The sequence below is a fragment of the Nyctereutes procyonoides genome, unplaced genomic scaffold, assembly GCF_905146905.1.
Source record: "Nyctereutes procyonoides isolate TBG_1078 unplaced genomic scaffold, NYPRO_anot_genome, whole genome shotgun sequence".
Classification (NCBI taxonomy): Eukaryota; Metazoa; Chordata; class Mammalia; order Carnivora; family Canidae; genus Nyctereutes; species Nyctereutes procyonoides.
This window is the reverse complement of record NW_026575031.1, coordinates 6,304,737-6,548,529: the sequence shown is the minus strand read 5'-3', so window position 1 is coordinate 6,548,529 and position 243,793 is coordinate 6,304,737. Positions and strand designations below refer to the sequence as shown.

At 40.3% G+C, this 243,793-nt stretch overlaps 2 protein-coding genes across 2 annotated transcripts; one reads left to right on the top strand and one right to left on the bottom strand.

Annotated features, from left to right (window-relative positions):
- Window positions 1-2,472: 2,472 nt before the first annotated feature.
- On the top strand, window positions 2,473-191,527 carry FSIP1 (fibrous sheath interacting protein 1). The gene is made up of 11 exons (XM_055316794.1): window positions 2,473-2,598; window positions 9,377-9,554; window positions 14,766-14,920; window positions 16,262-16,355; window positions 37,333-37,431; window positions 40,438-40,562; window positions 43,439-43,549; window positions 50,538-50,696; window positions 61,841-61,981; window positions 178,894-179,398; window positions 190,170-191,527. Exons 1-11 carry the CDS (start codon window positions 2,473-2,475, stop codon window positions 190,175-190,177), a joined length of 1,701 nt encoding a protein of 566 aa, XP_055172769.1. The 3' UTR covers window positions 190,178-191,527.
- A 2,693-nt stretch (window positions 191,528-194,220) lies between these two features.
- On the bottom strand, window positions 194,221-210,976 carry THBS1 (thrombospondin 1). The gene is made up of 22 exons (XM_055316717.1): window positions 210,837-210,976; window positions 210,242-210,336; window positions 209,425-209,984; window positions 208,444-208,519; window positions 207,937-208,136; window positions 207,694-207,816; window positions 206,192-206,285; window positions 204,706-204,879; window positions 204,229-204,405; window positions 203,724-203,897; window positions 203,331-203,458; window positions 203,066-203,218; window positions 202,311-202,529; window positions 201,551-201,658; window positions 200,918-201,077; window positions 200,650-200,768; window positions 198,702-198,936; window positions 198,294-198,521; window positions 197,874-198,145; window positions 197,373-197,470; window positions 197,130-197,269; window positions 194,221-196,317 (listed from the first exon to the last, which is right to left on the bottom strand). Exons 2-22 carry the CDS (start codon window positions 210,306-210,308, stop codon window positions 196,310-196,312), a joined length of 3,513 nt encoding a protein of 1,170 aa, XP_055172692.1. The 5' UTR covers window positions 210,309-210,336; window positions 210,837-210,976; the 3' UTR covers window positions 194,221-196,309.
- Between the last annotated feature and the right edge of the window lie 32,817 nt (window positions 210,977-243,793).

Here is a 243,793-nt window from a genome sequence, read left to right as displayed (position 1 = left end):
TCTATTAGTGTCTTCCTTTTTGGTTTATGCTCTTGGTGTTGTGTTTAAAAAGTCATTAACTTATGTAAATCATCTTTATATTTCCTTTCAGTTCCTTGGAGATTTCTTATTTTACATTTATTCATTATTTAAAAAATTAGGTTTTACTTTTATTAAAGTAGCATAATAAAAAATGTCAAACTTTAACATTTACAATGGAAGAAAAGCAATTCCTAGTCTCACCCTCCAGAGGCAACCATCCTGAACTCATAAATATTATGCTTATTTAACTATTGCTTGGTTTTATCAATTTCTGGACATTCTCTTTGATTTCCTATTATGACAGATTGGATATTTTATACTACTTCTCCTATTATATACTCCTCCCCACATACACAGTATTTAGTTAAATCAACATTTAGTGCTTCTGTAATTATAAGTAATTATCATTTGGTCACTTTCTTTGACAATGCTTTATTTTTCTTGTGGAACTTCTATGTGGCTATTGAGATTTCTCCTTAAACATTCAAATACGTCTATGAGATCCTAATTCAATGCCCTTAATCTAGTACTTTCTTCTACATAAGTAGAGTCATAAGATTGTCAGTTATATCCCCACCCACCCTGGGAACTGTATTTTATTAATCTATTATTTTCAGGAACAAACATAATAGAACATTTGCTTTATTTCTAAAGCAAATGGAAAGATTTCAGGGGCCTTTTAGATGCTCCATGCCACTGATGGTTCTCTGTGCTGCTTCTCCCCTTACAAGTATCATACGGCTCTACAGATGCTTCCATCTCATTGCTCCCTCTGTGAGCTATAATAAGTCTCCCTCAACAGGCTGCCCACGGCATTTACAAGACACTTGGCCTTTCAATGACTTACGCTTTTTGATTGTGACGTGATGGGCCAGGGTAATCTGTCATCGCACAATAATAATGTCAGCGCCTTCCCAGCAGAGCCCAGACCCTTTTGCAGAGTTTGAATACTGTTGAGATCAATGCCTTTTTCATTTGCTAAGATGGAAAGAATTGACCTAGTGGTCCCTGAAGCATCAGCTTTGGCACACTGAATGGTTGGAGGCCAGATCATATTACCCTACGTGCGCCTTGGAGAAGCGACCTGTTGTCCATGTTGGTGTTTCTTCCTGTATCCAAACCTTCCCTGGACTCTGCCTCTGCTGTTCAAAAAAAGAAAGAAGGATGAGTCATTTTGTAGGGTAAAAAAAAAAAAAAGAACACTGTTACACTCGCTGGGGCCAGGGGCAATTGCCTTTCCTCCTTCTATTATGAGAGAGATGGTTTCATTCATAATCAATAGGAATTTAGGGAAATCATAAAATTTAGGGAAGGATTGTTGGAAGATCCATTTACATATAAAGCTAAATACAAGAAGGCACAATCTGGCATTCTCCTTATTTCTTCCCTTTTCTCAGCGTGCACGATACCCCAACATTACTGAGCAGATCTGGAATGGTCCTGATCAAGGGCACAGTTTGCAAGAATCCAGGTACCCATAATGCCCAAATTCTCCCACGAATTTGAACCACCCTGCCTAATAATTCCTGCTTTGCAAAGCAGCACAGGGAATAATTAGGGAGCCAGCGTGGTCACAGGCCTGTGGATGGGGTCACAGGAAAAATAGAAGTTGGCAAGTCATGGCCAGATAATCAGGATCTGTCCTCTCACAGAGAAAGTAGGATTTGTTTTATTGTTTCCGTGGGTGAAGTAGAATCATGGGCTTTAAAAGTTGGGGGTATGGGACACTTGGGTGGCTCAGTGGTTGAGCGCCTGCCTTCAACTCAGTGTCCTGGAGTCCCAGGATCAAGTCCTGCATTGGGCATTGGGCTCCCTGCATGGAGCCTGCTTCTCCCTCTGCCTATGTCTCTGCCTCTCTCTCTCTCTCTCTCTCTCTCTCTCTCTCTCTGTCTCTCATGAATAAATAAATAAAAATCTTAAAAAAAAAAAAGTGGAGGGTGGATAGAAAAGAGTAGTGACCTCAAATGGGTGATCCATGAAAATGTGGCACCAGGGAGGAGAGGAGAAGTCAGAGCTGAGAGGAGAGTCCAGGCTGAGAGCTGAGCTAGAAGAGGAAGTGCTAGATATTTTATGGGAGGCAAAACTGGAAGAAAGTAGATGAAGTGAATCTGGGTTGAGAGGCTTGGTGCTCCACCAGTGTCTTCTCAGGCCAATGACACAGTAAATGTTTCTTCTGAAGGCACAAGAAGCCACTGAGGCAGCAGTCACTCTGCATTCTTTTTTTAGCCACTTTCCGAATCTAACATCCTGGCATGAATGTTTTCTGCCTACAGTAACATAATCCTTGGACGCAGATGTCTTTCAATGAAACGAGACTGATGAAGTGTGACTTTGGTAGCAACCTAATCTTTATTAACTAAGATTCTGAGTTAACTGCACATTAACACTGATGAAACATGTAGGCATACAGGTCATAACTTGCTTTAATTTCTTGTTTGTTTCAGGATATCAATGGATATTATAAAGGGAAACTTAGATGGAATTTCAAAACCAGCCTCCAATTCAAGAACACGTCCTGGGAGCAGAGATTCAAGTACTTCTTTGGAGGTGCTCTCACCGGAACCAGCATCCTTCAAGGTACTTTGCTGTTTACAAGTGATTTCAGGTCCTTCTCCTGAGCTCTAGGCTGTTGTTAACATCCCACTTCAAGAATCCTCTTCAGAGGGTATGTTCTGGGAGCACTCATGGATTTCTTTTGGGATTTTACTTTAGGTCATTTAATATGAAAATCCTGTGTCCTTCTTTACCTCCTCCTCCCCCTCTTTTGTTCTTTTTTAGGAGGGTGACCTATTTGTTCATAGTTGTACTTTGCTAATGCTCATTTGTAAACTCTTTATTTTTCATAAGAAATCTTTGTATTTCAATACCTATTATGCCACCATTGACTCTTAATATGAAAAAGGTCCTGTAGTTTTAAAAATAAAGTTTGAGTCAAAGACCATGTGGTATACATTTAGTAGGTACCTTACCTGGCCTGACTTTTTCTGTTCTTTAGTAGTCTCTTTTTCTTTTCCTAAAATATCTAAACTTGATTTTTTTAAGGAATCAGTTTTTTTTTTTAAGATTATTTGAGAGAGAGAGAGAGAGAGAGAGCATGAACAGGATGGGCAAAGGATGAGGGAGAGAGAATCTCAAGCAGACTCTCTACTGATTTTGGGAGCCTGATTCTGGGCACGACCCTGAGATCATGACCTGAGCTGAACCCAAGAGTTGGATGCTTAACCACCTGAGCTATCCAGGCACCCCAGGAATCATTTTTTTCATCTGCAACATGGGACTACTTATTTTAAGCTTATAGCAAACAAAAATTTGTAGCAAACCAAGTTCACTCATGGTAAAAAAAAAAAATCTTTGCTAGCTTATGAACTCATACTTATTTATTCTTTTGATTTATGGACTAAATTATACATTATAAAACTCAGAGTGTTTGTCTGTTATGATTTGCTGCAGGAAATAGAAAGCACTCTAGGCATTTCCAGCAGAGATTGGATACAGAAATTCAGCTTCTGAAAAATCAGTGGAAGGCTAGCAGGAAAGGAAATCATGGGAGCAGACTTCCCTGGATTGTTGGTTCCTAGGTCATGCCTGCATGACCAAAATCCAGAGATCACAAAGGCTTCTGCTCCCTGACACTGCCACAAGTCCCTCAGAACCACATACTGGTGACTAGACATACTAGAGATGACTGCCTTTGGTATTTCTTTTTTTAACAAAATATTTTTTAAAATTTAAATTCAATTAACATATAATATATTATTGGTTTCAGAGGTAGAGGTCAGTAATTCATCAGTCTTATTATATCCCTCCTTAATGCCCATCACCCAGTTACCCCATGTCTCACCCTCCTTCCCTCCAGAGACCCTCAGTTTGTTTCCTATGATTAAGAGTCTCTTAGAGTTTGTCTCCCTCTCTGATTTTGTCTTGTTTTATTTTCCCTCCTTTCCTCTATGCTCCTCTGTTTTGTTTCTTAAATTCCACATATGAGTGGAATTAAATGGAATCTAAATCATATAATTGTCTTTCTCTGATTGACTTATTTCACTTAGCATAATACTATCTAGTTCCATCTACATTGTTGCAAGTGGCAAGATTTCATTTTTTTGATAGCTGAGTAATATTCCAGTAATATTCCAGACATATATATATGTGCCACATCATCTTAATCCATTCATCTGTTGATGGATATCTGTGCTCTTTGCATAGTTTGGCTACTGTAGACATTGCTACTATAAACATTGGGGTGGCAGGTGCTCCTTTGGATTACTACATTTGTATCTTTGGTGTAAATACCCAGTAGTGCAATTGCTGGGTCATAGGGGAGCTCTATTTTCAACTTATTGAGGAACCTCCATACTGTTCTCCAGAGTGGCTGCACCAGCTTGCATTCCCACCAACAGTGTAAGAGGGTCCCCCTTTCTCCACATCCTTGCCAACATTCATCATATCCTGACTTGTTAATTTTAGCTCTTCTGACTGGTGTGTGATGGCATCTCATTGTGGTTTTGATTTGTATTTCCCTGATGCTGAATGACGATAAGCAGTTTTTCATGTGTCTGTTGGCCATTTCCATGTCTTCTTTGGAGAAATATCTATTCATGTCTTCTGCCCATTTCTTAATTAGATTATTTGTTCTTTGAGTGTTGAGTTTGGTTAAGTTCATTATAGATTTTGGATACTAGTCCGTTATCTGATAAGACATTTGCAAATATCTTCTCTCGTTCTGTAGATTGTCTTTTGGTTTTGTCTGCTGTTTCCTGTGTCATGCAAAAGCTTTTTATCTTGATGAAATCCTAATAGTTCAATTTTGCCTTTGTTTCCCTAGCCTTTGGAGATGTCTCTAGCAAGAAGTCTCTGTGGCCAAGGTCAAAGAAGTTGCTGCCTGTGTTTTCCTCTTCTACGATTTTGATGGATTCCTGTCTCCCATTTAGGCCTTTCATCCATTTTGGGCCTATTTTTGTGTATGGTATAAGAAAATGGTCCAGTGCCTTTGGTATTTCCTGCCAATTTCCTATCAGGAGCTTGGGAAGATGGCTTCTACTTCACATCTGCAGTCTAAATCTCGTGCAGATGCATCTAATGGGATGATTCTAACATGTGTCCAGAACTGCCAGTGGCTTGCTAAAATACCATGTCTAGTTCAGGTCTCTGTTTTGTTTCATTTAATCCTGCATCATTAGTGTGTGTAAACTCTTGTTAGTTGTGTGATTATTCTCGATATTTGGTAGGAGGGATTTCTCCATCTTATTCTTTTTTAGAATGGTATTAGCTAGTTTTGGCTTTTTGTTCTTTTTGTATTGGATTGGTTCTTCAAGTCTTGTGGAATTGCTCTTGGGGTTTTGACTGAAATTGCTTTTATAGATTAATTTGGAGAGAGTTTCTAGCTTTATGATATTAAATATATTTTTTAAAGATTTTTACTTATTTATTCATGAGATACTTAGAGGTAGAGACAGGCAGAGGGGGAAGCAGGCTCCATGCAGAGAGCCTCATATGGGGCTCGAACACGGGACTCCAGGATCATGCCCTGAGCCAAAGGCAGACGCTCAACCAGTGAGCCACCCAGGTGACCCCTGGTTTTGTTATTAATTATGAAATTAGGCAAGCTGCTAGTCACTGATTCTCTGGGTACCATTATTTTTCTTTTTCCAGAGAGTCAGATGAATGGAGTTAAAAGGTATTTGAGTCTGGCTTTTGTCTGTTGGCACAATGCATTTGAGACTCCTCTGTTGTTCTATGTGTCACTAGTTCTCTCTTTTTTACTGATGAGTAGTGTTCCTTTGTGTGGGTGTACCACAGTTTGTTTATCCATTCACATGTTAAGAAACATTTAGATTTTTTGCAGGTCTTGATGATTATGATTAAAGCTGCTATTAATAGTTATATACTGAATTATTTGGGGGGGGAGGAGGTTTTTATTTTTCTTGGATAAATACTTAACAGTTGATTGCTGGGTTGTATGGTAAGTGTATGTTTAACTATAAGAAGCTGCAAAACTTTTCTATTCTCGTGAGAAAAATGAGCATTCCAGCTGCTTTGCATCCTCACCACAAGTTGATATTGTTACTTTTTTAAAAAGCTATTCCAATAGGTATATAGTAGTATCTCATTGTCATTTTACCTCATCATTTCCTGGTGACTAATAATGATGAATGTGTTTTCATGTGCTTATTTGTAGTCGACATAATCTCCTTTGGAAAGTGTGTGTTCATTGTTTTTCGCCTAACTCTTAAAATTGTATTTTTTTTTCTTATTGTTAACTTTTGAGAGTTCTTTCTATATCCTAGATAGAATCATCTTGTGTCAGATATATGATGTGCAAATATTTTTTCCTAGTTTATAGCTTGACTTTTCTTTCTTTTAACTATGTCTTTTGAGGAGCAAACATTTTAAATTTTATTAACTGCAATTTGTCAAAAATTTTTTGAGGCTTGTGTTTTTTTCTTGCATCCAAGAACTCTTTGTCTAAGCCAGGATTTCAAAGATTTTCTCTTATGTTTTCTTCTGAAAGTGTTATAGTCTCATGTTTCACGTTTTTTTTGCACCTAGTCTCTGTTGTTGCCAATGAGAAGGTTTTGTAAATTTGATATTCATTCCAATGTGGGTCGTCTAATTTAGATATTTTTCCCTGGTTGCTTTAATTTTTTTTCTCTTTGTTTTTGGTATCTACTGTTACTCACCTGTGTATGGATTTATTACCTTATCGTTCTGGAGACCAGAGCTTCTTTAATCTGAAGATTTGTGTGTTTTGTTTATTTTGGAAAATTCTCAGCCATTCTCAACATGTGTTTTTCAAACGTTTCTAATTTTGCCTCCTTTTTTCCCTTTTGAGTCATCCTGAAAGTCATTAAATGTGTGTTGAAACTTTTCCCTCTATCCTTTATGTCTCTTATATTCTTTTTAATATTTCCTATTCATTTCTTTCTCTGTGGTCCATCCTGGGGAAATTTTTTTTTAAATTTTTATTTATGATAGTCACAGAGAGAGAGAGAGAGAGAGGCAGAGACACAGGCAGAGGGAGAAGCAGGCTCCATGCACCGGGAGCCCGACGTGGGATTCGATCCTGGGTCTCCAGGATTGCGCCCTGGGCCAAAGGCAGGCGCTAAACCACTGCGCCACCCAGGGATCCCCATCCTGGGGAAATTTTAACATATATTTTTAAAATTTTTGAATTCTTTCTTATACTATGTCAAATCTACTCTTTTATCTTTCTTACCTTTACCTTTAGTTGAATACAGGTATTCAACTAAATTTTTACCTTTAGTGATACATCTTTAATTTCTGGAAGCTCTTTTTAGTTTATTTTCAAATAAACTAAAGATGGTTGGTGCCAATGGAGTGGGGAAGTATGGGTGAAATTATAAAATGGGCAAAGTTTGCCTTTTGTTCTCCAGTTTCATCTTGCTGCTTTATTGCTTCCTGCTCGTTCTAAGAGTTAGGATCATATGGGATGATGTATGTGAAAGATCTTTTTGTGTCCTGAAATGTACTATCCAAATATATTGCTAATATCTAGTTATGTTTTTCTTAAATTTATTCATTTGAGAGAGAGAGAGAGAGAACACACAAGCAGGGAGAGAAACAGAGAGAGAGAGGGAGAAAGACTCCCTGCTGATATGGGGCTCCATCCCAGGACCCTAAGATCATGACCTGAGCCAAAGGCAGAAGCCCAACCATCTGAGCCACCCAGGTGCCCCTAGTTAAGTGTTTTGTATATTCTATATTCCCCTATATAAAAACCATTCTCTGGGAAAAGTTGGCCAAATTCATTTATGCCAAGATATAAATAACCGACAGGGATCATGTGATCTTTTCCAGCAATTTCAGCATTTTCACAGAACTGTATAGCCTTAAGGATTTACTGGGTATTACGGAATTTAAGGGTTTAACCCGGCCTTTCACAGAAGTGTGTTTTTGAACAGGGAACCGTTTTTAACACCTCCAAGATTACATAGAGGAGGCATTGTTTTGCCTGTTTATAAATTAGGCCTCCACTGGTTTCATTCAATACTGGATGTATTTTCTTCTTTGTTAAATCAGGGTAGTGATGCCAATACATAGCATCATTGTGAAGAGTAAATGAGGGGCAGAGTGTGTAAAGTCCTTAATACCCAGGCCTGCCCAGTAGTAATTCCTCAGTAAATGTTGACTCTGATTATTATATCACTGACTTATGCTCAGTTCCACTGGGACTTATGTCCTGGTCCAGGTGAACAGAGATGCTCACATGTAGTCCTGTTTCTCTGGCAGTTTTATTCTTCACACCACCCACTTTCTGTCCTGGAGATTCACTAGGGGCAGAGATTACAGTGGCCAAGAGTTGGCCACGTGGATGCATAGAGAACATAAAACCCTCCAAGGGCTGGATTCCTCCTTTGGGAGGGAAAAAGTATTCCTCCCAGAAGGGGCTGATTCTCCTTCTTTCTCTGAGGTCTCTGAGGTTTTGCCCCTTCCTTGTGCTGTGTTTACTTCCACTGTGACTAGCTCTCACTGCCACTCACAGCTCTCAGGGCATTATGATCCCTGCTTTTTTTTTTTTTTTCCTGATACAGCCAAGGATGTCTTTTCTTGTTCTCTTTCAGGAAAATACAGCTGCCCCAAACTGGTGTTTTCAAAATAAGCATTGCTAAAATAGAAAGAGAAACCAAAATGAAACAGAAAAACTGTGAATAGCATAAAAATAATCACCAAAGCACGTGGTTCTGACTTTAAGAATCTCATTAGAAGCATATCTTGGGATCCCTGGGTGGCGCAGCGGTTTGGCCCCTGCCTTTGGCCCAGGGCACGATCCTGGAGACCCGGGATCGAATCCCACATCAGGCTCCCAGTGCATGGAGCCTGCTTCTCCCTCTGCCTGTGTCTCTGCCTCTCTCTCTCTCTGTGACTATCATAAATAAATAAAAATTAAAAAAAAAAAAAAAAAGAAGCATATCTTAATTCAGACTCTTCACTTTTCAACTCTTCAATAGCCACGTGTGGCTAGTGGCCATTGTATGGGACAGCATAGCTCTAGACCTTTGACTCTCCGTCCGAGTATAAGGTCGGGGAGCAGGCACTATCATGCCTCATCTCCAGAGCTGGCAGGGAGTGCTTCTTTTTGGGATTGATTCTGGACCCTTCTGTGTATTGCTGGAAATTGCTGGAAAATGGGGCATATCTCTTTGATTCAAAATGTTACCAAATTTGTGTTGTTCAATTATATTTAATTAAAAAGTATAACATTTCTAGAATAGCCTAACGCTAGTCTATGTATATATGTTCTCTCATATACTTATATTAGCATTAAACTAGTCCAGAAATGTAAAGTTTTAAAGAATACATTGTTTATGAAAGCGATTTCTTGGGAAATAATTTTTAGATTGATACTGCAATCAACTTGAACTTTGGTAAAGAGAGCAACTCAGACAGCAGTAATGCAGAGGAAAGTAGAAACAATAATGATGATAAAGGGGAAAATGAGAAACCAAAAATGGTGGAGGAAGAGTCAGATGAAGATCTGAACTTTGTTCAACATCAGACAGCCTCTGAATGTTCAGGTAGGATCATCACTAGGTGATTGACTAATGACAATAACAGATATGATAACATATTAGAGTTACATATGTTTTTTTATCAGCTAAATAGAGATATTAGTTAAAAAAAGAGGCATACCTTTGTGAGCACCAGTTTTTGTTTAGAATAATATCGAGTCCTTAAAAACACTTAGAAAAATAATGAAATTTGTCATTTAATAAAATTGTCATTTATGTTAATCAAGTAGGAAATATTTCTGCATTTTATGACATGATTTATTGCTCTTTTTGATGACTAAATTATGCAATAAAATGTAGCCTATAATTTATAAATGCCTTCTTAGGGATAATCCCATTTGATCTTAATAACTTTTGGATCTTAAAAGACTCCCTTTTTTTCTTGGTTATTATATTAATACTGGTCAGAGTGAATTAGAACAGCATTTCTCAAAATGTGGTCTGCAGAGCCCTGGGGGATTGCTGAGACCCTTATAGGGATTTTGCAGAGTTAAAACTACTTTTATCATAATACTGATATATCAGTAATAGAATCCATTATAAGACTGAAATAGTGCTATTTGCCTTTTTGCTACCGAATGGACATTTGCAATGATTGTACAAAAGCAATGGTGAGTAAACTTAGTGGTGCTTCGGCATGAATAAAGGCAATGTAACACACTGTACTAGTAGTCATTGTGATCTTCAAGACCAGGCTCTAGCAGAAGAAAGAAATAGCTACTGTCACTCAAGAACACCCTTGATGGAAGGGTAAAAATTACTAATCTTACTAAGTCTTGATTTTCAAATATAAATCTTTATAACTGCCTGTGAGGTAAAATGGGAGATATATATATATATATATGTTTATATATATATATAAAGCAATTCTGCTGTTAACCAAAATGTGAAGTTTGTGTTGAGAAACATGGTTGTATGATAGTTTATGGTGAGAACTGAACTGGCCACTTTTTTTTTTTTTTTTTTGGCCTGCAGTGCCAGTTGGGGTGCCCGCGCCCAACCCTGTACACCGTGAGCCTGAACTGGCCACTTTTTAATGGAACACCATTCTTACGTGAAAGTATGACAGACAGACAAACTATTATCAATCAGACTTGGATATTAGACAGCCATTATTTTTTAAAATGAAATGAGCCTGTTACTTCAAGGAAAATAATTGACAGTATCTTTGGTCAATGATAAAATTTGGGCTTTCAAGTGAAAATTAGATTTTTGGAAAACTTGTATATGCCATTGTGGGATTGACAGCTTTCCAATACTTAGACTTTTCTAATACAATTTGATGACAATATTAACCAGTGTGATTTTAAAAAATATTGTCTACTGAAGTGTGTTTATATTTCAACACATTGAATAATTCAGTGAACCACTGTTTTCCAAATGACCAAGGCAGGGTAAAAGATCCATTCAGCATGAAAGATAGATGCATGGATTTTAATAGAACAAATACAAAAAGCTTGCTGGTACGGTTACAGATTTCACATTACAACTATTTTTTAAGAAACTACCTCCCTCTTTTTGAGTTTTGATGTAGTATCAAAGAAGGATATCCACAATTATCTGAGAAGGTTATTACATTTCTCCTCCCCTTTTCAAGTACATGTCTTTATGAGGCCAAATTTTCTTCTTTGCTCTAACTGAAATAAGAGATTGCAATAGATTGTACAAGCAGATATAAGAATCCAGCTGTCTTGTGTTAAGCTACATATTAAATATTTAAAACAACGCCATTCTTCTTAGTAATTTTTTGGGATATATAGTTATTTATCATAAGGTGCTTTATTTATGTTAACATGTGATTACTAATAACATATTTGTTGTTTTAAAATGAATAAATCTTAATTTTTCAGTTTTGATTTCTCACATGGTAATTGTCAATAGGGATAGCATAAACAAAAGTTACTTTGGGTTCTCAAAAAATTTTAAGGCTATAAAGGGAACTACTGACTTAGAGTATGTTTGGGATGAGGTTAGCTCTCAAGATTGGGCCAGGTAACTCAGGATTACAGTGTTCAGGACATGAGGCATTATAATTGAGATTAGCTGTTGGCCCAGTTTAAAGATCTCATTTATTTATTTTATTTTATTTTTTTAAATTTTTATTTATTTATGATAGGCACACAGTGAGAGAGAGAGAGGCAGAGACACAGGCAGAGGGAGAAGCAGGCTCCATGCACCGGGAGCCCGACGTGGGATTCGATCCCGGGTCTCCAGGATCACGCCCTGGGCCAAAGGCAGGCGCCAAACCACTGCGCCACCCAGGGATCCCTCATTTATTTATTTTAGACAGAGAGAGCACAGATGTGTGGGCCTAAGTAAGGAGAAGAGCAGACAGAGAGGGACAAACAGACTCTGTGCTGAGCACAGAGCCTGACTCCTGGATTTGATCTCACGACTCTGAGATCATGACATGAGCCAAAATCGAGAGTCAGATGTCCCACCCACTGAACCACCCCAGGCGTTCTGCTGTTGGCCCAGTTTACACTGTACTTGTTTTATACTGTTTCAGAACTGTATGAGTTTCTTCATGCATGAGTTCCTGTCATATAGACCACCTATGTCTATGGAGCCCAAGAGTGCTAGGGTGGTAGTTGGGAACTAGAACTAAAAGTTGTTATATTTGAAATAAGTTAGCATTAAGGTTTGCAGAGCCTCCTTATTAATAAGATTAGTATTCTTTTTTGTATAAGCTCATTCCCTTTTGGAAATATCACCTTTTTCTTAAGAGGAAGTGATATACATTATGGAGAAACACACTGGACTCTTTGGATTTTAAAAAGCTGCAAAATGTGACCTTTCTTAGCATTAATATGCCATTCCTAATGATCTAACCTGGAATGGCTGAGACTTTAGTATTTGAGCATTTATGCTCATTGCCAGATCGTCATCTTTCATCAGACTTCACAGAGGATGTATCTCCTGGAGGTAGAGAGTTTTGGGTGTCAAATCAGATCAGGGTGGAAACTGACTCTGCCATTTACTCGTTATATCATCTTGGACATATATGTAGTTCATTACAAATTAGCCTCAGTTTACTAATTTGTAAAATGGAGACAATAATTTTTTTAAAGATTTATTTATTTATTTATTCATAAGAGACACACACAGAGAGAGGCAGAGACACAGGCAGCGGGAGAAGCGGGCTCCTCTATGTGGTACTTGATCCGGGATCCTGGGATCACGTCCTAAGCAGAAGGCAGACACCCAACTGCTGAGCCACACAAGCATCCCAAAATGGACACAATACTTATACTGCTTCACAGGATTATGATGAGGAATAAATGGGATAATACCTATAAAGTACTTAACACTGTGCCTATCAGATAATTCCATAAATGTTAGCTGCTATTCCTTACTATTATCATTAATATAAGTTAAAACTTGAGGGAAGAAAGTTCTAAAGAGGGCAGCCCCAGTGGCTCAGCGGTTTAGCGCCACCTTCAGTCCAGGACATGATCCTGGAGACCTAGGATCGAGTCCCACATTGGGCTCCCTGTGTGGAGTTGGCTTCTCCCCCTGCCTGTCTCTGCCTCTCTCTCTCTCTCTGTGTCTCTCATGAATAAATAAATAAAATCTTTACAAAAAAAAAAGTTCTAAAGAGTCCTTAATTTCAAATAAGTTACTACCAATTATCCATTTTTAGGCACTTCAAGAAAATAAAACAAATGAGAAGGGCATAGATAAAAGGTATCCAGTTACATGGAGTACTTTCCTGAATTTGTTTTTGTATGTTGGAACCACTTGGTGTCTGGATATGCTACATTTTACTGCTGTTTCACAAAGAGCTACATGCCTTTCTTTTAGTCTGAAGCAGCTTGAGGATAGAGTCTTTGTCTTATTCCTTATTTTTTAGTTGTGAATAATAGAAGGTATAGCAGAATGAAGGAGAAATATTTTGGGATTGAAAACTAGATGAGACCCACTTCTAAGTTCAATACCATAATTTTTTAGCTGTTTGAAAGGACGTGGGAGACCTAAGTGGCTCAGTGGTTGAGCATCTGCCTTCGTTCGGCTCAGGTTGTGATCCTGGGGTCCTGGGATCAAGTCCCACATCGGGCTCCCCATGGGGAGCCTGTTTCTCCCTCTGCCTGTATCTCTGTCTCTCTCTCACTGTCTCTCATGAATAAGTAAATAAAATCTTTAAAAAAAAAAAAGAAAGGATTTGGTTATTTCCAATGTTAACAAGAATGTGGAGAAAAAGGAACCCTTGTGAACTGTTAGTAGGAATATGAATTGGTACAGACACTGTGAAAACAGTAAAGAGGTTTCTCAAAAAATTAAAAATAGAAATACCATATTACCCAGGAATTCCACTACTGGAATTACCAAAAGGAAATGAAAGCACTAATTTGAAAAGAAATACACATCACTATGATTATTGTATTATTTATAATAGCCAAGATATGGAAGCAGTTCAAGTGTCCATGTGGTATATATTCACACACACACACACACACACACACACACACACAATGGATTATTAGGCAGCCATAAAAAGATGAGATCTTGTCATTTGTGACAATGTGGACGGACCTAGAGGGTATTATGCTAATTAAAATAAGTCAGACTGAGAAAGACAAATACCATATGATTTCACTTATATGTGGAATCTAAAAAACAAAAATGAATAAATAAAAAAAAGCAGAAGCAGACCTATACATTCAGAGAACAAAGTGATAGTTTTCAGAAAGAAAGGGATTAGTGGGGATGGGCAAAATGAGTGAAGAGGGGTGAGAGATTACAGGCTTCCAGCTATGCAATTAGTAAATCATGAGAATAAAATAGGGAATTCAGTTAATGGTTTTTTTTTTCTAGTCAACAGTATTGTAATAGCATTGTATGGTGACGGATAGTAGCTATACTTGTAGTGAGCATAGCATGTTATAGAGTTTTGAATCACTATGTTGTACACCTGAAACTAATGTAACATTGTGTGTCAATTATGCTCAAATAAAAAAAATTTAAAAAGGGAAAAAAGAAAAGACCCAGTTATTTCAACCATAAAACAGAGATAAATGTCTATTTCATGGGGTTGTTCAATAATTATAGGAAAAAATATATGTGAAAGCACTTTGTAAATCAAGATACATGACACTAGTGTTACTTATTCTCATGAGCTGTAAACATGTGTTGAATGAAAGAACAAATAGTAAACACAAAACAAAACTTTATGGTTGTACTAAACTTTAAGCTCATTCCTACTTTCAAACAATATAGATGAACCTGAATTAAAAGAATTAGATTCTCAACTTCAAGATGCTATTCAGAAGATGAAGAGGCTTGATAAGATATTGGTGAAGAGACAATATAGAGAAAAAGAAATTAAGAAGCAAGGTCTAGACATGAGAATAAAGCTGTGGGAAGAACTTAAGGTAAGAATTGTCCAACCATATGCTAAAATGGAAGAAACAGTTTCCTCCAAGATGAATAAGAAATGTGTGGACCGTGGTCATATCAGCATGGTCTGCCCTTACTGATTTATTTTGTGGAGGAAGTAGGACAGTGGTGTGTATATGCCCATATAAGGACAGTTTTCTGGAGGTAGATAGTTTTCTGGAACTGGACAAGGTAACCTTGCAGCATTCCAGGTTTTAGGCACTGCTTTGGCATGTTCGTTTTCCACAGTGCAGTAGATCTCTATTCCCAGTGTCAGGCTGGAGTTCCTCTATCTTTGGAATAGAAAGTAATGTGGCACCTGTGTATATTGAGTATATATGTCTGCTTTCTCTTCAGCAAGCTTACAGTTTGGAGATAAATACATAAATATACAAACATTTAACCCCTGGTTACCATTATTGTTTGAGTTAACTTCTGTGACCAAGTAGTGAGGAGTTCACTGTTTCATATGCTGGTCAGGAACTCTTAGAAACTGCTAAGTGCTTATGGTCTGTGACCATGCTGTATTTGCATCTATCTTAATACATTTCTGATGCTCCGTTAACTTTCCTTGGCCTTCTCAGACCTTTTATTCTCTGTAGTATTGAGAGGTGGAAGTTGACCAGATGTTTGCACTGACTTGATGTATAGCCTTTCTCATATATGAACTTTGCCCCTTAAAGGAGAGCACTTTTAAAGTAAGGAATATTGCAATAACAGATTGATTGTTTTCGATAAAGTCCTGCTTGATCAGCTGATTGACTTCCAGGAAACTTCCTAGACAATAATATGAATTAATAATGAAGTAATGAGAATACATTTTTGCAAGATTCCCAGGAAGATCACAGGGTAGAAAGAAAGCACCATACAAAATGCAGTGCTTTAAACTAGAGAAATTATTTGTGTAAATCTTAGCAGAAAAAGTCTATCATTTACTCTTACTGCATCTCAAAGCAAATTTTTACTTGTTTGGAAACAGGAATTGTAACTGGACCCATAATGAAATACATTATCAATCTTGAAATGTCTGAAACTGTAATTGGTAGTGTACCTCTAGGTTACTCACTAGTTACAGAAATATTAAACAGAAGCTAAAGAAGATTTAAGCAAGATAATTATTATGTTTTAATAGATGTACATTCCAACTCTATTTGGGAACACTTATTCCTAGGATTTTGTGGGAACAGGAATACTAATAGATTTCCTAATTAAAGTAATAAAAAATGACCTTCTTGCTTGTGTGTACACAATTTGGAATCCATGTTGGAATTTTAAAACATATCGATGAGTATAGTTGTCTTTTTTCCCCATGTTTAAACTTGTTTCTCTTTTATTAGTCTGCAAAAAATAGTGAAGCATTGCAAAGTAACGAGGAGATGGAAAATACCAAAAAGTTTCTAGCTTTGACTCCTGCATCAGAAGGAACTGCCAGTGAGTTAAATTTGTCTTTGTTTTTTATCTCAGAGTCATAGATTATTTGGATTAAAGTAAAATTCCCAGTTCAGCTATTTTTTCTTTTTCTTGGAGCCTAAAGTACTTTAGGGGAAATGATCACATTAGATCGGATTATATGGAAGTGTCCTGAGTGTATATTTCAGAGGCTTCTAGGGTTTGTATCTGCTCAAGGAATGTGGAGGACAGGGCATTGAAAACTTGGGAGAGAGACAAAGTGTGTCTTTGTCTTTCTTTACTTTTTATGCCTCTTAGTTGCCTCTAGACACCCAGTCTATGCAGACAGTTTCCTAACTCCCTAGAATCCTCCCATGAGTGTCCCTCTCAGGCTTCTGCAACCCCTTTAATAAAAACCCATTACTGATTTGTCCTATTTCCTGTTCTCTTTTAGTCTTGCTTTTGACACCAGCCAATTAACTGTGCATGTTTCTACTTTCCAACCTTGTGTTTACATATCTTTATGATTCTTCTTTTCCTCCTCCTCCTCCTCGTCCTCCTCCTTTATCTTCTCTTCCTCCTTCTTCATCTGCAGAAGTATTATGGAATCATGTAATCTTTAACTTACTTACATAGTGGTGAAAATTTTAGGGGTTGGGAAGCAGTTTGATATGTTTTGGCAGGACACTTTGGAAATCCTTTAACCTCCATCGCATAAGTGGTTATCAGTACTGCTCAGGGGTAAGACCACCTCTGAGCAAGGGCCTCTGATTTCCTTGAGAATCCTGGGAGCCATCTGTCTTTTGGAAAGTGAACGTCTCAGGGTTCTACTCAGATTCCTGCAGCTGTTTAGCACAAGCTTTGATATGAGCAAAATTCCTTTAGGTTTCTTTCTTCCTAGACCCAGCATTGAGAGCTCAGAAGCTGCTAGGGCCTGAAGGATTTGGGTTTGGAATGCATGAAATGTTTCTCCCCAAGAAGGTGGGTGCCTATCTGGGTTGCCCTTTCTATGACGAAGGACTTTTTTTTTTAAGAGTCTTTCTGAGTTTTTCCTTGATAGATTTACAAATTTACAATTCATATAACCTAATTAAAACACAAAAAACTATTTGCCTGTTAAAATCATAAATCATTTACTGTATACTTCTATTATTGAAATAACACATGTGTAATCTGTATTAGAAAATATTGGTAAACAGGAAGAAAAAAATCACCTCAACTCTTGTAGAGATAATCATTATTGTTATTTTTGTTTTCTCTTTATCTTTTGAGACTGTTTTATGTAAATATCCATATATATTTAAAAAATAGAGATCAAATTATATATATGGTGTTTTGTAATCTGTTTTCTATTAATTTGTATGTCATAAGTACCTTTAGCTGTCAGCAAGAGCAGCGCTGTGTGGTGGTTTGTTTCCAAGATGTTTGGAACTGATTCCATCTGTTCCCTCCTTCTATGTATGTTCATTCCAGTCCTCACTGAGGGACAGGGTTAGTTTCTTCCTGTATTTTCAGTCTGGGCTGGGCTGGGACTACTTTGACCGATAGAATGCAGCAGAAGCAATCCTATGCCATTTCCAGCCTTAGCCATTAAAATAGACTGGCAGTTTCTGCTTCTCTTCTTAGAAGGCTCCCTTGGAGGAAAGTGAGTCATCCTGGAAGGGGTCAGACTACCCTGAGGCTGCCCTGCCAGGAGCAAGTCCAAACTAGCCATATGGAGGGGCTGCACAGAGGGGGTGATGCTGGCCGATTCCCACCTGTAGTGAGTTCAGTAGTGTCCCACCAGAATTCATGTCTACCTGGAGCCTCAGAAAGTGGCCTTATTCAGAAATCACATCTTTGCAGATGTGGTTAATTAAGATGAGGCCACAGTAGATTAGGTGGGCCCTAAATCTAATGTTTGGTCTTCTTATGAGAGGAGAAGAGGAGAAGACACAGAGAGACACAGAGACACAATGACACAGGGAAGAAGGTCACGTGAAGGTAGAGGCAATGATGAGACGATGCAGTTACAAGCCAAGGGATGCCAAGGATCGCTGGGAGCCACCAGAAGCTAGGGAGAGGCACGGAAGGATTCTTCCCTAGAGACTTCAGAGGAGCATGGCCTTGTTGACATCTTGATTTCAGGTGTCTAACTTCCAGACATGTTTTTAGCCACCTATTCCATAGTTATTGGTGACAGCAGCCCTTGGAAACTAACATGCCGACATGTGAATGAAGGGGCAACCTTGGACATTATTCAGTTTCCCCTAATGTTAGCAATTTGTATAACCATAGCATGGTTGGTCATTGAATGACATGGATTTGAACTTCATGGGCCCACTTACACGCGGATTTTTTTACCCTACAATGCTATAATGCACTGTCTCTTCTTTATGCTTTTCTTTCTTTTTTTTTTTTAAAGATTTATTTATTACTTATTTGAGAGAGAGAGCCACTAGAGGGAGGGAGAGGGAGAGAGAATCAGAAGCACACTCTGTGCTGAGCATGGAACCTGATGCAGGGCTTGATCTCACAACCCTGAGGTCATGACCTGAGCCAAAACCAAGAGTCAGAAACTTAACTGCCTGAGCCATCCAGGCACCCCCTTATGATTTTCTTAACAACGTTTTTCTCCAGCGTACTCTATTTAAGAATACAATACTTAAATTTAAGTATATAATACTTAATACAAAATATATGTTTATCAACTGTTTACATTCTTGGTAAGGCTTGTAGTTAACAGACCATTAGTAAAGTTTTTGGGGAATCAAAAAAGTTACACCCAGATGTTCGACTACATGGGGAGGCAGCATCCCTAACTTCCGTGTTGTTTAATGGTGGACTTTGCAATGATCAACACTAAGAAGTTAATGTTGGTATAATACTGTTAATTAAATTTAAATTAATTTAGGGCCTTCTTAAAATCTCACCAGTTTTCCCGCTAATGTCCTTTTTTCTTTTCTAGTATCCAACCCAGGATCCCATTTTACCCTTGGTTATCATATTTTCCTAGTCTCTTCTAATTTGTTATAATTTCTCAGTCTTTCCCTGTTTTTTATGATCTCGACACATTTGGAAAGTACTGGTCAGCCATTTTGTAAAATATCATTTAATTTATGTTTGTGTGAAGCTTTCCCTTGATGCATTTTGGCAAGAATACTCCAGCAGTTATGGGCTCTCACTCAGTCATGTGCCCGGTGTCATGAGTTAACGCCTCATATTACTGCCAATGGTAACCTTGAAAACTTGGTTAAGTTGGTGTCTGCCAGGTTTCTCTATTGGAAAGTTACTAATTTTCCTTTTATAATTTATACATGTCTCGGGCAAGATACTTTAAGGTTATGTAAATATCTTGTTTCTCCTCAAACTTTTGTCCACTACTGTTAGCATCCATTGGTAGATCTTGCCTGCAGTAATTATTACTGCATGGCACTACATTTTAGGTGACTTTTGCATGTAGCAATAGATAACTGGTACAGTTTACATCAGCATTTTAAAAAATTTGAAAAAATGTGAGTATAGTTGACACACAAGGCTACATTAGTTTCAGGTGTATGACAGTCATTCAACAAGTTTATACGTTATGCTCTCTTCACAAGTACAGCTACCATCTGTCCTGATATATCACTATTAGAGTATCATTGACTATATTCCTTATGCTCTGTCAGCATTATTTTTAATGATTCCTTACATAGATGTACCATAATTTATTTAACTAATATTCTGCTGTTAACTATTTAGGTTATTTTCTTTGTTTTTCGTTTTTTTTCCAATTGTACATAATGCTGTAGTAACATCCTTGGGTTAATTATTCTATTGTGAACTTCTTTGGTAAATGAAAAATTAGGTTGAAAACCGGTTGAAAAAATGGCCTCCCAAGAGATGTGCACATCAAATCCCTAGAAACTGTCAATTTTACCTTATTTGGAAAAAGGGTCTTTGCATATGTAAGTTAAGGGTTTTAAAATGAGATAATTCTGGAATATGGAGGAAGGCTCTAAATGCCATCATATGTATGCCCATAAAAGAGAGGCAGAGGGAGAAGAGGCACACAGAAGAGAAGGCCATGTGAAGAAGGAGGCAGAGATTGGAATGATGTGGCCTTGAGCCAAGGAATGCTGGCAGCCATCAGAAATTGGAGGAGGCAAGGAATGAAATTTCATTGAGAGCCCCCAGAGGGAGTATGGCCCTACTTGAAACCTTGATTTTAGACTAATGACTTCTAGAACTGTGAGAGAATAAATTTTTGTTGTTTTCAGTGACCAAGTTTGTGTTGGTTTGTGACACTAGATACAGGAAATGAGTATACCTTTGAAGAGAAATCACTCCGTCAAAGGGCTTGACATTTTAAAGAATTTTATCTATATTGACTTTTGAAAAGGTTATACCGATTTAGAACCCCCTCAAGTATTTTATTTGAGAATTGTTTTCCTATACCCACGATATCAGTGGATTTAATAATTGTTTTATAACTTCACATATATATATTTATTTTTAAATATTTTATTTATTTATTCATGAGAGACACAGAGACAGAGAGAGGCAGAGACACAGGCAGAGGGAGAAGCAGGCTCCCTGCAGGGAGCCTGATGTGGGACTCGATCCTGGGACTCGATCCTGGGACTCCGAGATCATGCCCTGAGCCAGAGGCAGATGCTTAACTGCTGAGCCACCCAGGCGTCCCTAGCTTCACTTATTTAAAATGGATTCATAACTTGTAACTGTGATAATTAAGGAGGTTGAATATTTGTTCTTTTAGCCATTTTGTGAATAATTTGTTCTTTTAAAAAATGAGGTGCTCCTTTTTATTGGTTTGAGGGACTACTTTACATATTAAGGGTACTAATTCTTTATTATCAAATACTAAAAACATTTTTTCCTAACTTATATTTAGTTTTGTGGTATTTCTTGCTCTCCCAAACTTAATATTTTTTATTTAGCTAAATCAGTTATTTCTTTACTTTTTTCATTGATTGCTGCTCTGCTGAAAAAGATCTTTTTCAATATAAGATGATATAAAAATGTACCCATGTCTTCCTTTAGTATAGTTATTATTTTATGAAAAAAATTAAAATATTAATCTACTTGGAACTCATTTTCTTGTGATATATGCAATAGAGAATTGATTTGTTTTCTTCCCCGCAGTTTGTCAGCTAGCATCAAGAGATCACAAATAACAGAAATAAAACCAATGAATCACCAAAGTAGTAATTAGTAAAAGTTTATTGTGCACACATCAAAAAGGCAGCTTGCAAACTGGGAACGCTAAAACTGAAACATGGAATGAGGCTCAGGGGTATTTTGTTATAAAGTAGAACAGTTACTTCATATCAATTTTGGAAAACACTGAAGTTTTGCTTATGATTTCAAGAGGCATAAGCAAGAGATGACCCAGGTCAAGTTAGCCTTGCAAAAGAAGCTAAATTGAGTTTTGTTTGTATGACTGAACTGGTTTTGTCTGCTCACATGATTTTTAGTTTAATTAAAAACATTTTTAAAAATATTTTATTTATTTGAGAGAGAGAGAGATCATGAGCAGGGAGGAAGGGCAGAGAGAGAAGCAGATTCCCTGCTGAGCAAGGAAGCCTGATGCAGGACTCGATCCCAGGACCCTTGGATCATAACCTGAGCTGAAGGCAGATGCTTAACCCACTGAGCTATCCAGGCAACTTTTTTTTTTTTTTTTAAATTTTAGAGAGAGAGACAACATGAGTAGGGGAAGGCAGGATAGAGAAAGAGAATCTCAAGCAGACTCTCCACTGAGTGTGGAGCCTGACCCAGGGCTCCATCTCACGACCCTGAGGTCATGACTTGAGCCAATATCAAAAGTTGGTCACTTAACCGACTAAACCACCCAGGTGCCCCAGTCTCCATTTGTCTTAGATTTTAATACTAGTTATCTCAGTATCTTTTATTGTATAATCTATCATTTCCTCACTTATTTGAAATGCTAACTTTATCATCCACTAATTGGGTCTTTTTCCAAATTTTCTGTCCTCTTTCATTAATATTTCTGTCTGTGCTGATATCAGTATTGCACTTTTAAAAAATTATTATAACTTTGTAATACACTTTATTAGGGCAGGTATATTGTCTTCTTCAAAAAGTTTTTTGCAGGATGCCTGGGTGGCTCAGCAGTTGGGTGTCTGCCTTCAGCTCAGGGTGTGATCCTGGAGTCCTGGGATCGAGTCCTAGGATCGAGTCCCATGTCAGGCTCCCTGCATGGAGCCTGCCTCTCCCTCTGCCTGTGTCTCTGCCTCTCTCTCTCTCTCTCTCTCTCTCTAGATAGGTAAAATCTTAAAAGTTTTTTTCAATAACGTGTTTTTCTCAAGCCTGTTTTTCTCTTTGAGAGTTCATGTTTAACGGTGAGTATGCTACTTAAGAAAAAAGACTTGCAAAGCACCTCTAAACTTAGAGCTTATAGATGCTATTTTATTAATTTAAATGTCTGAAGGCTGTTGTATGAAGATAATCTATCTTGATTTCTTATATTTTCTTTCATTTCTATCAGTAATTCTGTACCTTCATAGACCCAACACTGCATATGTTGTTCCAAATAAAGAATATGGACAATGTCAGGAATATAATTCTGGATATTACAGTAGCTCAGCATCTGTATTTAAGGAAGCTGGAGCTAAATGCTGACTTTTGACTCTACAGGGCAAAATCTTTGTTTTCAGTTGCCTTTTCTTCATGATCAAGCCAGAACTATCAAATACATTTCACTTTTAAAGCTCATGCCGTGTATATTTGGCTTAAACCTGTAGAGCTCCCTGTTGTGTCTTTGGAGTCACGTGACTACCATAAGCCCTACAGACATTGGCAGTAATGTTAGATCAGTACTAATGTTCTAGCATGGAAAGTAGTTGGACTTCATGAACTGAAAGCTGGTGTTTCTCAGGACTGGAAACCTGTGCTCATGGAGAATCACTGGCTTAAACATTATCATGTTAGAGTTTCAATTTTTAGATTTTGAATTCTTAGTCAATTATTATGTACTGGAAGCATTTATTGTGCTCAGAGCAGATAGGGTGCAAAAGTAGGGTCAGTGTAAAAGGAATGGGAATAAAAGATACTGGTAGGTGAACCAAATGTCTATTACTTTCACTTTTGCTACTGTCTGTACCTCATGCTGGACCAGTGTGTCCCAGTGAAAAGATGATGTTACTACATTTGTTCCTGGTTCTTCAGATTTAAGTAGATTCTTTTTGGTTTTTGGTGACTGGTCTTTTTTTTTTTTTTTTAAGATTTTATTTATTTATTCATGAGAGACAGAAAGAGAGAGAGAGAGAGAGGCAGAGACACAGGCAGAGGGAGAAGCAGGCTCCATGCAGGAAGCCCAATGCGGGACTCCATTCCAGGACCCCAGGATCATGCCCTGAGCCAAAGGCAGATGCCTAACCGCTGAGCCACCCAAGGCGTCCCGGTGACTGGATTTTTTGTGGAAGGCAAATTCCTTAATGAAATTTCTTGCTGGTTTTTTATATCCTAGGCATATTTTTAACAGTTACACATACCTGATTTCTAAATATCTTAAAAACCAAAGGAGGTATTTACTTTGGCCTACTTTATTAGACTAATTACACATTTTTTCTTTACATTTTACATAAAATAGTCATTACTTCATTCCAAAAGAGGAAACTTTTGGAATCTGTAGTGTAAGAAAGGTATTATTAGCAGAAAATTTTCACAGTATGTATAAAAGAAATGAATAGAAATGTAAGAGCTCAATTTGACCACACATCAGTGATTTTAAAGACTATTAAACATAATAGTCTATGTTACTATTACAACATAGTTGCATATTGTAAGATGGTGTGAAACTACTTGCATTTGTTCCATTTTGAGATTGTTTCCCATGGTATTCACTGAACTTTGGCTACCCCTCTTAATTAAAAGTATAAAGTTGAAACAAACAATTATTTTGATCAAACCTACTTATAGCCACAAGTTTTAAAGTAAAGCGTTTCTAATAATGCTGATGAAAACAGAAATCTTTTGCCCCATTCTGCTCCATGGTAACTTTTTCTTTGTTACCAGGAGAGCACAAAGCCCTTGTAAATTGTCCAGTAGGTGGCAGCATCTAGTTAAAATATGCACTTTAAAAGAGCGGAAGAATTTAGAGCTGGACTTCCTTAGACTTGAACTTCATTTGGATTAAAAAAAATTTTTTTTAGACTCGAACTTTAAACACTTATCTACAAATATACCCAAATATCCCCCCTCCCTCTTTTCCTTAAAAAAAAAAGTGAGAAATTCTTAGGATGAATATTCTTCTTTATGTCCCTCAGTCATTTGCTTAACCTCTTATTGAAGAGTAATTTGAGGGACTTTGGGCTGGTGGCACAATGGCAATTTCCAACCAGCTCCCAAAACACAAAATACATCCTAGCCCCTCTAATATCACAAAGAAGCAGCAGCAAGCCAAATGAGAAGATACTGGTTGTTGAGTGATACATTTCGTATTATTGATAGCTATAAACGTGGGGCCTTGACACCAAGAAAGATTAAAAACCACATTAAATTGATTTTTTTAACCACATTTTGACTTTATAATCCAGAGTTAATAACCTCAAGTTTAAAAATTGAGATGCTGAAGTAAACAATATTGCTTGTTAGAGACCTTAGGAATATTTTAAAAGTCTTTCCACCCCACTTTCGAGGGGCCACTTTTAAGTTTTGGTAGAGAAATCTGATGAAAATCCAAACTCCTTACCATACCAGAAATTTCACCTTAGTTGGTAGCATTTCTCTGGTCGATAAAGACAGAATTCTGGACTCTCAGAGGCAGACACATGTAATGATAGAATTGTTCATCATCATTGTATTTGTTTTGTTTTTTTTTTTTAAGATTTTATTATTTATTCATGAGAGACAGAGAGAGAGAGAGAGGGAGAAACAGGCTCCATGCAGGGAGCCCGATGTGGGACTCCATCCCAGGTCTCCAGGATCACGTCCTGGGCCAAAGGCAGGCACTAAACAGCTGAGCCACCCGGGCTGCCCATCATCATTGTTTTTGATGGAGGTTATTCCTTTTTCCTTTGTTATATTGACTTCTGTGTTTCTGGCTCTAAATTTATTAGTGCATATGACACAGCACAGTGACATCTTAACGATCTGAAATACTTCTTTGGAAGTGCTTGGTGAAATTCAGGTCAGTGCTACTTCTGCTCATGAATGTTGTTAAGATTGGATGTTCAATAAAATATGGTAGTCTTTTGCAGTCCTGGTTTGCAGAGAATTGAGGAAGAAAATCACTTAATTATAATTATCAGTAAGGCTAAGGATTTTTGTTTTTTAACTTCTGTTATGTCCTAGTATTGCCAGCAGTGTCTTTTGCATTCTCCACTGTGGCTGTTCCAAATGCTTACTGTGTGTTTAACCTTCTACTGTCTTCTACAAGTCCTTCACTCCAGCCTGCTTACTGGCCAGAGAAAACAACTAATTTGATGGGAATCCTTTCCCATATTCTTTCCTTCTTGTTCTAAGTTGTACTCTGTTCTCTTCCATCCCCCATCCTTCTTACCTTAGGTTAAGGGAAGGTGCTGCTCTCCAAGGCCAAGGTCAATGACAACCCATCCCTTTCACTCTGCCCCTGGATCCTGATCCATCCATCATTCTGTGCCTTACCTAGAGCACATCCATCCCTTTCACTCTGCCCCTGGCTCCTGACCTCATCCATCATTCTGTGCCTACTTGTTATCTTCTGTCTTCTTCCTTCCCTTCAGTTTGCTGTCTTTGAATCTTCTGGCCCTAAAACAGAGAGAGCCATCAAACCAGCCATCCAAACAGGTACCATTCCCTTTCTCTCTCTCTCTCTCTCTCTCTCTTTCAGATTTTATTTATTTGTGAGAGACACACAGAGAGAGAGAGAGGCAGAGACATAGGCAGAGGGAGAAGCAGGCTCCTGCGGGGAGCCTGATATGGGACTCGTTCCCAGAACCCCAGGATCATGACCTGAGCTGAAGGCAGATGCTCAACTGCAGAGCCACCCAGGCATCCCACACTTGCCCTCTTCTTAAAGGTCAGACTTCTTGAGAGGATATTCCACACCTACTGTGGCTACCTGGTCAACTTCCATTTACTTCTCAACTTGTCAGTGGTCTGGGTTTTCTCCTTTCACACTGCAGAAACTACTTCATCAGTAGTCCTTTTAGATTCTAAAGCTAGCGACATACTTCCAACTTTTATCCTGCCTGATCTCTCTGTAGCATCTGGCACAGTTGTCTGATCATAGACTGGTAACATTTTTATGGGTGTCATTATTCCCTGCTGGCTCTCCTTTTTTCTCTGTTCTCCTCTCTTTTACTTTTCATTGTTGAAATTTATTTCTCTTTCTGCGTGTTTTCTCAACCTGGGCTGATGGTTTCATCATCCATCCAGACTTTGTGATGGTTAATTTTATGCATCAACTTGACTGGATCATGGGATGCCTAGATGTCTGGGTAAGCATTATTTCTGGATGTGTCTTTGAGGGTGTTTCCATGAGAGACTAGCATTTGAATTGATGGATTGTATGGAGTCCATTACTCTCCCCAGCGTGGGTGGGCATCATCTGATCTGTTGAAGGTCTGAATAGAGCCAGAAGATGGAAGAAGGGAGGATTTGGCCTCTGCCTGACTGCTTGAGTTGGAACATTGATCTCTTCTGGCCTTCGGTTATCATTATATTGTCTTGTTGATTCTAATTACCTTTAGATGTTTACTTGGAGTCTTGTTAGTTTATGATCACCTGGAAATAATGTTAATTTTTGTGTCCTTTTCAATAATTATTCCTATTCTGAGAACTTCATAAAGATTTAGTGTTGAAATTTATGAATGCATTTCGTTATTTATTTATTTATTTATTTATTTATTTATTTAATATTTTATTTATTTATTCATGAGAGACACAGAGGAAGAGAGAGAGGCAGAGACACAGACAGAGGGAGAAGCAGGCTCCATGCAGGGAGTCCGATGTGGGACTTGATCCCAGGTGTCCAGGATCACGCCCCAAGCTGAAGGCGGTGCTAAACCACTACACCACTGGGGCTGCCCTCATTATCTATTTAAACTATCATAAAGTTTTTCTATCTTGACAAACTTTTTAATGTTTTAAAATTAATATATTTAAATACTAAATGAATTTTCTTGGGTCAATATTTCTTAGATATGAAGAATTATTCTTTTGATTTAGTACCAGATTTGAATGGCTGAATTTACTCAAAATTTTTGCATCTATATTTATAAGTGAGATTTGCTTTGTGTGTGTGTGTGATGTGTGTGCCTATGGCATGTATGTTACGATGTTGATGGTATAGGTGGGGTTGGGAGTGTGTGTATTTATGCTTTGCTAGGCTATGTTAACTTCATAAAATGGGGCTGGCTATTCACTTATTTCTATTCTTTGAAATAGTTTATACAAATGGGGATTATCTGTTCCCTAAAAACTTGAAAGATTTCACTGGAAAAACCATCTGGTTCAAATAATTTCTTGGAGGCAATTCTCTGACTCTTTTCTTAGCTTCTTTCATATTTACTATTATATTTCAGTTTTCTGGTCTTCTGAGTCAATTCTGGCAATACACTCATGTCAGTGAGATTTCAAAGTATTCATTTCACCAAGATTTAGCATTTTACTAATAAACTTTCATATAGTATCTTAGAAGAATAATTTTCCTTTTTGTTTATTATGCTACATTTCTTATTTATAATTTCATTCATGTTTTCCTTCTCTCTTTTTAATCTAAAAGTTTTTTTTTTAAGTCAACTTTTTTTTAAAGCACAGTGTTTTAGATTTACAGAGAAACTAGGACAATAGTACAGTGATTTTCCATATACCTGCAACCTATTCCCCTATTATTAGCATAGTATGGTACATTTGTTATAATTAATGAACCAATATTGATCCATTATTATTAGCTAAAGCCCACACTTTATTCAGACTTTTAGTTTTTACCCTTTTTTTTTTTCTGTTCCAGGGTGCCATCTAGGATACCACATTACATTAGTATGTTAGTCTTCATGTCTCCCTAGGCTATTCTTGGCTGTGCACTTTCTCAGACTTTCCTTTTTTGATGACTTTGGCAGTTGTTAGGAGTACTTGTTAAGTATTTTGTAGAATTTACGGCAATTACTATTTATCCATGTTTTACTTATGATTTGACTAGGGTTGTATGTTCTTGGGAGGAAGACTGCAGAGTTAAAGTGCCATTTCTATTTCATCACATCATACTATCAACATATTATTGTTGATGTCAACTCTGATCACCTGGCTGAAGAGGTGTTTGCCATATTTCTCCACTGTAAAGTTCTTCAATTTCCCCTTTCAGGATGTCTGGGTGGCTCAGCGGTTGCGCGTCTGCCTTTGGCCCAGGCACGGCGTGATTCTGGAGACCGAGGATCGAGTCCCACATCGGTCGGGCTCCCTACATGGAGCCTGCTTCTCCCTCTGCCTGTGTCTCTGCCTCTCTCTCTCTCTCTCTGTGTCTCTCATGAATAAATTTAAAAAAAATTTTCCCCTTTCCATCCTGTCTTTGGAAGGAAGTTACTATGTGCAGCCCATACTTGGGATGTGGGGTGTTATGCTTCACCTCCTTGAAGGTGGAGTATTTACATAAATTATTTTGCATTATTCTGCTTGGGAGATTTGTCTGTTTTTTCCATGTATTTATTCAGTCATATATTTATATTAATATAGACTTGTGGATATTTATTTTATACATTGGATTATAGTAATCTAATATCACTTTATTTTGCTGCTCAAATTTTTCCAGTTTTGATCATTGGGAGCTCTTTCAGTTGACTCCCATCTCTCTCTCTCTCTCTTTTTTAAGAGAAATGAGGGCAAAGGGAGAGAGAGCTTCACCTGACAACCCTGAGATCATAACCTGAGCTGAAATCAAGAGTTGGATGCTCAACACACTTGAGGACCCATCCCTTTGACGTACCTTCAACATTGCAAGTTTTGTTTTGTTGTTGCTGAGCCCTTTCTTACTTTCTGATACTACAGGATGCACCAGACTCATCTTGTGTATTTCCTTTTTAACCCCCCACCCCCACCCCGCAGCTTGTATATTTCCTATTTGAGTCCTAGAATCAGTAGTCTCTTCAGGGAGCCTGGTTCCTCTGATTATGATATTAGAAACCAAGATCTGGATGCTAGATATGCTTGTTGCTCCTGGGGAGTCATTGATTCTAGGCCCTCCGAGGAGGGAAATATTTGCGGGTACACTAACCTGTTATATACGCCATCTATAAATATTTCTATGTGTAGTCATCTGTATCTATATTAAGCTAAACATGGATTCATACTGATGTCTCAAATTTTATTCTATTACCACCTGAATCATTCTAACCACCTCCTCTTGTTAATCTGTACTCTCCATCCAACAGTGAGAAACCTGGCTCTCACCATTGGCCCTCCATTCACTTTTTGCTCAATTCCACTCCATGAGTGGTGATCTCAAAATTGTTAACCTGTGCCCCTATAGGAGACAGCTGGGACAACTGGAGTACAGTGCTCAGGTGCAGTCTCTACTGCCTTTAGTCTTGCAGACTCCATTCATTTCCTTTTTTTTTTTTTAAAAAAAAAAAGATTTTATTTATTTATTCATGAGAGACACAGAGAGGCAGAGACACAGGCAGAGGGAGAAGCAGCCTGCATGGAGGAAGCCTGACATGGGATTCGATCCTGGGTCTCCAGGATCATGCCCTGGGCTGAAGGTGGCGCTAAACTGCTAAGCCACCCAGGCTGCCCCAGACTCCACTCATTTCCATGGGTAGTTTAAGGTAAACACTTTTTCCCTCTACCCACCTCAGTGAGATTGTTTCAGACGTTTGTAATACAGTTAAATGGTTAGATGGTCACATTCTGCATTCCATCCTGGGATCCTCTGACATCCTAAATGATATTTTGAAAACTTGCATGCATTAAGGTTCACTCTTTGTGTTTTGAAGCTATAGGTTGCCAAAATGCATAGTGTCATGAAGCCAGCATTACAGTATCATACAGAATAGTTTTCCACTGTGAAAATCCCGTGTGAATTCCTATTCAACTCTCCCTCCTCCCCCCACACAGTAAAAAAAAAAAAAAAAAGACACTTCTGATCTTTTTTTTCTTTTTTTTCTCACTGTCTCTATAGTCTGCCTTTTCCAGAATGTTATATAATTGGAATCATACAGATTGGATTCTTTCACTTAGCAATATGCCTTTAAGATTCATCAATGTCTTTTTGGGACTTGAAGCTGCTTTCTTTTTGTCACTGAATAATATTTCATTCTGTGGATGTACCACAATTGGTTTATAACTTCACCTATTGAGAGGTATCTTGAGTGCTCCTGGTTTTTGGTGATTATGAATAAAGTTGCTCTAAACATTGTATGCAGGTTTTTTTGTGGGTGTAAATTTTCAGTTTACTTGGATGAATATCTAGGAGCAGGATTGCTAGACCATATGGTATGACTGTTTTCACTTTGTAAGAAACTGCCTATTAGGTTGGCCTTACAGTTTTTGTGTTCCCATCAGCAAAGAATGAGAGTTCCTGTTGCTTTGCATTCTTGGCAGCAATTGGTATTGTTTTCTGGATTTTAGCCATTCTAATAGGTATATGGTGGTATCTCATTGTTTTGTGTTTGCATTTCCCTAATGGCAAATGATGTTGACTATCTTTTCAGGTGCTCATTTGTATATTTTCTTTAGTGAGTTGTCTGTTCAGATCTTTTGCCTATTAAAAAAAATGGATTGTTGTTTTCTTACTGTTAAGTTTTAAGTGCTTTGTATATTTTGGATACAAATCCTCTATCAGATATGTGTTTTGTAAATATTTCCTTGTAGCCTATGGTTTGTCTTTTTCTCTTCACAGTATTTTTTTGTAGAGTAGAAATTTTTAATTTTAATAAAGTTCAATATATCAATTTTGTTCTTTCATGGATCATGCTTTTGGTGTTATATATGAAAACTCATCAACAAACCCAAGATCACATGGATTTTTTTCCTAGGTTTTCTTTTCTTTTTCCCTTTTTTTTTTTTAAGATTTATTTGTTTGGAGAGAGCACAAGCAGGGAGCAGCAGACTCCCTGCTGAGTGGGGAGCCCCATAAGGGGCTCAATCCCAGGACCCTGAGATCATGATCTGAGCTGAAGGCAGATGCTTAACTGACCGAGCCACCCAGGTGCCCCCATGTTTCCTTTTAGAAGTTTTATAGTTTTGCATTTTACGTTTAGTTGAATTAGTATTTGTGAACAGTGTAAGGTTTCTCTGTCTAGGTTTGTTTTCCCCCTTCCCTTCCCTTCCCTTCCCTTCCCTTCCCTTCCCTTCCCTTCCCTTCCCTTCCCTTCCCTCCCCTCCCCTCCCCTCCCCTCCCCTCCCCTCCCCCTCCCTTCCTTTTTTTTTTTTTTTTTTGCATATGGACATCCAGTTAGTCTAACACCATGTTAAAGAGATCATCCTGTCTCCATTGAATTGTGTTGTGCCCAAGATTGCGAATCCGAGAAACCACCAAGGAGCTGACACCGATGCAAACACACGAGGGTTTATTTACAAGCTCGAGCTTGGGTTCAAGTATACCCGACACAGCGGACCAGGGCCTTGGACCCAGAGGTGGGATTCAGCTTAGTTTTTATAGTCTTGTCTAGGGGATCTTCAGAAGGGCTGGAGGAATTTCTCAAATTCTGTTTACATTTTGATATGGGGCTTTCAAGGGCGTTGAGCTCTGTTCTTATTCTAATAGGGGCTTCCAGCCCTTGGCTTGGGCTCTGTTCTCATTCTAATATAGGGCTTTCTAGGACGGTAAGCTGCAAGCTGTTTTCTTCCTGTAACTGAAGTAAGGTAAAGTTCAGCTCTTCCTTCACAGGGGCCTGGGATGGCTGCACTTGTGATAACGCTGAACTCAAAGTGGAATGGCCTTAATTTTCTCAGCCTCCACAAATTGCCTTTGCTCTTTTTTTTTTTTTTTTTTTTGGCCTTTGCTCTATTGTTAAAGATCAGTTGACTATATTTTTGTAGGTCTGTTTGTGAACTGCCTCTTCTGTTCCAGTGATCTGTGTGTTCTTTCATCAAAAACATGTTATCTTGATTATGATTAGTGTTTTCTCTTTTTAAAATCCCACTTGTAGATCTTTTTAGAGATTTTATTAGATCCTTTTATACTTTCAAGAGCCAGTTTTGAATGTCTTTGCTGATTCTATCTTGTTTCTTTATTATTTCTTTTCTTGACCTTGTTACTGCTTTCTCTAGCTTCTTCAGTTAAATTAGTTAAGCTCATTTCATTTTCTTAAAATATGTATGCTAGTCTACTAGGGCTGCCATAAAAAATTCCACAGGTTGGGTGGCTTAAACAGCAGAAATTTATCTTCTCACAGTTCTGGAGGTTAGAAGTCCAAGATCAGGGTGATGGAAAATTAATTTTTTGGTGAGGTCTCTCTTCCCAGCTTGCAGATGTCCACCTTCTCACCATGTCCTCATAACCTTTTCTCTGTGTGCAAGGGAAGTGGGGAAAGGATTATTAAAGTTATCTCTGGTGTCTCTTCCTCTTCCTATAAGGCCACAAGTTCTATTAGATTAGGGCCCCACCTAGGGACCTTTTTAGCTTTATTTATTTTATTTTTTAAAAAAGATTTCATTAGGGATCCCTGGGTGGCGCAGCGGTTTGGCGCCTGCCTTTGGCCCGGGGCGCGATTCTGGAGACCCAGGATCGAATCCCATGTCGGGCTCCCGGTGCATGGAGCCTGCTTCTCCCTCTGCCTCTGTCTCTGCCTCTCTCTCTCTCTCTGTGTGACTATCATAAATAAATAAAAATTAAAAAAAAAACACAAAAAAAGAAAGCTTATAAAAAAAGATTTCATTAAAAAATAAAAAAATAAAAAATAAAAAAAATAAAAATAAAGATTTATTTATTCATGAGAGACACACAGAGAGAGACAGAGACATAGGCAGAGGGAGAAGCAGGCTCCCCGCAATGTGCCCAATGTGGGACTCAATCCCAGACTCCAGGATCATGCCCTGAGCAAAAGGCAGATGCTCAACCACTGAGCCACCCAGGCGTTCCCCTTTTTAGCTTTAACTACCTCCTTAAAGGCCTGTCTTCAAATACAGGCACACTGGAGCTTAGGGCTTCAACACATTCATTTTGGAGGGATACAGCTCAGTCTATAACACTATGATAAAAGCATCATTGCTATGAATTTATTTCTGAATATAGCCTTATCTCTAAAGTGCATTCTTTAGCAGGTGGTGTTATCTCTATTCTCTACAAGTTGTTACCGTGTTATTTCCTTATTGATCTAATAGTTTTTTGGAAAATGATGATGCCTTTCCCTTGTTCTCCAGAATTTTTTATAAGCCCTGTATTTTAAAAGGTAATAAAGAAATTTATTAATATTGTTCCAATATTTTGAATTAAGTGAAATTCTAGTCTAATAGAACGGTTCTCAGTTGTAGGGGACATTGGGATACGTGCATTTTTGGTTGGCATAATGATATGCATTGGGGGAGGACTTCATCTAGTTCACAGGGATGAATGAGAACTTCTAGATCTGCCATGCCATAGGCCAGCCATGGGGAACTGTGGCATGTGTGTGTGTGTGTGTGTGTGTGTGTGTGTGTGTGTGAGAGAGAGAGAGAGAGAGAGAGAGAGAGAGAGAATGAATTTCAGGCCCTCTCTCCCTCTAAACATGGCATACTGGCATACTGCCATTGCTGCTTTGCAGCTGTCATGTGTAAGTGTGGAGCACTGTGTGTGGAGTCTCCTTTCAGAGTTCCAGGTGTGCAGTGAGGCAGAGTGCACTCTGCTCCGGGTTTCCTCATTTTCTTTGGGGGGCGGGGGGAGTTGTCTCTATCCAATTTTAGGATTTTAACTACATCCCAAGAGAATGCATACCAGGGACAGCCTCACTTGTGTCACTTTTGTCTACCTTAAATTCATTTCCTCTGATGCTCTTCTAGATCCTTCTCCACTGTCTGGGATAGGCTTTCATTTTGTCCTTAGGTGGCATGAAACAACTTAAATCATATCCTGCAATCTTTCTCTTTGAAGGCTCTTATTTGTAATGTGCTCAGCCCTTCAAACTCTGGCTCTTGAGCTCTGAAGGGAGATCCCCCCCTCCCATAATTATTTGTAGTGAGGAGAGGAATCTTTTAAATTTTCCTATTAAATTTAATTTTGATGTAATTGCAGACTTAAAGTTTCAAGAAAAGCACAAAGAATTTTCAAAAACCCTTTGTCCAGATTCTCCAAGTGTTAACGTTTTGGCACATCCTCCTCTTTTTTCTTTTCTTTTCTTTTCTTTTCTTCTTTTCTTTTTTCTTTTCTTTTCTTTCCTCTTTCTTTCTTTCTTTCTTTCTTTCTTTCTTTCTTTCTTTCTTTCTTTCTTTCTTTCTTTCTTTTTTCTTTCAAGATTTTATTTATTTATTCATGAGAGATACACAGAGAGAGAGAGGCAGAGACCCAGCAGAGGGAGAAGCAGGCTCCCTGTGGGGAGCCCTATATGGGACTTGATCCCAGGGATCACACCCTGAGCCAAAGGCAGACACTCAACCTCTGAGCCACCAGGTACCCCATCCTCCTCTGTCTCTGTGTCTGTCTCTCTATAGATGTGTCTCTCTTCTGTCACCCCTTTCACAAAAGGACACATGCATATGCGCATCTGCATGCTCGCTCAAGTCAGGAAATTAGCACTGATTCAATACTATTGTCCAATCTACTGGCTTTATTCATATTTTGCCAATTGTGCCACTAAAATCCTTTTTAACAAAAGAAAATCGCTGCTCACGTATTGCATTTAGTTGTCATGTCTCTGGCCATTCTTTTGGTTTTATGACATTGGCATTTTTGAAGACTATACGCTTGATATTTTGTAGACTCCCCCCCCCCCCCCCGTGAGTGTGTTTATATTTCCCCAAGAATAGATTCAGTTACGCATTTTTGGCAGGAATACCGCTGTGTCCTCAGTGAATCCTATCAGAAAGTGCATGATGTCGATTGTCCTGTAACTGCTGATGTTGACCTCAATGACTTGGTTAATGTGGTGTCTACCAGGTTTTTCTGCTATAAAGTTACTAGGTTTCCTATTGTACTGGGTAAGTTATCTTGTGAGGTGATACTCTGAGGCTATTGTGTCATTCTTCAAACTTTCACCATTCATTGGTGATTCTTACCAATCATTTATCATTATGACAGTTAACCCAATGACTGTTTTCTGATTCCATTACTTCTATAGTAATCAGTTTTTTTTTTTTTACTCTAAGGAAGAGTTTTCTAAAGGAGGACTTCAGAAACTCAGAAAATGCCTTTTTTTTCTCTCTTGAGTAGTTAAGCTCCTGTGATTATGTGATTTTCAAAACTCTTGTTTTTTTTTTTTATTTTTTATTTGTTTATGATAGTCACAGAGAGAGAGAGAGAGAGGCAGACACACAGGCAGAGGGAGAAGCAGGCTCCATGCACCGGGAGCTCGATGTGGGATTCGATCCCGGGTCTCCAGGATCGCGCCCTGAGCCAAAGGCAGGCGCCAAACCACTGCGCCACCCAGGGATCCCAAAACTCTTGTTTTTTAAACTCAATGCAGAGGCTCTGGGGTGTGCTCACCTTCTGTCTGAGGTACTGAATATACGGGGTACTGCCGAGACCATGAGTGAAGAGCCACAGGGACACAAGAATAATTGTAGCCTTAGGTTAAAATTATCTCCAAATATCACCTTGCTGTAACAGTTTCTGGTATTGCAAGGTTTCATATTTTTGTGTCTTTCCAGGTGCTTCAGTGTAAAAGTGAGTGAAACTACCATTAAACTGGAATTTGAGGATAAAAAATCAATATATTACCACTTCAAAAGACCTTTAAACCTCTTTGTCTTTTACGCAAAAGTAAAAGGCTTATACCACCAATTTGCTAGATTAACTCATTAAAGATTGTGCAGGATTAAAGTTGTAATGTCAATCCCAATGATGCTACATTGTTATGAATTCCAAATTAGGGAATTGGAATTGACACATTTCTTTTTACTCTCAGGAACTGTATGTTTTGAATTCGGTGTTTTCTGTGTGTTGGCATCAATGTATCTTCTGGCAACTTCCTTTGCCTGTATCATCTCTGAGAGGGTGCTTGAATCAAGTTTGTTTGTTTATTCATTTATTTATTTTACTTTTACTTTTATTTTTTAAAAGATTTTATTTACTTATTCATGAGAGACACAGAAAGAGAGAGGCAGAGACACAGGTGGAGGGAGAAGCAAGCTCCTCGCAGGGACCCGATCCCGGGACCTCGGAGTGACGACCTGAGCCAAAGACAGACACTCAACCACTGAGCCACCCAGGTGCTCCCCAAGTTTGTTTCAGAGATAGGTGGTGGAAGCTAATATCCTCAGGACTTGTCATGTTTCTGAAGCAAAAACCTTTCTGTGCCACAACCTGGCAGAGTCTCTCATGTTGAGACATAGAGACTTGGAAAAAAAAAGAAAGGATACTTGTTTATGTTAGCAGTTTCTTGCAGATATACAGTGTCTATATTAGCTAATAATAAACTGCAGTGAAACAAGAAGAATTGAAAACACAATTTCCTAATTTCTTTATGAGTATTGGCCCAAGAGCATAATTCCCAAAGCTGTCCCAAAGCTAACTTCTTAGAAGTCTCCTGGTTTTCTCTTTTAAACACATGCTTTTATCTTAATGACTAAACCATATATCTGAAATCTTTATTTGGGGACCTAAAAGAAAAAAGAAATATACAAAGTTATTCAGTGAGCATATTCTCTGTATTATGAATGTTGGAATTTGGATACATTAACTCCAGAGTTAATGTGATATTTTAGCGCACACCTGTACATCCTCCTTGCATGGAAGTCCTAGGGAAATGCTTTTTGACTCTTGATTTTCTGCTGTTGGTTTCAGTGGCTAATATGAATAAAGATGATGGTCATTTCTACCTGGAAGTGACATCTTAAGAAATCTGTATGTGGAGTTGATTGAGGAATATTGCAGAGAATGTTAGATCTTCCTTTTAAACAATTGTTCATGTAGATGATTTCTTATTTTGTGTATTGAACAAGTGATTTTTTAAATCTACAGATCCTACTCACTGTGAGCTTGAAGACACGTTTTTCTCAGTGTTTCACACTCAGGTCCCTCCAGAAGAATATGAAAACCATATACAGAATGACAATCAAGGTTTGTTTTAATTTGTGTGATTTTGCATATTGTCAGAAGAACATACTAGCTCCATACAGAAATAGTCACAGATGAAATGAGTTGATGTAATTTAATCCAGAGATAGTTCGTGAAAGCAAGTTAAGGTTCTAGATGAAACAAGACTGGTCATGAGTTCATCACTGTGGAAGTTAGTTGTTGAGGGTTTATTATACTATTCTTCCTAGTTTTGGATATTTAAGTTTTATATAACAAAGAGTTAAGGAAAAGCTGACTGCAAGTAATAGAAAACTAGCTTAAGCAAAAAAGAAAATTTATGGAAATAATCCTGGAGGTAGACTCCTTTTTTGATTCCCTAGAGCATATTCTGTGATTAATTATTGAGAGGGAGACTCCATTTCAAAATTGCAAGAAGACAACAACTGATCCAACTTGGGTTAGATGCCTATCCCTGGTCTAGCCAATTCATCCAACTCACCAAGGGTTGGGGTTAATACGGGAACATGGCAACTTGTTCTGTTGATCACCACCAGGGGGAGGAGAGGACATTTCTAGTGAAAGAGTTCTGACCAGACAATTCAATGTTTTTTACTACAATTTACTAAAAGTATATTTAAAAAAAACTATCATAAATATATTTATGAACACATTTGAGTTACACTAATGTATTGTTTAAGAGCATATGAAACTTAAACTGAATGAATAATGTTGGGCCCGCGGGATCAAGGGGGATTGGGAGGCACCAAAAAAAACCGGGGGCGGACCGCCCACCTTGTTGCCCCCACCTCAGAGCTTTCCCATCACCAGCAGACCGCCTGGGGACAGTCATCAGGGGGAGACCAGACCTATGCAGGAAACCTGAACTGGACTTTACCAGACCCCAATAAGGGCATAAGCATACCGATTCCACCAGTAATATGCCCTAATACCTATCACCCCGTACACATACACAACCCCTTACCCCTACCCCCTTAAAAAGCCCACTTGCCCTCCCCTGCGGCCGCGGAACCTCCCCGGAGAGCGCACCCCGTAAAAAGCCTGTTTCGACCAACTTTTGCCTGGCCTCTCTATTTCATTTCACTACCGATCGGATTAAACCTGACAAATAACCAAATAACCTCATATTTATTTTTTTAAAATATTTTATTTATTTATTCATGAGAAAGAGAGAGAATGAGAGACAGAGAGAGAGACAGAGACACAGCAGAGAGAGAAGCAGGCCCCACGCAGGGAGCCCAGGAGCCCGAGGGACTGGATCCGGGTCTCTATCCCGGGTCTCCAGGATCACACCCTGGGCGGAAGGTGGCGCTAAACCGTTGAGCCACTTGGGTTGCCCATAACCTCATATTTCAACTTAAAAGACTATATACACAACTTGGCTTATAGGAGAAAGTTACATATTTTATATCTAAGGAGGCCACTCACCAAAAAAGTAACTTATACTTTAACTATTGGTAGTTGATTAAAAAACATCACTGATTAAAGAAATAAAATCCTAACTATAAAACACAGATTTGTTTGCCTAGAAACCTGTAAGTTAAATTTGAGTGGAACGTTTTTCTTACCCAAATTTATTTTTGTTTGAAAAGAATTTAAATCCAGAGATCTTATCCTTTTCCTGGTTCTTCCCAACTATCATTATCAAAATATATTCTTTAAATTATTAAATTTGTATTGAATCTTTGATAACTAGCTATAAATATACCAATTGATTAGCTCCCTTAATCCTCTTTATTGACATACTCTCTTCCAAAACAAAGATGACTTTTAAGTAAACCTTCTCTGGATTGAGCTACTGGCTGATATTTTCCCCTTTTGGACTTTTAAGTGGCAATTTATCCTGTTTAGTAGGGTGGACATCACTTGTCTTTTAAGAAGATGCTTCTTTATGCCTGTTTTTAGAGCTTTAAAGATGCGTTCACATGATCTTGTTTTAAATGCTTTAAATGTGACTACAGTGAAAACAAAATATTTAATAAAGGGAATAAGAGTCCGTAAGTATTTTTCTTACTCTTGTTTTGAGTATCCAGGGTCTGAACAACTCAGAAGTTGACTCGATTTTTTTCAAAGGTTGAGAAAAAATGACAAACTGAGATGAGCTCTAAGGGTTTGCACAGGTAGGATGTCAGACATTCAGGACACTTATGCCCAGACCTTGCTTAAAAGACAGGTTTGAACAAAAAGTTTCTGTTCAGAGAGGGTGAAAACATATTAATAGAATAGCAGGAAATGACTATCTTTAGGGAAAGTTTTGTTTTATATAAAGACTAAAATAAATGTATTGATTCATTTTATTTGAGTATAATTGACACATGTGACACTAATTTCAGGTACATAACATAGTGATTTGACAAGTTTATACATTAATCTATGCTCACCACCAGTGTAGCTGCCCTTTGTCACCATGCAATGCTGTTATAATACTACTGACTCTCTTTCCTGTGCTGTGCCTTACATCCCCATGGCTTACTCATTCCATAACTGGAAGCCTGTATCTGCCACTCCCTTTAGCCCATCTTGCCCATTTCCTCACCCTTCTCCCTCTGGCAGCCATCACTTTGCTCTCTGTGTTTACAGCTCTGATTCTGCTTTTCGTTCATCTTTCTGTTTTGCTTTTTAGATTCCATGTATGAGTGAAATCATATGGTATTTATCTTAGTTTGACTTATTTCACTTAGCATAAAACCCTCTAGGTTTATCCAGGTTGTCACAAATGGCAAGATCTTTTTCTTTCTATGGCCAAGTAATATTCTAGCATGTGTGTGTGTGTGTGTGTGTGTGCGTGTGCGTGTGTGCGTGTATCACATCTTTATCCATAAGAATCAATGATATATATTAGGATTCTGGATTTGGAATTTAGAAGTTACCCTATATATGTTTTATTTTTTCTATATCTTAATGTATGCTTATATATTTTAATGCATGCTTTATATCATATATTTAACGTATGCTTAATGTAATTTTAATTTAAAATTTTATCGTAATGGACACATAATTATGAAAACTTTTGAACTTTTTTAATATTAGATTTTACTTATGATGTGGAAGGAAACGATTCATTAATCAAAGCAGAAAAGAAACCTTTTTCAAATACAGAAAACATTGAGCTCAGGGGTAAACACAGCCAAGATTTTATTAAGCGAAACATTGAGGTATGTACTTAAAAATTTAGAAATCAGAACGTGGGATTAAATGAGCTATGGAAATGAAAATAGTTGTGTTTAGTGTCTTTAAATATTTTTTTGATCATAATACATATATATGTAACTGAAACAGTATGTATAACTGAAAGAAAAGTTTTAGGGACCAGTACTTCACTATTTTTTATTCCATCCTATCTTATTCTCCTCTTTTAAAAATGCTAGCTGTAATTCAGTATACTTATTTCACTACACAGAAACTAATCTGGTTCCTGCAATTTGAAAAACATTTGCTTAGATAATAGTTTCACACGTTTCCCAGATTTTAAATTGTGTTATTAGTAAAATAGGCCTTTTAAAGTAGTGAGACTGATTATATATGTGGTGCATTTAGAAATTTGCATGGAAAGTGCTCCTGGTAGAGCTGGAGAGGCCAACTGGTTGTCTGTCCCTTGCTCCCTCCAGCTGAGCCTCCAGGAAGCCTTTCACTTATCTCTTGCCTTGATTAGCTCCCTGCCTTAGGGTCTCAACCTTGGTCTTACAGGCAGACTGTGTCCTCTAGACAGACTAACCAAGGGCTCCTCTATTAGATCAGAATGTCGATTAATTAATTTATAGCAAGAAATGTAGGTGCAGTGGCAAACCACTCTGGCAGTTACTAGACGAGTTAGTGAAGTTAATTCACAAGAGGAGAGAGTTAAATAATTCTTCGCAGTTCAAGCCAGATGCTCCTTCCACGGCTGCACATCATTTCCAGGCAGATTGGATCCATGGGTGCCACCGCCAGGACTGGCCTCTGAAACTCTCGCTTTTTCTCTTCCAGTTCCTCTGATCTGAAGGAAACCTCCAATTTGATCTGTCTCTGTGCTGGCTCATTGTATGTTGATTTATTTACTTTTCCAAGAGCAATAGTGTTTTTCCCATATCCGAGTTCTTGCTGACACAGACAGTAGTAGCCTCACCATGGGTTTCCCTTTTCTCTCTTTTCAAAAAGATTTTATTTATTTATTCATGAGAGAAACAGAGAGAGAGGCAGAGACACAGGCAGAGGGAGAAGCAGGCTCCATGCAGGCAACCCAATGTGTAGGACTTGATCCCGGGACTCCAGGATCACACCCTGAGCTGAAGGCAGCCGCTCAACCACTGAGCCACCCAGGCGTCCCCCTTTTCTCTTTTTAACGATAGCAGATGAATCTTTATTCAGAGCCCTAATATGACAGTCTTGAAATTTAAAAGTAAGTTTATTTAGGAGAGAATGGGACATTCGGCTGGCAAGTGGGCACCTTTGTTTTGCGTGCGACGAAAGAGCAATTTTGAAATGGGTGATGGTGAGAAGGACAGAAAGCGTTTTATTCAGAAGTGTGCCCAGTCCCATACGGTGGGAGAAGGAGGGAGGCACAAGACTGGACCAAATTTTCATGGTCTATTTGGACAAAACACAGGTCAGGCCCCCGGATTTTCTTACCTGGTTGCCAACAAGAACAACAAGAATCCCAAGAAGTACTTCCCTGGGAAAAAAAACATCTTCCTTGGTATTAAGAAGACAGCGGAGAGGACAGACTTGATGGTTCCAAAGGCACAGTGGTTGGCTACTGCCTTGTTTATTACAAACTGGAAATGTCTCATGACTTCTTGTGTGTGCACTGTATTTAAATTGATCTCCTACACCAAAATTCAAATCATGAATGGCTGATGGAATATATCTTTTGGACAGTCCTGCCTGAAATAAGATTGGCTTGTGGTTAAATGCACATGATCAGTTTTTGGGACTTTGATAGTAATTCCGGTTCAGCACGTGCTGTCACTGTTCCCCTTCTAGAGATATGATTGGAACCGATTGGTAATATTCAACTTTTCACAGAGATGGAAAATGCCATCTCTAAACCTGTAGGTGATGGGGCTTATATTTAGATTTATATAACTGCTATGTTTATTTGCATACTGAGGAAATCCCTTCACTATGTCACAGAACAGCAAGACACAGCTGTGTTTTTTAATTTATTTTTATTTTTTTTTCAGCCGTGTTTCACATTGTGTTCGTTAGTCTGTTAAAGGCAAGGACTGAAGATAAACTGGCAATGTCCACTTTCTCTTTTTGGTCTTAACTATGCCAATTTATTTAAAATTCCTTGCATCTAAAATATTGCCTTTTGCTTAATGAAAGGCATTTTCATGTGGTTTATGTATAATATTAAACCAAGAATATTTTAACATGTCTCACATATTATAGATAATCTATAAGGTCAGACAGTTTTAAAATTCAGTGTGAACAGGATACAGTAGCATACTTTGCTTGTGAATTCTTTACTAAGTCAGACAAAGTCATAATTCAGGATTGTCTTTTAAGCAGCTTTTCAAAAACTAACTGTAGAATTACCATATATGCATGATTGGTAATGGTGCTTTTACCAACACACTAGAAGGATTAAAATTGAGGAGCTATATCATCAGCACAAATTTGCAAATTATGTGATAAGGCTTAAAAATAAAGCCACAGATAAAAAAAAAATAAAAGCAATTTCATTCACTAGATAGATGTCCCATAGGAAGTGGCAAGAAGATTCCTTCCAAATATCTCAGCAAATATGTTATTACATTGACAAATATTATATAAAGAAAAGTTTGCAAACTACCCATGTTTGTTTTATTTTATATTTTATATAAAATGTTTGTGGAAATGGCTACACCAGAGCCTGCTTATAGCAGGAATATCTTTGCTTGGAGAATGGACCTATAGCAAAAATTTGGCATAAAAGAAAACTACCTCGCAAATGAAAAATGCCTAATCTCACAAAATTTTACCTTGGTGTATCTGTGCTATAGAAGTCTCAGGTCTCATTTTTATGTTCCTGAACTATGAACTGTTTTTTTATTAATACATTCTGTAGTTGGCCAAGAATTCAGGAAAGCCCGTGGTCATGACTGACAGAGAGAAGAAAAGGCTGATTGAACTTTTAAAGGACTTAGATGATGGAGATTCGGGGCTGTCCTGTCCTGAGGTATGTAAGCTCCGATATTCAATGACCTCTACACTTCTTCTTCTTCTTCTTCTTTTTTTTTTTTTTTTGGTAGTTTCAATTTTTTATTTAAATTTCAGTTAGTGGGCAGCCCGGGTGGCTCAGTGGTTTAGCGTCACCTTCAGCCCGGGGTGTGATCCTGGAGACCCAGGATCGAGTCCCACATCCGGCTCCCTGCATGGAGCCTGCTTCTCCCTCTGCCTGTGTCTCTGCCTCTCTCTGTGTGTCTCTCATGAATAAATAAATAAAATCTTCAAAAAAATTTAAAAAAATAAATTTCAGTTAGTTAACACATAGTGTAATATTAGTTTCAGGTGTAGGACTTAGTGATTCATCACTTGCTTACAACACCCGGTGTTCCGGTGTTCATCACACCACATGATTTAATCCTCATCACTTATTTAACCCGCCCCCAACCCCACCTCTCTCCATCAACTCTCAGTTTGTTCTTTGTTGTTAAGAGTCTGTTTTATGGTTTGCCTCTCTCTTTCCTTCCCCCATGTTCATTTGTTTTATTCTTAAATTCCACATACGAGTGAGATCATATGTATTTTTCTTTTTCTTATTGATTTATTTCACTTAGCATAATGCTCTCTAGCTCCAACCACTGCAAAACATGCCTAATCGTGTCTGATCTTAGAAGCTAAGCAGGGTTACGGCCAGGTTAGTATTTGTATGGGAGACCTCTGTGCTTCTTAACTTTAATTTTTTGTCATGTTATTGACCCATTAGCATAAATTTTGAGTAACTTTTTAAATTATGGGACAATATTCTCTGACTTGAAAAAAATCCTGTTTTACAAACTTATGTTTATTGAATTTTTCAGATTTATTCTTGGTCAATTCATTATTGACTCTCAGGATTATCTTATGTCACTTTAAGAGTGACTGCACAGGGCAGCCTGGGTGGCTCAGCGGTTTAGCACTGCCTTCAGCCCAGGGCCTGATCCTGGAGACCTGGGATCCAGTCCCATGTCAGGCTTCCTGCATGGAGCCTGCTTCTCCCTCTACCTGTGTTTCTGCCTCTCTCTCTCTCTCTCTCTAATAAATAAATAAAATCTTAAAAAAAAAATAGTGACTGCTCATTAGCTATCACAGTCATAACCTCGGACTGCAATGTAATAGGCTTCGTCACTGACAACATATAAATGTGTTTCTCTTTTCTTTTATTTGGGACATTTCTTATTATCTCTAAACTGGTTCCGGGGTATTTTTGGTAGAGTCTTCAGTAACCCTAACAAACACCATCCTGCTCCCTGCCCAGTTAACCTTGAGCATCCAGGTCCCTGAAGAGTACAGGTGTGGGTGTTTATAGGGCATGGGCAGGTCAGATAATCATTTGTGCTTGTTTACTAAACTTACAGCAATATTCTTTTTATTTTTAAATTTTTACATTTATTTTTGCTTATTTATTTTTAAGATTTATTTTTTTAAATAAAAAGCCACGTGCCCCTGGTTTTGTTATTAATTATGAAATTAGGCAAGCCGCTAGCCACTGATTCTCTGGGTAACCACACAATGGCATGGTAAATCTTCCTTATGTACCTAGGAATGATGTAACAATGAATTTTTGTTGTTAAATGTTGCCTTTTATGTATTATTTTTGTTAGTGTCTGTGCCTTGTCCCTCTCTTTATTTTAAACTCTTTTCTATAATTTTATTTTTTGGTAGATTGTTTACAAAGATCATATAGCTGGATTTTTGTTGTTGCTGTTATGTCTTTGTTTCTTTATCTTTTGTTATTATTTCCTTATTCTTAATCTCTTAATGAGGGTATTTAATTTATTCATATTTATTATGACCACTGACAATGTTTAGACCTTTTTTTTTTTACATTTTATATTTCATTGATTAGATTTATTTGGTTTTCTTAACTTCACCTCTTTTTCTTCTCATAGTTTGAGGATTCAATTCAGTATCCTCTATCTGAGCTAGTGCTGCTAACCTTCAGTTTCTTAAAATACATTAAAATGTACATTTTTTTCAACTTCAACAATTATTCTCTAAAATCTTATACTTAACAAGGACTGATCTTTGGTATTTGGCTTTTATTTACCTTTCTTCCATTTTTTGCTCCCTCCAGAATGTTGGTCCCAAAATATTATAAGTTTTTACATTTAAAAATGGTATACTTCAAAACAACAACAATATGGCATACCTCTTGTATTTTAGAAATCTTTCTCAGTGGTAGCCAATTTTTTAGCCACATCATTGCATGGACCTTGTCAGGCCTTTTGATCTGAAGGCTCAAATCTTTCTTAGTTTAAAAATGATCTTCTATTATTCCTTTGTTTCCATGACATCTTTTCTCTCCTTTTGGGCTTACCTATAAAATGGGATATTGATGGGGAATGTGATGGGCTGCAGGTAACAAAACACTTTATAAACTGTGGCTTCAACAAGTAAGGAGTGTATTTTGCTTCAGTAACAAGAAATCCAGGTGCAAATAGCTAGTGTTTTTCTTTATTCCTGTTCTGTATTCTTAGTATGGTTTTGTTTTTAGGTTGCAAGATTGCTGTTCTCTCTGTAGGCATTGTATCTATTTTGGAGCTGGAAAGAAGAGGGAAAGGGGACACTCCTCTGAGGCTTTGCTTTTCATTTGGGAGTGTGTGGTGTTCCTGGGACTTCCATCTGCAACTGGTCAGCCCAGCTGTGTCATGTGGTCATTCATTTCACACATCACTGCAAGTAAGACTGGGGTTCAGGCATTTTGCTTTCTCACTTTAATAGCACAGGAAGCAAGGAGATAGGAAGTTGGAAAGGGACATCAGGTTAGTCAGTGTACAAGCCCACAGGTAGGTATAGAACCTCTTGGGTCTCTCTTCTAGGTCTTGTCTTTTTTTTTTTTTTTAAGATTTTATTTATTTATTCATGAGAGACACAGAGAGGCAGAGGGAGAAGTAGGCTCTGCGTGGGGAGCCTGATATGGGACTCAATCCCAGGACCTTTGGATCATGACCTGATCTGAAGGCAGAAAACCACTGAGCCACCCAGGTGTCCCTCTCTCCTGGGTCTTATAATATTTTTCTCATAATCTTCATCTTTTAAGTCATTTTGCTCAGATGAGCTCATTCCATAGTTTTCAACCATGTGTCTTCTGCTACTAGCTGTGTAGCCCTCTTTTGAGATTGTTTTTATTTTTATAGTTTTGTTGTTTTGTAAACTAATATTTGCTGAGAGTTTTTTCTGAATGTATTGTAAGGAGAAAGAGGATCCTTTCTTATTATTTGGCATGAGGGATAGGCATTTCATGAAATTCTATAAATTCCTGGCACATGCTGGAATAGATTCAGAGGAGGAAGACAGGAAGTATGGTGGGAAGAATGTAGGAACACTTTGAGAAAGGGATCCATCAACTATATTCTTTTTTTTTTTTTTAAGATTTTATTTATTTATTTGATAGAGGGAGAAAGTGTCCATGCAGGGGGAGCAGCAGAGGGAGAGGGAGAAGCAAGCTTCCCACTGAGCAAGGAGACCGATGTGGGGATCCATCCTGGGACCCTGGGATCATGAACTGAGCCAAAGGGAATTGCTTAACCTACTAAGCCACCTAGGCATTCCCATCTAATATATCCTTTTTTTTTTTAAGATTTTATTTATTTATTCATGAGAGACACGGAGACAGAGAGAGAGGCAGAGATACAGGCAGAGGGAGAAGCAGGCTCCATGCAGGGAACCTGATGTGGGACTCGATCCCAGCACTCTGGGATCATGCCCTGAGCCAAAGGCAAACGTTCAACCACTGAGCCACCCAGGTGTCCCTAAATTTATTTTTTTAATCTTTATACCTAACATGGGGCTCAAATTCACAACCAATTCAAGAGTTGCACACTTTTCTGACCAAGCCAGGAAGATGCGCCTAAAAGATTTCTTTCTGTTTTGGGAATTTATACCTGCAAATGAATGGCACTCCCCAAAGCCAGATCCCTTTACTGCTAAGATGGGTTTTGTGTTGTATCTCATATTATTCACATCTAAATCAGTGTAGAGGGTGCCTGGGTGGCTCAGTGGGTTGAGTGTCTGCTTTTGGCTCAAGTCTTGATCCAGGAGTTCCAGGATCGAGTCCCACATGGAGCTACCTGCTCAGGGGGAATCTGCTTCTTCCTCTGCCCCTCATCCCACTCATCCGCTCTCACTCACTCTGTGTCTCTCAAATAAATAAAATCTTAAAAAAAATTAATGTTGAATGCATGGGTTTGGTTGCAGACCCTTGGTTACCAGGCTGAGCCCTCACTATAAAGGAGGGTAGAGCATCTTCTGGGTTCCATCTTAGGGAGGCAAGACCTCTAAAAGCTAGAAATTTCCCATACCTAGCAAGGGTGTCTGGAAGGTGCTAGATGGAAAACCATGATACCAACTACTATATATTATATATAATTTCCTTCTATAACAGTATACTGCATGAAACATTTACATTTCTGTCAAATTTAATCTGACATGCTCTTTTATTTTCAGTGTCATTGAAAAAGAATTCCATTCAAACAAAAATTTAAAGTATATTAACGAAATATTTAGTCATTGATTCCATAGTTTTTTTGTGTGTGTATGTGACTCATTATTCCTCATTTAGATCATACAGTATTTATATCCCTTTTATATAGGAAAAATTAACTGGATTTAAAAAAAATTTTGTGACTAATTGAATATTTTCTTATGTATAATAAAGTATAAAGTTATATATAACTTTTATATACCAACTTACAAGGATATTTAAACTGTTTATTACTATATCATATCCTTGTATGTATATACTACAAGCTATTCACTTTTCCCTACTTTTAGACATTTGAGCTATTTGCAATTATTTTTTATTACAAATGACATGGCAAACATGTAAGTCAGTGTTCTGAGTTGCAAGAAAAAGAGATGGACTTCAATGAAAAAAACAGAATAGACATATTGGGAGACTTGGATAGCTCACAGACTTGGTGGGAAGTTTGGAGCGCCAGATTTGTAACCTAGGAGGATATTAAGGTACCCAGAAACATAACTGTAGAAAGTCTTTAGAAACAGGCTGGTTAGGGGTTGCATCATGGCCACCAGACACCCCCGCTGCATCACTGCTGCCACCCTCACCAACACTGTTACCAACATTGGATCCCCAGGGTCACTGCTGTCACCATTAATCCCCACCCTATTTCCCGTGCACACTGTAATTCCCTCTCTTTCCCTAAAGTCCAGGGTGTTCACTCTGACTGGCTAATTCTAATTCTAGGTCATTTGCTTATCTTCTTGATGCCAGTGGGTAGGGAGAAGGAGGGTCTGGTAGGGACCTGTCTCCTACTAAATCTCATGCAGTGTTTGGTTTCACTGTGACAGGAAGGGCAATTGGATGCTGGGGCTAGAGGAACATATGTAATTCTTTTTGTGTAAGTTTTTGCTTGTATCTCTTCTGGTTATCACCTAGAGATTGATTCCTGGTATTAGAGTTATGAAACCAAAGTGTATGAAATTCTTAAACTTCCTTGCCCCACCCCCCGGCCCTTTATTTTTAATGTTTTCATGATTCTTCTGTCCTTATATTACATGTTTCTCTATGTGACCACATCCATTCCCATGGTTCAAGGATTTGAGCTACTATAGATACATTGGTGAGTCCATAATACTTATTTCCAATCTAGGTCTCTATCTTAAACTTCAGACAAATATATTTAACTACCTAACATAATCTGTGGCTATCCTAGGGGTTTCTGTGAATATCAAATGGTCCCAAAAGAATTCATCATTTTCCTCCTCAAACCTATTATGTCTCTTGTATTCCCTTGTTTGGTCAATAGGACTACTATACCTCTAGTTCTCAAAATCCAGTATTCGGTTTTTATCTTTGATCCTTACACCTCCTTTCATTCTTCTATCAAATTATCTCTAGATTCTGTAAATTCTACTTCTTAAGTATCTCTGAAAAAAAAAAGTATCTCTGAAATCTGTCCTATGTTCTGTATTCCTAGGAAATATTCCTTAGTTGAGGTGCTTATCATTTTTGTTCTAGATTATGGCTTTTGCTTCTCTCTCTCTTTTTTTTAAAGGTCTATTTATTTTAGAGAGAGTGCACATGTGTGAGTAGGGGGAGGGGCAGAGGGAGAGAGGGATATGCTGGGCTTGATCCTAGGACCCTGAGACCATGACTGAGCTGAAATCAAGAGTTGGACGATTAACCAACTGAGCCACCCCAGGACCCCACCAGCTCTAGTTTTAAATGCATAACAAATCATGTTGTTTCCCTGATTAAGATGATTAAGATTGATTATTTCCTCCAGGAAGCCTTCTCTGACCACTTTGTCTCTCTGCTCCTTCTTGTCCACAAGTGTTAGTTGACCCTTACAGATCCCCATGACACCTTGGGCTCACCAGCAGTCTTCATAACTTGGTAAAATCTTTGTTGTCAAAAGACCGAGAACTTATTGAGGGCAGAGCTTATGAGATTCATCTTGAATCACCAGTGCCTATGTAATGCTTATGCACAGTGGGTGCTCAGTATAAGATTTTTGAATGAATGTTATGAATGGGTTTTAACCCATTATGAAACAAATATTAGTTGAATAAGGAGTTAGATGACCAATTAAACTCACGAAATCCAAAAAAACTGTATTTATGCACTCTATGTTACCTTTCAGGGACAAATCTTGAAAATACCATGTCCGTTATAGGGTAAACGTGATTTCTTCCTATACGATGTATCAGAAACCACCTTTTCAAAGTGGAAAAATGTTATAAGAACCAGACTATAAGGCCAAGAGATTTATTCCACAGGGAAAAATCCTGCAAAATGCAAAATATACTTTATACAGATATGGCAGATAATGAAACTGGAAACTATTTACTTTTTTTCTTTCACTATCCAAATGTTAATTTTGTGTTTTCTGTATTGTTTTGGCACGTGTGTGTGATGAGCATTGACATAGCAGTCTGGAAGGGATATTTTGCAAGAAACATAGCATGGGAATGGCCTGGTGACGCTTGTTTCCTCTTAGGGTGATGAGTCTGGCTGGCTGGTCCCAGGAGAAGGATACACACTTGCAATCACCCAGCACCAGCAGCTTGCTGAAATAGACACAAAGCTCCAAGAACTTTCCGCAGCCTCACCAACAAGTTCTGGCTTCTCTCTGAAACTTGAAAACCAGAGTGACCAGGTAGGTTTAATTTAAGAGCACGCAGACGGTACAGGTTTGTGTGCTAAAACAAGTTCACATAATTTGACAATCTGCTTGTTAACTAAAGAAGTTTCTTCCCAAATGCCTTTTCCATGATTATAAATGCAGTGATAGTAGTTTCCAGAAGTGCGTATATTGTGTGTATTTTTCTTTGGTGACTTCACTTCCTCTTCATTTTTCTGTTAGTTGATAATTTGCTGGGAGAGGTCACTTAGGAAATATTTATTTTAATGGTATTATATCCTTATGATTTAAGCTAATTCTTTATCATGAACAGGAGGCAGGACAGAGAAGAAAATTGATAGAGTGCTCGTTTGTCCTTTAAGAGCCTTATTTTTCTTAAAATCCTCTGTTCTAGGTCTCAGCAGTGACAGCTGCTTGTTCCTTACACTGCCAGATTCTTCTTCTCATTTAACATTAAGCAGTGAAGCTCCTTATGTTGACCTCTCTCCTCTGAGGACTTTGAAATAAATGTATTTTCCTCTCTTGATAGTTCTCTCAAATCAAAGAATACCTGTTTAGAAAAACAGAAGAGTTATGACAGCCTTGTAGAAGTAAAATTGTCTTTTTCACCCGTCCATGCTTCATGGGATTTAGCTCGGAGTTGAGTAGTGGTTTTCACCCAGAGAGAAAATGGTTGGTCTTTTGTTACTGGACTTCTACTGGTTTTGAAGACATTTCACCAAATCATTTTCAGTACAATCTTAGATGCATGTGATTTTTTTTTTTTGGTTCTAAAAAAGATTTAAAAATAAGCATTCTATAGGTAATAATTCTGCTTTATAGTGAGTCTTTAATTGAAGGTTGGGGATCTGGTTTTGGGCTAGTTGAAACAGCTTCAAGGGAAAAGAGGAATGTTAAGATGTTCTCCAGGGCTTTGGCACTAGTTACATCACTAGTTTATTTATGTCACCAGGTGCCATTTCCCAAAAGGTGGAAGCCAAGACAGGGAATTAAATTGTTCAGGGATACTCTGTTCTTTTTGTGTTACAGCTGATTTTGTTGTTGTTGTTATCATTGTTGGATTTCAAGGGTAGCTGAGATCCCAAAGCTGAGTAATGATCCTAAAGGTAGGAAATATCTTTTTCATGATGGTCAAATGTTATTCTTTATGGAGCGAGTGAGCATTTAGAGATTTGCTTAGCCAGTAGGGCTTAAATAAAATGACTATGGTAATATTCTGTTATCAATTTTTAAAAGATTTAATTTATTTATTTGAGAGAGAGAGAGATCATGAGCAGGGGCAGAAGGGTAGTGGGAGAAGCCTACTCCGCACTGAGCAGGGAGCCTGATGAGGGACCCAATCCCAGGACCCTGGGATCATGACCTGAGCTGGTGCTTAATCAACTGAACCACCCAGGCACCCTGTCATTGTCATTTAAGTCACATTTTCAGAGTTCACATTTATAGTTCAGAAAAATATTTAAAAGATACTAAAAGGGAAAACCAGCCAGTATATTACTTAGTTGTCACATACTGAGATTATATATTTTTATGTGAAATAACATATGGTTGGAGACTCTTGCATTTTAGGACTTTTGTTGGATGCAGAAACAGAAATGTAACATCATAGTTGATGAAAAGAAATAATGCTCCTTGCATGTAAAAAAAAAAAAAAAAAGACTTTTGAGCTTTTGTTCCATTTCCTCTTGGCGTTTTCTCATTTCTAACTAAAACCAGCATTGTGCATTGAATTTTCAGGCCAGAAATGCTAACATGGCAAATTATTTTGCAGATATTATTTTTGGATTGGAATTCCTTTTGGATAAATCCACTGAAAAGTATCTTGGTTAAGCCTTGCATATCTATGCAGTTGATGAATGGGCTCCAATCTGTTGCTGAACCACAAATATTCATAGTGCATATCCACATTATTTTTATTTTTAACCCTTCTGCAAACCATTAACTCATCAGTAATTTTTCTCTACGCTCCTTATGAAAGAATGTCTTTTAAGTGGAATATGAATTTCCGTTTTTCAGCAATTGGTTCAGCAGTATTAATCAAGTGCCCACTGTGTAGGAATTGTAGAGTACTGAAAGACAAGTCAGGCGAATGTAGAACTGCGGAGTCAAAAAGCCTCACTTTGAGTTCTGGCTTTTTCCACTTAGTAGCTCTGAGGCCTTGGGCATTCATTAGAAGCATCCTGAACCCTAAGTTTCCTTATCTGTACGGTAGTAATAACAACATCATTCTTCAGGGCTCTTTTAAAGGATGGATGAGTCGATTTGCATAAAGTGCTCAGCACTGTGTCTGACAAAACTCAACCAATGATGTTATTATTATAATAATAAGTGACTTAAGGAACACCTTTCCCTATAGGAGGCACAGAATATATGTAGATAACTGTGGTACAAGACAACACAGGTTTAAAAAAAAAAACAAAAAAAGACAGATGAGCACACTAGAGAGCCCCACAGAGGCAAAGTGCTGTGATGCTTCCGGGGAGAGAGAGAAAGCACATCCAGAAGGAGCGTGAAGGAAGGCCAATTCCACAGGTGAGGGACAGGAGGAGGAAGAGGACCTGTGAATGAGGCAGAAAGGGCCAGAGGCCCAGAGCAGGCCACCATTAGACAGCGGGAGGTTGAGAATTGGTAGCCTGCAGGGCAAATTTGACTCCCATGGGGGTTTCCTTTAGCTCACATAGGATTTACAATTTTTTTAGCTGGCATTTCAAAATTGGGTGAATCCACATAAATGTCTACATTTCTAGTTTTTCTTGAGAAATTAGAGCATCTGGCAACAGGACACCTGAATCCTTGCTTGGCAAGCTACAGGATTGATCTGAGTAGCAACTGCTGCTTTCTGCAGAGCACCAATTCCCCAATTTGCCACAGTATCCACGACTCCATATTGTATTGCAGGCCCCAAGCCTCCTGTGTGCATTTAAGTCTCTCACTCAGCCCTGCACAAGCCATCAAAACATCTTTGAATGCCTGCTTGTTTTGTGGGGGATGCTGTGGTAGGTGACATTGAATGTCCAGACTGGTGTGTGGCTTCATCTCCTACCTTAAGGCGGCTTGTAGCATCCTGAGGGTGGGATGTCAACCGAGAAGAAGTGGTGGATTGACCATCCAGTGAAAAGAGTACCACAGTATGCCATTGGATCATATGAAAAGTATAGAAAGAACATGCCAGGGGATCCCTGGGTGGCTCAGCGGTTTAGCGCCTGCCTTTGGCCCAGGGCGCGATCCCGGAGTCCCGGGATCGAGTCCCACGTCGGGCTCCCGGCATGGAGCCTGCTTCTCCTGCCTGTGTCTGCTTCTCTCTCCTCTCTCTATGACTATCATGAATAAATAATAAAAAAATAAAATTAAAAAAAAAAAAAGAACATGCCAGGTGGGAGGGTTCACAGCAAAAGGAAGGGTTATTTGCTGAAGGCATGATATATTTAAAAAAATTCCTTTGGAGGCTTTTTTATTTATTTATAAAATTTTGGTCAAGAAAACAATTTCCCAAACAAATCGAAAGTGCAGACTTTGTGACTTGCTGACTATGGCAACTCTGAGGTGCTAAATCGGTAGGCACATGAGCCTAGGATGATACATGTACTCGAGTCAGAATAGTTTGAGAGGCTCCAGAAATATGGCGCAGGGATTCAGGAAGTTGTTGTGAAAGCAGCGGTTGAGAACTCTTCTTTTCCTTTGGAGCTTGCTGATTAGGGTATTCTTGGAGGATACCCTGGTCTGGCTCTTAACTTTCTGGCAATATTTGAAAAAGCAGAATTTGGCTTTTACATATCTGATTTCCTTAGTGTAAAACAAAGCATGTGATCACATTCAGAAGGAAGAATGGCATATTACTACTATTGCCATAATGTGCATAATATCACGTGGGTGCCATTTTTACATCTGGTTTTTATTTTCATTTCATCTTAGCAAGAGAGAACTAATTGAAGCAATTTTTTCCTTAAGATCTGTGGTTTAACTGTGCATACCTTTCCATATCCATCCCCTAGCCCCTCCAACAAATCAGTTAGTTCTTTCCTCATATTGTAAATCCCACCATAAAATTGAGTGATGTTCTATAATTTAGTTGCCATATTTCTTAGTTGTTGCTGTCTTAGATTCCAGGTTTCTCTAGAAATATCTAAGATATAGGAGTTATGTGCATATTTAGTTTCTTAAGTCTTTAGCAACTGGATTCAATAATAAATTCTATCCAGTTTGGCTCTTGTAAAGAAGTATAATTTATTTGTATCTCATGCAATCTGTCTTACTAAATCTAGAATTCCAGTTCCTGGTTAGGTTTTTTTTCTTTTTCCTGGTTGGGAGGGGGTCTTCAAATTGTCCTCATTGACAAGAGGCATTTCTTTGTTCTTAACCCAGATGGTTTAACTGAACATAAAGTTCTCCCTTAATTTGATTTTTTTTTGTTGTTGTTGTTCTTAAAATGTTGATTCAGTTGTACCCATTTTGGTGAGGCCAACAAAAAATTAATGAACATATGATTGATGAAAACTGTAGTTGCATTCATCTTTTTTCTTACCAAGAGCATACTATTGCGGACAGCAACAATTACCTGTTTTTTTGTCTCTTCCTGTTTCAACATTAGCTAAAGTTGAGAAAATATAAAATGTTGTTTGATTTGTAATTCTGAAAGATGTTTAATTGTTCCATCCAGGGGTTTGCAGAGTTCTGATGATGCCCATGTAGTCTGCTTGATGTCAAATAATCAATATGCTGGTTGAAGGCAGGAATCTGGGAATTTTTTTATGAATGCTAGTCACCAGCACAGAAATCTCATCGACCATTGGCTCATTTCCAAAACCTATAGTAGAAGTATGTGATATGAACATGGATTTTTGGATTGAGGGATAAACAAGAAGTTACTTCAGAGGTCATTGCTAACCTGTCAGGCATTCCCAAATAAATCTGGGGGATTCTTCTTGCCCCCTCTGTTTTACAGATTAAAGTTTCATTTATATTTTTTTATTTTTCTATGTTAAGTCTCCTGTGCAGTCAAGGTTTCTTTTGTTTCATGGCAATATTCTAAAATGGTGAAGACAATTTGGCTGAAAGATTTTTTTCCCTGCTTCTTGTAAATGCCAGGCAAATGACCCATCTGATGATGGAAATTAGCAATCGCCTTTGGAAAAGTATAGGGTTTGTTTGAAAACATGGGGAAAGCTCGCTTTATTTAGGCAGATTTGTATTTTCCTATTTAGTTAGCTTCAAAGACCCCTGTTGGCTCAGTCAACACCATAGATATTTTTCTAAGGTTGAACTTAGAATCCCTTGGCAGTCAGTTAGTCAAATCAACAAAAATCTATTGACCTCGGGGACATTTCTCTTCTTGTGGCTTCTTGGATTTTCTGTGCATGTTACAGAGAGCTTTCACTGAACTGAATTTTACTTTTACTGAATAAAAGCATTCCCATATGCCTCAGAAATACAGACACCATATGGCTGGTCAGAGAATCTGCTCAAACATTTCTGTCACTGGAGATCAAGACATTTCCTGATGATCATGAAAACAGTAAAGGTTGGCACTCTGATGTGACAAGAGAACCTCTCCTGGTACCACACAGCTTCTTGAATATGCCAAGGGGGACTTTTTGCCAGAATCAGTGATTACCTTTTTTTGGTTCCTCTTGGCCTCTATTCCATTGCATGCTGTCCTTCAGATATTTGAACTATATGGTTATGGATCAGACCACAACTGAGGAAGGATGTTATATATCCTTGGGTCTAACTAGAGAATTACAGACTCATAAGCTATGTCAGTTGGAAGAAAGTTTTTTGGAAGAGATTGAGACCTAGAAAGCGAAAGTGACTTGCTCAGAAGTACACAACTGGTTATACCAGTGGAACTGGGTCTAAAATTTAACCTTCGGGCCAGTACCTTTGGGAGAGTCACGTTGTCAGAGCAGAACAGAAATAGCCTTGGTAGAATAATAGTTTTGTTTCATAAAATATGACTTCTGCTTATGAAATTAATGCATGTTTATTATAGAAAATGTAGGAAATACAAAAGCTTCTAAGAGAAATAAGATGAAAGAATCAAGATTTTTACCATCAAGTTGAATTTCCTTCCAGTCTACTTTTCAACACACATGCACACACACATCCACACCCACACCACACACACACAGTATACCAGGAGAAGGAGAGCTGTGGGAGAAGAACCAGCCATCCAAAATTGTAATCATAGAAGGCCTGGGCAAAGCATTGACCAAGCTTTCCCCCTTCAGCATGAGAATTTGAGCTCTGGTTAACTTCCTGTTTCCCTGGCAATCTGATGAAAGTCGCAATGTTAATGATGTTGGAAAGCAAAATGACCCCGGGATTGGGGGAATCATAAATAAAGGTGTGGTGGGGAAGCCATACCTTGGGTCTCCTAAGTGCAGTGATTCTTGAGACTGGCATGTCCCTTGCCAGGACCCTGTGGGGGCATGTCTGTGGGACCATTTTCAAGAGATGATGTTCTTATGAAATATGAAGCTTTTTTAAGCAGGGTAGCTTCCTCGCCCCTTGCGCATCTACTGTCATGGCATGACTGCAGTAAAAACTCTCATTGAAGAGGGATACCTGACACTGCCCTGCCGTGTTTCCTGTATTATATTCTTCTGAATAGACTCTCTCCATGTGTGGCCTCTGTCTTTGAGCTTGAATATTCACTTGAATCTAAGAAAACTCTTCTGATGGCCACTTTGGGGATACATTGCTGCCCAAACTATAATGCCAAAGCAGAAAGGAGAAGGGGAAAAATACTGCAAGCCCTCTTTTCTCCCACCTTCCAGTCTCCCCTCACATTGATTAAAGCTAATCACTGGGATGCCTGGGTGGCTCAGTGGTTGTGCATCTGCCTTCAGCTCAGGGCATGATCCCAGGGTCCTGGAATTGAGTCCTGCAGGGGGCCTGCTTCTCCCTCTGCCTATGTCTCTGACTCTTTCTCTGTGTCTCTGATGAAATATAGATAAAATCTTAAAAAAAAAAATAAGCTAACCACAAGGCAAAGGTCAAGGAGAAAGAGTCCAATTGTCCTAGCTTGAGTCAGGTGCTGTCCACAGTTTGTTAGTTTATCATTCTTGTCTTTTTTTTTTTTTTTTAAAAAGGTTTTTTATTTATTTATTTACGATAGTCACAGAGAGAGAGAGAGGGGCAGAGACACAGGCAGAGGGAGAAGCAGGCTCCATGCACCAGGAGCCCGATGTGGGATTCGATCCCGGGTCTCCAGGATCGCGCCCTGGGCCAAAGGCAGGCGCCAAACCGCTGCGCCACCCAGGGATCCCTATCATTCTTGTCTTGATGGACATTCACCTATATGCATAAAGCTGCTATGAACATTTGTGTACAAGGCTTCAGTCATATATTTTCATTTCTCTTAGATGGATTCACTGGAGTGGAATTGCCAGGTCACAGGATATACAACAGTGAACTTTTTAAGAAACTGTCAAACAATTTTCCAAAGTGGTTGTACCATTTGTATACTTTCACCAATAACACCTGAGAATTCCCTCTTGGTCCACGCCTTTCCAACATTTGGTGTTAACAAAATTTTTCCTGGGCCATTTCTGTGGCTGTGTAGTACTGTCTGATTGCTATTTTAATTTACATTTCCCTGATGATTTAATGATGTTGAGGACTTCTTCATGTGCTTGTCATTCACATATCTTTTATGAAGTATCTACTCAAGTAGTTTTCAAGCTAGTTGTTTTTTTTTTTTTTTTAGAATTTATTTTTCTTTATTACTGAACTGTGTGAATTCTTTACATATTATGGATACAAGTCCTTTGATAGGTTTGTGTGTTATAATATTATACTCTCAGTTTGTGGATTGCCTTAATGGTGGTTTGAATAAGCAAAATTTAATATATTGATGAAGTTTGATTTAGAAAAAATTTTCTTTCTGTGCCTTTTTTTTTGCCTACTTGAAGATTTAAAAAAATCGTAGTTGTAGATTATTAAAATGCTGTCCTTAAAAAAAGATTTCCATTTAAAATGAAATCCAGTTTGGATATTTTTCATCTCTCTGTATTTTATAGAGTGAATGTTTATATAATCTCAAAATTAATATGTTGAAATCTAATCCCCAATGTGATGGTATTTGGAGGTCAGGACTGTGGAATGTGATTAGGTCATGAGGGGGGAGCACTCATGAATGAGATTAGTGCTCTTATAAAAGAGACCCAAAGAGCTCCCCTGTCCCTTCTTGTCACGTGAGGGTATAGCCAAGAAGATAGTCATCTAGGAACCAGGAAGCAGGCCTTTACCAGACACCAAGTCTACCAGTGCCTTGATACCAGATTTCCAAGCCCCCAGAACTATGTTTCTGTTGTTTATAAGCCCCCCAGTGTGTGGTCTTCTGTACTAGCAACTCAGGCAGACTAAGACACTGTGTATCCTACTCCATAGTAGGGATATCTCTATGAAAGTTCATGAAATACTAGATGCAAGCTGCAGAAGGACCTTCATGCCATCTTTTCCAAATGCCTAACATTAGGTTTCCTTCTTAAAAATATTTCTGATAATAACTCACCCTCTGGGTGCTTCTAGAGATTGAAGCTACCAGAAATGAGTCCCCTTTTGGGGACTACAAAATGTAAAAGAATTATTTCTTGAAATTGAAATACTCTTTTAATAGTCTCCTCATTAGAATGTGATACTATATAAATTTCATCGAAACAGTAGTGTCATCAGAATTCTGAGAACCAAATGACAGTTGACCTTTGAATAATGTAGGGGCGAGGGGCACTGACCCCCTGTGCAATTGAAGATCTGTATGTTACTTTTGACTTCTCATAAGCTTAATTACCCATAGTTTACCCTTGACTGGAAGCCTCACCAATCACATAAAGAGCCGATTAACACATATTTTGAATGCTGTTTTTTAAAAAAATTTTTAGAGGTTTTTTTTTTAAAATTTTATTTATTTTATTCATGAGGGACACACAGAGAGAGGCAGAGACACAGGCAGAGGGAGAGGCAGACTCCCTGTGGGGAACCTGATACAGGATTTGATCTCCGGATCCCAGGATCACGACCTGAGCCACAGGCAGATGCTTAACCACTGAGCTACCCGGGTGCCCTATATGTTTTTTATACTGCATTCTTACACTAAAGTGAGGTAGAGGAAAGGAAATCATAAGGAAGAGAAAATACATTGATGGTACTGCACTATATTTGTTGAAAAATAATCCACATGAGGGATCCCTGGGTGGCGCAGCGGTTTGGCGCCTGTCTTTGGCCCAGGGCGCGATCCTGGAGACCCAGGATCGAATCCCATGTCGGGCTCCCGGTGCATGGAGCCTGCTTCTCCCTCTGCCTATGTCTCTGTCTCTCTCTCTGTCTGTGTGACTATCATAAATAAATAAAAAATTAAAAAAAAATAATCCACATGAAAGTGGACCAAGCATTACACACTTATGTTGTTCAAGGATCAGCCATATAGTCCATTGAGCCGTGTCCATACAGCTTCAGGATTATGGTTTGTATGGTGATACAGAATGGGATCAGCCATGATCCCTGTCTGAGCAGTGACAGTGTGGTCAATGCCCTAAGAGAACATGTGGCATGATCAAGAGAAAAATTGCCCTTCTAAGTATGTTAGGGAATGTTTTATATAGGAAATAAACTTGTGCTCTAAAAGAGTAGGAGTCTTCGTGAGGAGCTGGAGGAAAGAGGCAAGGAGTGGCGGGGAAAACTAGGAGTAGTGAATATCACTGTGCCTTTGGGTCTGAGACCCAAGCAATGGGACACAAGACTGGAGAGCTAGCCAGGGCACAGAGCAGGAGGGGTTGAGGACTTTGAACCTTGCTCTGTGGCTTCTTTGCAAAGGATGGAGTGAATGGGGATGCTGGTGGTCCTCAGATCAGTCACGAGGCCTGAGCAGTCGCTGAAGATGACAGTTCTCCAATTTTCAAGTAGTTGTCCATCTGGTGGTCAGATGGTTGGTCCGTCTGGTGGTCCGTCTGACTCAATGGTGGTCCCCCATTGAGTCAGAATGTCCAATGTGGGGGTGGGGCCTTTGAAGATGTTCCCAGGTTCTGTGGCTAAGTCTGAAGCACATGGGGCTTTGGAAACCACTGGTTCAGGGGAATGATGAGGGAGTGACAAAGAGGAGGGCCTCGATGAAGAGCTAGTAGAAGATGAGATGGTGACTCTTCTTGGCAACCAGTCATCTGTAAGTTGTGAGAATGGGGGAGGATTCTGGTTTGAGCAACTTCAAACATGACATTTGTGTCAGGCCCCTGCTTGGCAACACAGAGTAGGAGATCTGTGGGAGAGAAGTGGGAAGTTTAGTTAGAGATATAAGGCCAACTTAATTGTCAAGAAAATACTCATTTTTATCACTTAGAAATAATATTAACTTTGGGAGATTATGGTTCTGTCCTTTCAAATATTGCTGATAAAATTTCGCTATGTAATTTTTATTCTTTTTTTTTTCTTTTTAAGATTTTATTTATTTATTCATGAGAGACACAAAGAGAGAGAGGCAGAGACCCAGGCTGAGGGAGAAACAGGCTCCTTGAGGGGAGCCTGATGCGGGACTTGATCCCAGGGCCCTGGAACCATGCCCCAAGCTGAAGGCAGATGCTCAATCTCTGAGCTACCCAGGCGCCCCTGTAGTTCTTATTCTTTTCACATGTGTTAGGCACTAGATATTATCATTTTGCAGATGATGAAACTGAAACTCAGACAGGGTCTGATTTCCCTATGGCTATCTTAGTCAGGAACCAGGTAAAGCCAGGATTCAAAACTCCTGACTTTGCCAAGTCCGGTTTGCTATTAAACCTTGGTCTCTTATAGCAGGGACAGGCAGGACTTTTTTCTTGTCATTTATATATGATAGACTTGGAGTCCAGAGAAAGCATGATTTGCCCAAGATCTTAAGCTTTAAGTCCAGAGTGGCGACCAGAGCCCAGATGCTGCTTCCTGGCCACTGTTCTTTTCACTCTAATGTCTTGCTTTCTGGATGACTGAGTTTATTTTCTTACTTGTTTCGTGTACAGTTGGACCTTTCCCCCTCAAACAGGAGGAATCTGGAGAATTATGAATGTCATTCAGAAGGGAAGAAATACTGTTTGAGAAGCAAAACCAGTCTTCAAAGCTCAATTGCTTTGCAGTGGTGTAGGATACTACATTTTCAGCCTGTGCATGAATTTTTTTTTTTTTTAAATTAGGAACCTGACCTTAATGTTGATGATAGAAATATGGAAATAACACCAGGAGAAAAGGTGCTTCAGAACACCAAAGAGCAACGGGATCAGCAAAACCGGCTGAGAGAGATAGATGATAAACTAAGGAAGCTGAAGGAGAGTGTGGTATGTCTTTTTATTTCAACTTTATAAGCAGTGATTGTCTTAAAAAAAGTTTCCAGTTTCCTTTGACTGTTTTATGACTGCTTCTATATTTAAGTCCGTCAAGAAAACTGACATGGGGATTTGTCAGTGAGAATTTGAATAAAAGCTAAAAATTTGATTCATAGAACTTAAAGTAGTATTGTACTTTCTTTATGTTATATAATAAACCCGTGAAATACTACCTGAGGTCAGAATAATGATCCATACTCCTAATATTCACTGCCTGACAGTGACATCAATGTTTTTTTTTTTAATGGAAAAAATTGGTAGTTATTCTCGGTAAAATCATCTTTGTATGTTGAACTTACAGCTTAAATGCTCCCACTTTTTGTTCATAATTCATAATATAATGTTACTCAATTTTAATACATTCTAAATCCTCCTTGTGCCTATTTCATGTTTTTAAGTGCTTGTCATTTAAAGACATATTATTGCTAATGAGAGAAAGCTCTTAAATCAATGAAATTGTGAGCTGGCTGATATTCTGAACCTACTAGAAATGCTCCATAATGTTATGATTTTCCAGCTACCCAGAGGACGCTTCCAACTGGATTCTTGGCTTTCACCTAAAATTAAATATGACAAGGCTAAACTTGTGATTCTACCTATATCCTCTTTCCCAGAGCTGGTCTTGTCATAATTGCCAGCAGTACCTACTTTCTGTCTCCTACTAAATCCTATTATCTTGGGTGATCTTCAAGCCTCGTTAAGTTTTAACCAGTATGTCTAATTTGCTGTCATATCTTGCCACAGTTCTTTATGACTCTGAAAATCTTCTCCTTTTTGTCCTTGCTTCTATCACCCTCCTGTCACCTCCTGTCTAGCCACTTAAACCTGGTCAGTCTCTTCTCTCATTATTCCATTTTATATGATGTTGCATGGGTGTAAGCATCAGGTAAGTGACTTTGATTAAATTCTGATCTCCTTTAGAGTTCTCCAAAAGTGCACACTGATCCTCACTGAGATTTTTCACCCCTTCTGATCATGTGCAGCTGAATTGCTCTTAACCATTTGCCAGCCATGGATAGCAGCACTAACTCAGAGTGTAGAAGATAGATAAGCCAGGTCTACCTAAAGCTTGTCAGGCAGCAGATGGAAGGGGAATTAATGCATTGTGCTTCTCTTTATAATTCATGGGAGATTAAATGGGAATTATATTTCAGGGAAACCTCCATTTTTGTTTTCTAGGGTTTTTTTTCCTCCTTGAATCTGTTAATACGGGGAAGAAGTAGAGGAAGTAAGAATGGTTAGGGAGTGTAAAGAGGCTCTTGGTGGTAGTTGTGGTGGTGGTGATGGGGTGTTGAAAACTTGATGTGATAAATAAAATGTCTGTGGCTTGACTGGTTTTGAAAACCGTTGTATTTTTCGCCCCATAACTGTCCATCCAAGGCAGGCAAAGCCTGTCATTCTCCATATTAAGTTCTCATGATTTCTTTTTTTTTTTTTTTAAGATTTTATTTATTTATTCATTAGAGACACACAGAGAGAGGCAGAGACACAGGCAGAGGGAGAAGCAGGCTCCCTGTGGGGAGCCTGATGTGGGACTTGATCCCAGGACCCCAGGATCATGACCTGAGCTGAGGGCAGATGTTCAACCACTGAGCCACCCAGGTGTCAAGTTCTCCTGATTTCTGAACATTTGTCTTATGCCTAATGGACATGTATCCATTATTTTCTCCCATGTCTCTACTGTTATTTAATTTTTGACTCAAAACCTGGGTCCTTTAGGAAATCTCATATTTTTTTTTCCAGTGTCATGTGAAAGTTGGCTAGACTTACAGAGATATGATAAATATCAAGAGTTGATTGTTATCTAAGTGGAAAAGAATAACACATAAGTAAAGAAGAGCAGTGTGTGCCTGCAGTGGCAGGTACTATTCCAAGTACTTCGTAATTTACTAATTTATGTAGTCTTTGTAAGCACTGTGTGAGGTAAACACTACTATCCTTATTTGCCAGATGAAGAAATAAAGGTTGAGTAACTTCCTCAAGCTTATGTAGCTATTAAGTAGAAGAGAGAGGATTAAAATGATTAGCTTTTAACAACTTTTTGTTTTATAGTCAACACTTGGAGAAACTGGTATGGTAAAGGCATATGAGTGTTGATCTGTATCATTTTATGTTTTAATTGCTTAGCATTTCATAATGTTCTATGGATCACATGGTGTACTTACTATATGTGTGTACTTCTTAGGGTAGATACTGTGTCTGTTTCAAACTTTGTAAAGCCCATTGTACCTTAAAGATTTCTATGGATTGGGAATCTGGAAGACTGAGTCCTTGTTTCAAGCTTGTCAGTGGCCTGATCTGTCACCTTTATTTTTTAAAATTTTTTTTAAATTTTTTAAAATTTATTTATGATAGTCACACACACACACACAGAGAGAGAGAGAGAGAGAGAGAGAGAGAGAGAAAGAGAGAGAGAGAGAGAGGCAGAGACACAGGCAGAGGGAGAAGCAGGCTCCATGCACCGGGAGCCCGATGTGGGATTCGATCCCGGGTCTCCAGGATCGCGCCCTGGGCCAAAGGCAGGCTCCAAACCGCTGCGCCACCCAGGGATCCCAATCTGACACCTTTAATAAGTCACTTAGTCTCTTAGAGACTTGGTTTTCTTATTTGAAATCAAGGAAGGGGCTAGATGGCCTCTGTACTTTTGCCTGTGATTGTTGGCATATTTTTGTAAAAAATGATGTTATTTGTAGTATTTGAAGCATAGTATGTGTGCTTACCATCTGTTTGGTATTAATTGATTTAAATATTTTATTGAAAGTTACTTTTGGAAGTTCAGTAACACTTTTTAGGAGAATGTGAGATTGTTTTTCACATATAGAAAAAAATTAGCCTGCTACCTATAGACCAAAGAATATGTTTTCTGAATGATATCTCAGAAAATGGGTAATTTTGCAGTTTTGTCTTATTCTTCCTATTACAATGGAACATTGTTTCAAGGTCAGTGATTTGGGTGAAAGCAATAATCTGTGGCCATTGAATTGGTGATTTAGGGATAAAAAATTCATACTTAATTTTAGGGATGCACTAGGGATAAAGTGGGGGAAGGGTCAATGTAAGAACCCTTAGGGGGATCCCTGGGTGGCGCAGCGGTTTGGCGCCTACCTTTGGCCCAGGGCGCGATCCTGGAGACCCGGGATCGAGTCCCACGTCGGGCTCCCGGTGCATGGAGCCTGCTTCTCCCTCTGCCTGTGTCTCTGCCTCTCTCTCTCTGTGACTATCATAAATAAATAAAAATTAAAAAAAAAAAAAAAAAGAACCCTTAGGGTTAGTCCTGGAACCACCTGAATTCAGGGTTGATTTTTGTCAGTAAAAGCTGAAAAAGTAACTTTTTTAAGAAAAAGATTTTATTTATTTGAGAGAGTGAGCATAAGTGGGGTGGGGGTGGGTGGTGAGGGGCTGAGGGAGAAGCAGACTCCTTGCTAAGCAGGGAGCCTGATGCGATGGGAGCTCATGACCTGAGCCAAAGGCAGACACTTAACTGACTGAGCAACCCAAGTACCCCTGGAAAAGTGACCTAATTCTGTGTTTCAGATGTAGGCTGAGGCTGTGAATGCACATTTGCCTTGCTCAAGATTGATTGAGGAAGTGGGATCTGGATTAGTCTGAAGGTGGTAATGGTATTGCTGGTGTCAGTGGATCCAGCTATTAGGAGCTTGGGAGAGTAACACAATGAAATGGGATTGAGGCTCACAAAAGTAGTATGAACTTTAGTGGGCAGACAGGAGTCATGAATACCAGCTGCATAAAGAGAGGAAAGATGAGCCATGGCTGCTAGAAGTAGCATATGTGAAACAGATCTTTAGGATTTGCTCACTATGAGTCAGCAATATAATGTATCTGCTATACTACATATTATGGGAGAGGTAAGGATCTTATATGGATAGTAGATCTTATTTGGATAGTAGAGTGGATCTCATATGAATAGTAGAGAGACAAGGATGAGGAAGAGATTTAAAACCAGGTCATATGAAGGATTGTTGGTGGGACTGAGTGTATTGATTTAGCTTGATAAAGAAGAGGTGTGTGTGTGTGTGTGTGTGTGTGTGTTGTGGGGAAGAAGGGGATGGTTTGGCAGAAAAATCACACCATGTTCCCTTTCCAAAGATATTTAAAGGACTGTCATTTGAAGTATTAGTTTAATCTTTGCTAGCTTAGGAAAAGCATGGTGATTGGGAGGCCATGAAGAGACAATTTCTGGTAAATACTAAGGAAGAGTTAGAATTATCTGAGTGGGATTGGTGTGTGTGGGGCAAGATCTTCCAGGCTGGAGTGAATAGAGAGGGTTTAAGTATCAAAAGAGTGGCTGGATAGTTTCGGTCACCTCCAGCACAGGCAGGCAGCTTGTGTACGGCAGATGTGTGAAGGTGCTGCACTTTGAGCTCTTCACACATGGTAGGAATTGTGCTGAGTCACTCATCTCTTGCCTGGTTGGTTCCCATGGGGTTAGCAGTTTTGGCTTTGACTATAAGAGTTCCTCTGTCCAGCTAACTACTTGTATGGAGAGAATTTGAGATGATAGAATCAAGAGAAAATAAAAATAGCTGTATTCATAGAATAGACAGCACAAGACAAACCCCACAGACCTCTCCATCATTTGCCATATGATGTCCCTGGTACTTATCCCCTGATTTTCCTGTCTAGCTCAGAGAGTCACTTTCTGTTGTTTTAGGTGCTCTACAGGCTTCTCTGCCCATCCACTCTTTGAAACCTACTCTGCCTTGTATTACCTCCCTGGGTTGTAGTTCTGTTACGTAAACTTCTATACATGGGACATAGTGGTTAAGAGCCAGACACTGGAGTAGCCTGCTTGGGTTTGAATCTCAACTCTGTACTTCCTAGCTGTGTGACCTTAGACAGCTCTCTTGACCTCTTTGCTTTAGTTCTTTGATTGGTAGAATGGGATAGTTATAGTTACCTACCTTACAGGCTGTTATGAAGATTAAATTAGTTAACATATATGTAAAGTGCATTGAACAGAGTTTGGCACATTTTAAATGCTATACAAATGTTTATAATTGTTATTTTTATTATTAACATTATTAAGATGGAACTTACATATGGTTGTTTCTATGATAACAAGGGAAGGATATAACAGAGAGGATGAGATTGAAGATGGAGGGGTAAGCTTAGAAAAGAATCAAGATGCCCTTTTACTGATTACGGTTGAAAGGAGAGAAGTATAGGCCTAGAAAGGCAGGTTTGGAGCTGAAGATAAGGTGAGAGAGGTCATACCTGCATGTTCTCTAACTAGTCATTTGATTAGAGATCAAACCATATGATTGGAATGAGAGGGCAGAATGGGGATGGGCCTTGAAACAGGATGGGGAAGGATTGGAATAGACACAGTGAGGAGAGAAAAGCAATGGTGAACAGTGAAGACAGCCCCGCTAAGGTTGGAAACCCTAGCTGTGACCCGGAGCCAGCCAGTGGGGCTTGGGTCTCCTCTAACCTCCCTTGGCAGTCCACCAAGAATGGAGGAAATGGGTCCAGAGTTGAAACAGGGGTGTGGAGAGGTCGGGTGATTGCAATGCAGGACCATGGAAACAAGAGAATTGGTGGTACCTGTGAGACCATACTTGAAATGGAGAAAGGAGACAAACATAACATGACTGCCTCAGGTATTAGCAGGGACCTCTTTGCCCTTCTTCAATCTGGTTTCTCAACTTATTATTATAAACATAGAATAGAATAGCAGACAGCTATTAAAAGAATGAGGTAGATCTATATATCTTGGAAAGATGTCTGTGATACAGTATTCAGGGAAAAGATCCTGTTGCTTAAGATAATAGTCAATAGGATTCCATTTTTATTTTTAAAACAAGTTATAGAAAAATCCAGGGGCAATATATAACAAATCTTAAACAGTGATTACTTTTAGTAGGGATGGCATGGATAGGGAAGCAAAAAAAGGAAATTCACTTTTTATAACTGTTCTCTATATCCAGACTTTCCATAAAATACATGTTGTTGCATTTGTAAGTAGAATCAATGTTTCAGAATATGGAAAGGATTGATATATATGAAGGATCATTACTGTCTTCATGCACTTACAAAAATAGAGTGATTCATCATAAAGAATTATGTTCAATCTTACCAGAGATTAAAATTCATATTTAGGGGCACATGGGTGGCTCAGTTGGTTGTATCTACCTTCCAACTGGGTTGTGATCCCTGATTCCTGGAATTGAGCCCCTACTCAGGCTCCCTGCTCTGTGAGGAGTATGCTTCTCCCTCTCCTTTGGGCCCTCCCCTCCACCTGTGCTCTCTCTCTTTCTCTGTCTCAAATAAATAAATAAATAAATAAATAAATAAATAAATAAATAAAATCTTTAAAAAACAATAAAATAAAATTAATATTCAAATAATCTTTAGGCACAATACACATATCAGACCAACAAAGATAATGATAAATACAATATAATTATATGCTATTGGGAGTGGTGTGAAAGTGGAAACAGCAATATTTGAACATTATCAAATTATTAGCTATTTATTTTTATGATGAAGAAATTTTTTTAGTTAAAAAATTTTAAAAAATTTAAATTCCAGTGTAGGGGGATCCCTGGGTGGCTCAGTGGTTTAGTGCCTGCCTTCGGCCCAGGGCATGATCCTGGAGACCCGGGTTCAAGTCCCACGTCAGGCTCCCTGCATGGAGCCTGCTTCTCCTCCCTCTGCCTCTCTCTCTGTCTCTCATGAATAAATAATAAAAATTAAAAAATTAAAAAAATAAATTCCAGTGTAGTTAACATACAGTGAAGTATTAGTTTCAAGTGTGCAATGTAGTAATTTAACACTTTCATACAACAACTGGTGTTCATCACAAGTATCCTCCTTAATCCCCATCAGCTATTTCGCCGATCACTCCACCCCCCTCCCCTCTAGTAACCACCAGTTTGTTCTTAATAATTAAGACTCTGTTTCTTGGTTTCTCTCTCTCTCTCCCTCTTTTTCTTGCTTATTTGTTTTGTTTCTTAAATGCCACATATGAGTGAAATCATATGGTATTTGTCTTTCTCTGACTGACTTATTTCACTTAGCATTATACCCTCTAGATCCATCCACGTTGTTGTAAATGGCAAGATTTCATTCTTTATTTTATGACTGAATAATATTCCAGTGTGTGTGTGTGTGTGTGTGTGTGTGTGTGTGTGTGTGTACATATACATATATATATACCACATCTTTATCCATCCCTCTATTGGTAGACACTTGGGCTGTTTCCATAATTTGGCTATTGTGAATAATGCTGCCTTAAACATAGGGGTGCATGTATCCCTTTGAATTAGTGTTTTTTTATTTTTTGCATAAATAACTAGATATTGGCAGTTTTTTAAATTGGTTATTTTTCCCCTGAAAAGCAATTGGTCAATTGTTATAGCCATGGCTGTGACATTATTTTTATTTTGACCTGCATAATTCCACTTCTAGGAATATTTATGAAGAAATAACAGCCAAGGAAAACCAAACTGAACAAAGTAAGAAAGAACTTAAAGGCTCTCAAATAGAATGTCAAAGCAATTTATACAGTCTTACCCATTTAATACCATGGTAGGATAATAAAAATGACAAGTATATGGATTTTGTCAATAAAGGACTTTTAGTTGGAAATGAGTGATCCAAAACAAAAAAATAAAAATTCTAGATAGATTATAAGTATCAACTCTAACTATGTAACACATACATACATATATACATATATATATGTATATATACTGACAAAATCTGAGGGGAAATAGATTATAAATATTAATAGCTTAGTTCTATTATTTGTTCTATTATTTTTTACTTTCTATTGAATTGCCTTTATTCCTAAAGAAAGAAATTCATAATTGAAGTAATTTTATTATTTCATTGTTTTATTTATATATAATTTAACCCTTTAATGTAGCAATAGTCTTCTTGACTAATTTAAATAAAGTAATAATTCATTTTCAGTTTAATTTTTCAGAGGTATTGAGTGTTCCATTGTGGTAATAAGACTAAGGGAATTATTTTTCAAATAAAGAACATCTTTAACTACTAGAATTAAGTAAAAATGCTTTTAATGAAGTTGCATAATAATCTAGATTTCACAAATCAGAAGAATTCAATTTTAGTTTTTTCATTTTCCAAGAAAGAATCATCAATTTGATCTCATCTCATGAACTGCTTTAGTGATAAAATATTCTCAAAGATGTTTTGTTAGTATTGTTAGCAGAAGCTTTCCATGGTTCCAATCATTCTAAATACATTGACCACCCTTTTTAGGTCTTTATTGTGTCTCTTTTGATTCTCAGTTTGAACTTCATTCATTTTTTTCATCATTTGAAGTCTCTGCTATTTCTTTCCACATTCTTTCTCTTTTCGGTTTCCTGGAAACCACTGAGCTTGGCCTTGTTTGGTGAACTGCATTGTCATTACTGCATCAAAATGTTTAGCACTCTAAGCCTTGTTGCTGAGCATTGTGGATAAGAATGTGGTTCACAAAAGATGATAAATCCTTGTGTTCTGATTCTTATTTCGACATGCTCTTGCCGTTTAACCTAGTATAAGAATACATGGACCCTAATCAGAAGACTAGAGGGTTTCTTCTGCTCAGTGAATGGTGGAGGGTCTACCTTCAATTACTAAACATGCCATAGAATCAGAATTATAGAATGTGAGAGCTGAAGGGTCCTTACAGGTCATGTGGGCCAGTCCTATGGATTAGAAACCGAGGTCTTGAATAGCTAAATGATTTTTCCAAGACTCACAGTTAGTTAGTGATAGACTTGTGCCAATCCCCAACTCTTGACACTCGAGCTTTCTGTTACATCCAGCTGCTCTAAGGCACACCTGCTCTGATCAGCCAATTTTCAGTGAAGGTTTGGGGCCACAGACAAACATGGGCTTCATTCTAAAGCCTTTAAACTGTTACCAACCATTTATGCATCTTTCCCAAATACAGTGGAACTCCAAACAAACCTGATATGTTTGTGGTTAAACCGGAAGATGTGTGTTTTTGGTATTTATGCATTAACTAAGGCTTGAGTTGGAAAAGTAATTATACTCGCTCTTTGGTGTCATTGTTCAGAACTGCAGAAATTACTTAGTCTTTCTTTGTCATTTGTAACAGCTTTTGGGAAGATGGATGATAATAATGATAACATTGGCACATAAATTATTGGTATTTCTGTAGAGTTTACAGCCTTTACTTTTCCTTCTGTAGGTGTTGGCAGGTGTGTGCAATAATGATGCAAGATATTTGGTTGTGAAATTTTGATAGTGGGGGTTGCATATTGACAGTGGAGCAAACCTTGAACTATCCATTCTCAAAACCAGATAAAAAAGAAACACATTTTGAAAACAGTTGAGCATAGAATTTTTGGAAGCACCTATTTCTGTGTCATCTGATGCAGAAATCTTGATAAAATTTTTTGCAACTGGATAGTACTATTTAATGGTTGTGAAATAGTATGTGGCAGTTACAGGTGCATGGCTGGTGTTTGAGAATTATTCTAGAATGAGTAAATGAGCTAGCAACCATTTTAAAGCTATCAACTATGTATTGTATTAAAATATATTGTAGAATAAATTAAAAGCACAATTCACTTTATTGCTTTGGGAATAAAATATTAAAGGTTATTGGATGTGTTTTTATTAACTTATTTTGTTTCAACCATCACTTTAAAAACACAAAATACATTAATAGATTTCAGTCTCAAATTTATTTTGGAATGAGAGGTTATATGTATATATACCTTGTATTCTGCCTGCATAAAAACATTATAAAAATTATTAAGGATATTTTCTTCTGGACTATGATTCTGCACACGTACTATAATAATGAAGACTTGATATTGTTACAGAGCTGTAGGTATTGTGCAAGTCTTGAACATCATCTTAAAAATGAAAATTTTGGTGGCAAACCTGTTCTAGAATATTTCCTGATTTTAAAAACCTTTATTGTTGAGCAGAGTCTCTAGTAATAGATAATGAGGCTAGTTTGACTTTAGCATAGCTCACCTTTTGCATTCTGAATTGATTTTCAAAGTTCATTGGTTGAAGCCATGTGCTATGGATGTGGTTACATGGAACAAAAGCATGTACATATATCAAGTAATAAATAATATCTTACTAAAGGATATAATTAAGTATAATTATATAAAATTAAGTAAGTATTGTAAAGATTATAATATGCCCCCCACATTTAGCCAGTATAGCGTGTACTGACATAAAATTAGAATGCATAAATAATTAAAACTTCTGACAATTTTAGAGGTTGAAATTACCTATTATTTGGTTGTTAACATGTGGTAGTAATACTGTTTGATTTCTTTTCTAATACTTAAGGTCATTTTTAGTATTGTTTAGTATAATAAATTCTTGAATTTATTCCAGTGGGAATGTTACTTGTGTTCATATGTAGTCTTTAGTCCTTTCGTTTCTTCTTAACAAGCTACAGTCAGGTTTTTGGTTTTTTCCTAGATCTTCAGGATCCTAGATCTACTTCTTGTTACCATCTAAGGCCATCTCTGGCCAAAGCAGGGATTATCTAAAGCAGTGATTTCAATGTGGATAGTCAAACAACTGTTTGTTATTGGGGGGGGGGGGGTAAGGAAATGTTACCAGAATGTAAGTGCATGTACTCCTTATTTCATCAGGAAAAGCTTGCTTGGTGAAATAGTTGATTTAAACTCTGGCATAACTTCTTACTGCATAGCAGACCTGTGACAGTTTGAGGATCAACACTGGCCAGCAGACCACACTTGGAGGAGCGCTGAGTGTAGGCCTGTTTCTGATCTCTGATGTTGAGCCCATGGATCTGAGCACCCTACCTCCTGGATCTCAGTCACCAAGATGTGGCTGTTTTCTCCCTTCTTTGCCTTTACTCTGTAGCTTCTGGACCCACGTTCTTACTACATAGTGATGTCTTGATACCATCACTGGGTTCTGCCCTGGTCTTTGGTTTCTAGCTCTTTGGCTCCTGTATATCATGGGGAACTATAGAGACCTCCATCTCTAGTAAACTGGATAAGGATGATCTTTATCTATTAAATTATTGTTCTCTATACACCTATCAGGTTGTCTAAAGTAAAAAACATAAGAAATAACAAGTATTGGTGAAGTAAAGAAAATTGAACCCTTGTGCACTATTGGTGGGAATGCAAATTGGTATAGCTACTGTGGAAAATAGCATGGAGGTTCCTCAAAAAACTAAAAATAGAACTACCATATGATCCAGTAATTCCACTGCTAGGTATTTACTTAAAGAAAATGAAAACACTAATTCGAAAAGATATATGCTCCCCTGTTTATTGCAGCATTATTTACAGTACCAAGATATGGAAGCAACCCAAGTGTTTATCCATAGATGAAGAGAAAGGTGTCTGTGTGTATGTATATATATATGTATATATATATACATATTCCACACACTGGAATATTACTCGGTCTTAAAGAAAAATGAGATCTCTCAGATTTGTGACAACATGGATGGATCTAGAGGATGTATTGCTAAGTGAAGTAAGTCAGTGAGAAAAAGACATACCATGTGATTTCACTCATATGTAGAATTTAAGAAACAAGACAAATGAACAATGGAAAAAGAGACAATCAAAAAGACAGACTCTTAACTGGAGAACAAACTGGTGGTTGCTAGAGGGGAGGTGAGTGGGGGAATGGGTGAAATATATAAAGGGGATTAAGAGTACATTTAGCATGATGAGCACTGAGTAATGTGTAGAATTGTAGAATCACTATATTTACACATGAAACTAATATGCTATATGTTAATTATACTAAAATTAAAAAAACTCATGTCAGCATTCTGTCTTATTAACATGATACCATTGGCCACTGACCCAAGATGCTAATGTTTTACAAAAAAACACATATGAGGGATCCCTGGGTGGCGCAGCGGTTTGGCGCCTGCCTTTGGCCCAGGGCGCGATCCTGGAGACCCGGGATCGAATCCCACGTCGGGCTCCCGGTGCATGGAGCCTGCTTCTCCCTCTGCCTGTGTCTCTGCCTCTCTCTCTCTCTCTCTCTCTCTCTGTGTGTGTGACTATCATAAATAAATAAAAATTAAAAAAAAATAATTACTATAAAAAAAACACATATGATTCCTAAAACTGTCTATAAAATTGACCTGAAAATTCTATTTCATTTTTATTATTTATTTTTTTTAAAGATTTATTTATTTGAGAGTGGAAGAGAAAGAGAGAGAGAGAGCTTGAGCAGAGGGAAGGGCAAAGGGAGAGGCAGACTCCTCAATGGGCAGGTAGCCCAAGGTGCAGCTGCATCCCAGAACCCTAGAATCATGACCTGAGCTGAAGGCAGACACTTAACTGACTAAGCCACACAGGCACCCTTGAAAGTTCTATTTTAAAAACATATTCAATGTTGATTTCTGGTCAAGTTCATGTATTCACCTAAGTTTGTACTTACCTTGGCTCCAACCATATAGAAAATTTAAGAAAACAGCATAATATAATAAAGCAAGATGTATCTTTCTGTGGCATGCCAAAGAACACACGTGCAAGGCAATAGAAACACAAAAGGACCTGGAGCTGAGAGTTTGATGTATGTGAGATCAAAGGGATCTGTGTGGAGGCCAGGGACCAGAACCAGATTTATTGTGTGGAACTGGTGTTTCCCTGGCCATGGCATCAAGTCTGAAAAGACTGAAACAAACAGAAATACTGCCGGAGATTGTACATTATATATAGTTTCATACTTAGAGTATTGGGGGCAGGGGGGAGATGACAGACCGCCTTTCTCTTCCCGGGCTCCCTTCCTCATACCAAAAAGCAAAACCCCACTCCCTTCTTTTCTCCAAACCTAAGGACGAGGCAAAGGCTTTCCCAGGAAAGTCAGCCAAGAGGGCATCAGCACAATCGCCTAAAATTTACATGCAATGATTTCCACATCAGAGCCCCCAAACACTGTTGCCCTAAACTTTTCCAAATGTTGTATCTAACCTCTTTCCCTTATTAAAGTCAAATTTTAGGGTAAAACAAACAACAACAAAAACAAACAAAAAAAAAAAACCACTAGATATTTAGAGAAGCTCATCTTCAAAGTAAACCTAAATATGGCAGATGATGTATTTGTTTTTGAAGTAATAAAGTATGGCAGGAAAAGGACAGAAATGAGAAGATAGTGAGGGGTAAGTGACCCCTAAAGCCCACATTTGTCCCTGAGGTATCTGTTGATCTTCAGTGGCTAGAGCCTGGATCTCAACAGACCCTGTGTAGGGGGCTGAGGAGACAGGGCCTGAGGCTGAGGAGGTCAAAGCAGAACTCCTACATGGAGTCGGTTCACCAAATTATTAAAAATTTAGTGAATGAACTAGAAGAAACCTGTGGAGAGGGGATGGTGTCTTTGCTTTTGGTTAGGAGTGGAATGGAAAAAAAGGTCTCCCATGAAAATTCCTAACGATAAGCCTGCTTGAAGGCAGGTTTTGAGTTTGAATTCACACTACTTACAGGGTCTGAAAAAACCTCAAAGTTGAAAGTGTAGTTGGCCATGGTCTTAGGTTGGCAGCACTCCTGGTTTCTGGTTGGAGGAAACAGAAACCTCTCTGGAAGAACACGGTTTAAATCTAGATAGTAAAGAGTTCCCACAAATAGAGCATAAGAACCACAAATTCACAGCAAAGAACTCCCCTCTCCCCAAATGCCTAAGGAAATAAGCCACCGCTGGCAAGAGTTAATAGAAAAAACACACTATAGAATCAGTTCCCCACAGACTGCAGTTTGGAACAGACTTTCAGAATGTAAAATAAGTCTGCTTAACATATTTAAAGAAATAAAAGGCGCTTTTGAAAGGATGGCAAAGGAAGATTTGAAACGGAACCAATGAAATGAAAATATAATGAAAGTGGAAATTCTTGGAGTTAGGCCTTCTCTGATCCCTGTACAGGATTTTGGCATTTACCCTTATTTTCCCTTCTCATTTTACTGTAACTTTTCTAAAGCTTTCCATCAACCCTATAATGAGAACATCATCAATAGCTTCAAATCAGCTAGAGAAAAATTGTGATGTGGCTTTTCTAGAACAGCATATCTGCCTCCAAACCTTAGGGTAGATGAAAGAAAAAGAGATACAGTATAATCACATAGAGCCTACATTTGCAAGAATATATCTCTGTTATTTTTCTCTAAGTAAGACAGACTTTTTTTTTTTTTTTTCTGTTTATCTGCCTTCTCTTAACTGGAGCTTTTTAAAGTATTAGCTCTTATGACTTGAAATTTTTACATTGAACGGTTTCTTAATTGAAACACATACCAGACTTAATAAAGAAGTCCCTGATACATTAAAAAATTTAAAAATAGGCTTTAATTTTTAGGGGAGTACTAGGATTACAGGAAAAAATGTGCAAGAAGTACAGAATTTCTATACATCTATCCCAGTTACCCCTAGTATAACATCTTGCATTAGTGTGGTAGGTACATTTGCTATAACTGATGACCATTATCGACACCATGAACTAATGCCTATACTTTAGATTAGAGTTCACTTCTTGCGTCGCCTAGTTCTGTAGATTTTAACAAATATGTGATGTCACATTTCTGCTATTACAGCAGCAGACAGAATAGTTTCACTTCCTACAAATCCAGTGTTCTACCTTTCGTTCGTCCTCCTATTCTTCTAAACCCCTACCAACCAGCAGTCTTTTCTCTTTGGTTTTGCTTTTTCCAGAATGTTATATAGTTGGAATTGTATGGTGTGTAGCCTTTAAAAATTTAATAGATTATTTTTTGGGCAGTTTTAGGTTTACAGAAAAAATTAAGCGAAAAGTGCAGAGAATTTCCATATACCCTCTCATCATTACCTTTCCCATTTCCCCTGTTATTAGCATTTTGCCTGGTACTTTTGTTATACCTCATGAACAAATATTGATACATTATTATTAACTAAAGCCCATAGTTTACATTAGGGCTCACTCTTTATATTGTACATTCTATGGCTTTTGACAAAGGTATGACAAGTACCCATCATTACCATATCATACAGAATAATATTTTCATTTCTCTAAAAATCCTCTGTGCTCCACCCTATTCATTCCTTTCTTCCTTTCCATAAATTGCTGGCAATGACTGATTTTTTTTTTTTTTTTACTATCTTCATAGTTTTCCAGAATGCTATATTTTTGCTGTTTTCATTATTTCCAGAATGTCACATAATTGAAATCATATTGTATGCAGAATTTTCAGATTGGCTTCTTTCAATACTCAGCAGAATGTATTTAGGATTTATTCATATCTTTTTGTGGCTTAATAAGCCATTTATTTTTATTGCTGAAAAATATTCCATTGTATGGATGTACTATGTATATCTACTAAAGCTCATCTTAGTTGCTTCTAGGTTTTAGCAATTATGAATAAAGCTGCTATAAACATTTGGGTGTAGGTTTTCATGTGGACGTAACTTTTCAGCTTATTTCGGTAAATATCCAGGAGTGTGATTGTTGAATCCGATGATAACCTATGCTTAACTTTGTAAGAAATTGCCAAATTGTCTTACAAAGTGGCTGTGCTATTTGCATTCCCACCAGCAACAAATGACAGGTCCTGTTGTCTGCATCCTTGTCAGCATTTGGCATTGTCATTGTTTTGGATTTTAGCCATTCTAATAGGTTCATAGTGGTGACTCATTGTTTTTTTAATTTGCAATTGCCTACTGACAAATGAAGTTGAATATAATGCTTATTTAACATACATATATTTTCTTTACGAAGGTTTCTGTTTAGATCTTTTGCCCATTTGGAAGTTGGATTGTTTTCTCATTGTTGACTTTTAAGAGTTCTTTGTATATTTTAGATACAAGTGCATTATGAGATATATATTTCTAAGTATTTTCTTCCATAGCTTGTCTTTTCGTTCGTTTAATCCCTGATCCATTTTTTTCACTGCCTTAAGGACTATATATTCTTTTTGTTACAAATCAAACATTTCTAGAATATAACTTAAAAGTAATATGAAATACTAGAGTTTAAAAAATAGTAGTTTGAACTGTATGTAATGTCACTTTTCATCGGTCAAAAACAATAGGGTGTTGGCAATTTTGTATAGTTCAATCTAATAGAAGCCAAAGCTTTCTCTCCATAGTGCTCTGTGTGTATACTGCCCATCACCAGCAAACCATTATTATGTCTTTGGGGTGATTCTAGGCAGAAATTAAGCTCATATTAGAATCAAAGCAGATGTAGATATTATAATCACACAGCTTCAGTTTTCAAAGGTAGCTTTCGTTTCAATTGCTCTGATCAGCAAGCACTGAAATATCCCAGTTATTCTAAGACTTCTTGCTACTTAAAGCTAAATTTTAAATGGGAACTCACCTGGAAATGGCACTGAATTCCTGTGTCCTAATCTTTGTTTCAGGAAATCTGTTCACTCTTTACTGAAGCTCAAGAAAGTTTGCTTTACAGAATTCTGCTGCTTAAATTTAGGGGGGCCAATGGGCTGCATAGTAGAATAGTGAATGCCTTGTGTGGACATTTGTGGGCAATCTCTCTTCCCTGCTCAAAGCCATCCATTCAGATATATTTTAATAGTTTTCTCTGAACCTCCAAATGGAAAACAATGGGCTAATTATTATTTTGAGGGTCATAATTCACAATCAGATCTAAAAAACCATGGTGGTCTCTGATGTTGCAATATTAAATCTTTCTGTCAAATAGAAAAAACAAATCCAGATTTAATTAAATGCAAACACATTTCTGTGTATTTAGTATTTATAAAATTCTCTCTCAAAGGTAGGGTATAGAGTTAAGCCTTTGATCTGTTGGAGAGTATAGGGCTAGTAAACAAATATGATAATATAAAGCAGAATAAAACCAGTGACAGGTGACAAGAAGTGCAGAGAAAGTACTATATTTGTTCAAAGTAGAGAATGATTGCAGCGAAGGGATCCAGAAAGGCTTTGTGGAAAATGTGAAATCTGAGTTGAAGCTTGGGGAATGAGGAGGGCTTCACTTTGTGTAGTGGGAGAGGACATTATAGAAAGAGGATACTTTGTGGAAGATGGCCAGATGTGGGAAAGCTTGGACCATTTTAGGGAACAGTAAACAAAATCAGCATTTAAGGGCTAAATCATATAGAGTTTTGACTGTATGCAAATCACACAAAGATACATGACATGTTAGAAACTTGAATTCTGCTGAAGCAAGAATTTGAACCAGGCTTTCTGCAGTGCTCTTGTTTGGGAGTGTGTCACTTAGTGTGTGCCTCTAGATGCTGGCTGAGCATCCACAGCCAACATAGCTCTGCTTGTTTCAACCTGGCATCACATGGACCTTAACACTTAGGTGGTGTTAAAAGCCATTTCTATGTTGATTATTCAAAAACCTTTTCTAGTGGTAAAGAGGAAAAAGACAGTGGTGACAGTTCAGTGACCACAGTAACAGCACTTCAGATAGAGATATAAATATCAGATTCTGATGGGAGTTTGGAATTTTACAAGTGACTTAGGACAAAGCTCTATTATCAAGAGCCCACTTTTATCTAGTTTGACTGAAAGGAAACAGAGGCAAATAAAATTGTAAAATTAGAATATGTTCCTATTTAATAGCAAGCTACTGCAGACTGATAAGGTTTTCTGAGAAGTTGTTTGATATGAACTGAGCTTATTTGTTTGTTTGTTTGTTTATTTATTTATTTAAAGAGTTATTTATTTTTAGAGAGAGAGGATGAGTGGGAAGGGCAGAGGGAGAGGGAGAGAGAGAATCCCAAGGAGACTCCACACTGAGCACAGAGGCTGAAGCAGGGCTCTATCCCAAGATGCCGAGATCACAACCCCAAATGAAACCAAGAGTTGGACATTCAACTGTCACCACCCAGGCTTCCCTGAACTGAGCTTTTAGAAAAGTTTTTATTGGTATATTGACTAAACTTTTACTATCAACAAAGATAATGCTGAAAGTTGCTTATAAGGACTGTCCAAACAAGTAAGAGTTCAGTAAAATGAGATGGTTCATGTAATAGAAATTATATTCTCAAGGCTTCTGTTTTTCTAGTTTTGTACCCTACATTGAGATTGTGGATTGTGTTGGATTTTTCTGTAATCTCAATCTTTTTAGTATTTTTTTCAATCTCTGTATAAGAATTGCAATTGTACTTGTTATAGAAGATATAGCTATGGTAAACATTACCAATGACCTACCCCAAATCTATTTACCCATCTTCCTTACTGATGAAACTCTGGGACAGCTGAGTGCCTAGTTAAGAATACTTGCCATCCCAGATCCTTATATCAAAGAGGTGGCTCTCTGAACCAATTCTGGTCAGTGGGATAGAAGCAGACATGTCCTTATGAAAAGAGAAAGAGAAAGATGCTTACATATGCCTTTTGCCCTTAATCCTTTACCTTCTTCTTGGTTGTAGTAAAGAAATGTTGCCTGACACTTTAGAAGACATCTTGAGATCATAGGGCAAAGCAGGAGATTCAGGGAGCTGGGGCAGTAATGCCATCCTAAAGTCACCACCTCACCCTTGTCTGCTTACCTTTGATGTCTTTGTGTGTTTGTTACTTTTTCTTTCTTTGAGTGAAGTATAGTTGACACACAATGTTAGTTTCAGATGTATGACATAGCAATTCAGCAACTCTACATATCATGCTATGTTCACCACACTAAGTGTAGCTACCCTCTGTCACCATATGATGCTATTACAATACCATTGGCTATATTCCCTATGCTATGCCTTTCATCCCTGTGATTACTCATTTCACAATTGGAAACCTGTACCTCCTACTCCCCTTTGCCCATTTTGCCTATCCCTTCCTCCACGTACCCTTTGGCAACCACCAATTTGTTATCTGTATTAAAGGTTTATTTCCGGTTGTTTGTTTGCTTGCTTGTTCATTTGTTTTGTTTTTTAGATTTCACATATAAGTAAGATCATATGGTATTTATCTTTGTCTGACTTATTTAACTTAGCATAGTACCTTCTAGGTCCATCCATATTGTCACAAATGGTAAGATTTCGTTTTCTTAATCGTTTTCTTAATGGTTGAGTAAAATATATATATATATATATATATATATACCAATATACCACATATGTGTATACACACACACACACACACACACACACCAATATACCACATCTTCTTTATTCATTTGTCTATCATTGGACACTTTGGTTGCTTCTATATCTTGGCTATTGTAAATAATACTGTAATAAACATAGAAGTATATATATCTTTTCAAATTGTTTTCACTGTCTTTGGGAAAATAATCAAAAGTGGCATTATTGAATCATATGGTGATTCTATTTTTAATTTTTTAAAAAATATTTTATTTATTTATTCATAAGAAACACACAGAGAGAGGCAGAGGTACAGGCAGAGGGAGAAGCAGGCTCCATGTAGGGAACCCGATGCGGGATTCAATCCCAGGACCTCAGGATCCTGCCCTGAGCCGAAGGCAGATACTTAACTGCTGAGCCACCCAGGTGTCCTTATTTTTAATTTTTTGAGGAACCTCCATACTGTTTTCCACAGTGGCTGCACCAATTTGCATTTTCACCTACAGGGCACGAGGGATACCTTTTCTCCACATCCTCACCACACTTGTTATTCTTTGTCCTTTGACACTAGCCATCCTGACAGGTGTAAGATGACATCTAGTGTGGTTTTGATTTGTGTTTTCCTGATGCTTAGTGATGTTGTGCATTTTTCCTGACCTGTTTCTTAAGTTAGGGTAACAAACTAAAGTTGATCATGTAAGGAAGGTCATGTGTTTCTTATTTTTAAATTTTTTATGAAAGCAATTTTAACTGATACAGCAGCCGGCTTCCAGTTAGGTGTTAAACGGTTAACATTTACCCTGGGGAGATAATGAGTTTTGCTGGGAATTGTCCTGGCACTTTAATGTGTCTGTCTGCCTTGTTTGATGTTGAGTCTGCACCTCAAAGAAAGTTATACTTTGCATCTATAGAGGCAGACTATCACCCCTCCCCATTGCTAATGTGTACATGGCAGAGGGCAGACATAAGGGAGGAGAACACTGACTGTAAGGAGTACAGAATGCTCAGATTCATGTAGCAGGGGAGCCTCCAGTAAACATAGAAGTCATTTTTTTTTTCCAGGAAAATGAGTAATTAGCAACAGGCATTTTACAGAATGTGGTGAAGGGGGCAAACTTTCTGCAAAATGCCACTGGTGAAGACCCATTACTTAAAGAGAATATTGAGTATGTACAGAGTTATAGAAATTTTAATAAGGATCTTGAAATGATGAACTAACATTGTAGACCAGCCCTGTAAAAGAAATACAATGCAAACCACTTGTGTAACTTGGATCTTCTCATAGTCATTTAAAAAAGGTAACAAGAAACAAGCAAAATTATATTTAACCCAATATATCCAAAATATTGTGGCCATTATGTGTAATCAATATAAAATTATTAATTAAACATTATAAGTTTGAAATACTATGTGTGTTTTACTCTTAGAGCACAATTATGATCCAGACTAGCTAGTTTAGGTGTTTATGTGGCTGATGACTACTGTATGGGACAGGGCAGTTCCAGAAAAGAACAGAGTAATTTATGTGCTGATATATTGGTTTATTCTAGTTTTTAAAGATTTATTTATCTGAGAGGGAGAGAGAAAGAGAGAGAGAATGAGCAGGGGCAGAGGCAGAGGGAGAAGGAGAAGCAGGCTCCCCAACGAACAGGGAACCAAGACATGAGGCTTGATCCCAGGACCCTGAGATCATGACCTGAGTTGAAGACAGATGCTTAACCCACTGAGCCATCCAGGTGCCCCTATTGGTTTATTCTAAAAAATAAAGGTAAAAATTTTCATCAAAATTCTAATTTTTTAGAGTGTAGAAGAAATAGTCTCCTAAATTTCTAGGAGAATCCAACTGGGAGGAAAAAAGTCTTATGGAAAGTGTCCAACTATATTTTTAAAGGGAGTCTGACCTGGGTTGTTAGATAGTATCTAAAATAATGATGGCCAAGAAATGAAAATTGAAATAAAAGATTTATTGAAACCACATGTGTAATCTTGGAAACAGACCTAATACTCTCAATTTTACCTCTTGGGTATTTTAAGGGGTAGGAAACTATTTGTGTCTTTTTGGAATTACCCATGATGTCTATCTAAGATGGTGGGGATTTAGTTAACCTGTTTTACCATTCTGCTGTTGCAGGCTTTTTTCTTCCTTAAATTAGGAAAAATGAGTGAAGACAAATTTGGGGAACACAGGAAGGACTTTATTACTTCATTTTTCATAGCTGTTGAGCTTAATACCAACTCAGTTTACATTTGATTCTAGAATTAGAATATCTCAGCGATCTTTCTTTGGGTGTTATTTGCTAATGTGATTATTATTAATCCCAGTTCATTTAATGAATGATGTTATTCTGAAGGATATCTAATTCTTTATTTTTGGCAAGCCAGCATCAGATATTCTATTTACCAGTTGCAACAGTCTGATGTTTCACTTCCCACCTTCACCGGAAGTACTAGAGAACATTTTTAAAGGGTCTGGCCCTGGCTACAGGAATTTTAGCTGTTTTGGTCTATCTAGAGAGACACTTTGTAAAGACAGAGGGGTCTCCTGTGCCCAGTTAGAAATTATATGACTGCCTCTGAAGATAAAGGAGAATTTGTTTAAAGGTTTCTCTGATTATGAAATAATTATGCATATTTGGTTATGATTTAAATTTAGTTTCATAGTGAAAATGGCTTTTTTAGAGTATTCAGGCAATCTGAAAATATAAAGAAGAAAGGAAAAATCACTCATAATGTTACTTCTTAGAAAGTTGATGTGTGGGACTCCTGGGTGGTCAGGGGTTGAGCGTCTGCCTTTGGCTCAGGTTGTGATCCTGGAGTCCTGCATTGGGCTCCTGCATGGAGCCTGCTTCTCCCTCTGCCTATGTCTCTGCCTCTCTCTCTATGTCTCTCATGAATAAATAAATAAAACCTTAAAAAAAAGTTGACTTGTAATACTAACCATAGTCAACCCATGTCCATTATTCTGCCTGACATTTTTCCTATTCACACACTCCCCACAAACTCATACCTCCTACTACAATACACAACCCTTCCCTTCTATTTGTCTTTTTTATAAAACTGTGATCATATTCTACATACATTGTATAGCCTGCTCTTTCATTTAACAATACTTTATGCACAAATCCTCATGTTAATAAAGTATGTAACCAACCTCATCATTTTATTAAAATTTTTTTTCCCAACCTCATCATTAAAAAAAGTATTTATTTATTTATTTGAGAGATAGAGCACTAGAGTGTAGGAGAGGGGAGGGAGAGGGACAAGCAGACTCCTCACTGACCGTAGAGCCCCATGTAGGGCTCCATCTCATGACCCTGAGATCACTACCTGAGCTGAACTCAAGAGTTTCTACTTATGTTTACTGTTTTTTTCATTGTAAAGCAAAATGCATTGAGCATCCTTGTCCATGCATTTGCTGACTTATTTTCTTTGGATAAATTCCTAAGTGGAATTGCTAAGTCAGAGTGTATGTGTAAAGAATTTAGCGATATATTGGCAGATTACCCTCCAAAGATATTTAAGTTATACTTGTACCAACTGTTTCAGAGTGCTGTCAGTATTATTATCATTTAAAAATGTTTGCCAATCTCATAGTTTAAAAATGATATTGTTGCTCTAATTTGCATTTTTTTATTACTAGTGAATTTGGGCATGTTTTTAAATAAGTGATTATTGGTGATTTATATTCCTTCATTGGTGAATTGTCTATTTGTATCTTGTTTACTTTTTTATTAAGGTGTTTTACTTTTAATTGAAAAGCTGTCTTTAAATATTTAGAAGATATGCTCTTTGTTACATATGTTGCAGATTTAACTGTTTCTAAAATGTTAATTCTGCCTACTGTTTTCCAGTATTTAAAAAATTTCCAAGGTGCTGTTTTTTTAACTTATTATCATATGGAATCATTTGTGAGAAATACATGTTGGCTGTTGCAACTTGCTTTTCTTTTCTTGAAATAATCCATCAAAAGTATTTATATCCTTTCATGTCTAAGCCCTGCATCATCTCTAGAGTATGTTTTGAGTAAGTAATGTCAAGGAAATCACCATCTAATTATGTTCTTGCTAAAGTGCCTGGTACTAGCTTTGAAGTTTTCTGCTAATCTCTTTTAGCTACACTTCTTTCGATCTATGGTTTAGATAAGCAATGACAAGTAAAAACGTAGAAGATTGTACTTTCTTGAGGGAGTCTGCTTTTAATATTTTAATTTAATATTAACAACTGAGAATTAAACTCAGTTTTTATTTTTATTCAATCTGTTCCTACATTATATGAAAACACACAAAATCAACATCAGTGTTCTAACATTATCCTTTGGAAAATTGTGAGAGTTACTCAAAGCAACATCTAGCAGTCATTGGACTTTTAACAGGTATTAAGGTTTCAAATATTTGCTACCCAATATGGATACAGTATCATGTACTTGAATGTTGAGTGTTCTCACTACAAAAAAGCAATGGAGTGATATGGTGGGCTTCAAGTGGTAACTAGAGCTATGGTGGTAATCATTTTGGAACACCTAAGCATATCAAATTGATGTGCTGTACCCCTTACAATTACATAATGTTATATGTCAATTGTATCTCAATAAAGTTGAGGGTGGAAAAAAGATTTGAAGTATCTGTTCAAAATAGGGCTTTCCATGATGTGGAAAAGTGTACCTACCCACTGAGTATTGTTTTCACTCTCTGTCATATTCTTGGGTATGAAAATAATGTGGTAATATTGACTATGAAATATAGTAACATTAAATTCATGTCTCTAAGAATTTAAGTAGGGACACAAGACAAATATATGACTAGTGGGAGTACAGGAACAATAATTTACAGATTGTAAAAGATAAAGTATATAGGGTGGTATTTGATAGTTTGGTGGATAGGAAAGAAAACATAACAGGTAAAGCTTTTGGTATTCAGAGAGAGGAGTGGAGTGAGACCAGCAGAGGAGGAGCAGTTGTGTACCGGATGCCACAAGGAAACATGCGAATGGGGAATTGGTAGCCAGGAGGGTAGGTTGGCAGAGAATACCAAACATGTAACCAGTACAATGTATCCTGAGGTAGAGGCCAAGGACTAACTCCAAGTAGGCAGCTAGAGCCTTTTCAAATAGTGGGTGGGAATGCCATTGTTTGCAGTTTCAGAAAAGAGGTAACATGCTGAGGTTCTCAAAAGTTGAAGAAGCATAACCTACATGAAAGCAAGATGAAGAGCTCTAAACACTATGGTTCTATGATTTTGTATGATGGGAAAATGTAAATCCCATTGACAGTGTGTGTCTCTATTACAAAATAGGCTAAGAAAATAGATATTTATTACAATATTTTCTATGGTACCTAGCTCACATTACGGATATTTTTAACTCTTTGATTAGTTGAATAAAAATGCCTTTGAAAAATGGGTCAGAATGTAATTTAAACCGTGCACACATTAAATATGTATTAAGACATGAGCTTATGTAGGCTTTAAAAATGTTGTGTGTATAATTTGGATCTTTTACAAGTTGACTTTGTTTCATAATGCTTGCTGTTTTTTAGTCATCGATTTTAAGCCATATATTATATTTATACAAATTTCATAATTTTTAAAACTTTGGTATTCTGATTTCTGTATTTTTGGCCCAGAGTTAAGGAACTCCCCATGATAACTCACAGTCAATGGAGTGAGGTCACAAGGGCTCAGTGGCCAGGATGGCTACGTATTACAATCCTTAAATCAGGGTGCAAAATGAAAAGATCACATAGTCTATCATTTGTAGAACATCATCATTCCTTTTATTTTTATAGTGGATCACAGTTTGCAAAGTGCTCATGTCTGCAGTTGGACTATCCATCTGAACTTCATGATAACCTTGGGAGTAGGTGGTGTAACCATCACTACCTCTTTTGTTAGGATACCCAAGACATGGGTGGAACTTAGGTGGTTTGCCCGTAACCCAGATTTCCTGACTTCCAGGAGAGTATTTTAACATATATGGCCTCTACCCTCATTACATGATCATAGCTCCTCAATTAGATAATAGTGGAAGGCAGGGCTTCTGCTTTTCTTCTCTGTATGTGCCATACTGTTTCCGGCTTAGCAGAGTTGGTATGGAAATAGTAGAACGAATGCATTCTTTTTTCTTAAAAAGGTAATCATACAGCCCTATCTTAAATAGATTGCTAAAATACTTAAGTCTTACTCTGGCAGATGTTTTGAAAAAAAATTAGGTGTAGCGATGGGTCAACAGCCATGCGCTCAGCTTGATTCCTTCACAGAGATTTACTGCGGCAGCTCAGCACAGAGTAAAGGGGACAGACAAATCTTTTAATTAGCCCATGATCACGGAGCTTGCCTCATTCATTTAATAGATCTGCAAGGGCACAAAGAAAGGTTGTTTCAAATCATTTTTATACTGTTTTTGTGGCATGTGTACTTGGCTGTTTGGGAGCTACTAGACCATAAAATCCAGCCAGTGAGGGTGTTGGAAGGCACCGAGCTCAAAGGTTTATTAAGTGATGTGAAACCCTATTGTTTTGTGCATGTGTTAAATAATTGCTGTCGGTGCAAGGCTGTTAAAAATTCCCGGCTAGTAATAACACGAATAGTACTTTCTGGCTTCAAAAGGAGATAAAAGAATTTCCTTAGTCAGCACTTGGGCAATATCACAGCATATGTCAGTTTTGTTATTGTGAGGACTTTACTTTTGGCAGATGCTCTCCCTTCTGGCAGCAGAGCTCTAATTACCATATCAATTAAGCTGGGAAGTGAGCGGAAGGCACAAAGCCCAGCCCCTTCTGCTCGCACCCTTGTCCCCAGGGCTGCGGTGCCCGGCAGGCATGGTGGGCCCCCCCAGTGATGGAGAGGGCTCCAACTCCCCTTTCTTTCCATTCACGTTGATTAGAGGAACATTAAGCTGCTTAGCTGCTGTGCAAACACAAGGATCATTCTTTTCTTTTTCTTTCTTTTTTTAAACCCAGGGTCTTCTCTCCAATAGCTTTCCATGAATTAGCCTAAGCCATCCTGCTTTAATTCATAGGCACTAATTATATTTCAGCATACATTCTTACACACTAAATTACAAGTATCCTTACTTTAATCAGTTGTAACTAGTCCTTAAATTAAGGGTTTAGTGCTTTCCTTTTATAGGTTAACAGGCTTTGCTGTATTATGTGATGGGATTAAACCTTTTATTTAGGATGTGGAATTGAAGATGTAGATGATGCTTTATTTTTTTTCCTCAAAAGCTCTCTCTCTCTCTCTTTTTTTTCTAGCCAAAGTATAATTCAAAACTTTATAATGTCCCTTTAAAATTTGTAAAACAGTGTTTAATGCTTAGGTAGATTTGGGATGTGAACTAATAAGCACAATTTGTAGGGACGTAATTATAATACAGATGTATAGTGGTTTATAGTTGCAAAGCATTTTCCATATAAACTTGTGTTTAAATAACCCTCAACATGGGTAATTTAGAGATTAATACGAGGTGGTTGCTGCAGGCCACACAGTTGGTAGCACAGCTGGTGTTGGAAGGAAAGTCTCATCTTCCTTTAAGGGAGCAACACTTCATGTTGCTTATTGACTGGAGTTTCCCCTCATCCTTAATTTAAGCATACCTACTTAGGAAGTTCTTTTTTTTTTTTTTACTTAGGAAGTTCTTGATTAAATTATCTTTTCCTGTCACCATTCTTTAGTCATATTTTTTATTAGACTTTGTAGAAAATCACTATAATTTAAAGTACTTACAGAGAACCACTTGTGAGCATTCTGCAAAATTTTACATTTTACTGACAGCATAAAAGAAGACCCTCTTTTTTCGCTCTCTGGCAAATAGTTGCTATCCCAGTTCCTTGAAACAACATGCCTTTAGGGGCACCTGGGTGGCGAGGTCGGTTGAGCATGAGACACTTGGTTTCAACTCCGGTCATGATTTCAGGGTCCTGGGATGGAGCCCTTGATGGGATCCCACTCAGCTGGGAGTCTGCTTCAGATTCTCTCTCCTCCCTCTGCCCTTCTCACCTGTGTGCGCTCTTGCTCTTTAAAATAAATAAATAAATCTTTAAAACAAAAAATATCCAACGTGCCGATAATATATATATGTATATGTATGTGTGTGTGTATCTATATATTTATGTCCATATCTATGTCTCTATGTCTATATCTCTATATCACAGGGCTTTAAGCCTGTTTCAAGAATTGTGAGGAAGATAGTCTGAGGCCGTCCCTTCTCCTTCAGAACCGACTATTCAGGGTGGGTGAGAGCACTATAGAGACTTTCTCTTTCCAAAGTAGAGCTGGTAAGCATCAAATCAGGTGGGAGACACATCCACTTCCAGTCCCCCATGAAAATATTGTGGACCCATGATCCCTTCTGCCCCCTTATCTTACTTCACTGAGATTTCTTCCTTTTAATAGATGAGACTTGGTAGAAAGGACCTCCCCTTGCCAAGGTCAGAGACTCCTCCTGCCACTTCACTTCAGAAGAAGGATATCCAGCCCTGATAATTTCAGGCAGGGCTCCTGGGTCACTATATACTGCCCAGAGGTGTCCGGCAAAGGGGTGAGAAGGGGCTGAAATCCACCGTGCTCATTTGGTGAGTCGTGCTCCCTGGCACGCTGCCGAGTTCACCTTGAGGAAGGGGAAATGTTCTTTTTACCTAAATGGCTCTGCTGGCCACCATCTTCAACGAGGTTGCTTCCACCAAGATCAGCACCTTTCCCAATTTGTCCAAAGGCATCCTATATGTAGGTGCTGCTCTGTTGATGGACTCAGAGCAGGGGCAGACATTTGGCATCTCCTCTTTTCTTTTTTAAGTTGAGTAAAATGTCTAGGTGCATTGCTCTTTAGATGGATGTGGAAAGTCACATTTAGGAAAAGCGTTTTTCCTAAATACTTGACTGGACCCTATTAATGATGCAAATATAAGGCAAATAAATAACCTCTCTTCTGGGAGGAAAGCAACAGGAAATTGGTGGTAGCACAAAATCATTGCTGTTAGTATCCATTGGTGTGCACTGCTGATGGTCAGTAGAGGAGCCAAGGAACCCCCTGAGAGGAAAGGGAAACCAGACTATAACCCTTTTGTCTCTCTCGGCTCACTTTTACCAGAACCTTCCTGAAGGATTGATTTTTCCCCAGCTGAGGTCCCTTGGAAGGAAAAATTCTGAGGGCCCCAAAGGAAAACTCATCATGGAGGAAGGGGGAGGTTGAATTGGTGACCCAAGCTTACCATTAGGGCCTCTGGAGGCCCATGGAGGAGGTTCTGCTGATGGTGCCTGGGTCCCTGGTACAGCTCTGGTCCTTTAACAGATACATAAGTGAAGGTAAAACAGCAATACAGTAGGGTCCCTGGTGTGAGGCGCTGCTGTAATCTCTGCTGGAATCTGGTACACTAGGATTCATGGCAGCAGCGGACACAAATGGCAACTCTGTGGCAGGAGTTGGCAGCCAGAAGTGTGGACCCATTGTAGACGGATCAGACTTTCCATTCTCTTTCAGCCTGGTGTTTGGAAGTAAGACAGACCACAAAGTTTTTGAACAATCTGGGGTAGGGATGGGGAAGTAGCTTCTGGGGAAGATACTGGAATTGCTTCTAATAGTATAGGCTTATGGGGCCTCAAAAACAATAAATTGGAAAAATAAGAGATGGGACTGTTATTTTAACTCCACAGTTATGATTGGAGTCCTATCAGGAGATTCTTCTTCAGTATCTTTCACAGCCTTTCCTGCCTCCCCAAACTAGCAGGCCCTCCTATAGCCCTCTCTCTAGTCCATTTCCACACTGCTACAAGAATGTGGTCTTTCTAGAATGCGCATATGATATATCACTCTCCTTTTTACACGGTTATAATGGCCCTGCAACCTTTAGAATAATATCCATATTCCTTGGCTGGGTATGTATGGGCCTTCATTCCTTGGTCAAAGCCTCTCTTCCAATCCACTTCCTATAACAGCTCCCAGTCTGCCCATGCACCACCACCACGAACAACCTGCTGTTCCTCAAACATACAAAGCTTCTTCATGGCAGCCAAGTCTTTGCATATGTATTCCTCCCCCATATTTTACCTTTTCCCCCTTCTAGACTTATTCAAATGCCACAGCCTTTGTGCATCTTGTTCAGCCACATGTCTGTTTTTCCTATAAGGCTATGGACAGGGACTATGTCTCATTCATTTGAGAATGAATACACCTGATACCTGGCCCATGCCTGGAAATGGCAAGCTCTGTTAGCTTTGTGAAATCAAGAAGAGATGTGGAAACCAAGTCTGTGGCGAGTACCACAAGTACCTTGTAAAGCATACTAGTTAGATTTGTCCTCCAGCCTGAGTCCAAGGCTTCTTCCCTGGTCCATCTAACAATCCATTTCCAAAAAGGAGGAATGTGGTTCTACTTTGAAATTCTGACTTGACCACATCTTCTAGGGGTGAAGATATTACATGTGAATATATGCCATTTTCTCTTTCTTTCTTCTACTGGCTGGAGCTTGGCGAAGTGACTTCTCTGAAATGGGAAGGGGCCTGGCCATGTCCCTCCCCATTTCTTTTTCTCTCTGTTTCATTCCTCTTTCTCATCCAGAGGTGGGTAGATTCAGGGGCCGGGCTCTGGCCAGAGATGGTCTGGAATAAGTGCCCATAGGATTTGGGTAACTCTTCTCTTTTCTTGTGGTCTGGCTTTATGCTGCCTTTTCCTCTCCTGTGATGAGCATGCCCTGTCATCCCCAGGCCGTGGTAGGTTTCTCTGAGGCTTGGATTTGGATGTGCGCCAGCTTTGTGCCTTGTGTTGGTTGGCAAAAGATCTTTTTGATGGGTCCCTTCAATTCTTAGCTAACATTTCCTTAAGAGTCTCTGACACTGTCTGAGACAGCATTCCAAACCATCAGAATTGAACCCTAAAGCCTAGGACATCTGTGCTGACCTCCTATCCATGAGGCTGGTTTTGCCTGATGGTTTAGGTATTGTTAAAGGGAGAGTGGAAGAGAATATTTCAGACACGAGAAATGATTGACTTAAGAAAACCCATCCTGGAAGAAATGGTGGGAATAAAATTATAATGTGCCCAAATGATGCTTCATTTTCTTCCAGCCTTTTCTCTTGGAGGGCATTGGTGATTTATTCCATTTGTTTGGACATTTAAGGAACTAATCTTTTTTATTATTATTATTATAAATAATGTGATTTCAGTATGGCTTTATCTTTCTGATGAGTTTGCGGTCTGTATGTTCTAATCCTTATCTTCTGCCTATAGTGTGTTTCTTTTCTTTTTTTGTTTTTCTTTTTTTTTCTTTTCTTTTCTTTTCTTTTCTTTTCTTTTCTTTTCTTTTCTTTTCTTTTCTTTCTTTCTTCTTTTCTTTTCAAGATCTTATTTATTTGTTCATGAGAGACACACAGAGAGAGGCAGAGACACAGGCAGAGGGAGAAGCAGGCTCCCTGCAGGGAGCCCAATGTGGGACTCTATCTCAGGACCTTAGGATCATGACTTGAGCCAAAGGTAGATGCTCAACCACTGAGCCATCCAGGAGTCCCTATACTGTGGTTTCTTTAAAGTACTTACTTGCTGAGTAATGTTTGCAACAACCTGGAAACAAACTGGTCTAGTTTTCTTAGTATGGACAATTTAGGAGACATTACCTATGAGCAGAGTATGTAGCTGCCTGTGGAAATGGTTCTGGGGATGCTGGAAGGTTCCCTGTGCCCAGTAATTCACCTGCTTTCTGATTCCTCATACCTAAAGTTCTTTAGCAGAGTTTGATTCCAAATGTTTGCAATTAGAGACCCTTTAAGAATCTGATGAAAGCTGTGAATCTTTTTCCTAGAAAAATGCTTGCATATATGTACATAGAAACTTGCTCTTGAACTCTCAAGTTAAGAACTCCTGCATCAAATGGAGGTAAATGTTTTCTTTCCACAGAGAAGAGGCTTAAAATGCAAATCGGGCAAGGCAAGAGGATACATCCATTAAACAAGCATTTTGGGGAAAACTTATTATTTGCAAACACCATAGTAGGTTATGGGGATGCAGATTAAGACCTAGTATTCTCTCATGACAAACTTTTATCCTGGTGGAGGAGATCCTCTTGTATAGACAGTGACAGTGTGAGGAATTAAGGGTGAAAAGAGAGGCAAGTAACAAAGTTTCAGGGGACCACATGGGAAGGAGGGCTTGACTCTGCAAAAGACCACATATTTGCTTCAGAACAGAAATGGCTGATTTTAGGCCTTTGCTTTGATTTGTTTAGACAGGAGAAAGGGCACTGAGTGCCAGTAGCAAGAGGTGTTTTTGAGCAAGAGGCTGAAAAGTAGAGAAGAACACAGGTTGGGTAGGCAAAGCAGAGACTGCGATTTCCAAGGAGAAACCACACATACCTTTTGACTTACCTTGGGATCCAGCCTACTGGTAGGCATCCAAAACTGAGGTGGTATTTTTTAAATAAATAGACAGAACTGAGGTGATTATTTTGCAAATAAATACAAGTAAATTGCACCATGCCAACAACAAATAAAATTCTAAAAATTTCAAATAAAATGGCCATTACCCAGACTTCCCCTTTAAATCTAATGGTGCCCCTCAAGTCTTGGGAAATTTGCTAATTTTTTGGTAAATGCTTCAAAGTCATAGCCTAGGCCTGTTTAAAAATGTTTGTAAAAACCTTAATACTGTTAAGGTGCCTGAGTGGCTCAGTCAGTTGGGCATCTGACTCTTGGTTTCTGCTCAGGTCATGATCTCAAGGTCATGAGATCAAGCCCCAAGTTGGGCTCTGTGTTCAGTGAGGAGTTTGCTTGTGATTATCTCTCTCCCTGTTCCTCTGCCTTTCCCTCTGCTTGTTGTCTCTCTCTCTCTCTCAAGACAATAAATAAATCTTAAAAGAAACAAACAAAACCCTTAACACTGTTTATTTAAAATGGATGGAGAAATGATGCTCATTATACTCTGTCTGCAAGGTTACTTGGCATTTACCATCATCCCCTGGGATTCGAGAAGTTTTAGAGGTTACCATTGAGTTTTATTTATTTATTTTTTCAGTTAGACACAGCTTTATATGTTAACCACCTTCCATGGGAGAGGGTCAGAAGGGATTCTGGTTGTGCATGTGTAGAAGGTATTTATGACAGAAAAGAATGAAAATACATTCATCCCAAGTCTCTATTGTCATATTGGACTGATAACACTGCCAAAGAGAAAGGGAGACAGAAGACCAATTTATAGGTACGTTTGACGAGATAGTCTTTGATGATTTTATACCAAAGTATTTCATGGAGAAAGTTACAAGAAGCATTTTTTATTAAAAATATGTTTTCTAAATTTGTTTTGTTGTTAAAGTGAGGCCCCTACATTTTGAATTTTATACTACTAATGCTTTGAGAAAGCCCTCATAAAGGAGATAAGGTTTAGAGATGAAAGAAATGGTGTGGACATGCCACCTAGTGGTCACCTGGTCCCATCCTATTCTCTTTCTCGCCAGTGGTGATTGGGTACCAGTGGTGGATTGCGTGCAGTATTGGGGCTTCCTGCAGGATCCTTGTAAGCTATGAGTGGGGAATGTGATTAGCATATTGTTGTCATTGGTAGGATAATGTTTTTACTTCTGCTTCAGGGTCACTAAAATCATTCTGCTTTGAATTCGTTATTTGAAATTAGTTTTATTAGCTGGATGGTTTTTGTTATCCCTTTTTTTAAATTTTTTATTTTTATTTATTTATTTATTTATGATAGTCACACAGAGAGAGAGAGAGGCAGAGACATAGGCAGAGGGAGAAGCAGGCTCCATGCACTGGGAGCCTGATGTGGGATTCGATCCCGGGTCTCCAGGATCGCGCCCTGGGCCAAAGGCAGGCGCCAAACCGCTGCACCACCCAGGGATCCTTGTTATCCCTTTTTGCTAATATTTTTAGCTAATTATGTCAGCAAGGATTTGAATTAAACTTAAAAATCATATCTTGCTACGAGTTTACTGTTCCACTGAAATGAGTTCACATGTAAATACACAGAAGACATGCAGAGTATCTGGAGTGTATCATGGAACCTGTCTAAAGTCTGGATGATGGCCAGGTGCAGTGAAATTTCATGACAAGCTTTTCTTGTTCTTTTAAGATTAATTTTTCCTTAGGAGGACAGTGTCGAAGAAAAAGATCAATAGGAAAGCCACATTTTGGGCATATTTTGGGCAATTTTTTTTTTTCAGATGAGCTATGTTCAGCAAGCATACCCTTAATTAGACAGAGCCATAGACAGCTGACTATAATCATTTCTTAATCCTTAAACCACATGTAATCCAGAATTGTGTCAAGTGTTGAGGTTTTACAAAACAAACTTAGTGATAAAGATATTAAGAATGATCAAAATTCCCAGAGGGAATTGTATACTTTGTCTCTTCAGTGACAAGAAGTCTTTGAAGCTTCCCCTATGTGTGTGTGTGAATGTATGTGTGTGTGTGTGTGTGTGTGTGTATGTGTAGGGGGTAAGAATGGGGGAACTTTAGTATGAAAAGACTTTAACTAGAATATGAAATAAATTTCTACAGGAGAATTTTTATTAGTATTTTGGGGTTCATTATGGGCAATATTTACATAAAGAATCTCCACATTTGACTAAGTACTAACATTTTTATTGTGCACATACATATTATATATATAAATATATGTGTGTATATATATATATATATATATATATATATATATATATATATAATTTTTTTTGTCTAGGAAATTCTCATGGTAAAATTAAGAAGAAACTACAGGAGCGCTCCTTAGAATAATGCAGTCTTTAGCTAAAAACTTTCCCTAAAGGTGTTCTTTGAATTTGCAGACAGCCCAGGTAACACATCACTCATTTAGACTGTAAAGTGTCTAACTGCATGCCCAATACTGTGCTGGATGATAGTTGCTGAGAAGAATTAAAAAATATGTATGGTGGAGTCTGGGTTCTCATGGCCCTTGTAAGAGGCACTGTTGAGACAACTATGAAGATAAATTGCCTGTGTTTGAGTTTTCTGCTTTGTTTCTTTTCCTTTTTTTTTCTTTTTTTAAGATTTTACTTATTTATTTGAGAGAGAGCATGCCCCTAGCAGAGGGGAGGGGAGAGGGGAAGGGGCTTCGGGAAAGGGGAAGGGTGGGGAGCAGAAGGAGAAGCAGACTCCCTGTTGGGCAGGAAGCCAGAGGTGGGACTCAATCCCAGGACCCTGTGATCATGACTCTGAGATCATGACCTGAGCCAAGGGCAGATGCTCTTGTGAGCCACCCACTGAGCCACCCAGGCGCCCCCCTCTGCTCTGTTTCTTACTAGTAATATGACCTTGGAGAAGTTACTTGACCTCTCTGTGCCTTAGTTCCTTCATCTGTGAGTGGAGGTAAGGATAACTGACCCAGCAGGATTGAATGGAAAGCATTGAGAACTGTGTTTGGATATGTGGTGAGGACTCTGTCCATAGGAGCCATTTTCATTCCCATCATCTGGTGAGGGAGCTGGAGATTAGACACCATACATAAGAGGACAGTTCAATGCTGTCTTTTACTTAGTGAGAAATTATTAAGACTACTTATGACAGGGGTTCACAAAACAGAAACCAGTGCAGGCTGGGATATTTTGGAAAGGAAGGAATGAGGGATGAGGGATAGATCTGGATTTTGAACATTTCAAAAAAGAAATTTAAGCCAGCTTTCCCTATTTCAGTTAAGGAAAATAATTCATTGTGATTCTTGGTGCTCTGTACTTCTGTAGGGGTGAGGACAAAGAATAAGCTGACCCTTTGTTTGCTGACCATTTGTTTCTCATTCACCAACAATCTGCGAACCACGTCCCATGTTCTGTGTGCCAGGCATTGTGTTTGGCACTAGGGCTACAGTGGTGAGTGAGGCAGACAAGAAGCACAGCTATAGTTTCTGTTCTCTAACATTTATTTATTTATTAAAAATATTTTATTTGAGAGAGAGAGAGAGAGAGAGAGAGAGAGGCAGAGACACAGGCAGAGGAAGAAGTAGGCTCCATGCAGGGAGCCCGATGTGGGACTTGATCCTGGGTCTCCAGGTCAGACCCTGGGCTGAATGTGGCGCTAAACCATTGAGCCACCCGGGCTGCCCATTCCCAAATTTTTAAACTGTGTTCTTCATGTGCCTTAATATCCTGTCTGTATCGTATTTGGTTTATTTTTACATTTATTATTATTATTTAGTTATTATTTTTTACCTTATTATTTAGTTTACTTTTAAAAACTATTTATTTAGAACATTTCAGACACATACAACAATGTAGTCAGAAAACTATAATGAAAACCCAGGTACCTGTCACCCATCTTTAACTACAACAATTATCAAGTCTATATTCTTCTTCCTGGCCCTACCCCAGTAAGGGTTATTTTAAAGCAGATCTAAGACCTAAAGTCATTTCACCCATAAATACTGAATTTTTAAATTTTAAAAAAGATTTTATTTATTTATTCATGAGAGACACAGAAAGAGAGAGGCAGAGACACAGGCAGAGGGAGAAGCAGGCTCCCCACGGGGAACCTAATACAGGACTGGATCCAAGGACCCTGGGGTCACCACCTGAGCCAAAGGCAGACATTCAACCCCTGACCTACCCAGGTGCTCCTATAAATACTTTAGTATAAATCTCTAATTGATAAGCAATTTTTAGAAGTGTAACCACCATGCCATTATCCACCTAACAAAATTAGCAATAGTTTCTTAATAATAAGTTATATCAAATATGTCTTTAAAGATATTTTGTTTTTAATTAGACAGAACAATGACTTTTTTTGCATAAGGTCCTATGAATCTTATTATGTTGTATCTTCCAGTCCATCAACTTGGCATGCCTTTCTGTTTATTTAGGTCTTTTTTTTTTAATTTTTAAAGATTTTATTAACTTATTAATGAGAGACAGAGAGAGGCAGGCTCCATGCAGGGAGCCCAATGTGGGACTCGTTCCTGGGACCCCGGGATCACACCCTGAGCCAAAGGCAGACGCTCAACCACTGAGCCACCCAGGCATCCCAAAATAGGATTAATTTTTAGATATTGACTCATCCTATGAACTTGCTGAAATCACTTATATGTTCTAGGAGTTTTTTCTCCCTCCTGATTCCTTGGGATTTTCTCCATAGCCATTTGTATTTCTGTGGGTGGGATTAGCTTTATTAATTTATTATCAATCTGTATGCCTTTTATTTCTTTTCTTTGCCTTTTTTCTTGTACTGGCTAGAACTTCCAGTACAATGTTGAGTAGGGGTGATGTGGACATTTTTGCTTTGTTTTTGATCTTGGGAGGAAAACATTCAATTTTTCACCTTTAAATGTGATGTCAGCTGCAGGTTATTAGGTTGAAGAAGTTCCCTTCTATTCCCATGTTGCAGAGTTTTTATCGTGAATAAATGCTGAATTTTGTGAAATGCTTTTCTGCATCAATTGAGAGGATTATGAGTTTTTTCCCCCTTTATAATGCCAGTCTGGTAGATTACATTGGTTGGTTTTTGTATATTGAACTAGTCTTGCATTCTTCTAATAAATCTCACTTGGTTGTGGTTCATGTAAGGTTTTGAAGTTCCAACTGGAAACATGTACTAAGGGATCAACTAGCAAATAACTTATAGACTTGTGTTTGGGCTCCTGTGTTGGAAATCAGTTGGCTGATTGGACTGTTAACCAACCCGTTAGCTTCTGCTGACCTGTTTTCCAAGAAACCACTCAGACCAATCATGCCTTGCTGCCACTATATGTTGTCTCTACCCCCTCTTATCTACTACTTATATTTAGCTTCATTCCTTTTCCCCACCTAAGTCCCTGACCAGGGATTTCTAAATGTTGGAGTTACTCTTGAACATCTCCTTCCTTCATTTGTGTTTGGCATATTTAATTTATAGCAAGAGAGTTGGGGATGCATTGTTTTTAAAGAAATGTTGACTTAAATATATCTATGATTAGCGTGCTATAATTTAAATAATGTGAAATAATTGTTTTCACAAATTATGTCCTTTCATGAGGTTTAAAGAGAAAAAAATACCACGGATTTCTTGTCATATGTAGTCTTCTAAGATCTGATTTTTAAATTGCAATTTTTTGGGGAAAGTAATGGAAATAAACCAGAGAGTAATATAAATGTTTGCATGTGGTTAACATAATTCGCTTGCCTCCCCAGAGGCTAAATTCCAAAGAAGTTGTTTCTGTATTCTTGAGTCTGAAGACACAACGGTACAGAGATGCCTGTGAAAGCAAACCCTCATCCTGGGAGCCTCAGCATGCATGGCCACCCCACTCACCCCCTTGCTGGGGAGCAGTGAGAATGCCATGGGTTGTGGCATGAGCTCAGAGTGCTGCTTTGTGTTAAAACATAGTCTCAATTTCTTTGAACAAACCATTAATAGATGTCAAGTTCACATTCTAGGTTTTAGTTCCTAAGCAGTGTTAAAAGCAAATGTGTGGGGTTTTATATTTCCAGCTGCCTTTTTTTTTTCAAAGTGAAATATGCGGGTTTTGGTTTTCAACAGGCCACATTTCTTCTAATAAAAACAGTTGGAACAAAATGTGTTTTATAAGCATATAAAAATGTCAGACCATAATGATTTTAGTGCTGCATATTTAAAAATGGGTCACTAATATTTAAGATATTAGTATCTGCAATGAAAGTAAATTATGGAAAGTAAATTACACTATATCATTTATGTAAAGGAGAAGGTAGTTGGAAAGTAGTCCAGCAACTGTATTGAGACCACTTTAACTCAGCTTCTGTGCAATATGCATGTCTTTCAGCTTTCTAAGTTATTCAAATTTTGGCCTTAAAATTATTAAACTTTTGTGTTTGAAACTGGGCCCCAAAGTTTAAGAATCTTTTATGTGTTTGGAGACACAATTCACTACGTGAAAGAGTAGCTTCCTGCTATGGACTTACCAGAGAAGCATCTCAGTAGGTTCTGGAACTAAAATGAGCTGTGCTTCCTTCTAATGGCTCACTTCCTTTGATCTGATGGACATTCTGAGCACCTTTTTGCCCTGTCTGCTAGGAAACTCAGAAAATTTTTTTAAGTCCATCTCTAATCCATGCATTTTGTACACTGAGCACACATCTAGAATCCTTTTCATTTGATTTCTTTTACCTTGATTTTTCTTTTGCCTGATTTTTTTCACTTGAGTCTCTTCCCATGTTATACTGTAGTTAGTGTTATAGACTACTGTAGTTCCATATTAGAATAATATGGTTGAAAATAGATTTTTAAAAAATCTGATCATTTTGTCAATATCATTATATTTTCTTTAGCAGTTTGGCCCTTTTTCTTTATAACTTAAAATTACATATTCTTTTTTTTTTTTAAAAGATTTTATTTATTTATTTATTCATAGAGACACACAGAGAGAGAGAGAGGCAGAGACACAGGCAGAGGCAGAAGCAGGCTCCATGCAGGGAGCTTGACATGGGACTCAATTCCAGGTCCCCAGGATCACGACCCTGGCCGACGGCGGCACTAAACCGCTGGGCCACCGGGGCTGCCCAAAATGACATATTCTTAAATGATAAAATTCCAAACAGGAAAATTCCTGGGATGTTTAAAAAAAAATCTTTACTGTCTTTTCAGGTAATAAAAGTAGTACTAATACTAGCTGGTTATAAAAAACATTATAGAATTTTCAAACTTTTAAAAAATATATAATGTAGAAAAACAAAGGTCCTCTGTAATGTTCTCTTTCCAAAACAAATAAACAAAAAGCAACCCAAAAATCAAAAACCAAAACCCAAAAAACTGTTAACCATTTCACGTATAGTTTTCTTTTTCCAGTTTTGTTGAGAAATAATCGACATACATTGCTGTATAAATTTATGGTGTACAGTGTGATGGTTTGACTTACATTGTGAAATGATTACCAAACTAGATTCATCTAACATCCTATATTCTCATATAGTTACAATAAAAAGAGAAGAAAGAAGAAAAAAATAAAGCAAAAATTTCCTTGTGATGAGAACTCCTAGGATTTACTTTCTTAACGGGTCTCTTATATATTATACAGCAGTGTTAGCCACAGTCATCATGTTATATATTACAACCTTAGTACCTATTTATCTTTCATCTGGAAGTTTGTACCTTTTGACCACCTTCCTCAAATTCCTCCTTTCCATCACCACTTCTGGTAACTACAAACCTGATCTCTGTTTCTCTGAGTTTGTTGTTTTAGATTGCACGTAAAGGTGAGATCATACAGTATTTGTCTTTTCTGTGTCTGACTTACTTCTCTTAGCATAAGGCCTTCAAAGTCCATCCCTGTTATTGCAAATGGTAGGATTTCCTCATTTCTTATGGCTGAATAATATTCCACGAATAAATGAATATATATTATATATATTCCATTATATATTTATTATATATACTTCAGGAATACAATATACATTTATCCATACATCCACTGATGGGCATTTAGGTTGTTTCCACATCTTGGCTACTATAAATAATGCTGCTATGAACATGAGAGTGCAGATATCTTTTTGAAGTGTTTTCATTACCTTTGGGTATATTCTCAGAAGTAGAGTTGCTGGATGGTATGATAGTTCTATTTTTAAATTTTGACGATCCTCTGTACTGTTTCCCACAGTGGCTCCCTTTTCTCCACATCCTCACCAGAATTATTATCTCTTGTCTTTTTTGATGATGGCCATTCTTACCGGTGTGAGGTGATAGCTCATTGTGGTCATTGTGGTTTAAATTTGCATTTCCCTAATGACTAGTGATGTTGAGCATCTTTTCATGTGCCTGTTGGCCCTTTGTATACCTTCTTTGGAGAATTGTCTATTCTCCAAAATGCCCACTTAAAAAAAAATTGGGTTATTTGTTTTTTTTTTTTGCTATTGAGTTGTATGAATTTTTTGTATGTTTTGGATATTAACCCCTTATCACACATGTGGCTTGCAAATATTTCTTCCCATTCTGCAGATTGTCCTTTTATTTTGTGGGTGGTTTATTTTGCTGTGCAGAAACTTTTTTTAAAAAGGATTTTATTTATTTATTCACAAGAGGCACACACAGAGAGAGAGAGAGAGAGAGGCTGAGACACAGGCCAAGGGAGAAGCAGGCTCCATGCAGGGAGCCTGATGTGGGACTCGATCCTGGGACTCCAGGATCACGCCCTGGGCTGAAGGCAGGTGCTATACCACTGAGCCACCCAGGCATCCCAGAAACTTTTTAGTTTGATGTAGTCTGACTTGTTTTATTTTTGATTTTGTTGCTTATGCTTTTTAGGTATCATATTAAAAAACATTATCAAGACCAATAAGAATATTATATATTTTTGCTTCTGCATAGTCTTGAAGATATGCCAGTCAAATGCAAGGGACATACAACTCCGTGTTATTGGAATGCTTTGTAGGAGAGGATCGTGGTCACTCTTCATATCAGGCAAATGGAATTTAGAGTGTAGAGGATGGTAGGTCACAATCTGGCCATGGCATCAGCATCAGATAGGCTTGTGTTCAAGCCTTAGTGGCTGAGTGACTCCAGACAAGCTTCTTCTCCTCCATAAAGCCTGGGTTTCTGGGGATAGTAATAATTGCTTTAAAGTGTTGTTTTGAGCAAATGAAAGATTATGTAAAGCACTTAGCATGGCATTTGATATATAGTAAATGCTAAATAAATATTAGCTGTTAAATTATTTTGACTCATGATTGATGGCTGTTTATAGCGAAACCCTGAAAAATCATGGTGCAAACTAGATAGAGTTTATTATTTCTCTCCCATAGGTATGTCTAGACGGAAGGTCCAGGGCTGACTGTTGTTCCATAGTTACCAGAGACACAGGTTCTTTGTATCTTGATGCTCATGTATTTTCCATCTCCTGGTTTATCATGGCTGTTGCAGCTCTCACCATCTCAGCTGTATTCAAGCCGAGGGGAAGATCATGACCTAGAATTTGCATTATAGCATATATACTCACATCCTATTGGCCCAAACTTAGTTATATAGCCATTCCTAGCAGCAAGGGAGGCTGGAAAATGAGCCTTTAGCTGAATGGCCATATGGCCCACTAAAATATTGATACCATGTCAAAGACATTGAGAGGTGACTTACACCCTGTCATGGCAGCTACAGCATGATCTCTGAGGAAGGCAGGTATTCTGCATATGTCCTCTTTAAAAAAAAAAATACGGGATCCCTGGGTGGCGCAGCGGTTTGGCGCCTGCCTTTGGCCCAGGGCGCGATTCTGGACACCCTGGATCGAATCCCACGTCGGGCTCCCGGTGCATGGAGCCTGCTTCTCCCTCTGCCTGTGTCTCTGCCTCTCTCTCTCTCTCTGTATGACTATCGTAAAAAAAAAAAAAAAAAAAATTAAAAAAAAATTAAAAAAAATACATTTTTTTTTTTTTAGAAAGAGGCAGAGGGGGAGGCAGAGGGAGAGAATCTCAAGCAGACTCTACACTGAGCGAGGAGTCCTGTGTAGTGTTCCATCTCACAACCATGAGATCATGGCCTGAGCCGAAACCAAGAGTTGGATGCTTAACTGGCTGAACCACCCATGTGTCCCTGCATATGTCCTCTTTCAGAACCACCTCCTGCACTCTTATCTGGGCATTTATCAGACACTTTTGTAAGTTTGTTTATATTTTTATCTTTTACTCATTCATTTTTTAAAAAAGATTTTATTTATTTATTTATTTATTTATTTATTTATTTATTTATTTATTAGAGAGGCAGAGACATAGGCAGAAGGAGAAGCAGACTCCTTGTGGGGAGCCGGATGCAAGACTTGATCCTGGGACCCTGGGATCAGGACTTGAGCCAGAGGCAGATGCTCAATCACTGAGCCACCCAGGTGCCCCTATCTTTTACTCATTCTTTGGGATAGTGATTGCCAGATATTTATTAGCTTTTGTATAAAGAACTGAAATTTTATACTAAAAATTTATACTCCTTTTATACTAAAATTGCTATTTTATGGTTTAAGACCACCCTGATTATCTAGGATTCTGGGCCTTATTAACATTCCCCAGTTCCCTGTTTGAAGAAGTACACTGTATTCATTGAAATTAGTTGAGTACCACGGAAACTTGCTTAAGAGTTTTACTATTTCAGATTACTGTGCTGTAGACTTCAGTTACATGATTATAAACATTCAGATGCATGCTGAAAGATTCAGACTTGGAAAAGCTGAATGTTCATTATGATAAGTAATGGCTTTGGTAACTTGTGCTTATTACAAATATTAATGTTAAAAGCTGTGCCAGTGACAAATGGAAAATTTTATAGCCAGAGAAACACCTGTGATGGCATTGCCTGTGATGACATTGTTGGGTTAGTTCTCTTCAATAGATTAATATTTCTTAGCATTGACTAATCGTCAAAATGCTTTAACGTAAATGTTCTTTTTGGGATTTCTGTTATTCTTGCATATGGTGGTAAAGTAGCCTGTCTGATTAGGTTATCTTTATACCAAACTCTGTGTCATCTCAGATATAGAGGAACTCTTATTTTAAAATTAGATTTCATGGTTGTGCCAGCTGAATAGTAGGTGAGACTATAGCCAAAATTTGGGTGTGACTTGGGGCAGACATTCTTTCCTCCATGTTAGTTCAGAAAAATGTACAAGGCCTTGCAATATTTGTCCAGATCTATTTGGTTTCTAAAACTTGATTTAGGGTATTTAGGGATCCTGGCTGCTTAGCCTTTAGCCTACCTAGATTCCCAGGCTACTGCAATAATTATACTGAAGTGTTCTACATCTTTCTTAAAGCCCTCATATTGGCTGAGTGTGGAACTTCCTAAAATTTCCTGACAGTCTATTTAGCTGTTTTAACTTATAAGGAGAAAAACAGATTCAAAGACACTGAACGACATAGTACCCTGGGCTGAGGAATGAATCTGTGCATGTGGATAGTCTCACACCCAGACAAGATCTAGCCATCCTCACTTTTGATTTATTTTGAGACCTTTATAAAACTGAGGACTTCTAAATGTGTATATATATATATATGAAAAGACAACAACAACAAAAGAATTGAAAAACCTAAAAGCCTACCAGCAAATCTGGTCTCCACTATTTAATTTTAACAGCTTTTATGGCTTGGTGTGGACAGATTATACAGGTTGACAGACCCAGCTATGTGATTTCAGATTGCCTTCCTGTGGGGATGCAGTGTTTCCACTGGATGAGTCCAGAATTCTGATGTAGTCAATGCCTTTGGGCAGCAATAACATAAAACAATATTAAAGAGGGAAAATCCCACACCCTTGATAAGAATTGGTAGCAGAATTTATATTTTTAGAAAGCAAAACTTGGAAACAACTATATTTATTATTTTTAAAGATTTTAGAGCATTTTTGTAAAGTGTGTTTCACTGTTATCATTAGTTTAAATATGAATTCTGTATTTCAAACAAAACGGTCACCAATATTTACCTTTCCGATGAGATATTTTATTTGCATGACTATTTTTAAAGCATGTGTTCATTTTGGTGGAGTTGCTCTTGTGGGGTTTAACCTGTATTTACATATTTTCCTCTTCCTTATGAATGTCTTGTTTCTGATTTATAAGACTAAATACCAAATGCTTCTTTTTGGTGGTTATTGGATAACTTTCAGATAGAACACACACAAGAAAAAGTATGTTATTATTAACTAAATTATTAACATTCATTTGCTAAGTATAATTTTAGTTATTTTTTTAAGTTTTTAAATATAAAGACTGCTAAATTGTATTCATTAGCAAAATGTGTTAACTACTTTCTAAAATGTTTTCCTTTTTTATTATTTTTTTTTAAGTAGGCTCCATGCCCAGCATGAAGCCCAGTGCCAGGCTTGAACTCACAACCCTGAGATCAAGACCTGAGCTGAGATCAAGTGTTAGATGCTTAACCCACTGAGCCACCCAGGTGCCCTTGTGTTAATTACTTTTGACATTTCGGTGTGTTTTTTTTCTACAATTTCTTTTTCTGTGTATATGAATGTGCTCATGCATCCCTATGTAATAAATCAGAATCTGGGTATATATGTATGTATACATATATATATGTTTTTTGTTTGTTTAGATTATTTTGATTGTACATATAATGTTAAATTATGAAAATTCCCCTTGTCAGTAATTACTTTGTAAATATGCTTTTATTTTTATTTATTTTTATTTTTTAAAGATTTTATTTATTTATTCATGAGAAACACAAGAGACAGAGGCAGAGACACAGGCAGAGGGGAAGCCAGCTCCATGCAGGGAGCCCGATGCAGGACTTGATCCCTGGACTCTGAGATCATACCCTGAGCCAAAGGCAGACGCTCAACCTGCTGAGCCACCCAGGTGTCCCTGTAAATATGCTTTTAAATAATTGCCTAGTACTACGTTACATTGTGTGATATGTCACATTTTACCAATTTCCTTTTTGTTGAATATTTTGATTTTGTACTACTAGAAAGAGTGCTGCAACAAACATTCTCGTTTCCGTACTTTTATGGGGGGCTTTCCTACTGTGTTCTCCCAGTATCTTGCTACTTTCTGCCACTGACAAATAGAGCACTACCCTGACACTTGAAATAGTTGATAAAGAACACTGAACTCATATTGCTTAAAACTATTTTACCACTATTTTGTTATCCTTTTTAAAGGAGAAAGACCCTTACTTTATGTGTATTCCTTATAAATGTGTATAAGGCATATAATAGTGGAACCTAAAAACCTGGGTGATAAAAACTCATGGTAATGCTCTTAAATTTAATTTGAAGATTCTCCAATACCTATTAAGCACTGGCTTAATATTCGGACAGAAATAGCAGATTTTACAGTTTTCAGGACAGCCTTGGTTAATTGTATTCATGTAACTAGTATATTAAATATCTGGCAATCAAAAGCAATTATTTTTATCAGAATAGACTAATGACATTAAGGTGTGTAAAAGAAAAAGCCTAGTTTTAGTCTGTTTGAAAGTTGGTTGGGAGGGCAGATGTGGCTTTCATGGAGTACTGAGCTGCATTTCCATGCCCAGAACACTCAGTCCTTGGGAATAATTATTCTATTCACTGCTCAGTAGGTTTCCCACATGTGAGGGCTGCCAGGCTTCTCTGGCTTCTAATATGGGAGCTAAAAAAGATTTCCTTACTGAGCTCAAAAATGAACTCTACGCAAATGTATGGCCTTCCTTCTTCACTCAAAAATGGCCACAGATAGACACTGTACCAAGTGTGGCAAGATGAATTATGTGACTGAGGTGTTTTCCAAAACATACCTTTTCACAATAAAATATCTAGTATTTTTCTGGCTTATGCATTACTAATATGATCTCCATACTTAAATAAGCAAACAAACTACTCCTAAAAATAATGGGAGGAAAAAAAAATAATGGGAGGGCAGCCCAGGTGGTTCAGCAGTATAGCGCCGTCTTCAGCCCAGGGTGTGACCCTGGGGTCCCGGGATCAAGACCCATGTTGGGCTCCCTGGGGGGGGCCTACTTCTCCCTCTGCCTGTGTCTCTGCCTCTCTCTCTCTCTCATTAATAAATAAATAAAAAATGTTAAAAAAAAATTCCTCTCTTAAAAAAAAAAAAAGGGAGGTGGTGTGATACCCGCCACTGTACACTTTTAAGTTTATACATTTGTATTTCATTTGATCTTGATGAAGTTCACAATTTTAATTGGTCAAATGAAATAAATGAAGCATTTTACATATTATACTATGGAAATTCTGAAAATTTATACTTTTAGGATACGTTTTTAGAGAGAGGGGTGGTTTTGGTTTGTGGATATGGAAAAATGTGGACTCCTGGTTCAATATATCCTTAAATTTTATATTTGAATTTATATTTGGTAAAAGGATATCTTGGTATTGGTAGTCTTTTGGCACTTAATTCTTTAGCCAGTATTATGTTGCCAAGGTTTATCTATATTTTTGTATGCATCAATAATGCACTCTTTGAGGGCAATGTAATATTCTGTAATGGGAATATACCTAAATTTATTTACATATTTTCTTGTAAGTGGACATGAGGGTTATTTCCAGACATTTGTTATTATGAATGCTGTTACCATGAACATTCCTATACTATAACAGTTCCTCTGGTTTCTACTTTGGAGTGGAATTGCTGGGTCATAGGGTATCTGGAATGCTCAGCTTTAGAAGATAATTCAGTCCTGTCTTCCAAAGCAATTGTACCAGTTTACATTCCTACCAGCAATATTTTGAAATCTTGTCATCCATATTCTCTCTAAACACTTGATATTATCAGACTTTTGAATGTTGCTAATTATGTGGGTTTATAATGGTCTTCATTTGCATTTCTCTGATCACTGAATGAGGTTAAATATTTATTCAATACTTACTGCCATATGTAGTTCTTCTTTAGGAAAAAAAAAGACTTGTTCATGTTTTTGGCCTGTTTTAAAACTTGCATTGATTTAGCTTTTCTTTCTATTATAGGAGCTTTTAGTTTTTAAAATTTAAAATTTTTAAATTTTTGGAGTTGTAAGAAATATATATATTCTTGATACTAATGCCTTGGCATTTATATGAATGGGAAATATCCTCTCCCAGTTTGTAACTTTTTTCACCTTCTCTAGAGTTACTTTTAACTATAGGATGTCCTTGCTTTAAATGGAGTCAAATTTATTAATATTTTATAATGAACGCTTTTAAAGAAAACCTTTCCTGTCAAGATCAGAAAGAATTAAAAAATATATTTTCCATTAAAAGTTTTAAAGTTTTGCTTCTAGCATTTTAAGTCCTAATGCATCTGGAATTAGTTTTTGTGTGATGTGAAATAGAGGTTCACTTTTCATTTTTATCATATAGTGTACTACCTCTGTCACGTATTAAAGTCATAATGTGTGTGCGATTTTTTCCTGAGCCCTCTCCTAGTCTGTGGGTCAGTATGTTTATCCCTGCCCTGAATGTCTGCTAGTCAACTTCAGGAACAGTTCTGGTATCCAAGAGGGCACAGCTCCCCTTGTTGCTCCTCTTTGTCAGGAATGTCTTGGCTCTTTGCTCTTTGTTCTTCCTCGTGAACTTAAAAATCAGCTTGTTTAGTTCCATAAACAACCCTTTTGGGATTTGGATTAGCATTGTATTGAATTTTTAGATTGATTTGGAGACAATGTCATCTTTATGATATTAGGTCTTCCTAGTTATGAACTCAGTATATGTCTCAGTCTATTCAGGTAATTTTAAATATCTTTTAATAAAGTTTAAACAAGTCCCATGTTTGAATTTTGCATCTGTTTAAAAAATATTTATTCCTAGTTGCTTGACATTTTTAATGCTATTATAAATCATGTCTTTTAAATCATGTATTCTAGCTGCTTACTGCTGGTGTATAGAAATGTGATTAGTTTTTGTGTATTGATCTTATACCTGGCTATCTTGCTAAACTCTCTTTTTAAGAAATAATAATTTATTTGTAGATTCTTTTGTGCTCTCTAGGTATAGAGTCATGGTTGACATTTTTATTTTCTTCTTTTCCATCATTTTTACCTTTTTTTCCTTGTACTGTTTAGAACCCCACGACAATGTTGACTAGGATTGATGTTAATGGGCATTCTTTTCTTTTTCTTAATTTTAAAGGCTTTTAATGTTTTCCCATTAAGTGTAATGGTAGTTATAGGGTTATTTTTTTTTAAATTAAATCAAGTTAAGGATATTCCCTTCTCTATTCCTGATCTACTAGGTGTTTTTTTTTTAATCAAGAATTTCCATCAGATTTTATCAGATGTTCTTCTTTTTCAAGTTTCAGAATTTATTTTTTAAAAAATTTATTTAAATTCAATTAGTTAACATATAGAGTATTATTAATTTAAGAAGTAGAGGTTAGTAGCGATTCATCAGTCTTATTATATCATCTGCCCTCCTTAATGCCCATCACCCAGTTACCCCATCCCCCATTCACCTCCTCTCCAGTTTGTTTTCTATGATTAAGAGTCTCTTATGGTTTGTCTCCCTCTCAACTCTGTCTTTTATTTTTCCCTCACTTCCCCTGTGCTTCTGTTTTGTTTCTTGAATGAAATCATATGATAATTGTCTTTCTCTGGTTGACTTATTTCACTTAGCATAATACCTTCTAGTTCCATCCACATTGATGTAAATGTCAAGATTTCATTTTTTGATGGCTGAGTAATATTCCATTGTATATATACACCACATCTTCTTTATCCATTCATCTGTCGATGGACTTCTGGGCTCTTTCCTTATTTTGGTTATTGTGGACATTGCTACTATAAACATTGGGGTGCAGGTGCTATAGAGTCTGCACACCCTAAGAGTAAAAAGTTTTGTGATTATCTTGTGCTTTCCATTGTTTAGTTCCCAGATTACTAGATGATTAAATGGCCCTCATTTTAGGTTGACACTTTGTGTGGAATGTTCTGTAGTGTTTGGAGGGCCCCACCCTTTCTTTTAGGTCCTTAGACCACACCCTTCTGTGTTGAACATGCCATGAATTTCCATCCCGCCCCATCCCATCCGTTTCTTCCTATCAAGTAGTGTTGTGGCATGAGGTTTGTAGCTTTGAGGAGCATCAGTTACCTGAAATACTTGCCTCATATTTTCTCCCAGGTTATGTTATAATGCATCTATTATTATTACCATGATTGTCATATCAACATCATACATAATTAATTCTTGTAACTCTATGTAACTGGATGGAATGTCAAGCTGCTGATCTGGATTTTTCCCTTGAGTGTGCTAAAACCAGTTGTTTTATTCCCAAAGTTCTGAAAAGAACCACAGTACCAATAAATATATCCTTGCCTTTACTTTTCAACCAATTTTTTTTTAGTAGCACCCAAGAACTGGCATTTTGTTTATCTTTTTATTGAATTTTAAAGATTTTATTTATTTGAGAGAGAGAGAGCGTGCAGGAGCAGAGGAGAGAAGAGGGGAGGGGAGGGCCCAGGGAGAGGGAGAGGGAGAGGGAGAAGCAGACTCTTTGCCCAGTAGGAGGCCTGAAGTGGGACTTGATCCCAGTTCTCTGGGATCATGACTTGAGCCAAAGGCAGACACTTAAATGACTGAGCCCCCCAGGAGCCCTAACCAGTGAATTTTCTATTCTGTCTGTACCATTTCTGGAGGGAGGAGGGGAGAGACAGGCAGTCCTGTTATTCAGAGCCAGACCCTTTCCAAGTAGGTAGTAGATGCAGGTGTTTGGGCCGATCTCAATGCTGAGAACAATATTAACAGTGATCATGCCTGTATGGGGAGCATCTCTGCAGCGGCTGCAGTCTAGTATGCCTTACCCTCAGCATCTCACTAGAGACTAGCCCAATTTTGCAGAGCAGATCTTTGACCTTCAAAGAAGCTGGGGTTCAGAGAAGTTCAATAACTAGTCCAATGTCACACAGTTTAGTAACTGGCCAGACCAGGAGCGCTCCCTGGGCTCTTTGACTCCAGAACCCTCAAAACCACTTCCTGTGCAGATGCTGTTCTCTGGAGAGTCTCTACATCTTCCTATTTTTCTGGAGTGTGGACTTGGAAGTATGTGGAGCCCAGAACTCAGTGGGACCTGCTGGGTGGTTGAATAATTGGATTCTCTGTGCCCCGTGGGGAAGCCAGATCCCTACAGATGCAAGCAATGCTCTGGAAACTTTGGGTGCTATCTGGCCATTTTCTACTAAAAGTTGAATTGATGATGACTTATTGCTCAGATTGGTAGGTTTGAGAGATTTTTACATTATTCACTTTAGGTAAGGAATATTTAGATCTGTGGCGTTCATGATTATATTCTGGATTTTTGAGTCAGAAAACTGGAGGGTTTGTAAAACTTTGGAAAATATCTCTAGTATGCTGAAATAAAGTGAGAGCTTAATAAAAATATGCATTAATGCAGGAATCCACTGCCCTCACACTAAGCACAAGAGATCTCTGTTGAACCTTGGGAAAAATAAACTTACTCCCTTGGCTTTTATGGAGGTGGCACTAAAATTTGGTAGCTGTGCCCAAGAGTGGGGTAGTGGCATAGAATGAAAACAGTCTGCAGGAGCCTTCAGGTTCTTTAAAACACAACCAAATTAAACATTAACATAGTCTTTACAGAATGAACCCCAGATTCCCTCATCCCACACAGACAGTTGATTTTTTGAAAAAGAAATTCAACTTAAAAAGTTAGTTTACTCTTCTACTTTTACCAAGTATTTAATTAAACACAATTAATCAAATGGTGAGAGAATAAAGCTTCCTGTTTAAAATTCTTTCCTTCTCTAGTACATCCAAAAAGTGACCCGAGTTTTAGGCAGAATTGTTAAATTTTATTTTTTGCCCTTTTGCTAGTTCCTTACTTTGATCCAGTTAATATTAAAATGCTCAGAGAGCAATTATCATTCATCTTTCAACTTGATGAACAAGTATTTTCATTGCAAATGAAGTATGCCCTGTAAATGATTAAACATTAATAAAAACAAGAATCAACCTGATTTGTTTCAACACCTAAATTTCTCTGCAGGAGGGGACATTTTTCTGTCAGTTTGTCAATGTGTTATTTTGGCAGACTCCCTTTTGCTCAAGTGGTGTGTATTTGGCTTGGTTTTGAATTTAGTAAAGAGGATGACTGAGGTCTGAAATGAAAAAAAGAGTACCAAACTTCTCAGATTCTGTTTATAAAAATGTCGCAGAAGTGCTTACAATTGGAAGCCTGTGAATCCCAAGAATTTCTCTGGCATCTCTCGATATTCAGTATTTTTTTAAAAAAAGATTTTATTTATTTATTCATTAGAGACATAGAGGGAGGCAGAGACATAGGCAGAGGGAGAGGCAGGCTCCTTGTGGGGATACTGATGCAAAGACTCGATCCCAGGACCCCGGGATCACGACCTGGGGCAGATGCTCAGCCACTGAGCCACCCAGGTGCCCCTCAATATTCAGCATTTATGGTGTATTTAATTTATTGGTCACACTGAATAACATGCAGTGTGACACGTCAGCCCTCCTAGGCTTTCCATTCAGACAGCCTTTCTAACATAGCAGCTGACCAAGAACTGGCAGCTATTTCTGCCTATGAAAGAAGTTGGGTTCAACATTCCAGTTGAACCAATTGACCAGTTAGTTAACCTTAGTACGCCATTAAGAGAAGAATAATCACTACTTTTTTGTTTATATCTGATATATGGTTCCTTAATTTACTCCTCATACATGGGAGTACATTTTCTGCCATTTTCACATGTGGGCTTTAGGGTCAAATTTGTTTCATGAGTTTCTGTTTCTGTTTACCAAGCTAGGTAATTACTATTGCAGTAGATTTACTCACTTAGACATTGATTGGCACATAATAAGTGCTCAGTAAATAGTGTTTGAATGAATAAATGCTGGGCAGTGAATATGGGGACCTTTTGGCTTCTCTGCATATCTAATTAAGTGGTCATATATTTAGAGGTTTGATTTCCATTCATATCACTGCCGTCTATATAATGTTGTAAGAATTAACTTTACCTGGATGGCTTAAAATTCCAGGGTTTAAACATTAGCTTCAAATTTAGGTAAAAGTAAAATTGTAGCATTGGCTGTAGTCAAGCAAGCAGGGAAATGTATGAATTTCCAGTTTCCAGGAAGGTTGGAAAAAATGACTTTCCTAGAATGAGATGATTTCACTCTAATAGGAGCACTAAAATTAAATGTCTCTAATTGCATAAAGCCTTGGCAGTAACTCATGAGCGGATCTTCTATCCCTTGTTGGTTTTATATATGTGCTTTGCTGGCAAAAATGCTGGTTGTTTATTTATTGATGACAAACAACTATATAGAACCCGCTTTATGTAATGTATTGAAAACTAAACTGAAGGATATCACACATGTCTTGAGTATTGTATTTTTTTGGTATTCTTTTAATTACATATACAACAATGACCCTATTGATGTTATTAATTCTTGTTTTAAAATTTGGATTTCTTTTTTTCAGGATAAGGTTGAAAGTTCATGTTCTGTAAGTGTAGAATGATAAGTCCTTTGAATGATGACCTGAAATAATAACCTACTATAATGAGAATACATGTTTTATTGCTTTTTTGATGTGGTATATGACATGAAGGGAAATGTTTCTTCTAAAGTCTTAAATATGTAAGTTGGATTTGCAGACAGTAGAGAGGCTGTAAGGTCTCTTCTTTATTGGTTTCAGAAAGAATAATATCTATTTGTAACATAGTCAATCCCTGCCATACGTACATACAGTGGTGCTACAGCTGTGGCCCTGCATGACACGATCATCTTATTAGATATGGTCCTTTAACTTTGTCCTTTTATTTTTAGCTTTGTAACGTTCTTCCAAAGTTATTTGGAATAAAAAGTCAAATGTTCAATCATGCCGTTTAAATTCACTTGAGATTTTTTTTTTTTAAGTATCAACTAGGACTTGATTTGCTTAAAATGTGAAATAAAAAATACTTCTATTAATTACTAGAACAATTTCAAATCGAGTTACTCAACAGTGACTTGAGTTCTTGGCATTTCAAATATGTAGTTAACTTTTATATTGGTCCAGTTAACATTCCCAGAGTAAGTAGTAGACTGAGGCAATTTGGATTCTCTAGAAGTAGTGTGGAGATGGAGTTTGGGATCTAAGACGTTTATTAGGAATGATTACCTATAAAAGGGAAAAGGGGAGGCATGTTTGGGTGGAGGGAGAAGCTGAACTGCCTGCAGACCTGGTGAGCCTCTGCAGACCCAACAGGGAAGTATGGAGCAAGGGTTTCCAGGCAGCAGTGTCCAATGTTGGCTGTAGTAACTGGCCTTTCCACCCCACCTTGCTCAGTCACCAAAGCAGGTCAACCTGGAGAACATGTGACCTCAGGCAAGAGGCTCTCAGTGGCTGAGGCCTGTGGAAGAGCTGCCTGCTAGAGACTGTCCACTGGCCGAAGGTCTTTCTTGGTGGAGGGACTGAGCTCTACCACATGGGACTCTCCTAATCCTTACTAACAATAATACTTATATATTCGTATCATTAGCTTCATCTGACCAATGAAAAATGGAGCCAAAATAGTTTGCTTAAGATCTCGTGGTTAATTCTGAGCAAAGTTAAGAATAACTTATGTGTCCTATTATCTTAGCCTTTGGCAAACTGACATCATGCTGCCATGGCTATATTATTCTTAAATGGGTGTCAGTGTATGTGAAGAAGTGAGGGGGAAGGTATTATTATAGTTCAAGATTTGTATGGTGGGATGCCTTGGGTAGCTCAGTGGTTGAGCATCTGCCTTTGGCTCACGGTGTGATCCTGGGGTCCCAGGATCGAGTCCCACATTGGGCTCCCTGCAGGAAGCTTGCTTCTCCCTCTGCCTGTGTCTCTGCCTCTCTTTCTCTCTGTGTCTCATGAATAAAGAAATAAAATCTTAAAAAAATAATTAGTATGGTAAACTACCATAAAGCGTGCAGGTTTTATTTATTATTATTTTTTATTCATGAGAGAGACAGAGAGAGAGGCAGAGACATAGGCAGAGGGGAGCCCAATGTGGGACTCGATCTTGGGACCCCGGAATCACACCCGGAGCTGAAGGCAGACCCTCAACCACTGAACCACCCACGTGCCCCAAGGGCACAGGTTTTAGATTCCACTTGGCATGGCTTCTTGGTTTGTGTTCTCTCTGGCTCTGTGACAGGTAAGTCTCTCATTCATTCTGACCTTCAGTGTTCTCATTGGTCAATGAGAGGAATGAAGGTTTTTTTTTTTGAGAGGAATAAAGTTGATGCGTTGACTAAACAGTGTGGATGAAAACCCATAGTACACGGTGTTCATAGCAGGACACACCATACATGCTAATATGTTAAATACTAAAAATAAGTCAAACTGTAAAATGTTGATAGAAAAATGAATATTTGAACTTGAAGGCAGAGAGAACTTTTCTCCCTTATATTTTCCTTTTGTATCTCTCTTATACTTTTTGTAGTAATATATTAGGAAATGACTAACAGACTTTTCTAGAGAAGTTGCTTCTGTGATGCGGGGCCATTCTGAACAGATATGGGAACTTTTTAAAAAAAGTTGAGGAAGGAGCATGGAATGAAAAAGATTGACTAAATCAACAATTATTCATGGAATGTTTATGGGCCAGGCCTTTTTTGAATTTTAATGATGTGGTTCAATATAGACAGTCAATGAAAGTACCAGATCTGAGCTCATTGAAGACAGCACTTCTCTGTTTCCCACTTCTACCCTCTTGGATTAGTCTCCATTATTTTCTTAGGGTTACTGCTGTAGGCTGGCAACAATTTTCCACCTGTCTACTGTAGGCCTACCTTCAACCCATTCTTTATGGAAATTCAATTCTGTTTTTTCCTACTTCTCATGGCTTTCATAAAGTCCAAGATACTTGGCATTGACTATTGCCGGGAGCCTGCCAATCTCATCTCTCACTATTTACATTTCCGAATCCAACTCCAAAACCCATACCCCTCCCCCACTCCCTTTCTATTTCACTAGCTCCCCCAGTGGGCTTTGGACCTCTAGATTCAGACCTTTGCCCACACTGGTTCCGCATCTTGTAATGCTCTTCCTCTTTGCTTCTATACTGGTTAACTGCCATTGGTGTCTATTTTACTTCCTTTGGAAAAGCTTTTGCTGAACCCTAGACTAGATTGGGTCCCCCTAAACGAACAAGGGGTGGTGGAAAGGAAGGTGGGCAGGGGGTGGGGGTTGACTGGGTGATGGGCACTGAGGGGGGTACTTGATGGGATGAGCACTGGGTGTTATGCTATATGTTGGCAAATTGAACTCCAATTAAAAAAAAAAAGATTGGGTCCCCCTCTTACTTTCTTCTCATACTCCCTCTTAGAATTGATCACAAGAGGTAATAACATGTTGTGTGTGTGTGATTGTCTGTTTCCTGCATCAGATTGCAGCTCTGCAGGGCCATGACTGGGTCTGTTTGGCCTCACATCTGCCAAGCACGTCCTGCCATGGAGTAGAGACTCACTGAATCCTTTTGAACAAAGGACTTAAAAGCCTCCCATAATTCTCCTTTGTTCAGCCTGTATTTCCCACCTCACTGTTAGAGCCATCTAAGTTTGGACATAGGTCCAGTGTAAATTCCACTTAAATTAAACTATACATTTGCTACCACAAAGACTAGGAATGAGGCCTTTACTCTTGATGTCTACAATTAAAAACAAATCTTACCATTGCTTAAACGTAGTATACTTTATTTTATTTTAAACCTAGCGCGCTTTAGGTGCATGCCATTGTTTCAAGGTTAAAGAAATCATGGTACTTTGATTTATTTAAAAGATTATTTTTCTTTATCAAGTCATTGGATTATGAGATGTGATGTCTTCAGATATTATTACTCAAATTGTTTTTTTTTAAAGATTTATTTATTTATTTATTCATGACACGCACACACACACACACACACACACACACACAGAGAAAGAGAGAGAGGCTCCCCATGCAGGGAACCTGATGTGGGACCCAATCCCGGGTCTCCAAGATCATGCCCTGGACTGAAGTTGGTGCTAAACCGCTGAGCCACCGGGGCTTCCCTCAAATTGTTTTTTTCAAGGACTTGATTTGTGGGGGAGGGAAAATCAAGCCCTTCATCCACTTTTTCTCCTACCAACTCTCCTAATCTCATGTTTTTCTTTGGACCAAAAGCTCTTTTTACAGTGCCTAGTGTCTTATAAGTAAGAGACTGGAGGGAGAGTGGAAATATGTAGTTTGCTTATGAGAGCAAATGTAAACCTTCTCATAATAAGTGCATTTCTTGCCATTTTATGCTGGTATGAATTCAGGCCAGGCTACTTTAAAATGGACATCTTCTATTTTTATAGGAAACACATGGAATGTCTGGAATTCTTCTTAGAAAAAAGAATCTGCATCCTGCTGCGAAGCAGCAAAGTAACTTGCTTTTTGTTAGTTGTGGCCTTAGATTTCAATTCTAAAGGCATCCTAAAAATCAGACATGATTGACTGAAGTTCAGTATTGCATCTTGAACTGAAAATGAGGACTATATATTTCATTTGAAAAATTTGAATATTTGTGTTTCATTCACTTTGATAGTATGATCCAAATGGCCATTTTCTTTGTGTTTTATTTCAAAGCCATTTACTTTATAAAGCTCTCCGTATTTTCACTTTGAATAAGTGAAAACAAATGGTAATTTCACTTAATTGTTGTGTCTTTGACATCTCAGTGGTTCCTGTATATGAATGCCAGGACTCGTGGACTGAAAAATTAGTTCCTAATTCTTCATGCAGATAACAATATTGAAATCATAATAAGAGTAACTTTATTTGGAACCTCTTCTTATCTTTTTTATCAATTTTAAAACTACTTCTTGTGAACTGCAGGCTTGTAGATGATAAGATAATGTTAGCCTGAGTTTTGGGCATGTTCTTCTGCAGTATGTCAGCTGTACCAGAAATGAGGCTGGCTGGATTTTTAGTCACAGAGGCATTGCTTTACCTTATTTTATTTTTCAATACCGTGTATGATTTTTTAAAAAAGATTTTATTTATTTATTCATGAGAGATACACAGAGAGAGGCAGAGACAGAGGCAGAGGGAGAATCAACTCCATGCAGGGAGCCCAGTGTGGGACCCGATCCCAGGACCCCGGGATCATGTCCTGAGCTGAAGGCAGATGCTCAAACGCTGAGCCACCCAGGTGTCCCCGGTGTACAATTTTTACTTGGAGAAAATAGATTGATAGAGTTGACTAACATGGTGTTTCTTGCTTCACTGTTTATTCCTTTCATGATTAACCAGAAGCTCCAAATTGCTGATATTTTATTTAATTTTTAAGTTACTGGTTAATAAGTATGTGAGATTCTTCTAAGAGCATCAGTTTCCACGTTGTGAGTGGAACCTCTCTGGGTAAACACAAGAATTTAAGAAAAAAGGAAATTAGGTGTTTTTCTTTCATGATCATTATCTTGTAGGAATCCACACAGAAAAGTAGCTATTGTATTGCGAAGGGGTTAGTTTTTAAGAATGGCTTTTGTTTAGTCCTGTGTGGTATGACCCAGAAAAATGTCTTGTTTGTTCTTGTTAATTGCTTCCCTCCCCCACCCCGTGTTTTATGTAGTGCAATTGATTAATTAAAACTTTACTTAGCTTTTGTTTATAGACAAAATAAAATGATCAATGACCTCCATAATAGCAAAACTCTTGAAATCTAAGGATATGGATTGGTGGAAAATAAAAGTTTTTGGTGTTAATAGGATAAAGGTTAGTTCATTGACTTCACTATGGCCTTGGTCTATGATGTTGGGGGGAGAAACATTTTCAGTTTTTGGTGTTTTCAATACAGACTGAGATTATCTTTTTTTTTTTTAAAGATGTTATTTATTCATGAGAGACATCGAGAGAGAGAGAGAGAGAGAGAGACAGAGAGAGAGAGAGGCAGAGACACAGGCAGAGGGAGAAGCAGGTTCCATGCAGGGAGCCTGACGTGGGTCAATCTCGAGTCTCCAGAATCACACCCTGGGCTGAAGGCAGCCTAAACCGCTGAGCCACCCCTGGGCTGCCCTGAGATTATCTTTCCATTAGATTAAGTGGAACTTGTCAACTTTATGTCTAAATGATTTAAGGAAAAAAAAAAAGAGTATTTGTCGGTTATTCATTAAATAGATATTTTATTGTACATATTTCTTGTGGAAAAAATGAGATGATTGGATTAATCCATAAAGCAGTTTTGGACTTTTCCCCCAAATTAGTTGAAGAAACTTACTGAATTCATTCAGGCATTGATTTAGAATTCAAGTGGTAAATAATAAGGCACATTCTCTCCCCTTAATAGCTCTTGACAGTCTCCTCTCTGACTTATAGTGTTGGAATGACAATCAAAATGAGGGAGAATAGATTTTTTTGCAAGTTCCTCCTGTGTTGATACAAATGTTATGAGAGTGGTTAATTTTCCCTGGATATAATTGGGAATCTTGCTACTTGATAGTGCTGGCAATGGGAGTGGCAGGAGAAGAGGATGTAATTTTCAGCAAATTTTCAGGGGATTTCTTTTTGCCCACCTATTGCATGACAGCACTGTATCATGTGTTGGAGAACCAGTGTGAACCAAGACATCTCTGTTCCCATGGAACTTATACTAGTGATAGGGAGTAGTGTCTTGTGACAAATAGTATCTTTAAAGGTTGGGATCCCTGGGTGGCGCAGTGGTTTGGCGCCTGACTTTGGCCCAGGGCGCGATCCTGGAGACCCGGGATTGAATCCCACATCGGGCTCCCGGTGCATGGAGCCTGCTTCTCCTTCTGCCTGTGTCTCTGCCTCTCTCTCTCTCTCTCTCTCTCTCTGTGACTATCATAAATAAATAAAAATTAAAAAAAATTATAAAAAAAATAAGATAAAAAAAATAAAAAAATAAAGGTAGAGTGGAGGGAAGTTATTTCTGGCTGTCTCTGCACTTTCTCTCCTTGGATGGGTCAGTGATGCCATGTGGAGGGTCAAGAGCACGTGCACGTGTGGGGGGGCTTATCCTTGGTTGGAGGAAGGGCTTCTCTCCCTAGTAACAGGAGAGAGAAAAGAACAATGGGAATCAGTGCAAGGGTTTGTAACCTGATGGTGGGACTTTCAAAAGTTCTTCTCTGGAATCTGAAAACAAAAACAACCAAACAAATAAACGAACAAGAAGCAGAATCAGACCTATAAATATAGAAAACAAACTATTGGTTGCCATAGTGGAAGGAAGTAGGGAGGCTGGGCAAAATGGGTGACAGGGAGTGGGAGATACAGGCTTCCAGTTAGAGAATGAAGTCATGAAGATTAAAAGGCACAGCATAGGGAATACAGTCAATGGTCTGTAAAATAGCGTAGCATGGTGACAGATGGTAGCCACACTTGGGGTGAGCATAGCATAATGTATAAACTTGTCAAATCACTATGCTGCACACCTAAAACTAATATAACGTGTGCCAATGATGCTCAAAAGGAAAAAAGGGGGGGGGGCTCTTATCTAAAGGCTTTTGTTTCCCCTGCAAAATTGAGTGAGGTCATCAGCTGAGGTTGGGGTCAGTTGTGTGCCGGAATGGCTGAAGGCGAGAAGAGCAGGTGTGAAATAGTTGTTTGGGATGAGAGTGCACACATATGAGACATAGAGCCAGATTTCTGGCCAGTGTTGGGGTGAACGATCATGAATCTAAAATAAATTTTTCTGTAGTCATAGTCTACTACTATTTGGCTCCTTTGCTGCAGGTTGATGTCTGGGTTCTCTTAGGACTGAAGTTTTGATTGATTGCAAATAAATTTGCTGAATCAATGGATTCTTGACTAGTTTTATGTAGGTCTGATGGAACCCAAATGTTTTATAAGTCCTTCAAAATGTTCTCCTTTAGCCAAAATTAGAACAGATTTCTTAATTCTAATTCCTTTTAAGGGTAAAGACTTTGGCGGCAAACTGGCATTACAATTATGCCTCACCCTTTTTCAATGACATTGTCAATTAATTAGCCAACTTTTCTAAATGAGACAAATGGCCTTAGGTAAGACTGTTATTGCTGAATGTTTTTAAGACTTTGAAGCATAACATAATTTTAGGAATATGAAAAAAATCTGCTTTCTCCCCATGCTGTCTAAATGTGAAGGGACTCCCCCACTCCTGCATGTTTATTTCAGGGCTGCCTCTCTTCTGCATTTATTTCTTTTCTTTCTTTCTTTCTTTTTTTCTTTTGCATTTATTTTTTTTAACAGTCCTTTAATGTTTTCAGTTCAAAAAGCTTTTAGTTACCAGTAGGAATGGATCCAAAATCAGTGACAGAAATTAATAGACAATACCTTTGAACAATGCTTTATTACATTCCATTGCACAATATCTATCTCCATAAAATTCCTTTCTTGCCAGCAAAGTAGAGTCTAAATAGAGCGTAGGATCACTGAATAATGCCTGAAGAAACATTCTTAAAACCTAGTTATCCCTTTAAGACTTTTGCCTACTTCCTTTTTATCTCCCTTTGGATAATGTTTTATTCTGAAAATTAATTCTGCAACCCCTTTTGTTTTATACCTTATTTTTCCAATACGTTGCACATTGTTACTTCTGCTCAAGTTACCTTCAATGAAAATGGTTTAGTCCATTTTCATTCCTAACCTTATATTATAAAGATGTATTATGAGTGTGCCAAGTACAGTTCCTATTGTTTGGTTTGAATATAACTGCTGCTACCATAGAGACCTAAGTGTGCATTTTCATTACCCTCCCTTTACTCTATATCAATTTGATTGCATTGAGTTGGATATATTTGTCCTAGGTATGAACACATAGATAGATATAGAGATTATTTGTATCTATGATAAGTTAAATTTATACATATTATATTCCCTTAGGAAAAAATTGCTTCTGTTGGGATATCAATTACTTGTAGTGTCTTTAGAAATTCAGTGTGTTAGTGGATGTAGAAGTCTTATTGGAAAACTATGCACGAATGTTAATGGCTGTAGTAATATGATAATTACTTCTTTACTTTTTTTTAAAGATTTTATTTATTTATTTATTTATTTTTAAGAAGATTTTATTTATTTATTCATGAGAGACAGAGAGAGAGAGAGAGAGAGAGGCAGAGACACAGGCAGAGGGAGAAGCAGGCTCCATGCAGGGAGCCTGACGTGAGACCCGATCCCGGGTCTCCAAGATCATGCCTTGGACTGAAGGCGGCGCTAAACCGCTGAGCCACCAGGGCTGCCCTAAGATTTTATTTATTTGAGAAAGAGAGAGAGAGAGAGTGAGCACAGAAGCCAGGGGGCAGGGGAGGGGCAGAGGGAGAGAGAGAAGTGAATTTCCTACTGAGCAGGGAACCCTACTCAGGGTTCAGATCTCAGGATCCTGAGATCATGATCTGAGCTGAAGGCAGATGCTTAGCTGACTGAGGCACCGAGGTGCTCCATGATTTACTTATTTTCAAATGGGACAGAGTTGGATTAAATTTAGCCACTATTATACAGTATTTAGGGGATTTGACAACCCAGAGTAGGCCTGTAAGGAATCTCTATTTTACACATCATGAATCTTTCAGGTTTGGGGCAGAATTAATTTTATCAAAAATTTTTAACAAGAGAGCTTGCTTGAGTTTAACAAGGATGTCTTCTAAGATTATGTTTTAAAGATGTCATTTTTTATTTTTGCTGGACAAGTTTATTTTTCCTAGTGAGAAAATGGACAGAGTACATGAAACAGTAATTCTCTGGTTGTATTTTGATTTATAGTATCTTGTTTAGTGCCATTAAGCAGATTTGTTTATATTTGCAGTTAGCAAGGAATTGTTTTGGTTTTCTTTCTTTCTTTTTTTAGAGAGGGAGAGGGGAAGAGGTCTAGGGAGAAAAATCCTAAACCAGCTCCACATCTTGCATTGTGTGGAGTCAGACCTGGGGCTAGATCTGACAACCCTGAACTCATGATGTGAGCTAAAATTAAGAGTCAGGTGCTTAACCAACTGAGCCCCCCAGGCATCCCTATTTTGCCTTTTCTAAGTGCTGTTTCATAGTACTTGCATTTTATTACCAATTAACGGACCTTTTAAAGAAAGTCAATAAATACAAAGCATTAATTATATTTTATTTTTCCTACCACTTAATGAATTTTTCTTAACCTTATAACCTAGTGCTGAATGTTAAGATAATCATCCCCATCTAATTGAGGAAATTGATTTAATTTCCCAGTACTGTTCAGTGTAGAAGGCTGGAGAACACCTCACTGCCTCCAAATCATTATTCATCTTTGAGTAATATTATGCAAATTAATTGGGATAAGAGTTGTAAGGTATGTGACTGCATATCCTTAATTTCCAAAATACTGTTATTTCAGAATATCTTACCTGCTAAATCTTTTCTCCTCCTTTTTGGGTAGATACTCATGTAATTAATCTTCTAAAGAACCTTTTAGGTCCTGGGTTCTCAATTCTTCTAAATTTTGTATCCATAGCTTAAATTTTTTAGGCTTAATTAGCTTTATTTCTGGGCATGACACATCTAGGGTCCTTTTAGCCAGTATAACTTCATTAAAATATAAAAATGACACAACTTGCCTAAATTTTTTGCTTGAGGACTTTTTAATAATGACCTTTAATCCCTCTCACAATACTGTTGTCCCTCTCTACTTTAGCCAAAAAGAGAGTTAAGCAGTTGAACATTAAATAAAAAGCCTTTTAATATGTTTCTGAAGACAGGATACTGCCCTTCTTCCAGGTAGACCTGTGACTCATTCATTTGGGTTACAGTATCGTTTGGGGGGCGATCTAATAATTTTTCAAAGACATTCTGGCTTGTCCAAGAATATAACCTTTACAATGCTTATGCTGTATTAGAAGGTGTTAATGGAATGCAGGAGAGCTGGCTCCTGAATGACTGATTGAATAATATTTTTGTATCCTTAAGTAATGTTAAAACCAGGCATTTGAGTGGAAAAAAAGATTGATTCCCAGCTGGCAGAACTCTAATAGATATGACCTAAAAATTAATATTTGTGGTTAGGAAGCTGTATCTCTTACAGAGTCAAATTTTCTCTGGTGTGTGACTTGAGGGAAAGACTAAGGTAATAAGTTAATTAGTTCTGGCATCTGTAACCAAACCTGTAGTAAGTACTTGGAGTCTAGATTGTTACATTTTCAGCAACTTGGGAAAAATGAATTTCACCAACATTGCCCAGAAAAAAAAAAAAAAAAGAGACCACTTTGGAGCTTCAGGCGAGGGAACAAAATCCATTCGGAATTATATTCTAATATTATATAGTATTTAGGGGATTTGACAACCCAGAGTAGGCCTGTAAAGAATCTCTGTTTCACATTATGAATCTTCCAAGTTTGGAGCAGAATTAATTTTATCAAAAATTTTTAACAAGAGAGCTTGCTTGAGTTTAGCAAGGATGTTTTCAGATTGTTCTCAGAGTAATCTTGTAATTAGATCCCAGAATGAAACATATCCAAGTAATGAGACTGTGTAAAAGAATACGTGATTGATTTCAGTGGACGATTTTTATATAAACTAAGCTCAGAAGACTCAGAATTTGTAGCAGAAGCTCAGTTTCCCTGTTATTTATCCAGACCCATTGTATAAAGAAAGCTACCTCATCACTGAGATCTAGCCTAACTAGAAGTTTACCCCTGTTCTACATGTTGAAAGAAAGTTTGTTAAGAAAATAAATGGGAGGAAAAAATTCCAAGGCGAACGGTTAGCTCCTTAGTATTCTGAGGTCCCTAGTCTGCATACCAACAATCTAGTATGTTTTTCACTAGCGAAGCCAGTAGGTCTCCAGGTGCTTCATTTTCTTAATTATTGCTTCTGGATTAAGGTGTCTACTCATAGGAAAATTCACTGAGATTTAGGAGACAGCTGTTAAAAATTTATATATGACTAATTTTCAGTTTTCTTATTTCGAATAAATAAAATTTTATTCTAAGTTAAATAATCTTTTGTTTTAAACTAGTCAATTGTGGGATCCCTGGGTGGCGCAGCGATTTGGCGCCTGCCTTTGGCCCAGGGCGCGATCCTGGAGACCCGGGATCAAATCCCACATCGGGCTCCTGGTGCATGGAGTCTGCTTCTCCTTCTGCCTGTGTCTCTGCCTCTCTCTCTCTCTCTCTGTGTGACTATCATGAATAAATAAATTAAAAAAAATAAAAAATAAATAAACTAGTCAATTGTTACTCATGTAGTGTATCTTTTAAAGACTTTTATCATCCTTTTTTTTTTCTTTTTTTTTTTTTAAAGAGAGAGAACTCACATGCATGAGCTGGGTAGGAAGCAGTGGAAGAGGGAGTGAGAGAATCTTAAGCAGACTCCATGCCCAGCTCAGAGCCTGATGTGGGGCTCGATTCCATGAGCCTGTCTGAGATCATGACCTGAACCGCAATCAAGACTTGGGCACTTAATGGGCTGCATCACCCAGGCATCCCAATCAGTCATTTTTCATTTAGACTAGATAGTCTATTAATTTTACTAAAATATACCAAACGTTACTTTTTGCTAAAAGAAATCTGATTTTAAGTCTTATAATCAAGAAATCAAACCACTGGCTTATATTCAATCAAAAATATTATAACATTACAAATACCCAATGGTCTCTTTATCCCCCCTCTCACTTTCTTCTTCTTCTTCTCCTTCTTCTCCTCCTCCTTCTCTCCTCCTCCTCCTCCTCCTCCTCCTCCTCCTCCTCCTTCTGAGTTGATTTTTTTTCACTGAGTTCAACTAACATTTCTTGAAACTTACTAAAAGGGCCACAGTGAGCTCCATTTGCATGTTGGATGGGGTGAAGAAAATATAAAAACGTCTGCTATTTACTGCATGTTTTCTTCTGTCAGGGGGGGCAGATTATTCTTCCTTTCTCTCCTGCTGAGTGATAGGGAGGGAACTTAAGGAAATTTTGTCCCCATCTCACTCTCTCTCCAGTTTTCCCAAAGGAGGGTGGGCTGCAATTTAATTGGCCAAAGCTGAGGATAAAAGTGTGCTGGTATTTACTTGCTGCTGTGTTGCCAAGGCAGAAACAATAAGCTTGCCTTCTCTCTTTCCCTTTCCTCTCCTGATTTTGGAGCTGCCTGGTCATTCTTCCCTTTGCAGTTGGTTGGGGGTTGGCCAATTTTCTTTTCCCCCATAGATGCGTGAAGGTTCTGTGGGGATGGTGAGGGAAGATGGAGGCAGGAGGTCACGCATAAAATTATGTTTATTACATGTTTTGAAATAATTTTTGGTCTTAGAGAAACTGCATATTTGGAACACATTCCAGAATCATGATTAGATTCATGCTATAACAACGGGACCCAATGACAATGAATTTTTATACATTATGGCATTCCAAGTTTGGAAGTAAGCTTGCAGTAAAAATTCCAGAATCAGAATGTTATAGTGTTATATATACTGACAAAGCATTCAGATTTATTCATGAAATGATTTTTTATCTATCATATAGGAGGAAATGAACTAGTGGCAAATAAGAAAAGGCAAACTGAGACCAAATTTCAGGAAGCATTTGGAAGGCCATTGGCTTAAAAAAAAAAACAGCTTTGAGTTCTAATTCATAGACCATAAAGTTCACCTTTTTAAAGTGTACAATCCAGTAGTCTGTAGTATATTCAGAGTTGTGTATCCTTCAGCATCATCCGGTACCTAGAGATTTCTCTTATTTCATATACATTACCAGTCAGCAACCATCCCCTGCCCAAGTACTCATCTTTCTGTCTCTGTGGATTTACATAGTTGGGATATTTTATATAAATGGAATCAGATTATATGTGGTCTTTTGTGTTTTGTTTCTTTTACTTTGTGTAATGTTTCCACAGTTCATCCATTTCGTAGCATGTGTCAGGACTCCATTCCTTTTTATGGCCAAATAATATTCTGTTGTATGGATGTACTACATCTTGCTATTCATCAGGTGATGGATATTTGGATTGTTTCTACTTTTTGGCTATTCTGAATAATGCCACTATAAACATTGTTTTTTTGCTTGGACCTATTTTCAGTTCTTTTGTTATGTATATGTAGAGATATAATTTCTGGGTCAAATGATAAGTTTGTGTTCAGCTTTTTGAGGAATTCGTTGACTTTTAATATAACTTTTGAATAGGAAGCAGTCAAATATAAGCAAGATTTTTTTTGGTGGGGGGATGAGCTGAGTATTATTTGGGATGAGCTCAGTATTGCTATATCTAACTTAGAAACTTATTTTAATGCAATATTCCTGTTTTGGAATTACAGATAAATTTAGGGAGATTCATTTGGTTGTATAAGTTATTGTCAATTAAAGGAATAGACATCTATGAGGCTGAAAGAAGAATCAAATTCCCTAGTAGAATACTGGTTAATTTGCATTGATCTCATTGCCTAAAAGGTATCCTGGTAAGTAATGTTAACAGATTCCTCATTTTTTTGAATAATGGAGCAGAAGAACATAGCCTAAATATTCAAAGAGTAGAAATGTATCCACACATCTTATTTTATGTCAAAGTACATAGTCAATATTCTTTTGCCAACTATCAAATTAAGTTAATCTATGTCCCAGGGTTTTTGTGCTATCATTAGTTCTACTAAACAAATACGCTATTCTTGGATGAGTGGCCAAAACCCTAATAGACATTTTCAGAATTTTTTGTTGCTAATGTCTTTCTTGTGAATTTAGTTAGTCATCTCTTTCAATGATAACTTTCTTTTTACCCACATTCTTTAATTTTGGCACTTTCTTATACTCTTGGATAAAATCACTTCAGCTAATGTCTGCTGGCTATGATTTTGTATTAGTATTAATTTTATGATCAAAGGGCAGAGACTTTGGTTGTCTTCACTTTTATGTCCCCTAGGATTAACATACTGCTGGCACATTGTCGGTGCTCCCAAAGTGTTTGTTTTATGAGTAAAGGAAAGAATTAATGGAATTTAGTTCTGTGCTATTTTACTTTCAAGAAGGAGGAATGGTGGAGTAAAAGTTTATTTGCTATTTTTATAGCCATGACTTAAGCCTCCCAAAACACAGGAAGTTCGCTACCAGATTAAAGGTGTGCACATTTTCTCCAAGAACAGAAAAAAAAAATAGGGTAAGATTTTTTTTGCCGGAAGTTAACACAATAAAAATAAGTTATTTTTGTTGATACTTTTTTGCTCATAATATCAACTCAACATAGTAACAATGTAGATCAACTGTGATGTGTGTGAAAACACTTTTGCAAAACCACTCTTCTTTGAGTTGAAGGCAATGAGATCCTTCATGTGAGATTGACCTACATAGAAGACTTCTTGGTTGATCATCCAAGAAGTTGATCCTGATTCAGGTGACTGCTCCCTGTTTCTTCACTTAAGATGAGCTTTCTCGGGTTGCCTGGGTGGCTCAGTGGTTGACCGTCTGTCTCTGGCTCAGGGTGTAGTCCTGGAGTCCCGGGGATCCAGTCCCGCATCAGGCTCCCTGCGAGGAGCCTGCCTCTCCCTCTGCCTCTCTCTCTTGCTCTCTCCCCGTGTGTCTCTCATGAATAAATAAATAAAATCTTTAAAGAAAAAAGGTGAGCTTTCTCACACGATAAACATCTTGTGAACTTCTGGACTGACTCTGGATTTGAAAATCCAGGTTTTTTACTTCTTGATTTTATTACCAAGAATCTCTTTTGTTACTTTTCATCCCAGGAGAACCAAGGATTATAGTTTTGTTATTGTACTTCTATCAAAGTATAATTTCTTTTACTTAATCTTAGTACAAGAATTCTTTAAATATGTAACGAGAGCTCTCAGAGGTTGGTAGAATTATGTTTATACGTGCAATTGATCCTTTCTAGGGGATACTGATTTTTCTCAAGTTTGCTGTTGTATTTGAAAGCTTTGCCACTTACTCTCCTTTTTTTCCTTGTGGCTGAGAAAAATCAAGAAATGCATTTTGTGTTAAGCTCCTCTCATTTCCCACCGGCTCCATTTCAGTTGTCTCAGAGACCACTTTTACATCTTCCTTCTGGCAGATACCCTGTGCTCTCCCTTACACTAGATTGCAGAGAACCCATTCTTGGATTTAGCACCCATGCCAGTTATTGCAGGTCTCACCCCACTGCTAGAGTATGCTACATGATTCTCCACTGAGAAGAGCTGCTGAGGGATTACTGTAACAGCCACACTGTTGAAGAAGAGAATGGAGTGACTGGTGAACAGGGATGGCATAGCTGGCCCTAATTGTTACTACTTAACACGTGGCTCTCCTAGCCAACAGTACCAAGATGCCGGATGCGAGAGCCATCGTGTGTTTTCAGGCCCCCCCAGAGGGCACGGCCACTACTCTGAGTATCAGTGCAGTGGCTTTTTTACAGAGCCTGGAAGATCCATTTGGTCCCCCATCAGTGTGAGGTCTGTGGGAGGGGCCAGTGAAGCCGAAGCCCAAACCTTAGATGGTGGGTTTGGCTCTGGTGACTCCTCTTAGAGACGGTTTCATTAAGTAAATAGATAGATAAAAGAGCTGTACTTTTATTTAGGCTTTTTTTTTTCATGGTCTTTCAGAGTTGGCTTTTAAGTACAAAACAGAAAAAAAAAAACCCTAGTATTTTTATTTTTTTAATTAAATTTTTTTTTAAAACTTTATTTTATGATAGTCACACACACAGAGAGAGAGAGGCAGAGACACAGGCAGAAGGAGAAGCAGGCTCCATGCACCGGGAGGCCGATGTGGGATTTGATCCCTGTTCTCCAGGATCGCGCCCTGGGCCAAAGGCAGGCACCAAACCGCTGCGCCACCCAGGGATCCCTATTTTTTAAATTAATTAATTAATTAATTAATTAATTAACTTGGGTAGTATACACTTCTTTGTTTTTTTTTTTTTAATGTAAGGCCATTTATTAAGAGACAAACCACAAGATGAAAATGAAGGCAACAGAAAATTTCAACCTTTCACTACCAAAAAACAGTACAACCGCAAAAACAATTTAGAGATAAGCGTCCTAAAAGATATGTCGCAGATCTGCATTCCAATACCCAAGATTATGTCAAATCATAATTCTAAAAAATCTTTCTAAAGTATGAGATTAAAAATCATTTTCAGTGTATGTGTAAATTCTGCATTTTATCATATGGGTAATTTGTTTATTCAACACGATCTTTGAAAACAGGCCATTTAAAGAGACATAACTTCATTCTGTAAGCTTCATTCAGCTTTACTTAGGGTTGAATACACATGAAATGTGCTTTATGCATAAAAATCACAGTGGGTAGCAGCAAAGGACTTGGGGGGTGCTTAAGAAGAATCTGATAATTCACATTGTGATTTATTCTGCACATTTATGAGAGATAATTCACACTTCCAAAACCTCAAGACTTTCCTTTTTAAAGAACCAAAATAAACCCGGGACACCTTGCTGACGCGTTTCCCCGCCCCTAAACAAATTGACTACTTTTACACATAAGACTGAAATAGTATGGCAGCAAAAGATTTTGAGAGCAATGAAAGTTTGTGGACTGCATTTCAGGGTCTTTTTCTAAATCCCAAAGTGCAAGATGCAGGGCTCCCGTAATCTTTCAGTAGAGCTTCTCCTGTAGGTAATCCTCATTTTGTTGGCAAAGGCAGTTTCTGAATCAAGTGTATCCTGGTGCACTGACGCCTAACGACCGGGCACAGGTACTGCAGCGAACGCAGCAGCCTGAACCGTGGTGCAGGATGCGCAGCCGCCGGGTAGGTCGCAGATCCGGGCAACCGAGATCCTGAGCAACAGAAAGCTCCGTTTTCAGGGTCCCGCATAGAATGCTCAGTTAGAGCAACCACAGACGTGTGTCCTTCCACATCTGGTGGCTCATAAAAGCTGAACCTCCCTACCATTTGAGGGTTTGGCCATGGGAGCGAAAGCTCAAGCTTAAAAGGTAGCGGTCGGGTGGTCAGACCTACCCCGAGCAAGAAGAGAGCCGTCGGGCGCATTTGCTCCCTCCTGCCTCGCAGCGTGGGAGCGGCCCCCAGCGCCGTCCTGTGTCGCCAGGTGCCGCAGCTCCTCTGGAAGGCTTGTCACCGCCACGGGCCCACTGCTCGGCACGAGTCCTCCGCTCTAGCGACCCCAGCGGCAGGGTTGGGGTCAAAGGTCAAGCGACAGCCCGTGGACCCGACCCGACCGACCGGCCTGCCTGCGCTGGAGGCGGCGACGCGGGCGTGGGGGGCGTGGTCCCGACTCGCGCTGGGGCAGGGCCTCCCGGGGAAGAACCGTCCTCCCAGAGGGCGCTCCGGTCGCGCAGGGGCACGGCGGCCGGGCGGGGGCGGGGGCGGAGGCGGAGGCCCGGGTCCCGGAGCTACAGGCGCAGTTCGTCCGAGCTCCGTTCCTGGCCCCACCGTGTCGTGGAGGTCGTGAAAATCCGTCCGGCCCCCATTCAGGGAGAACCAAGGCTTTGGCTCTCGCCTCCGCCCTGACGCGCGTCTCCTCGGAGTCTGTGGGTCGCAGAGGCCGCGGCGGCTGCCGAGCCATGGGGCCCGGGCCCGCCCGCGCCCGCCGCCCCCGCCCGCCGCCCGCCGCCGCTTGAGCGTGCGCCTTAGGCTCTCGCTGGCGGCTGCTCTCCCGCCTTCGCCGTCCCTCCGAGGTGTCCCAGCTGGCCGTGTCCTTCCCGGAGCCGCCACCACACGAGGATCATCTGCCGAACGACGCTGGCTGTACGGCCGTGAAGCCCGTTTCTTCCTTGCTTTTATTTAAGTTGAAAGAGCTTCGAAAGGTCTTAAGGCTGATATTTTTGATTTTTATTCTTTTCTTTGATTCTTTTAATTGGAGTTCTATTTGCCGACCTAGAGCATAACGCCCAGGGCTCATCCCGCCACGTGCGCCCTCAGGGCCCGTCCCCCAGTCACCCCCGCCCCCCTCCCCTTCCACTACCCCTTGTTCGTTTCCCAGAGTTGGGGTAAGCCCCATCGTCTTCACTGTGCCTAGTTACCTACGGCGCGAGGCGGCGGCCTAGTGACGCCTTCAGGTTCACTGACGCGGACAACGGCCTGTCTCCCGGGCCTTCAGAGACACGCTGTCTAGTCTTCTTTCTTCTCCAAGAAACCGTCTGCTCCCAAGGACAATGGGAGGCCACCGCTCCCCAAACAGAGCCTCCAAGCCTGATGCCCCCGCGGCGGCGCGCTCCGCTTCCTCGCTGGGGCCCCTGCCGCAGCCCCTCCTCTCCCGCAGCTGCTCCCGCCTCCTCCCGCAGCTGCTCCCGCCTCCTCCCGCAGCTGCTCCCGCCTCCTCCCGCAGCTGCTCCCGCCTCCTCCCGCAGCTGCTCCCGCCTCCTCCCGCAACTGCTCCCGCCTCCTCCCGCAACTGCTCCCAACTCCTCCCGCAACTGCTCCCGCCTCCTCCCGCAACTCCTCCTGCCTCGTCCCGCAACTCCTCCTCCCTCCTCCCGCAACTGCTCCCGCCTCCTCCCGCAACTGCTCCCACCTCCTCCGGCAACTCCTCCCACCTCCTCCCGCAACTGCTCCTACCTCCTCCGGCAACTCCTCCCGCCTCCTCCCGCAACTCCTCCCGCCTCCTCCCGCAACTCCTCCCGCCTCCTCCCGCAACTGCTCCCGCCTCCTCCCGCAACTGCTCCTACCTCCTCCGGCAACTCCTCCCGCCTCTCCCGCAACTGCTCCCGCCTCCTCCCGCAACTGCTCCCGCCTCCTCCCGCAACTGCTCCTGCCTCCTCCCGAAACTCCTCCCGCCTCTCCCGCAACTGCTCCCGCCTCCTCCCGCAACTGCTCCCGCCTCCTCCCACAACTGCTCCTACCTCCTCTGGCAACTCCTCCCGCCTCCTCCCGCAACTGCTCCCGCCTCCTCCCGCAACTGCTCCCGCCTCCTCCCGCAACTGCTCCTACCTCCTCCGGCAACTCCTCCTGCCTCCTCCCGCAACTCCTCCTCCTGCCTCCTCCCGCAACTCCTCCTCCTGCCTCCTCCCGCAACTGCTCCCGCCTCCTCCTGCAACTGCTCCTGCCTCCTCCCGAAACTCCACCCTCCTCCTTCCTCCTCCTCCTCCTCCCTTCTTCCTCCTTCCTCCTCCTCCTCCTTCTCCTCTTCCTCCTCTTCCTTCCTATGGAGGAACATACCATCTAGTAGTTCACAGGATTCTGGAAATTACACAATTTTGTTGGTCTCATAACTATGCTCTCAAAGGAATTATCTTTGAAAAAGAGTGGGGGACAAAGCCAGTGTTTACGGAGTTATAAATATGATAAACTTTGCCTGTGAGATTGTTCTGGAAAAGAGAGTTAATGGGAACTTCCGGGCAAGCATCGTGTCATGCTGCGTAGCAGATCGGAATGTGAGAGACCTGAGCTGGCATCCAGGCCTGGTTAGGGTATTCTTTGTCCTCTGCATTTGGTTTTAGGATGAAGAATCAGCTGTGATTCAAATCATTAGAGAGGGTCCTGAGGTGCAGTGACTCTCTCTACCTTCCGTGGAAATTGCAGAATCTTCTCTGACCCCCCCTTCCCAACGTTAACCCATTGTGGAGTGGGGAAGGGGATGTTTGTGGAAGGGTCCTAGGTGACACTCTTTACGATCACGTGTTTGCTTTTTCTCAGCATTATTCATGAGCTGTCCATTTTATAATTGGTGAACAGATCTGGGATCCAGGGGGCCTGGGCTTGGTTTGCCCTTGTCCCTAACACAAGTGGGCCCTTAACCTGTCTGCTTCTTCTCCCCTGTAAGTGAGGGCATAAGATGGATGAGTACATGACCCCTTGAATATAGGTAGTTACAAATAACTAATTACCTCTTTCCCAGAAAGATGTCAGTTTTGATTATTTTCTCCTAATAGTTCACAGCACTTAAAAAGTATCACTTAATTCTGCAAATCTTGGTCGTTTTTTGCGTACTAAAACAAATCCACGGGATGGTGACAGAACTTATTTAAAAGATACTTTGGTAACAGAGTGCTTTCCACATCTCTCTTTGGATTCTCACAAAAACCGTGTGAGTAGGTTAATTTGCTTACTTTCTAGATGGAGAAATTGAGGTTCCCAGTGATGAAGCAGTCTGCCCAAGTCCCCAGCTAAGGAAGTAGCAGAGTCCCAGTCTGAACCAGGTCCTCTGCTTCATGTGCCATGCCCTCAGGCAAGTTCACAGGGAGGATGTGGGCACTCTCAGGAGGTGTCCAGTGGCAGAAAGAAGATAAGCCTTAGAACTAGACTGTCCAGGTTTGTTACTTTGTGTTGGTTTTTAGTTTCCTAAGGAGCTGTAGGTATAGGGAATTTAGACCTACTTCTGTGTCATACACATTTAAGTAACGTGACAATCATGATCATTAAATTTCAAGAGTCATTTACAAGCAGCCCATGTAGTAGACTTGAGGCCGAGGAGCATGGTGGTAAGTCAAACATTCTGCTATTAAAGCCCCTGGTTTCCCTGTACTCTTACCTGAGCTGTTGTGACAAACTCTTCCCGGGCTTCTCAGCCTGCACCTGCTCAGAGTTCCAGGCTATTCTACTTGGTGCTCACAGGGCATCTGTTTAGGGTTCAAACCTGTTCATGTCCTCCTTTCCTCTGGGTGCAGATGTTCTTGCCAGGCATTCACCGCCCTGGGCATGTGCACAGCCGCCCTTTCGGCCTCATGTCTCTGTACTTCTTACTGTGATCACATAATTCTGTCCTGAGTCCCCGAAGATAGTCACTGACTAATGACCCACTGCCTCTTGTGGCGCCTTCTCTCTTCCCCCTTTCCTACTTCTGTTTATCCAGTGCCCCCCAACCTTTACAGCCAGGTCAGCATACTTCCTCTATGCCAAGCCTTCCCTTCACACAGAAATTCTCTCCCCCATTGTTTTTCTTTTTTTTATAGTGGTAAAAATATACATAATATTTAGCATTTTAAACATTTTTTCAGCTTTATTGAGGTCTAATTGACGAATAAGATCATAAGGTATGTGAGGTGATGGGTGTATTAATTAACCAGATGATGGGAATCCATTCACAACGTATATCAATCAACATGATGCACACTTTAAATATCTCACATTTTATTTAGCCCTTTTGAAGTGTATGTTTCCGTGGTATTACGCAGTCACATTATTGTGTGATCACCACTCTCCATCTAGGAACTTTTTCTTCTTCCCAAATTGAAACCGAGTACCCATGAAACAATAACTCCCCAGATCCCCCTCCTTTCAGATCCTGGCAATCATCATTCTCTTTTCTATCTCTATGAATTTGACTACTCTAGGTATCCCATATAAGTGCGAATGTATTATATTTGTTTTGTGTCTGACTTCTTTAGTGTCTTTAATGTACCCAAGGTTCATTCATGTTATAGCAGGTGTCAGAATTTCCTTCTTTTTTAAGGCTGAATAATACCCTATTGTATTATACCCCATTCCCATGTGTGTATGCATATATATGTGTGGAGTGTATATATATCCTGTAGATACACACATACATACATGTGTAGGGTGTATATACATGATATATGTTTGTGTGTGTATATATATAGATAGGTAATGGACACTTGGGTTGCTTCCACCTTTAAGCTTTTGTGAATAATAGTGCTATTAACATGAGTGTATGAATGTCTGGTTGAGTCTCTGCTTCCAGTTCTTTTGGGCATATTCCTAGAAGTGGAGCTGCTAGATTATATGGTAATTCTACATTTAATGGTTTTAGGAATTTTTCATGTAGTTGTGAACTTTCTTTTTTTCCCATTTAAAAAAATTTATACTCAATTAATTGACATATAGAGTATTATTAGTCTCAGAGGTAGAGTTCAGTGATTCACCAGTCTTATATAATACCCAGTGCTCATTCCATTATGTACCTATGTTAATGGTCATCACCCAGTTACCCCAGCCCCCCAACCCCCTCCTCTTCAGCAACCCTCAGTTTGTTTCCTATGATTAAGAGTCTCTTAGGGTTTGTCTCCCTCTCTCATTACATCTTGTTTTATTTTTCCCTCCCTTTCCCTATGCTCCTTTGTTTTGTTAAATATGAATGAAATCATATGATAATTATCTTTCTCCAATCGACTTATTTCCCTTAGCATAATATCATCCAGTTTCACCTGTGTCATTGCGAATGGCAAGATTAATGAACTAAATTCTTGAAGTTTTAGTAAAGAAGTGATAAATTGTGCTCCTGAAATATCCTTGAGCCCCTTTGCTTTTTTCCATGGCAACTACCTTTTAAATATTAGGAAGGGCACCTGGGTGGCTCAGTGGGTTAATCATCTGACTCTTGATTTTGGCTCAGGTCATGATCTCAGGGTCCTGAGATGGAGCCCTGTGTTGGGGCTCCATGCACAGTAGGGGGTCTGCTTGTCCTTCTCCCTCTGCCCCTCCCCCCCAATAAATAAACAAACAAAAAACCAAAATCTTTAAATAAACATTAGGAGTAATAGGCATTTACAAGTATTCTCGGATGCTGTCAGATTACTTCAACTGAGTTAAATGGAATTGTTTTGTTCTCTAATATTAGCATCTTTGCTGCAAATTTAGGATTTGGACTTCGTATAAATTAAAAATTCCTTAAAAATTTAGAGTTGGCTGAATCATCTTTTAATTATATTGTCTTCTTGATTTTCTCTTTTTTAATAGATTGTATATTTTCTAATGCATGAGTCCCCATGACAATGGTGTTGAATTCATTTTCCTCATATGCACTACATTTGTGTTAGGAGGAGTATTTAGCAACTAAGGAGAAGAGATGCTTGTGCATATTTTGGCTAGTGTCCATGGCATGCAGGTTATCAGTGACAAATTATAAAATTTCACCTACTGTCCAGTCATGTTTAACATTCTTTCTTGATTTCCATCCCATCACTATTTGGTCTATATATTTAGGTCTTTTAAATAATTTAATTTAAAGCAAAATGATAGAAGATAAATTTATTGGGGGAAATAAGTAATTCTTCATTCTAAGAGGAGTGCTAATGTTTTCTGCATTTTCAAATGTTTTAGGGTTTTATTTTGTGGTCAGATATTGGCCACACACACACACACCACCTTAAAACACTTGAAAACGATAAGGATTGGAAGTAAGACTAACAGGTAATTATTTGTCATTTGTGAATGTTGAAGGGAGTTGAATCACTTAAACCCTTTCCAGACAGGCATTTCCATTTTCAGTGTTGGTAAAGGTAGAGTCCCTATAGGAAATAGATGAGTTCTCAAATGAGATAATTGAAGAGAGTTTAATAAGGGGACTGTTTACCAAGATATTAGGGGAGCAGAGTGAAACCAGCAAAGGGTGGTGCCACAGCCTGGGAGAAGCTGTTACCTTCCTGTTTTCCCAGTTTCCCAGGAAGGGATAAGGGGAGGGAGAAGCTACCAGAAACCAGAAGGTAGGAACTTCCCAGCAAGACCCTAGCCTTTACTGAAGTATGCTGCCAACCTCTGGTGACCTGGTAGGGAGGAGATGATCTCACTCTTCTTTCCCTTTAGTCTCCTGCTGATACCTTTTATTGGATTAATCTGACAGGAAGCTAGAGGTCAAGGAGACCCATCTAAGTCAGCCTCCCAGGGCACGTAGCAGGTAGAGAAGGGTGCAGAGTGGATCTCCCAAGGCAAATGGAGAATATCCATCCCATATGCATCACCCCCCCCTCATTTTTGCTCCCTATTATCCAATCATAATATCACATATTAGGTTTCTAAAGAAGAGATCTAGCTGTCTAGCTGTCTAGGCAGTATGAATTATTTAATTTGGAAGTTCTGGATGCTGCTTCCCCAGAAATTCTGAGCAGTCCAGATAAAAAGTGACACTGAGCCTTGTTGGTTCAGTATGCTTCTGCAGGAGAATTATCAGGGACTACCTCTGAATGCAGCTCAAGCACTATTTGCTCTACATTCCCTGATTTCACACTGAGGATTCTTCAACAGGACTACTTAAGCACTGTAGAAAATCGAATATCTCCAAGATGGTAGGCATGGATACGTTCTGGAGTCATGAAGACAAATAAGACATAGTTTTTTTCTTTAGCATACAGTCTAACAATGGTACTGTACCTTTAAAAATTACATGCTATTAAATTTTGTAGGTAAGGGAGGCTTCATAGGGAAAATTTTTTTAAATTTATTTTTTATTGGTGTTCAACTTGCCAACATATAGCATAACACCCAGTGCTCATCCCATCAAGTGCCCCCCTCAGTGCCCGTCACCCAGTCACCCCCACCCCACGCCCACCTCCCTTTATACCACCCCTTGTTCGTTTCCCAGAGTTAGGAGTCTCTCATGTTCTGTCTCCCTTTCTGATATTTCCCACTCATTTTTTCTCCTTTCCCTTTATTCCCTTTCACTATTTTTTATATTCCCCAAATGAATGAGACCATATAATGTTTGTCCTTCTCTGATTGACTTATTTCACTCAGCATAATACCCTCCAGTTCCATCCACGTCGAAGCAAATGGTGGGTATTTGTCGTTTCTAATGGCCGAGTAATATTCCATTGTATACATAAACCACATCTTCTTTATCCATTCATCTTTGGATGGACACCGAGGCTCCTTCCACAGTTTGGCTATTGTGGCCATTGCTGCTAGAAACATCGGGGTGCAGGTGTCCCGGCGTTTCACTGCATCTATATCTTTGGGGTAAATCCCCAACAGTGCAATTGCTGGGTCGTAGGGCAGGTCTATTTTTAACTCTTTGAGGAACCTCCACACAGTTTTCCAGAGTGGCTGCACCAGTTCACATTCCCACCAACAGTGTAAGAGGGTTCCCTTTTCTCCGCATCCTCTCCAACATTTGTGGTTTCCTGCCTTGTTAATTTTCCTCATTCTCACTGGTGTGAGGTGGGATCTCATTGTGGTTTTGATTTGTATTTCCCTGATGGCAAGTGACGCGGAGCATTTTCTCATGTGCTTGTTGGCCATGTCTATGTCTTCCTCTGTGAGATTTCTGTTCATGTCTTTTGCCCATTTCATGATTGGATTGTTTGTTTCTTTGCTGTTGAGTTCAATAAGTTCTTTATAGATCTTGGAAACTAGCCCTTTATCTTATATGTCATTTGCAAGTATCTTCTCCCATTCTGTAGGTTGTCTTTTAGTTTTGTTGACTGTTTTCTTTTGCTGTGCAGAAGCTTCTTATCTTGATGAAGTCCCAATAGTTCATTTTTGCTTTTGTTTCTCTTGCCTTCATGGATGTATCTTACAAAAAGTTACTGTAGCCAAGTTCCAAAAGGGTGTTGCCTGTGTTCTCCTCTAGGATTTTGATGGAATCTTGTCTCACATTAAAATCTTTCATCCATTTTGAGTTTATCTTTGTTTATGGTGCAAGAGAGTGGTCTAGTTTCATTCTTCTGCGTGTGGATGTCAAATTCTCCCAGCACCATTTATTGAAGGGACTGTCTTTTTTCCAGTGGATAGTCTTTCCTCCTTTGTCGAATAAAGTTGAGGGTCCACTTCTGGATTCTCTATTCTGTTCCATTGATCTTTCATTGGGAAAATTAATCTTGGAAAATGAGTACTTTTCAGGTGAAAGGTTATTGTAATAGTACTGACAAAAGTTTGAAATGACCTGACATACCTCAGTACCTCAGCAGGACAGTGTTGGACCAAACATCACCTCTCAGGTAATTGAGAAAATTCTGCCTTTATTTTATATTTTATTTTATTTTTTTGTTTTTAAAGATTTTATTTCTTTATTCATGAGAGACACACAGAGAGAGAGGCAGAGACACAGGCAGAGGGAGAAGCAGGCTCCATATAGGGAGCCTGATGTGGGACTCGATCCCTGGACCCCGGGATCATGCCTTGGGCCAAAGGCAGACACTCAACCGCTGAGCCACCCAGGCTGCCCGACAATTCTGCCTTTGATACAGAGGTTAAGTGCGTACCACATCACATGACTTTTCCAGTTGGGGAGTATGTCGGCAGCAATAGCCCAAGAGGACAGAACCCCACAGCCCCATCTTCTACTCACTCCCACAACTGGCTGGGATTTTTTAGGCACTTCTATCATATTATACTCAATTTCTGTGTCTTCCTGTCTTCTTGAACAACTTCCAGCAACAGAGTGTGGTTCACCTGGACACTGGCTGTGATTGATGCTTTCAGAGACCTCTTCATCTGGCTGTCAGGCCAGCCACTGTCTAGGCCTACATATATCCATATGCAATAGAAATGGTTGCTTTTATTGTCCCAGTGAGTGATCATATTCTTGGACCAGCGGAAAGATCCACAGCAAGATCCATATCCACTATGATATATATATGTATCATATCTATCATATATATCAACCTTCCTTTAGGTTGGCCCATATATCCCTCCACCCCTCCCATCTGAGTAAGGAGGATGGTGCTTTTCTAGCTTGGCTCTTAAGAAGTAATCACATACCACCAACTAGTATTTTAGAGACAAAGAGACCGAAACTTGAGAGCTTAAGAAAATTATTTGAGGTTGCACAGGTTTTAAGTTTCAAATACAGGATTTTTAGAGCCCATAAAATGTTTACAACATGAGTTTTGTAGTGGGCATTCTCTGAATGAATGAATGAATGAATGAAGAGATGAACGAATGAATTATCAGTCTTGTTGGGATGTTAGCGCAGCAGCAGAATTAGTTGGGTGATTGTATCTGAACAGAAGAGTTACATTTTCAGGTATGTTTTTCTGAAGAAATTTCTAGGAGAGAAATGCCCTTTTGATATAATATGTTTCTAGTTCAATATTTTGGAGTCCAAAAGTCAATGGCTGCTGGGGCAGGGGTATGGTATATATCCATGAAGACCTTTAAAAAAAGATTCCCTGTAAATTTAAATTTCTTTTCCAGAAGGGCAAGTTCTCATATAACAGAATCAGTGATATGTCTTAAATCTCTTTTTACATAGTATTCCTTCTTATATTGCTAACAAGGAAAAACAGGTGCAGGGAAAACGTCAGTTTGAGGAACACAGATGAAGTGAAATTTCCTTGGGATTTTTCTGTATTTTAAGTTTTATAAACTCCCATACCTGATATACTTTGATTGATTAAACTGATGAGAAATAGAGAATGTTAGCTTAAAGTAATAGCACATGATTATAAATGTCTTGATGTTTTTTACTTATTGTCAGAGAAACCATCTTTTTATCAGCTAGCATGTCTTTTTCCAGAACGTGAGTGTTTTGTGATTCACCTTTAAGCCTTTGGACCAACAGCCTCCCTTTAAAGGAAAGGAATTTACATGGTCAGAATAGGCAAGTTTTTTCCTTGTCATTCATCATTTACCATACTTGCGGGCCATGGAATTTTGTTCCCTGTTTAGGCCATTAGTCATGAGAGCAATTGGTCACAGATCTTCTTGACTGATGTGGGGTCCTCTTGGACTAGCCCCAGTGAGCCTGTAGTTCCTGAGACTGGTGAGGAAATTAATATGCTTGTACATCTGAGAGAATATGTGCTTTGGCCTCCTCTTTTACAGCTTCTGAAGGGGCTGTCTTCTGAAGGGGCTCTAACTGGGCAGACTGTACTGGATTTATTTTATCTCAAGGGGCTCTAGCAGTTTTTCTCTGTAGATGATGTATTTAAAGTTTCTCTTCAGTTGTAGGAATTCAAGCATTCAATATTCTCATTTAATGTTCTTTTGAAATTTTCTGTCCTTCATGGGCAGCAAATACAAGACAAAGTCATGATTTTTCTAATCTAATGAATGACAAGACCAGTCCTTCTGGTTTAACCTTAAGAAACATGTCTTCCAGACAATTTATGTGACTCTGAGGACATTTCTTGGGCCCATGGGCATGTGAGAGAACAGCTTTTCCTTTCTCAGGAAGCTTATGAAGTTTGGCTTACACAGCTGAGGGAGGGCAGATGATCTTATCTAGTACACTAATTAGTTTACTGGCTTCTATAATCTCTCTTCTAGTGATAGGAATCTTTAGCATTAGTTAGACTTAACCTCTTATGAATATGAGTGAGAGGAAAAGGCAATAGGAAACACATACCTTATTTACTGGTCGCTAGGCACATTCATTCTTGACATTCCCAAATATATTCTTGGACTTCTAAAATGCCTTTCAAGAATCTTCAAGTGTTTTATAAGTGTGATCTTATTAATCTACATATCCAGATTCAATTTGAATCAGAAGTGGGAAAATTGGAAAAATGGAGATAGCTATACGCCAAACACAGAAAAATAAAAATACATTATTGAAAAAGTACAATTCCTCATATTCAGAATGTGAAATTTAGAACCCTCTACTAGGTGAGCTTCTGGAGACCAGAAACTGTACTTTCAATTCTGTAACATTTTTAGTGACCCCTAGGATGCTGCTTTTCATATCAAGTTAAAAAGAATGGAATATATTGAGCTCCATTGCATTTGTAGTCTACATTATATTCAGGTTACTTAAATTATTATAAATCATGGAGAGTGGGGACTCTAAGGAAACTTGTTCCCCCCAAATATCTAGCAAAACATGCATTTAATGATTAATAAATTCTTGTTGTTAATAAGTTAGTTATGTTTGAGCCAGTCCAAAAGAGAATAGTGTCTGCTTGAGGAACTTCCATTAGTTAATAATTATTAGATGTTATAACAAATGAAATGTGCTGAAGACTTAGAAAAAAATATATGTGACCAGTTTCATAGAAGAGTTTATTTTTCCTTTGGTTTCTGAAGTTATTGAAATTAAATCCAGTGGAAAGGGAGACTTCTTAGAGAAGTAGGATCCAAGATTTAAAAAAAAAAAAAATGAGAAGAAAGGTTTAGGTAAATGAAATCTTTTGATTGTTAACCTGCATGTGCAAAATCTACAACAAATTTCTATTTCAATATTCCTTGGTCCTCTATGAGTAGAATTTGCTTCCATAAACGTAGAGGCAGCTCAACATATATAACTAACACTTTGTTAGTAACTCCCAGTGTAGTGAATGTGAAGAATAATTTTTAACCAATGCATGAGTCTGTGGCATTTTTTTTTTTAATTTATGATAGTCACAGAGAGAGAGAGAGAGGCAGAGACACAGGCAGAGGGAGAAGCAGGCTCCATGCACCGGGAGCCCGACGTGGGATTCGATCCCGGGTCTCCAGGATCGCGCCCTGGGCCAAAGGCAGGCGCCAAACCGCTGCGCCACCCAGGGATCCCAGTCTGTGGCATTTTAATCTGCCCATTAGGCAGTTTTCTGAGCAAACAAATTGAGATTGTACATTTCAAGATGGAGTTATACTTCCTTGAGTAGCACTGTGCTTCTTTAGGTTGATTTCCCCCTTTAGGCTTGACTTATTTTATTGAAAGCAACAGTGTGGCCTTTGAGGCTGACTCTAAGTTGAAAAGAAACCATGGAGGTCATCTAGTCTAGCAGTGTCTTGACCTGCTCACAGTCACACAGCTGCTTATTCACATTATGGGAGTACAATTGATGCCTCCTGTCTGGGGAGGAAAAAGATCCCTTTCACCCCTAATTCATCCTCCATCCTGTGTATCAAGAATTGAGCTGAATGTTTCAATCCAGCTTCATCCAACTTCATTCTACTTTCCCCATTTAATTGTATTAAGCTTCTTAGATGACATGGACCAGGGGAGACAGATTGGTTGAGAGGTGGAAACTGTTGAAGGCAAAAGAGATTTTCTGAGCTTTTCCAAATTGGATCTATTTTTATAGGTTGATTTTGAACAGTGCAAAGGATTTTGGCTTTCAAATCAAAGTAATAAAATCTCAAGAGGCTTATAGAATCCTTTCTAACTGTTCTTTTTGTAGTGGTGGTGGTAGTAGTAGGAGTAGTAGTAGTAATAATAATAATACCACAACCAAACAAAAATAAATGTGATGGGCATAGCATCACACATGGAGTTGTCAAATTACTAAGTTGTATACCTGAAACTAATGTAACATTAGATGCCAACTATACTTCCATAAAAGAATCAAGCAACAATAATAGCAATCATACTAAAAAACAACAATAACAATACAACAATGTTGCATCAGGTATTTTGAATACATCATTTTCTTGAATATTCATGACAACCCTATGAGTTAGGCAGTATTATAATTCTCACTTTACAGATTAAAAAAACTGAGGTATAAAGAAGTTAACTTGCCCAAAGTCGAATTATTAAAGCTTCTTGAAAGAAAGAATGCATTTTCCATTCATAAGGGTTTAAACTAAATGTAATATTTATCCCTAATTTTTAACGGATGGTTGAAAGAAAAATGAAATTTTGAGTTGTTTATCGTTTTGCATTAAACATTGTGAGAAAACTGTATCAGTATTGCAAAATTCACTAGAGTAATGGAATAGAGATTGTTTTAACAGTTATTATTTCTGGAATCTTAGATTCATGGTGAGATTTTTTTTTAATGGGCTCTTGAAGCATAAGAAATTTAACATCCATTAATTTAGAAACCCCTAAATTCTAAAATGAACTGTTTGTTTAGTTGTTAAACCACTAGAACCTGAGCTATAAGTAAACATGGAAAGTTACTATAGTGTTTCTCATGGGTACATTCCCACTCTCCCCCTTAAATGAGTTCCTCTCCCCGTGGCCAGTGCCCTGTACAACTCCATCTGACCAATTGCCAGAAATGTATATTATAAATTAAAGATCATAAGAGTGTTCTTACTGTTACAGCTGCAAGACATTCCATTCCTTGTCCAGTGAAACTTCTGTTAACTCAAATCTAAATCACAAGAAACCTAAATTAACAAATTGTTTTTATTTAAAGGAGAGAAATAATAAGAAAATAAGTTAATATTATAATTAAAAGAAAGTGAAGTGCAGTACAAGATTTCTTAAGAATGTTGTGGGAATGGGGATCCCTGGGTGGCGCAGCGGTTTGGCACCTGGCTTTGGCCCAGGGCGCAATCCTGGAGACCCGGGATCGAATCCCACATCGGGCTCCCGGTGCGTGGAGCCTGCTTCTCCCTCTGCCTATGTCTCTGCCTCTCTCTCTTTCTCTCTCTGTGACTATCATAAATAAATAACAATTAAAAAAAAAAGAATGTTGTGGGAATGATGAATTCAGTCTAATATCTGGTTGTTTTTGCTCTTATTTTTATAGAGTTGTACAGTGAATACTTATTTAAGGTATCATGACACAGATGGAAGTTAAACCATTAGAACTGTGATGTTCTCCTTATTATTTAGATGAGGACAGCAAGGCCCAGCAAGGTGATCTGTGTCAGGTCATTTTTAAGAGTGGTGCTGTTGTCTTTTTTATTGTTTCATATCTCCTCAGTCATTCCATATTCATTTATTCATTTAGTTACTTACTCAGGGAGATAAATTAATGCATCTTGGAAAACTTTTACCAAGAGTTGAGACAAACAGTATTTTATGCTTTAACCTTTTGCTGTTAGTCATGAGGGAGAAGGATGTAATATTTTGGATACCTGAAAAGGATTAATACATATAGAAAAGGCAGAAGGATAATAGGAGACTACTATAGAGCCACTACAATCATGTGGTACCAATTTTAGATAACAATGAGCATCTCCCAAAAAAGGTTTCCCTGTGGTATCAGTAGTTAAACTGTAAAAAAATATCCTCCATGCCCAAATAAGTTGTGAAGTGCTGATTACTATATACCCCTCTTAGGAATTCACAACTCATGTTAGTTTTTTTTTTTTTCTTAAGATTTATTTATTTATTAGGGGGAGAGAGAGTGTGTGCAAGTTGGGGAAGGAGGGAGGGAGAGGGAGAGAGAGAATCTCCAGCAGGCTCCCTGCTGAGCATGGAGCCCCATGCATGACTTGATCTCATGACCCTGAGACCATGACCTGAGCTGAAATCAAGAGTCTGATGCTCAACAGACTGAGCCACCCAGGCACCCCACTAATGTTAGCTTTTTAATGCTCTGAGAATTCTTTTTTTTTTTTAAAGGTTTTTTTTGTTTTGTTTTGTTTTTTTTTAGATTTTATTTATTTATTTATGAGAGACACAGAGAGGCAGAGACAGAAGCAGGCTCCATGCAGGGAGCCTGATGTGGGATTCGATCCTGGGACTCCAGGATCATGCCCCGGGCCAAAGGCAGGTGCTCAACTGCTCAAGCCACCCAGGCGTTTCCCTATAGTAGAGAAACAAAGTGAACTTTGTGTAAACCAGAGTTTCCAAATTTGATTTGAGGAATGGAATCTCTGAAAGTATCCTCAGACAGTGGTATGTGAACTCAGATTGAAAGATGCTGATTTAGGGCTCCTGAGGATAAAGCAGCTGAGGGGTCGGTTCGCATAGCTGAGGAAAGCTTTGTGTAGGAGGGGCCCTTGAATCAGCCTTTTAAAGCGAGTGAGTTGTGGATATAGAGATAGAAATAGGAATATACTAAAGTGTGAGGTCAAGAATGAGCACCAGACCTGGCACTCATTTGAGGCTCAGTAAATGTTTATTGGATGAATGTATGAGTGATAACATGCTTTCCAGGGAAGGCAGTTAGGATACTGGCTTGATTGGAATGAAAAACTTGGGAGAGATGGAAACAAAGTTGAAGAAGCTATTAGGAGGAACACCTTTACTATACCCTTCAGTGTTCTTCCAGCTGGTCTATAATTAAATTGACATGAGACAGATTAAAAAGAGAAATTCTAATGTAATTACATACAGGGAATACACATGTGCATGAGATTCCAAAGATAGGGCAAGAAGGGAATTTCAAAGGGAAGGAAAGCAATTTGAAGAAAGAGAAAAAATTTTTGGCAAACCCATATTTGCTGGGCTATACAGAAGTAATAGGACATAGAGAGGAATTTCAGCAAACAGATTTTTGCTAAACTTTTTTTTTTTTTTTTTTTTTGCTAAACTCTTTCTTATCTGCCGTACATAGTTCACATAACATGTAATTATCTATGGTAGTAACTCTCTTCCTGGAAGAATAAGCTGAGAGTAGTGTGGAGCCAGGTTGGGATGGAAAAGACCAAAAATGAGAAGCAAAGAGCCCCAGAAAGAAATGCTAATCTCCCTGGGTAGAAAGTAAGTCACATTCCGGTTTTTGCACATGCCTAAGTAAAAGCCAAAACAGACCTTTTAAAATACAAGTAATAGGGATGCCTGAGTGGCTCAGTGGTTGAGCGTCTGCCTTTGGCTCAGGTTGTGATTCCGGGGTCCTGAGGTCCTGGGATTTGAGTCCTGCATCAGGCTCCCCACAGGGAGCCTGCTTCTCCCTTTGCCTGTGTCTCTGCCTCTCTCTCTGTGTGTCTCTCATGAATAAATAAATAAAATCTTAAAAAAATAAAATATAAGTAATAAGCTATAGTATCCATCACAACCATCTTGAAAAACAAAGGGATATTATGATAAGTAGAAAAAATGTACTTGGAGACAGGAAACTGGAGGTATGTTTTACTCAGAAACCTATAGTCTATTGCGAAGATAGATTTGTCCTTTATTATCCTCTGCAGGTTGTGAAATTTAGGATAAATTATTCTGTCAGGCAAATGTCACCAGCTAGAGTTCCTGCAGGGGGTTAGATGCTGGCTTTCCAGGTGTTTTTAGTGTTCTCCCCTTGGAAATATGTATGAATAAATAAGCTTGTGATTTCTCTTTATACATTGTATTGCTGCTAAAAACTCTTGGGGCTTGTAACGTAATTCCTTTTCTTAAAAAAAGACAAATAGTGTTGAGTCAGATGCTTCGGTCCTTGTCTGAATTTTATAGTTGAGTTATTGGTTATTTTCTGCTTAGTTCTCTATCATTCACTTTTAAGGTAGGCAGGGGGGTCATTTCTCTCTGGGGTGAAATATTTTCAGTTATAAACAGTTATAACTGTTATCCAAAGTTATAAACAGTTATCCAAATCAACCAAAATAAAAAACTTCCTACAGAAAAATTCCAGTCTTGAATAGCATTCCTTTTTAAAACAATTATGTAAAGGTAAGACACCTTCCAGCCACTATTGCTCTGTGGCTTGAATCCTCAGATTGTATTCAGGGTTTTCTTGAAATGTCTGCCTCTTTATTCTGTGGTTCATCGACCATTGACCTTTATTTTTATTTTTTTAAAGTTTTTTTTTAAGATTTTATTTATTTATTCATGAGAATACACAGAGAGAGGAGAGAGAGAAGCAGAGACACAGGCAGAGGGAGAAGTAGGCTCCATGCAGGAAGCCTGATGTGGGACTTGATCCCGGGTTTCCAGGATCACACCCTGGGTTGCAGGCAGCGCTAAACCGCTGAGCCACCGGGGCTACCCGACCATTCAATTCAATTTCTAATGTATCTTTCCTAGGAAGTCTCCTCGAACCACCCAAACCACCTACTACATCGTATATTCCATGCTTTTCCATCTACTTTTACTTTTGTGTGCAGATATGTGTATTTTATTTACATGATTAGTATTTCCTATTTGTGAGCTTACTTCTCCTGGGTTCTTAATCATTGCACATGTCTTTTCCTAAGAGGGTAAAGTCTTGGAAGTCATTGGCCTGTATCAGTGCTTTGCAGCCAGTGAAGATGAGAATCATCTGGAAAGTCTTAAAAATTTTTGATGTATATATAGACCTCACCCTCTAAGATTATTATTTAATTTGTAGAGTCACTGATCTACATCAAACCTAAATTATGAAAACACTCTACTGTAGTGAGGATTACGAACCCATCAACTCTGTGAACGTATGGCAAATGTTTTATATTAAGGCAATAAAAATTGTCTAGGAAATTTCAGGCTGCTTGGTACAATGCCAAATTTCTCTCCTTTTGTTTTGGATAAAAAGTTTATATAGATACTCGTGTGCATTTCATGGAAGTGACTTTTTACTTTTAATTGACTCAAGGGTAAAATACAGTAATGATAAATTCACTTTTGGATTTCAGACTTTACATGTCATTCATTATTATTATTATTATTTTTATTATTTTTAATCAATATACTCGTTCAGTCTTTGTATGTCCTATGTAGTAGATATTGGTAGGACATTTAAGCGTGTATTTTAAAATTGAAATTTAAAACATTAAAAAGAAAAAAGTCTTTTTAAAACATTATTTAAAAATTTAAAAAATGTATATCTCCCTTCATTCCTGGTGTGTTTGTATATTTTCAGCCTTTAAGTGATAATTGTTTTTGAGCAACTGTTCTGAAATTTTAGTTATAAATTATTGTCCCATGGCTAAGACTGTTGGAAAACACCACCAAAACCCAGACCAGTGGAGTAATGGGTTCTGTGGAAAGGTGTGGAAAGGGTAAAGGTATAGTGTGCCCAGGGCAGGAAGGGGTGGGATAGACATCTGAAACCCCTTACCGGGAGACAAAACCACATACATATCCAATGTAGAATAAATCCCAAATTATGCATCCACAGGGCAGTTCTCATACCTTGTAACAGCAGCTTTGTTCTGAAAAGCTTCTTTTGCATATATCTGCCTGATAATTATGCATCTCGCTGATGCCTGGATGAGAAGTGGAATTATACCATTTTACACAAGCAATTTAAAAACTTGAATTAAATAATTTTATTTTTCTCAACTTTTGAGGGCGGCAGACCTTTAAAAGGAGTTTCCTGACCAAAGAGAAGCTAACATGAGATAGTCATACCTTTAGTTACATATTCAAAACATCCTCTCCACTGAGTTCATTTTCCAGGGCTTGCTTGTAAATCACAGTGCCTTTCCGAGTGGTTTGAACGTTCAACTCTTGGTTCTGGATCTAGACGCTGCTTTTCAGCTCCAGTAGAAATACTCTTCTCAGTTTCTGAATTTGAAACTACTTTGGAAATATCTCTGGAGGTCTTGGAGGCCATAAAGCAAGTCATGAGCAATGAAAACAAATGTCTCTCTTCCTGTGTCTCAGATGCACACCCGAAAAGAATCATTTTGGCAGATATGACTGATAAATGAGTACTTGTTAGAAAGAGGATGTGTGATATGCTGGTTCAGCAGGACATTTTGACTGGTGGCAATAACAGAGGGCCTGGGGTGACCTGTCCTCAGGGAAACAAAAGGGCTACGCATTTCCAGTCATTAATCACCTCTGGAACAGTTGCTTTAAACCCTCAAGCCTAACTGATAGGGACACGGCACGGTAGGCCCGGCGGCTGGAGGTTAATGTACTTTTCTGTAGTGAGGGGAAGTGTTTTGGATATTCCCAACGCGTTCAGTAGTGATAAGCATGAAATCTAGGAGGAGGTGCCTTTGGAGGGGTCAAGTGTAAAGGGAGATTTCAGAAATTGAGTTTTTCAAGTACTAACAGCCTGCTGAGAAGTCTACAGATGTAATCAGATGGCTTGCAGATTATTCTAGGTGATAGAGTTTCAGCTGAGGAAGATCACTGTCACCAAGGTTGATTACTCATAAACTTCATGCCATTAGATCCTTTGTAGGCTTGTAAACCATGTAGTTACATTCTACTCCTTCAGGCTTTATTTTAATTTATGGCACACTTCTTATCTCTGCAGAATTTTCCAATCATACCAAGTGAAACTGGAAGGTTGAAAAATCTACCATTGGTTTTTGGAGCTTAGATCCAAGTTAAATAACTTGCGTATGTAAGAGTATTCATGTGGAAGAGTAAATTGGAAAAGCCCTTTTGTGAATTATGTAGTAAATTGCAGGCAAATCCAGAAATAAGGGCTGGGCTTGGTGTTCCCACTTTTGTAGGTAACATCTACAATGTCTTATAAAAGGTGAGAAGCAGTATTGTCCAGATTTTTCAAGATACATCCAGAAGTCCGAGAATAAATTCAGGCAAATTTGAGACCGATAAGCATCACCTAGTCTCTCATGGGTAGTGGGCAGGCTGGTTTCTGATCAGAAAATAGGCTATGTCATTTATTTGTTTATCTGTTCCCTTATCCTTTTTTTTTTCTTTTTTTTGCATCAGCTATTTTCAAACCATTCCTTTTGGGTACCTCAGTATTTGATAATGCCCCAATTAATCCAGTTGGACATCTCCACATTGGAATATCATCTACAATAGGCCCAGTTAGAGTTTGTGTGGCCAAATATTTTCCAGAATTACCTTCAACGCTTAAAGACTCAAAGTTTTAGGCCTCTAGTTATGGAATGAGTAGGTCACTGGAATAAAAAAAAGAGAATAAGGAATATTATAGTCTGTAATACTATAATAGGACAGATGATAGCTATATTTGTGGTGAACATAGCATAACATACAAACTTGTTGAAATGCTAAGTTGTACACCTGAAACTAATGTAACATTATATTTCAACCATACTCAAAACAAATAAATGAATCGTTTTGATATTTTCTAATGACTTCAGTTTTGAAATCCATAAGAAGAAAGAAAAATTCTTATGATTTCATTGTTGTCAACTTGCTTTTTAAATATTTTTTTACACATACAACCACTGCTCTAATAAAATAGCTGTCACTTCATATATTGGACTTTTCCCCCCCGCATCTTCTCTTTCCCACGTTTTAATTGAACTTTTTCTGCCAGGGCCTAAAATGATACCTTATTTTGCCACACTTCTGACCCCAGGTGTGAAGGATTAATTATACTGCCAGCATTTTCTCCAAAGGCAAGAAGTGTAAATATTAATGTATAGATTTAACTTTATAACTGCCACCTAAAAATGAACTACTTTAAGGACTAAATCAATTATGTAAAGAAATCATCTCCACTAGAGGAATTTTATTTTCTCTCCCAGACATCTGCAAAAAAAAAAATTATAGTACAGTTATTTTAGAGATAGACTCAGTGAAGGTTGACAAGTGCAATGAAAATATACAACCAATTTATGCATTTTATCAAAGGAATAAACCTGTATGTTATTTATTTTAGATTCACTTAGAGGATCTTAGTGGGTGTCATTTCATGATTGTTACCACGGGTTAGAAAAATCTAAATCATTTTGAACATTTATTTCATATCTCCTTTAAAAAAGGGGGTTTTAGATTTTTAAAAAGTTTTCTTACTTTTAATGAGATATTTTCCCCCAAGAAATGAAAAATGGCTTTATAACTTTGAACTTGCAAGCTGAGTCACAGCAAGCTGCATATAAAATAGCTGAAAACATGTGTGTGCATTCCTACCCCAAGCAGCATTCTTGATTCCCTAGATCACTGTCACTAAGGAATTCACTGAAATACAAAGACCCTCAGGTAGAAAGAGGCTGTTGAAAGCCACCCCGTCTACGAGTCCATGAGCAAGCTGGAGGAAGCCACTCATGTGGACGAGCCCTGCTGGAAAGGTCATTAAGAAATGCCTGTTACTCTGGGCTAGGGATAGGTTTCTTGGACCACAGGCAGATTAAAAATCATAAAATAAATAAAAAATGGAGTTTGGGGGAGGGGAGCCTGCTTTAAGCTGTCTCATTAAAATTAGTGAGAATGCTTATTGCTGTATTCATTTTAATGAGCAGGGGGGATCAGCAGCTAAGTTATTTGGTCCTATGGCATTCAGCTTCTGCACCATGAGTACTTGCAATATTAGATAATGATGATATTATATTAATGGAGTCATAGTACCTATGACTCATTTCAGTTTCACTAACTCTGACAAGTATAACATGAAAATTGGAGGCTGTATAGCAAAATATCAAATGGGAAGTCAAAAAAGGAAGGCTGATTTCAAAGGCCCCAACCCACAACTTCTTCTTGTGACTGCAGTTTGCATTTTTATAGCACCCTGTAATCAAAGGACTGCTCAATAATTTGGTGACTATTATTAAGGCTTACAGACTGCTGTAAATTTACACTAGCAGCTGGGCAATCTATTTAGAGTTCTGGATTTTTCCTATTTTACATTTGCTGGCTGCAGTATGCCCTAGAACAAGGGTGGTGGGGCTCCTGTTTTAATCCTTTGTCATAATGTAGGAGGGAGAGCTGATCTCGGTCCTCAATCATGTAAATGGTAGTGGCAAACAGACTGGAAGCCATGACTCATAGTTCTTCCACTGGAAAGTCAAATAGAACAACACAATGGTTTTCTATCATCTCTATACATCATATTTTATGGTATTAGTCATAGTGCTTATTTGATTTCAAATACCATAAACCCTCGTTATTATAGTCAATAAAGAGTTTTGAGGACTTTTTTGTCTGCTATATGGCTGGTAACTATATATGACATGATTGAGAGGCAGGTGACAGGCATCTGGGGAGTTGTGTGTGTTTACCCACTGGTGCAATTGTCATCAGCAACCTGTGTTGATTCTAAAATGAGGGCTTGAACTTTGCTTTTGTGTTCTGGTGGTGGGCAGTATGTTGATACTACAACTTAGACGGTTGAGATGTGTACTGTGGAGAGAAGCTCCTGATTTCCTCTGTCTGGAGAATAATATGAATTATTATTTTTTAAAAGATTTTATTTATTCATGAGAGACAGAGAGAGAGAGAAAGAGAGAGAGAGGCAGAGACACAGGCAGAGAGAGAAGCAGGCTCCCTGTGGGGAGCCCAATGTGGGACTCCATCTCAGGACCCCGGGATCATGACCTGAGCCAAAGGCAGATACTCAACCACTGAGCCACCCAGGCACCCCTGGAAAATAATGGTAATTAAAAAGCATTTACAAAATTTTCAGTTTGAATTAGAAAAATTTTGTGTATGTAACTTGTGTTCTCTTCTTTGCTGATAACACTTTCTGTGGCTATTGAAAACATCTTTGTCTCCAGGGATTTCCTGGTGTCTCATAGATCTTTATTTGTAGTAATGAATCATTTGTATCCATAAGCCTTTTTGGGGTTAAGAAACTCAAAGTGCTGTGCAATTTAGTGTTCTTTGCAGTACCCCAGTGGATGACATCCAAATGGTTCTCTATAATGCCAGGTAGAAAGAGGAATTTTGGAGGATAATGTTTTATTTTTTTTTATTTTTTTTAATTAATTTATTTATTTATGATAGTCACAGAGAGAGAGAGAGGCAGAGACACAGGCAGAGGGAGAAGCAGGCTCCATGCACCGGGAGCCCGACGTGGGATTCGATCCCGGGTCTCCAGGATCGCGCCCTGGGCCAAAGGCAGGCGCCAAACCACTGCGCCACCCAGGGATCCCGGATAATGTTTTATACATAGGCTCTCCTAACTTTATTTCTTCTCATGTAGCTTTCATTCGTACCATTTTTTTAAAATTTTTATTTATTTATGATAGTCACACAGAGAGAGAGAGAGGCAGAGACATAGGCAGAGGGAGAAGCAGGCTCCAAGCACCGGGAGCCCGACGTGGGACTCGATCCCGGGTCTCCAGGACCACGCCAAACCACTGCGCCACCCAGGGATCCCCTCGTACCATTTTTTAAAGACTCCTATGAGCATCTGTTGTGGGAATTGGCCACTTGTCCTTCTTCCAAGCGTTTGGTTCCTGGCACTACTGGCTGAATTTAAGGGGGCCTGGTATCACCATTTAGACAGTTAATGAGTTTACCTATTACATTTTACCTAATTGTAGGATAAAAAGTATGCCAGAGAGGGGAAAATGGCCTACCTCATGAGTGGGAAACGAGAGACTAGAAATCTAAATATTTGTCATTGAACTATTTCCACCTATCCTGTGTGCATTCTGGTATTGCAATGAGATTCCATCAAAGCATGAGTTCTGTAGAGAATGACTGGGTAATGGTTGCTATTAGAGTGGAAATTGAGGCAGGTTCAGACCAAGAAGTGGTTTGAAAAGCCTTGAATTCTTAATGAATGACTAAAACTGTGGCCAGTGTGAGCTAACATGTCTGTGCAAGACTTCAGGATGCTGCACTACAGAGCAAAGGTTCCAGTTTTCATTGCTGCCAGGGCATGGGGGCAAGACACTCAGACCCCCTGGGAAATTCCTCATCTGTGAATTAATGGGTCGAATTAGATGGTTCATGGGTTTCCTTCTGGCTCTGAGGTTCTCTGATTCTAGGTCATTACCACAGTCCTGAAAAATAATTGCATAGCCAGATGAGACTTCATTTAATGTTACTGGGCATCACAGGCCAGAGGAGGGGACCATTGATTATGTCCAGAACTATATTATCTCCTTGGAGTCTTCTGTAGCTATTCCATTTAAGGAGGAGCCTCTATGAGTTTAAGTTTTCTAGGCACCACAATCAATGGATAAACTGCCAGAAGGATTTTCCAAAGGCAAATGATACTTTTCTTTCTGTCCATTTTTTGCTTTTTGTCTCTTTTATTTTCTCATGTTTCTCACCTCTGCCTATTTCTTAATTGACATTACCTGGGGGATAAGTATATTGTAGTATACATAATGCAGGTAGATGAAGTCAATGCTTAAATATTCATATTATTATTTTTTATGTTCAGTATCCATTTATTCAATCAACATATATTTTTGGAGCTCTTCTCTGTGTTGGACACCCTACTACTGGCTGCTAGAATTACAATAATGAAAATGCACACTTGGCTGTTGCCCACGTGGTATTTTATAGTCCAGTGAGAGAAAAATACAGTTCATTGTTTTAATTTTGAGAAGAATTAGGAGCTACTGCTTTATAACTAAATGAAGTTGGTCTTTACTTCCTTGCAGACTTTCTTATTTTTCCCCCTTCATAAATTACTGAAAAATTATATTAAAAAATAGTCCCTGTGTATCCCTTCGGACACTCTTGGTATCCAGAGTATGCTGTTGAATATACAACGTTTTGCAATGTGTCCTTATTTGCATTTGTGATTTCGAACAGGAGAGGTGCTCTCACCCTGCTGTATACTCTGTCAGAAGGATTAGTAGGAGGAAGACTACATTAGAAAATCATAGGCCCATGAGAAACCCTGGCATATTCAAGGTGTTGCAGAGTTCTGGTATAGAATATATGTACCCAGGGCCCGACTCCAGCCTTCTGGAAAGCATAATTGTAGAGTTTTGTGTACTAACTTTGAATTCATTTTTGTCCATTGCCTTTAATGGAAACTTTGTTTAGTTACAGACGAAGCTTGTAGTCTTCCTGATTTCTTTTCACTTGCTAGTGGATCTAGGACAGCTGTGTCAAAAACATGAAAAGATTGTTGTCAGAGGAATAAGGAAAACACTTTCTCTGCTTTATCACCTGCAGTGCTGAGAGTCATTCCTCTTCAAGCCCTCTGGGCCCCCACAGGTCTGAAGCTTTGGCAATAACCACGACAGCTTCAGCTGCAGAAGAAAGCAAAGTGGTGCCCTTTGGTCTTGGGTATCAGTTGGGAACCAAGAAAATTTGGTAGATTTTTAACTTCCTATTCTGAACGCATTTGCTTTTTTTTTTTTCTTTTTCTTTCCCTTCTTTTTTTTTCTCTTCAGTATTGCCTCACAGTATCCTTCTAACTTTAGAGACTTCATTTAAAATCTAAAGGTACATCTTTACATTTTGCTCAACACGTAGCTTTGGGTCTTATCCTGATATTAGCTCCCCCTGCAGTTTTATTGACATGATTGACACACAATGTGTATGTTTAAGGTGTGCAATGTGATCATTTGATATATGTGTATATTGTACAATGATTATGACAATAAAGTTAGTTAACATCACTATCACCTCACATAATTACTATTATTATTTTTTTACATTAAAAAAAAAAAAGATTTTGGGATGCCTGGGTGGCTCAGTGGTTTAGAGTCTGCCTTCGGCCTAGGTCATGATCCTGGAGTCCTGGGCTCCTGCATGGAACCTGTTTCTCCCTTTGCCTGTGTCTCTGCCTCTCTCTCTCTCTCTCTGTGTGTGTGTGTCTCTCATGAATAAGTAAATAAAAAATCTTTAAAAAAAGATTTTATTTATTTATTTGAGAGAGACTGAGAGAGAGAACAATAGGTGGGGGTGGAGGGAGAGGGAGAAACAGTCTTCCTGCTGAATGGGAAGCCCGAAGTGGGGATCAATCCCATGACCCTGAGATCATGACCTGAGCTGAAGGCAGACGCTTAACAGATTGAGTCACCCAGGCGTTCCTCACCTTGCATAGTTAGATCTTCTTTTAGCAACTTCCAAGTATGTGATAATAGTGTTGCTAACTATAGTCACAATGCTGCACATTGGATCCCAAGAACTTATTTTTCTTTTTGTTTAAGATTTTATTTATTTATTCATGATAGACACAGAAAGGGGGGCTGAGATAGAGGCAGAGGGAGAATACTCTCAATACTCAATCCCAGGACCCCGGGGATCATGACCCGAGCCAAAGGCAGATGTTCAACCACTGAGCCACCCAGGTGCCCCAGAACTTATTTGTCTTATAATTGAAAGTTTGTACCCTTTGACCAGAATCACCTCACCCCTTCCGAACCCTCTGACCTATGGCAACCACCACTGTACTCTTCATGTAAATGTTGGTTTGCAACCTTGGGAGCTCCCTGGGTGTGATCTGCAACCAGGCCCCATACCCAGAGGGCAGGGAGAGAGCAAAGAAAGGGGCAGGTCACTCTAGTTTGGCGAGTGCCAGTTTTAGCAAGCAAGGGAACTTACGTACAAAGCTTGTTTTGGGCAGCCACAAGTCATCTGTGCCCATCTTTCAGAATCTTAAGGTTTGTACAGAGGCCTTAACTATGCTCAGTCACATATACTGTCCAGATGGTCTCAATAACACCTTACTCTCTCCAGGCTATATTCTTGAACAGCCTCCACTGTGGGAACAGTGAACAGAGTATGCATTCCAAGAAGAGGGGAGGTGGGAAGGGGGTGAGGGCCATCGATTGCCTGGGTCCAGCCCGAGGGTCAACTGGTGGCCATGTCCTTTTGATTACCTCCTCCAACAATGGGTTTGGCTTTTCTAGATTCCATATCTAAGTGAGATCACACCCTATTTGTGTTCTTCTGTCTGACTGATTTCACTTTAACGTAATGCCATCACGGTGCATCTATACTATTGCAAATGGTAGGATTTCCTTTTTTTTTTTTTAATGGCTTAATAGTAGCCCATTGTATACCATATTTTCTTTATCTATTCATCTATCTATGGATACTTAGGTTGTTTCCCTATCTTAGCTGTTGTGAATAACTGACACTAACTTTTATATTTAGAAATAAGAAAAAAATAACAGAATTATGTTGCTTAAGGTCTCTATTGAAATGAAGTAAATTTGCTGGTCAAAACCACACACACACACACACACACACACACACCCTTACAGAGGAAATAATAAAAGTATAGTCTTTTCACTCCCCTCTTTGTCTCCTTGCTGCCTCCTTTTTTCTCTTTCACTTCTTCTTGTGGTCCATCTAACTACATTTTTATAAAATGTTTTTTGTCTGCTATATGACATGTGTAATCTAAACACACATAGTCGAATGGGTGCAATAACTTAAATGTAACGAGCAGATAAATTAAAGTGCTTATATAGTGCTCAGGCGATTATAACAAGAGGGAGGAATACATTCCTGCTCAAGATGAGAGATCACTGTGTATTTCTGTAGCCTCTGTATCTTTTGTTTTCTTAATATGGAGAAGAAATCCGCTGTTCCTCATCAGTGGCGAAATATGTAAGTACTCACTAATTTGTTTGCCCTGTTGCATATTTCCTCTTCTCCTTCTACCATTAGGTTTCTGCTCTCCATTTTTGCTTTTTGTATTCCATTGTTTCTCCTCTTAGTGGCACTTCTTGGAGGGCAAAATGCTTGAATGTGCTCTGCTATAATGTGCTGTAGACACATTTATAGGGAAGTATGGAATCAAGTTATTATAAGAAATTTTCTCTTCTTTGATGTTCAAATCCATTCTAATTGATAGCAAATGTTCTCCTGTAGCTCCCTGTGGAATTTTTAAAACATTCTTGAGAAAATACTAGCAGATATTTTAAATACTTTTTATGAATCAGCCTTAGTGAGAGCTGTAAAAAGGATGAAGGATCAAGGGTATTATTTCCAGATTCTCTAATTTGCATACTTAAACTCAAGGGAACTTTGACTTTTTTGCCAACTTTCTTTTTCTTCGTTATCAGGCATTCCTCTCCTTCATAGATGCCAAACACCCACAAACAAATGAAACTTTTGCAACACTACTTTTCCCTCAGCATGGGAAATTTCCAACTTTGGATCACTTAAAAATTTACCTTTCTTTTATTGTAATGATGTTACCTAATGATACACAGAATATACCTATCGGGGATACTTCTATGTGGGTTATTTTTTTATTGGTTTGTTTTAATCTATTTCGCGTATGATTCCTTTTCCTTTGTTTGGGAAATTTCTGACTTTGTGAATCTGAGTGGGATTCAGATCTTGTCTCATGGGATCTGGGAAGTCCCAGTCTTCAGTTTCCCAGCAGCCTTTGCCACAGGATGCCTGTTAGAGCTAGCCTAGCAGGCATACCCACTTTGAACTAAGGAATGAAGCACGGAGAGTAGAGAATCCACTCAGTGTGAGCAGTGGTCATAGAAATGTCAGTGTCCTGAGGCAGCAGTTCCAGCAATGGCATCCTGTCTCTGGTGCTGTGATGTTGGTCAGGTACCTCAGCTCAGTAGCTGAGTGATCCAGGGGAAGTTGCAGCCTTGAACCATGCATGCAGCATGAATTTGGTTATGGTTGGTAGCCTCCTCTTGTTCCTGATTGTTTTCCAAAGTCCTTCTCTAGCTTTCTTAGTGATTATATGAGAATAGTCAAGATTATTTCAGTTAATTTCATTTCTGCTTAAAGTGGCCAGTCTCGGTTTTGTGATTTCTATTTATTTGCAACTAAGAACACTGACTGGTGTGAAACTTGGCACCAGAAATGGTTGTAGGAAATGGAAACATAGAGAAATGGGGGGCGGGGGTCTGGGATTGGTTGTCTGGCTTAGTTGGAGCTGAAGGTAGTGAGAAATACAGTCACACAAAGGATGAGACTCTTGTATACCATTAACATCCAATGGCAAATCAGCGAATAAATCATCTGTGAACTTCTAGAATGAATGCTTATTGAAGGAACGAGGATTTTGGGAACTAAATGGGAGCTTCCATAATTAATGTGAAGGGATGAGCATCTGAAGGACTGGGATGATGTGGTAGCTGCATGTGACAGTATTGGACAGCTTCAAGAAAGAGAATGTGAGCTCAGATCCCTATTTTTTTTTTTTCCTCTAAGCATGGATTAAAAACTTGGGACTTTGCTGTGACTGCACTTAAAAAAAAAACAAAAAAAAAAACTCTATTGTCATTCAGAGTTGAAAAGGTCAAAAGCCAAATGTAGGTTGCCAAATTAGAGTGTCAGTCCCTTAAATATAAGGGACCTTCACAGCTAGGTCCCTTATATTTAAGTTTGGGTATTTGGAGACAAAGGGTAGGACTCCAAGATCTAGAACAGGGGTATGATAGGGTTTGATAAATTTAGGGTGCCCTTGATCCCCAGGATTATCAAGCCACCCTTGCTAATCTCTTTGCCTTTTCTGATGAGGTTACTCTTGTCTTGGCTGAATTTTGTGTTACCTGAAGAAGTTACATGACAAAGTTAGTTTTCTTTAGGCCCCATATGCCGCCTTCCCAGATCTAATACTAAACTAGCATGCCAGCACACCTCAAAATGCCAATGACAAAGTCAGAGCTAGGAAGTGCTAAAAAATTGCAAGATTTTGCCAACTAATACTGAAAAAAATCCAGAAACACATGAGAATGGACTTTGAAGATCCTATATCCAAAAAGAAAAATAAAATTTTTAGATGGGTTGAATTTATTCTTATGGGAGCACTTAATCAGAGGTTATGGATTCACTGTACAGGTGTGACTAAGTGACACTGATTCTACTTGTTTCCTTGATTGGTGGACCAAAACTTGGACTTAAGCCCCATGGAGATGCTAGAAATTCCTTTATAGACTGTAAGATCAAGGAATTCAAAAACTCAGGAAGATAAGATTGTTGGAGGGGATGTACTTTGGGTTTTGAACCCCATGTTTTAACTACGTCCCTTGAGAGACTCTTGATGAAAATTTCCTCAACAAAAGCTTGAGAGATACAGTGATGAAGGGCCCAATAACATCTTTGGGAGAAGATGAGGGGCCATTTCTGTAGGCCAGTGGTGTTGATAGAAGACGTTCAAGTTGAAGCAGGGCTCTCTGATTTTGCTAGGGATATTAGGATCCTGGGATGATGGAATTTATGTTGCAGCATCTTACCATCAGAAGGTAAGGTAGTCAGCATGGCTACCATAATAGGCAGAAGGATGGCCATTTTAATTGGGATGACCAGCAGGTGTCTTTGGAAGTGGCAATTGATAATGGGATCCCTGTGATTGAAATAGATAGACACTTAGCTATGCTACTTGATTTTTACAACCAAAAACTCTGGATCTTCTGGCAAACAGGCTTGATTTTATCTATTATAATAGGAAATCATAACCCCTCATTTAATTCCCAGACAGAGATTAGTTCATACACCCAGTATCTTTTAAATGGGAGCAAGGTCAAGAACTTGCTAGATAAAGCCTTGCAAAAGAGCCCTGAGCATATTTATTAGAGTATCTGAGGAAAAGGGAATATTAAGACCTCACAGAAATTAGTAGACACTTGTTCTGTTCAGGATACAATCTCTTTACTGGAGCAACTCAAAACATGCCTTGATACTTGCTATGCATTTTTTAAATCCAACAAATGCTTTACCCCCCTTAGGCAAATCAGAGAATACAGTTTGCTTTTATCTGATAGGAGCAGCAGAATACCTTCATTGCTATGTCACCATTTTGTCTATAGGTTTGTTGACCATCACTCAGGACACTATGCTAGTCCCATGTATTGTGACATGCTGATAGGATCCAGAGAGTAGGATATAGCAAGTACCCCCGATGTCCTGGTTTAAGATACCTGTGTGCTAGCAGGAAGGAGACAGTCTAGATGGTCTGGCATCCATGCAACAGCGAAGTTCCATTCTCTGTCCCTCCCTCTGACACAGTAATGCTCACCATGTTGCAGATAATTTATTTTGTCGTGAGAAATAGTCCTGAAGGGTCACATGCTAATGTGATGAAAATGAATAAAGGGAAAAGTAGCTTAAGAAAGTCATGGTTCCTGGGCAAAAAATGGAATTGCTAGATAAAGTAGAAGGTTGCATTTTGGACATGGGGCTAGTTGATGAAATCTATAAAATGCTCTATGTAGGTGTCGCCAAGTGAAATTCCTTCAGAGATCAGGAAGGGTACATAAAATGTATGAAATGGATGAGAGTAAGACAAAAGAGAGAAGGCTTTGTCCTGGGTATTAAAGAATGTACATATTCTTCTCTAAGGCATTTAAAGGGAATTTTAAAACACTAGACTGTCCAAAAGAAGAATATTGGTTGGTGATGCTATTATGACACAAAAACAAGACAGAGTGATCCCATATGGTGTAAACTTTACTCACCAAATGGGAGATAAAACTGTACCAGAGGATAAAAAAGGATGTTAAGCCACGGTGTGAACGCATACGCGTGCAGCACATACCTCCCTGAGAAAAGGTATTTATTTCATTCATGAACAAGTATTTTGTTACGTTCCTGCTATGTCAAAATGCTTTTTTAGGCTCCAGGGATGGAGTAGTGAAATGATTAGTCAAAATCTCTGCCCCATGGAGCTTATATTCTAATGGGAGGAGGTAGGCAACAAATGAATTAGTGAATTAGGGAGTATGTGAAAGGTGCAAGTGCAATCTCTGAAGGGAGAGAAATCAAGCAGGGAAGGGACATGTGGAGTGTAGGTCTGGGTGGACGCTGTGGTCAGGGAAGGGCTCAGTGAGCTGACGTTTGAACCAATGCTTGAAAGAGAGAATGAGTCCTCAAGACATCTGAGTTGGAGTGTTTCGGGAAGATGGACAGCTAGGGCAAAGGCCTTAAGACAGGTGCATGCCCATTGTCTTCAAGGGACAGCAAGACAGCAGGCAAGGTGGGAGGGAGCGAATGATGAGGGAGGTAGGTGATAAGGACCAGAAGGTGGTAGGGGAGCCCAACTCCTAAAGGAGCTTGACTTTTACTCCAAGGGAGGTGGGAACCACTGGAGGATTCTAAGCAGGAAAGCCGCCAATGATTGGACTTCCATTTTTGATAAAATCACCCTGGGTGGAGGAAACTCAGTAGGGCAGCAAAGGGAGGCAGAAAGATCAGTTTAGAGACCCCGCAGCAACCTGGTGAACAATGAGAATGTATTAGGGTGGAAGCAAGGAGGAAGCGGGAATGAATTAGATTCTGGATATATGTTGAGGTAGAACAAAAAAGATTTCCAGATATAGTGTCTATATGGTGGGAGAGAGAAGGAAAGGAAGCAGGGATGACTCCAAGCTTTCTCACCCCAAGAAACTGGAAAGTTGGAGTTGCTATTAACTGAAATGAAGATCGTGGGAGGAGCAGGGTTAAGGGTAAGATCATGGGTTTGATTTTGGATGTGTTAAATTTCCGGTGCATGTTGCATACCTGAGTAGACATGTTAAATAGGAAGTGGGATATGAGTTTAAAGTTCGAGGAGGTGTCCAAGCCGGAGCCATATGTTTGGGAGTCAGCACTCTGTAGGGACGTGAGATCACCAAGAAGCAGAAGAGAGAATGGATCCAAGGACTGGGCCCTGGGGCATTCCACAAGGTAGGGGAATTGGGGAAATGAGGAAAAATTGGCCGAGGAGCCTCTGGAGTAGCAACCAGTGAGGAAGGGAGAAAATCAGGAGGGAGGGACCCCTGGGTGGCTCAGTGGTTGAGTATCTGCCTTTGGCTTGGGTCCTGGGTTCAGGTCCCGTGGGATGTCTGCTTCTCCCTCTTCCTGTGTCTCTACCTCTCTTTCTGTGTCTCTCATGAATAAATAAATAAAATTTTTTTAAAAAAAGAAGAAAAAATGAGAATCAGGAGGGGGCAGTGATCTGGGAGCTCAGTGAGGAGTTGTCAGCTCTATCTGTGATAAGTCGCTAGGGACCTGTGAGATGGGGACTCAGGCCTGGGGAGGACATGGGTTCTTGGGACAAGAACAATTTTGGTGCAGCTGAGTGACTAAGTCCTCTCTGGAGTGGGTTTAAAAGACAATAGGAGGAGATGGATCTGATGACAGGAAGACCATTTTAAGAAATTGCATTGGAAAGAAAATGAGAGAAATGGAGAGGGTGTGTGCGGCAATGAACTTGAGAGTTGTGGCAGATATGAAGGTGATCTCCTGGCATCTGACATGCTCATACCTAGCACTCAGATATGAAACACATGTTAAGGTAAATTAGAAGGTACATGTGCTATGGTTTCAGTTTTGAAGCAGTATTAAAATCCCCAATGAACTTTCCATTTCACATATTTATTAGAGTTACTACCATTTAAAGATGTTCAGCTGCACTGGTGTCACAGTTATAAATTGTTCATTTTAATATGATGAGTTAGTTATAACAGTAATTATGCTGTGGAATGACAGACGCATGGTAATTTCTAAATGCACCATTAATTTAACAAGTTAGTGATGACAACGTCAACTGGCTCGGTGTTCATTAGTGGATTCAGCTAAATAACACATTTTGGTAACTATAAAAACCTGGATTAAGTGTAATCTATTGTTTTGGTATTTTACGAGGATCGTCTGGGTAGGGAAGATTTCAGACATCAGTAAGGGAGTTTACATCCAGCAAATGGAAGTGCTTATCTGACTCTATTTCTCTCTGTGTTCCTATTTTTATGCATTTTGTATTTTTCATCCCGTCCTCTTTAAATTATTATTAAGTGATTTAGGGGAAGTTGTGTTTGTGCCTTGCATACTTGAAGTTAAAACATTAATTTGAAATTTGATTAAAAGGAAACAAAGGCTGTTCATTATTCTGTCTGACTTCCAGAAATAGTGTTGGCTATATTATAAAATCAGAGAGTACAGAGATTTAAAGTTTTTACTGCTTTTTTCCCCCTAATTTCTTCATCCAAGCTATCTTAGCATAGTCAATGAGACGATGTTTCCAATGCACTGTGCTGAACACCGACTGTACTTGTTGGTCTCGATACCATCCATATTCCATTATAAATAAGTGACTCAGCACCCCACCTGGTGCACAGGTTGGAGCTCCTTCTATTCCATCACCGGAAATGAAAAGGGGGAATGTTAATGTGACATGATCATGATTCATGCCCCATAAAAGGTAGAGACCCTATTTTGGCTTGTTCACTTGAAGTATTTATCTATTAATAAAGAACCTTTTGGGGCACCTGGGTGGCTCATGCAGTTTAAGCATCTGACTCTTGATTTCAGCTCAGGTCATGATCTCAGGGTCAGGAGACCCTGCTTGTGATTCTCTCCCCTTCTCCCTCTGCCCCTGCCCTCACCCTCTAACCCTTGCTCTCTTTATCTTTCTCAAAGAAATAAATCTATTTAACGAATCTTTTGAGAAGGCTCTTTCCCTATAAATACTTATGAAAAGAAATAGTTTTCTGCATGCTTATGAAGCTCTCTATATAAGTGCACGATTGGTTTCCATAATTAAGCCTAACCACAATCAACGGCTGTGATTATTTGTTCTATTTTCATGGCGGACCAAATTAAACCTCTGTGTCAGACTTACAGTGAATGTCACAGTGATAGGCCTAGAATATAGGCTTTTTATTGCCCTCAGGAATTTTTGTGAATCTGAAGCATTTTTTCCTCGGTCAGTAGGCACAAAGTTGGTGGAGGCTTGGAGGGGCCAATCCTTGTTGGCATTGTCTTTGCCCCTGGGCCCAGTGAGTTGTTGCCTATGGAGGGCAATATGGAGAAGAAGTTATCTTTTCCCTTCAGCCAATTTGTCCGTCTATCCTTGTTGGGATCTGAAAGGTTAAGAAACTCTCAGGAGTTAAAGAATTGTTCTCTGGTGTGCCCAAATCATAAATGAAGAGCCATCAGTTGATTAAACCATTACCTTCCAAAGCTGTGTGGGGAGATCAGGGTCCAGGGGGCATAGGATACATGGGAGAGAAGTGGACTGGCCCATATTTTGGGAGCACTGGCTACTAAGGGGACAGAGTGAGACCACTGAGTTGAATTTACAGGAGCATGTTGCCACTGTAGAAGGTGGAGGAGCACAGAAAGAAGGTTTCATGTAGCCAACAAACCTGTGTCTGTGTCTATCTTGTGCCATAGGCATGGGGCACAGAGATGAGGAGACCTGGTCCCAGCCTCGAGAAACCTTATATCCATCAGGGAAGGCAGACACAGAGGGTGCTGTGCTGATGTGACCTGGCAGTCCAGGTTTGGGGGTGCAGAAGGCAGCTGTGACCCCCAGGAAAGGGTCTCTTGTTCACACTCCTGCCTTAGGTTTATGAAGTGAAAGTGGTTCTATTAGGCTGCTCTGCTGTATGGCATTTTCAGATGTAGAATAGAGTGTGAGAGGGCATGTCCCAGTACCATGCTGCCACCAGAGTGCTCCCCCTGGAAGATGGAAGCTAGTCAGCTCTTCTAGGCAGCTGCGTGAAGACAGGGGTATGAAAAACCCTAGCTTTATATTCTGGCTTAATTTTTTGATTAGCTCTGGGCCTTGAACTAAAGACATTTAATTTCTCTGAGCCTTATTTTCCTCATCTGTTGAATGTAAAGAGTGATTTCCCAGTTTCTCCCATTGGGTAACTGGGAGAATGAAATGGGATAATGTACGTCGGCATTCCTGGTATATGGTGGATAGTCGAGGACTATAAACCCTGTCCACTCCATGGCCCCAGTGCCACTGACCAAGGACCGAAGGCTGGTCTGTACACCTGTCTGACACCACGGGGCTGATAACCAGCAGAGGAAGTGGAAAGTGTTATCCCTTTGTTTTCCCAAAGGAAAGCCCCTTGCCCTGTGGAAGGCAAAATTAAATGTTTTATCATTCAAGAGAGACAATGCATCAAACTATTTAGATCTTTCTGAGTTTGGATCCAACTTACTAAATGGCTTTTTTGTTTGACTTTTAGAGAATGTAACTTCCCACAGTTTGGGTCAGAGCAAAACTTGGAAGTTACTGTCCACAGTATATGATCCTTATTGTCGGTGGTAGCATGACTTCACTTTCAGAATGACAAATGTAAAAGGACAGTTCACTGAGCAGCAATATAAAGAGAGAGCTTCATGTTTATGTAATAACGTTGGGCTTTGTGTGCTGTACAGAATGTACAGCAGTAATTAGATGTTTCAGATACATGTCTAGACAGGATAAAGCTGCAGGAGCACTTGCTCAACCCTGGGAAAAGCTACAGGTCGCCTGTTTGTGACCAGAAAAAGCTCTCCTTGATTAATAAGTTAAATGTGGAGTTAGCTCTCTGGCGCTAGATTCACACCCAAGAGGGAAATTAGATCTGATGAGATTTGACAGGACCCATCATTTGTAGGACTCGACTAGGCCTAACTTTGTGACCTGACTTGAGGGTGCTCCGAACGGCATCTCTCAAATATCTTTCTACCATCCTGCTACAGGCCCAGATGCCCGTTCTAAGAATCACCCCTTTGATTAAGTCATTCTGATTTGAAGAGGCCCCACCTGTAAAATGCGAGCTTGTCCCTTGGGAGGGTTACATGGTGCCCTTGCATTGCTTGGTCTTAGGGAGAAGAATGAGGAAATGCATCTTAGGATAGGTAAGTTTGGATGTGAGGGCAATAGGAAAAGGTTTGAATTGAGGATATTTTTTGAGGAAGGTGTGCTCAAGTGGAGAGGGCTGATGGGGCACCATGAGGTCTTAGGGTACTCAAGGGAGGCGAGCAGAAAAAGCCGGGGTTGGCAAAAGGCAAGTGTCCTGTGTGTGCCTGCACACAAAGCAAGGGACACACCTGGTTCACCTACATCCCTGGGCTTTACGACTCATCTTGAGCCCTGACATTATTTATTATTATTATTATTATTATTATTTTAAATTTATTCATGAGAGAAACAGAGAGAGGCAGAGACATAGGCAGAAGGAGAAGGATCCTGATGCGGAGCTCGACCCCAGCACCCTGGGATCATGACCTGAGCCAAAGGCAGACAGCCACTGAGCCACCCAGGTGCCCCCCCGCCACCCCGACATTAATTATTTTAAGCAAAGATAAACATGTCTGGAAACCAGCCCCTTTCTGGGTACTGTTCTGGTCACCACAGTACTTTCCTGTACTGATGACTTAATAGTGTCTGCCTGGAAGTGTAAACTTTCCTGCTTGCCCTGATGACTGAAGATGCACGTTCCACCTTTCCTTCCTGGGGGCCCCCTCCCGCACCTGATGGTCTCTGGAGCCCCCATACCAACCCCTGCAGCGCCTAGGGTGATTTGCCAACTGCCCGCAGGTTTTAGTTGTCCAATCATTTGCAATGCCCCGCTCCTCACAGCCCAGGGGGACCCTCCAAGCTTGGAATGTGTGGGCCCCAGGCTCTAACCTCCTGGGGGCACCATCCAGCCACCGCTACCAGCAGCTTCCCACTTGCAGCCTGGTGCTGCTGGTGATGGCCTGGCACTTAGCGCAATTCTGCTTACGGGGCACCAGCAGGGTGCTAGCAGCCCCACCCGTGTTTCTCACATGCACTGCAGGTTGCTAGTTGTTGGTATTCCTCACCTCTGGTGAGGAGCCAGCCAGTCCTTAGTGTTTCCCTTTCACAGTTTAGAAATTCTAGGCTTTGGGAGGCCAAGTGATTTGTCCAAAGGGGTGAGAGACCTGGGATTCCAACTTAGACACATCAGCCTCCCTCTACTACTACATGCTGTGGCTAAGACTAGTTCTTCTTCATCTGGAGGCTTCTCTCTCTCTCTTTTTCCCCCCAAAATGATAGCATTCAGCCTACAGAACACTTAACGTGGGGAACTTTTCCAGCCAGAACACAGATGGCTGTGGGGGAACAACAGGGAGAAAGGCTGCTGAGGCCTCTATGCTGCAGAGGCACGTCCTGTGTTTGCTGGCCTAGCCCTTTGCTTTGGTCCCTTGGTGGGTGCTGATGTGGTGGGGTCTGCTGCTCTCTGACTCCCTTAGGTCCCAGGCGTGCTCTTGTTCTCTACCCACCCAGAACCAAGGCAGGCCTCCCTTTGCTTTGGTAATAGACGTGCCTTAGTACAGAACGCCATACCGTCACGTCTTTTATACCCGGTGTTTGTCTTTGTCTTTGTTTTTTTTTTTTTTTTTTTTTTCCTGTTTATCTTGACACTCAAACCTAAGCCATGACCTTGGCTTTCTCTCTGTGGCTCCAGTTCGTATTCTCCCTCCAGCTCTGCTACCTCTGGCTGCCCTGGGCAAATGTCCTTCCCCCTAGGACTCTAAGGGGTTTTCTATGTTGATCCTGCCTCTTGGCAGGGGGTGGGGGGGGTGGGAGGTGGGGAGGTGGGGGGTGCTCCGCGCTGTTCTGCGGAGCCCTGAGCCCTAAGGCTCCTGAGGCAGCCCTTTCCCTCCTTTGGCCTTACCAGTGCTTGCCCTAGCTCTGCAGTCCTTCTACCCAGCTAGCACTGCCCTGTGGGCCTTTGACCAATTTGCAGAGGCTGGGGGTGGAGCTCTTGGCCCTGTGCCCCCTGGCTCAGGACAGCTCCAGCTGCTGTGTCTGAAGCCCTACCAGGTCTTGGGAGCTGTTGCTCATTGTGGCTGTCTCAGTCTGGAACAGCAAAATCGGAGGCAAAAGCTTCTTTGCTGTCACTCAGCTCGTGAGAGCAACACCAGAGAAGAAGTGGGGGAAAGGGGTGAGACAAAGAAGGAGGGAAAATAAATATGGAAGGTGAAGGGTTGATCTGGCTACTGTTTGCTAGCAAGTATAATTTCTTGTCTGATCTTATGGGACATCTTCAGGGAAAATCCCTGACGGTGACTACATTTTACAGCCATTCTTCCCAGGGAGGAGGAGACAGGGTCTTACTCACTGGCTCCCCTCCCCTCTTGGTCAAAGTCTGCTTCAAGGGCCAACTTGTACATCTAGTTTGCACAAGCCCAGGAGTGACCAGCTGACCACATCATACCTGGTTACCAACCCACACCTCAGCAGCAACAGAATGGATGGCAGGCCGGGGGGTGGGGGGTGGGGCGTGATGTGCTTATCAGTGACACAGCGGCCGAGGTATAGACATCAGCAGTGATATCTGGATCCGCAGCTGTGGGGGCAGGACGAGCTGTATTAGGTCCCCTTGGCCCAGCAGCAGGCAAATGCACAGATCTGGGTGATGGTTAAACTGGATCCCGTCACATTGGAACATTTTAATGTCAGTGCAACTTGGCTCCTGGGCTTGTCTGTGCTACTAGGAGCTTTCTTGTCTACTCAAGGAAATATTCAGTTTCCCTTCCCAGTTCCTAGAGTGGAGCATGTCTCAGAGGGTAATCTCTTATGTGGGGGAGTGGGATCCAGCTGAGTGTTCTCTCTGGTTGGGGGTGAGGTGCAGGATCTAGATAATGCCACAACAGAGGGATATTTCTCTCAGCAGGAGGAAGAGCTGTCCTTGGAACAGCTGATGAATGTGGCATTGATCATGTACTGAGGGCCCATGTCTCCAGAAGTGCTCACTGTCAGAGGCTGGAGATCTTAGCCAGCCTCTCACTCTCATCAATAGGCTGGAGATCTTAGCCAGCTACCACTCTCATCAATAGGCCTTGTGAGGCCAAATACTACCTTCTAGGTCATGACGGTCATGACATATCTCTACCTTGTTTCAGCTCTAATAGATGGCCTCCTCCATGCCCTTCTGCACTGGGTGATCATTTATCTTCCTTAACACCTGTTGGATATCTTCCTCTGACCTGGCCTTAGTGAGCCCCTGTTGGGGGTGGTCCTGTAGTGACCACAGCCCAGTAAATGCCTGTTGAAGATACCAGAGACAGAGTTCTAAGGTCACCTTGTCTTCAATTGGCAAGCTAAGATGATGGTAAGAAAAGTACTTAAATTTCTAGAGGGGCAATCCTGTGGGCATACAGAGGTTCTTTAGGTTTTGATTATACTGAATTTTTCGAACTTGATTCATCTTTCAGGTGACCTACAAAATCAAGATGAGACTTGATCTGGACTCTGGCCCGGGTTAAAGCATTTAAATAGCTAATGGCCTTCTTTGACTTCTGACCCCATCATGGCCTCCCTTGACCCAGCTAATCTCTACATAATAAAAATAGCCTTTCAAACTGAGAGTAGGGAAGACCATGCAAATGATTTTAATAATTGTTACTATCCAGTAAACCATCAATGTTGCATAGTTGAGAGGGGGAGTTAGTTGCACTATAAGGAAGGTACTGAATATACCTCCCCAGAGGGTGGAGGGTGGGCAGGTGGTCCAGCCCACCATAAAAAGTGATCAGAAAAAGTTCTTTTTGTACCATCTTGCTGTGTTTGTCTTCAGCAGCCTCCTGGCCAAGCTGGGAGTATGGGGTGCAGGGGTACCTGGCTCCTTCCATTCAGCTGCAGACCTTGAACCTCAGCCTTGTTTCTGACAAGGATGTAGATATGTGACAAAAGGGCCATTCCAGCAACTTGCTCAGAACAGGGGGAATCTGATCCAAGCGGATTTACTGTCTCTACTGCTGTAAAACAGCAAGTGCCAGCAACCCTCAGATGAAACATTTCCACCAAATAGAAAAATTAGAGCCCCTTTTCAAGTCATCCTGTTAGAAATCAGAGGAGTGAAATTGGTCTGGCTTTCCTTTGAGCACATCTGCACCCTTCTGACTAGGTCACCAACTAAAGCTCAGTTCCTGGCCCCCTCACAAATGGCAGGAATTGAGAATCCCATTTCCTGCGTCTAGCTCTTCCCATCTGTGCTCACCCTTTCCTTATGCACTGGGATCATGCTGGCATTCCACCCATCTCATCCTCAGAGATGGAAACTGGAAGTCTGGAATCCTGATGCCAGGGAGACCTGCTCTGGCACCTGGACTAAGAAGAACCATTACGGAATGTTCTGGGGCACAACAGCCTTTCATCAGACAAACCCATTGGGCAAAACCTTCCAGGCCCTGCCTCTCCCAGCTGTTCGGGGATGATCAGTGGCTTGAGCAAGGGCGATGTCCTATTCTGCATGGTCACTTTGATATGCCAGGCCCCACATAAAAGCAGACTTCCAACACCACCCCATCACTCACACTCTCACCTCAGAGCCACTTGCCTTGACCTATTTCACACTCTGTATTATTCTATCCACAGAGCCTCCCAGCTTCTGACCTGGGGGCTGACTCACTTTCCTGTTTACAGCCTTGCCTCAACCCTCCTCATTCCTAATGTTTTACATAGTTTCTCTGGCAATGACCTTTGCTTCCCTTTTGACTAGGGTTCAGATTCTCCTCTGGCCAGACAGCTTCTGACTGTTCTGGGTAAAAATATGCCAGGTCTTACCTGGCTCTCTGTACCCGTGGTCCCTTCTGTGGCCTCCTAAAAGCATTGTACCTGCCAGACTGGCCTGTATATGGCTGGGGTAGCCTCAGTGTCAGAGAGGAAGGTAGGAGAATAGAATAGGGAGGGAAGGACCTAGGAAGGGAAGGACAAATAAGCCCTTTCCTTCTGTGAAAATTTAGCGCTATGGATGTAGACATTAAAGGGAACATCAATCATTTTACCCCCGTGAGTTATAGATTTGCTCAATCTCAAAGGGCCCCAGCGAGTGATGTGAACCTTTTGAGGCCACATGAGCCTGTTGGGACTATGTAGATAGTGCTTGAGAGTGCCACTCTGTATTCCAAGTAGAAGTTCAACCTACCATTCTATCCCCAGGTGAATATTTTCCAACAAGTACTGCTACCTACTTTTACTTCTCAATTAATTATTCAGTGGGTACTCAGAGTAAATGGGATCGGTGAAGTTTGGATGGCTAATCAATGAAGTTGGCCATATGACCTCACATTGATTCAGTGTCAGGTCCCTTTCTGATGCTGTGCATGTGGTAGATTTATTTTGGGGTTCCTGCTCTGCTCACACCTTCTTCGAGAAACCCCCCTTACCCACAGCCCTGCCAAAAATATCCCGTCAACCATGTTCATACCATGTGATGCTCACCATATAGGTGACTGGACCAGTGATGAACACTTGAAACTAATCCTGATGGTCCTTCATTGAGTCAATGACCAACCAGGTCATCTTGCTTGAAAACAGGAGCTCACAGATGTAGAGATCATTGCTAGTCATTGGTGGGTGCTAGACTTTTAAGGTGATGTTGGCTAGAAGCAGAGTTAATTCATGCACAGGCAATCTGGGGTGGTAAGGGAGCAGAAAGAAAGCATTAGTAAGCAGAGACAGCTCATTTGCCGAGGGAAGGATGCATCAGACAGCAGGGAGTTAAGACCACAGGGACTCAGTAAGAGGTGGAGCACATGACTTAGGTTCTCATGGCTTCCCAGCTCCAGAACCCCAAATCTCTGTCCATCCTTCATCTCTTGCTTGCTGGTGTCCATGAGATGACTTCTTAGATCCAAGACCAAATCGTCTCTACTGCCTGAGAGAGTTTTCCAGACAAGAGAAAGCTAAAGGAGTAGATCATCGCCTGACTTTTTTTTTTTTTTTTTTTTTGATAAGGATTTCTGTTCCTCGTGGCTAAAAAAACCTTGATTAGAATAAACTGCTACTTAGGTGTTGCCAGCAGTGGCTGCAACAGGGAGTTGTAAACTTTTATCTTGGCAATTAAGGAAAGGGTGGAATATTTCCTACTTACTTATTTTGAAGTAGAATTTGATGTCATTAAAAAGCTATTTACATCCATATTCTTGTTGTTAATCATTTCGGACATTCTGGCTTTTCACTCTTTTCTCACTTGTGATAATCATATTGGCTTTAGAGGGTGTGTCCTTAGGAACTCAGCATTTGTGGGGAAAAAAACCCTCCACAAAAACCCAATATCAGACATAAGCTTACATCAAAGTAGGCAGGATTGGTTCTGCTTATTTATAATAGTGGACTTTCGAATGATCTGCCCCAGAGACATAATCTTGATTGCCTTGTCAACAAACTCAGTGCCCAAATAGCTGGAGTTTTTATGGCTGGGGAAACTCCATATATATAGCATCAGAGGAGAGGCAGGGGTGAAGGTGAGGTAATTCAGTCTATGATCCATCTCCTGCAATTACAAGCTGCACTCCTCATCAGATTTAGCTCCTACACCAAGTTGGTGTTTACCTGGGTGGAGAAGTGTAAATAGTGGGCACTCTGGGAATGGAGTTGAGGGTTGTCATTTTTTTTTTCCCTAGCTGAAAGAGAGGTCACTATGTAAGTTTGTATAAGATACTATGCTAGTCTGGGTAATAAATTCAAAGTAAGATAAAATATTCTATGGGAAGAATTTTCATGTCTGAGGGAATGGGCAGAAAAATGAATGTCATTTGGGAAAGGATACTTAGAGAGTGGTAGAGGGAGAACTCATTTACAGTGAGAGGCTATGTAGCCTAATAGTGAGGCACGTGGGCTCTGGACCTGGACCACGTGGATTCAAATCCTGTGTCTACCACTTAGTTGGCTGTGTGACCATGGACAGGTTACTGAATTTCTTGGTGCTTCACTTTCTTCATCTATAAAACAGGAATAACAATAGTACCTACCTCCTGGATTTGTTGTGAAGATGAAAAGAAATGCTACATGTTGTACTCATAGAGTGGTGTCTGGCCCGGAGTAGGTGCCTAATAATTGCTAACTGTTACTGTTTTGTAACACTTCACCAGGTGTGTCAACAAGACCAGCAAGGTGCGTGAGAACTAACACCACAAGTATTCTATCTTCTTGTTCTATCGAGAAAATCCAATATATTTACTCTCTGGCTATGGAATATGTGTGCTTTGGCTAAAACAAGAAAGAAGGTGCATAAAAGGGCTAGTAAAATCAGGATGAGAAGAGAGGGGCTTTCATAGAAGGAGGGTAAATAGATTGGGTTCTGGTCTGGAAAAATGAAGACTGAGATGCACTGTGATGAATTTTGTGAAAGACAGGAATAGCATGAATAATAACTTGTTTATGAAATACTGGAAAATTAGAACTGGCATGAAAGATGAATACTTTGAGGTGAATACTTGAACAGATGGTTACTTGACTGTGCTTGCTGTGAGTCGTTCAGTTACGGAGCTCATTAGCTCAGGAGTTTCAAAGGAATTTGGATGAAGGGTATGGGTTATGGTCCTTTAACTATCAAGGGTCATTAGGGGCGTTTGGGATAGAACCCTAGTTTGGTCTAGTGAAGCATTTGTAAATTCTGTTAATGTAGTATTTGCAGTTGCAAACCACCCAGCAACCTTAATTCACTCGATTCCCATACCAGTGAGTTCCTGAGTTTATACCATGGGCAAGTCTCTGCAGAGAATCAAAAGATGAGAGAGATGGCTCATGGTGAAGGCTCTGATCTGTGTTACCACCCAGAAAACACTGTGGCTAAATTAACTTAATTTGGAGGTTTAATATAGTTGGTTCATTTTTACTTATAATGTCTTGAGACCAGGCAATTTTTGGTTATTTTTTGAGTTTGGGATTGGTATTGTGAAGAAGTTAAGGAAACAAAAGTTTCTTTCTGTAGGGCAGCTGTGGGACTCATGAAATTGAGCTCAGTGGTTGAGCATCTGCCTTGGGTTCAGGTCGTGATCTTGGGGTCTTGGGATCCAGTCCCACATCAGACTCCCTGCAGGGAGCCTGCTTCTCCTTCTGCCTATGTCTCTCCTTCTCTCTGTGTCTCTCATGAATAAAAAAGTTGTCTTTTTGTTATTGTATTGCTCTCCTAAATTCTGTCAAGGATGCTTGAATGTCAATAGAACGTTTATTCTTTCTTTTATTTTTCACAAAAATCAATTTTAGGGCTAGAGGTTAATTTGGAGACCATCTTCCTCAATTCCTCCTTTCAGCGCTGAAGGAAGTGGGTCCCTTGAGTGACATACACAAGCTTGGACCAAAGCCCAAGTTCTAGTCATCTGTGTTTTCTTTCCCATCAGGCTGCTTCCCCCAGAGGATCAGGGTGATTGTAGTTGAGCTTATTTCCGTGTACACACAGACTCAAATGTGTTATGTTTTATCTTGGAGCACCCAGAAACAGATTTACTGTGAAGCCAGTGAAGCTTAGGCGTCAGGCCCCTCACTTGTATGAGCCTTGAGCGAGGAGAGGAAGCTAGGTTGTAATCAGGAAACATTTCTATATACACATTTCTGGTAAATGACCTAAAGAGAGAATGTAAGAGATGGACTTGACTTTCCAAGGCTCCAGTAATTTATTGTGATCTTTCTCACATTCTAAGAAAAAGAAACTCACTTGTGTGCCTATTTCCTACTTGTAATGCTGTATTCTTTTTCTTACAGAAAAGTGTTCTCTTCCTGCTGCAAGATTAAAAGTTTCAGGTTCTATAAAACCTCAGTTTGCTTCTGATGCCCAAGGATGTGATCAGTTAGAAATTTCATTTTACTATTTCAGATTTTGATTTTTGAATTAATTTTTATTTAATAACTTGAATACATTTAAGTTATTTTTATATTTTAATTTTAACCTTTGCTATAGTAATAAAATAAAGAAAAAGTTGCGTTAAAAGGTTTTAAACAAAAATGGTAGCTCCTTGTCCCATCCTTCCCCACCCCTTAGTTTTGCTCTCCAGAATCAAGCATTTTTAATTCCTTTAGCTCTTTTCTCTCACTTTTTACCTCTATATTGTTTAATATCTTGCCATCTTAATTGATCTGTTTTATATCAATTTACAATAATACAATAGTGTGGTATTATTATTTAGTTGTATGTTGGCTTCCTGTAATGGATTTAGCTTTAACTCTGAACATCCCTTCTCTCTGTTCTTATTTCTCCACAATAGTCAAATCATAATTTTTGGTTACCTCCATCATCACTGTTTATATTATGATGACCATTTAAATATATTTACAACAAAAGAAAGTAGAATCCTATGGTGTTATTTTTTTAAGAGAGGGGTGGGGGTTGGGACAAAGGGAGAAGGAGAGAGAGAATCTCAAGTAAGCTCCACACCCGGTGCTTGAGCTTGATGTGAGGCTTGATCCTACAGCCCTGAGATTATGACCTGAGCCAAAATCAAGAGTCAGATGCTCAACTGACTGAGCCACCCAAATGCCTGCTATGGCATTCTTTCTTGTACAACTTTTTATTTGTTTAAAGTTAATAATTATCTTATTTTCTTTTGCTTAATTTTCTTTGTTATAGCTTTTTGTTTTCCCCAGAGTCTGTAATTGCTTTGTTTTTCCTTTTATTTAATTTTCTGTATCTAGCCAAATAGATCATCAGAACTACAAAGCATCTATTTTATCAGTATTGTTTGTGGAAGTGGTCAAATATACCAGATAATCTACCAATCTTCCACATCCTCTTCCTCTCCAACCTCTCCCCCAGACCTCCTTCATCCTCCTTCTGCAGTATGAAGTAATATTTTTTCTAGTGTCTGGAAATTTATATGATAAGCCTTTGGTGAGAATGTTTTGTGAAGATGACACTCAATGGATCCTTTCGAAGTTTCAGGGGATTATCTAATCATTATAAGCACTTTTATGTAATAGTTTTATATAAGCAGATTTTGAAAGTGTGTTTTAAATACTACTGTACAAGGATTGCCTTCATTTTCTAGTTGACAAGGTTTTTGAAGGGAGTTCTCCTAATAGTGGATAGAGTGCCACATCTGGATGCCTGAAATGTCTCGTGATTAAAAGTAGGATTTGCTACTATCTAATTCAAGTCCTATTTTTTGACATGTATATTAACCTCAGGGTGAATTACCTAAAGTTTGAATCCTAGATAATTATTAAGAATATATTCCCAATTTCTCTTTATTCTCAAACTCATAATGGCGCTTGCCACCATGAAACCATTAGTTTTTAATATATGGAAGTTAAATATAGTTTTAAAACAAATTATATTTTAAAAATTTGTTTTACATACTATTTTTTGTTAGCTGCATTAGAAGCATTACACAATAATAAGGAATTAACTATGCTTGTTCCAATAACACCTTCCCTCCCTGATACCTTATACATGCAGAACATTTTTGGTGAATTCCTACTGGGTCCTACTAAGTAGGACAACACATTGTTTTACTTTACTGAAGTAGAAACTAAGGCTTTTGCAGCAATTCATGATTAGGTTTTCTTATGGAGACTTTTTGTTCTTAGATAATGCATTCCCCTGTAAAGGAGGATTAGGGTTTTCCTAAATGATCCACTATATAAATCGGGAATGGTGCTGATTCTTTAGAGAAGGAAAAATTATTTTCAGTGTTTTTCAATATATTTTAATTCCATTCCTTTTGAGATTGATGCAATTCAAGTTGCATGCTATTCAGTTGAGTTCTTGTGGAACATAGCTCTATGCCTTCATTTGATTTATTTCCTGAGACATCACTGGAAGAAAACAATGTTTTTGAATCCTTAAGATCTTCGTTGAAATGCTCAATCCTGTTAGCCTCTACAAGCAGAGATTAAATGTCTGTGATCAAGTCCTCCTCCCAGAATGCACCGTTATTGGAATGCCCCTGGCGTCTGTCTAGATCTGTAGTTTTGAAGTAACTACACATCTCAGGATGCACCACCCCTTTGCCCTTCCTTTTCTGTCTTCAGTTGTATTGTCCACTGAAAGCTGTGGACAGACATAGGTGAGGTAAATCCCCAGGGGCAGGTGTAGGCTGACTTGTTTGCCTGAGATTTATTTTTCCAGATTTTTAAGAAATTGGTGGGTGATGGGGTTCACACTGAGGAGTGGTGGAAAACAGGGAAACACCTACTGGAGATTATGGCAGAATTTCTAGCTATTTATCAATGGGCTGTTTGCCTACTTCCCTGCTTGATTTCCCAAGACTTATAAAGTTGAAGGTGGTTTTCTGTTATCTCCATTTCATGTCACTTGCACATGTATAGTTAACTAGTGATTGATTTGGTGCAGTAATTTTTTTCCATCAGTGCTAAGGGGCTTTCCCCAGAATTTCAGTATGCATGGTAGATTCTAAAGCGATTCTCTAGGGATTCTGTGCATTTCTCCTGACATTTTGGATCCTTTAAAATGAATGATTTTGCTATTTGGGTATTTTGTGTAAGGGATTTCCTGGCACTTGCACTTATACTGTATTACTGGCAGCTTATCAACAATATATGTGTTTACTCCATCAATTGACTATGAAAACATTTGGTTTGTTTCATCAGTTAGATTCAGCATCACTTCTCTCTGAGGAACAGTTAAGGTGTCTTCTGGATGAATGCATACTCAAACAGAAGTCTGTGACTAGACTTTCTTCAGAAAGAGAAAAGGAAGACCTTGAGGATATAACACCGGAGGTCCCCTGTCTTTCCAGATCTATCCTTTCTGAGCTCCTAAATGGGTTAGAAACAAAATTCACAGAGGTGAAAGATGCAGATATGCTGGAGAATGTGGAATGTGAAACATGTACAGGCTACTATCTCACCAAAGCCTTGACTGGGCATTTCATGTCCCGGGCTCTTGTCATCGAAGCAGAGAATTTGAAATGCCTCCAACTTTCTGAGGACAAGGTTATTTGTGACACAAAAGACTATTTTATGTCGAAGACCCTTGGCATTGGAAGACTGAAAAGGCCCTCTTTCTTGGATGATCCACTGTATGGCAAAAATGTGAGCCTTTCATCCGAAGACCAACATCTGAAAGTCAGCCCTCCAGAGAAACCAGAAATGGGTAAGGCTTGGAGAATATATATGTTGGTGTGTAATTATTACTCAGCCTCTCAATATAAATGTGTTATAGTTTAAGGTAGAGCAGGATAAGAGGTATGTTTGTAAGTCACAGATGGTGTCAGTAGCATGCAGCATGACAATTTATCCGTGTTTGTATGAGAGCAAGATTTGAGTTTAGTACTTTTATGAGATACATTATTCCTAATGGTAATTAATACATATTCTTGATGGTTATACAGAAAACAGTTATGATTTCAGAATAAAACAAATTAGTTTCAACAGATGCAAATAATTTGAATAGATTTGCTTAGTCTTTTAACTTCCACATTTCAGGGATGGACATTTATTCCACGGGATGAATTTATAAAATGTGAAATACATTTTATTAGTTTTTTTTTTTTTAAAGAATTTACTTATTTATTCATGAGAGACATAGAGAGAGAGAGGCAGAGACACAGGCAGAGGGAGAAGCAGGCTCCATGCAGGGAGCCAGATGTGGGACCCGATCCTGGGTCTCCAAGATCACACCCTGGACTGAAGGCGGCGCTAAACCGCTGAGCCACCCAGGCTGCCCTCCATTTTATTAGTTTCTATACAAATTTCTCATCCCAGTTGTGTGTATATACTCGGTATTTTGTCTGGATACAGTGTTGCGTTTTACAATGGTACAATGGTACAGGTGGACATTTTTTGACATACTGTGGACAGTCTTTGACATAAATATTCAATTACCTATGTTAGAAGTCTATTTAAGTAGACTGAACTTTTTCCTCTAAGGTAGATTACTCTATTGAATGATCTATTGATTATTTTCTATATTGTCTACTAAATTTATGTTGATCTATTACTGTCTCCATCCTACTTATTAAATCTAGAATCTATTAATTCTGAACTAACTCCTCAGTCCCATATTTTTCACTGCCTGCCAGTTAGCTAGCTCCATGTGGTTATGGCCTCAAACTGATTTCCTTATCTTTCCTTTTAACTCAGATTTTCCTCTCCTGTTTCTGCAGTCACCCTGGGCTCAAAATTTGAGTCATCGTTGTATCTTCTCCCTCTTTTGCTTCCCACCCTTCGGTATTGCTTGCTGTGCTCCTGCAGTGCCTCCCATGCCCATCCCTTCTTTGCTCTTCCTGCTGCCTCAGCTGGACACTGTGATAGCCCTCGGACCAGGCCTCCTCACCACTGGGTTCTCCCCTCCGGCCATTGCTGATCATGGCTAAACTAATTCCACCAAAGTACAGCTTTGGTGACCACACTTTGCACCTCAGAAACTTCTGACGCTCACCACTGCCTACTGAATATGATCTACATTCTTTCCCTGGCCGTTCAAGGCCTCCACAATCAGAGTTCGATCTTCCTAATTGGTCTCTAACTAAGCCTCTATGTGTTATTCAGGTTAGCTAATCTGGTCTCAGGATTTCCAGTGCTTTCCTCTGCCCCTGGACAGCCCTTGACCCTCTTTTCCTGAAGAATGTTCAGGTGCCCCTTCAGTGGCAGTTGGATTCCCAACCCTATCTTCTCTGAATGTAACCTTCCACGCTTCCCTTTTTAAAAATCTTGATTTCTCCTCTGAATGTCCTAGAACATTGGTCTCCCATCAGATCATTTCACATACCCTGTCTTTTTTTTTTTTTCCACATACCCTGTCTTGAAGTTGTTGTGCACATGCGCCCCTTCTCTTCCTTATACTTGTGTAATTTTTTTTTAAGGACAAAGATCCTATCTTTTGATTTGTTATTACATCTCCTGTGATGCCCAAAGTGCTGCCTTAAACCAAGTGCCTGTTTAGTAAATGAAAATTTACCCAGTTTTCAAATAATATGCTGAAAATGTGGTTCACATTTATTCTTCACATCATGAATGAAAGCAGGTGGTATTGCTTAAGAATTATGCAAGGCTCACATGCTATATAAAGATTTGGAACTTTTCTTCTTTTTTTAAATGAAATTTTACAAGCTATGAAGTTTGTATCCAGCAGAGTTCATTTTTACAACATGCAATTCGATTAGATGGGTGCATTTTGCCTCCCCCCACTAAGGATCTTCATTTAAAAAATAAACTGTGAAAACTTTGTTCTGCTCTAAAATCACAGTGTATTTTCTTTGTAGCTAAAGAATTTTTATCAGAGAAGGTATCTGCATCTCCTTTTTGTCTACTCTAAGCAGACTTACATTGGATGTGACAATTTGTTGTATATGCGAGCTCATTCCAGTGGAGTCTGTGTGTGCGGAGGTTTAGAATAGTACTTCACTAAAATATGACTTTATTTCTATGTGACCTTGTGTCACACTGATGTATATCTGTCTCAGAGTAGAACATGACAAGATGGAATGAACTAGAACTTCATGTGACTTGATGGAAAGCAGCTGTATAGTTTATCTATCACTTCATAGAACATGCCTTTGAAAGCACCAGGAGTCCCTAATGTGTAACAACCCTTGTGAGTGTGGTGGACTAAGATGGCATAGAGTGAATATGGGAGCTAGATTTTGTTTTCTGTTTATTGCATAACAAACTATAAGGAACAGGTTCTACAATCTCCTTTTGAGTGCATGTTAGCATACCTGAGGTTGGAGTTTCTAATTTTACTAACCTCGGTGTTTACGATGAAAATCCTTGGCTAATCAATTTTATTCTGAATACTAAATTGTAATTATGTGCTTTCTACGAAAGTGAACACTAAAATGGAATGCCAAGCCAGCTTTCTTGGCAAAAAGCCCTTCACAAATGTAACTTTAATGAGGAGTTGCAGTGTGTTCAGCCATTACATTATATTTAGGTCTTAGGAAGCAGATACATGTGAATGTGATTCAGAGTAGATTTCTGTAGACAGGAATGAACTAAGAAAGACCAGTTATTTTCTCTTTCAATAGAAAATATTATTAATACATACTTTTCTTTTTCTTGATGAATTGAGGTCTGTTACAAGTATGAAAATACTTTTAAAAGGCAGAGTCAGATAAAACTTCAAAAAGAGGACCCAGCTGAATGATATTGAGGGGCGTTCTAAATTGTGGCATTGGAAAAGAAGGATCTGCCTCATAGCTGTATTAAAGTTTGTGCTTTAGGCTTAGTGGTAACTACTGATATTTGACTGTCTGGATACAAGGTCCAGTAAATTTAGGGGCTCAGTTGGTTAAGCATCTGCCTTCAGCTCAGGTCATGATCTCAGGGTCCTGGGATGGAGCCCGGCATAGGCACCCTGCTCAGTAGGGAGTCTATTTCTCCCTCTCCCTTTGCCCCTCCCTCTGCTCATGCACTCAAGCTCTCTCAAATAAAACCTTAAAAAACAAAAAAACTCCAAGGTCCAGTAAATTCAGTGTTGTACTCACTCACTGTTGGGGCTTTAGGGGATTGGTAAATACTGTCTTCTCTTCCCCACCCAGATCAGAACCCGTGTAAAGATAGATGGATTCTGACGAGTGCAGAACAAGTAGGTTGGCTTCATTGCTGATGAAATGTAGGGCGTTGTGAACTGTGTAGGCAGTTACATGGTCTTCTCAATACTGCGTCCTCCAGGTGAACTGATACACCCAGTCACTGGCAGAGGTGTAAAGCTTCAGGCCTCACCTGTGGAGACCCAACCATGTAGAACCAATAGCATGGAGGAATGGAGGAGCCATGAAATAGCCTTGGTGGGGAGGGGCAGTGTGCTGACTCCCATGAAGGAAGGGGCTAAGCTGAGCATGCCCTTTCTTCCCTCAAACTCACTGACCAGCTTTCTTTGGCACCGGGAGATAGCCCTGAGTATACCGGCTTTTTAGGGAGAAAGGCCTTCAGGTCTGTGGTTAGTCTAGTATTTAATCAAGTTATCCTGTGTTGGATTGCTTTCCAGAGAATCCAAACAAAAAGGCGTCCTATGCATGTATGGTATTCTTTTTTCCCCACTTAGCATTTGAACTACTTATCAAGAGACATTCATAAAGAGGAAAATATGAATAACAAAAGCAATAATAATAGAATAGGGCAAAAGGGGACACCAAGTCAGTCCTGTAGTAAAGAAAGGGGTCAGACTATACTAATTCTTCAGGGGCAAAGTGGAGTTTCCCATAGGACCTGTATATTAGTGCTTTAAAAAATTTCTGTATCGAATGAGTCAGTTAAGTTTGTTTTAAGAATAACAACCCTAGGGATCCCTGGGTGGCGCAGAGGTTTGGCGCCTGCCCTTGGCCCAGGGCGCGATCCTGGAGACCCGGGATCGAATCCCACGTCGGGCTCCCGGTGCACGGAGCCTGCTTCTCCCTCTGCCTATGTCTCTGCCTCTCTCTCTCTCTCTCTGTGTGACTATCATAAATAAATAAATAAAAAAAGACATTCTTTAAAAAAAATAAAATAAAAAAAAATAAAAATAACAACCCTAAAGGAAAACTAGGGCTGCTAACTTTCTTGGTTGGCTCAGGAGTGTCCTGGTTTTTACCACCGAGTGTTTCTTGTCCTTGGAAACCCTTGGTCTCTGGCAAACTGGGATGATTGGTCACTGTAAATTGAAACTAAGAACAAAAAAGCCAAAGGGCAAATTAATTACCTAAAGCTTGCAGTAGTCTGGGTAAGTAGCAGGAGCCTGGAGCTAGAAGAGCAGAGGGATGTTGGGTGTGCCCACTCACCAGCATTATCTGGTCTAGTGGTTGGGAGCATGGGCTTTGGCTGAGCCAGATCTGGCTTTGAATCCTTTGCTATTAGCAATGATCTGAGGCAAGTTACTTAATCTCTGTCCTCCTCACCTTGGTTTCCTTATTGGTAAGATAAGATGGTTTTATTACTTCAATAAGGATCAAATGATTATGTCTGTGACTGGGCGTGGTTGGCTTACATGGGGGCAGTAGTCCCTCCTTATCTGCTGTTTCAGCCACCTGTGTTCTGCAGCCTTCCAGAAGCAGGTGATTCTCCTTTTGACTTGTCAGGAGGTTAACAGTAGGCTAACACTATGTCACAATGCCTATGTCCTTCACCTTCATCCCCTCATGTAAGCGTTTTATCCCCTCACATCATCACAATCAGAAGTGTGAGTGTAGTACAAGACATTTTGAGAGAGACCAGGCTCACATAACTTTTATTACAGTAAATTATAATTGTTCTATTTTTTTAGTATTTTTAATCTTTTACTGGATGCAATTTATATTATATATAACAATATATAAAACTTTATTTTGGGGCCTAATTTATAAAAATTAAACTTTGCCATAAGTATGCATGTATGGGAAAAATCATAGTATATATGGGGTTTGGTACTCTCCATGGTCTCAGGCATCCACTGAGGGTCTTGGAACATATTCCTTTTGGATGAGAGTGACTACTGTATTTAAGGTTAATCAGGAAATTTTCCATAAAAGCCTGGACTTCTGACTTTTCTGACAAATCAGCAGGTTCTTCCATCAGTGAGGAGAGCTGAGTAGCAGACATTCCCTTTGGAAGGGGCAGGTACCTCCGGGAGGACACAACCCCTATCTGTTCCTCTCTACTTCATGTGCCTGGCTCTTTGGAACCATAGGATTTCCATCCCACGTTACAAGCCTTTGCTGCTTTGAGTGTGGCCCAAACACCGGCAGCTTGTTAGAAAACCTACTGACTCAGAGTTCGCACTTTAATAAAATCCCCCCAATGACACTTACTATGAAGTTTGAGAAGCACTGTTACAAACCACAGAGTGTTATTCCTAACCAGAGAGAGCATCAGGATCATCTGGGGAGTTTTCTGCTTGTTTTTTTGTTTTTTTTTTTTTTTTTTTTAATACCTGTGTCTAAGGCCCTAGCCCGACTTACTGAAATTAGAATCCCTGGTGTGGAGCATTCAGTCTGTCAGATTAATACAAGCTACAAGATTTTGTTATACATATTTGAGAAGTACGGATTTCAGTATAGATGTAAGAAAGCTAACTGTGTTATTCCATTGGGGTCCTCGGATGGAACAAGTTGTACCAACAATGACCACTGTATAATCTGAAAATACTTCAAGTTGAGATGCTACCCACCAAAACTTTATTTGCTTGTAACTTTTTTCTTATTTATTTTTAAATTTTAATTCCAGTATAGTTTACACTGTTAAATTAGGTTCAGGTGTACAATGCAGTGATTCACCATTGACTGTAACTTGAGGTGGTTGTAGGTGGATTAGCTTTTGTGAAGGACGTTGCAGTTTTGAAGGGCTGTGTGTTAGTATAGGTCCTTCCTCGGACCACTTGAATAGTTTCAAAGGCACTAGATTGTTTTGAGAATGTTTTCTTTGTTGTAATATAGACTTCCTGGTTTGTAGTGGAGCTCTGAGATTCTAAAATAGTAACACTATTAGCTACCTTTTCTTTCTTTCTTTTCTTTTCTTTCTTTTCTTTTCTTTTCTTTTCTTTTCTTTTCTTTCTTTCTTTCTTTTCTTTTCTTTTCTTTTCTTTCCTTTCTCTTCCTTTTTCCATTAAAAAAATATGTTGGCTTGCTCTTAGGGAAATACTTAACTCATCATTGCTTTAATGGAGTTCTGTTTCCCTCAAACTGTGTGTGCCTTCAGGCTTCCTAGTTGTTATTTGTTAAATTACTTTTTCAAGGCGACTCATTGCTTTTCAGATGCTCCTTGTAACTAAACCCCTCCCCAAATTTATTTGATCAAAATATAAGAGCTGCTATATGAGAAATTTCCAGTGTTCATTACCTCTTGATATAAAACTTTAGTATATAGTATGTTGATCTTCAATGAACTTATCTTTTCAAGTTACTTTCAGCTAATTTTCTTCTATTTTGATTTGAGGTGGACTTTTCATGTAAATATGTGCCACTGGTGGCACTACTTAAAAAATACTACTTTATCATTTTGTTTAGTAGTGTGGACAATAGCATGTTGGAGAGTTTTGGTATTGCAATGCATTATCCTTTTATCAATTAATAAGAACTTATGATTCTATTGCTTCATTCAAATTGGGTAAAATGAGAAAGATCATAACTGTAGACTAGATTTATGGACCAGCAATACTGGGATCTTGTTGGAAATGTAGGGTCCTAGGCCCTGCTCCAGACCTACTGTATCAGAGTCTGCATTTTAGCAAGATACCCCAACAAGTGATTTGTACACTTGTTAAAGAGTGAGAAGCTCTGGACTAGATGGTTTGCTAGTCCCTTTACTCCAGGATTATCTATATGGTAGTGGTGAAAATAATGTCAGAAAGTATCTCCTTTTCTATCTGCTCAGTCTTTCTTAAATTCCATTGTAATGATGATACTACCTTCTCCAGGTTATCTTATCTCTCTAAACATCCCTCCTGTCCTGCTTTTGGGTAACCTTCCCCTTAGTCACTGAGAGCAAGCATGCCCCAGCTTGAGGTCTCTACTCTTTCATGGTTGATATTTTATTTGGAGATGCACATAACTGGCATAGGATCATCTATGCTTTGTGTACTCTTGATTTTCAGAACTCTCTACTTGGCATTGCCTCAGATCTGTCTGGCATTTTAAGCTATACGGAGTCCATCCCTTAGGCAATACTTCTTACCTTTGGCAACATGTTAGAATCACTTGATGAGGGGTGCCCAGGTGGTGGCTTAGTGGTTGAGCATCTGCCTTTGGCTCAGGTCATCGAGTCCCACTTTGGGCTCCTTGTAGGGAGGCTTCTTCTCTCTCTGCCTTTGTCTCTGCCCCTCTCTCTTTCTCTGTGTCTCTCATGAATAAATAAATAAAATCTTAAAAAAAGAATCACTTGATGAGATTTAAAACTGACTAATGCCTTGGTTCCATCCCAGATGAATCAAATCTATTTCTAGGGGTTGGCTCTGGACATCAGTGTTCGTTCATTAAGGACATTGTTCTAGGATATAAGGAATAGGACTCTGAATTGTTGTCTGTTGAGGAAGGCAGGCATTTAAGCAGATAATCACAGCAGGGGCGAGACGAGTATAGTAAGAGCTTCAGGACAAAATCTATGGCAATAGTACAGAGGGAATGATGAACCCTGGGGAGATAGGGAAGTGACATTTGAGTCAAGCCTCCGAGGATGTTGGTCATTTACTGGTTGGGCAAGAAGGGCAACACTCCAGATGGAAGAAATAGTACTTGGGAAGGCCTGGGCCACGGTCTTATCATTCCTCATCTCAGGTGTGGAATATTGAGGTCTGCTGCTCATCTATCGCACCTTCCTCCCTGCTTAACGTTTCTCGTCCGTGTGTAGACCATATCACTCCATTTCTCACTTTACTCTCCGAAACTCCAAATTATTTGTCCTTAATTATTAGCTTGATTTGTAAAAATAGCATTATTGACACATATTTTATCTACCTGTATTCATTTCCTATGGTTGCCACAACAAATGATCACAACAGAAATTTAGTATCTTCAAGTTCTGGAGGCCCGAAGTCTGAAATCAGAGTCAGAAACGAAATACTCTGCCTGGAGACTCTAGGGAAAAATGCCTCCTTGCTTCTTCCAGTGTCTCAGACTATTGACGTTCTTTGGCTTTCTTGCTTTGTGGCCACATCACGCCAATCTCTGCTTCTGTTTTCACATTGCCTTTTTTCTCTGTGTTTGTGTCCAATCTGCCTCTGCTTTGCTCTGGTAAGGACATTTGTTCCGAACATATGGCCCACCTGGATTAATCCAGGATCATCTTATTTCAAGAGCCTTAACTGTTACATCTGCAAAGACCCTTTCCCTAAGAAAGGTAGCTGTCATAGGTTCCAGGGATTAGAATGTGGACATAACATTTTTTGGCCACCATTCAACAGTCCTTTACAATTCAATGGTTTTTATAGTCACAGAATTGTGCTTCCATCACCACTATCAATTTTACAACATTTTCCTCACCCCGCAAAACAAACGTTATACCTGCTCCCCATATTCCCCCAACACCCCCCGTGCTAGGCAACCACTAATCTACTTTCTGTCTCCGTGCCTTTGCATTTGCCTCATTTGGACATTTCATATAAATGGAATCATAACAACATGTGGCCTTTTGCATCTGGCTTCTTACACTTAGCAAAATGTTTTCAAGTTTCATCCATGTTGTAGGAGGTATCTGTATTCTTTTTTTTTTTAAACCTTAACCTCATTTTACTTTAAGTTGAAAGTTAAAGTTTTTATTTATTTTTTATTTTTTTAAATTGGAGTTCAATTTGCCAACATATAGCATAATACCCAGTGCTCATCCCAAGTGCCCCCTTCAGTGCCCATCACCCAGTCACCCCAACCTCCCGCCTACTTCCCCTTCACTACCCCTTGTTCATTTCCCAGAGTTAGGTGTGTCTCATGTTTTGTCACCCTCACTGATATTTTCACTCATTTTCTCTCCTTTCCCTTTATTCCTTTTCACTAATTTTTATATTCCCCAAATGAATGAGAACATATAATGTTTGTCCTTTTCCAATTGACTTATTTCACTCAGCATAATAACCCTCCAGGTCCCTCCACGTCGAGGCAAATAGTGGGTATTTGTCATTTCTAATGGCTGAGTAATATTCCATTGTATACATAGACCACAGCTTCTTTATCCATTCATCTTTCTGTGGACACCGAGGCTCTCTCCATAGTTTGGCAAAAGACATGAACAGAAATCTCACAGAGGAAGACATAGACATGGCCAACATGCACATGAGAAAATGCTCCGCATCCCTGGCCATCAAGGAAATACAAATCAAAACCACAATGAGATCCCACGTCACACTAGTGAGAATGGGAAATTCACAAGGCAGGAAACCACAAATGTTGGAGAGGATGTGGAGAAAGGGGAACCCTCTTACACTGTTGGTGGGAATGTGAACTGGTGCAGCCACTCTGGAAAACTGTCTGGAGGTTCCTCAAAGAGTTAAAAATAGACCTGCCCTATGACCCAGCAATTGCACTGTTGGGGATTTACCCCAAAGATACGGATGCAGTGAAATGCTGGGACACCTGCATCCCAATGTTTCTAGCAGCAATGTCCACAATAGCCAAACTGTGGAAGGAGCCTCGGTGTCCATCGAAAGATGAATGGATAAAGAAGATGTGGTCTATGTATTCTTTTTTTATGTTGAATGATAATGTCTTGTATGGCTGTACCAAGTTTTCTTTATCCACTAATCAGTTGGATGGACATTGGGGTTGTTTCTACTTTTTAGCTGTTATGTGTAATCCTCTGAAAACTGGCCTACGGATTTTTGTGTGGATGTGTTTTCTCTGTGGCGTACACACAGGAGTAGAGTTACTGGTAACTATGGTAACTTTTTGAGGACCTGCTAGACTGTTTTCCAAAGTGGCTGCACCATTTTACATTTCCACCAGTGGTGTATGAGGGTGTCAGTTTTTCTGGTGTCTGGCTTTAATTTTATTGTGTTCTTTTTGTTCGTTCTGTTATCACTTCTGGCTTTGCTGATAACCTCACTAAGGTTGGGAGAATATTTCCATTTCATTTCTGCTAGTGTCACATTTCTTTTTTCTCACACTGAAGAAATAGAAAATGATCAATTCTTGTCCACCCTGAATGTCACATTTACTTTTGGTTTCAGCCTGCTTCCCAGAAATAGTGCAAAGCAAGCAACAATAACACAGGTTGATGTCATCTCCAAATCCATAACTATTTTAGCTCTCAAAACCTAGCAAGTTCTTTCTTGGCTGTAAGCTAAATGAAGGCGGTCCCTTCTCTTTTGTTTTTTTCTTGTGAACTTTGTATACAGCTCGTGGTGAGTGTCCAACAAATATTAAATGAGAACAGCTATTGTCTCATGTGTAAAATGACTTACTGTTTCTGTAGGTTGAATAATTTTTCTTAATTATGCATACATTTCTGATTGCTTTACAACTTTGGTTATTGTTTTCAATGTGCAGATGAATAGGAGACTGAAGATGTGATGGAAGAATGGAAAAAATCTTAAAGACTTGCTGGGTGTGCTTTTAAGAAAGTTGGTAAATTAAATTACTTTTTTTTTGAATCCTTATATTCAGTGACTGCATTTATGGAGACCACTGGTCAAACACTGACTTTAATATTTGGATTCTCTTCCTGGATTATATTTCTTTGATATTTTTGAGACTTGGGGTACAATTGGTCAATGGCTTTCTCCATTGAAATTCCTGGTAAAATTGTGTTTTATTGCTAATCTTGTAACATCAGGGATACATTACAGAAATCACCATTTTATGTATGTGTGTGCTATGTTAAAATTAGTTGAAGTGCTATTATGACTTTGTATTTGATTTTATGTGTTACAACTTCATTGGGACTCCAGATTTAATCACTGAATTCTTATTTGGGCCCTGATGTTCTGGCTTTCCTCCTCTCTAATGCCTGGTAAGTACAACTTGCCATAGAAAAAAAATAATTTTCTCAACAAAGCAATGTTAGCATAGGCTTTGCTTTCTTATTAGCAATGATACTTTGCTTAAACAGGAGTTTGAATTACTTTATTTTTTTTATTATCAGTTATAATCTTTCAGAATGCAGCAAATATATCATCCTGTTGGAGAGAGTATATATACATCAGAATTTTGAGCAGAGGTTCAATGCTTCACTTTGATTGAACCAGTTTAATCACATTCACATCTCTGACGCAAATTCTGTGGCCAGAGGATGGATTATGATGATTGGTGTAGTCAAGGAGTCATGCTTACTTTCCTAGATGGGAGTTGGGTCAATCTCCCTGGAATAGCATGTAGAAACTAGGGACAATAGTAAAAAGTAAGCGGTTGCAAGGAGTGCTTAGGAGGAAGCAAACATATATCTACTGCAGTTACTAACCTACTGTCTCCCAATAAGAATACTATGGTGAACCCTCTAATTTTAAATATCATGAAGGCTGGAGGGGATAAGTAAAAAATATTTATTAAAATATTAAATAATTTGTTGCTGCTCCTCCACATTAGACTTACAGATGTCATAGAGACAACCACCTTCTAGTTAATAATTTAATATACAACTATTATGAAGAACCATATAAAGAAGTCTTCTAAATCTTCTTTTTGGTCATGCTTATGCTACACTGGTAATAGATGGACAATACCCTTAAATACATGGTCATTAATCAAAATGCCATAAATACCATAAAGAGGGGGCAAAGGGAAGATACTGATATTTTTTTCCAGAGTGCCCTGAAACTTAGAATGCAGCAAATAAAGATTGGCTATTTAAGAAAATTTCTATTTTAAAAGTTTTGTCGAGTTCCAAGTAAGTCATTGGATTCACAAGAAAATTTTATGTCAGCACTTTTTTTTTCCCCAATGAATTGGTGGCTAGAGCTAGAAGTCCAGTTTATTTCTGATGAAAAAGAAATGAGCTGGCTATTGTTCTGCCTTTAATGAAGTTTGGAGTGATAGGAATGTAGATGATTATTTTTTGCTCACATGTTTTCATCTACTGATAGTGGATGATGTTAATGATCACTTATATCACATTTCCTTGACTTTAAAAAATGAATTTTTTACTATTTTCAGAGGAATCAACAGGCAATTTCTTTTTTGAGCCTCCCCTTTCAGTTTACATTAAAGTAATTGTGGTTCATGTTGATGTCCATGTGTGACTGTAACTTATCTTGATGCTAAGAATTTTGTTGTGTGGGTACTGGCAGAAATTAAAGTCATGCTTTTAGACTCTCCTAGGAGTGACATGTGCATTATAAGGTTTGAGTCCGGGGAGAGGTGACCTGGGTGGGAACTTGGAACGATGACAGAGAGGAGCCAATTTTGGCCCATCACCCTTTTCGAGAAGGTCAGCTTTCTAAACTTGTGTGCTTCTGGTATATGAGTGTGTGTGTGTGTGTGGGGGGGGTCGGTGTGTAAGTGTGTGTGGAGGGGGGTGGGAGATGAGAGCTTATGGCTTTATAATGTGTTTCTGCAAACGGTATTTGGGGTATAGTGAGCCTTTATGTTATAGGATTTTTTTTTAATTTTTATTTTTTATTTATTTATGATAGTCACACACAGAGAGAGAGAGAGAGAGAGAGAGAGAGGCAGAGACATAGGCAGAGGGAGAAGCAGGCTCCATGCACCGGGAGCCCGATGTGGGATTCGATCCCGGGTCTCCAGGATCGCGCCCTGGGCCAAAGGCAGGCGCCAAACCACTGCGCCACCCAGGGATCCCTATGTTATAGGATTTTAAGAGAAGGGGAGGAAGACAGAATGATCTTGAGTAATGGATTTTGCCATTGAAAGAGGGGACACCATTTCATAGCAGGTCAATTGAAAGTTCCTCTAACAAGGATTGGTAAGTTATACATATAATTCAGACAAGATCAGGTGAATTCAGGGGTATAATATAACTCAACATGGAGGCTCCAGAGTTGTTTTTTTTAACCCTGAAAGGGAGAGAAAGTGTTATTAAAAATCATTGTTTTTATTTTAAGATTTCCTCTAGACCTGAGTCTTTGCCCCAGAACAAGATAGAGAAGAAAAGTAGGAAAGTGTATCTTCAGGATCTTAAAATTTGAGATTTTTCTGCTAATCACTTCTCAAGAAACCTACTGGCACCAGCTTTATTGTAAATTCCCATAGGACCTGAGGTTTATTGTCCTTCAGTCCAAATCTGAAACACATGTAAATAAACTCTCGGAGCAGGAAAAAGCTATCATCCTGATGGCATAATTTTCATTTTTAACAAGCCCTTTATTTCAATTCAACCTACTGATTTGAAGGTCAGTCTCCGAGTAAACATGGAACATACCTAGGAAAGAAGCTCCTGTTTCTATACACTTTTTTGGTCCAATCAGGATCTTCTCAGTTACTGTAGGTTTGCTACTTCAAAGTGAATTAGAATTCTCTCCCAAGACTTGCTTTGTTTGTGCTCCTCTGAGAAAGAATGATGTTCTGTTTCAAAGAGTTGCCTTTCAAATCAGTTTTCCAAACTCTGTAACCCTTTCTGATACCTTCTAGTTCTTGATTCTTCACCTGGGCACCATGAAATGATTTGGAAACTTATATTTATATATGGTTATGTTCCCTTAGATGGAGAAGTATTTTTAGAATGAGAGACAAAAATCAACGAGAAGAGTCTGTTAGCCAGTCATTTTTAATGTTTACTGGACCCCGAAGCCTGACCTTTAGCCTAATCCTAGGATTTCTGATTCTACCTGTTATTAAAGCTGGAAGTTAATCTGTCAGTATTCAACAGTCATTGTTAGCTCACCCAGAATTCAAGGTCTGCTTTAGTCTGCTCTGCAAAAACTGACTTGATACTTTATATGTATTTTTGGAATTTCTTATGAATTCTTTTTTAGTCCTGTTTTTGACCAAAGGTGAATTCATTCTCTAAAAGGTGAGGTCTATAGAGTTTGGCCCAACTTTGTAAGGACGGTCCCTCCCTCCTTAGCACGTACTTCTAATGCTTCTCCACAACATGCAGCTGTGTTGCCCATCCAGCGCTGTAATTCATGGGTCAGAAAATGTAGCTGTGAGAATTGTGTGCACTTCCTGTGTTTTTTCCCATTTTCACTGTTTTTAGAAACAGAACTGTACTTTGGAAAGGATTCAGTAGGACATTTGATTACCTTAGTAAAATATAAAATATCCTGTTGGGGGGGTCCACGTCTTAAAAAAAAAAATCTTGGAAAGAAAGGACTCTTCAGGAGGCTCCACACCCAGCATGGAGCACGAGGGGCTTGAACCCAAGACCCTGAGATTAAGACCAGAGCTGAGATCAAGAGTCAGACGGCTAACCTACTGAGAGCCACTCGGGCATCCCATCTGGCAGGTAATGTTTTGTTCTTATTGCACAAATCCAGCAAATGTGTTCCCTAAACAAATCACTCTTCAATTATATAGGAACTGGGAATGTTACTACTAGTTACTGTAATGTGTTCTTGTGTATGCTCTTACTGATTTAGGAATAGACTTTACCTACACCTCATAACAAAGCCAGCAGAGAACAAATAAACATGGATACGGTAAGTATAAATATAAATTTCCATATGATTTATTGTTGTTCCTTGTACATAAGAAACAGTAATATACAACTTACACTGCTTTAGAATGTAAAATGGATAAAAATGTGTACAAAAAAAAGCACATTCCTAGAAAAAGGTATTGGCAAATAGTAAAAACTGGGGGGAGAGGGTAACAAGCAAAAAACAAATCAAAAAACAAAAACCCCAACAATTCTTCAATTCAGTGTGCAAACATTTTATAAAAATAGAAATACTAACTCTACAGGCAGTATTTCCTGATAAATTATTTAAATAGCATATCTACACAATCTGAGATCTATTCCAAGGGCAAAGAGAAAATAATTTATAAAAATAAAGCAATGGTATATAAGATAGAAAAAAACAACTTTCAGAAAATGTATTTAACATTTCCATGCTATTTTCTTATTGGGAATACTTTTCTGCAAAGAATTTTTATACTATGTACAACATTGACTTTTTTTTTTAAAGTACTACAGTAGCTTTAAGTTTGTAAGACACTTAAACTCTTTCTGCTTGATCCAAAAATTCTTTACTCAGTCACACAACAAATGAGGTAATATTTGTATATAAGTTTCACCTTTGTTATTTTTTTTTTCTCTTTTGGAAAAACAAAAAAGTGTAGATACTTTTCTTCTCCCTGGAAATAGGCACAAGGGATGGGGTAAAAGTTATGAAAGGCCTCGTGGCTTTCTTTGAAACTTAAAGACACTAGCAAACAGACAACTCATTCCACTTGAAAAGACAAAGAAAAAAGATCCCAAATCATTCACTCTGAGCACAAAGTAAAGAGCATCTTGCTCTGATGTTCCTTGTGCCGTTCATGAGACATTGGTTGATAAATCTCCACTACCTGCTGTCAGACATCTTCCATATGAAACCTAGATTCCAGGTAGAACAGAGTTAATAAATAATCTGTATTTACAATCTTACAGTCATGAAGACTCCTAACAAAGCTGATATGGATAGTCCTTACGCTTCTTCCTGTTCCATGAATAGTCTTTCAGACAGATCCTCCAGAGTAAGTAAAAAATAAATATTTTATATTGTTAATTGTAAAAAAAACAAAAAAACAAAAACAAAAAGTCTTAAAGAGTTGGAAAACTCCATGACACTCAGGAAAAAGAGAGACCAGGAATGTTTTAGTTGATAATTTTGTGCCTTTCTAACCATAAAAATATGAGCAAAGCTGCCTATCCCTTTGGAGGCAGCCTGGTGCTCACTGAGATGGTAGGTTTTCGGATTTTCCTGCTACATCTGCACGAGCTACGTGTGGAATAAAACGAACAATTTCCTGACAACCAGGCAGGGGCAGCCAGCACATACTTCCACTGGCTCAATGCTCACTCCCTATTGTGGTCATTACTGGTGGCATGTAAGGGATGGGGATCCAGGAGGAAGTCCAGAAGCCAGTCTTTCCCTCCCTTCCCTGCTTCTAGTTAAGTGCCTATGTACGTGGGTTAGTCAGCTAACGTGGGTCAGCATCATGAAATCCAGCAAGAGTCTTTCAATCCCCTGAAAATGATTTAGTACCGAACACGTAACAGCTCCTCCATCTTTTCTTCATACAATCATCTCTTGGGGACATGCCCCCCCACTTCGGGCTCGGGCCCCTGCTCCCCCTCTTTCTGAGGGAGTCTGTCAAGGGTGGTGTTTGGCCAATTCTAATGAGTCCTCCCTTCTCTCACATGCCTGAAAATGCTTTTGAGTCCACGTCTCAAAGAGGGCCTCACAAGAGCACTCTACTCTGACAGGAACGGAGTGGATAGCCACTTGCCAGCCCAAGCAAGTGGATGCTTTTTTTTTTTTTTTTTTTTTTTTTTTGCTTTTTGAAAAGCACACCAAGGTAACTGTTCATGCTCTTGGAAGATTCTCTTCGCGTTCAGAGGCTGCCTGCTGAGTCTGATTTGGAAAATGGCATGGTCTCGAGGCAAATCCCGTATTCTAGGTGTCCACAATGATATGCAAGCAGAGAAAAGGCAGGGAGGAGTGATCCTGGGGGTTTTCTTAAGCCCGTGGTTCCAGAAGGTGCAACACCAGCATTGGTTAGGATCAGTCTTTTGATCAACAGTTTGATTAGGAATCTGTTCAATAAACAAATATATAAGCCAATTAATTCATGAAAGTACTGGCTTTATCAGTTAATAAATCAGCCTTAGTATATAGCTCTACTTTCATTGTGCCCAAAGTATAATTTAAGATGATCAACTTATTAAATATTAATGTGTTTAAAGCCTGACCTTCCAGAGCTTACACTGTGCTTTCTATAGGCTTCAAGGTTAAAAAAAAAATTCACAAAGATGACATCATAATTTAAATCTTAAGTGAAATCCACCATCTCTTTTTACTGATTCATCCTAAAGGCATCAGTCCTTGGCCTGGTAAACATTAAGCACTTATTTGAGATCAGGTCTGCGCTAGATTCAGTGCTCATGTAACCACAGAGAGAGAAAATAAAAAGCAGGTAAGGTTGGTAGTGCAAATTGAGCACACCAAAATGAAGGCAGTACTCCTTTCTCCTCCTACACAGGGAAATGCTGGGAAAGACTTCTTGGGCTAGTTGTGTGAATAGAGCTAAAGTGGCATGTAAGACACAAACAGGTCAACCTGAAGTAGTTTTCATGTGGTCCGAACTGTACAGGAATAGGTCTGTAGATTGTCTTTCTACTGTGAATGCGGGCAGAGAGACTGCTAAGCCAATTGAGGTTAACAAGGGGGGAGAATTTCATAAGCCACAGTTCATGGGCCTTGTTCTTTTCATGGTCTTCAATAGCAAAGTACTGATAACCCTTGTCTCTACAACCATCCTTTACACAGATGTGCTTCCATTATTGGCACACTCAATATGACTGAATGAGAGATGTCAACTGTGCATTCACAGTAATGTTGCTCCTACCTCTGCATTCGTATTTCAGGTCAGAGAAGAACACCATTTCTTGAGAGAAGACGAACAACCCTAGCCTACCACCAGCATAAGTTTTATCATAGATGGGTCCTGAATCGGCCATGATTTTCTTCCCTTCATACATCACCACGCTGCAGGAGAAAGAAAAATCTTATTAGGGACACCCCTGCTTTTTTGTCTCCTCTTTCTTCCCCATTGGTGTGACTAAGTGAAACCTAATCTGGGTGATCTTACCGAATGAAACCTGTCTTGGGCCGGTGGCTGAGACGCCATCTGTAGGCAGTGAAATCTTTCCAGCCTATGTGTCGAGGGTCATGCCACAGAGTGCGCACCTAAAGGAAGAAAAAGTTGAAACGTGGCTCCGGCTAGATTTCGATTTTGTTCTAGGAGAACTAGTACTTGAAAGGTACCAAGTGGACCTCAATTAGAGGGCTGTGATGTTGCATTTTTTTCTAAGGGCTTTCATTTGAGTGTGCCCTTGAATGTCCACATAAGGCAGAAAGAGGGCAAATTTTGTTTGAAGAGGCAGGCTGAGAAGGTCTTCGGAGCTGAAGGTAACTCTAAGTTACAGCAAGCTCCCCTCTCAGATGCTATTAGGTTTTTACAAAGCAGAACTTACTGCTGTAGTTGGTGGTGCTGGGCATTTGAGACCGAAGACCTCCTCAACCCCACCACCAGTTGGGAGTGCTGGCCAAGCACCTATCCACTCTCCCTTTCTTGGGGCCTTGTTCTTACCTGGCCAGGGGTGTTTCCTGTGTGCCACAGGGCATTCCGCAGGTGCTCGCCTGGCCCGGTGGTAGAGTTCACGACTTTCACGGAAAGGCCAGAGTATCCCTGAGCCCGAGTGGGGTTGGTGTCCCAGTAGGACTGTGTGACTTGCTTCCACATCACCACATAGAAGCGGCTGCTAGACTGGTAGCCAAACACAAATCCAGCATAGTCATCATCCCTCTCTGTGTTGATGAAGAAGGTGCCACTAAAGTCCACAGCATTGAACTCATCATAACCTAGGAAAAGGAGACCAGAGCCAGGTTAAAAGCTGCAGCCTTTAGAAGCTTCTGTCACGTTCCCAGACATCCTTAGTACCTCAGGGATACATGTAAATGCTCGGTTTTAGATTTGCCTCTTTCTCATATGGAGAACTCGCTAACTCACCTACAGCAAGTCCAGGATCACAGTTGACGGTCTGGACGAGTTCTTTACCCTGATGACGTACCACCCAGTTAGGGTCATTTTGGGATGTCCCTTTGGGATCTAGAGGAATCATCTGGAATCTGCGGAAATCAGTCTCGCTGATATCAATGTTTTCAGGACAGATGTCATCAATGTCTGGCACATTGTCATGGTCAAAATCGTCTTTGCAAGCATCCCCTCGACCATCACCTAAGGTCAAAAAAGTAAAAGTTCAGTGAAGTTCTGAAAACTTCTTGGTGTCAGAAATTCACTATCTTTAAAAGTTGGCAGCTAGTCTCTTCATCTTCTCCAATATGATTAGTTTTGCTTTTATTCTCAATCCAGAGAGCCATGGTATTAGTCACTTAAAAAGTAGCTCCACTGACTCACCGTCGGAATCCTTCTGGTCAGGATTGGGCACAAGTCTGCAGTTGTCCCTGTCATCAGGAATGCCATCATTGTCATCATCATGGTCACAGGCATCTCCCTTGCCATCTTTGTCATGGTCAGCCTGGTTGGCATTGGGCACATAGGGACAGTTGTCCAGGTTGTTTTGGTGGCCATCTTCATCAATATCCTGATTGTTGTCACAGGTATCTCCAATGCGGTCTGAGTCAGAGTCAAGCTGAAAGAGAAAAGAAGATAAACTGAAGTATAGGTCATTAATGTTAAAGATGACTTATGGAAGATTCTCCAGTGTTTGATATGGCCACTGGGGTTTCAGGTCTGTAGGCGCCTGCTGAAAGAATGGTAGTAAAATTTCCTTAATCCTTGGGGTGCCTGGGTGGCTCAGTCAGTTAAGCACCTGGCTCTCAATTTCAGTTCAGGTCATGATCTCAGGGTGTTGGGCTCGAACCCCATTGGGTTCCACACTCAGTGTGTGGTCTTTTTGGGATTCTTTCCTTTTCCTCTCCTCCTCCTTCCACTCCCTCCCCACCCCCCCCCCCCAAAATAAATCTTAACATGAAAATCAAGGATCAAGAGAATTTTTTTAAGTTTTTAAAGAGATTTAGAGTTTTTAAATATAAAGCTTTCTAAATTAAATTAATCACTAAGGTGCCTTACTTTAACAGACCAAAACTTTAAGATTTCAGTCTGTTAACTGCTTGCTTTGCAACGTTAAATGTAGTTCTTTGGGTCATTTTCTTATTTTCCATTGCAAGTTTCAATTGTAAAATTGTTGACAGGTCCACTTCTGCTCTAGGTTTGAATCATGGAAACATGGCACTGCTTTTTGTATATCCTGAGTCACGTGTATGGCAGGGATCAAGGATTTTTATTATTATACCTTTTTTGGTAGTTTTATACCTCTAGTCTGTGAGGGTTATTTGCTGGTTCAGGTAAAGTAAAATTCTAAGTTTTTTCAAAACTATTTCTTGCTACTTTCATATTTAGTGAGCATGGGATGCTCAGAGATTATTTATGCATATTGGAATTTTTCTTGCCAGTAAGATTTACATAATGCCTGGTTATAAATATTAGAATCGGAGAAACAAATCCTCCATGGAGACTGAATGTTAAATAAATTTATGATTAAGACCCAAACTGAAAATAGAGGCCTCGATGCCATCTGCTCAGCAAAGCTATCCCAGAGCATTACACTTTCCTATTATGGCCTCACAGCTAGTTACCCTGTTGCCTTTTGTCTTCCAGGACCTCATGAGAACAAGACCTCATAAAAACAAGTGTTAGGAGGAAAAAGCTGTATTTATCATTTCTGGGATCTTATAAAGCTTCCATTTTTAAAAAGCTGGTCTCCCAAATTTTTACAGCAAAGCATTTTAGAGAAGAAATGCCTTAACTTACACTGCTGGAATATGATGGCCAATTACATGTGAAAAGAAACAGCTCCAGACACAGAAACTGTTCTGGCTAATGTCTATTTGTAGCACTCCCTCACACAGAGAACGATTGATTTGCAATGCCAAGTAATTTTGAAGAATGACAAACAGGTTTTGGAGGTATTCTTAAGTTGAGGTTTTCTTACAACCAGATTTTATCATTAGCTGTGAAAATGGTTATTGATTTTCCCTAAGGATATTTCCCTTTCATCTTAGTCTTAGAAATGGTTAATATTACTAGAGTTATCAGATTTCTGCATTGTATAATTTGGCAGATCACACAGAGTAAGCCCTTATAGGAGTGAAATTATCTAGGGGATGCTCTCATGCAAAGAGCTCCCACGATATATTTCATGCTCATGAAAATACTGCAATTGGCTTTGAGACCTCTGAGAGCCCTGGTCATGAAATAATTTGAACTTAAAAAAAAAAAAAGAGAGACCTAGCAAGAGCTATTCCAGTAACCCACTGGAAGATTCTCAATGGAGTCCACCTACCTGATCTGGATTATGTTCCAGGGGGCAGTTGTCACACTGATCTCCAACCCCATCCATATCAGTGTCCCTCTGGTCCACGTTGTAGACATACTGACAGTTGTCACGTTCATTGAGGATACCTACAGAGAACAAGTGACCAGTAAGGGCTGGAATCTCCAGCCTCTGGCATGTCAACAAACCACACCCCATAGCCAAAGCTGGAGAAAGGTCAGGTGAGAGCAGAGTGTGGTCACCACCACCAGGTCTATGCTGTCAGGGAATGCCTTACCGTCCCCATCGATGTCTGCGGCACAGGCATCTCCTTCCCCATTGTTGTCCGTGTCAGCCTGATCTGGGTTGTGGTTGTAGGGGCAGTTGTCACAGCGGTCTCCGACATCATCTCTGTCATAGTCATACTGGGCTGGGTTGTAATGGAAAGGACAGTTGTCCTGCAAAGCAATGGAGCATTTTAGGATACTGCCCATGAAACCAGCTCAAGCCTCAAAGCATCTGTGTTATATAAAACATTTTCTACTTCACCTCGCTGTACCAGTTAAAAGCCAGGGCCCTAATGGATGAAAAATAGATTCCTGTTGCTTACAAGTCAGTGAAATGTAAATAAGGGCACTGCCCCAGTTTTCCATAGGCTCAAAATGAATTTTACTGCCATTTAGGTTAGAACATGAAACCAATCTGGGGAGCGGAGTGTCGTCTGTTTACATGTTGTAATTTCTTGGTTAACCTGGGGGGGGGGGGGAGGAAGGTTGTGATGGGAAACCAAAACCCCCATTTGAGATCTTCTCTTGGTAGCATCTAGGTGTTCAAGCTACCCCCAAGTAGCTCTGAGTTGGACAGTCTTGGAGTCTTGTAGCCTGCTGCTACATAGAGGAGGTGAAGGAAAGAGGCCAGGACATATCCTTACCCTGTCGTCTGGGATTTTATCATTGTCATCGTCGTCATCACAGGCGTCGCCAATCCCATCCTTGTCATAGTCTTCCTGCCCAGAGTTGGGAAGATTGGGGCAGTTATCCTGGAAAGAGAGGATGCACATGCATGATGGCTGCTATCTGTGTGCCCTTTGCTCAGCCCAGGCCCCCAGACGCTGCATCCAGACCAGGAATGCTGCACTCCCTGCTAGCATCTTACTGTTTTTAATGGGAGGACAAGAAATTAAGCATTTTCTTGGAGGATGTGTCCTTTGTAAGAATGCCCTGTGCTTTGTACTTGCTGGGAGCATAAGTCCTGCCCTGTGGGTATCTGGAAGAGCCAGGAACATTTTTCCAGAGAAAAGAACCAGCTCTGGAGCATACAGGCCAAAAGGGCCTGCCCTATTCTTGTTTGTGGCACCGAGGGATTTAATGTTAAGACTTTGTGCTATTCTGGGGCACCTGGTGGCTCAATGGTTGAGGGTCTGCCTCTGGCTCAGGTCATGATTCCAGGGTCCTGGGATCAAGTCCCACCTCGGGCTCCCTGCAGGGAGCCTGCTTCTCCCTCTGCCTGTGTCTCTCATGAATAGTCTTTTTTTTTTTTTTTTTAAAAAAAACCTTTGTACTATTCTGCCTTTGTGTGATTTCATCTTTGATTCATTTCCTAATTTTAAGCATTAAAAATTCCTCAGCCTCTTCCTGGGGGAAGGGCTATGTTCCTTCTCTCAGAAGGCACAGAAGGGAAGCCAGCTCTACCTTTTTGCAGTGGTAGGTAGCATTGGCCACGCACACCAGGTCCTCATTGGGCCAGCCGTCCAGGTCTGTGTCCTCCCCACAGATGATGCCATTGCCCGCATAGCCGGGCTTACACTCGCAGCGATACATAGGGTCGCTGTAGTGGCCCAGGTAGCTGCACTTGGCATTCTTGTTGCAGTCATGTGTCCCATCTGTGCAGGGGTTCCGGGGCTTACACACCTGAGGGCACAATGTCCTGATGTTAACGTAGAGCCTTCAAGAGTCCCTGTGTCCCACTCATCCCCAAGAAGACAGAGGCTCCGTGAGAAGGAGTATGGGGTACCTCTGTCCCTCTTCTCCCCTTGTGGATGTACAAGCCCTTCTGCTCAGGATTTATTCCAGAGTAGCAGTTTTCAAATATGATAGGCTATTGTCCCCCTCCCAGATTCATTCAATTCTAAAACCCAGGGACGCCTGGGTGGCTCAGTGGTTGAGCACCTGCCTTCGGCCCAGGTGATCCTGGAGTCCCAGGATCGAGTCCCACATCGAGCTCCCTGCATGCAGCCTGCTTCTCCCTCTGCCGGTGTCTCTGCCTCTCTTTCATGAATAAATAAAATCTTAAAAAAAAAAAAAAACCCAACAATTCTAAAATCTAGGCTGTCTGCTCAGCCCTCTCCCTGTTTTTGTGAAGGCTGTGAAAGGACAGGTTTCCCTTTCCTGGCTGTTTCAGCTGAGGCACCCCATCTACTCTGGGCCAGCAGCCTAGGCCAGTCTACCTGTTTGTGGGCGGTGGCATGTTCTACACCACGGCCGAAGGGCTGCGGGCCTGTGAAGCGTGGTGGGCAGGGCAGGCAGTTGTAGCCGGGGTCGGTGTTCTCGCACCTGTGCTCTCCGTTGTGGTTGAAGCAGGCGTCAGGGACTTCTTTGCACTGGGGGAAGAAACAACAGTTGGCCCCATGTTCAGATACGGGCACCCTGGGAGGTGACAGGGACAGCTGAACTGCTTTCCAAGACCCAGTAACTCAGCCAGCACTTCCTTACCTCATCCACGTCTTTGCACTGGATGCCATTCCCGCTGTAGCCCGGGGGGCAAGTTCCACATTTCCAGCTGCCATCGCGGTAACTAGTACACTTGACCCCAGCAAAGCAGGGATTGGACAGGCATCCATCTGAGATCGGGGAGACGGGCAAATGGTTGGTGTAAGTGGCTGTTGTTGGCACACATCACAAAATACAGTGGGAAACCTCATAGGGTAGATGGGACCTGTCACTTGTTGAGACTACTTGGAAATACCAGAGGGACAATGCACCCCAAATACTCAGGACCATTCAGAGCCAGAGCGCTTCTGCCTTGAATGCTGACCATGGATTTCAGTTAAACAAAGAAAAAACAAACTCCCAAGGGTGCTTTTATCCTGGGGCTGCATGACTCACCAATTGGACAGTCCTGCTTGTTGCAAATCTGGTTTTCGGTCGCATCACCGACACAGTCCTTGCCTCCAAACTGGGGTGTGGGGTTGTTGCAGAGCCGGCTACGTTTCTGCACCCCTCCTCCACAGGTAACGGAACAGATGTCCCACAGTGACCAGGGACCCCAGCCTCCATTGACTGCAAGCAAGTGAACCACATGCAAAAAGTGAAGGTCAATTTTCAAACACCCCAGTCTGTCCTAGAAGACACTCCTAAATTTGTTCAAGAAAACCTCTGCTCCTCGGACACACGGAGAGGTGGTCTGGGAGGAGAGAGAGGTTAAGATGGTTTCCTTTCTGTTTTTTATTAAAAGAAGCTGCTGAGCATGCAGAACTTGGCCTCTACTTGTTCCCTAGGAAGTAACCTTTCCCCCGTTTATGACCCACCCAACCAGAGGCTGCAGATGCCAGGCATCCGGCGGGGCGGAGCTGCTGCTCAGCCCCGGGTAGTGTGGCACGCTCTCACTTACTGGGGCAGGCGTCTTTCTTGCAGGCCTTGGTCTCCCGGGCTTCGCCTTCACATGGTTTCCCATTCATCTGGGGGCTAGGAGAATTGCAGAGTCGAATTCTAGTGATCACACCATCACCGCACGTCACGGAACAAGACGACCACGGGGACCAGTGGCTCCAGCCGCCATCCTGTTTAACTAAAATACAAAGCTGACGGTTATAGGGCGCTGGCCACATGTCAAACTCTGTGCTAACTGCTTTAAATGCATTGCCTAAACGAAATCCTTAAAAGAGCCCTATGAAGAGTTATTATCATCCCCAATTTGCAATTGAGGGAAGAGCCTCGGGGGCCAGGGGGTAAGCTGGGTTCAAGGGTGCCCAGGTGAGCAGAACTGGGGTTCAGACTCTGGCAGTCTAGAAACTGTATCCTTGGCCACTATGCTCTCTGGATGAGGACAAGCATGTGCTCCACACTGCCATGCGGCCAGGGTGCTCACATCTCTTGTCGCACTCCTGAATGTGGCAAGTCCGCGTCTGGACGGAGGAGCCCTCGCATCGGTTGTTGAGACTATCACAGGAGCGCCCACGCTGCTGGATTCCGTTGCCACATGTCGCAGAGCAGGAGGTCCACTCGGACCATGGGGACCAGCCATCATCCGCAGAGTCGCTGGCTGCAGAGGAAGTGGGTTCATTAGTGTGTGATCGAGACAAGCTGTTGGTTAGCTTGTGCTCTCTAGGACCTTCTTCCTTTGCCAGAGGGCTAAAAGCCATGTCTGTCTCAGGCCACCAGCCACAGGTTTATTCCCTCACCGGGTAACAGAATGCCAGGCCAGGGCTTTCTCAGTCTTTCAATGAGGCGCTCTTTCCTGACTTAAGAGATCTTGCTAGGCATTTCCAGTCTCAGGCTTCCAAGAGTACTAGATGTGTAGGCAGCTCAGAGTCACTTTGGACTGTCAAGGGAGCCAGACCACGTGTTTGGCAGACAAGCCCGAAGGCAGCGTAGCTGCTGTTGGCCCTGCCTCCAACTCTGTCATGAGGTTAAGCAGTGTGCAGCTCCTCTTACCCTAGCATGTGGGGCCTTCTCTGTACATACTTTCACAAGAGAAGCGGTTTGTTTACCATCTGCCCAGGTCCCAGGACTACAATCACATGTAGCTGTATCAGACACAAGACAGAGAACTGGTTTCTCTGGCCAGCAGCTGGAAGTTTTCCTAGCAGTCCCGATTTAAGTTTAAGACGCCACTAGTCTCCAGCTAGCTTTGTTCTCTTTAGCCCACACCTGAAGTGACAGCTGAAGAGAAGCAAATAGGTGCACAATAATCACAGTGCCAAGATCACCAACACGATCCCTGGAGGAGACGGCTTATTCTGAGCTGGTGACCAGCTTTGTGGAAGGGTCGGGGTGGGTGGAGGGGTAGGGGAAGTGCTACTTCCCCACTTCATTTATCTCAATTGTGCTGAATCATTTTTAGGACTTGTACATACTACATTCAGTATCGTCTCAGCAGAGTGATGAATGTATATACTGGCAACAGAAACCGGGGGATAGGGTGCCATGGAACAATACAGTGCCTTATTTCTGCCAGTGCCTCATACCTGAAACTGCAGTTATTCTTAGGCCTCTTGCTCATGCAGATAAAATGGATACAACTTTCAGGCCCTAAATTAAGTGCAGTGCTTGCATGTTGGACTATCAATTTATCTGGTGAGATCTTTTTTAACTCTAGGCCATGACGTCAAATTCTAAAAGTGCTGCTATAAATTCGTCTCTCCTTTCCTCTGAGCATCAAGTCAAAATCGATAAGCTAGGGTGAGATCTTTATTGCCTATATAGAGCAGCCAAGTCATCAGTTAACCAGAAGCTGCAGCAGGAAACGGAGTTAAAACACACCATGGAAATGGGGGTGGGGTTCCAGTGGTCTTGTGTTCATGGAGAACTGACCCTTGTCACTAAAGAATGGTCATGCAGTTTTAAGAACTTACGCCAACACCGTGGGCAGCATTCTCCGTCAGGAACTGTGGCGTTGGAGCAGGGCATGATGGGGCAGGACACCTTCTTGCAGATGGTAACAGAGTTCTGCAGGGCAAGACAGGAGAAAGGGGTTACAAAGCATGTTGCAAGCAGAAGTTTATAGACTAATATTTCAATTACAAGATGAAACAGAGTTGGGCTGTAAATGCTCCAATTGGAAGGAATTTAATACGTCTTATGTGCAGCCACCATATGTGCAGACAGTTCTAGTGCTAGTCATCATTCCCTTCCTCGGAGAGTTCTTTAATTGCTACTGAGTGGTAGAAGTGACAACATGAAGAATTTATCCATAGGAAACCACCAAATACCATGAGTCAAATCTTTTAGTCTGTGTCTGAAAATGAATTCAAAACTTACATGGGACTTTTAAATTTTATAATGTTGTCTATAGGAATGCCTGGGTGGCTCAGCAGTTGATTGAGGGTCTGTCTTTGGTTCAGGACGTGATCCCCCCCGAGTTCCAGGATCGAGTCCCACATCAGGCTCTCTGTACGGAGCCTGTTTTTCCCTCTGCCTGTGTGTCTGTCTCTCTCTCTCTCTCTCTCTCTCTCTCTCATGAATAAAGTCTTTAAAAAAAAAAAAAAACCCATGGGATCCCTGGGTGGCGCAGCGGTTTGGCGCCTGCCTTTGGCCCAGGGCGCGATCCTGGAGACCCCGGATCGAATCCCACATCGGGCTCCCGGTGCATGGAGCCTGCTTCTCCCTCTGCCTGTGTCTCTGCCTCTCTCTCTCTCTCTGTGTGACTATCATAAATAAATAAAAATTAAAAAAGTTAAAAAAAAAAACCAAAAAACAATGTTCTCTATAGAGAAATGATCAGTGAGCATTTCTTTGTGCATAGATCTGGTTTTATACCATGTTGAACGGAAATAAAATTGAACGGAAATAAAATTGAACGGAAATAAAATTGGCTCCCCAATCTAGCAATCTGTGCTTTACATTTAAACTGGACTTTGTTCAGCTCATCCAGTCTCCCGGCACTGGCTTTGGGGTGCTAGGGACACACACACTGCAAGCAGTGCCATCTGAGCTAAGTAGACAGTTAATGTCCTACCATTGTTGGGCTAAGTGATTTGAACAATCACGACTGTATTAAGGGAATCCCAATGTCATTGCTAAATACGAGTCAGGGTTGGGGAGATAAAAGCAATGTTCCGACCGGGTGTTATTTCACTGACATTCAACACTTAGCCTTTGAATGAAAGTGGGTAAATGACTTCAATGTCTTAGATTTTTTTTCCTTTAGATACTTAGCCTAGGGTATAATTAAGACTTTGAAAAACTAAAGATTCTATGGATGTCACAATTGCATCTCGAAAACAAAACAAACCCCACTTCAGTATTTGGTCATGGAGCACAGAAAGAGCTGGTGTGGCCATCTGGGTCTAGCCCACAGAGTTGGGCTTTGAACACATGCCATTGCTTCCTATTTCAGTCTGGAATGAGCCCTTACCTGACAGCGGCACTCGGTACAACTATCGACGGTCCACTCCTCATTGTTCCTGTACTGAACTCCATTGTGGTAGCAGAGGGGAGGCCGCCTCAGCTCAATGGCCAGTTCTTTGTTCTCTTCAGTCTGGAAGGGGGAGAAAGGTCATTAGTGTCTGTCTTCATTTTTTGTCATTGGGGGCAGGGGGGCATCTGTGATGCCCCTTCAGGTGCTTGTGCCCTAGGGCTGGGAGCCGAGGCCACTGACCACTTTGCGGATGCTGTCCTGAAGTGTGGTCACAATGGTGCGCAGGCCCCTCAACTCCAGAACCATGCTGGATAGCTCATCACAAGAGATGCCGCAGATGGCTTGCAGATCCTTAGTCTTGTGGCCGATGTAGTTAGTGCGGATGGCGGGGCTGGAGCCATTTACCACATTGTTATCGAGGGTGAGGAGGACGTTGGTTGCTGCCAAGAAAAAGGAGTACGATGAGAAAAGTATTGGCAGATCTTCACATAGCTGTTCTCACAAGCCAGTCCCCCCCCCCCCAGTTCCTAATTGTAAAGATATGACACCTGGGGTGAAGGATACACAAGGAGCAGGTGCATATGTGTGGATTACTCTTTGAGGTCACTTGGGGTTACCTGGGGCATGACTACCACTCCCTAAGGTTCTCAGCTTGTTTTAGGTGGAATCTCCTGAATGTCCTCATATGACACCACCCCCCACCCCCACCAAAAAAAAAAAAAAAAAAAAAAAAAAAAGAGTACTCACAGCTGGAACAGCCTTTGTTTCTGAGAATGGCTTCTGGTGTGGTTCCAAAGACAAACCTCACGTTCTGCAGCACCCCCTGGGGGCAGAGGACACACATTACTTGTAGAGTGGTGGTGGGGGGGGCGGTTTATTCCAGGAAAAGCGCACAACATAAGTTCTAAAATTTTGAAAGAGCTCCCTTTGAAGATCACCACGTCAAAATAACACACCGTCAACTGCCAAACAACTTCACAATCTTAATTGGGTTGTCCGCCAAGTCTTGAGTACTTTACAAAGAAATCCGTTATCTGCCTACTTGGGTACACAGGAAATGGGATCGGATACTAAGGACAGAGGATTTAATGACCCTCTCTAGTGTCAAAGAGCTAGATGTGGGAGTTTCAAAGCCACAGTGGCAAAAACCTAGACATCCAGGCAAGGAGGAAGCCACAGCCACAAATAGCCACTATTTTAACCTTTGGGGACCGGCTCCTGAGACTGGCTCCAACCCCATGAGGAATCAAATGGCAAAGTGGTATTTATTCCGCTCACAGTATCCATTTCAAGCTACATCACAATTGGCAGAACGATCTGAAAGAAGCTCTTTTCTTGAGGAGAGCATAAGGAGTATTTAGGACTTGAACAGGTGCTTATAGGAAAGCTACTTGTTTCCTTTAGTGGTCTTCAAAGTACGGCACGCCCAGAACACAGGCCCCAGCAGCCTGTGAAGCCCCAGCTTCACCTGGAATTTGTTAGAAACGCGAATGATCAGGCCCCATCCCGGGGGCACGGATTCTGAACCTCTGGGGATGCGGTGCAGCGCGCGTTTCACCGAGCCCTGCAGGTGATTCTGGTGCCCCTGGAGGCGTGGGAAGCACAGCGCGTGGGAAGCACAGCTCTAGTCCAAAGGCGGGATCTCCTGTACTGGAATCCCTGTCTCCCCCGCTGCAGCCCTCCTGACAGGTCAGCAGCCGACCCCACGAACTGGAGGAGAGGCCTCACCTGGAAGTTATCATTGACCCCTCCTTTCGCGATGCGGAGTCTGGCCACGCTGGCCAGGTCCCTGGTGAAGATGCTCTGGATGGGGACATCCAGCTCGGCGTTCTCCATCTTCTCGCAGTCAATGTACAGCTGGGCCCTGTCCTCCTGCACGAACAGGGTGATGCTCTTCCACTGCCCGGTGGCCAGCAGCGCTTCTTCCACCGACACCACGTGTTGCATGCCCTGCACGGTCAGGCTCAGGTCCAGGGTGCCGGCTCTGCCGTTGGAGACCACGCTGAAGACCTGGCCAGAGTGGTCTTTCCGTTCTATGGCCAGCAGCGTGCCTCGGGTCTTCTTCATCTGCCTCAGGGAGGCCAAGAGCAGGAAGCCTTTCTCTGCCCGCACAGCATCCACTAGGTCTTGGAACTTGTCATCAGGCACGGGGGGGATCAGGTTGGCATCCTCGATGCGGAAAGCTGGGCTGGAGGGGTCAGGACCCTTCACCAGCCGGCGCCCAGAGCCCCTCCGGGCAGCCCCCGTGAGTTCAAAGATGTCGAACACGCTGTTGTCTCCCCCAGACTCTGTTCAACAGGAGCAGGGCACACAGTGAGCCTTCTAGGCTGAGGGCAGGGGTGCGGGGCAAAAGGGCAGGGCAAAAACTGGGCAACCACGGGAAGAACTGAATCCGCACTGTGGTCAGGGGGGAGCTGCCTGCTGAGGTCACTGAGGGCGCTGGGGGAAGCGGCTGGCAGAAGAGCGCAGGGGAGGGGGGTGCCCTCGGGGTAACCGGCACCTCCTCATCTGCCCTCCCCGCTCAAAAGGTGTTACACAGACTCACCTGGAAGGCGGCTGGAGGCGCACACATGCAACAGGAACAGGACGCCGAGTGCCCAGGCCAGCCCCATGGTGGAGCTGCTTGTGCCCAGCGGGAGCCTGTAGCAGAAGCACAGACCCCAGGGTCAGAGCAGCCAAGCAGGCAGAGTGGGCACCACCGGGGGCGCCGGGCTCGGGGCCAGGGCCCTGGCGGATCCCCCTGTGGCCTCACCTTTGCCGGAACGAGGCACAACAGTATTTACTCTGGACAGGGCAGCAGGAAGAAAGAGTGAGGGGAGGAGACGGGCTTTAAGGTTGGCGGCGGGTGGCGCTGGGGCAAAGACCAGCAACCTGGGGACTTTGGCTGGGGAAGTCGAGGGAAGGCAGGAGAAGCGGTCTGGGGGCGCGGGGAGGCAGGGGGAAGTCGGGACTCCCCTCTAGACGACTCGGGGAAAGGTGTGGGGAGAAAGGAAATCCTGGGGAGTCCGGACGAGTTGGGGTGTGAACCCCACGGCCGGAGGGAAGAGCTCCGGAGCCGGGGGGCGCGGCGGGCACCGGGAGACCCGGGCTCCCCGACGGCCGAAGCCTCGGGCTCAGGGCGGCGGAGCGGGGCTCCTCACCTGTGCGCTCGGGTGCAGCGGCGGCGCCGAGTCCGGAGAGGCGCGGGGCGGGAGGCCGCGGGGAGGCAGTGGCTGGCGGGGCGGCGGGGCCGAGCGCCTTTAAAGGCGCGCGCACATTCCTGGGGTTGCCTCTGGCCAATGGGAGGCGGCGGGGCCCGCGGGAGGGGGCCAGGCTGGGCTCCGCTCTCCGCCCCCCGCCGCCCGCCGCCCGCAGCCTCACTTTCCAGCTGGAGGAGCGCGAGCGGGGGGAGCGGGGGGAGCGGGGGGGGGAGCGGGGGGCGCGGGCGGCGGAGTCCCTGCCCCCAGGTGCCCGCCCACGCCGCCTGGGCGCGCGCGCGCTCGGCGCTCTGGCCGCGGGAGGCCGGAGGGAGCCCCGGGAGCCGGCACCGGCCTTAGCCCCCCGTGCGGGGGCGGGGACGCGGGGGGGGGGGGACTTTCGGGCACAGCCGGCTCCTGGAACACCTGGGCCGCGGCTGACGCTTGGGGACCGAGCCCGTCGGTAAAGCCCAGCGATCCCGCCGGGGCGACCCTCCTCCCTCCGCCCGGCGGGGTGTGGGGGCGCGCGGCCGCCCTCCGCCGAGGCCCCGCGAGCCGAGCGGGGCCGGCGATCGCAGCTCGCGTCCCCGCCGCCCGGCGCCCGCGGCCCCGCCGCCGCCTCCCGCGCTGCACGGCGCTTCGTCCGCTGGCCGCTTGGGGGCGGTCTTGCGTTCTGATGAGCGGGCCCGCGCCCGCCGCCGCCTGCTGGCCGCGACCCCGGCGGAAACGGCCTCCTAGTGCCTCCCTGCAGCCAAAACGGGCCTTGCGGCTTGAAAAACAGTTTCTATGCCCACTCGTGCTTCTTAACGTGACTCCTGGTTGGAGGACTTGCGGAAGCATCTGGCTCCGGGGTCTTAGACTATTTACAGAACAGGCCCATCAAGTAATAAATTACCCTCCACCTATCATCTTATTTCCTTTCTGCCTCCCTCAACGTTCTTTTCATTTTTTAGCTCCCGAAACCGAGGTGTGGGTTACATTTCTGTGGGTGCACCAACTACCACGAGCGCGGCTGCTTAGCGCTTCTGTCATTGGAAGTCTGGTCTCCAAACCACTGTCTCAAGCCAGCATGACTCCAGCTGCCTGGAATTCCATTCATCTCTCTGGGCTGGGATGTCTGCAGCCACACTCCCCCTGCTGTGGTCCTGCGCCATCGGGCTGGCCCCGACGGAGACGCAGGACGCAGGTAGCAGCTTTACCAAATAAGGATCTCAGCCACAGGCAGGGGAAAGCCCTCGGGTTCACCTTCCTTCTTTGAGCTCACACCTGGCAGGACTCCTAACTGCTGGAAACGCCCACGAGTTTGCCTTCATCAAAGGGCAGTTTCACTCTTCTTGTGTGGGAGTGTTGTGTGACAAGGTGCACGTGTGTGGGTTACAGCATGAACGTTTCCCAGTTACTCAGCATACACCGAGTACTTCTGGAAGATGACAAGTATGTTCCTAGGACACTTGTTGGTTTGTTGCTCAAGCAGTAAGGAAACCTGACAGTCAGATAGATTTCACATGCTGAGAGACAGAAATAAAAGTTTCTATCGGATGATTAGTCAAATCAGATTCCTATTGTAGAAGTCATGGGTAGTGACTCATCCAAACAGATCTGAAGATTCCAGAGTCAGCAGCCATACAAGTCCCACTCCTTCCTTCTTCCCTAGCATCCTGTGTGCTCCTTGAAAGGCAATTTTTTTTTCCTTTCCACTCACTCTTAATTCTTCATAATATGAGGTACTTAGGAACAGTTTTTGGAGGGACGGCCAGCTGATGGCTCCCTACTCGTTCACCCAATTTGCTAGTTTTACATGGATCAGCTCGGGTGGAAGGTTTCAAAGAGGCCCACGAAAAAGCAGGATACACCTATTTTTGGTAAAAAGGGACTGTGGGAATCCCTCCGGATTTTCTTGGAACTTGGCTTCTTTTAACGAAACAAGGAAAAGAATTGTATCCTCTGACATGCTTTACAGATAGGAGGGTGATCTGTATGGTGGCGGGGAAGAGCTATCTTGTCAAAGAAAGCTGACAGAGGCATAGGAGTTATTTATCTCAAGCACAAAGGCCTTCCCCAAGTGATAGCACTCCCGTTTTTCCGGGCTGAAAGGCCTGATCACGGTGGAGGGGCTGTTGGGGCAGGGAGAGAAACCTGCTGGTCAGTTCAGTGTGTGCTGAAAATATTCCCCCAGAAACCTGAGTACCTCTGGGAAGCTATGAGAGAAGCAGGAATGGAAAAAAGGGGGAAAGAAAACCTATACCTTTCATTGGAGGGATCTTGTCCCTCTTGGGTGTGTATTTACAAATGCTGGGATTTCAGGCCAGTGATCCGCCACAGACCCGAATGATGGGGTCTTCTAGGGAAAGGGTCCGGTTCTCTCTTTGCCAAGTTGCTATCCTCTAGGAGTATGTATTTAAATTGTAAGGTATATGGCATTTTGCTATAGGATTTCCTTTTGCCGAGTTCCCCTAATTGGATGTGAGATAGTAAATAGGAGGAAAGAAAGGACTGTCAGTAACAGCTAGTTTGAAAATTACATGTGATTAAGGAGAGGAGGATAATTGAGACAAAATTTTGTTTATCTGGCAAAGAATAGCAAGGTGGGCTGTGGTTTTGTGTAGGGATTTAAAAATATATATATTGGAAATGGTCAGTAGTGGAAAATTTCTTCGAAGTGAGCAGCACCCAAAAATTGTTGAATTTTAGAATAGACCAAAATCATAGCATCTGTAAAATGAAGACATCACAAATTCATTCCCTCTGAATATTTCCCCTAGCTCATAGCTCAGTGTTGTTTCAGTTCAGCTCCCTTGATGGGCAAAGCCAGAGGGAAGTTACCAGTAGATTTCTCTCATCCTTCTATGGGACACCAATCCCTCTCCTTCCTGAGATGTTCTCCAGGGGCTTTATGTTGCATTGTTTCTTCTTTCTGTGAAACCTTGAAACATAGCTTGTCTCTACCATATAACTCACCAGCTTACATTTTTTCTTATTTCGTTTTTAAAAATGAAATTAAAAAAAAAAGATTTTCTTTATTTATTCATGACAGACACAGAAGCAGAGGGAGAAGCAGGCTCCCTGTGAGGAGCCCAATGCGGGGGGGGGGCTCCATCCCAGGACTCTGGGATCACAACCCTAGCCAAAGGCAGATGTTCAAGCACTGAGCCACCCAGGTGCCCCCTTCAAAACAAATTTTATGTTATGTATAAGGACTATATTGTAAGTCCCAAAGGTTTGGGTTTGGGAAGAGCTTGGCTCTACCAGTTGAATTTCCAAGTCCCATTATGCTCAAGTGAATTTATGGTGCAAAGGAATCAGTCTACTCACTATTTCCCTAACCAGCTATACCATTTCATGTATATATGCCTTAGCTCTTGGGGTGCACGGGGCGACTGACTCCCAAGCATTGCACCTTTACCCCACAGGACTGAAGAAGTACACTCCGGAAATTCATCTCAGTAAGAAGGGGTAGAGCTTGCTGTTGGCTTCAGGGTAACTACTTTCTCCACTACTATCTCCTCCTTCCCAGACAGTGGTTGATTTGAAATAGCCATGTGATCCAATTCTGGCCAATGAGAAGTTTGCCGAAGGCTTCTGGGTAAAGTTCTTATTTTTAAGCAAAAGCCTTGTGAAATCAGGCTCGCTCTGGCTCCGTTCAGATGTGAACAAGAATGCTGACAAGTGCTGGTGGCCACTAGGGGAGCCAAACTTAGCAAGAGACCAATATGGAGGAAGGAAAAACAGAGACCCGGAGCGAACCTGAATATTAGACTACTTTTTTTTTTTTTTTTTTTTTAAGTTGCTAAATCTACCAACCCTGAAGGCTATCATGCCTCCATATTTCTCTGGATCTGTGCTGATTATTTAAGCCAGTTTGTTGCTGTTTCATGTTACTCCCAGCCACAAACCTCACAACTCGTGCAGCTCTTTTTCATCTGCCTGGATTGCCTTTTCACTCATACTCTGCTGGAACCTCTTCTGACTTTTTTTAGGGTAAGAGGAAGAAGACTAGGCTGTAGGATAAAATATACTAAAAACTCTTCACATATGTTACTCAAGTGCTTTCTGGGGACGTTGAGCCATTCTCTCTCTTCCTGTGCCTTTTTCCAGCAGCAAACACTACTTGATGCTGAGATGTAGTCCCAGGGCCCTCACAGAGGAAAGGCCTATCCTGGAGTAGCTGATGTCCAGCGAAGGAGATGGGAAATGGACCTGCCTGGAAATCGAGGACATGGGGCAAGCAGAAGGATAAAGGAGATGATGAGATCTCAGCCTGGGCCCTGCCAGAGATGGAAGTGGGGAGAGTTAGCAAGAAAGGTGTTGATGATCATCAGATGTTGAAAATATACGTGCAGTGTGCTGATTTGATATACATGTACAATGGGAAAGGGTTCCCTCCATAAGCTCACGTGGTAACATTTCTTTCCTCTCCTTTTCTTTCTTTCTTTCTTTTTTTTTTTTAAAGGATTAACTTTATTTGTTCACGAGAGACACAGAGAGAGGCAGAGACACAGGCAGAGGGAGAAGCAGGCTCCTCGCAGGAGCCTGATGTGGGACTGGATCCCAGGACCCTGGGGTCACGCTTTGGGCCGAAGGCAGACGCTCAGCCACTAAGTCACCCAGGCGTCTCCATAGTAACATTTCTTGTGTGTGTAAGAACATTTATATTCTAGAGTCTCTTAGCAAATGCCAATTAGGTCTTACGGTATTATCCACTGTAGTCACCCTGTTTTGCACTAGTCCTCAGACCTTATTCTCTATTCAACTTTTAGACTTTATCAATCTCAGTGTCCTTCAGGAGCACTCATAAGTATGGCTGGTTTGTTCCCCCCACAACTTAAAGGCCCAGGGACTACTACTTGGGTTAGATATGGGAGTTTTGAACAGGTGGTTCAAGGGCTGGAAAAAGTATAGACAAGTTAGCTTGCAGAGGTATAGAATGTGCCTTAATTCTGTACCTTGTTTTTCTTGTTGAGACTGTAAAGGTGTTGATCTATTTATTTTTACAAAGTATGTGGAAGAATGGCAGTATCTTTGGAAATAGTGATTTCCTAAAAGTGGGGATTATGATGTTGGAATGTTACTGAGATGGGTTGAGAAATGTCTCCTGATTGTCTTCACCAGTGGCATGATGGTAGTTACTCTGGAATCAGGTGACCTTCAGGGGTCCCTGTCAGTAAGGAAGTCCATGACACTGCAAAGCTTTGAAACAATGGAGTTTCCAGGATTTCCATGAGGGAGTTTGTTTCTGATGCTGATTAAACACATTCTTCTTAAAGAATTCAACTTTTCTGAGGTTCCACATGCTATTTCAAGCCACCCATTTATAAATGATAATTTTTCCAAGTTTTCTGTTATTTTTTTTCCCTGGAAGAAAATTACGAGAGTCGTTTAACAAAGTAAGGCAAGCAAATGTAAAGAAAACTCCAGCTATTGTGTGAAGAATTTTGAAGATCGACGATGACATGGAGATTGGCATCGAATTTAGGTCTGGATGAAAAACTCATATGCCACTGGGGAATGTGGACAGTGATCAGATGGCCAGGCCACTGGGCATTTGTTGTGATAACAATCTCTTGGGAGGTGGTCTCCCCCCCCCCTTTTCCCTTTTTTAATAGTGAGATCATGACAACCGGCATTTAGCAGAATGGAGCCAAGAGAACTGTCACTCTCTCTAATTTAAGAGGATGAGTGTATAGGCTGAAGAAAGTTTGTAAATGGTATTATGACACAAAGATAAACAGGGCTGCTTCCCAGGGAAGAGATATACACGGAGGAAACTTCTTGTTTTTCTCTTCTCTTCCTCCCTTTCTTCTTTGCTTCCTTCCCCTTCCCTTCTCCTCTTTCATTTTCTCTTCTTCTTCTCTTTATGAGCTAAGTGTTCATTATTCAATGACCTCAAGTTCACTTGCCCGAGTTCGAAGTCCTGACTTTCATCAGAATTCTAACCACTGCCCCCATCGCTCCTTGTCCCAAGATTTGAAGACAGAGGGCATCTGTATGGCTTCCTTTTCCTGTTTCCCTTGTCAGTATGTCCATCCTGCCCTAAGTCATGGTGCTCAGCACATGAAGCCTCATGGGTCTTGTCGGCCCTGGTTGGTGGGGGGTTGGACCCATGGGAGGAGGCGTGAGAGGAGGGTAGACATGGATTTACTAACAAGCTGAGGGAACTTTAGTTTCGGGAGCTCCTTCCGTGCCAGCCTCTTTCCAAGACCCTAGAGAGGCCCTAGCAATGTGTTCACGTGGTCAAATGTTCAGTAACATGTACAAAAGTAAGATACTTTAACCATAACTCCACTGGCTTTTTCATTCCAACTTGCCCCTGTCATACTTTTCCTCATGTTGGAGAGTTAAAGTGACCACAGGCATTTTTTGGGGGATCTGGCTAAAGGGACACAGTAGAAAGATATATTTGGATGATTCACAGTCACTTCTCCACGCAGGGAAGTAATTGCTAGCCATTGTGGCATGAGTACTCCTATTGCCTACCTGTGTCCTCACAGGAAGGCATAGGGCTAGAGGTGGCATCATGGTATGTGTCCCATAGTGTCTGACCCTGCACACACGTGTGTAGTGGAGCAGAAACAAAGTTTTAAACGTATGGAGCCAGAAGGTAGTCTGTGGAAAAATGTTACAGAAGTGTGGAATACAAACAGTCTGTTAATTTTTCTGGATTTTGTGGTTTGTGGTATTTGTTCCTTGAAGTGTTTTTCAGTTTGCTGTATCTGTTCTCATTTCAAATAAACATTCATTTTTACCTAATTTTGAACTCATGGTTTTGTAATATTTTTCTTAAATAAGACTCCCTACGCTATATACAATTTAGGTCCAACCTAACTTGACTCTGCCCCTGGAGGAGGTGCTTAAGAGGGAAACTGAAGAAGAAGAGAGTGTGGGGAGCACTCTCCAAGGTGACAACAGAGACAGGCATGTGAAAGAGCATTAGGGGAAGGGGCATGGGATTTTCATCCTTTGGTGCCCATGCTTATGTGTATGTGAGGTAGGCATTGCTAAGTGCACGGTGTCAGGAACCCTGTTGTCATTGACACTTCTGCAGACTGTGGAGAAAAAAATGAAGCCAGAAGGGGGAAAGGAAAGCTGTGCTAATTGTTATAATAATCTACACGAATTGCTTACAACGGATACCTCATTACAGTATAGCACAATAATAATTATGTATACTAGCTAATGTTTCAGATTAACTTGAACAAGTTTTGATTATAACCTCACATATTTTCTACGTGTGACAGTGTTACAAAGTTTGAAGAGTGAGCTCCAACAACTGAAGCTTCGATTGACCCAAGATTTTAGTATGTCAAATCATGGTGCCTTCAATGGACATGTGTGCATGTGTGTCAACATCCTGTTCTAAAATGCTCCCCACTATTAAAAATAAATAGACTCCACACTTTTAGTGGTTAGAGTTATCTTTAGGCCAAAGACCTCTTGGAAGATGTGGTGGGTTACATGTACCCTGTGAGACAGATCATGGTTTTTTTTGTTGTTGTTGTTGTTGTTTTTTTTTTTTTTTTTTTTTTTTTTTTTACTGTTGGCCAGATTTTTTCTGTTTATAGTTGTAAACCACCTTTAATGTAGTGTTTATTATTCTAATGTGTACAATGAGTATTTTTTTATGTTTTCCTTTAAATATATGCTCTGAAAATTTCATAACCTATGTATTATGTGTCATTTTTTGAGTGCCACTATGTGCCAAAGATCCACCGCATATCTACCAGGCCTGTGAGAAAGAGGGATCCACAGACATACATGCTGATAGCGAGGGATGAGCTGTGAGAACAAGCATGATGTGTGAGTGTGCCTGCTGACTTGGTTGTGTGTGGGGGCTTGAGGGGTACAGAGGTTACAGGGTGAAAGCTGAATCTTTTTTTTTTTTTTTAAATGTTTATTTATTTATGATAGTCACACACAGAGAGAGAGAGAGAGAGAGAGAGAGAGAGAGAGAGGCAGAGACACAGGCAGAGGGAGAAGCAGGCTCCATGCACCGGGAGCCCGACGTGGGATTTGATCCGGGGTCTCCAGGATCGCGCCCCGGGCCAAAGGCAGGTGCCAAACCGCTGCGCCACGCAGGGATCCCTGAAAGCTGAATCTTGAAGGACTCTGTTCAGAAAGGCTTGGATCCATATAGAAGAAATTCCAATTAATGTGTTAGCACTCACAGTTAACATTTTTGCTTTCACTAAGCCCTTTTAGGATCTGGGTAAGAGGATCTGACCAGTCACAAGGGTCCCAGAGAGGAACATCTGCATTTTTTATTTTCCCCAGTGTATTTTGAAAGGATTGTTCTTTCAACTCCTTCTTGCCTTCTCTTGCCTTCTGTGTTAAGATAACACAAAGAGCCAGGGGAGCAATCAGCCAAAGCCGTAATTAACTTTCTTCTTGGATGGGTATAATGAAGTTTCTTGGCTGATGAAATTACTGCAGATTGTTTTATCTGATAACTCCTTTGTTGGCAGTTTTGCCAACACAGATGCCACTTTTCCTGAGCTTTAATTAGTCAAATATCTCAGAAGCGCAAATCATGTTACCTTTAATTTGTATGTATATCAATATCCTGCTCTTAAATGCTCCAGGCTCCTTCCTGCATATTTCTCTTAGCACAATGCCTTGAACTTGGTAGGTACACAGTCAACTTTTGTGAATGAAAGAGTGGATGAATAAATGAACGAATTTCCAAATAAGCTTTATTAATCAACATAAGTAAGTCTCAAAGTTTGGGCAGTATGGGGAATAGTAAAATTATTTTCTTTCTTTTCTTGATCTTAATTATGCTACTCCTCTGCACCACCCCCCAAAAGTAAAATCAATACCCACTCACAAAAACACTTTAAATTCCAAAGAGAGAGGAAATAGTTAGTTCTTGATCTATTTTTAAGCTCACAGGGGTTTTAAGACTAATTCTCTGTGAAAATGCATCTAATTCAGAAAACATGCTTTGCAGAGGTCCAAGAACAACACATATTTTCTTTGAACAGTTTAGGTTTAAAACACACACACAAAACTCAAAGAAAAAAAAAAACCTCCAACCATAGTTATGGCTAAATGGCAAACACAGAGGAATGAATTACCCCAGATCACATCCATAAAAAAAATGACAGCCCTCCTCCCAGCTAGCCTGGTCTGGTTGGGGAAGAGTTGTGGGCCAGGTTCAGGCATGAGGATCTTGTTCCTCTCTTGGGCCCCCAACCAAGGAAGTTTCCACTGTCACCTATTATGATGCCGATCTAAAGTGCAGCTGAGTGTGTCTGAAACAGAGATGGACAGAGCAAGACATGCCCAGATGACCCTGTGATGAATCACTGCCGAGGCTGGGGGATTCCTGCCAAGGTGAAAGGTTGTATAGGTAGCACATCTTGGCTCTGGTGTGTCTCTAGTAAAGACTCAGCTGTGTTTTCTTTTCTTTTCTTTTTTTTTTTAAAGATTTTATTTATTAGAGAGAGAGAGTATGTGCAGATATGATTAGGGGTAGTGGTAGATTGGGAAGGACAGAGAAAGAATCTTAAGCAGACTCTGGGCTGAGGGCAGAGCCAGACTTAGGGCTCAATCTCATGACCCTGAGATCATGAACTGAGCCCAAACCAAGAGTCTGATGCTTAACCAACTGAGTCCCCCAGGAGTCCCCCACCTGTGTTTTCTTGATATCTCTCTCCAACACCTTGGATTTTGAGTCTTGAGTAAAGTAGAAAATTGTTCTCTCCTAAATTATAGCCCTAACAACTAGGACTACCTATTGGATTCATCTTTCAGGCTGACATTAATAGGTTTAGAGATTAAATTTAAATAACAATAATTCGTAGACTGAAAATTATAGAATGAATTACAAGGGTGACTTTAAAAAATCCAGAAGTGGGAGGAAATACATTTCTCCTATTTAAGTCTGCCAGTCTTTAATATTTTTTTATGGCAGTCCTAGAAAACTAATATAGTTATATAGATTAGCTAAAATGTTAGAGCTATTCCATGATCTTTAATAAAGAGAGCATGAGAATCCAGCAGAGCCTATAACCTTTCCCTTAGGGGTAGTACCTGAGACTTGATTCCTAAACTGTCCTGTTTCTAGCCACTTAGTTGAAGGATTTCTAGTTGTCTAATATGGACTCTGAGGTCTCTAGAATCCTTCCTCTGGAACATTGTCAGGTCTGCCTTGTAGAACTATTTCACTCAAGGTGGTAATGAGAGCATCTAAAAAGACAAAGGGGTGCCTGGGTGGCTCAGTTGGTAGAGTGTCTGGCTCTTGATTTTGGCTCAGGTCATGAACTTGGGGTCATGGATTGGGCCCCATGTTGGGCTCTGTGCTCAGCAGGGGGTCTGCCAGAGGTTTTCTCTCTCTCCCTCTGCTCCTCTCCCCACCCCTACCTCTAAAATAAATAAATAAATCTTTTAAAAAATAAAAAGGCAGAGAACTGGGACTTCTCTGAGATTACCAAACATGCTGTAAGGGCTATTGATAACTATTCACCTAATAAATATCTGTACATGAAGCAGAATTTGGTTCAAGATTTGGTTTCATTATAGTTGGTAGTGAGATAGTGTAGAAGGATCAATTTACTACAGGTGTTCATGGGTACTGAGAATCCCTTCCAAGGACGAATCTTTACATTAGTGACCAAATGGGGTCTTAGTTTCCTGTGATCCAAATAGTGGCCTTCCCTCTGACTAATTTTAAATGAGGTTGTCTTTTCAACAAAACACTTATTTATGTTTTTTTTTTCCATTAGAGATTCCCAAAATATGTGCCACAGAACACTTCTCAAATCATAGATTCTACAATTAAATAAATTTGGGTAACAGCTAAATGCATGTTTGAGATCACATTGGAAATTCAGAATACATATTAACATCATGTAAAAGATATGAAGTCTACATAAAGAATATTGTTTAAATTTATTTAGTCCAGCATTACCCACAGGACCACAGATCATTTTTCCCTTTTGGGATGCTTGTTAATATCTCAAGGAACTGTTGTTCCAGGGAACATACTATCTATTTTTTTTTTAAAGATTTTATTTATTTATTCATGAGAGACACAGAGAGAGAGGCAGAGACACAGGCAGAGGGAGAAGCAGGCTCTATGCAGGGAACCTGACATGGGACTCAGTCCCAGGTCTCCAGGATCAGGCCCTGGGCTGAAGGCAGCGCTAAACTGCTGAGCCACCTGTGCTGCCTGGGAACATACTATGTAAAGTGTGGTTCTAGAAGGCTATTAATGCCTGTGATTAGATTGGCTCCTTTTTTTCTTCACATACCAGAGAGAATTCTATCTTTTGCTATTCACCCATGCATGCAAATTAAGGCAGGGCATAGTTTTACATCTATGGTGCATCAAAAAATTACATACCGTTATATATTAATTATATATCAACTAATTATATATCATACCTCAGATATGGTGGTTTATTTTGAGTGGTCAAGAATTTGCTTGGGAGTAGCAAAATGATGTATTGGAACCCAGGCAAACATCCCTGCAGAGCATACTGGGAAGGCTTTTCTAGGCCCTTTTTGTTACGACTCTCAAATGGTCATCCCATGCTCTGTTCAATTCCACCCTCTAATTGTTTGCCTGTAAATGCTTGTTCTTTTAAATATCTATTATTTCCTAAAATTTAAATTAAATGAAATAAAAAGGTATAAGATTAAAATGGTATGAACCAGACATTTCTGGACTCAAGTCAAAAGCGCCAATGAAGGAAAACAATGAAGGAAAAAAAATCAATAAAGACACCGTATGACAGTGAGGAGCATGCACTCAGAATTGTCATCCAAAATGGGCCGCTTGTTCAGATTTAGTCAAATTCTGGGCTGGCAAAGAGTAGTTTTTGGTTGCAAGTGAGAAATGTGCTCCAAGGGAGAACAAAGAATAGTCAATTTTAAACAATGCTAACTTAGCTAAAGCTAATCTAAACCAGAGGAGGGGTGGGGCCACTTGAGGGTGGTTTGGTGATAAATTTTCCCTCTGCACTGTGTGCCTTCCTTTAATGGATCAAAACATCAACCACAAACAAACTTTAAAATCCTGATTGAGGGTCTTCTGTGATAGAACACTATGAAGAACAGCAAGTGAAAGAACATTCTCCTCCAGGATCATGTTTAAAAAAGGTAAATATGGATATGTGTGTGTGTTATATGTATTGCTATAAGTATGATTACAAAGTTTTCTGGGGGGTGGGGGAGCACATATTTCTCTCCTGGTCTTCCTCATGTAAATAAGTGCCATCATCATAGTACTCCAGCCAGCATCCTGGCAGTCATTCTTATTTGCTGCTGCTTCTTCATCTGTCACTCTCAGTCTACCAGCAAGGCTGTTGCTGCAAAGTGTATCTCAAATTCCCTCCTTCTTTCCAGTATCATGACTTTGTCCAAGCTACCAACACTTTATTTATGACATTGGAATCCCTCCCAACAGGTTTTCCTGCCATATGACTTTGGTTGGAACATTTACTCTCTTATTTCTGGTAAAATAAAGGTAATAGTTCCTATTTCAGAGGATAGATGAGAAATTTAAATGAGAAGAAGGGGACAGTACTTGCTTAGCATAATATATGGGTTATGGCAAGTTCTTAACAAATGTTACCAGTACAGCTGCTACCCTCCACATGAACAAGAACTTCCACTGGGATTTTCTTTTTTCTTTTCTTTTTTTAAGACTTTATTTATTCATGACACACACACACACACACACACACACACACACACACACACAGGCACAGACATAGGCAGAGGGAGAAGCAAGTTCCATGCAGGGAGCCTGACGTGGGACAGGATCCTGAGCCTTCAGTATCACACCCTGGGCTGAAGGCGGCGCTAAACTGCTGAGCCAGCTGGGCTGCCCTCCACTGGGGATTTTAATGTCAATAGATAAATCCCTTAAGGAGTGCATGCTATAAAAATACTCGTTTTTTTTCTGTGTCCCTAATCAGTGATTTAATACTATAATTGTATATTTGCAGGCTCTTGGTTCACTGACATATTTTGGGGATTCACAAGAGAATTTCTATGTGATTTCACGTTTTAGGCATGCCAACCACATGGGCATGATGGAGGCCATGGAAATGGAAGATCCTGTTCAGTTTGGGGTGTTGAGGATTGAATGACTCCACTTTCTTCGTGGTAACCATTTGCTTTATATAAGCAGTGCAATTAGCCCCAAATGAGGAAAGATTTGATGATACCTTTGACTTTAGACACAATTAGAAATAATTTACCAGGCCGAAATATTTAGTAATTACTTGATATTTATGAATATGTGGCCATCTTTTTATTGATCAGTGTCATAAGGTAAGGACTTTCCTAGAGCATGGATTACCCAAATTTTCTGTAATCAGTAAGATTTGAAAGTAAAGTATGGTCTTTTAGGGGTTATTTGCATTTATAATTAAATTACTAGCTATGCTGTGCATGATTATGAACCTAATCTGGAAATCAGCCATCAGAAAATCATAGTAAACTTTAATTAATTTAGACTAAGGAAAAGGGAAGAAGTCAAAGCCCTAACAATTCATAAGTTTAAAAAATTAAATCTCTGAATTGGAAGGATAGCATTATTGAATTACAGAGTCTATTAAAAATCATGTAGTTTGGGGGTACCTGGGTGGCTCAGTCAGTTGAGCATCCGGCTCTTGATTTCAACTCCAATCATGATGTCAGGGTTGTGAGATCTAGCCCCGTGTCAGGCTCTTGTGGAGCCTGCTTTAAGATTCTCTCTCCTCCCTCTGCTCCTCCCCACTCACATTCTTTCTCTTAAAAGAAATCATCTAGTTAGTACAATCAACATGGATCACTTCTTTCATTGTCAAAACCCCAAGATGTGTTAAAAACTATCATCAACGGTGAAGAACCTATTCATGTACATTTTTGGGTGTGTATATTGATGTATGTGTTTAGCTTGACATAGTAGTTTGTTGGTGCTGTCCGCTCATATTTCCAAGTTGATTTCCTTTAGGCAAGTGGTAGGATAGAATTTCTATGTTCTTTTGAAGACAGCCATGGCTATATGAGTTAATTTGGCCAATAAAAAGTGATTGGAAATGATGTGTGTGCCTTCAGACAGAAGGCTGTGGGAGCCAGCACATAATATTCCACCTGTCCTTTTCCCAGCCTGGGCAATAATAGCTGACAACATTTGATTGTACGATTTCCAGTGGAATGGGCCCTGGAGTCTGGCTCTCATGGAACTGAGCTTCTCATGATACATGGTGATGATTTCTCTCAGTGAGAAGAAAACTTTCATGGTTCTAAGCTTCTAAGATTTCATGGTTGATTACTAATACAACAGCGCAACATAATGTAGCTCATCCTACCTAATATAAATGATAACAGTAACTCCAGACATGGCATTGGCCATTATCTTTGAGAGCTGGAAACGATTCTTACAATTAAAAACCATAGGCAGTGTTGTAATTTATAATTATAAATTTATTATAAAGAAAAGTGGTGATTTATTTTGATATAACAAATAAGAACTAGAATAAGAATATACTATTTGGAAGTAGAGGATGGCATTATCAGTATGATCGCCTGTCTACAAACCCAAGAGGACAAATTGAAAAATTATTAAAAATTCAACAACATAAATATATTCAAAATATAAATGTTCAGAAATCAACATTTTGGCATCAATCATAACCAGTCAGAAACTTTATTGGAAAAAACCCCTATCTTTTTCAATATGCAATACCCTTTAGTAATTCCAGAAGGATTAAATAGATAATTGTTTTAAAATGTGCAAGAAGAAGCACTGGAAATGTAAATAGGACACTGGTAAAAATGAATATCCACAGAGAATGGGGGTGGGTGGGGTGAGGAAGGTAGAGTAGAGGCAAGACCTTTGTATGTACAGACATAAATGTATAAATTTGGCTCTGTAATCATGTAAGTGCATTATTTTTTTCAAACTCTAAAAACTGAATAATACTTATTTGAAAAAAATGAACCTAGATGTTATATCATATAGGGAAATAATTTCTGTATGTAAAAACAGGGAGAAAATGGAAAGGAAAATATGGAGTTTTGACTACACACAAGTTAAAAGATTCTGAGTATGAAATAACACCATGAACCAAGTCAAAATTAAATGATAATGAAAAAATAAATAAATAATAAATAAATAAATATATTATAAATATATAACATATGTATGACCAAGGAGATATTATTATGTCTTCATAATCCTTTCAACTCCAAGAAAACTATGTATACTCTAGCAGGAAAGTAGGCCAGGGTGCCTGGGTGGCTTAGTCTGTTAAGCATTTTTACTCTTGGTAAAAATTTTGGCTCAGGTCATGATCTCAGGGTGGTGGGATCGAGCTCCACATCGGCCTCTGCACTCATTAGAGAGTTTGCTTGACATTCTCTTTCTCTCCTCTCCTCACCAGTCGAGAGCATGCTCTCTTTCTCTCTTTATTTCTCTCTGAAATAAATCTTTTAAAAAAAGAAAAGGAAAAGTAGGCAGAAGACACAGAAAATAATTTATATATGAAAAAATACAAGTCATTAATTCAAAGGAAAGCAAAGGCCAATCCCACTAGTCATCAAATAAGTAAAAATTGAGATGAGAAAATTTTTTGTTTATCAGCTTGGTAGGTTTAAGAAGAAAGCTAATAAATACGGTGTTGATGACGCTGTGATAAAATGGACAATGTTATAGTAAAAAAATGAAAAAGCAGATGTTTGTATCTTCCAATTAAAAAATACATGCATATATGTTTAGAATAAAAAAACACAGACAGAAATACAGTGGAGTGTTAATAGCAGTTGCATGCTGTTGGCCATGCATAATCTATATTTTTTACTTTTACATTTTTTATTTTAAAGATTTTATTTATTTATTCAGGAGAGACACAGAGCAAGACAGAGATACAGGCAGAGGGAGAAGCAGGCTCCTCGCAGGGAGCCTGATGTGGGACTCAATCCCAAGACCAGGATCACGCCCTGAGCTAAAGGCAGATGGTCAACTGCTGAGCCACCCTGATTTCCATACTTTTAGTATTTAATGTGTTTTTCAAAATTTTCAAAGTTTCTACAACCTGCACTATTTTTTTTATCAAGAGAAAGTGTCATTTTTTTAAAGGATGTGAGATAATCTAAAGTCCCTCTGAATCTAGGTTTCCTCTTACCTTTTAATAAAAAATCTCCTCTTGGGGATCCCTGGGTGGCGCAGCGGTTTGGCGCCTGCCTTTGGCTCAGGGTGTGATCCTGGAGACCCGGGATCGAATCCCACGTCGGGCTCCCGGTGCATGGAGCCTGCTTCTCCCTCTGCCTGTGTCTCAGCCTCTCTCTCTCTCTCTCTCTATCATAAAATAAAAATAAAAAAAAATTTTTAAAAATTGTTTAAAAAAAAATCTCTTTTTCACCACAAATTCTACTGAAATATGATTTCCTGAGTCTGTCATCATTAACGATAGCTTTCAGATGTTTTAAACAACTACTTTATGAAGTTACAATACCTAGTTGTTAAGTCAATTATAATCAGCAGAAATGTTTTCCCTGTTTTCTTTGTATATGTGTAATTTTACCTGCACTATGAATTCATGATGTGGGGACTGCATACCTGGCGAGGACGGATAACTTTGGACAAATGTGTTGGACCTCTAAACAACAACAAAATAAAATAAAAAAAAAAAACCACTTTGGGATATAATTCCCTTTGAAGTAACTAGTGCTTTCAGATCTTGTTATTTGAATTTCTGAACATTTACTGCTCCTTCAAAATCCCACAGGGATTTTGAACACTTTAAGGGGGTTTTCTTATCTCAAGCAGGATGCTGACCGCGGCTCGGGTATATATACACACACTGTGCTGAAGGGATTGGTTCTCCACACTTCCCAGAATATGTTAGGCACTCAACAAATGCTAGTAGAGCAGAATAGAAAAGAGTCTTGGTCTGGAATAAGTTAGGGCATTGAGTTGCTGCAGCAGAGAGGACAGCCCTATGCCGACAGACCGCATTCCAGCAGCTTCCAGGTGAGGGCCTTGGCATTGTCTTCTGGTCTTTTCGCCTGGATCAGTAAGCAGATTGCATTTCACTTCAGAGGATTAAGGTTGGGAGTTTAGCTCACCAGTTCCTCCTCAGTCCTGTTTGGGTTCTCTCCCTCACACACACCTGGGGTGACATTGAACTCCTGGTCCTGTGAAGGAGGGGCTGGTTCCTGAGCTCTGAGTTTTGTGTGTCTGAGACTTGAGCCTGCAAAGACACGCCCTCCAAGACCAGCCGGCTTTTCAGTGGAACATCCCTCAGCTTGACAGTCCCTCTCTCTCTGTCAGAGTTATACTCAGAGGAATGCCTCATTACTTTGCTCCTCTTAAAAAGTCTGCCATTAAGAATTAAGCCAGTAATAACAAAATTATTTTAAAATTTTTTTATTTAAAATTTTTTTAATAACATAAGATTAAACTTTTATGGTGTTTTGTAAGATATCGAGCTCTCAATTTACCCATATTTTATAATAATGGAGGGATTGACCCTGTCGTCTTTCTAAAACGAAGCAATAAAAACCTCTATGTTTTCCAGGAATTTCCCCTCTCAGGGACACATGCTTTCATGCAGAAGTCTCTTACTTCATGTGACCGGAATGTTAGTGGGGCAGGGGCTGTGGTTCGAATAATGTCACTCTCCTTCTCTTCCTGCTCATCCCTACCAGAAACTCCTCTTCCAGTTGACCTGAGACTTGTTTGCTGATGAGTGGGTTTGCATGCCATCCCAGCCTGAAGATTTCTATCTGCATTTGGGTCTTAGAGGCTGTGGCATCCACTCATTTTTGAGAGGCTAAGGAGCTCTCCTGGGGAGAAGGTGGCCAGCGCTCTGATCACCTTAGAAGCTCAAGGTAAGGCTATTAGTGAAGTGGGACTCAGAGCAGTTGTTCCTTCAGGTATGAACCACAGACCGCCTGGCTTGACATCACTTGTGGAACTTGTTTAAAAAAAAAAAAAAAGCAAATTCCTGGGCCCCATCCTAGAATCTCCATTCCTGGGGAGTAGAGCTCTAGGATTTGCATTTTTAACCAGAGCCTTGGGGAATCCTTTCATACGCTAGTTTAGAGGCTGGATGCCAAGTCTGGTTCTCTCTTTCCCATGCTGGGATGGCTCTCATCATTGCATGCTCTGTTTAGCAAATGTTTTTTTCCCCCATTTCCTCTGGGAGTAGGTTTCAATGATCCAGCCACCCCTTGCATGCATTCTTTGATTTTTTTTCCCTCATTCTGCAGATACGTTTTGAGAACCTATTATGTTCTAGATATTGGAAAATCTCAAGAAATCCAAAGATGGCATCCAATGCTGCCTTTGGGGCCAGTGGCTGCAGTAAAACAGTGCATATTATCATTTCCCTGTTCTCTGCCTTTTTGATAGCTCATGTTGGAGGCTGAGTGCTGGGAAACCCTTTCAGAAAGCCGGGCCCTCCTCCGGTCCTCGCTCCTTGGTGGCAGAAACAGCAACGTTGTCACCGCAGAGGGTTTTTGAATGATGGGGGGATGTGCTAAGAAGAGGGACTGGTGGGCTCATGTGAATTTGTTCTTCTGTTTTTTTGGCCTGGGTGCAGGCACCCCGTGTTTAGTTGGAAATTTTCAATATCTCAGCTGCTTCTCAGATCGCCCTGGTGGTCCGAAATAAAAAGGACTCATCTAAAGTCAGCAAGAAGCATCTTTAATTGCTAGAAATGTTGATTGGACTTTTTGGGATCCAGCTTCATGATAATCTCTCCTTCATCCCAGCCACAACGCCCTTCTTCTTTCTGTCCAAGGAGGCCCGTCACCAGCAGCCGCCCAGCTGCAGTGCCTGCTTTGTCTGCTTGTTATTTCATATTTCGCTTGGGATAAATAGTTGCAAGAACAACTTGAGTGATGTATTGGTCTACACAAAACAGGAGGAACACGACATAGTCCCTGGAGAAGTAAAGGGGAGCAAGTATATGAAAATTCTTCATCTAGGGATATTGCAAGACTTCTAGCATCTTTGTCTTTGCTCCACTTTTGTTTCTCCAGCCTCTATGGAGCATTTCTAAATGCTTCACCCTGAATGCTCCTTACAACCCATTTTACCGATGAGGAAACTGAGGCAGAAAGAATCGCTCAAACCCACATAGAAAAATGTTGGAGCCAGGATTCACACCCAGACACCCTTGCTCCAGTGTCTGCACTCTTAACTGCCCTGCCATCTGCCCTTCTGGGGGATCCTACATTTCCCTCCATGTCCTTTTAAATGCCTGACTGCCCTACGACTCCTTTTCATTTCCTTCTGCCTGATTCTCGACCCTTTGGGCCAGAAGTTGGCTCACCTGAAGTCAGAAACCACTGAATTCCACATGAAACATTTCCAAGGAGTAGAGGCACTCCCAGAAGAAGGGGACCTTTGTCCTCCTTTGCTTGGTAATGAGCCAAGCAGCCATGAGATTGGTGGGAACCCCACATAGATCCATAAGGGAGAGGCATGCTCATTGGCTGCCTGTCAGTGTGCTTGGCTCCAGAAGCAGAGGCAGGCAGGTGGAATTGAGGCCAGGAATAAAATGGGGGAGGAGCCCTCTCAAAGATAACAGTGGGTGACTGGGCAGCAGAGGGAAAGGGCACAGAGCTGGGGCTCAGAGGACACGCTTCCACACAGCTTGTTGCACTCGCCCTGTGAGTCTTTGCATGTAAGCTGCTTAACCTCCCCACCTGCCTCACAGCTCTGCGTTCATGTTACATGGGAGCAACGTGAATCACATGGCTGATGCAGGGCTTTTGGCACACGCTGGGTGTTGAGGTCCCCTTCTCCCTAGCCAATCCCCCCTCCCTTTGGTCTTCTTAGATCAGGCTGCTGCAGAAGTACGAAAGCTTCCTAGAGTTCGGCCGTTGGCACACGCCGTTCAAGGTATGGCAACGGTTGGGAAGATCTTGCAGTGGATCATTTGGTTATTCGACCTTTCTTGTAATCTTTTATTTTTCTAGAAAGAAGCCATCCATGGCTGGCAATCAATACAGTCAGCATGCTTTGCCTTGGTCCATGCCGTGGCTGTGGCTGAAGCACCCCTGAAGGATGGGTCAGAAGGGTGGGCGGGGGTGGCTTGCTGGCTTCCGTACAGCCTGAGCCTCCCTCACCAGGGTGCTGGCCCCCCTTACCTCTGTCGGCTTAGCCATTTTCTGTGGCCTGGGTACTTCCGTTTCAGCGGTAGGATGGGGTTCTGATTAATGTCCCTCTGATCAATGAGCAGGTCAGCCTTTTTATAAATAATCTCAGCTCTCTGCTGTTTTGTGCATAGGTGGAAACTTGTGGGCTCATCATCAATCTCAATTTGCTCTTCTCCCTGGGTTTGCCAACTTCTTCACTTACAAGTCCTCAGCTATCTTTCAGGGGTCTTTTGTTCTTTTGTCTACATTGCTGACTAGAAGGTAAAATGAAATCTAAAGTGAGCAAGCACTGATCCCAGGACACCCTGCTCGTTACCTCTGCTCTTTCTGGAGACTTGCCAGAAACTCTCACCTTTCTTTCAGAATCTTTTGTTAATATTCAAGGCAGTGGACTTGTTCTCTCTGCCCATTTGAACCATTTCAGCAATTGAAATTGTGGGAGTTGCTGTATAAAATGTTGCAAAAGGCCCGTGTTTCCTTCCTCCTATCATATGGTTGCCCTTTCCAAAACAACAACAACAAAAAAGCTGTCGGGTTGTTGCATTGTTTGTCCTTAAGCAAGCCTTTTTGCTTATTGCCTGAGAATTCTACTGTCCTAGATAAATTTACAAATTACATTTTTACGAATGACTTTTTTACCTTGCTAATTTCAGACCTACAGGTGCTGGTTAATTTCAGGACAAATGACCAGACACTTTCAGTTTCCACTGCTTTCCACCCCTCTGCTGGCCAATAGACCCTGAGACATCATGAGACCTTTCCCACTGAATTCTCACCTGGGTCTCCGAACATGCCAAACTATTACTCTGCCTCTTTGATTTGTAAATGTTCAGGTTGTCCAACACCTACTTTTTGCGTTATTTTCCATCAGCTCCATTTGTAGAGTCTTTGAAGTGATACCACGGCATCCAATTTCTTTTAAATAGAGAAGTCCTTATCTGAGAGCAGTGGTTTTTAGCCAGAGCTGCACATTAGAATCTAAAGTGGAGGCTTTTAAAGATACAGATGCCCCGGCATCCCCTCCCCACAGGATATTCTGATTTAGTAGGTTTGGGGTGGGCTCTGGCTGCCTATATGTTTTTTAAAGCTCCTGAATTGGTTGTAAGGGCAATTGAAAGCCACATTCCAGAGTAAGTCCCAGCTCTGCAGTGTGCGCAGCACCACCTTGTTTGGCTCTAGCGACCCCCGCCTGGTCCATAGACATGCACCCTGGGCTCTAGCTTCTATTACCTTGTCCTGACTGCAGAAGGGTCCATCTGAGCTGGAGTGTGTGTATAAGGGGGAGATGAGGGGCCAACAGGAAACGAGGGCTTTTTCAGGTGGAGGGAAGAGCAGCATGAGTGGCGCAGAGGCAGGACAACAGAAGCTGGGCGGTGGTGCGGGGAAGAGCCAGCTGACAGGACCGAGCACAGGCTGAGGAGGCCAGCCCGGAGGTATTTCCAGGTAACAGGCAGCAAATCCCAATGCCCTCACCTCTGCAAATAAAGCCAAGTCCTATCTTTCTTCTCTTCATTATGTCCAGAACAGACCATTTGAACCCAGAAGTTCTTGAAGCAATTTAGAATACACTTTGTTTTTCATGCTCTTTCTTAGTGGGATTAGAATCCTGATAGGCCTCTTGTGCACGTTTTGGCCAGAAGCCTGGCTCCTGCTAGGGTAATCCCCTGGATCTTTGCACCGGGGCACTGCCCTCTTCCCAGCCAAGGCAAACCAAAGATGGGACGCCCTATTCAGGATGGCGGATTTCTGCCAATGCCGATTTTATTTTTAATCTATTTCTTTCAAATGTATTTTCTTTTATTTTTGCTGAGATCTATAGATTTCCTGTACAAGATGAGGGAGGATAGGATAAGGAGCGAAGAGCATGTTTCTATTTTAATTTGTCCCCAAATGTATTTGGACAGGCACTGTTATCTACCTTTTATGGCCACAAACATGGAGGCTGCAAAGAGGTTAAGTAACTTGCCTGCAGTCACAAGATAGTAAGTGGAGGAGCTAGGGCGGAGAACCAAGTCTCTCTGGCCCCGAAGCCTGGCTTTTTCCATTACACCACTTTTGCCCGGTCTGGGTGGAGGATTGGCCAGAGGCTGTTGAGGCATCCCTGGTGAGGTTAAACCTCATTTGCATTTTTAATCAGACACCCGTCTCATGGCATGTCTGGGCTTATTGGAGGATGTGGGGCATCTCTAAGGCAGCTGACAGTGGACGTAGCGTCTGGGAGATTGATAATGAGGTTAAGTTGGGACGGTTACAACTTTGCCTCTTGTGCAGTTTGGCCCAGGGCTGTCCTAGCTCCAGCTGAGGCTTCGGCACTTCTCTGGCTGAACATTGAACATCTCTCTCCAGTTGAATCTTTTTTTTTTTTTTCTGCTTGGTGGCGGTGGTGGCGATGGAGAGGGAAACAGGTACAGCTTTGAAGATTTTTCCTGACTTGCTCTGGGTAATCCTTTCCTCAGGATGCTTCTGGCTGGGATTTCCCTTTCTCTGCACTCCTGGGAACATCTGAGGGACGGATCAACTGCAGCACTGCTCTGTCTGACAGTAGAGTTGGGTCGGCCAGGTTTGGAGGATATCTCCTAATACATTTCCGAGCCTTTAGAATATGATTTCCATGAGGGCAGCGTCTAGGTCTACATATCTTTAGCACCTAATAGAGTGCCTGACATAGAGCAAGAGTTTTAAAAATAGTTATTGAATAAACACAGGTGTTCTGGTTCCACATGGACTTGCCTGCGATTAACGGGCCTACAGCAAAGAGATCTCCCTGGTTCTACAGGCAGAATGGAGAGGGATTAGATCCTCGGTACTACCCTTACTGCTTACTGTTAGTTTTCTTGCGTCATCATGCAGGCTCTTTAGGATCCCTTTGTCCCTTTTCAGTTCTCCAATCAGTTCCCCTTGGTATATTCTTGACTTTTAATCACATTACAGAGAAACACTAGGTGAAGAGGGAAGGAGAGTCCGTCCGCACACCTTGGTGTCTTACAGAAAACACAGAATCGTGGGTCCTGTTTGTTTTGAGGGACCCCTCACCCATGGCCAGGCCAGGAGGACCGCCTTGGGTGGAAAGGGCAGGGCAGCAACAGGCACTGCACTTCTCCCTGAACTGAGGGCATAAAGAAGACACTCAAAGGGCGCATCTGTTCTTGGAGCATGGATGGAGTCTGTCCTCACGAAAGTGTGGAGTAGTGGTGGGGCATGATGTGTCTGCCTTAAATCTCACCACTTAAAAGCCTTCAAATTGTCCATTAAAGTGTTCGAACTATCTTGGGGTGGGGGGTAAGGCAGCGGGGAAAATGGGAACATTTGACTTTTTTTTCAGACGTAGAAAACATCGGGGGCTTGGTGGTGGAACAGGGTCAGATTCTTTGAACTGCTTTTGTGGGTGGTTGGGCTCTGCTGAAAGTTAGAGCATATGCACAGGGGATGATCTGAACATGGAGTGTAACTTTGAATCACCATTAGTTTATCCAAATATAAAATCTTATTTTTAAAAAGCGTTCCCTCTGCCTTAGTATTAGGACCGGGTTACTCCTTCCTACTGCCTAGAAATTCTTGGTGGTGTCATCCAAACGAGTTTCCTTTATTTGAATTCTTTTTCTCTAATGCTTGTGATAAAGGCCTGAGGATTTTAGGATTTTGAGGTGGGAATGAACAAGCAAATTCCTTCCTCCTGGATTGTCAAAGTAAGCCAAAGAAACCAGACATCTTCGAGAGTTAAGCTGTTAACTAAGAAAAACCAAGCAAAGCAAAGCAAAGCAAACCGAGAGAAAGCAAAGGAAAGCCGATGAAAACCACACATCTCCAAGACACTTAGCCGCTGTGGAATGGAATTCCAGATGGCTGAAAGGTACCTTAACATTTTAAATTAATACTAAATTCCACTCCACATCGAGCTTGCCAAGCGATCATTTATGCCATTCTTGAAATATCCAGTGCTAGAGATCTCACTGTATTTTATTTTATCTAAAAATCGGTCTGGCTGTGAGATAGAATTTTACTCAAACAAAATTTGACTGTTTTCTTGGATTTTCCGCATACAGTCACCTTCTGCATACAGTCCTTCTGGGTCATTGAATTTCTCTTACACTTTATAGTTCTTTAAGTGATATGTTTGTGGACCATTTATAGTTTTACAGTTCTGTATGCTGCTGTTTTCACTTAAGTTATATTGTGAATACTTTCCCACGTCCCTACATATGTTTCAAAAATGAATTATCATGGTTGTGAAGAATTCTGTATCATTATTTTAGTTATCTCCTCTTATGGAACACTGATATGCTTCAGAGCTTTTAAAAGTGTAATGCCACAACAGCAAACTCAAAACTCTGGTTTCATTATTTCCTTAGATTGTCTTGGATGTGAGGCTGCAAGGTCAATGTGTGTGAATGTTTTTTAGGATTTTTTTTGCCTATTGTATTTCAGATCATGCTCCAAGGAAATAGACTCTGAGCTAGAGATTTGTGTGTAGGAAATTTACTAGGGAGTGCCTTCAACATCTGTGAAAGAGTGAGGGGAAGGGCTGGGCAGAGGAAGTTGAGCTATGATGTATTACAACAATGACCTCAGCTGATCCTGGGGAAATCTGAGTTTGGAAGTCCCTTTAGAATTGTCCCAAACTGAGGCACAGGGGCTGATCATTCAATGGCTGCAGGTGCCTCCTGCAGGGAGGTAGCAGGCATGGCCTTAGGTGAGGCATCTCCCTCTAGCCAAGGGCAATTCATGGAGAAGGACCCAACTGCTGGCTTTCAGCAGCTGATGATCCTGGCAGCTGGGAGAATGAATCCTCAGCACCAAGAGGGGAATCAGGAAGTGTATCACAGCTTCCACTGAAGTCACTCCTTGAATCTCTTGGATCTACAGTTTCTCATAAAGAATTCAGCCTATCTGGAAACAGATGCTCTAGAATTCTGGTCAACCTCTTTTCCCAGGGAAATGAACAAAAGGAAGTTTAATGGGAGAAATTATAGTGCTCATCGGTGCACCTGTTCTTGGGGACACCTGGCACTCCATCAAATCCTTCCTCTACAAGCCATTGTAGACTCACCCCTTAGCTAGAAGTTCTGCTGGTTCTGCTGGTGGGTGACCCAGATCCTCGTCCTCTAATGAGATGAGCTCCTGGTCATCATGCTCTTCTCAAGCCATGACTCATGCTCTTGTCCTTTTACCATTACAGTTGCTTAGGGGATTACCAAGAGATGCCCCAGAGGTCCTTCTCATTACCAAACACAGTCTTCTCTATCTTCATTGTGTAACAACAGTCCAACCTTCTTCTGATGACCAGGGTCAGTTGCCCCTGCAAGGATGACAGTGTCTTTCCTTACCTGTTGATCTCTTGGCACAAGAAGTCCAAAGTACCCAGGTAGCAGCTTTAGCTTAAAGTTTAGTGGGATTCCTGCAGTGCCCCTGGTGGAAGTATTTATGTTCTTGGGGACAGAATCTCTATATACTCAGAGCCAGGAACTTATGGAGGGCATATATTCCCTGGGCAGATTATTGGGTGGTATGCCAAGTGGGACCACCATACTTTTATCCTGAACCACGTATTCTATACAGAGAGGACACAGTACTAATATCCTACTCATTGATGAAGGGGGCTCACTGCATCTTGAAGGATTATATCCCATTCTTTTTTTTTTAATTTTTTTTATTTATTTATTATAGTCACACACACACAGAGAGAGGCAGAGACATAGGCAGAGGGAGAAGCAGGCTGCATGCACTGGGAGCCCAATGTGGGATTCGATCCCGGGTCTCCAGGATCGCGCCCTGGGCCAAAGGCAGGCGCCAAACCGCTGTGCCACCCAGGGATCCCTATTATCCCATTCTTAAGCATAAACTGTCATGTGCTTCAGTCTTAGCCTCAAAAGTCTGTATCTTTACCCTATACAATCTAAAGCTTCTGGGCGGTATAGTATGTGACAAGACCTTTGGATCCCATGATCTCATTGCTGTTCCTCCTTTGTTTTAAGTAAGCTCCTTGGTATGATGGGATATTGTGGGGGATCCTGTGTTAGTGAACTAAATGTGAGGCAAACCCTGACTGAGGGTCTATGGGCAGGAAAGGCAAATCCATATCCTGAGTATGTGCTGATTTCACTTAAGATAGATTGCTGACCCTCTCATGTAGAAAAGTGTTCAGTGTAATTAGTGCATCACAAAGTAGCTGGATGGTCTCTTTGAAAAATGGTTCTATGTACCAGGAGCTTGACAATGACCTCTGTCCATCTAGCTGGACATTCAGCAGCCAACAGTTGATAGGTCAACTTCTATTGTAAGCTGGATTTATGCATAGCCTCCATCCCTGTCACCATGACCACTCTGTGCATATGCCTGTTGTACCAACACTGGGTGGCTAATGAGAGAGGGAGGCTATCTGGTATCAACTGGCCAGCAATTCTGTCTGCTTGACTGCAAAGTGCCTCATCCCCGGTGAATGCTTTTCAGTGGGCGTTAACATGAGATACAGAAGTCTCTGTGCTTCATGTCTGGTTCCATATTCTTCTTCTCCAGACTGACTGGTCCCTCATCTTTTAATCTTTCTCCTTTCAGCTCACCAACCAACCAGCCAAGTTATTGACCTCTGCTCACAGGCCTTTATGTGTTTCACAAAGTGTGTAACCAGGTGCATCTCCTGAAGTTCACTGGGAGGATGTCCTCTCACGACTCTTTCTCAGGATTAATAGTGTGTGGGACCTAGAACACTAAAGTCCATTTCTGGTGTGCATTTATCATCAGGCCCACCCATCTGTGAACAAAGTTTGGCTTTTTTCCCTCCTTCCCCTGATCAACTGGACATCAGGGGTCCCCACATAGGTATGGTCACAGTGGTGAATGACTCTATCCATCAGGCTTCAAAATGTTAAGTCATTCCCTCTTCCTTGCTTCATGGTGGCTTAATAAATGACCATAAGATCCCTTAGGGAAGACTGAGGCCATTAGCACCTCACACACTGTGGCATTGCAGGAGTATTCTGTTTGGGTACCTGGCCTTTCCTGCAGCCAAACGGTAGAAGATCTGAAAACTGGTTTAGCTCTGGAAACTGGGCAAGAGATCATAGCCTTTTATTAGGCAGTTGCCCTTCACCTTCTGATCATCCAGTCCTGGTTTCTTTCAACAATACAGCTTGAGAAATATTTGCATCGACAGCCCATCTTTCTTGCCCTTAGGGATTCCGTGTTCTATCAACTATTCCATAGCTCCCTCCGTGCCTGGCATCCTGGCTGCCACTCCCGTTTTACTGCTCCAGACAATCACTGTACTCATCTCGTTTCTGTCAGGTGAGTGCTATTATTTGGCCTCTATTATGTTTATTATTTCCTATCATCTCCCTTGCTTTCAGGGAGCCCAGTTCCGCAGCAGCATCTGCTCTGGTCAGCCCAGCTTACTTACAGAGGACAGTCACCGTTAAGCTTCTTGCTGCCATTGCCCCCAGTACATTTCTCATCACTCTGGTGAATACAGTGTCCTCCGGGCCACCAGAACATAATCCACTCTGAGGTTTTCCAGCCTCATTGTGTGCTCTACCTCATGCCCGCCTCTTTGAGCCCTAGATCTCTTCTTCCCCAGTATATCATGGTAGCCTGGCTATTCTTTTTCACTTTCTTGTGACCTCTTGCTTTCACCTAGTTTCCAAGAACCATTCTAGCAGATTGTCAACCCCATCAGCATGGGCGCTCACCAGGGTTCATAAATCCTGTGTCAAAGACAGTGCTTTCGTAGCTTTCCCTTATTCAAATTCATATTCCATTCTCCTTGATGCCACTCTCTCAGGATCCAGTCTCTGTTAGAGTTTACTGACTCCTGCTGCCACGGGTCATCTGGGACCTGCAGCCCCTTTGGGGGCTGGTCTTTTTCCTCCTATTGCAGATTTAGCCCTTTCCTGACCAGGTTAGGTTGCAACTTGACTCTTTGGTGGCCAGGAGGAGAGATGGGCTAGATCCTGACAGAGAGCATGCTATCTTGCCAGGCAGAGACTCTTGCATTGACTTCAAGTGAAGGAGGAACATTAGCTTTAGTGGGAATAGGGCTCAGGTCAGTTGTGTATCTCTAAGAAAGAAGTTTACTTCTATGCTTTCATTCATCACTGTCTCATCTCTGGTTTTGATTCCCCCTTGCCTCCTCAAAAGTTTGACTTCTCGGTTTCGTGATATATTATAGTGACTCTTCCTCCTTTAATTAAGTTAGAACAGAGAACTCTCTCAACCCCCCCTTTTTTTAAAAAAAATATTATTATTATTATTTTTTAAAGATTTTATTTATTTATTCATGAGAGACACAGAGAGAGAGGCAGAGACACAGGCAGAAGGAGAAGCAGGCTCCATGCAGGGAGCCTGATGCGGAACTTGATCCTGGGACCCCAGGATCACGACCTGAGCTGAAGGCAGCACTAAACCACTGAGCCACCCCGGCTGCCCCCCCAAAAATTATTTATTCATGAGAGACACACACAAAGAGAGGTAGAGACACAGGCAGAGGGAGAAGCAGGCTCCCCATGAGGAGCCTGATGCAGGACTTGATCCCAGGACCCCAGGATCATGCCTTGAGCCAAAGGCAGATGATGCCCAACCACCGAGCCACCCAGGCATGCCCCTCAACCCTTTCGCTTCTTCTCCAATAGGATAGCTTACTTTCATTTCTCTCATTGTCTCTCTCTTACTCATTCCCTCACTCTCTCATGTGCAGGCACACATGCACACGTGCAGGCGCTTACACACACACACACACACACACACACACACACACACACACACACACAGTCCTGGTGAAAACAAACAGCATATAACCTGGCAAACTGCTGGAGCAGTTTCTCAGCACCAATATCCTTTGTCTAGAGTCAGCTTCTCCAGTGAGATTGCCATCCTTTGCAGTTCTCATTGACACCATCCTCGGCTCATTTCCCTAGTGCAGTAGCAAGATAGATTTTAGCTGTGCTGTCCGCTCTGACCTTAAATTGCCAAGGGCACCAATAAATCATTTCTTTACTGTGCCTCCCTTATTGCTCTGTCCCTGCTACCTCCTTCCCTTAGGCCACGCATAGTTCTTTGGAAATTCTTGGAAAATAGCTGCCAGCAGTCTAGCTCCTCCAAAGTTATTGGTTTGTTGTCTATCCAGTAAGTAGAAAACTTGGAAACATTTTAGAGAATTTCTCACCTTTCCTACCTTCCAGCCTGTAGCAAGGCCAAACTGGGATTCCACTCCAGAATCTGAATATAGGAAATAAGCTTAGGAACCACCTAGGTCTGTTGGTTCCTGGGCATTCTTGGGATTGGAGAATGTTTCTGTCTGGCCAAAAATGCTCGGCTGGCTGTAGGCCTTGGAGGGCAAGGCAAGGACAGCTCTAGAGACAGAAGCAAAACTGTACCCTCTATTCTGAGCCTGCCACTAAAACAAAACAGGAAAAGACACACATCTTTCAGTTCCTGGGTTAATTCTGTATAAAGATGAAATGCCGTAAAGGTCAGACATTCACGAAGGAACTTTCTCCGTGAGCTGCCAAACTTCTTGTGATTGTCTTTCCATTGAGAAAGTTAAAAGTTCATTTTTTGGGATTTTTGGGTGGCCATTCAGCTCAACAATGCAGAATCTTTGTTTCTTTTATGTTTGGCCCTGTGGCCTTTAACCCAAGACAAGGCAACTTTTTCCTTTCTCTGAGGTCATATCACACCTGATTTACCAAAATGGTAGGCACTTTTCTCCCTGGGAAAATGTGATATTTGGTTTCCTCAACTTGTTTATGGGACACAAAAAAATGAAGGAATCAGAGGACTGGCTTTACAACTTTTTTTTTAAAAACTCCAACACACTTTGAATAAATGATTTTTTTTTCGGGGAAAAGTAATCTATTTCTCTATTTGCAAAAAACAAACTACCAAAGAATAATTTACCAGGAAAGACAATAACATTTTAGGGTGAGGATGTTGGTTCTCTCCTGCTTAGAGGGCTTTCTGTTCCCATAAGATTTTCAGCTAAGCCTTAGGAATCTGGAATGCAATGGGATTGGCCCAAACTGTGGACAAGCCCTGATGAAAAATGTCTCCAGGGATCACTCATCCTTATGTAAAGGAGACAGAGCCATAGACCTGTGAGTATTCTCCTAGAGTCTTTGCTGATATTCAGTGAGGGGGGAACCTGCTGTTTGACTCATGAATGGTAAAATAGCAAGGGACCCTAAATCAACACTCTCTGCAAGTCTTTACCAATTAAGAAGTTCTTGGCGAAACAAAGAACAACTTTTCGACAGTTTGATAGAATGAGTAAAACAGATAATTCTTGCTTACCCTTACTTGTCTGACTACTACCATCCTCTCCGATCAAACTATAGGTCTAGGTTACAAATCCCCAAATCTTCAGTGGTTAGACTATGACCAGTGACTACTGATTGGCTATAGATGCCCACTACCATGTAAACTTAGGAAAAGGCATGATTAGGGGAAATACAAGGTTTGAAAAGTCTTTTTCGGTCCCTTTGTGTGATTAATTTGAGCCTGTGAAGATAGATGGACATTCTTATGAGAGGGTCTCTGGAGATACTTGTACTTAGCATCCTTCATGGATTCCCCTATGGGGAAGATGATCAATATCAGTCCTTATTTTAATGTAGTGAATCCTGCTCACTAGCACAGGTTTTGAAGGCCTACTATGTGCAAAGTATTCTCCAGGCATTGTAGAACATACAGTATGTTGGGTCAGGAAGAGTTCTTGCTCTTAGGCAGTTTAAAGTTGCATGAGTGTGTGTGTGTGTGTGAGAGAGAGAGAGGGGGCGGGAGGGCAGAAAAAGAGACACACACACACACACACGGAGAAAGACACAGAGACACAGAGAACAAGAGACAGAGAGAGAGAGGGAGATTGAGAATAAGAGTAAATAAATTACATAATTCCCTAAAGCATCATTTTTTTTTTTCAAATTTGTTTTATTTCAGTGGTACTGCAGTAGAGTGTTTAGTAGATAGGTTTTTACATGGGACATGATTTGTTCTTTGATCACAAAGCCAGTTGGGGATCATGTGGGGGAGGGTGGAGACTATCCCTCAGAGTTCCTACTGGTTCTAAATGCCAAAGGTGTTGGAGCTACCGGTGCAGCTCGGTCAGAGTAAGACTCCTGCAGCCCATCTCTGGCCCTTTCAGGGAAATGAAGCTCTTCCACTAATGGTCAACTTCGTCAGCTTGACTTGCGATTTCAGTTGTGCTGCAGTTGTGCCTTCTGGAGTAGTTCCATCAAGATGTAGGAGAATCTCCTTGGCCAGGAGAATGTGCTTGACACCAAAGCCTTTCTTTGGCTCCGGAAACAATTAGTCTCCCCTTCCCAACAAAGTAGTTGGGATTAGGAAATATTCTGATGGAAAGGCAGGATGTTATCACTGACCTTAAAATGTGGGTCCTTCTGTCTAAAAACTACCCCTTATCTGCCATCTCACCTTTGTCCTTCTATACACAATCCACTTTCTCTATTCCTTCAGGAGTCTGTGAATTCTCCCCTGGAGCTGGAAAAATCCCGTGGAGCTCCTGCATCATGGAATCTATGGCAAGGTCTAAGAATGCGAGGATCTGGGCCGACCTGGGCCAGGGAACGTTTATCTATCCAGGCTGGATGGCTGAAGGGAGTTTGCAAATCACCACTGTATTGAGGGTGGGGAGAGAGGGCAGCAAACTTCAACACTGGGGTGGTGTCTATTGTCAGATTCAAGAGCTTGGCAAGACCTTACTGGGGAGGATGGACTGTTAGAAGCCAAGAAGAGTCAGAACAGGGAAAGAAGCCAGATGTGGGTACCAAAAGGTGTAAGCAGGTGAGAGCTGATGTGATGAGACCAAGCAGGGTGCCAACATCTGCTTTCATATAGGGTCAGGTCTGCTGGAAGTAGGAGCCCAACAGTAAAGATAATGAGGACCTTAAATCACTCAGCCCTGATGCTCTGCCTGCGTTAGGAGCTTCTTCTTGGCCTCCTTGGCACCCTCTGCACTCTAGATTGTGGTCAACTACTAGCTCCCTTCTCTAGGCAGGCAGTTGAGCCCAGGGATCTTTGTTTTAATAAGCCTCCAGGTAGGTTTATACATACTAAAGGTTTGAATAACCACTTGTTTGCCCTGCTACTTTGTATGGCTTGAAGCCTTTGCCCCTCTGGCTCATTTTGTTCTTCAGCCACTGAGGACTCAGGATTGGAATGCCTTCATCATGGTATGTCAGACACCCCTGATCCCCACCTGTAAGGAGGGATCCTAACCCTGTGGGTGCCTTGTTAGTTTGCTCCCTTGTCTCTGGTCCCACACTCTATCCTCAATTACCCTTTGTGGGGGGACCCACCCCATGCTGGAATGTATGTCAGCTGCTTTCAGAGGGCCTAAGAGCCACACTAGACTTGGAAAGCATTAGCTATTGTTTCCTTCCATGCAAAAAGGGAGGTAACCATGCGACATTCAACAGGGTAATTGAAAACAGGTTGATATTTCTGCAGCTTTGGTCACAAGTGGGAAAAATGTCTAGCGTCCACTTCCAAATAGGAGTGGGGGGAACTGGAAATGCAGCAGCCCAGTTGTTAAACAGAACAGATTAAAAAAAAAAAATCAAGGCAAGCTTTGCCAGTCCCATTTGGAAAGGGCCTTTACCATCTTTTATTCTGATGGGATCTTAGCATGGGGAGCAGGAGGCGAGGAAGGCCTGGTGTAGCTGCCGGGTCAGGGTGGGGAGCTCCCCTGTGCTGCCCACCTAGAGAAGGGAGAGCAGGCCCTCTGTTAGTTCCTGCCGACAGTAGGGCAGCCTGGGGTGGGGGGACAGACACCTGCTCAGGCACTGACTGGAGGGAACATATGTCTCACTGCA

Bases quoted from the DNA above. Each gene is read 5' to 3' on its own strand.
- FSIP1 (XM_055316794.1), top strand. From the start codon at position 2,473: ATGGATATTATAAAGGGAAACTTAGATGGAATTTCAAAACCAGCCTCC. The intron at 14,921-16,261 runs GTAAGAATTGTC...CTCTTTTATTAG, and splicing joins AGCTGTGGGAAGAACTTAAG to TCTGCAAAAAATAGTGAAGC. The intron at 40,563-43,438 runs GTATGTACTTAA...TACATTCTGTAG, and splicing joins TTATTAAGCGAAACATTGAG to TTGGCCAAGAATTCAGGAAA.
- THBS1 (XM_055316717.1), bottom strand. From the start codon at position 210,308: ATGGGGCTGGCCTGGGCACTCGGCGTCCTGTTCCTGTTGCATGTGTGC. The intron at 201,659-202,310 runs GTAGAGCTGGCT...CTCTCTTTCCAG, and splicing joins CTACCTACCACTGCAAAAAG to GATAACTGCCCCAATCTTCC. The intron at 201,078-201,550 runs GTAAGGATATGT...ATTGCTTTGCAG, and splicing joins ATAAAATCCCAGACGACAGG to GACAACTGTCCTTTCCATTA.